The sequence below is a fragment of the Ambystoma mexicanum genome, chromosome 9 (genome assembly GCF_040938575.1).
Source record: "Ambystoma mexicanum isolate Mex_15411 chromosome 9, UKY_AmexF1_1, whole genome shotgun sequence".
Classification (NCBI taxonomy): domain Eukaryota; kingdom Metazoa; phylum Chordata; class Amphibia; order Caudata; family Ambystomatidae; genus Ambystoma; species Ambystoma mexicanum.
In genome coordinates, this window is record NC_090931.1 from 562,352,007 (window position 1) to 562,640,364 (window position 288,358).

Here is a 288,358-nt window from a genome sequence, read left to right on the forward strand (position 1 = left end):
GCATCAAAGTCTGTCATCTCTCCCACTCCTTCGACCGATTCTGATGGTATGAACTCCGCAACGAGTGACTGATGCGGAGTGAGGTCTTCCTCCTCCGGTGCAGGTCCACCGCCAGTCACCAGAGTCAAGTTGTAATTTGAGGCATGCTTAGCCTTAGCGCTGCCTTTGAGGTCATTCCAACGCTTTTTGCACTCTTGCGCCGTGCGCAACTCATGGCCGAATGCACTCACATGTTCCGCAACTTGCTTCCAGTGGGTATCACGGTGGGCAGCTGTAGTCTGACAATTAGCGCCCACTAGCATGTCACGGCTGTGGTCCCGCACATAGTCCACGAGGTAGTCCAGTTCCAGGTTGCAGAAAGGCTTCTTCCTCGACGTGCAGAAGGTCGTGGCTGTGTGTGGGGTCCCAGCCTGTGCTGCAGGTGCAACCTTCCTCCTCTTGGATTGTGGCGCAGACCCTGGCTGGCTGATGCCGCCCTGATCAGTATGGCCAGTGGGAAAGGTGGATTGAGCCAAGGGAGTGGCAGGTGGCGGGACGACCAAAGGGCTGACTTGTGTTAGTGGCAGCTGGGTGCCCTCTAATGGACCCTGCGCAGCAACATCCGCTGTGGCAGGGTCATTGACCGTGACTGTCCTGGTTGGCAGACTCACAACCGGGGTGTTGTTGGCTGCATCTGCCCCTGCACTTGCCAACACCCGGCTGTTCGGGGCAGCAGATGACATTACTGCCCCAGGGACACGTGTCTTGGTCAGGGCAGCCCTGCGTGCCCCTCGGTTTCCCTCTGGGCCTGTTGGAAATCTTCCAAGGGCTCTTCAATTGCCAACACAGCCTGCTCTGGCAGACCCTGAGCTTGGGTGGTGGTGTCCACAGCTGCACCTGCAGCTACCACTACCCTTGGGCCTGTGGCAGTCGATGAAACGGACTGCCGGGTCACACAGGCGCCAGTGCCAGATGCAGAAGCTGCATCTCCCAGAACCACAGTGGGTGGTGGCATGACTGCACCGACACATGGCACAACATCGTGCTCAAGTGTCGCACCCCTGCCTCTTCCCCCTCTGCGGCCACCCTGGACACCCTGGAGTCCCCCTACTCCCTGGTCACCCCGGCCACGTCCCTGACAACGCCCGCCAAGAGGAGTACGCCCAGCTGAGGCGCCCCTCACCTTTGTTGGCCTCCCAACCATGGCACAGATGGAGTAGTGCCAGCACATTTGGAGTAGTGCCAATGGGAGGTGTACACCACAATTGACCTGGGCAATTGGGGTGAAGGGGGTGGGATGCAAGATGTTAACAGCCCCCCTGCACCTGCAAGGCCGTATGTGACCCCGGTGATGTAGTGACGGGTCACGCTACGCTAAGGCACCCCAAAACTGCAGTAAAACCGTGTACGCAACCCTGCAGCCTACGTGCGTGGAATCAACCTCCCGCAGTACGCGGTGGCACCCAGTAACACGAAAAACGCATACGCGTGGGACACGCAGGCTACTATGACCTCGAAAACGGGTGTGATACACAGGGGCACCCGCAGTGGGAAAAATAGCGTGCACGACTCACCGTCTGACTAGCGCGATGCAGAAAAACACGCGTAGCCAATACCCCCGCCAAAAGAAGAGATACATTCTCGATCGCTGTGAAGATGTGATGGTGCGCGAAACAAAACGAAGCAGCTACACACGTCGGTCTCCACGAAAGGCACGTACAGCGAACTGCTGGCCCCGCTCACCTTTAACCCGTGCTGAGGGAAACACCCGCGTGTGTCACGTCACTTACGCGCGTAGGCCCTTTCCTCGGATTACACGCATTCACACGCGGACGTGCAGTTTTTTCACGCGTGCTGAACCACTATGCCCACGTCACGAGGGAAACGCCTTTGGTCCAATGAAAACGCGTATCTGTGCTGACGCGCTTACACGCTAAAGGCCTTTCCTCCAATTACACGCTGACGTGCAATTTTTTCACATGCCAAATCACTCTGTATCAAGCTGGCCACGCAAAAACACACGGAAGACCATGCTCCTGCCCAGAAGGCTGAATTACTGCCCCCATAGCCCCGAGCACGCTCCCACCTGCAATCTGCTGCTGCCTGACTGCCTGCTGCCCACGTGCCCTGCCATTTGCTGCCTGCACGTCAGCAAGGGGTGCAGTTGCTGTGACCACCCCTGCTGGAACTGAAGACTCCCGACTGGGATTCCATCCCTCCACAGCACATCCCCAGGACCCAGTTGCCCACCCACTCCTGCCCCTGGGGTTGCCATATCCAGCAGAACACCATCTGGCAGCACTGGCAACCCCCAGCCAGAGAGGCAGAGGGCCACCAGCTTCAGTGCCAGGGAAGTTGGTGTCCTGGTGGAGCAAGTCCTGGGGCAGTATGATGCCCTCTTTGGAAGTTTGCGCGCCGACAATGAAGGACGGACCAGGATCTGGATGGACATCGTGACTGCCATCAACACGGTGGGGGTGGCAGTCCGCGACTTACATCATGTCAAGAAGCGCTGGGAGGACTTCAGGTCCAGGACCCTCAACAAGGCCCGGCGCCTCGCAAAGGCAGCGGATGCCGAGGGGCGCCGGGGCCAGCTGTCGGACCACCAAATGAGGGTCCTGGAACGCATATGCCCAGCGCTCTACGTCCAGATCCTTGAGAGGCAGACCCGTCTGGAGTCGAGCGGTAAGTTGACATGCAGAGTGATTGGACGCTGTGCGCGTCGTGGTGTGCCAGTAGTGTGCAGGTTGCACATGTGTTTTTGTAGGGCCATGTAGGGATGTGTCCCTGGGCATGTGAACATGGGCATGAGGCTGCCACATGTGTGTCCTCTCGTGTGAGACACATTGATGGTCTATGTGTTGGTAAGCATGCTGGACAAATGCAGGTGTGGGAGCACACATGTTTGAATTTCTGTGTATGTACATTGGCATGGTTGTGGCATGGACGGTGGTTCCTAATGCATGTATCTGCACTGTGTACATGTGCATGTGTGTGTACTTGACAAGTGTGCAACTGTGATGCAACATGGATGCATGTGACACTGATATGTAGAAGGCTGAATGGCAGATCTGACATGTATGGTGATCTCATCACTGCAACAGTTGGAGGAGATGTAGACATGCATGTAAGTGTGGTGGCGTGTGTGCATGTCTACTGCACTCCCTGTGTTTCATGTGATGTCTGGCTCACCTTTGGATGCTCATGCTGTTGTATGTATATGGATGGTGCTGGCTGTTGTGATATGGCTGTGGAATTGCTCATGTGTGTGAGTTGAAATGACATGTGTGTTGGGGATTGTAATGCCATGTCTGAAGTTTGACACTGCCACTCATGTGCAACTGTCATGTGTGTATCAGTCCATTGTACTGTGCCCTGATGCCTGTGTCCTATTTCTCCCTGTCTGCAGCGTCAACTGATGAAGAGGGCGGAGAGGGTGCTGTGGACACAGCGTCAGGGATCGCACCGCCAGCCGGAGACGCATGGCCCGGCTCCCCTCCCAGGTTGTCATCTCGTCAGGGAGTGAGGAGTCTGGTGCCGCATCCCAGGCCGCAGCTGCCGAGGGTAGGTCCAAGAGGTGCTAGTGGTGCAGTGCAGGGGCAGAGACAGGAGGCAGCACAGGCCACCGCGGAGGTGCCTGTGTGTAATCCTGTCCCCGATCCTGTGACGGCATCATCCTGCACCAGCAGGGATGCCTACGTCCAGACCCGTTTTCAGGGAGGGGATCCGCTTACAACTACTGGCCTTCCTCTCCCTGCGGACGTGGCTATCCGGGACGGGTTGTGCCTGTCCTGAGTGGGATGGCGTTGCGTCAAAGGGGCATGCGAGGTGACCTGCAGTGTTTTCGTGAGGACAATGCACGTCATCTCGAATGCCTCGTTGACCGCGTTGACCTACTGGGATGGGTCACCAGGGCCGGATTCCTCCGTTTGCTGAACCTTGTTCCGACCCCCTCCTCACCTGAACCCCCTATGCGCCGGTCGTCCTCCATGCCATCTTCCCACCCATGTATCACCTGGGTATCCTGTGGAGCTGCCTCTGACCCTGCGGCCAGGCTGGTGGAGGACACATCTCTGCCACAGTCGGGAGTCAGACGTCCAGCAGGGGTGGCCACCTCAACAACTGCACCCCAGCCGGAGGAGGATGTACAGGCAGCAAGAGCCAGGACACAGGCAGAGGCACAGCAGCAGCAGCAACAAGGTGGGAGCCATGATGGCTCGGGGCCTTCAACATCGGAGGGGCAGGCATCGGCCAGAGGGCAGGAGGACCCAGGACTGGAAGTGTCTTCCGTGTGGCAGCAGTTAGGCCATGCTATAGATGCGGAGCGGCTGCGGGCGGAAGAGGCGCGGCTCACCATGGTCAGGGTGGAGTTCTCCATGCGTCGGGCGTTGAGGCGGGCAGAGTGCCTATAGGCGACTCGAAGGGAGTTGGAACAGGCCATGAGTGCCTCCCTGCGAGACCTCGGGGACAGGTCAGAGGCCTGCCTCCGGGACATCGACATGGAGTTCGATGATGCCCTGGCCCGGGACACCACAGAGTGAGCCGCAGGACTTGCCCGCCGCCATTGTATATAGTTAGATAGTGTTAGGTTACCTTTCCTTTTCTTTTTTATTTTGGTTGCGCCTGGACAATGCACCACGTTTTTGTATATAGTTTTTTATTAGGTAGTATTTTTGGTAGGTTTCATTTCATCAGTTGGGCTCATGGACCCTGGATTGTTCATTTGTACATAGTTCACCATTGGATTATTCTCATTTTTTTTATTTTCACCATGGAGCAATGGATTTCACTTTCTTTGTTCCCTTGGATTTACTTTGTTGGACTGTGACTTTGGACACCATTTCTTTTGGATTTCTTTGCATTATGATTTCTTGTTTTTTATTCTTTTACGGACATGCATTATTTCTTTAATTATTCCCATTGTTGTGTGTTTTCTTTTAATTACATTCATGTTGAGTTTAATACATTTTTTTCTTCATACTTGGATGTGTGGTATTATCTCATTGGTTTCATGCATGTCATGATATGGGTTTTCACATTCACTTCCACCCATTGTGTGTGTGTGACGGACATGTGTTCATTTACATGCTTGCCTTTGGGGTTGTATCATGTAATTGCCTTTTCTATGTGGGTGGATGCAATACTTGATTGGGTCTTTGGGCTGGGGAGGCTGGCCATAAGGGCCATGATTGAGGATCGGCATGACGTGGCGGCAGGGGGACATGAGTGGGACATGAGAGGGGGCCTGCTGGCAGGTGCCCTGCACTGCTGGGGGGTGGGGGTGCAGGGTGACATGAGTGGGACATTAGTGGGGGCCTGCTGGCAGGTGCCCCGCACTGCTGGGGGGTGGGGGTGCAGGAGGACATGAGTGGGACATGAGTGGGGGGCTGCTGGCAGGTGCCCCGCACTGCTGGGGGGTGGGGGTGCAGGGGGACATGAGTGGGACATGAGTGGGGGCCTGCTGGCAGGTGCCCCGCACTGCTGGGGGGTGGGGTCCAGGGGGACATGAGTTGGTGATCAGTAGTGCAAGCTGACATGTGGCATGGCTGGGGTGCATGCCCATGGTGGATGGGCTGCCTGGGGGACATGACCAGGGGTGCAGTGTAGTCCCCTGTGGTGTGGGCTGCCTGCAATGGCTGTGGAGGGTGTAGAGGGAACACCTGGGACGACCCACACTGCCAATTCATGTGTAGGACTCCCCGCGCACCCCCGAAATACACGTACCCTGCTCATATCGCGTGTGAGACTTCACGCGAATCCCAGTTATACACGTACCCTGCTCGCACAGGGGGAATCGCGTGTGAAACTTCCCGCGAACCCCAGTAATACAGGTACCCCACTCGCACAGGGCCAATCGCGTGTGAAACTTCCCGCGAACCCCAGTAATACACATACCCCACTCGCACCGGCCCTTTCGCGTGTGAAACTTCCTGCGAACCCCAGTAATACACGTACCCCACTCGCACAGGGCCAATCGTGTGTGAAACTTCCTGTGAACCCCAGTAATACACGTACCCAACTCGCACAGGCCCTTTCGCGTGTGAAACTTCCCGCGAACTCCAGTAATACACGTACCCCACTCGCACAGGGCCAATCGCGTGTGAAACTTCCCGCAAACCCCAGTAATACACGTACCCCACTCGCACAGGCCCTTTCGCGTGTGAAACTTCCAGCGAACCCCAGTAATACATGTACCCCACTCGCACAGGGCCAATCGCGTGTGAAACTTCCCGCGAACCCCAGTAATACACGTACCCCACTCGCACAGGGCCAATCGCGTGTGAAACTTCCTGCGAACCCCAGTAATACACGTACCCCACTCGCACAGGGCCAATCGCGTGTGTAACTTCCCGCAAACCCCAGTAATACACGTACCCCACTCGCACAGGCCCTTTCGCGTGTGAAACTTCCTGCGAACCCAGTAATATACGTACCCCACTCGCACAGGGCCAATCGCGTGTGAAACTTCCCGTGAACCCCATTAATACACGTACCCAACTCGCACAGGCCCTTTCGCGTGTGAAACTTCCCGCGAACCCCAGTAATACACGTACCCCACTCGTACAGGGCCAATCGCGTGTGAAACTTCCCGCGAACCCCAGTAATACATGTACCCCACTCGCAGAGGGCCAATCACGTGTGAAACTTCCCGCGAACCCCAGTAATACACGTACCCCACTCGCACAGGCCCTTTCGTGTGTGAAACTTCCCGTGAACCCCAGTAATACACGTACCCCACTCGCACAGGCCCTTTTGCGTGTGAAACTTCCCGCGAACCCCAGTAATACATGTACCCCACTTGCACAGGGCCAATCGCGTGCCGCCGAAATCACGTCCGGGTTCTCAGAATGAGGAATTACCGGGCCATTCCGAGTTCGGAAGGCCCGGTAATTCCTCCCTCCAAGGACCCGGACCCGGTCTTTCCCCATTCCCATTTCAGCCCCCATAGGGTGGAATGGGAATGGGAGAGGGAGCAAACAACGGGCCATTACGAGTTGGCCCGTTGTTTGCTCCCTCTTCCCCTCACGTGACCCGGTACGCACGCCTGGTTTGACCAGGCCTTGCTTCCTGGGGCCCGCAAGGGGACCTCGTAATGAGGCGGTACGGGGTTAATGGCGCCGGCACCTTTTACGGCGCTGTAAACCCCGTACCACCAGGGTCGTAATGAGGCCCCCTTTGTCACTGCACTGAGGGTGCTGGGTAACACATGTGGTAAAGATGGTTTCTAGGGGGGTGAGAAAATCCCATAGACATTAAACACAAAAATAGCCTAGAACACACATAGCAAAAATGTCTAAGAGTGGGAAAAAGAGTCTCACTCTTAGCAGGAAAAAGAAATAAACCCTTCAAATCCAGCAAAGCTGTTGGGGGACTCTATAGTTAAGGGAAATTAGCCATAAAATGAGAATTCTCCCTAACACCGTCCATAGCCCGCAGGCAGCCCATCACCCCAGTCCATAGCCCGCAGGCAGCCCATCACCCCTGGGCATGCCCCACAGGCAGCATCTCACTCCTGGGCATGCCAGGCAGGCAGCCCATCACCCCTGGGCATGCCCCGCAGGCAGCCCACTCCACAGGGGGATATTTCTTTCGACGTGTTTTCACCTGCGCGAGCGGGGTACGTGTATTCCGAGGAGTGTGTGTGGAGTTTTACACGCTATTGGCCTGGCACGAGCGGGGTACGTGTTTTCCGGGGGTGCGTGTGGAGTTTTACACGCTATTGGCCTGGCGCGAGCAGGGTGCGTGTTTTCTGGGGGTGCGCGTGGACTTTTACACGCTATTGGCCTGGCGCTAGCGGGGTACGTGTATACCGAGGGGAGCGTGTGGAGTTTTACACGCTATTGGCCTGGTGCGAGCTGGGTACGTGTATTCTGAGGGGAGCGCAGGGAGTTTTACACACTATTGGCCTGGCGTAAGTGGGGTACGTGTATTCCGAGGGGTGCGCGGGGAGTTTTACACGTGTTTTCGTGGTTGGGGGGCTGTATGCTGGTCCACTGGCCTTTGCGCCATGTACTGGATTTGTGCAATGTTTTTGGCGGACAGGACGGGGTTGGTGGCGTAACTGGCGCTGCTGCAGGGTCGCTGCGCCACTCTGTGCCACGGCTGCTTATGGATGTATATATCCATGAATACGCTGTGCGCGTTAATGGGTTTTGGCACACGCAGCTATCGCAGGCTGCCGCACGCGCACTCTGTGCGCCAGCCGCGTGCGCCACTTGTGTGTCGATTTCTATGAATTACCCCCATTGAGTTGTCTGCCCCTACTGGCCTGAAAGAACAGTTACATGCCAACATGCATACTGACATCATCTGATCAATTGGTCAAACTACTCCCTCAGCTGTAAGATGGTATAAGACCACCGTGGACCCATGTGGTCACACCACTGACAGGCAGTTGGCATCTCAGAGGAGGTTATAAAGGGGAATCTACAGTCAAATCCTCTTGAGAACATTGAAATCTTCTTCAGCTTCCGTTCTAGCACCGTTAGAGATATATGGATGCTAAGAATTTGCTAATGCATGCTTAGATAGTAAAATGAAAATATGTTCTATTTACTCTATATGGTAATTACTGTGTGGAGCTCAACCAGAGTGGGGTTAGACAGCAAGGGTACAGAGGCTTCCATTAAAGAATGAGAGTTTTGATGCACATTTGGCGAGAACTCAAACAGTGAAGACTGTGGCCAGGAAGGAATACATAGGGGAGAATGTTCCTCAGACTATATGCAGTGCAGAGGAAAGGATAGCAAATGATTTTGAATCCACAAATGATCCCAATGCTCTAGGAACATTAATGTGTGTAAGTAGTTGTATTACTTAAAGTTACATGTCTTGAAAGTTTTTCTTATGCCAGTTACATTTTTTAATTTTCTTTAGACATGTTTCTTAGTACTGCTTGCTTTCAAAGTCTCCCTATTGCCATATTGTTTATTGGTATTTTGTTCCTTCCTAACATAACCCCCTACGATCTTGTGTTGCAGCAAAGGCAGAGGAGGCCACCATGATCTCACACCTTATCCAATTCCAGCTCAGCTTTATAACTGGACTGCACCTGAAGTGGTGTTCGGAAAGAAAGGGACGGTCAAGTCAGATGTTTACAGCTTCTGCGTTATCATGCAGGAGATTCTGACAGGTACCTTAAGAGTTTTTGTGTTTGGGTAACTGCAAGCCTTTGCATCAACTTGCCAGCTCGTGTACAAGCACATGGGTAACAAGTATGCAAACCCACCTAATGTTTATCTGCACCATAAATCTGATTATAGTGGCCCAAATGGTCTTTTGGTGCATCTCCATTATAATTGGAAAGTGGACTTTGCCTTATGAGTATTACTTATGAGCGAAAACGTTGTTGCTCTTGCCATCATTCCTTTAGGTTTGTTATTGTTCCAATGTCTTTTGTGGAGTTAGTATTTATACATGTAAAACATAATCTGACATATGGCAATAAAAATTTAATAATTGAGTACATTCATGTTACTCTTTCGTCCCGTCCCCTTTCCTCCATACCGTGTGGGCGTCCCTTCCAAGGGACGGGAGACGGACCCTTTTTCACCAGAAAAAACCTTCTTCCCCTTTAAATTTAGAGGCGCGCGGGGGTGCGGCCCAGGGAGCATGCGCAGCCCTGACTCCACCCTATGGCGTCACACCACGGCAGGAACGGGCTGAATTCACCAGCGCTCCTGGGTTTGGCTTCGGCATTGTAATTCCACATGCAGATACTTCTCCAGCATGGGGTCTGGCATGGATTCACATGCTCATGAATATTCCCCGTCGTCAGGCTGGGAATCCTCGGTAAAGAAAAAACCAGTATCAGTTTCGTTTCTGATCTGTCTTTCGTAGTAATAACCAATCACTGGTCTCTGCGTCATACTGACCACAGCCAATGACTGCCCTCTACCTAAGCACCGCCTCTGGCAGCCATCTTCAGATTTTTACCGCACGTTCATGTGTTGGGATCCTCGTGCTATTGCTCTCGAGCGTTAGTGCTATTTTTCGCGCTTTTTTCACAAAAACTTCGATTCTTTCGGTCAAAAGAGCCTCAAGCTCCACCGATCCTACATCCGATCAACGGGGACCCGTGTCGGATTCGTCTGCGCCCCTCAAGGGTGAAGATTCGTCGAGCTACACTTCGGAGGACTCCAGAAGCTTCTCAGGCCCGGTCTCGGAGATGGCCCAGGAGAAGGGAAGCTCGACGCCCGGAAAGCTGTTCAGGATCTGCCCTGGATGCCAGCTGCAGAACGTCTTCAAGGAGGACGAACACTCTTTCTGCCTTTACTGCCTTCATAAGGACAAGACGCACGTGGAGAAGGACTGTGCGTTTTGCGGCAACATGTCGGAACGGACCATGAAGGACCGCCATCAACGTCTCGCCAACTGGCTGGAGGGTAAGAGCCCGTCTGGCGAGAAGAAGAAGAAATCCGAGCGGTCTTCTAAGACCTTTGAGGGCGCCCCGGCGACGGGGGCCCAACATAAGGCCAAGCACCGCGAGTCCGCTGGCACCGGGAGCGCCGAACGGTCGGGCTCTACGGGCGCCAGGCAGGGCGCACCCTCCGCGGCACCATCAACCACGAGCCAACGCTCTGGGTCGGGTAAGAGGAAGGCCGAGCACCCGGCGAAGCTCCTGGAGAGGCCCCGGTCGAGCTCTAAGGCAGAGGAGGAGCGTGGCAGTGCCCCCTCCCTCAAGGATAAGGCGGTGAGCGCACCTAAGGTGGTGAAGGCCTTGATCCATCCGACCAAGCCCTCTATCGAAACGGTCGCGGCGGCCCTGGCTCAGCCTGTGGAGGCTGCACCAGTGGTGGCGACCTCAGGGCCCAGAATCTCCCTGCCTCCTCGGAGGGAGTCTTCTTTTGTGCCCATCGATAGGACCCCCGTGAAACCCTCCGTGGGGAAGAAGAAGGGGGGGCAGGGCGTCGTCGTAGATTCGGCCTCAACCTCAGAAGAGGAGCTGATCGAGGTCTTAAGCCACGGCCTAGGCGTGGAAGAAGGCCAGCCCGTCGGAATGGACCCCGACGCAGGTGACGACGACGACATCGTCGAGGATACCGACGGGGCCCCTGCTCGCCCGTCGGATTCCCCTCTGCCAGCGCCGCAAGACAACTCGGCGGCCATTTTGTTGGCCATATAGTCCTTATGCTCCGAGATAAGGACGAGGCTACCGTTACCGACGGAGGAACCTCTCCCGTCGGGGGATCCAGAACCGGGACCTTCTGGTGTTCCCCCTACCAAGAAAAGAAGGATCCATCCACCACCTCCTTTTCAACCGTCGCGCCCCGTCCAGCCCTCCTCCCCGTCCACCCGAGGGGATGATACGGGGACTGACACGGCAGCGACGGGTACGGACGACGAGGCATACGACGAGGATATTCCGTCGTCGCCTCCCACCAGGGCTTCTCCGCCCGACGAGATCGGATCTTTCCACTCCATGATCTCCAGGGCTTCCGAGCTTTTCCAACTCTGCCCTGAGGAGAAGAAAAAGGAAGGCTTCCTTTATCAGCGGCGCGAGGCCAAGAGGAAGACGGTCCTCGCAGTGCCTCTGTTGGACGACATTTGGGATGAGGGCCTTTCCCTCCTCAAGAACCCTTCCACGACGCCAGCTAGAAGAGACCGGTACGAGAAAAAGTACCGGGTCCCGGACACGGCCCCCCTATGCCTCCGGGCGCAGCCTACCCCGGATTCCGTCGTCTCCGCGGCAGCCAGGAAGAAAGCGGGGGGGGGGTGCGGCCTCCACATCAACTTCCCCGCCGGACGGCGAGGGAAAGAAATTGGATGCTATGGGACGTAGAGTCATCTCGTCGGCAGCGACGACGATTAAAGCGGCCAACGCCTTGGCTATCGTGGCTCGCTACGACAGGGAGCTGTGGTACAAGATAGCTCCCCTGCTGGATTTTCTGCCGGACGACAAGAGGGCGGAGGCCCTGGAGATCCTGCAGGAAGGTGAGGTGGCCTCGGACCACGCCATCACCGTGGCGACGGACATCGCCGACACTGGGTTCCGCCAGCTGGGCAACGGCGTTTGCCTTCGACGTCGTGGATGGCTCAAAGCTACAGACTTCCGGCAGGACGTCCAGACCAGAGTCCTGGACATGCCCTTCGACGGGAACAACCTGTTTGGGAAGACAGTGGACGATTCCCTTCAGGCCATCAAGGCGGATACTGAGACGGCCAGGGCCCTTGGAGTCCTGCAGCAACGACGAACGCCCTTTCGGAGCGGCGGAGGCAAGGGCGCCTCCAAAGGTTCCGGCGGCGGTTTCGCTTCCTACCGTCAAGCGGCCCGCTCGTCGTCGCAAGAGGCCTACAGAGGACGAGGCAAGTCTAGCGGACCCCGCCGTCGTCGCCAAGGAGGTCAAGGCGGCAAGGCCGCGTCCAAGCAGGATTGAACCGGCCGTGGGGTCGGGCCCCCACCGAAGCACCCCGGTGGGAGGCCGGCTGGCGGGCTTCGTCAGCGTGTGGGAGTCCATCTCCACCGACCGTTGGGTGCTGGACGCCCTGGCCCGGGGCCACGCGCTCGAGTTTCAAAGAAGGTGCCCGCGCGTCCCCCCCGTGGCCAGGAAAGAACTTCACGTCCCTCAACTTCTCCTGGAGGTAAAGGCGATGCTCAGAAAGGGCGCCATCGAACTCGTCCCAAAGAGGCTTCGGGGCTCCGGAGTCTACTCGCGATACTTCCTCGTGAAGAAGAAGACGGGAGGATGGCGCCCCATCCTAGACCTGCGACGTCTGAACAAGTTCATCAAGGCGCAGAAGTTCCGGATGGTCACCCTCCAGCACGTCCTGGGTCAGCTGGAGGAAGGAGACTTCCTATCGTCGTTGGATTTGGAGGATGCCTACTTCCACATTCCCATCCTAAAGGGGCACCGAAAATTCCTCAGATTCGTGGTCCAAGGGCGTCATTACCAGTTCAAAGCCCTTCCCTTCGGACTACGGTCGGCACCCAGGGTATTCACCAAGCGCCTCGCACCGGTGGCGGCGCAGCTGCGCCGCAAGGGGATTCACGTCTACCCCTACCTGGACGACTGGCTCATCCGCGCCAAGACGAGGGAGCTCGCCGTGGTCCACACGGCAAGGACCGTCCAACTCCTCACGGACCTGGGATTCTCCGTGAACTACGCCAAATCCCACCTGGTGCCCGCGCAAGTCGCACTGTTTCTGGGAGCGAGGCTCGACACAGTGTCCCTTCTGGCCTCCCCGTCGGAGGAGAGGACCAGGACCATCTTGGGCAAGGTGCAACGGATGTTGGTGGCCGACGCGGCCAAAGTGAGGTCCATCAAGTCCCTCCTCGGGATGATGTCTTCCTGCATCTACCTCATTCCCATGTGCAGGCTCCGGATGCGCCCGTTGCAAGAATTCCTGGATGCGCGCTGGATCCAGACGACGGGCAGCTTCGAGGAAAGGATCAAGCTCGACGAGAGTTTCCGACGAGCGATACGGTGGTGGGGCACCCGCGCGCATCTGACGGCGGGCATGGACTTCCAGACCCCAGCCCACCAGGAGACTGTGACCACGGATGCCTCCCTGGAAGGGTGGGGAGCGCACACCGAAAATCTGCACGCAAGGGGACTCTGGCTCCCGACGGAGAAGTCCCTGCATATCAACGTCCTGGAGCTCCGTGCAGTGTTTTGGGCCCTCAGGTCCTTCCTTCCGTCCCTCAAGGGCAAGGTGGTGAGGATCTTCACCGACAACACCACCACCATGTTTTACATCAGGAAACAGGGCGGAACCAGGTCCCCAGCGCTGTCCAAGGAGGCGCAGGACCTGTGGCATTGGGCCGTCGCCCAAGGGATTTTTCTGGTGCCGTTTCATCTGGCAGGGATAAAAAACACCATCGCCGACTCACTCAGCAGGGAGCTGCGCTCGTGCCACGAGTGGGAACTACGGCAGGATCTGGTGGATCGCCTCTTCCGACGGTGGGGCACACCCCAGATCGACCTGTTCGCGACGGCGACGAACACCAAGTGCCGGAGGTTCGCCAGCAGGTTTCCCCAGACGAGGAGCATGGGCGATGCTTTCTCGTTCCCCCGGGAGGGCCTGTTCCTCTACGCGTTCCCTCCCTTGCCTCTGCTAATCCGGCTCGTCAACCAGCTCAAGAGGTCACGGTGCAGGATGATCCTCGTCGCACCGTCGTGGCCGAGGCAGATATGGTTCCCGGACCTTCTGGACTTGTCAGCGTCCCCGCCGATCAAGCTGCCGGCGGACGCGGATCTACTCTCCAGGGAAGGAGGCGCCATCCTCCACCACGACCCGAAGTCGCTGAACTTGCAGGCCTGGCTCCTGCAGCGCTAGAGTTTGGAGGATACGACATACCGGCCGATTGCAGAGAGGTTCTTGCAAAGGCCAGGGCGTCCTCGACTCTTAAATGCTACGGACACAAATGGAAGAGGTTCTCTGTCTGGTGCCACGCACAGAAGATTAACCCTCTACGGATTACGGCTCCCCAAGTACTGCCGTACCTGCTGACGCTGGCCAAAGCTGGTCTGGCACACGCGTCCATCAAGATTCATCTTGCTGCGATCTCCCGATACACCAGAACCACGGGGCGGACGTCCTTGTGGTCTCATCGTCTGGTGAAAGAGTTCATGAAGGGACTGTTCAGATCGTTCCCGCCGGTGAAGGCTCCGGCCCCGGCGTGGGAGCTCAACGTGGTGCTGACCAAGCTCATGGGACCTCCGTTCGAGCCTCTGCACTCGGCCCCGTTGAAGTTTCTATCGTGGAAAACAGCTTTTCTTGTGGCCATCACCTCCGCACGACGAGTGGGAGAGATCCAGGCCCTTTCCTGCAAGGCCCCGTACTTGACTTTCCACGACACGAGGGTAGTGCTCAGGACGCACCCCTCTTTCATGCCCAAGGTGCCGTCGGACTTCCATCTCAACGAACCCTTGGTGTTGCCTGTGTTCTTCCCGTCGCCTTCGTCGCCGGCTGAGAGGACTTTGCACTCGCTGGATGTGGCTAGAGCGCTGAAGTTCTACGTAGACCGCACTAAGTGTTTTCGGAAGACGTCACAACTCTTTGTGAACTTTGGACCTGTCAATCAGGGGAAGGCTCTCTCGAAGGCTTCCATTTCCAGATGGCTCTCCGGCTGTATCATGTACTGTCATCGGTTGGCAAACCGACCGCTGCCTGGCCGTCCGAGAGCCCATTCCACCAGAGCGATCGCAGCTACCACGGCGTTCCTATCTGGTGTGCCCCTGCTGGACATATGCAGGGCTGCTACGTGGAGGTCGACGCACACCTTCACGAAATTCTACTGCGTCGACCGGGATTCCAGGGAGGAGTCCAGGGTCGGCCAAGCAGTGCTGCGCAACCTGTTCGCCTGAGGTGAGCCTGGTGAGGAGGTAAGATGCTTAATGTTGAGTTTATGTGATGCTTAATGTTGAGCCTTTGCCACCTCCCGTGGTTGTGCATGTGTGTACTGCTATGTATTCTTTATTCATGAGCATGTGAATCCATGCCAGACCCCATGCTGGAGAAGGAACAAGTTACTTACCTGTAACTGTTGTTCTCCAGCATGGGTCTGGCATGGATTCACATGCGAACCCTCCCGCCTACCCCTCTGCGGCTCTTCACTTGGTCATACTGCCACTTCACGTGCTTCCAAATCTGAAGATGGCTGCCAGAGGCGGTGCTTAGGTAGAGGGCAGTCATTGGCTGTGGTCAGTATGACGCAGAGACCAGTGATTGGTTATTACTACGAAAGACAGATCAGAAACGAAACTGATACTGGTTTTTTCTTTACCGAGGATTCCCAGCCTGATGACGGGGAATATTCATGAGCATGTGAATCCATGCCAGACCCATGCTGGAGAACAACAGTTACAGGTAAGTAACTTGTTCCTTCTTCTCTTTGTCTTCTTTTTTGTCTTTTTATCATTCAGGTACTCGGTCCTCAGGCGTCATGCTCCTCCCCGGCGTATGTCGACCTGTCTAGGGTTTAGCAGGTGCCCATCATGCAACGGGCTCTTCCCTACTTCAGACCCCCACGCCCTCTGCCTACGTTGCCTTGGCCCAGACCACGGTTGGCAATCTTGTTCAGCGTTTGACTCGGTGTCCTCAAAAGTGCTGAAGAAAAGACTAGCCAGCTGGTGGGAGCTCTTCCAGAAGTAGCCTCCAGAGGACTTCAAGAACTTTGTGAAACATCGAAACAGGCCCAAGGTAGGGCCGATATTTTCCATCGCACCCCGCAAGGGTGACTCCTTCCCAGGGAGTCTCCTGCACAGGATGGACCGCTCTACCGGCACGTGCACCGAGGCTTCTGCAGCTACCGGCTCCCGGGCCGAGGGATCCGTGGATCCTCCCGGTGCCAATGTTGAGGGACCAAAAGGTTCTTTTACCGGGTCTTCACCTGAGGGGCTCCGCCCGCACCATGGCCGAGGGGCTGCGCCCTAATACCGGCAAGACGTCCGAGGGGGCGCATAAACGCAGCTCTACCAACCCCCGGGTCGAGGGTGTCACACCTACCAGGCCTAGGCCCGAGGAACAGGGTAGGCCTTGTGATCCACAAGCAAGAGTCTTGGAGGAGGCCGGGCCCAGCGAAATGGCTGCCGCGCCAGAGAGGGGCACCCATCCGACACCATTCCAGGAATTCAGCGAAGGACGAGTGTCAAGGTGGGACTGGCTTCAACCAGGTAAGTGGCCTACAGCCTACCCCTCTTATGCGCAAGGGCAGCTTTCCTTTGTGTCCATATGGACAGGGTATGCAGCAGCTCCAGCAGCCTCCCGCTACCCCGTCAGCACCCCCTGCCACTGCTTCAGTCAGTGAGGAGGTTTTCTTCGAGCGGTTCCTCAGCCTCATGAAGTCACCTCAGATGGGCGTTATCCTCAAAGACGCCATCAGGGAAGTCATTCCCACCATGCTAGCGGCACCACAGAAACCTCAGTTGGCACCCCAGGCCCCGGCGCAGCTGCCTCCTCCGGCTCCACAGCCGACCCCTCAACCTCCGCCACCTCCTTAGCCTCCGGCCGCGGTCCCTGTTCCTCAGCCTCCGGCGCCAACTACTCCTCCTCCTCCACAGGATCCCCCAGATCCGCAGAATACGGATGAGGAGGAGGATCTGGACATGCCATCCTCAGCCAGGGCCTTCCACGAACGTGTTGCTGGTCTGGCGGAGTATCTGGGCCTACCCCAACCCGAAGTCGAGCAGCCGGCAGAGGGGGTTCTGGCTGAAGTTCTCACACAACGCCCCTCTGCCAAATCTGGGATTCCTATGCAGACCGATGTAGTCTCCCGGGCAAGAAGGGCTGGCTCAAACCGCACTCAGACCAGCCGGTCAATCGCCGCCTGGACGCCAAGTACAGGCAGATGGAGTGGGATACACTCTTGCTTTCGGCCCACGCTCAGCCACACTCCTCGGTGATCGCTGCGGCATCACTATACTCCAAGCCTCAGTCGTCCTCAGCCTCCTCCTCTGCGGCGCTGCTAGGCAAGGAGGAGAAGATCTTGGAGGCGTATGGCAAGAAACTATTCCAACGCTTCTTCACATCTGCGTCAGGCCAACGGTGATAGCATGCTAGCAGCTGCCAACCAAAGATTATGGCGGGAAATTGCGGACTTCATTCCAGAACTCCCCACCCAGAGCCAAGGGGGGTGTCCTGACGACTGTATTTCTGAGGTTTACTTTCTCATTACTGTAAACCTAAAGCTATTTTGTCATGTATCATACATTCCAATTCATTCTGTATGTAATAGTACTCAAACAATTGAGAGCACAGACATAAATAGAAAATAAATACAGCTTTTATTTATTTAGCTGTTCGTGCATTTCATGTTCATGCATTTTTTCTTTTTTTGATTATTTTGAAATCACGTTTACTGAAGGTGGTTTGTTTCTTACATCCAAAAAACCTTTAGTAAATGTATTGGCAACAAAGTTTAATTATACAAAGTTAATGACATATTTGTGCTTTGGAATTTGTGTACATCCACCACCTATAGTGACTAGTGATAGAGTAGGTACAGGTTACAACCAAACAGAAGGCAATTAGTAGTGTCACAATTGGTTGTATAGCCAGGCTAGAGGGTGACCTAAAACATGGGCCCTCATTACGAGTTTGGCGGTAACTATGCCGCTATTGGCGGCATGGCTGCCGCCGAAATCGTGTCGGGGTCCGGGTCCTCAGAATGAGGATTTACCGGGCCACTCCGAGTTCGGAAGGCCCGGTAATTCCTCCCTCCAAGGACCCGGACACGGTCCTTCCCCATTCCCATTTCAGCCCCCATAGGGCTGAATGGGAATGGGAGAGGGAGCAAACAACGGGCCATTACGAGATGGCCCGTTGTTTGCTCCCTCTTCCCCTCGCGGGACCCGGTAAGCACGCCTGGTTTTCCCAGGCGTGCTTACCGTGTCCCGCGAGGGGAACTCGTAATGCGGCGGTACGGGGTGAATGGCGCCGGCACTTTTTACGGCGCCGTTCATTCCGTACCGCCAGGGTCGTAATGAGGCCCATGGTCGACGTCTGGATGTGAATCAAGCAAGGCTTTGGGCCTCATTACACGGTAGGCGCTAAGGGATTACCGGCACCGGTAAGGGCACCGGTGCCGGTGATCCCTTAGCGCCCTACTACGATGTCCCTCAGCGGGTCCCGTCCTTAACGCCTGGTCTGACCAGGTGTTAAGGACGGGACCCACTAAGTGACTTCAGAGCTAATAACGGCACTGCAAATTGCGGTACCGTTATTAGCTCCTTCCCCATTGAGCCCTATGGGGGCTTGAATGGGAATGGGGAATAGTATTTGGCATGGGGACTTCCCAGGTCCTCCAGGGCGGAATGACCTGGTAAGTCCCCATACCGCCTACCCGGACCCGGTATGTGGTAAGGGAGTAGCCATGCCGCTAATGGTTACCTCCTATCTTGTAATGAGGCCCCTTGGCTTTTACTCCAGGATTTTTGCCATTCAGAAGAAGAACGAGGCGGGCCTGAGAGTTGTGTTGGACCTCAACCTCTCCTTACCCCTGCAAAAATTCAAGATGGTCACGCCAGCTTTTATAGCGGAGACATTGAACAAGGGAGACTGGATGTGCTCCCTGGATCTGAAGGATGCATACCTACACGTCCCGATTTGGCAGCCCCATCATTCTTTCCTACGGTTCAGGATCATGGGCTACCATTTTCAATACAAGGTCCTTCCTTCTGGCCTCAAATCGGCCCCCAGGGTATTTACCAGCCTCATGAATGTGGTGGCGGCCATCCTCAGAGCGCAGGGCCTCCACATCGACCCATACCTCGGCGACTGGCTCGTCAGGGCTAGATCTCCGGAAGCGGTTCACCACTCTTCTCATGCCCTTATGCACACACTGCACGATCTGGGCTTCTCGCTCAATCTCAAGAAGTTGCAGCAGCAGCCTACGCAGACTCTGACATTCTTGGGCCTTATCTGGGACACGTGCTCCAATAAGGTCTTCCAGTCAGAGGACAAAATCTTGGCCATCAAGAGGGCCACCAATCACTTTCTCAGCAGAGAAGTGACCTCGGCATGGTGTTACCAACATCTCCTAGGTCTACTGGCAGCTGTCCTATTAGCTGTTCCGCACACGAGACTAAGGATGAGGAGGATTCAGCTGCATTTTGCGGCCTCATGGAACCAGGAGCGGGGCTCTCAATCCGAGATGATCAACGTTCCTTCATCTCTCCACGTGGACCTGACTTTGTGGTCCAGAGACTGCAACCTACGAACGGGCAAGCCCTTCCGGCCGCCCCTTCCGCAGGCCACCATCACCACGGATTCCTCGCTCGAGGGTTGGGGAGCCACCCTGGATGATCTGTCAGTCCACGGCACCTGGACCCGACAGGAGCAGGAATACCTCATTAATTGGCTAGAGCTGAATGCCATCTGGCTGGCGCTCGGGGCATTCCTACCACAGGATCATAGTGGCAGCATGTGTCCTGCACAACGTTGCAACCCGGCGGGGCATGCCGGTGGACATGGTGTTGCCCCCACATCTCCAACCACATGCACGGCCGCTGCGCATGGGAGGGATGTGGCGAGGCAGCCCGTACCCAACCTGTGACAAATTACTTCACCTAAAATCCCACCCCTGCGGAGTGCACACAGGCCTAGCACATACCAGCTGACAATTGATGATGATGACAAAATGGACAGTCAACTGTCACAACCATACCACCCTGAGATTGTTTTCCTGCATCCCTAGCTACTTAAACAGACCCAATGCTGTGTCAGTAGAAGGCACACATTCATGCAGCATGAAGGACTACCCCCTTGCAAAATATTACACCCAAATAGTGGCATGTCACCCAACCCCTCCCTAACCCCATCTCAGCTACCCAACACACCATGGCATGGCATGCAAGGTGAAAGCAATCAAATGAATGCACAACACATGACACAAGTGTCACAAAGTGCACCGTTCCAAATGAAAACAGGCCAGAGACAATTCCCTCTCACCAATGAAAAAGAAACAGCACACATGAACAAATACTTACCAGCAAGACAAAACATTAATACAGGACCCAACATTGGCAATGTATGACAGTAAAAAATGAAAGTAGTGCAAGTGTAACAACCTGACAAAGGCAGCACATCGACCACTTCCATCTCCAGTGTTTTGCTGGTAGGAAAATGTGGCAGTGTACTGCATACAACATGAACTGCATCTGCAATGGAGACAGGCTAGTTAAGACATGAAGAAGCTACATGCAAATATTCATAATGGCCTGTATGGAATACAATATACAAATCAACCATGCAGTGGAGAAATCATCACCAATTCCCACTAGGGATGTATACACAGTTTGGACTACAGACTGCCCACACAATTTATGGAAGCCCAATGCCTCTGTGTAAGTTACTGTCACTAGGTCACAACCTTGCAAGCCCATGGAAAGGGGAAGCCGGAGTGGCATATGTGTCACAAACCCAAGTTTCGAAATCAAACACAGGATAAACCTGCATGTGCCCAGTTGGAACACACAGTGGATGTGTACGGGAGCCACACAAAGCAACACACTGTAACATGAATGTACAATCTGAAATGAAATAGTTATCAACAAAAAAGGAAATGTAAATTTAAAAAAATGAAATGAAAAATTCAAATAAAATGAAAAGTAAAAAAAAATCAAATAAAAGAAGAAAATGTAAAATACTAATTTAAATGAAAAAAGAAAAAACAAAAAATCTAATTAAAAAGAAAAATTCTAATGACATGAAAAGAAAATGAAAATGAAATGAATAAACTGAACAAATCAAATGAAAAAATGAAAATTAAAAATCAAAATGTAATTCAAAATGAAAAATCAGAATCAAATATGAAAAAAACATTAAAAAATAAAAAATGTAAAAAAAAATAAAAATCTAAAAGAAAGAAGAAAAATAAATATTAAAATGGCCATGTGTCGACCGGGGGGGCACCCAGGAGGGAGGAGGTATAGGGTGCACCCCAACACTCGCATGCGTGAATGTTGAGGAAAAAAAAAACCTCCATGGGTTCATGGCCTGCACGGCTACCCTAAACTGGGAGAACTGCCGTTGCTGTCATCAACCTATGGTGGTACATTAGAAGATGTGCGTGGTATGGGAGGCAGACCACGCAAAGCCCTGGCATGCTCCTCCATGGCAGCAAGCATGCAGGTCTGAAAGGTTTGGTTCTGCAGGATGATGGTCCGGAGATCCCCATGCAGCACCTCACGGGTAGCACAGACTTCTGCCTGCAAGATCTCACGTGATGCCCGGATCTCCTCACGGGTTGCCTGGAGCTCAGTTGAGATTGTGCGTGTTAGCTGCTCCATCTGCTGTTCTGACCTTGTACTCTGGGATACCTCAGGTGCACCCAGAGTATCTCTGAGGGACCTGTGTTCTAACCTCAGGGCATCCCTGTGGGCCTGTGACTCTGCAGATATGGCTGTGCGCAGAGCCTCCAGTTCAGCCAGTCGGTCCCTGTTGGACGCCAACATGTCCTCCCTGCGTGAGCGGCATGTGGACTCTGTTGCCTGCTGCTAGAGCTCCACCTGCCTTTCAGGGGGATAATGGAAGTGGCCACCCTATCCACGGCCTGAGCCATCATCTCACACAATGCCCCCTGTTGTGCTGCAATAGTATACATGGAGTTCTCCCACACAGTATTGCCTGGTGGCGCACGGCCACCGCGTTGGGGGCAGCACACCTGTTTGGGACAAGGTGATGTGCTCCTTGCTGTGCTGGCACTGCCTGAGGCTGCAAGACTGCATTCCTCCTTTGATCTGCTGGCCCAGGAACAGGAGCAAATATAGTGGAGTGTGACCCTGCATCCGTAACCGCCACAGGTGGACATTCCAACACTAAATGCCCCATTGAGCGGTCTACCCCCGGTGCAGGTGGGTTGGACAGAAGAGCATCCCTGCCAGAAACACTCACCTGCGTCGGGACATTTGTCTCAATGTCCGATTCAGCACCTGAGCCCTAGAGGTCATCGGAGGTTTACCCAGAGACACCCGTGGACAGGATGGTCTGTAGGACTAATGGATTTTCCTGCACCACCACCCCACGCCCTCCGCTGATGCCTGGCTGGTGCTCTGAGTACTCCTGCCCTTGCGCCATCTCCTCCTCCTCAACAGTATCTAGTGCCTCATCACCTGCACAAAAATCAAACAAAACTAATGAAGACAGGCATGAACAGCATAGCCGACACACATATGCATCACAATGTTCACACCGAATACATTAATGAGACATGTCACACATGACACTAACTCTGGCATGCATGCACTGGCAATGAAGGGGAAGAGGGCCCTAAAACCAGACACCGAGAACTCCAAAATTGAAATGCAACACATGTGCTGCATGGTGCATAGCACCTGCATCACACATTAGCCTGTAAGTGGCATGGACTGTTAGGCAGAATCCTGTGCAGTGCCTTTAGGGACCAATACACACAATTAAGACTACAGGTGGTAATACAAGTTCACCTTTGGTACAAGACTGTACTACTATGTTAAAGTGGTAGAAGTAGCAGAGCAGCCAGGCTTATCTCAAGAGTATATGAGCAGTAGAAGAGATTACACAAAGGGACCACAATTACTGTGACTCAAGCAAACACTGACTCAAGGTTTCAGGTAAAAAGAATATAAGTACATTTATTTTTAAACCATTTGTTATCAAACACAACACTTCTATAAATTCAAAAACACACGTAAAATACACTACACACAACCAATTCACTTGGTACAGTATAACTCAAGGTAAGTACCCTATGATTTAACTGACCAGTGTTATGAAACAAAAGACGTTACCGGGAATACATATGCAATCACTTTTTGACAGTAATGACAGTTCGGTCTTACTAAAGATACGGGTATCCACGGCACGAAATGTTACCGGGGCAAAAACACACTTAGCACCTGAGTTAACCAGAGAGAGTTGGGGGCAAAAATCATAGGCAATACTTTTGTCAGGGCAGACAGAATCAGAGAACACTTGCTGACAGAAATACAAGAGTCAATAGGCCGGAGTCAGTGTCAAGTGGAACCGGGTTCCTGTTGTAGAGGATCACACAATCGGACAGTTCAAGATTCAACATTGCTAGGAGTACTTGGATATTGTCAACTGAGGAAACAAACGTTATAAGAAGGAGGGAAGACAAGGGCAAGCCTTGGATGAAGAGAAAAGGGATTCACCCTAGCTCCTCGAAGCAGAACACAATACCTTATTTAAGGAAGAAGCTGGTGCCACGGCAGTTGTTCCTGGTAGTTTCCTGCAGACCCACGGTTCCTGGTGCTTTGGTCGTGGTGATGAGAAGGAGGACGTCTGGATGGGTCTGCACTACGCAAGGATGAAGCCAGCAGCAGCAACTGTTAATAAAATGTGCGCTCCTTAAAAACAGGAGAGGCTCTTCAGATGGCAATCCGGACCACTACAGCAGTGTGCAGCGATTTCGACCAAGAAGAGGATCCTCTGGCTGTGGAAGATGAGATGGTTGATCCCACCAAGCTCAAGGGAAGAAGACTCCGGACTGGATCTTCTCTGGTCGTCGAAGGGTAGATAGCTCAGGACTGCAGCAGGGCTTCACCGGGACGGGGTAGTTTGCAGCAGACGTCTTCTTCTCTGCTTCTCTTTGGTTCCTTGTAGTTCCAGTGGCGACTCTGACTTCCAGCCCAAGAGTCCTGCTTTTTATGCGAAAATCCCACATTCACACAGCCTGGCTGTCAATCACACAGCACGGGGGTTGTCCAGCCCGGACAACCACCTCAGCCAATCATGGCCAAGTGCGACTTGGGTTTCCTACAGTCATAAAGCAAGTTAAAGTAAGTCAAAGGAAAAATATACACACTCCCAAGTTAAATTGTAGACCAAGTGAACCAGAGTGAAAACTGAGCAAAACGGCACAGTGACAACTACACACAAGGGATCCTCTAACAATTCCTCACAAGGGAGGGAGAGCACAAGTTATATAGAAATAGGTTCTTACACAGCCTAGCAACACTTCCCATAAGTTTTTGGACCAGTTTAAGCAAGACAGTGCATCAGTATAGGCAATACTTAAAGGGAAACTGAGCAAAACGGTATTTCACAAGCGTTAAAAATGGGAAGGAAAGGGTAGTTAAAAGAAATAGGTGCACCACACAGTTCTAGCTGAGAATCAATCTAAAGAAGGCAGATCTAAAAAATGTGACCAGAGTCAGTAGGCCTGTGCCAAAGTCAGTTGGTACAGGGCAAGGGCCCAGGAGCAAAATGTTCTTGTAGCTGCAGTCAAGTCTTTCGTTAACAAAGTGGAAAAGGTGTTTGCAGATGTTGAAAAGACAATGTTAAGAGAGAGGGGCGGCCAACCCAACAGATAGGTAAAGGATTTAAAACACCTTTAGTGCTACCGCGAAGAAAGGACGGCTTGGCAGAACAATGTACCCTAAAATGAAGAAGTGGCTCCTGCGGTGGCGTTTGTTCCTGGTAGTTCCTGCAGTTCGGGTGATCCAGCAGAGGAAGAGAGGCTCTCGTCGTGGAGGAAGGTTCGAGTTACTGCACTACCCAAGGATGAAACCAGCCGTGGTGCTGCCCGACGAATAAAAGGTACGCTCCTTTAAATCGCGGTCCGGGTGGACTGGTGCCTGGCTATCCGGCCTCCGAGTACAGGGTACGGGAGATTCGACCAAGGCAGGTCTGGGAAGGCTATTGGCAAACTGGTTTGCCCCACAAGCTCAAGGGAAGAAGGCTCTTGCAGGAGAAGATCTTCTCTCGTTGTGGGGAGAAAAGTGGTGAGATGCTGCAGCAGGGCTTCACCGGTGGTTCAGTCGTTGCAGATATCTTTGGCTTCTCTACTCTTCGGCTTCTTAGTTCCAGTAGCAACGTCTTGCTCTTCCAGTCCTCAGGACCCTGCTTTTATGCAAAAAGATCCCCATTCATACAGCCTAGCTGTCACTCACACAGTGGAGTGGTCATCTTGGCGGGAGACCCTCCAGCCTATCAGGATAGAGTGCGACATGGGTTGCTGAGGCAACCCTGTCCAGGGGTCCTACTCACCTTCCACACAATGGACCCACCCCAGACTCAGTGGTGCCGAAAGGAGGGCTTCTCGGCAGAAGCCCGCCAAAAGGACGAACTAAGGATCCTGGACCTGGGTTAGGAGGAGGAAGACACGAGAAAGAAGTTATATTAAAGTTCTGGCAATAAAAACCTACTGGAGTAAAGTTAATATTAAAATACAACCGGCGGTATGTTAGAGGCTGATAGAAAAAGTGGTAGCCTCGAACAATGGGAAAATCCCATAAAGATATATTAGCGGTCGAATATTTATGGTAGTAACCACTGCCATCAGCCAGAAACTTTTGAGAGCGGGACTGTACGGTACCCTCTCGAAAAATGAACATAGGGGAAAAACTATTAACCCCTTCCAGTACCTCCATAGTAAGATGTGTTGTACTGATTTAGTTCATAGGATTTGACTAGTAAAGTCATTGGGGACTTTACCTGCCCTCGGAGACAGTAGTCAGTCCCAGGGTATGGAGTCTATGTTTGGGGGTCGCTACAACACCCCTGTGTTACTGCACCGAGGGTGCTGTGTAACACATGTGAATAAAGATGGTTCCTATGGGGTTGAGAAAGATCCCATAGGCATTAAACACAAACATAGCCTAGAACACACATAGCAAAAATGCCTAAGAGTGGGAAAAAGAGTCTCACTCTTAGCAGGTAAAAGGAAACAAACCCTTCAAATCCAGCAAAGCTGCTGGGGGACCCTATAGGTAAGGGAAATTAGCCATAGAATTAGAAATCTCCCTAACACTCGACACCCCTCCCCCCAGACTAAGGGGCAGGAGGATCTAATCCACTCCTGGATGAGTCTCTTACCTCTAGTCGGTTATAAACATCCTAGAGTGACCATCAGCATTTTGGTGGTGACATCCTGACCTGTGCTAAATGGTAAAATCAAACCCTTGGAGGCAAATTGGCCATTTTAGCAGTTTTGGGTTTTCCGCTTTCATTTGCATCAACCATCTCAGGGGTTGGTGGTCTGTTTGAATGATGAAAGTAGATCCATACAAGTATGGTATAAGCTTTTTCAAACCCCACACAATGGCAAAACATTCTCTCTCAATAGCTGCCCACCTTGTTTCAGGTTCCTTCAGTTTTCTACTGATGAAGCAAATGGGGTGCTCCCTACCTTTCTCATCTAGTTGACTGAGTTCTGCACCTATACATATATTGGAAGCATCTGTTTGTTCAATGAAGGGTTGGTGGTAGTCAGGAGCTCTGAGATCTGGAGCTTGACAAAGGGCTTTTTTTAGGCTTTCAAAGGCCTGATTGCACTCCTCATTCCATTTGATCTTTTTAGGGAACTTAGGAGAAGAGATTACATTCAGTGGAGAAGCTATGGATCCATAGTTCTCAATGAAATTCCTGTAATACCCAGTGCGGCCTAGGAAGGCTCTCACGTGGGTTTGAGTAGAAGGGGTTGTCCAATTTTGCACAACTTCAATCTTGCTGAGCAAAGGCCTTATTTCACCATCTCCTACCTCATTCCCAAGGTAGACCACTTTACTCTGACCAATTTGGCGTTTACTTGCCTTTATGATCAGATGGGCCTGTTCAAGAGCCTGCAAAACATATCCTAGGTGGTCGACATGTTCTTTCCAAGTAGGGCTGAACACTGCAGTGTCATCCAAGTATGCCATGCAGAAGTCCTCCATCCCATTCAGAACCTGATTAACCATCCTTTGGAATGTAGCAGGTGCATTCTTTAATCCAAAAGGCATAATCTTAAACTGGTATAAGCCAACTGGGGTGGAGAATGCAGTTTTCTCCTTGGCATGGTCAGTCAGGGCTATTTGCCAATAGCCTGACGTTAGATCAAATGTGCTGAGGAACTTGGCTGAACCAAGTCTATCCACCAGCTCATCTGTCCTTGGCAAAGGATGGGCATCAGTCTTAGTGACTGCATTTAGAGCTCTATAGTCCACACAGAATCTCAACTCCTTGAATCCTGCTTTTGGTACTAACACAACTGGGCTAGACCATGGACTAGTAGAGGGCTCTATTACCCCGAGATCAAGCATCTTGTTGACCTCTCCTTTGATGTGGGTTCTTACATTTTCTGACATCCTATAGCCCCTGCTTTTGACAGGTAAACAGTCACCAATGTGTATATCATGCTGGCCCAAGGGGTCAAGCCTGGTGCTAGAGAGAACAGGGAGGCAAATTGATTCAACAAAACTTTGCAGTCCTCCTGTTGCTCAGGTGTCAGATTAGAAGAGAGATTAACTCCTTCTATTTTCTCATCTAAAGGTTTGCCTCTGAGGAGGTCAGGTAGAGGTTCACTCTCCTCCTCTTGAGCTGAAGCTAGAAACAGAGCTCCCAGTTCTGGTCTCGAGACATAAGCTTTTAGATGGTTGATATGAAAGACTCTAGGAGCCTCCTTAGGATTGCCTAAGTCCACCAGATAGTTCACCTATGCAAGTTTTCCCACACCCTTGAAGGGTCCCATCCATTTGTCCTGTAAGGCTCTCTTCCTTGTTGGGACTATAACAAGAACTAGCTGGTTTTGAGCAAACTCAACCATGTTGGCCTTCTGGTCATGCCAATGCTTGACCAGTGCCTGTCCTGCTTTCAAGTTATCACTTGCGTCAGCCATCATGTGTGACATTCTCCTCCGGAGTCCTATCACATAGTCAGTGGGCCTCATTACGACCCTGGCGCTAATGGGTTAACAGCGCCGTAAAAGGCTGCGGTGCCGTTAACCCATTAGTGCCTGATTACGAGGTCCCTTTGCGGGACCCGACCTTAACGGCTGGTCGACACCAGCCGTTAAAGTAGGGGCCCTGCAAAGGGACCTTGGTGCTAAGTACGCTACCGCAATTTGCGGTACCGTACTTAGCGCCTTCCCCATTCCCATTGAGCTCTATGGGGCAAAAATGGGAATGGGGAAGGGCCATGGAGGAAGGGGGAATTCCCGCCCCGCCAACCTTGTAATGGGGTGGTAATTCCCCCTTTCTCCATGGCGGAGTCGGTAAGTTACCGGCATGGACCATGGTGCTGTTAGCACCATGGTTTTCCGCCTGGGTCGTAATGAGGCCCAGTGACACTGACTGGCGTGGGGGAAGGAGCACTCTCCAACCCCTCCTTGATCACGGCCAATGGACCTCTGACCGGATGGCCATAGAGAAGTTCAAAGGGACTGTAACCCACTCCCTCCTGAGGGACTTCTCTATATGCAAATAGAAGGCATGGCAGTAGAAGATCCCACTTTTTCTTAAGAGGGTCCTCTAAAGCTCCTATCATGCTCTTCATGGTTCTGTTAAACCTTTCTACCAACCCATTTGTCTGAGGGTGGTATGCTGTTGAGAACTTGTATGTAACTTCACAGTTTTTCCACATGGCCTTCATATAGTGGAACATAAAATTTGACCCCCTGTCGGATATTACCTCCTTAGGAAAACCAACCCTGGTAAAAATACCAAGGAGGGCCTTAGCCACAGCCGGAGCTGTAACAGTCCTCATAGGAATTGCTTCAGGGAACCTAGTAGCATGGCCTGCTACAACAAGTAGAAACCTGTTGCCTGAAGAAGTTGGAGGATCAAGGGAACCAACAATGTCGATTCCTACCTTCTCAAATGGTACTCCCACCACAGGGAGAGGCACTAGAAGTGCCACCTTCTTGCAGCCACTTTTACCAGAGGTTTGGCAAGTGTGGCAACTCTTGCAATACTTATCTACCTCAGCACCCATTTTAGGCTAATAAAAGTATAGAAAGAACCTTTCCTTGGTCTTCTTGAAGCTCAAGTGACCAGCCAAAGGTATCTCATGGGCTAGTTGCAAAAATTGGAGTCGGTTTGCTTGAGGCGACAATTCTTTTGTAGTCCCCAGGGAGTGACTCTGTTGGTTCACTATAGAAGAGGCCATCTTCCCAGTGTAACCTATACTTCCCAGGCTCTTGCCCTTCAAGCTGAGAAGCTGCCTGGTGGCAAAGACCTTCCAAAGTTGGACATTCTCTTTGTCCCTTACTGAAGTCTGCCCTTTGGTGTCCACCTTCTGCCAGTAAAGTCTGCAGCTCAGTATGGTCCACAGGGTCAAGATCTCCAATGAGTTCCTGGCCTCCTACTAGATCTGAGTCCTCAGGCTCTAGTTCAACCACACAGGGTTGTACCTCACTCTCAGCCTCAGCTGGAGGAGGAATCACAGGTGTGATTTTTGACAACCTAGGAGATTTCCTGGTTGGCAGCAGTGGAGTGCTTTCTGCTGGTTGCTTCTTGGGAATCTTGGGTTTCCCCTTTGCTTCGGGTTGCTTGGAAGTAGCAGTTAGTAACTCCAGTGGAGTAGGAGTGATTTCCTTTTCTATCATCTCCTCAGGAGAGCCCCTCAAGGTCCTCTCCCTTGCAGGTCTGGTAAGCTCCTGTAATCTCTTACTAGGAGGTCGGGGAGATCATTGCCCAACAGCACCCTTCCTGATACTTCAGATTGTACACTCACAGGTATCTTGTCCTGACAGTCATTTCATTGCACTGGATGAGAGCTGGTAATTGGGGAAGCATCTGCACAGGCCCTCCAGCTAACTTGGTGAGGTGTTTGGGTGCCTTAGCAACATCCTCCACCTTGAACAAAGATTTGTCCAACACAGTTAAGCTGGCCCCAGTGTCTCTAATGGCAGGGGTCTCCTGACCATTGACTAGGACACTGGGCCTCATTACAACCCTGGCGGTATGGGATAAACGGCTCTGTAAAAGGTACCAGCGCCGTTTACCCCGTACCGCCTCATTACGAGGTCCCCTCGCGGGACCCAGGAAGCAACGCCTGGTCAAACCAGGCATGCTTACCAGGTCCCTTGATGGGAAGAGGGAGCAAACAACGAGCCAACTCGTAATGGACCTTTGTTTGCTCCCTCTCCCATTCCTATTCAGCCCTATGGGGGCTGAAATGGGAATGGGGAAGGACCGAGTCCGGGTCCTTGGAAGGAGGAATTACCGGGCCTTCCGAACTCGGAATGGTCCGGTAATTTCTCATTCTGAGGACCCGGACGCGATTTGGTCGTAATGAGGCCCACTGTCTTTATAATACTCTTTAGTATTAGGAGGGATAGAATTATTGTACACATCTAAATTCTGTTGTTCCCACAACCCTAGAGATACTAAAGATACACTAGCTGAGACTCCAATGGGATCTTCAGCTAGCAGTTGAAAGTTTCAACTGGCCATATGTACTTCCACCTCTGGAGCGAAGGCTAAGGAGACAGTGTGGACCCCTGAAGTTTTACCCTTACATCTGGGATACCCTTTCAAATGATCAGTAGAGCCACAAACATAACAATTTCCAAATGTCTTTATGAATGGTGGATTGTTCTGACCCCCTTCTGGTCTCGGGCCAGAAGGTGCACTAGCCTGATTAGGTTTCCCTTGTGGCTTACCCTTAGGATTTTGTTTGGGGCCCTCTTTGGAATTGGAATTATTGGAATTCTCTTTGGCTGCTTTCCCTCATCCTTTTTCTGAGTTACCCCTGAATCCTTGTGAGTAGCCCTGTTGGCAACCCACAAGTCAGCAGCCTTAGCTAGCTTCTTAGAATCCAGTTCTTTTGAATCAACCAAGTGCTGTCTGAGCTCAGGAGAGCAGGCATCAAGATAGACTCCATCATAACAAGATTTCTTATTCCTTCATAAGTGATAACTCTTCTACCCCTTAATCCATCCCTCTAAGTTGTTCAAACACTCATTCACCCAAGTAGCCGAAGGGGTACTATCATGCTTTTTAGGGTCCTAAACCTCTTAAGGTACTGGGAAGGAGTCTTCCCAAATCTAGCTATCAAAGCTAGCTTTACACATTCATAATCCATCCTAGCCACCTCCCCCAACTCCATTACCACATCAGATGCAACAGGGAGGAGAATAGAAAATAACCAGGGGATCAACTGATTCCCTGTGCTATTCCTGGAGCCCATGATTGTATTCAAACATAGCAAGCCAATCTAATACATCCAACTTAGGTTCATACATACCCACAATCTCATTAGGCATCTGGGGTCTTTTTGGACTGGAAGATCTAGAGGATTCGGGAGAGAAGCATTTTCCAAAGACAATTTCTTCATCTCAAGCTCATGGTTAGCTCCATTTCTTTGAGCCTTAGTTCTTGATGTCTCAGTTCAGTTTGGGCACTAATTCTTTTGAATTCAAGTTCAAGTCTCATTTTTTCCAGTGAGATAAATTCAGGACTTAATTTGGAAGCTGGTAAGGGTTCAGTAGCCTTTAGTTGAGGCCTTTAAAGAGGTAGAGGGCCAGAGGTGGTGACATTGTTATCCTCCTCATCCTCATCTGTTTCAACAATTACATCTTCAACATTATTTTCCTCAAGATTTGCTACATTTGCTGGAGTAGGGGACACTACAGCACCACTACCCAGACTTTGGGCCTCATTACACGGTAGGTGGTAAACCATGGCGCTATTAGCGCCATGGTTCATGCCGGTAATTTACTGGTACCGCCATGGAGGAAAGGGGAATTACCGTCCTATTCCAAGGTTGGTAAGGCGGTAATTCCTCCTTCCTCCATTGCCCTTCTCCATTCCCATTTTTGCCCCATAGGGCATAATGGGAATGGGGAAGGCGCTAATTACGGTACCGCAAATTGCAGTACCGTAATTAGCACCCCGGTCCCTTTGCAGGTTCGTTTTTTAACGCCTGCTAAAAGCAGGCGTTAATGTACCAACCCGCAAAGGGACCTCGTAGTAAGGCGGTAAGGGTTTACCGGTACCGCCTACCGTGTAATGAGGCCCTTTGTTACTCTAACAATCTATCAATCATTTCTAATTTCTTTCCTTTGACAGAAAGACCTTTCTGTCTACACAGAGCCCTTAAATAATCAGCAGTATTAGTAAAGATGGTCTCCTGGCTGTAACTTTCCATAATTTTGACTTTTGTTTAAAATAAACTTGTTGTGATAGTTAGCCTTGTGGTTATTTGAACCAAAGCACTAGCAGAACTCTAAAATGTAAATCCAATACTTTTATCCTCACCGCTGTACACCAGTGTTAGGCAGAATCCTGTGCAGTTCCCTTAGGGAGCACTACACAAGATTAGGACTACAGGTGAGAGCAATAAATCCCCTTTGGTATCAGTCTGTACCACAAAGATTTAGGGGGTAATTCATAGAATTTAGCGCACAAGTGGCGCACGCGGCTGGCTCACATTGTGCGCGTGCGAATCTCTGCGCCAGCCGCGTGCGCTAAAATCCATTTCTGCGCACAGCGTATTCATGGAATTTAGCTACCAAAACCAGCCGTGGCGCACAGTGGCGCAGCGACCCTGCAGCAGCGCCAGTTACGCCCCCAAGAACCCCCCTCGCGCAGGGAAAAGCCATCAAAATCCCCAATCCAGCGCAAAGGGCTGCGCTAACCCTGTACCAGTACGGCAAGCGGGGAACGTGTATTACTGGGGTTTGCCGGAAGTTTCACACGCAATTGGCCCTGTGCGAGTGGGGTACGTGTATTACTGGGGTTCCCGGGAAGTTTCACACACGAAAGGGCTTGTGCGAGTGGGGTACGTGTATTACTGGGGTTCGCAGGAAGTTTCACACGCGATTGTTCCTGTGCGAGTGGGGTACGTGTATTTCGGGGGTGCATGGGAAGTTTCACACGCGAAAGGGCCTGTGCGATTAGGGTACGTGTATTACTGGGGTTCGCGGGAAGTTTCACACGCGATTGGCCCTGTGCGAGTGGGGTACGTGTATTTCGGGGGTGCGTGGGAAGTTTCCCACGCGAAAGGGCCTGTGCGAGTGGGGTACGTGTATTACTGGGTTCGCGGGAAGTTTCACACGCGATTGGCCCTGTGCGAGTGGGGTACCTGTATTTCGGGGGTTCGCGGGAGGTTTCACACGCGATTGGCCCTGTGCGAGTGGGGTATGTGTATTATTGGGGTTCGCGGGAAGTTTCACACGCGGTTGGCCCTGTGCGAGTGGGGTATGTGTATTTCGGGGTGCATGGGAAGTTTCACACGCAAAAGGGCCTGTGTGAGTGGGGTACGTGTATTACTGCGGTTCGTGGGAAGTTTCACACATGAAAGGGCCTGTGCGAGTGGGGTATGTGTATTACTGGGGTTCGCGGGAAGTTTCACACGCGAAAGGGCCTGTGCGAGTGGGGTACGTGTATTTCGGGGATGCGCGGGAAGTTTCACACGCGATTGGCCCTGTGCGAGTGGGGTACGTGTATTTCGGGGGTGCGCAGGAAGTTTCACACGCGATTGGCCCTGTGCAAGTGGGGTACGTGTATTACTGGGTTTGCGGGAAGTTTCACACGCAATTGGCCCTGTGCGAGTGGGGTACGTGTATTACTGGGGTTCGCGGGAAGTTTCACACGCGATTGGCCCTGTGCGAGTGGGGTACGTGTATACTGGGGTGCGCGGGAAGTCTCACACGCGATATGAGCAGGGTACGTGTATTTCGGGGGTGCGCGGGGAGTCCTACACGTGAATTGGCAGTGTGGGTCCTCCCAGGTGTTCCCTCTACACCCTCCACGACCCCTGCAGCCAGCCCACACCACAGGGGACTATCCTGCAATCCTGGTCATGTCCCGTAGGCAGCCCATCCACCATGGGCATGCCCCCCAGTCAAGCCACATGTCAGCTTGCACTACTGATCACCAACTCATGTCCCCCTGCACCCCCACCCCCCAGCAGTGCGGGGCACCTGCCAGCAGGCCCCCACTCATGTCGCCCTGCACCTCCACCCCCCAGCAGTGCAGGGCACCTGCCAGCAGGCCCCCACTCATGTTGCCCTGCACCCCCTGCCCCCAGCAGTGCAGGGCACCTGCCACCAGGCCCCCACTCATGTCCCCCTGCACCCCCACCCCCCAGCAGTGCGAGGCACCTGCCAGCAGGCCCCCACTCATGTCCCCCTGCACCCCCCAGCAGTGCGGGGCACCTGCCAGCAGGCCCCCACTCATGTCTCACTCATGTCCCCCTGCACCCCCACCCCCCAGAGGCCCCCACTCATGTCCCACTCATGTCCCCCTGCACCCCCACCCCTCAGCAGTGCGGGGCACCTGCCAGCAGGCCCCCACTCATGTCCCACTCATGTCCTCCTGCACCCCCACCCCCCAGCAGTGCGGGGCACCTGCCAACAGGCCCCCACTCATGTCCCCCTGCACCCCCACCCCCCAGCAGTGCAGGGCACCTGCCAGCAGGCCCCCACACATGTCCCACTCATGTCCCCCTGTACCCCCACACCCCAGCAGTGCGGGGCACCTGCCAGCAGGCCCCCACTCATGTCCCACTCATGTCCCCCTGCACTCCCACCCCCCAGCAGTGCGGGGCACCTGCCAGCAGGCCCCCACTCATATCCCATTCATGTCCCCCTGCACCCCAACCCCCCAGGCAGTGCTGGGCACCTGCCAGCAGGCCCCCACTCATGTCCCACTCATGTCGCCCTGCACCCCCACCCCCCAGCAGTGCAGGGCACCTGCCAGCAGGCCCCCACTCATGTCATCCTACACCCCCACCCCCCAGCAGTGCGGGGCACCTGCCAGCAGGCCCCCACTCATGTCCCACTCATGTCCCCCTGCACCTCCCCCAGCAGTGCAGGGCACCTGCCAGCATGCCCCCACTCATGTCCCACTCATGTCGCCCTGCACCCCCACCCCCCAGCTGTGCAGGGCATTTGCCAGCAGGCCCCCACTCATGTCCCCCTGCACTCCCACCCCCCAGCAGTGCGGGGCACCTGCCAGCAGGCCCCCACTCATGTCCCACTCATGTCCCCCTGCCCCCACGTCTTGACAATCCTCAATCATCATCCTATGGCCAGCCTCCCCAGCCCAAAGACCCAACCAAGTATTGCATCCACCCACATAGAAAAGGCAATTACATGATACAACCTCAAAGGCAAGTATGTAAATGAACACATGTCCGTCACACACACACAATGGGTGCAAGTGAATGTGAAAACCCATACCATGACATGCATGAAACCAATGAGATAATACCACACATCGCAGTATGAAGAAAAAAATGTATTAAACACAAAATGAATGTAATTTAAAAAAAACACACAACAATGGGAATAATTAAAGAAATTCTGCATGTCCGTAAAAAAATAAAAAACAAGAAATCATAATCCAAAGAAATCCAAAAGAAATGGTGTCCAAAGTCACAGTCCAACAAAGCAAATCCAAGGGAAAAAAGAAAGTGAAATCCATTGCTCCATGGTGAAAATAAAAAAAATTTGAATAATCCAATGGTGAACTATGTACAAATGAACAATCCAGGGTCCATGAGCCCAACTGATGAAATTAAACCTACCAAAAATACTACCTAATAAAAAACTATATTCAAAAACGTGGTGCATTGTCCAAGCGCAACCAAAATAAAAAAGAAAAGAAAAGGAAACCTAACACTATCTAGCTATATACAATGGCGGCGGGCAAGTCCTGCGGCTCACTCTGTGGTGTCCCGGGCCAGGGCATCATCGAACTCCATGTCGATGTCCCGGAGGCGGGACTCTGCCCTTGCCCCGAGGTCTCGCAGGGAGGCACTCATGGCCTGTTCCAACTCCCTGCGAGTCGCCTCGAGGCACTCTGCCCACCTCAACGCCCGACGCATGGAGAACTCCGCCCTGACCATGGTGAGCCGCGCCTCTTCCGCCCGCAGCCGCTCCGCATCTATAGCATGGCCTAACCGCTGCCACACAAAGACACTTCCAGTCCTGGGTCCTCCTGCCCTCTGGCCGATGCCTGCCCCTCCGATGTTGAAGGCCCCGAGCCATCATGGCTCCCACCTTGTTGCTGCTGCTGCTGTGCCTCTGCCTGTGCCCTGGCTCTTGCTGCCTGCACATCCTTCTCCGGCTGGGGTGCAGTTGTTGAGGTGGCCACCCCTGCTGGACGTCCGACTCCCAACTGTGGCAGGGATGTGTCCTCCACCAGCCTGGCCGCAGGGTCAGAGGCAGCTCCACAGGGCACCCAGGTGATACATGGGTGGGAAGATGGCATGGAGGACGACTGGCTCATAGGGGGTTCAGGTGAGGAGGGGGTTGGAACAAGGTCCAGCAAACGGAGGAATCCGGCCCTGGTGACCCGTCCCAGTAGGTCAACGCGGTCAACGAGGCATTCGGGATGACGTGCAGTGTCCTCACAAAAACACTGCAGGTCACTTCGCATGCCCCGTTGACGCAACGCCATCCCACTCAGGACAGGCTCAACACGGTCCCGGATAGCCACATCCGCAGGGAGAGGAAGGCCAGTTGTTGTAAGCGGATCCCCTCCCTGAAAACGGGTCTGGACGTAGGCATCCCTGCTGGTGCAGGATGATGCAGTCACAGGATCGGGGACAGGATTACACACAGGCACCTCCGCGGTGGCCTGTGCTGCCTCCTGTCCCTGCCCCTGCACTGAATCACTAGCACCAGTGGAATCCCCCCCTCCAGACCCCGTGTCTGTCCCTTGTACGGCCTCCTCCTCCACCAAACCCCCCACCAACCTGGATGACTCCGTGCCATCTTCCTCTGTCGGACCCTGTGGGGTCTCAGCTGCCCCTTCTGCTGCCGAGGATTCCAACTCCGACCTCCGCCTCTTGGACCTACCCTCGGCAGCTGCGGCCTGGGACGCCGCACCGGACTCCTCACTCCCTGACGAGATGACAACCTGGGAGGGGAGCCAGGCCTTGCGTCTCCGGCTGGCGGTACGATCCCTGCCGCTGTGCTCCACAGCACCCTCTCCGCCCTCTTCATCAGTTGACACTCCAGACAGGGAGAGATAGGACACAGGCATCAGGGCACTGTACAATGGACTGATACACACATGACAGTTGCACATGAGTGGCAGTGTCAAACTTCAGACATGGCATCGCAATCCCCAACACACATGTCATTTCAACTCACACACATGAGCAATTCCACAGCCATATCACAACAGCCAGCACCATCCATACACATACAACAGCATGAGCATCCAAAGGTGAGCCAGACATCACATGAAACACAGGGAGTGCAGTAGACATGCACACACGCTACCACACTTACATGCATGTCTACATCTCCTCCAACTGTTGCAGTGATGAGATCGCCATACATGTCAGATCTGTCATTCAGCCTTCTACATATCAGTGTCACATGCATCCATGTTGCATCACAGTTGCACACTTGTCAAGTACACACACATGCACATGTACACAGTGCAGATACATGCATTAGGAACCACCATTCATGCCACAATCATGCCAATGTACATACACAGAAATTCAAACATGTGTGCTCCCACACCTGCATTTGTCAGCATGCTTACCAAAACATACACCATCAATGTGTCTCACACATGAGAGGACACACATGTGGCAGCCTCACGCCCATGTTCATACACATCCCTACATGGCCCTACAAAAACACATGTGCAACCTACACACTACTGGCACACCACGACACGCACAGCGTCCAATCACTCTGCATGTACACTTACCGCTCGACTCCAGACGGGTCTGCCTCTCAAGGATCTGGACGTAGAGCGCTGGGCGTATGCGTTCCAGGACCCTCATTTGGTGGTCCGACAGCTGGCCCCAGTGCCCCTCGGCATCCGCTGCCTTTGCGAGGCGCCAGGCCTTGTTGAGGGTCCTGACCCTGAGTCCTCCCAGCGCTTCTTGACATGATGTAAGTCGCAGACTGCCACCCCCTCCGTGTTAATGGCAGTCACGATGTCCATCCAGATCCTGGTCCGTCCTTCATTGTCGGCGCGCAAACTTCCAAAGAGGGCATCATACTGCCCCAGGACTTGCTCCACCAGGACACCAACTTACCTGGCACTGAAGCTGGTGGCCCTCTGCCTCTCTGGCTGGGGGTTGCCAGTGCTGCCCGATGGTGTTCTGCTAGACATGGCAACCCCAGAGGCAGGAGTGGGTGGGCAACTGGGTCCTGGGGCTGGGCTGTGGAGCGATGGAATCCCAGTCGGGAGTCTTCAGTTCCAGCAGGGGTGGTCACAGCAACTGCACCCCTGGCTAATGTGCAGGCAGCAAATGGCAGGGCACGTGGGCAGCAGGCAGTCAGGCAGCAGCAAATGGCAGGTGGGAGCGTGCTTGGAGCTCTGGGGGGCAGGAAAATGGCCTTCAGGGCAGGAGCGTGGTCTTCCGTGTGTGTACGCGTGGCTAGCTTGATACGGAGTGAATTGGCACGTGAAAAAAGTGCACGTCAGTGTGAAAGCCGAGGAAAGTCCCTTAGCGCGTAAGCGCGTCAGCACACGTACGCGATTTCATTGGACCAAAGGCCCTTAGCGCGTAAGCGTGTCTGTGACGTATCGTGCACGGGATTTGCCCTTTATCGTGTAAAACTTCCCGCGAACCCCAGTAATACACGTACCCCACTCGCACAGGGCCAATCGCGTGTGAAACTACCCGCAAACCCCAGTAATACACATACCCCACTCGCACAGGGCCCTTTCGTGTGTAAAACTACCCGCAAACCCCAGTAATACACATACCCCACTCGCACAGGGCCCTTTCGTGTGTAAAACGTCCCGCAAACCCCAATAATACACGTACCCCACTCGCACAGGGCCCTTTCGTGTGTAAAACTTCACACAAACCCCAGTAATACACGTACCCCACTCGCACAGGGCCATCTCACGTGTGAAACTACCCGCGAACCCCAGTAATACACGTACCCCACTCGCACAGGTCCCTTTTGCGTGTAAAACTTCCCGCAAACCCCAGTAATACACGTACCCCACTCGCACAGGGCCCTTTCGCGTGTAAAACTTCCCGCGAACCCCAGTAATACACGTACCCCACTCGCACAGGGCCAATCGCGTGTGAAACTACCCGCGAACCCCAGTAATACACGTACCCAACTCAGTATATACGTGCTTTTTATTTGTGCACACTTTTGTAATGCGCAGGGGCGCTACCGCCTGCCTTCGTGTGGCGGACGTGTTTAGGCCTGTGCGTGTCTTTGCCTGTGCGCGGGTTTGCCCTATTCGATTCCATGAATACATGTGGTTCGCGTGCATGTGGGCGTTCTGTGTACTTCCCAGCAGTACTTCCCCAGTTACGCCTGCTTTTTCATGCGTTATTCCCCATTCCGCGTGTTACGCCCCCTGTTCCGTCTACTTTTGTTGTGTGCGCTGCGCTATGTGCGCTTAGCGCACGCTGTTTGGAGACCTGTGCGCCAGCGTGCGCCATGCACGGATTTGGCGCACAACCAGTGGGAAAATACCACATCGCCTTCCTTGAATCGCACGCGTGCACGTGCGCTTGCTTTCTCACGCTTGCGCCTCCTTGCGCCTGCTTGTGCTGGGATTTTCGGCGCACGTTTGTTCCATGAATCGGCCCCTTAGTTGGTAGCTGTGGCTGAGCAGTCAGACTTATCTCTAGAGGGAGATTAGCAGTATTCAGGGTTTACACAATAGGCCTTTAGTACTATGGCACAAGGAAACACTGACCAAAGCTTTGTATTAAAAAAAGTAGTTATAAGTTAAATTGTAGACCAAGTGAACCACAGTGAAAACTGACCAAAACGGCACAGTGACAACTACACACAAGGAATCCTATAACAATTCCTCACAAGGAAGGGAAAGCATAAGTTATATAGAAATAGGTTCTAACACACCCTAGAAACACTTCCCATAAGTTTGTGGACCAGTTTAAGCAAGACAGTGCATCAGTATAGGCAATACTTAAATGAAAACTGAGCAAAACGGTATTTCACAAGGGTTAACAATGGGAAGGAAAGGGTAGTTAAAAGAAATAGGTGCACCACACAGTTCTAGCCGAGAATCAATCTAAAGAAGGCAGATCTAACAAATGTGATAGGCCTGTGCCAGAGTCAGTTGGTACAGGGCAAGGGCACAGGAGCAAAATGTTCTTGTAGCTGCAGTCAAGTCTTTGGTTAACGCAGTGGAAAAGGTGGATGCAGACGTTGAAAAGACAATGTTAAGAGAGAGGGGCGGCCAACCCAACAGTTAGGTAAAGGATTTAAAACACCTTTAGTGCTACCGCGAGGAAAAGGATGCCTGGCGGAACAATGTACCTTAAAATGAATGAGTGGCTCCTGCGGTGGCGGTTGTTCCTGGTAGTTTCTGCAGTTCGGGTGATCCAGCAGAGGAAGAGAGGCTCTCGTCGTGGAGGAAGGTTCGAGTTACTGCACTACCCAGGGATAAAACCAGCTGCGGTGCTGCCCGACGAATAAAAGGTACGCTCCTTTAAATCGCTGTCCGGGTGGACTGGTGCCTGGCTATCTGGCCTCCGAGTGCAGGGTACGGGAGATTCGACCAAGGCAGGTCGGGGAAGGCGATTGGCAAACAGTTTGGCCCCACCAGCTCAAGGGAAGAAGTCTCTTGCAGGTGAAGATCTTCTCTCGTCGTGGGGAGAAAAGTGGTGAGACGCTGCAGCAGGGCTTCACCGGTGGTTCAGTCGTTGCAGATGTCTTTGGCTTCTCTCCTCTTCGGCTTCTTAGTTCCAGTGGTGAAGTCTTGCTCTTCCAGTCCTCAGGACCCTGCTTTTATCCAGAAATATCCCCATTCATACAGCCTAGCTGTCACTCACACAGTGGAGTGGTCACCTTGGCGGGAGACCCCCCAGCCTATCAGGATAGAGTGCGACTTGGGTTGCTGAGGCAACCCTGTCCAGGGGCCCTACTCCACCTCCCACACAATGGACCCACCCCAGACTCACTGGCGCCGAAAGGAGGGCTTCTCGGCAGAAGCCCGCCAAAAGGACGAACCAAGGATCCCCGACCTGGGTTAGGAGTTTAGAGGAAGACACGAGAAAGAAGTTATATTAAAGTTCTGGCAATAAAAGCCTACCGGAGTAAAGTTAATATTAAAATACACCGGCGGTATGTTAGAGGCTGTCGGAAAACGTGGTAGCCTCGAACAATGGGAAAATCCCATAGGGAAATATTTGCGGTCGAATGTTTATGGTAGTAACCACTGCCACCAGCCAGAAACTTTTGAGAGCGGAACTGTACGGTTACCCTCTCGGAAATGAACATAGGCGAAAAACTATTAACCCCTTACAGTAACTCCATAGTAAGATGGGTTGTACTGGTGTAGTTCATAGGATTTGACTAGTAAAGTCAATGGGGACTTTACCTGCCCTGGGAGACGGTAGTCAGTCCCAGGGTATGGAGTCTATGTTTGGGGGTCGCTATGACACCCCTGTGTCACTGCACTGAGGGTGCTCTGTAACACATGTGAATAAAGATGGTTCCTATGGGGTTGAGAAAGATCCTATAGGCATTAAACACAAAATAGCCCAGAACACACATAGCAAAAATGCCTAAGAGTGGGAACAAGAGTTTCACTCTTAGCAGGTAAAAGGAAACAAACCCTTCAAATCCAGCAAAGCTGCTGGGGGGACTCTATAGGTAAGGGAAATTAGCCATAGAATGAGAATTCTCCCTAACAGCTACCAGCCAAGTCTAAATGTTAAAAGAGCAAAACAAGACTCTAGGAGGTGCAGATAAAAAGGGCTAAGAAGTAACCCTTTCCAATACTCCATTTAAGATGGGGTGTACTGGATCTGTGGTTAAATGACTATGGGCCTCATTGCGACCCAGGCGGAAAACTTATCGACTCCGCCATGGAGAAAGGGGGAATTACCACCCATTACAAGATTGGATGGGGGGTAATTCCCCCTTCCTCCAATGCCCTTCGCCATTCTCATTTTTGCCCCATAAGGCTCAATGGGAATGGGGAAGGCGCTAAGTACGGTACCACAAATTGCGGTACCGTACTTAGCACCAAGGTCCCTTTGCGGGTCCCTACTTTAACGGCTGGTGTAGACCAGCCGTTAAGGCCGGGTACCGCAAAGGGACCTCGTAATCAGGCGCTAATGGGTTAACGGCGCCGCAGCCTTTTACGGCGCCGTTAACCCATTAGCCCCAGGGTCGTAATGAGGCCCTATGTAAAGTTAATGGCAACTTTACCCTTTTCTGGGGGACAGTAGTCAGCCCCAGAAATGGAGTCGGTGAGAAGTCTAAAGGACAACCCTGTGTCACTGCACTGAAGGTGCTGTGTAACACACAAAAGAAGGGGGCTACTGAAGTGGTGTACTCCAGAGCCCATAATCACAAAAACAGATGGAATTCACATGGCAAAACATGGGTAAGAGTGGGGGAAAAGCTCACACTCTTACCAAGTGAAAAAAAATAAACTCCAGAAATCCAGCAAAGCTGCTGTGGGACTCACTAGGTAAGGGAAATTAGCCATTGAATGAGAATTCTCCCTAACAATCACCCCCCCCAGACTAAGGGACATGAGGATTTAATCCACTTCTGGATGGATCTCATACCTCTAGTCGGTTATAAACATCCTAAGAGACCATCAGCATTTTGGTGGTGACTTCCTGCTCTGTTCTTAATGTTACAATCAAAGGTTTTCCTTTGTAAGCTATATGACCTACACACTCTTTGAGAGACATTTTTCTTTCTGAATCTGTAGGGGATCTGGTTGACCAGTCCCTCAGAAGTTGGTACAACTCCTGAACCTGTGATAGGCTTTTTCAAGGGGTCCTTATAAAGGATTCCCTTAGATCTAGAGGGGCCTCCAGGGTTCCTCACCACCTCTCTTTTGGGAGAAGGTTGGGTCTCGGGCATCTTGGTTGGACGGGCTGGGGATAAGCAAGGTACATGCTTCCCCTTCCTTTTAGATCTAACCTTACCTCTTTTAGGAGTTCCTCTCCTAACATTAGGGTTTGGGTTGGAGTCTTCTGTAGAAGGTCCAACAGGCTGAAGGGTTTTGGCCTTAGAGTTTTCTTTTCTGGTTTTCCACCAGCACTAAGAATTACCAGTTCTCTTAGGCCTAGAGAGGGGTCCAGCTGGTCTATCCACCTCTTCCTCAGAAGCAGGGGGAGTCAGAGACTTTAAAACGAGGGGAAAAATGATGGAGCTTGGTTTGGGCTCTCATTTCCCTAACATACTAGCCTGAAATTTGCCTGGGTTAGAGGTCAACTTACTAACACCAGGGCTTGTAGTGGGGTTCTCTTTAGAGGTTACCATAGGCTCAGAGTGGTCCCTTAAGGTGGCCTCTCTAGCCAATTTGGTTTGGTTCTGTTTCTCCATTCTGGGAGGCCTTGGGGTACTGGATACTACTCCTAGAGTTTTTAGATCATTCCCCAGCAGGACTCTTCTAGGCACCTCACTCTGAATACTGACAGGGATCCTCGCTGTCATTTTATTATACTGAATGAGAGCTAGCTGGTAGAATAGGAACCATTTGGACACGGCCTCCAGCAAGTTTGGTGGTGCCTTTGGGTACCTTAGCAACATCCTCAGGCCTGAAAAATCTTTTATCCACAACTGTTCTGCTGGCCCCAGTGTCTCTCATGGCAGGGGTGTCCTGGCCTTTGACAAGAACACTGTCCACATAATACTCCCTAGGGTTTTCAGGAATGGAGTCATACACATCACTATGTGGTTTCTTACCCAGACCCTTGGACTTTAAGGATACAGTTGCTTGAAGAGCCAAAGGTTCTTCAGCAAACAAGTGAAAGAGGGAGAAGGCTAAGGAGGTAGTGCTGACCCCTGCAGGGGTACCCTTGCATCTGGGATCTCCTCCCATATGGTTAGTTGACCCACAACTAAAGCATTTACCAAATGCTCTCTGGAATGGGGCTTACCCTGGTTATGTTTGGGGACCTCTTCTGGATGGGAGGTATTGGAATTCTCTTTGTCATCCTTCATTGGCTGTTTTCCCTCCTCCTTATTCTGAGTTGCCCCAGAATCCTTGTGAGTAGCCCTGTTGGCAACCCACAAGTCAGCATCCTTAGCTAACTTCCTAGGATCTAACTCCTTTGAATCAGCCACGTGCTGTCTAAGCTCAGGAGAGCAGACATTAAAAATAGACTCCAACATTACAAGATTCCTCAAACCTTCATAAGTGTTCACTTTGTAACCCTTGACCAAACCATCTAAGTTTTTCAAACATTCACACTCCCAGGTAGCCCAAGGGGTACCATCATGCTTTTTGAGGGTTCTAAACCTCTTGAGATACTGGGAAGGGGTCTTCCCAAATCTAGCTAGTAATGCTAGCTTCACACACTCATAGTCCTGTTTATCCTCCTCCCCCAACTCCATTACAGCATCACTTGTAACAGGGGGAAGCCTAGAGAAAAGCCAAGGAATCAGCTGTTTCCCTGAGATACCTTGAACCCATGATTGTACTCAAACATTGCTAACCAATCCAAAACATCAAGTTTAGTCTCATACATACCAATCATTTCCTTTGGCATACAGGGTCTCTTAGGGCTGGAAGACCTAGAAGACTCTGGGAGAGAAGCATTTTCTAAAGACAATGGGCCTCATTACACAGAATGCGGTAAGGGTTTACCGGTACCGGTAAGGGCACCGGTACCGGTAAACCCTTACCGCCTTACTACGAGGTCCCTTTGCGGGACCCGACATCAACGGCTGGTTTTACCAGCCGTTAAGGAATGGGCCCGCAAAGGGACCTTGGTGCAAATTACGGTACCGTGATTTGCGGTACCGTAATTAGCTCCTTCCCCATTCCCATTGAGCCCTATGGGGGCAAAAATGGGAATGGGGAAGTGCCTTGGTGAATGGGGAATTACCACCCCCGCTCACCTTGGAGTAGGGCGGTAATTCCGCCATCCACCAAGGCGGACACGGTAAAATACCGGCGGCAACCATGGCGCTAATAGCGCCATGGTTACCGCATACCGTGTAATAAGGCACAATTTCTTCATTTCTAGTTCATGATTCAGCTCCATTTCTCTGAGCCTTAACTCTTCATGTTTCATGGCATTTTGTGCATCAATATGTTTCACTTCCTATTCAAGTCTCATTTTCACAAGTGCAATAAACACAAGAGTAAGGGCCTCATTACACGGTAGGCGGTGAGCCATGGCGCTATTAGCGCCATGGCTCATGCCGGTAAAATACCGGCACCGCCTTGGCGGTAAGGGGATTTACCGCCCCATCCCAAGGTTGGCGGGGCGGTAAATCCCCCTTCCGCCATTGCCCTTCCCCATTCCCATTTCTGCCCCATAGGGCTCTATGGGAATGGGGAAGGCGCTAATTACGGCACCGCAATTTTGCGGTGCCGTAATTAGCTCCGAGGTCCTTTAGCGGGTTGGTATTTAACGCCTGCAAAAAGCAGGCGTTAAAACTCCAACCCGCTAAAGGACCTCGTAGTAAGGCGGCAGGGATTTACCGGTACCGGTATTTTACCGGTGCCGGTAAATCCCTACCGCCTACCGTGTAATGAGGCCCTAAGTGTAGGACCTGTGGGGGTCCCTGTGGACAGAGGTTGTGCTTTCTGAGCAGGCAAAGGAGTTGTAGGGTTTCCTAATAAGGACTCATCTACTTCTTCTAAATCAATACTCTCAGAATCAGAAACATCAGTATCCACATTTGCTGGAGGGGTAGGCCCTTCTGACCCACTCTCCAGACTTTGTTTTCCCATTAACTTTGCAATCAATTCAGATTTTTTTTCCTTTACCAGAGAGACTCCTCTCCTATACATGGTTCTCAAAACCTCAGCAGTGTAGTTTAAGAGACCCTCTTCAGTGTAGCTTTCCATATTTGACATGATTTCTCTGTTAAATAGAATTAGTGTTGTTTAGCCTTGTGGTTAGTTGAACCCAAGCAATAGCAGCACTCTAAGTGTAATCACTCTACTTCCAAATCCTCACTGCTGTACACCAGTGTTAGGCAGAATCCCGCGCAGTGCCCTTAGGGACTACTACACACAATTAAGACTAAAGGTGTTAATACAAGTTCACCTTTGGTACAAGCCTGTACTACTATGTTAAAGTGGTAGCAGTAGCAGAGTAGCCAGGCTTATCTCAAGAGTATATGAGCAGTAGCAGAGATTACACAAAGGGACCACAATTACTGTGACTCAAGCAAACACTGACTCAAGGTTTCAGGTAAAAAAATATAAGTACATTTATTTTTAAACCATTTGTTATCAAACACAACACTTCTATAAATTCAAAACCACACGTAAAATACACTACACACAACCAATTCACTTGGTACAGTATAACTCAAGGTAAGTACCCTATGTTTTAACGGACCGGTGTTATGAAACTAAAGACATTACCGGGAATACACATGCAATCATATTTTGACAGTAATGACAGTCGGTCTTACTAAAGATACGCGTATCCGCGGCAAGAAATGTTACCGGGGCAAAAACACACTTAGCACCTGAGTTAACCAGAGAGAGTTGGAGGCAAAAATCATAGGCAATACTTTTGTCAGGGCAGACAGAATCAGAGAACACTTGCTGACAGAAATACAAGAGTCAATAGGCTGGAGCCAGTGTCAAGTGGACCCGGGTTCCTGTTGTCAAGGATCACACAGTCGGACAGTTCAAGATTAAACGTTGCCAGGAGTGCTTGGATATTGTCAACAGAGGAAGCAAAATTTATAAGAAGGAGGAAGACAAGGGCAAGCCTTGGATGAAGAGAAAAGGGATTCACCCTAGCTCCTTGAAGCAGAACACAGTACCTTATTCAAGGAAGAAGCTGGTGCCACGGCAGTTGTTCCTGGTAGTTTCCTGCAGACCCACGGTTCCTGGTGCTTCGGTCGTGGTGACAAGAAGGAGGAGGTCTGGAGGGGTCTGCATTACGCAGGGATGAAGCCAGCAGCAGCGACGGTGAATAAAGCGTGCACTCCTTAAAAACAAGAGAGGCTCTCCAGATGGCTATCCGGACCACTACAGCAGTGTGTAGCGATTTCGACCAAGTAGAGGATCCTCTGGCTGTGGAAGATGAGATGGTTGATCCCACCAAGCTCAAGGGAAGAAGTCTCCGGACTGGATCTTCTCTGGTCGTCGAAGGGTAGATAGCTCAGGACTGCAGCAGGGCTTCACCAGGATGGGGATGTTTGCAACAGCTGTCTTCTTCTCCGCTTCGGTTCCTTGTAGTTCCAGTGGCGACTCTGACTTCCAGCCCAAGAGTCCTGCCTTTTATGCGAAAATCTCCCATTCACACAGCCTGGCTGTCAATCGAGCAGCAGGGGGGTTGTGCAGACCGGACAACCACCTCAGCCAATCATGGTAAAGTGCGACTTGGGGTTCCTAGGATACCCTGTGCAGGGGGTGACTACACCCCTTCCTCACATTCAGCCCACTTAGACACCCAGGCGCCTAGAGGAGGGCTTCTTGGCAGAAGCCCACCAAAAGACAGTGAACAAAGAAGGCAAACCTGGTTTGCCGCGCAAAGTAAAACACAAGAAGGACTTTAACAAAAAGAAATGGCGAATAAACCCTACCGGAGCCAAAAGAAAGAGTATTTGGTCAAGCGGGTTTATGTTCGAGGCTAATATAATAGCCTAAAACAGTACCACGTTTATATAGTATAAACGCGGTAGAAAAGTTAGGGTACATACCACTGCCACCAGCCAAGTCTAAGGGGGTAATTCATAGAAATCGGCGCACAAGTGGCGCACGCAGCTGGTGCACAGAGTGCGTGTGCGGCAGTCTGCGCCAGCCGCGTGCGCCAAAACCCGTTTAGGCGCACAGCGTATTCATGGATTAAAACATCCATAAGCAGCCGTGGCGCAGAGTGGCGCAGCGACCCTGCAGCAGCGCCAGTTACGCCCCCAACCCCACCCCGTGCGCCAAAGAAATCGCACAAATCCAGTACATGGCGCAAAGGCCAGTGGACCAGCATACAGCCCCCAACCACAATAATGCGTGTAAAACTCCCCGCGCATGCGTCAGAATACATGTTCCGCGCTCGTGCCAGGCCCATCGCGTGTAAAACTCTCCGCGCACCCCTTGGAATACATGTACCTCGCTCGCGCCAGCGAAAACGTGTGTAAAACTCCCTGCGCACGCCCCAGAATACACATACCCCGCTCGCGCCAGGCCCATCACGTGTAAAACTCCCCGTGCACCCCTCGGAATACACGTACCCCGCTCGCGCCAGGTAAATTGTGTAGAAAAAGCACCCCACTGTGGCGTGGGCTGCCTGTGGGGCATGCCTAGGGTGGATGGCCTGCCTATTGGGCATGGGGAGGCTGAGTGGGCTGCCTGTGGGGCATGCCCAGGGTGGATGGCCTGCCTGTGGGGCATGGGGAGGGTGAGTGGGCTGCCTGTGGGGCATGCCCAGGGTGGATGGGGTGCCTGCGTGTATTTGGGGGGTTCGCAGGAGGTTTTACACGCGATAGGCCTTGGGCGAGCAGGGAATGTAAATTTCGAGGGTGCGCGGGGAACTTCACACACGATAGGCCTTGGGCGAGCTGGGTATGTGTATTTCGGGGTGCGCTGGAAATTTTACATGCAATTTGGCATTGTGGGCCCTCCCGGGTGTGCGGTTTCCCCCCTTCCCATGCCCTGCAGGCAGCCCACACCACAGGGGACTACCCTACAACCCTCCCCATGCCCTGCAGGCAGCCCACACCACAGGGGACTATCCTAAAACCCTCCCCGTGCCCTGCAGGTAGCCCACACCACAGGGGACTACCCTACAACCCTCACCATGCCCTACAGGCAGCCCACACCACAGGGGACTACCCTACACCCCTCACCATGCCCTGCAGGCAGCCCACATGGCACCATGCACTTGTGAACGCATTTGTGAGCCCCGACTCATGTCCCCCTGCACCACCACCCACCCAGCAGTGACGGGCACCTGCCAGCAGGCCCAGACTCATGTCCCCCTGCACCCCTACCCATCCAGCAGTGACGGGCACCTGCCAACAGGCACCGCCTCATGTCCCTCTGCACCCCCACCCACCCAGCAGTGGCGGGCACCTGCCAGCAGGCTCTGGCTCATGTCCCCCTGCACCCCCACCCACCCAGCAGTGACGGGCACCTGCCAGCAGGCCCTGACTCATGTTCCCCTGCACCCCCACCCACCCAGCAGTGACGGGCACCTGCCAGCAGGCCCCAACTCATGTCCCCCCCACCCGATACGTCATCACACTCCGGACCCATGGGCCTTATGGCCACCCAAATCCCACCCCAAGCCACCCCAGTCAAAATACCCTACATTGAATTCCCAAAGTCATGATAGAAAATACATAACCAGCATATCCATGAATACATGTCTCTCAGACCCACACAATGGTGACACATGACTGTGAAAAACAACATTGTGACATGCACAAAACAAATGATAGAAGACCACACAAGTAAAGTATAGAAATAAAGTGTATTCAAGAATCAACTAAATGAATAAAACAAAATCAAATCACACAATAATGAAAAGAAAGAATCAAAATCCGGAACTCCAAAAATGATTAAAAAAAAATAAATGCCGCAATCAATGAAATCCAAAGTAAAATGGCTCCTATTTTCCATAAAAAAAATCAAAGTATTCCACCATGGGTCCAAGAAAATGAAATCCACATCGAAAACTATTTACAAAAGAACATCCAAGGGTCCATAAGCCCAACAATCCAAAGGAAACCTACAAAAAACCCTACCTAATAAATAGCTATATACAAAAAGGTGGGGCATAATCTATGCGCCCCAGATGAAAAAAAATAGAAAGGAAACTTACCCTAATTAACTATATACAATGGCGGCGGGCAAGTCCAACGGCTCACTTGTTGATGTCCCGGGCCAGGGCATCATCGAACTCCTCTTCAACGTCCTTGAGGCGGGCCTCTTCCCTGGCCCCGAGGTCTCACAGGGATAAAGCCGTGTCCACCTCCAACTTCCTGTGAATTTCCTCGAGGCACTCAGCCAGCCTCAATGCCCTGCGCATGGAGTTCCCCACCCTGACCATAGTGAGCCGTGTCTCTTCTGCCTGCCGCCGCTCCGCATCTTATTTGCCGACCCAACCGCTGCCACACGGAAGACACTCCCAATCCAGGGTCCTCCTGCCCTCTGGCCGATGCCTGCCCCTGTGATGTTGATGGCCCCAAGCCATCATCACTCCCACCTTGACCCTGCTGCTGCTGTGCACGTGCCCTGCCTGTCGATGCCTGCATGTCCTCTTCCTGCTGGGGTCCAGTTGTTGTGGTGGCCACCCCTGCTGGACCTCTGAATTCCGACTGTGGCAGGGATGTGTCGTCCACCAGCCTGGCTGCTGGGTCAGGGGCAGCTCCACAAGGTGCCCAGGTGATACGTGGGTAGGAAGATGGCACGGACGACGACTGGCGCATAAGGGGTTCAGTTGAGGAGGGGGTCGGTAGAAGGTCAAGCACACGGAGGAACCCAGCGCTGGTGACCCGTCCTAGTAGGTCGACGCGGTCAACGAGGAATCCAAAATAACGTGCATTGTCCTCACGAGAACCCTGCACGTCATCCCGAATGCCACGTTGACGCAACGCCACCCCAGCAAGGACAGGCTCAACACGGTCCCAGATTGCCACGTCCGCAGGGAGAGGAAGGCCAGTTGTTGTGCGCGCATCCCCTCCCTGAAAACGGGTCTGGACGAAGGCATCCCTGATGGTGCCAGATGATGCAGTCACAGGATCGGGGACAGGATTACACAAAGGCACCTTTGCGGTGGCCTGTGCTGCCTCCTGTCCCTGCCCCAGGACTGCACCACTAGCACCAGCAGAATCCCCCCTCCAGACCCAGTGCGTGGGCCTTCCACGGCCTCCTCCTCAACCAAACCCCCCACCAACCTGGATGACTCTGTGCCATCTTCCTTCATAGGCCCCTGTGGGGTCTCAGCTGCCCCTTCTGCTGCCGAGGAGTCCACCTCTGGCCTCCGCCTCTTGGACCTACCCTCAGCAGCTGCGGCCGCAGACGCAGCGCCAGACCCCTCGCTCCCCGATGAGATGACAACATGGGAGGGGAGCTGGGCCTTGCATCTCCGGCTGGGATGCCTGCCGCTGTGCTCCACAGCACCGTATTCGCCCTCTTCACCAGTTGACGCTGCAGACAGGGAGAGACAGAACACAGGCATCAGGGCACTGTACAATGTTCTGATACACACATGACAGTTGTGCATGAATGGCAGTCTCAAACTTCACACATGGCATCACACTCCCCAACACACATATCATTTGAACCCACACACATGCGCAAAACAACAGGAATGTTGCAGCAGGCAGCACCATCCATACACATACAACAGCATGAGCATCCGAAGGTTAGCCTGACGTCACATGCAACACGGGGAGTGCCGAACACATGCACACATGCCACCAGACATACATGGATCTGTACATCTCCACCACCTGTCGCAGTGAAATCATCGCCATCCATGTCACAACTGCCAATCAACCTCCTACATGTGGGTGTCACATGCATCCATGGTGTATCACAGTGGCACACATGTCAAATACACACACACGCACATGTACATTGTGCACATACATGAAGGTGGAACCAGCATCCATGTGTCACACCACAACCATGCCACAGTACATACACAGATATGTACACATGTGTGCACCAACACATGCATTTGGGCAACATGCATTTGAACACATACACCATTAATGTGCCTCACACATGACTGGACTCACATGCGGCAGGCTCATGTCCCTGTACATACACATCCATACATGGGACTTCCAAGACATATGTGCAACCTGCACACTCCTGCCACACCTCAACATGCACAGCGTCCAATCAGTACGCATGGACACTTACTGCTCGACTCCAGACGGGTCTGCCTCTGAAGGATCTGGAGGTGGAGCGCTGGCTGTATGCGTTCCAGGACCCTCATCTAGATGTTGGTAAGGTGGACCCAGTACCCCTCTGCATGCTTTGCCTTCAAGAGGCACCGGGCCTTGCTGAGGGTCCTGGACCTGAAGTCCTCCCAGCGCTTCCGGACGTGTTGCATGTCACGGGCTGCCAGTCCCTCCACGTTGATGGCAGCCACAATGTCCTTCCAGATCCTCTTCCGTCCTTCATTGTCGGCACGTGCTAGGCAGAATCCTGTGCAGATCCCTTAGGGAGCACTACACAAGATTAGGACTACAGGTGAGAGCAATAAATCCCCTTTGGTATCAGTCTGTACCACAAAGATTTAGTTGGTATCTGTGGCTGAGCAGTCATACCTATCTCGAGAGGGAGATGAGCAGTATTCAGGGTTTACACAATAGGCCTACAGTACTATGGCACAAGGAAACACTGACCAAAGCTTTGTATTAAAAAGTATATATATATTTATTTTATACACTTCTAGTTAAACACATCTATCACAGTTCTTAAAGCAAGTTAAATAAGTCAAAGGAAAAATATACACACTCCCTAGTTAAATTGTAGACCAAGTGAACCAGAGTGAAAACTGAGCAAAACAGCAGAGTGAAAACTACACACGAGGGATACTTCTAACAATTTCTCACAAGGGAGGGAAAGCACAAGTTATATAGGAATAGCTTCTTAAACACCCTAGCAACTCTTCCCATAGGTTTGTGAAACAGATTAAGCAAGACAGTGCATCAGTATAGGCAATACTTAGATGAAAACTGAGCAAAATGGCATTTCACAAGGTTTAGAAAGGGGAAGAAAAGGGTGGTTATAAGAAGTAGGTGCATCAACACAGTTCTAGTTAAGAAACAATCTAAAGAAGGCAGGTCTAACAAATGTAGCCAGAGTCAGTAGTCCTGTGCCAGTGTCAGTGGTACAGGGCAAGGGCCCAGGAGCGAAATGTTCTTGTAGCTGCAGTCAAGTTTTTGGTTAACGATTTTGAAAAGGTGAATGCAAAAGTTGAAAGACAATGTTAAGAGAGAGGGGCGGCCAACCCAACAGGTAGGTAAAGGATTTAAAACACCTTTAGTGCTACCGCGAAGAAAGGGCGGCCTGGCGGAACAATGTACCTTTAAAATGAAGAAGTGGCTCCTGCGGTGGTGGTTGTTCCTGGTAGTTCCTGCAGTTCGGGTGATCCAGCAGAGGAAGAGAGGCTCTCGTCGTGGAGGAAGGTTCGAGTTACTGCACTACCCACGGATGAAACCAGCCGCGGTGCTGCCCGACGAATAAAAGGTACGCTCCTTTAAATCACAGTCCTGGTGGACTGGTGCCTGGCTATCCAGCCTCCGAGTACAGGGTACGGGAGATTCAACCAAGGGAGGTCTGGGAAGGCGATTGGCAAACTGGTTGGCCCCACCAGCTCAAGGGAAGATGGCTGTTGGAGGTGAAGATCTTCTCTAGTCGTGTGGAGAAAAGTGGTGAGACGCTGCAGCAGGGCTTCACCGGTGGTTCAGTTGTTGCAGATGTCTTTGGCTTCTCTCCTCTTCAGCTTCTTAGTTCCATTGGCGACGTCTTGCTCTTCCAGTCCTCAGGACCCTGCTTTTATGTAAAAAGATCCCCATTCATACAGCCTAGCTGTCACTCACACAGTGGAGTGGTCATTTTGGCGGGAGACCCTCCAGCCTATCAGGATACGGTGCGACATGGTTTGCTGAAGCAAACCTGTCCAGGGGTTCTACTCCCCCTCCCACACAATGGACCCAACCCAGACTCAGTGGTGCCGAAAAACGGACAAACAAAGGATCCCCGACCTGGGTTAGGAATTTAGAGAAAGACACGAGAAAGAAGTTATATTAAAGTTCTGGGAAATAAAACCTACCGGAGTAAAGTTAATATTAAAATACACCGGCGGTATGTTAGAGGCTGTCAGAAAAAGTGGTAGACTCGAACAATGGAAAAATACCATCGGAAAATATTTGCGGTTGAATATTTTCGGTAGTAACCACTGCCACCAGCCAAAAGCTTTTGAGAGAGGGACTGTACCCTCTCGAAAATTAACATAAGGGGAAAACTATTAACCCTTTCAAGTCCTTCCATAGTAAGATGGTTCATACTGGTTTAGTTCATACAAATTGACTAGTAAAGTCAATGGGGACTTTCCATGCCCTGGGAGACAGTAGTCAGTCTCAGGGTATGGAGTCTATGTTTGGGGGTCGCTACGACACCCCTGTGTCACTGCACGGAGGGTGCTGTGTAACACATGTAAATAAAGGTGGTTCCTATGGAGGGGTGAGAACACCATAGGCATTAAACACAAAAATAGCCTAGAACACACATAGCATAAATGCCTAAGAGTGGGAAAAAGAGTCTCTCTATTAGCAGGAGAAAAAAAAAACCTTCAAATCCAGCAAAGCTGCTGGGGGACTCTATAGGTAAGGGAATTAGCCATAAGATGAGAATTCTCCCTAACAAAGGCCTTAGCGCGTAAGCGCGTCTGTGAGGTGCCACATGCAGGTGTTCCCCTGGCACGGGTTGAAGATCCCACGTGGGTTTCTATCACTCTGTATGTGCTTTTCATGGGAAGCGGTGCGTGTGTTTTCCAGGCGTTGGGGTTCACATGCGATTACTTCACAGTGGGTGGGTGTTAGCTACGTGTTCTTCTTCTACACGCAAGGCAGACGGTGAGTCGCACATGCTATTTTTCCCACTGCGGGTGTCCATGTTTGTTGCGTACCCCTTTTTTTACGGGCATACTAGCCTGCGTGTTGATTGCATACATATTTTGTGTGCTCCTGGCTGCTACAGCATACTGCGTGTGTTTTTTTACACACACGTGGGCAACAGGGGTCGCTTATCTCTTTTTCTTGCTTTCATGGGATGCCTGTGCGTTGCGTGACACATCATTTCTCCTAGGGGGCCACAGAATGGGACATTCATCGTAGCTATATATACATGTTTTTTTTTGCGCACACTTTTGTAATGTGCAGGGACACTACCGCCTGCCTTCGTGTGGTGGACGTGTTTAGGCCTGTGTCTTTGGCCGTGCGCAGGGTTTCCCCTATTCGATTCCATGAATATGTGTGGTTGGCATGCGTGTGGGCGTTCCGTGTGCTTCCCAGCAGTACATCCCCAGTTACGCCCTTATTTTCACGCGTTGTTCCCCATTCCGCGCGTTACGCCCCGGGCTCCGCCCCCATTTTGGTGTGTGTGCTAACGTTGTGCGCTTTCGCTGTGCGCCTTGCACACGGCATCCTGGATGTTGCAATGACGTGTGCGCCCGTGTGCACCACGCACGGATTTGCCGCACTTCCCGGGGGAAACACACGCAGGGCCTTCCATGAATCCCACGCGTGTGCTTGCGCCAATATTTTCGGCGCACATTTGTTCCATGAATCGGCCCCTAAATGTTAAAAGAGCAAAACAAGACTCTAGGAGGTACAGATAAAAAGGGCTAAGAAGTAACCCTTTCCAATGCTCCATGTAAGATGGGGTGTACTGGATCTGTGGTTAAATGACTATGGGCCTCATTACACGGTATGCGGTAAGGGTTTACCGGTACCAGTAAGGGCACCGGTATCGGTAAACCCTTACCGCCTTACTACGAGGTCCCTTTGCCGGACCCGATCTCAACGGCTGGTTAAGGAACGGGCCCGCAAAGGGACCTTGGTGCTAATTACCGTACCGTAATTACCTCCTTCCCCATTCCCATTGAGCCCTATGGGGGCAAAAATGGGAATGGGGAAGTGCCTTGGTGAATGGGGAATTAGCAGCCCCGCTCACCTTGGAGTAGGCCGGTAATTCCGCCATCCACCAAGGCGGACACGGTAAAATACCGGCGGCAACCATGGCACTAATAGCACCAGGGTTACCGCATACCGTGTAATGAGGCCCTATGTAAAGTTAATGGCAACTTTACCCTTTTCTGGGGGACAGTAGTCAGCCCCAGAAATGGAGTCGGTGGGAAGTCTAAAGGACAACCTTGTGTCACTGCACTGAAGGTGCTGTGTAACATACAAAAGAAGGGGGCTACTGAAGTGGTGTACTCCAGAGCCCATAATCACAAAACAGTTGAAATACACATGGCAAAACATGGGTAAGAGTGGGGGAAAAGCTCACACTCTTACCAAGTGAAAAAAAATAAACTCCAAAAATCCAGCAAAGCTGCTGGGGGACTCACTAGGTAAGGGAAATTAGCCATTGAATGAGAATTCTCCCTAACATGGACAATCCACAAACCTGACACATGCCAGCACACAGATGGCACGCAGCATAGCCATGGCAGAATTGACAAGGACACCCAGATGGTAGTAAATCAGTACTGTCCCCCATCCATGTGAGACGCACATCATGAAATAGAACATGCAAAAGAGTGCGACAAAACACACATGTGTCACGCGCTGCAACTACGCCAGTGTTTACTAATACAGTGAAGTTAGGCACATGGATAGATCAATGGTAGGTCACTTGGACATGACACAAGTCAATTGTCATGTTGAACAATCAACCAGTGCATGTGTAGCTGCACAAATGTCAATCAGCCTGCTTGATGAAATCATTTCCATAAAAATTCAACAAATGCATTGCGGGGTGTAATCTATGTCTGAAGTATGGTGAATTTGTGCTAGAACGGCACAACAATGTGTGTTTATCAAGCAAATGATTCCATCAATCAGGCAGAATGATAGGAAAAACAGTATTAACAATGTTGTGGCATGATGCCAGTTGAAGGGCAAGTGCAGTCATCAGGTGCAAAGTGTTTTCTGCAGTCAATAGGGTTACTGCGAAACTCAAACCCAAGGGCGGGTATGGTTTGGAGGCACCACATGGGTGACCTATAGCAGTCATGACTACACAGCCTGACCTGGCAATCAATCAGAACACATCACCCAAGCAACATACACATGGGGCCTCATTACGAGGCTTGCGCTCCCGTAATGAAGGCTGCCGGTACGGGACCGGCACCGTTCATTACAGGATGCGCAATTACGAGGTTCCCTTTGCGGGACCCGCTAAGGACGCCTGGTAATTCCCGCGAGAGGAACAGGGAGCTAATAACGGGCAGTTATTAACATGCCCGTTTTTAGCTCCCTCCCCATTCCCATTGAGCCCTATGGGGGCACAAATGGGAATGGGGATGGGTTCCTTCAAGGAGGAATTACCGGGTCCTCCAAAGTCGGAATGACCCGGTTGTTCCTCATTGAAGGAACCCGGTACTGGGACCCGGTATGGAGGCAGCCATGCCCTTATTAAGGGCATGACTGCCTCCATACTCGTAATGAGGCCCATGGTTTTCAAAGACACACATGCCCACTCACCAGACGTTTCCTCAAGATCTTGTAGGTCTCCCACGCCTTGGATCTGATCCTCTGCGATGAACCCTCCAGCGATTGCCTCATGTTCTGTTAGTTCATCCTCCTCTGGTGGAGGCCCACTGCCAGTCACCAGAGTAGAGGCATAATTGGAAGCCAGCTTGTTTTTTGCTCAGCGTTTGAGGTCATTCCACCGCTTTGAGCAATCATCAGCTGTGCGCTTTGTTAGGAAAGATTCTCTTTACTGCACCTTTCCTTCCATCTTTATGGAACCACTAAAGTTTTTGCTTTTATTTTTCAATCTGACCTGCACTTTTTGCAGTACAGTGAAGCCTTAAGCTTCACTGTACTGGCCTTTGCTCACATGTTATGGGGAAACTGATATGTCCTTAAGGCTATCAGTACTGGGAAATAGTGTTTCCCTTAGTCTTGTGACTATGTTGCTACTTGTGGTTACATTTGTATCACCCGTGGTAACTTTATATCATTGCACACAGCAGATTACACTGCAGTGCAATGGGGTTCATTTTTGTTTTGCCCTAGACTATCACTCAAAGGATTTTTTGGTTATTCTGAAGTGCTTAAAAGATGGGCTGGTGGCAGCAGTGACTTTTCCCCACTTTTTGGGGTATTTCGTTTTAGCTTATCCGCGTTTACCGTGTTTGGCTACTTACTGTGGCTACTGGCCAAACATGGCCGTGCCACGAGGTTTTTCGCCCATTCTTTTTGCATCTTATTGTTTAGCCTTCTTCCTAGCCTCAGAGGTCAGAAAGATCCTTATAAGGACTTCCAGTGCCCGGGAAAGCAGGAGCTTTTGGCAGGCTACTGGAGGGCTTTGTGTGTTTGCAGGCAGGATGTGGGCTGGGTCAGTCTGACCCTAATACACATCTGGTTTCTGTGTGTCTGAGTGGTATGCATGAGTGTTCCCGCCAGTGGTCCTGATTGGACCACTGTGGGGGGGTGGGGGGGGTGTGGGCTAGTTCTGCCATTGGCTAGTGGAAGTTTCGACTCCAACCTGGCTTTTAGGATAAGAAGAGGGCCCCTGCATGCAATTCCCAGAAATCCTGGAAGAACCTGAAGGAGCCAAGAATCCGTCCAGCTGAGAAGACCCGCAAAGAAACCTGTAACATGTCTGAAGGAGGCCTGGCAACCAACTTCTGCTGCAGTGCTGGTGGAGCCCTGGTGGAGCCCTGTCTGACTCTTGATCTCCAGTAGGCCTGCGAAGGTGCTACGACCCCAGGAGTGGAGGGACCATCCATTCCCGAAGCCTACTCAGTTCCCAGCACAAAAACCGCCTTCGGACGTGCCCAGGAATCGTCTTGTGGCTGACCAGCTTTGTTTTTGGGCTACCGGGTTATCTTCGTTGCCGTTCCAAGTTTCCGCTTGAAACTTGGCACACCCTCAGCTGCCACTGCAACAACACCCTCTGGGAAATATCGGCGTCCTAGTACCAAGTATAGTGTATTTGGCCATAATTAAATAACTATTTTTATACCTCCTGTCTAAGGGTAATTTGTGATTCCCATTTTGTGACCTCATTGTGGACCCTTTACACTCTCACCCCTCTGAAGATCTTAGCCTAGACCGCCTGTCACTGCTACCTTAAACTGGTTTGTCTACAGCTTCCCAGAGTTGTCCCTGTCACAATGTAGGTTGGCATTCTATACATCTGTCCACCAGGCCAGAGTATAGGAAATCAGTCTTAACACTCTTCACAAATCCAAGGGCACTAATCTGGGCCGCGATGCACTGCCAGTGTGCCCTACGTTGAGCAGTCGTAGTCTTGCACCCTGCAGTCACCAGCATCTCGCAGCCATGGGCCGACACGTAGCCCACAAGTGCGTCTAGTTCCACATCATTGAAACTCTGCTTCCTTGATGTGCCGGAAGGGCGAGCAGTGTCTGGGGTCCCAGCCTGTTCTGCAAGAGCACGCTTCTTCCTCTTGAGAGGTGGTGCGGACCCTGAGTGGCTTACGCCGCTCTGGTCGGTAGGGGCTGAAGTGCAGGTGGACTGGGCACTGGAAGCAGGCAATGGCACGATGACCAAAGGTCTCACTGCAGGCATTGGCTGCTGGGTGCTGTTGCCAGGACCAAGCGGCACAACTGCCTCGGTGTGATGGTCTGGGACCAACACTGTCCCCGCTGGGTGACTCAGAGCCGGGGTGGATTGAGCTGCAGCTGCCCCTGCGGCCTGCTCACCCTGGCTACTTGGAGCAGCAGATGACATTGCTGCCCCAGATCCATGTGGCCTGGTGACAGCAACTTTCACCGCCACACGTGCTTTGACTTCATGACACGGAAGTCGGCCTGTGAGTCATCCCGTGCCAGTTCCGTGACCAATCTGGGCCCGGTTAACAGGGCTTGAGCTGGGATGGTGTCAGCTGCATCTCCACGACCCATTGGGGGTGGGGGCATAGGTGTCCCTGATTGGTCCTCCACACACTGGCCTCTTGGGCCACCCTGCTCATCCTGGCCACGTCCCCTACCGCAGACATCTCTTGGAGGTTGGCCACCTTTGCCTCCCTTACCACTTGGTCGCCTCCCAACCATGGCACTGATGTTGTGCGAATGGGAGGTGCAGTAAACAATTGTCCTGGGCAATTGGGGTGAAGGGGGCAGGGTACTAGATGGAATATGTACCCCTGTGCTCTAGCAAGGCTGTCTGTGACCCCTGGGGGAAGATGACGGATCATGCAACACTCAGGCACCTCGAAAACAAAATATAACGTGCATGCAACCTCTCGGTAGCCCACGTGCTTGGAACTAAGGACCCTCAGTACGCTGTGGCACCCAGAAACACAAGAAAAGCGTACGCATGTTAAACGCAGGCTACAATGTCCTCTGAATGGGTACGCAACACACGGGGGCAACCACAGTGGAAAAATAAGTGGGCGACTCACCGTCTGCCAGGAAAAAGAATGTGAAAAAGACATGCGTGGGAGCATTGGCAACACCCCCACCAAAAGAATAATTGAACGCTGTTTCAGTAAAAATGGAGTACGCACTGCAACCGCTGTGAAGTAATCGCGTGCGAACCGACAAGAAGTACAAGAATCACCCGCTCGCTCTCCACAAAAAGCACGTACAAGAAAATGGCGTCCTAAGGGGACCTTTAAACCCTGCCCACAGAAATGCCCATGTGTGCCATGTCACTTACGAGCTTACGTGCTAAGGGTCTTTCCTCCAATTACACGCAGTGACACCCCGATGTGCTGTTTTTGCACGTGTGGATTCACATGCACCCGTACCGAGGGAAACGCCCTGTACGTAACGTTACTTACGCGGTTACGCGCTAAGGGCCTTTCCTCCAATTATACGCTGATGTGCTTTTTTTCACATGCCAAATCACTCCGTATCAAGCTGGCCACGCGATAACACACAGAAGACCATGCTCCTGCCCAGAAGGCCATTTTTCTGCCCCCTGAGCCCCGAGCTGACTCCCACCAGCCATCTGCTGCTGCCTGCCTGCTGGCCAAGTGCCCTGCTATTTGGTGCCTGCATGTCAGCCATCTGCAGGGGTCCAGTTGCTGTCACCACCCCTGCTGGAACAGAAGACTCCCGACTGCAGTTCCATCACTCCACAGCCCAGCACCAGGACCCAGTTGCCCACCCACACCTGCCTCGGGGGTTGCCATGTCGGGGAAAACAACATCGGAGACCACTGGCGACCCCCAGCCAGAGAGGCAGAGGGCTACCAGCTTCACTGCCAGAGAAGTTGGTATCCTGGTGGAGCAAGTCCTGGTGCATTATGATGCCCTCTACGGAAGAAGACGCGCCGACAAGGATGGACTGGAGAGGATCTGGAATGACATTGTGGTTGCCATCAATGTGGAGGGGGTGGCAACCCGCGACCTAAGACACGTCCGTAAGCGCTGGGAGGACTTCAGGTCCAGGGCCCTCAGGAAGGGTCCACCTTACCACCGACGACATGAGGGTCCTGGAACACATTGACCCAGCGCTTCACCGCCAGGTCCTTGAGAGGCAGACCGGTCCGGAGTCGAGCGGTAAGTGTCCATGTGTACTTACTGGACGCAGTGCATGTTGAGGTGTGCCAGCAGTGTGCAGCTTGGACATATGTCTGAAATGGGCCATGGATGGATGTGCATGCGCAGGGACATGACCTTGCTGCATGTGAGTCCAGTCATGTGCGATGCACATCAATGGTGTATGTGTTCCAAAGCATGATGCACAACTGCATGTGGAGACGCACACATGTTAGAATTTCTGTGTATGTACTATGGCATGGTTGGGGTGTGACACATGGATGCTGATTCCACCTTCATGTACATGCACGGCATACAGGTGCTTGTGTGTGTTTGACATGTGTGTGACTGTGATACGCCATGGATGCATATGACAGAGACATGTAGGAACCCGATTGGCAGATGTGACATAGTTGCTGGTGATTGCACTGTGCCAGGTGGTGAAGATGTACAGATGCATGTCTGACTGTTAGCGTGTGTGCATGTGTTAGGCACTCCCCATGCCGCTTGTGACGTCTGGCTGACCTTTGGGTGTTCATGCTGTTGTGTGTGTATGGATGCTGCTGCCTGATGCACCATTCCTGTCAATTTGTGCATGTGTGTGGGTTCAAATGATATGAGTGTTGGGGAGTGTAATGCCATCTGTGAAGTTTGACACTGCCACTCATGTGCAACTGTCATGTGTGTATCCGACCATTGTACAGTGCCCTGATGCCTGTGTTCTGTCTCTCTCTGTCTGCAGCGTCGACTGATGAAGAGGGCGGAGACGGTGCTGTGGAGCACAGCGGCAGGGATCCCACCGCCAGCTGGAGACGCAAGGCCCAGCTCTCCTCCCATGTAGTCATCTCTTCCGGGAGTGAGGATTCTGGTGCCACGTCCCTGACCGCAGCTGCTGAGGGAAGGTCCAAGAGGCGGAGGTTGGAGGTGGACTCCTCGGCAGCAGTAGGGGCATCTGAGCCTCCACACGGGCCTATGGAGGAAGATGGCACAGAGTCATCCAGGTTGGTGGGGGGTTTGGTTGAGGAGGAGGCCGTGGAAGGCCCACGCATGGGGCCTGGAGGGGGGATTCCACTGGTGCTAGTGGTGCAGGACAGGGGCAGGGACAGGAGGCAGCACAGGTTGCCGCGGAGGTGCTTGTGTGTAATCCTGTCCCCGATCCTGTGACTGCATCATTCCGCACCAGCAGGGATGCCTTCGTCCAGACCCGTTTTCAGGGAGGGGATGTGCGAACAATAACTGGTCTTCCTCTCCCTGCGGACATGGCAATCCGTGACCGGATTGAGCCTGTCCTAGCTGGGGTGGCGTTGTTGCGCCAACGTGGTATTCGGGATGACGTGCAGAGTTCTCGTGAGGACAATGCACGGCATTTTGAATACCTCATTGACCGCGTCAGCCTACTAGGACAGATCACCGGCGCTGGGTTCCTCCGTGTGCTGGATCTTCTAGCGACCCCCTCCTCAACTGAACCCCCTATGCGCCACTCGTGCTCCGTGCCATCTTCCTGCCCAAGTATCACCTGGGAACCCTGTGGAGCTGCCCCTGAGTCAGCGGCCAGGCTGGTAGAGGGCAAATCCCTGCCCCAGTCGGGAGTCGGAGGTCCAGCAGGGGTGGCCACCCCAACAACTGGACCCCAGCAAGAGGAGGATGTGCTGGCATCAACAGGCAGGGCATGTGCACGGCAGCAGCAGGCTCAGAGTGAGAGCGATCATGGCTCGGGGCCATCAACATCACAGGGGCAGGCATTGGCCTGAGGACAGGAGGACCCTGGATTGGGAATGTCTCCCGTGTGGCAGTGGTTGGGCCAGCAAATAGATGCGGAGCGGCGGCAGGCGGAGGAGGCACGGCTCACAATGGTCAGGGCGGAAAACTCAATGCGCCGGGTGTTGAGGCGGGCTGAGTGCCTTGAGGCAACTCGGCGGGAGTTGGAGGAGGCCATGGATGCATCCCTGTGAGACCTCGGTGCCAGGGAAGAGGCCCACCTCCAGAACGTTGTAGTGGAGTTCGATGATGCCCTGGCTCGGGACATCAATGAGTAAGCTGTTGGACTAGACCGCCGCCTTTGTAAATAGTTATGTAGTTGTAGGTTTCCTTTCTTTTTTTTTTCCTTTGGGGTGCATGGACTATGCCCCGCATTTTTGTAAATAGTTATTTATTAGGTAGGTTTTTTGTTAGGTTTCCTTTGGGATGTTTGGCTCATGGACCCTTGATTTTAAATTTGTACATAGTTATGAACCGGATTTTACTTGCTTTTTTTGGACTTTGGATTTTGTTTTATGGAGGGACGCTTTGGAGGCATTTTACTTTGGATTTCATTGATTTCTGCATTATTTTTTTTCCTTTATTACAGACATCCAGACTTTTATTTACTATTTATTTTCATGTGTGATTTCCTTTCATTCATTCTGTTTTTTATATGATACTTTTTTTTAACTTCATTTGTGTGGTCTTCTCTCAGTGGTTTCGTGCATGTCACAATGTGGGTTTTCTCATTCATGTGTCGCCATTGTGTGGATGTGACGGACATGTATTCATGGACATACTGGTTATTTGGGATCTATCATGACATGGGGATTTCAATATGGAGTGGATGGAATGCTTGGTTGGGTGTTTGGACTGGGGTGGAATTTGGGTGGCCATAAGGGCCATGGGTCTGGATTGTGATGACGTGTTGGGTGAGGGACATGAGTTGGGGCCTGCTAGCAGGTGCCTGTCATTGGGGGTAGGGTGATGGACATGACTCGGGGCCTGCTGGCAGGTGTCCGTCACTGGGGGTGGGGTGGGGGACATGAGTTGGGCCTGCTGGCATGTGCCCGTCACTGGGGCTGGGGGACTTGAGTCGGGGCCTGCTGGCAGGTGCCCGTCACTGGGGGTGGGGGACATGAGTCAGGGCCTGCTGGCAGGTGCCCGTCACTGGGGGTGGGGTGGGGGACATGAGTCAGGGCTCCCAAGTGCATGGTGCCATTTGGCCTGCCTGCTGGCATGACCAGGGGTGATGGGCTGCCAGTGGTGCATGGCCAGGGGTGTGGGGTGGTTCACTGTGGTGTGGGCTGCCTGTGGGGCATGGGGAGGTGGGGCGCACCCGGGAGGTCCCACTCTGCCAAATTGTTTGTAAAACTCCTTGTGCACCCCCGGAATACACGTACCTCACTCGCGCCAGGCCTATCGTGTATAAAAGTCCATGCGCTCCCCCAGAATACACATACCCCGCTCGCGCCAGGCCTATCGCATGTAAAAGTCCATGCGCACCCTCGGAATACGCGCAGGCAGCCCATCCACCCTCCCCATACCCCGCAGGCAGCCCATCCACCCTGGTTATGCCCCGCAGGCACCCCATTCAACCTCCCCATGCCCCGCAGGCAGCCCATCCACCCTGGCCATGCCCCGCAGGCAGCCCATCCACCCTGGGCATGCCCTGCAGGCAGCCCATTCAACCTCCCCATGCCCCACAGGCAGCCCATCCACCCTGGGCATGCCCTGCAGGCAGCCTATCCACCCTGGGCATGCCCCGCAGGCAGCCCATGACCCCTGGGCATGCCCCACAGGCAGCCCACACCACAGGGGGGACTTTTTCCATGCAATGTATCTGACGCAAGTGTGGTACATGTATTCGGAGGGTGCTTGGGGAGTTTTACATGCGATTTTGCTGCCGCGAGCGGGGTACACGTATTCCGAGGGGTGCGTTGGGAGTTTTACACGCGTTAGGCCTGGCATGAGCGGGGTATGCATATTCGGAGGGGGTGCACAATTATATTTTCACTCGTTTTGCCTGCCGTGAGCGGGGTACGCGTAGTATTTTCACGCGATTACAGTGTAGCAGCCCTGTAAGCTGGTCCAGGGTTAGCGCGGCCCTTTGCGCCACATTGGGGATTTCGATGGCTTTTCCTTGCGCAAGGGGCGTTCTTGGGGGCATAACTGGCGCTGCGGGATGTTCGCTGCGCCAGGGCTCAAAATGGCTTGGAAAATCCATGAATACATAGTGCGCCAAAATGCTGTTTAGCGCACACGGCTGGCGCAGGCTGGCGCACGCTCCCCCTCTGCGCTGCTCGCGTGCACTGCTACTGCGCTGAAATCTATGAATTAACCCCTGAAACTTTTTAGAGAAGCACCTTTCCTTTTTTTCCCAATTACGTTCCATCAATGTGTCTAGATTTTTTAATAGATTTTTTTTTAATGGTTTCTTTCAAATTTCCTTTTTCTCATCTGTGTAATTGGCCCATGCATGCTTTATGATACATGCTATTGCAAAATGTCCAATTTATCACAGATAAAAAAAAATGCCTATATTGCTTTAAAATGAGATTAATTTTGAGGGTGTAACTGGGGAAGTACTGCTGGGAAATACACAGAACACCCACATGCACGTGAACTACACGTATTCATGGAATCAAATAGGGGAAACACGCGCACGGCAAAAGAGACGCACAGGCCTAAACATGTCCGCCACACGAAGGCAGGCGGAAGCGTCCCCGCGCAGTATAAAAGGGCGCACAAACAGCAAACACGTATATACAGCTACGATGAATGTCCCATTCTGTGGCCCCTTAGTAGAAATGACGTGTCACGCAACACTCAGCCATCCCAAAAAAGCAAGAAAAAGAGATACGCCACCCCCGTAGCCCACGTGCATGTAAACAAACACACGCAGTACACTGTGGCAGCTAGGAACACAAGAAATGCGTACGTGATCAACACGCAGGCTACTATGCCCGAAAAAAAGTGGTACGCGACTAACAGGGACACCCGCATAGAAGAAATAGCATGTGCGACTCACCGTCTGCCTTGCGTGTAGAAGAATGCGTAGCTAACACCCACGCCAAAAGAAGTACACAGTGTAGCCGCTGTGAAGTAATCGTGTGTGAACCCCAATGTCTAGAAAACACACGCACCGCTTTCCACAAAAAGCACGTACAGAGCGATGGAAACCCACGTGGGACCTTCAACCCGTGCCGAGGGAAACAACCGCGCGCACGTTGCGTCACCTAGGTGCTTACGCGCCAAGGGCCTTTCCTCGGAATTCAAGCAAACATGCAGTTTTTCACGTACCAAATCACTCAGTATCAAGCTGGCCACGCGACAACACACGGAAGACCACGCTCCTGCCCAGAAGGCCGAATTACTGCCCCCCAGAGCCCTGAGCAGCCTCCCACGAGCCATCTGCTGCTGCCTGCTGCTACCTTGCCCTGCCATTTGATGCCTGCACATCTGCCATCTGCAGGGGTCCAGTTGCTGTGACCACCCCTGCTGGAACAGAAGACTCCCGACTAATGTTCCATCACTCCACAGCCAAGCCCCAGGACCCAGTTGCCCACACACACCTGCCTCGGGGGTTGCCATGTCCGACACAACACCTTCCGGCACCAGTGGCAAGCCCCCAGCAGAGAGGCAGAGGGCTACCAGCTTCAGTGAAAAGGAAGTCGGTATCCTAGTGGAGCAAGTTCTGGGCATTATGATGCCCTCTTCACACCATTGCGCGCCGACAAGGAAGGACGGAAGAGAATCTGGAAGGACATAGTGGGTGCCATCTACGCGGAGGGGGTGGCACCCGTGACATCAAACACGTCCAGAAGCGCTGGGAGGACTACAAGTCCAGGACCCTCAAGAAGGCCCGGCGCCTCTTGGAGGCAGCGGATGCAGTGGGGCACCGGGTCCAGCTTACCACCCAGCAGATGAGGGTCCTGGAGCGCATTCGCCCAGTGCTTCACCACCAGATCCTCAGGATGCAGGCCCGTCTGGAGTCGAGTGGTAAGTGGCCATGCATTCACGTTTAAAACAGTGCATGTTGCAGTGTGCTGGTAGTTAGCTACTTGGCTGCATCTGTGACATGGGTCATGTTTGGATGTGTGTGTGTGCAGGGACATGATGGTGCTGCATGTGAGTCCAGTCAGGTGTGACCCACATGGATGGTGTATGTGTTACAATGCATCATGCGGAGCAGCATGCGGAATGCACACATGTATGCATGCCTGTGTCTGTACTTTGACATATTTGGGGTGTGAGAGATGTGTGCTGCTGTCATGGACATGCATGATGTACATGTCCATGTGTCTGAGTAGTGTCTGCGCCATGGATGCATGACACATGTCTGTGACGATGTGTTGATTCACTCATACAACCTACTCATCCTTTTATCCACTGTGTCTGGGGGTGTACAGGGCCAGATGCATGACCCTCCAGTGATGCGTGTGCATGGGACATGATGCATGTGAGTTTCAGCCCACCATTGGATGTTTCTACGGTGCCGTGGACATGGATGCAAATGTTTGTTGCGTTTGCCATGCCGGTTCTTGCATGTGTGTTGCCTGCACTGACCCAGGTGTTGTTGGGAGACATGATGGAAGTGACGTTTGACAGTGCCACTCATGTGCTATTGCTTTCTGTCTAGGGGACTATTGTACAGTACCCTAATGCTTGTGTTCAATGTCTCCCTTTACACAGCGGCGAGTGAAGAAGAGGGCGGAGACGTCGCTGTGGAGGAAAGCGGCAGGGATGCCTCCATCGGCCGGCGATGCAAGGCCCAGTCACCCTCTGAGAAAATTCCATCATCCAGGAGCGAGGGGACTGGTGCCGCGTCTGCCACTACGGCTGCAGCGGAAGGGGTGGGTGAGCCCCCACAGGGGCCTGCGACGGCGGAAGACGGTGCAGAGCCATCCAGGTTGGTGGTGTGTACAGTGGAGGAGGAGGCCACTACAGAGCCGCACATGGGACCTGGTGGGGGTGGTATCACTGGTGCAAGTGGTGCAGTCCAGGGGCAGGGGCAGGAGCAGCACAGGTCGCCACGGAGGGGACTGTGCATGTCACTGTCCCTGACACTGTGACATCATCACCATGCACCAGCAGGGATGCCCCGTCCCAGGCCCGTCCGCAGGTAGGGGGGAGGTCCACGTCATTGGCACTCCTCTACCTGCAGACGAGGGGACCCGTGAACGGATTGAGTCCGTCATGATTGGTGTCGCGTTGCGCACGCATGACATTCGTGATGACGTGCATGCTTCCTGGGGGAACCACGCACGTCATCACGAAGAGCTGTGTGCCAACGTGGCCCAGTTTTGAGGGACTGTGGTCGGTGGTTTCCTCCATGTTTAGGCCACTCTTGCGGCCCTCTCCTCCTCTGTGCACACAATACGCCAGTCTTCTCCGTGCCGTCTTCCGGCCCAGGTGCCACCAGGGCCCCCTGTGGACCTTCCCCAACCAACGCAGCCAGCCTGGTGGAGATCCCATCCCTGCCGTAGTCGGGAGTTGGATGGTCCAGCAGGGGTGGTCACCCCACCAACTGGACCCCAGCAGATGGAGGATGTGCCGGCATCATCGGGCAGGGCATGTGCATGACGGCGCCGGGGGATTCCATCAGCCCGGATGCCGTTGTGGTGGCAGAGGAAGTTGTGTCAGAGGCAGCAGCAGGATCAGCATGGGAGGTATCATGGCTCGGGGCCATCAACACCCCGGGGGCAGGCATCGGCCGAGGAGCAGGAGGACCCCGGACTGGGAGTGTCTTCCGTGTGGCAGCGGTTGGGCCGGCGAATAGATGCGGAGAGGCGGCGGGTGGAGAGGGCATGGCTCAGGATGGTCAGGGCGGAGAACTCCATGCACCGGGCTTTGAGGCGGGCAGAGGGCTTCGAGGAAACTCACAGGGAGTTGAGGGATTCCATGGCTGCATCTCTGCAAGACCTCAAGGCAAGGGAACAGGCCCGCCTCCGGAACATCGACGTGGAGTTTGATGATGCCCTGGCCCAGAACATCACTAAATGAGCCGTGGGACTTGCCCGCCGCCTTTGTACATAGTTCTTTAGGGTTAGGTTTCCTTTGTTTTATCATTTATTTGGAGTTCATTGACTGTGCTCCACTTTATGTATATAGTTTTTTATTCATAGGACTTTTTTGTAGGTTTCCTTTAGTTTGGGCCTCATGGACCCTTTGGACTTGCATTGTATATAGTTCAAGACTTGTACATACTTTCTTTTTTTACAGTTCCCATGGATCAAAGGTTTTCTTATTTTTTTATTATTTAATTCATATTGACATTAGCGCTGGACCACTTTTCTTTTTTCATGTCGTGGATTTTTGTTTTTCATTGGATTTTTCTTTTTTTTGGTAATAGCTTTCATTATTTATTCATTTGCAAGTTTGATTTTCATTATTTTATTTCATTATGTTTTTTAATACATTTCTTTTAACTTCATGATTGGTGTTGTGTACTATCATTGGTTTTGTGCATGTCTCAATGAACATTGCCTCAGTCATGTGTTGCCAATGTGTGGCTCTGTTGTGCATTTATGCATGGCCATGGTGGTTCTTTTAAGACTCTCATTGCATGGGTAATTTGGGAGTGGGTGCAGTGGATGGTTGCGTGCTTGTACTGGGGGGCAGGGAGTATTTGAGTTGGCATTAGGGCCATGGGTCTGTTTTGTTAGGACATGTTGTTTGGTTGGCCATGAGTCGGGGCCTGCTGGCAGGTGCCCGTCAATGGGGGGTTGGGGGGACGTGAGTCGGGGCCTGCTGGCAGGTGCCCGTCAATGGGGATTTGGGGGGACATGAGTTGGGGCCTGCTGGCAGGTGCTAGTCAATGGTGGTTGGGTCATTGGGGTGGGGGACATGAGTCGGGGCTCCCAAGTGCATGGTGCCATGTGGCCTGCCTGCGGCTCATGTTCATGGGGGATGGGATCCCTGCGGGTCATGGTGAGGGTGGATGGGCTGCCTGCGGGGCATGGCCAGGGGTGTGGGGTGGTCCCCTGCTGTGTGGGCTGCCTGTGGGGCATGGGGAGGGGGGGCACACCCTGGAGGACACACACTGACAAATATTTGTAATGTGAAACTCTACGCGCACCCCCTGAATACACGTACCCCACTCTCGCTAGCAAAATCGCGTGTGAAACTCCACGCGCACCCCCAGAATACATGTACCCTGCTCGCGCTAGCAAAATCGCATGTGAACCTCCCTGGGCACCCCCGGAATACACGTAGCCCGCTCGCGCCAGGCCTATTGCATGTGAAACTCCACGCGCACCCCCGGAATACACGTACCCCGCTCGCATCAGGCCTATCGCGTGTGAAACTCCACGCGCATACCCGGATTACACGTACCGCGCTCGCGCCAGTTCAATCGCATGTGAAAGTCCACGTGCACCCCAGGAATACAGGCAGGCAGCTCATCACCCCAGTCCATGCCCTGCAGGCAGCCCATCACCCCAGTCCATGACCCGCAGGCAGCCCACAACACAGGGGACCACCCCACACCCCTGGCCATGCCCCGCAGGCAGACCATCACCCCATACCATGCCCCGCAGGCAGCCCATCCACCCTCCCCATGCCCCACAGGCAGCCCACACCACAGGGGGGACTTTTTCCACGCATTTTACCTGATGCGAGCGGGGTACATGTATTCAGAGGGGTGCGCGGGGAGTTTTACCCGCAATTGGCCTGGCACGAGTGGGGTATGTGTATTCCAGGGGTGCGCGTGGAGTTTCACACGCCAATAGGTCTGGCGCGAGCAGGGTACGTGTATTCCGGGGATGCGTGTGGAGTTTCACATGCGATAGGCGCGAGCGTGGTACGTGTATTCCGGGGGTGCGCAGGGAGTTTTACACGCTATTTCGCTGGCGCGAGCGGGGTACGTGTATTCCGAGGGGTGCGCAGGGAGTTTTACACACGATTTTGCTGGCATGAGCGGGGTACGTGTATTCCGAGGGGTGCGCAGGGAGTTTTACACACGATTTTGCTGGCGCGAGCGGGGTACGTGTATTCCGAGGGGTGCACAGGGAGTTTAACATACAATTTCGCTGGCGCGAGCGGGGTACGTGTATTCCAAGGGGTGCACAAGGAGTTTTACACCCGATTTCACTGGCGCGAGTAGGGTACGTGTTTTCCGAGGGGTGCGCGTGGAGTTTTACACGCGTTTTCGTGGTTGTGGGGCTGTATGTCCACTGGCCTTTGCGCCATGTTCTGGATTGTGCAATGTTTTTGGTACAAGGGGCGGAGTTGGGGGGCGTAACTGGCGCTGCTGCAGGGTCGCTGCACCACTCTGCGCCACGGCTGCTTATGGATGTATAAATCCATGAATACGCTGTGCGCCGGAATGGGTTTTGGCGCACACAGCTGGCGCAGACTGCCGCACGCAGCTGGCGCAGACTGCCGCACGCGCACTCTGTGCGCCAGCCGCGCGCGCCACTTGTGTGCTAAATTCTATAAATTACCCTCAAAAAGTGTGGGCTGCATCTTCATCCATGCTGCAGTTTAAGCGTAATCTAAGAAATGGAACTGAATGTGCTAGCCGCAGAGGGAGTGGGGAGTGTACACCATCCTCACCATAACATTGAGCACTGGAAAGTTATTGGGCCTCATTACACGGTAGGCGGCAAACCATGGCGCTATTAGCATGTGAACCTCCCTGGGCACCCCCGGAATACACGTAGCCCACTCGCACCAGGCCTATTGCATGTGAAACTCCACGCGCACCCCGGAATACACGTACCCCGCTCGCATCAGGTAAATGCGTGGAAAAAGTCCCCCCTGTGGTGTGGGCTGCCTGTGGGGCATGGGGAGGGTGGATGGGCTGCCTGCGGGGCATGGTATGGGGTGATGGTCTGCCTGCGGGGCATGGCCAGGGGTGTGGGGTGGTCCCCTGTGTTGTGGGCTGCCTGCGGGTCATGGACTGGGGTGATGGGCTGCCTGCAGGGCATGGACTGGGGTGATGGGCTGCCTGTGTGTATTCCGGGGGTGCACGTGGACTTTCACATGCAATTGAACTGGTGCGAGCGCGGTACGTGTAATCCGGGTATGCGCGTGGAGTTTCACACGCGATAGGCCTGATGCGAGCGGGGTACGTGTATTCCGGGGGTGCGCGTGGAGTTTCACATGCAATAGGCCTGGCGCGAGCGGGCTACGTGTATTCCGGGGGTGCCCAGGGAGCTTCACATGCGATTTTGCTAGCGCAAGCAGGGTACATGTGTGAAACTCCACGCGCATACCCGGATTACACGATTTTGCTGGCGCAGGCGGGGTACGTGTATTCCGAAGGGTGCGCATGGAGTTTTACATATAATTTCGCTGGCGCGAGCGGGGTACGTGTATTCCGAGGGGTGCGCAAGGAGTTTTACACCCGATTTCACTGGCGCGAGTAGGGTACGTGTTTTCCGAGGGGTGCGCGTGGCATTTTACACACGTTTTCGTGGTTGTGGGGCTGTATGTCCACTGGCCTTTGCGCCATGTTCTGGATTGTGCGATGTTTTTGGCACAAGGGGCGGAGTTGGGGGGCGTAACTGGCGCTGCTGCAGGGTCGCTGCGCCACTCTGCACCACGGCTGCTTATGGATGTATAAATCCATGAATACGCTGTGCGCCGAAATGGGTTTTGACCATGACCAGGTCTATGGTAGGTATAGGTTTCCACCTCATATCATCCTAGAGCTGGTCAGGGAGTGGGAGGATGACCTCACATCGCCCACCCTGTGCTCCCAAGCATTGAGCTCCTTGGAGAAGGTGCTCAATGTACTGTATTTTTTGGCCACTGGGTCATTTCAGCGGACAGCTGCCATAGTGGAGGGGGGGGTCTCACAGGCTACGCAGTCACGCTGCCTACACCAGGTGTTGGCAATCATCACTGTGCGCTCCTCAGTCCACAGGCACATATACATGCCCACAACACCCGCAGAAAGGCAGGTCGTGGTCCTGGACTTCTACAGGGTCGCACACTTCCCCAAAGTGCTTGGTGCCATAGATTGCACCCATGTGGCCCTACGTCTACCTATGGCCACAGAGCACATCTATCGAAACCGCAAGCACTGGCATTCCATCAATGTGCAGGTGGTATGTGATGCCAAGGGGATCATCACCTCTGTATATGCAAACTTCCCTGGGTCCACCCATGATAGTTTCATATTCAGAATGTCCGCCCTGAGCCGGGCCCTGGAAGCTGAGAAGCATGGTGACACATGGCTCCGAGATGAGTACAAATGCCTGTGCACATGCATACATGTCACACACAGACAAATACAAAAGCCCCACTAATGACAACTATTATCACCTTACCAGGGGACAGTGCCTACCCTCTGAGCACCGACATGATGACGCCCATACGGAACCCCACCACACCACCCAAGGTAAGATACAACGCAGCCCATATTGCAGCTAGGGCCAAAGTGGAGCGTACATTCGGAGTGCTCAAGTCACACTTTCACTCCCTTGACCGCTCTGGTGGCCAGCTACTATATGCACCCCCAGTAGTGTGCAGGATCATTGTGGCAGCATGTGTTCTGCACAACGTTGCAACACGGCATGGCGTACCAGTGGACATGGTGGTGCTCCCAAATCCCCAACCACACGCACGGCCGCTGCGCATGGGAGGGTAGAGGGCATGTGGCGAGGCAGCCCATACCCAGCGTGTGGCCACATTTTTCACCTAATCTCCAACCCTTGCGGAGTGCACACAGGCCTGGCACATACCAGGTCACAATCGATGATGACAAAGGGACAGTCAACTGTCACTACCTTACCACCCTGAGAATGTGTCCACTGAAGTGCCACATTGTGTGCATCCCTAGATACTTAAACACAACCAATCCCATGTGACCAAAGGGAACACATTGAAGGCATTCCCCCTGCCCCCCTGCTAAACAGGGCATGAAAGGACTGGCATGCCATCCAAACCCTCCCAACACTCCTCGACCCTAACTGCCACACCATACCATGGCATGCAACGTGAAAACAGTCAACCATATGCACAACACATGACACAATAGTCATGAAGTGCCATGTGAGAAATGTAAGTAGTCACCAGGCAATTATACCTCACATGGAATCGGAAGAAAGGAGTGACCAAATCCTCACACCCTGAAAATGGTCCCACAAATGCATGCCACCAGTCTTTCAAGCAACAAAAGTCTGTATACCTTTCGCCATGCACAGTGGAAAATAGCAAATGGCCATATCAAATACTGCACACTGCACAGCACAGTGTTAGGGAGAATTCTCATTTTATGGCTGATTTCCCTTACCTATAGAGTCCCCCAGCAGCTTTGCTGGATTTGAAGGGTTTGTTTTTTCTCCTGCTAAGAGTGAGACTCTTTTTCCCACTCTTAAGCATTTTTGCTATGTGTGTTCTAGGCTATTTTTGTGTTTAATGCCTATGGAGTTTCCCTCCCCTCCATAGGAACCATCTTTATTCACATGTGTTACACAGCAACCTCCGTGCAGTGACACAGGGGTGTCGTAGCGACCCCCAAACATAGACCGCATACCCTGGGACTGACTACTGTCTCCCAGGGCATGTAAAGCCCCCATTGACTTTACTAGTCATTTTTTGTGAACTAAACCAGTACAACCCATCTTACTATGGAGGTACTGGGAAGGGTTAATCGTTTTTCCCTTATGTTCATTTTCGAGAGGGTACCGTACAGTCCCTCTCTCAAAAGCTTCTGGCTGGTGGCAGTGGTTACTACCAAAAATATTCAACCGCAAATATTTCCCTATGGTATTTTCCCATTGTTCGAGGGTACCACGTTTTCTGACAGCCTCTAAAATACTGCTGGTGTATTTTAATATTAACTTTACTCCGGTAGGTTTTATTTGCCAGAACTTAAATATAACTTCTTTCTCGTGTCTTTCTCTAAACTCCTAACCCAGGTCGGGGATCCTTTGTTTGTCCGTTTGGCAGGCTTCTGCCGAGAAGCCCTCCTTTCAGCGCCACTGAGTCTGGGGCGGGTCCATTGTGTGGAAGGGGGAGTGGGCCCCCTGGACGAGGTTGCCTCATCAACCCAGTTCGCACTGTGTCCTGATAGGCTGGAGGGTCTCCCGCCAAGATGACCACTCCACTGTGTGAGTGACAGCTAGGCTGTATGAATGGGGGTCTTTTTGCATAAAAGCAGGCTCCTGAGGACTGGAAGAGCAAGACGTCGCCACTGGAACTAAGAAGCCGAAGAGGAGAGAAGCCAAAGACATCTGCAACGACTGAACCACTGGTGAAGCCCTGCTGCAGCGTCTCACCACTTTTCTCCACACGACGAGAGAAAATCTTCACCTGCAAGAGCCTTCTTCCCTTGAGCTGGTGGGCCAACCAGTTTGCCAATTGCCTTCCCGGACCTGCCTTGGTCGAATCTCCCGTACCCTGTACTCGGAGGCCGGATAGCTAGGCACCAGTCCACCCGGACTGCGATTTAAAGGAGCGTACCTTTTATTCGTCGGGGAGCACCGCGGCTGGTTTCATCCGTGGGTAGTGCAGTAACTCGAACCTTCCTCCACAACAAGAGTCTCTCTTCCTCTCCTGGATCACAAGAACTGCAGGAACTACCAGGAACAACCACCACCGCAGGAGCCACTTCTTCATTTTGACGGTACATTGTTCCGCCAGGCCGCCCTTTCTTCGTGGTAGCACTAAAGGTGTTTTAAATCCTTTACCTACCTGTTGGGTTCGCCCCACCCTCTGTTAACATTGTCTTTCAACTTCTGCATCCACCTTTTCAAACTTGTTAACCAAAGACTTGACTGCAGCTACAAGAACATTTCGCTCCTGGGCCCTTGCCCTGTACCACTGACACTGGAACAGGCCTACTGACTCTGGCTACATTTGTTAGACCTGCCTTCTTTAGATTGATTCTCACCTAGAACTGTGTTGATGCACCTACTTCTTATAACTACCCTTTTTTCCCCTTTCTAAACCTTGTGAAATGCCATTTTGCTCAGTTTTCATTTAGGTATTGCATATACTGATGCACTGTCTTGCTTAATCTGGTTCACAAACTTATGGGAAGTGTTGCTAGTGTGTGTAAGAAGCTATTTCTATATAACTTATGCTTTCCCTCCCTTGTGAGAAATTGATAGAGTATCCCTTCTGTGTGGTTTTCACTGTGCCGTTTTGCTCAGTTTCACTCTGCTTCACTTGGTCTATAATTTAACTTGGAAGTGTGTATCTTTTTCCTATGAGTTATTTAACTTGCTTTAAGAACTGTGATAGATGTGTTTAACTAGAAGTGTATAAACATAAATATATATCTACTTTTTAATACAAAGCTTTGGTCAGTGTTTCCTTGTGCCATAGCGCTGTAGGCCTATTGTGTAAACCCTGAATACTGCTCATCTCCCTCTTGAGATAAGTCTGACTGCTCAGCCACAGCTACCAACTAAATCTTTGTGGTACAGACTGATACCAAAGGGGATTTATTGCTCTCACCTGTAGTCCGAATCTTGGGTAGTGCTCCCTAAGGGAACTGCACAGGATTCTGCCTAACACACAGTGAGTGTGCGTTGCATTTGTGAAAACACCTCTGCATCATTTCAAAAAATGGCATACAACCAAATATCACCCCTCCATGCATGTCCACGAATAATGACTCGGAAGTGAACATGGATTTTCGTGACACAGCATGCATGAGAAGGCAATCTGGGTGCAATGTATCTGGGGGCGGTGTTGCCTAATTGTATTCGTCCATATGGACATGTCTAAAATACATGCATGTGAAATGAAGTGAATGCCAGTGTCCCGTACACAGCACATATGAACATAGCACCAAGGACCCCCTGTGTCTCAAACCTCACCCATCCCCTAACACGTCAAAATAAATCACTACATTGCATCAGCCATTGACTAGCAGAACATATCATGTACACACTACACCACATCGGCAATGAGACCCATCACTGAATCATTGAAATCGATGAAATGAACAACACGCAAACTTCATCAAAGTGCATCAATGAGGGTGTGAATAAGGGAGAAGAACAGTACATCCTACATGTCCTTCAAACAGTCCACAGTGTGAGAATGAACTGGAAAATCAAAGTACATATAATAAATGCCAGGACCAATAAGGGAGAGCCTAGTGACGGATTGCAGGATGACATAACTAGCATCAACATTCCCATGTCTGACGGGAATAGTCGCAATGCAGGAGTCACATAAGGAGGGAAGTAACAAGAGGATGGAGCGGTGAGGAGAGTAACAAAACAAATGACAAACTATGGTAGGTCCACAAAGATTCAACATAGTGCTGGGGAGGCAGAGAAGAAAGACAGAATGGAAAGGGGGAAGAGATGACCTGTAATCAGTGGTGGAGGGACTAATGATCAAATAAGCTGTCAAAATAATACTTACAATGGTGAAGGTGGGGCATGGAAGGAAGGAGGCAGAAGGGCAAATGTCTGCAAAGAACAAGCACCTATATATCACCATGGTCAATGGGAATTGGGCTAGTGGTTGAAAATGACAGCCAGAGTACACGGAGGAGGCAAAACGGGGGTGGAGAGAGAGAGGTAGGAGAGAATGGAGGAGGGGGCCAAGCTCAAAATGACCAATGGGGGAGATGGTGAAAGAAAGCACACACAGGGGGCAGAGGGAAACCTGCTGTAAGGAGAGTAGGGGATGTGATGATCAAGGGGGGGAGACAGAGGGACACTGACAGGGGAGACAGGGCGGTCTTCAAGTGACTCAGAAGGCATGTGGACAGGTCTAGACAGGGGCACCTTAATGGGCTTTTGATGGTGGTGGCAGGCTCAAGCATCCTGATTGGCCGGATTGTCACAAGGGACAAATGCAAACAGTGGGAGGGGGGGATCAGGTCCAGGACACAAACCGATAATTAAAATGACAAACAATGTAGTCATAACTCAGATGTTACATCCAAACACCAGCAAGGGCTGGGAAATGGCCAAAGTGGTGCTAGCAAGGAATGGGTGGTTGTTGAAATGCGCGGTGACAGGGGTAACTCAGCGTGCAACCTTCATGTGGCATATCAAAATCACTGTGGGAAAACTGTCCCAATTCCACATTCTCAGCACAAGGACCCCTCCCACCATCAGTGTGTAGTATGCAGACAAAGGGTGCATGGTACCAGCTACAACAGGAAGTGCATCAACATACACATTCAATACATAACAAACATCTCAAGCAACATGATGAAATGCACAGTCAGCTTAATACTCACCAAAGCGAACTGCAGACATGCATTGGAGAACCCATCTGGAATACCCACTAGGGGTGTACACACAAGTAGAACTGCAGGCTGGCCACAGATATGATGGAAGCCCAATGCCCATGTGTGATATGCTGTTACACCGAGCCATCCTTGCGAGCCCATGGAAAAAGGAAGCAGGAGTAGCATATGTGTCAGGACCCCAAGCAAAACACATACACAAGACAAGCCTGAATGGGCCCAGCAGGAACATACAGTGGATGCCTTCCGATGCCACTAAGCAACACACTGTCACATGTATGCACAATAGACAAAATAAAATTGAAAAAAAAATAGAATTCTAAAGAAAATACTAATAAATTCAAATAATGTATTGAAAGAAATAAAATGAAAAGAGTGATGAATTAAACAAAAGCAAAATCAATAAAATAGAAGAAAACCTGAAAAAAAATAACAAAAACAAAACTAAGTGAAATAATAGAAAAATAATAGCAAAATAATGGAAAATTTAAACAAATGAAAAATTAAAATGAAACGATAACATACTTACCAAAAACCATACAAATGTGATGAAAAATCTGAAATATATTCAGATTAAAAACTGCTGGAAAAAAGATGTAAAAAATGTGCAGGAAAAAAATAAATAAAAAATGGCCATATGTGACCCGGGGGTTGGCGGGGGCACCCAGGAGGGGGAGGTACAGGGTGCACCTCTACGCCCACATGTGTAGATGTCGAGCTAAAAAAAAAAAAAACTCACTGTGCTCGACCTATGTGGGAGATAAGTTGTCATCGTCACCCTCTGCATCTGAATCAGAAGGTGGAGGTGGTGCAGTTGACTCACCACACCTAGCCATGCCTTGCCCCTCAACGGCAGCAAGTATGCGGGTCTGGTAAGCCAGGTCCTGGCGGGCAATGAATGTGAGGCCAGCATGCATTACCTCACGTGTCACACGTGCCTCCTCCTGCAGGGACTGACGTGTGAGACGGAGTTCTGCTTGCATGGCCTCACATGACAAACGGAGTGACTCCCGGCTTGCACCGAGTTCAGCCGAGATGGTTCTTTCAAGCTGTTCAAACCTGTCTTCTGTCTGTCTACTCTGATCCATCATGAGGTCAGCTAGAGTAGATCGGAGGGCTTGTTGTTCCACCCTCAGGGCATCATGGTGTGCCTCTGCTTGAGCATTAAGTGCTTCACAAAGCGCTGCCATTTCAGCCCGACGCGCCCTGTCATATGCCATCATGCCCTGCCTGAGTGAGCGGCACGTGGACTGCATAGCCCGCTGATGGAGCACCATTTGCCTAACAGAAGGGAGGATGGAATGGGCCACACTTTCCATACCTTGAGCAATCATCTCAACTGCTCCCCCTGTTGCTGTGCTATGGCAATCATGGAATGCTCCCACTCAGTTGACCCCGGTGCCACATGGCCACCGCGTTGCCGGACACCACACCTGCTGGGCCCAAGGTACATGGTCCTTGCTGGGTCGAAGCCGCCTGCGGCTGCAGGACTGCATCTCTCCGTCGACCTGATGCCCCAGGAACATGGCCAACTGGTGTCGAGTGTGACCGTGCACCCGTAACAACCACAGGTGGACATTCCAACTCTGCCTGGCCCCCTACTGCAGGTGTTGCAGACAGAAGACCATCAGACACAGGATCACCTACCGGCGATGACACGTCATGATGCAGATCCGGCTCAACATGGTGGTCAAGAGGATACATCAGAGCCTGACTCAGAGTCAGCTCTGGACACGATGGCCTGGAGCACCTGTGGGTTCTCGTGGGCTGCCACCCCACGACCACCACTGGTGCCTGGTTGGTCATGTGAACTGACCACCGTGTCTGGGATGACATTTTCATCCTCCGCTGCCAGTGCGTCATCACCTGCAACATAAAAAGAAGAACAAGAACACACATGTCAGTAGCACATACCACACACATACAGTTCACAACATTGACAGACAAATAATGAAACAGCCATGTCACAGGCAAATCAAACCCCAACATGCATCCAGTAGCATTGCAATGCAAAAGCAGTAAAGGATGTGTGCAAAATGTGAATGCAACACATGTATTGCATGTTGCACATCACCTGCATCACACACAACTTCTAGAGGGCATACATCCAAATAACAAATGAAAGATGGTAACAAATAGTCGGCACCTAGCATAAGCATGTGTTACCACACAGATAAAATCAGCTAGAAATGTAACCGAACACACCATGATACATGTAACATGCATGTTCATGTGCAGCACTCAACTACAATCAACTATGCACAGTACATGTGTCATAGGAGGCATCTACGCTAGTGCATTTCCAAACTGTGATGGGAGGGACATGGTTACATACATGTCAGGTCAACATCACACAGGACCATCATGATTGCACACGTACACAAGTGGCTCAGAGCGCAAACAAGTAAAGGGAGGGGAACAAGGGAGAAAAGGAAATCAAAACAACTATCAAACTGCGCACAGTGACATACAGAACACGCTAGTGCATGGAGAAGGGCTAAAGGGTTGAAGACCCAGGAAGGGGGAGAAGGGGAATGTGCCAAACAGAACAGACCAAAGAAGGCAAATGAAGTGCAATGATAGTATGTCCATTCAAATAGTGGTAGTGCAGCCAGCAAGTGGCAAGTGCAAGATGATTTGGACAGGGAAAATCTGATGAGTGCAAAGAGTGCTGGACTGTATGGGGACAAGCATTGGGCCCCTTGATATGGGAGGCCTGTAGGCAGTGCAGCAGGGTGAGCAGGTATCTGATCAGATGGACAGAGTGTGTGCAGGGGCACAATGCCAACAGAGGAAACTCTTCAGCTGGGTAGAAGAGGGGCTAATGCAGGAGCAAGAAGGAAGGTGTTGAGGTGCATACAGAAGCAGATATATCTCCCCTCAAGATTCAACGTGGCCAGTTGGCAGTTCAAAAGTGAGCTCCCAGCTGTACACACAGATCTGCTCCTACCTCATTCATTAAATTTAACAACTGCGCTTGAGGGAGTGTGGGGTAGAGGATGAAAGGACTCAAGGGGGGAGAAATTGGTAGAGGGATTGTCGAAGGTATTTTCTACCCAGTCCCAAAGAAACCTTATGCACAATGCAGAGGGTCTGAAGTAACATCCTTGCATCCACTAGTACCCAGTGAAGAGGTCACATAGCTGGAATGATGGGATCCCAGGGCTTGTGGCCAAGGACAGGTCGTGCAGTCCTGCACCGGATTAGTGGTGGAGGGTGGAGGCCGGTCGATTATTGAATGAGGCTGTCACAGTACCCCAACCTTGAATGAACCAGAGCTTGACAGACTGTGAGCATGTAGGAGAATGTTAGGGAGGGCACAGTACCCTTGAGGTGGTGGAGCAATAAGTTAATCCATTCCAAGATACATCACAAATGTGTGTGTAAAAGGGATGTGTTGAGTCAAAGGTGACTCAGAGGTTCATGGCCTTGCAGGTGGAGGCAGGAGGGGGGCCAAGTGGGGCTGGCCAGAGATTGATTGCAAAGAATGGAAAAGGTGCATCAATGAGGAGGATTTCAGTCTAGCTGGCACTCAGACAGAGACCGTTGGTAGTACACCAAATGCAAATGGCAATGAGGCTATCTGAAATAAGGGAGGGACAAAAGGTGGCCAAGGGTAGCCAGGAAATTAGTTGGGTCATCAGCATAGCACCAGAACTTGTACAAAAAAATGATAATGCAGTAGTTAAGAGCTGCCAGGTGCTCTTTGTGAATTGAGGCCGAAAGTTCAGACCCCTGGTGAACAACAGAGGTGGAGAGGGAGATTGAAGATAGGTAAGAGCCAACTTGTAGCTGGGCGGGTCACACATGCCAAACACACTTGTCATTGAGTTGCACGCATCAATACTCACCAGATGATGCATCATAGTCCATCCTCTCTCCCACTCCACGGATTTGTTTCTCCGGGATGAACTCTGAAGCGATCTCCTCATGCTGAGTGAGTTCATCCTCCTCTGATGGTGGCCCACCACCAGTCACCAGAGACATGGAGTAATTGGAGGCACGCTTTTGCTTAGCACTGCGTTTGATGTCATTCCAGCACTTGTAGCAGTCCTGAGTTGTGCGCACCTGGAATCCCATGGATGTCAAAGAATCCGCAACATGCTGCCAGTGGACCCAACGCTGGTGATGTGTTGTATGGCACTGTGGGCCCACAAGCATATCGCGTTGGTGTTCCGACACGTAGCCCACAAGGAAGTCCAGTTCCTGATTGCGGAAAGGCTTCTTCCTTGACGTGCCGGAGGCCGGAGCTATGTCTGGGGTCCTAGCCTCTTGTGCAGGAGCACGCTTCCTCCTTTTGGACGGTGGTACTGGTCCCGAGGGGGCAATGTGGCCCCGATTAGTGGGACTGGACCAAAGCAGTGGGTGTTGGTATGAGGACAGAAGGTCTTGCTTGGGTCTGAGTCACTGCCGGGGTAGTGTTGGCTGCATCTGCAAATGCAGTTGCCACCACCCGGCTGCTTGGGGCAGCAGATGTGACTGCCCCAGATATGTGTGCCACAGTCACAGCCACAGTGGACGCACATGAGCCCACCTTCCGGACAAGATGAAAATCGTCCTGGGAGCCCTCCTCACACAACGAAACATGCGCTGCCTGACCCAAAGCCCGGGTGGAGTTGTCCACAGCTGCACCTGCAGCTACCACCACCGGTGGGCCTGTGACAGCAGATGTAAATTGCTGTTGGGTGATATGGGCACCATTTTGTGATGCAACAGCTGCATCACCAGGAACCACAGGGGGTGGTGGCATGTCTGCACCAGCACATGGCTGTGCATCCTGTCCCAGAGGGGCACCCCTGCCTCTTCGACCCCTGTAGGCAACCTGGCCACCCTGGACTCCCCGTCCTCCCTGGTCTCCGCGCCCACGTGCCCGACCACATCCAGCCCTTGGAGGACGGCCTGCTTTGCCACCCTTAGCCTTTGGTGGCCTCCCAACCATTGCACCTATGGAAATGGGGTATGGGAGGTTAACTCAACAATTGTCCTGGGCAATAGGCTAGAAGGGGGCAGGGTACTTGATGGTATAGGTACCTAAGTGGCCCTGCAAGGCTGTCTGCGACCCTTGGGGAGAAATGACAGGTCACGCAACGCTTAGGCAACCCCTGAAAAAAAATCATAAATAAAAATGAATTTAAGCTCACGAAATTAGAATTAAAAAAAAATGTGTGCACGCAACCCCGGTAGCCCACGTGCGTGAATATTTCCTCCAGCAGTATGGTGTGGCACCCAGGAACACAAAAAAGACGTACGCGTGGAACACGCGGGCTACAATGACCTCTAAACGGTACACATGCACATGGGGAACCACAGTGGGAAAAAAGCGTATGCGACTCACTGTCTGCCTTGCGTGGAAAATAAAAAGAAAAACACACGCGCTTGTGCGTGTAGGCAACACCCCACCAAAAGAAGAGGTATGGGCTTCAGACGCTGTGAAGTAATCGCGTGTGATTCCAGCAGAGTAAACACACGCGTCGGTCTCCATGAACAGCATGTATATTGTTTTGCTGGCCCGCGCTCACCTTTAACCGGTGCAGAGATCAACACCTGCGCACGTAACGTCACTTACGCGCTTCCGCACTTGGGCCCTTTCCTCGAAATACACACATTCGCACGTGGACGTGGTATTTTTTCACGTGGGGACTCACTATGCACCCGTCACGAGAGAAAAGCCAGCTAAGGGCCTTTCCTCGAATGACATGCTGACGTGCAGTTTTTTCACGTGCCAAATCACTCCGTATCAAGCTGGCCACGCAAAAACACACGGAAGACCATGCTCCTGCCCAGAAGGCCATTTTCCTGCCCCCCAGAGCCCTGAGAACGCTCCCACCTGCCATCGGCTGCTGCCTGCCTGACTGCTGGCCACGTGCCCTGCTGTTTGGTGCCTGCACGTCAGCCATTTGCAGGGGTCCATTTGCTGTGACCACCCCTGCTGGAGCAGAAGACTCCCGACTGGGACTCCATCGCTCCACAGCCCAGCCCCAGGACCCAGTTACCCACCCACACCTGCCTCGGAGGTTGCCATGTCAGACACAACACCATCTGGCACCAGTGGCAACCCCCCAGCAGAGAGGCAGAGGGCTACCAGCTTCAGTGCCAATGAAGTTGGTATCCTGGTGGAGCAAGTCCTGGGGCAGTATGATGCCCTCTTTGGAAGTTCACACGCCGACAATGAAGGACGGAAGAGGATCTGGCTGGACATTGTGGATGCCATCAACGCGGAGAGGGTGGCAGCCCGCAACATTCAACACGTCCGGAAGCGCTGGGAGGACTTCAGGTCCAGGACCCTCAAAAAGGCCCAGCGCCTCTTGAAGGCAGCGGATGCTGAGGGGTGCCGGGTCTGCCTTACCAACAACCAGATGAGGGTCCTGTAATGTATACGTCCAGCGCTCCACCTCCAGGTCCTTGAGAGGCAGACCCTTCCGGAGCCGAGCAGTAAGTGTACATGCGTACTGATTGGAAGCTGTGCATGTTGAGGTGTGCCAGGAGTGTGCAGGTTGGACATATGTCTTTGTAGGCCCATGTATGGATGTGTATGTACAGGGACATGAGCCTGCCACATGTGAGTCCTGTCAGGTTTGAGACACATCAATGGTGTATGTGTTGAAATGCATGCTGGCCGAATGCATGTGTGGGTGCACACATGTTTAAATTTCTGTGTATGTACTGTGGCATGGTTGTGGTGTCAAACATGGATGCTGGTTCCACCTGCATGTATCTGCACTATGCACATGTGCATGTGTGTGTATTTGAACTGTAATACACCATGGATGCATGTGACACTGACATGTAGGAGGCTGATTGGCAGAAGTGACATGGATGACGATGATATCACTGTGATAGGTGGTGGAGATGTACAGATGCATGTATGTCTGGTGGCATGTGTGTATGTGTTCTGCACTCCCCGTGTTGCATGTGACGTCAGGCTAACCTTCGGCTGCTCATGCTGTTGTATGTGTATGGATGGTGCTGCCTGCTGCAACATTCCTGTTGATTTGCGTATGTGCGTGATTTGAAATGATATGTGTGTTAGGGAGTGTGATGCCATGTGTGAAGTTTGACACTGCCACTCATGTGCAACTGTCATGTGTGTATCAGACCATTGTACAGTGCCCTGATGCCTGTGTTCTTTCTCTCCCTGTCTGCAGCGTCAACTGATGAAGAGTGCGGAGATGGTGCTGTGGAGCAAAGCGGCAGGGATCGCACCACCAGCCAGAGACGCAAGGCCCGGCTCCCCTCCCAGGTTGTCATCTTGTCCGGGAGTGAGGAGTCTGGTGCCGCGTCTGTGGCCGCAGCTGCCGAGTGTAGGTCCAAGAGGCGGAGGTCGGAGGTGGACTCCTCGGCAGCAGAAGGGGCTGCTGAGACCCCACAGGGTCCGATGGCGGAAGATGGCACAGAGTCATCCAGCTCGGTGGGGGGTTTGGTTGAGGAGGAGGCCATGGAAGGGCCACACACGGGATCTGGAGGGGGGGATTCCACTGGTGCTAGTGGTGCAGCCTAGGGGCAGGGACAGGAGACAGCACAGGCAGCCGTGGAGGTGCCTGTGTGTAATCCTGTCCCCGATCCTGTGACTGCATCATCCCGCACCAGCAGGGATGCCTTCGTCCAGACCCGTTTTCAGGGAGGGGATGCGCGAACAGCAACTGGCCTTCCTCGCCCTGCGGACGTGGCAATCCGGGACAGTGTTGAGCCTGTCCTGGCTGGGATGGCGTTGCGTCAACGGGGCATCCGAGATGACCTGCAGGGTTTTCGTGAAGACTCTGCACGTTATCTGGGATGCCTCTTTGACCGCGTCGACCTACTAGGACGGGTCACCAGTGCTGGATTCCTCCGTCTGCTGGACCTTGTACCGACCCCCTCAACTGAACCCCCTATGCGCCAGTCGTCCTCCGTGCCATCTTCCGGACAGGTATCACCTGGGTACCCTGTGGAGCTGCCTCTGACCCAGCGGCCAGGCTGGTGGAGGAGACATCCCAGCCACAGTCGGGAGTTGGAGGTCCAGCAGGGGTGGCCACCCCACCAACTGGACCCCAGCAGGAGGAGGATGTGAAGGCATAAAGAGCCAGGGCACATGCACGGCAGCAGCAGGCTCAAGGTGGGAGCGATGATGGCTCAGGGCCATCAACATCTGAGGGGCAGGCATTGGATTGGGAGTGTCTTCCGTGTGGCAGCGGTTGGGCCAGCAAATTGATGCAGAGCAGCGGCGGGCGGAAGAGGCACGGCTCATTATGGTCAGGGTGGAGAACTCCATGCGCAGGGCGCTGAGGCGGGCTGAGTGCCTCGAGGAAATTCGCAGGGAGTTGGAGGTGGACATGGCGTTATCCCTGCGAAACCTTGGGGCCATGGAACAGGCCCGCCTCCAGGACATAGAACGGGAGTTGGATGATGCTCTGGCCCGGGAAATTAACAAGTGAGCCGTAGGACTTGCCCGCCGCCATTGTATATAGTTAGTTATATTATATTAGTGTTAGGTTTCCTTTATATTTTTCTTTCATTTGGGACGCATCGACAATGCCCCACATTTTTGTATATAGTTGTTTATTAGGTAGGGTTTTTTGTAGGTTTCATTTGGGTTGTTGGGCTCATGGACCTTGGATTTGGAATTTGTACATAGTTGAAGACTGGATTGGACTTTATTTTCTTCATTTTTTACCATGGAGCAATGGATTTATTTTTTGATGGCCGAACCCTTTGGATACATTTTCATTTGGATTTATTTTGATGCAGCATTCATGTATTTCATTTCATTTATTTTGGACATGCAGCTTTTTGTTTATCATTTGTATTATTGTGTGAGTTTCTTTCATTTCCTTCTTTTATTTTTAATACATATTGGTTTAATACTTCATTTGTGTTGTATTCTCTCATTGGTTTCATGCATGTCACGATGTGGGTTTTCTCATTCACTTGCACCCATTGTGTGTGTGTGTGTGACGGACATGTATTGATGTGCATACTTGCCATTTGGGATGTATCATGTAACGGTGGATTTCAATGTGGGGGGGATGGTATACTTTGTTGGGTGTTTGGACTGGGGTGTCGTGGGGTGGGATTTGGGTAGCCATAAGGGCCATGTGTGTGGATCGTGATGACGTGTTGGGGGGACATGAGTCGGGGCCTGCTGGCAGGTGCCTGTCAATGCTGGGTGGGCGGGGGTGCAGGGGGACATGAGTCGGGGCCTGCTGGCAGGTGCCGTCAATGCTGGGTGGGCGGGGTGCAGGGGGACATGAGTCGGGGCCTGCTGGCAGGTGCCCGTCAATGCTGGGTGGGTGGGGGTGCAGGGGGACATGAGTCTGGGCTCACAAGTGTGCTCACAAGTGCATGGTGCCATGTGGGCTGACTGCAAGGCATGGTGAGGGTTATAGGGTACCTGTGGTGTGGGCTGCCTGCAGGGCATGGGGAGGGGGTAAACCGCACACCCGGGAGGGCACACAATGCCAAATCGCATGTAAAACTCCCTGCGCACTCCTCCGAATATACGTATCCCTCTTGCACTAGTGTAATCATGTGTAAAACTCCCCGCGTACCCCACAAATACACATACCCCGCTCGCACAGGCCCTATCGTGTGTAAAACTCCCCGCGCACCCCTCCAAATACACTTATCCCTCTCGCGCTAGCGTAATCGCATGTAAAACTCCCTGCATACCTCACAAATACACGTACCCCGCTTGCACACGGCCTATCGCGTGTAAAACTCCCCGCGTACCCCACAAATACACATACCCCGCTCGTACAGGGCCTATCGCGTGTGAAACTCCACACGCACCCCTCTGAATACACGTATCCCTCTCGCGCTAGCGTAATCGCGTGTAAAACTCCCTGCGAACCCCACAAATACACGTACCCCACTCATACAGGGCCTATCGCGTGTGATACTCCCTGCGTACCCCACAAATACACATACCCCTCTCGCACAGGCTCTATTGCGTGTGAAACTCCCTGCGTACCCCACAAATACACATACCCGCTCGCACAGGCCCTATCGCATGTGAAACTCCCTGCGTACCCCACAAATACACGTACCCCGCTCGCACAGTCCCTATCGTGTGTAAAACTCCCTGCGCACCCCTCAGAATACACGTACCCCTCTCGCGCTAGCGTAATCGCATGTAAAACTCCCTGCATACCTCACAAATACACGTACCCCGCTTGCACACGGCCTATCGCGTGTAAAACTCCCCGCGTACCCCACAAATACACGTACCCCGCTCGTACAGGGCCTATCGCGTGTGAAACTCCACACGCACCCCTCTGAATACACGTATCCCTCTCGCGCTAGCGTAATCGCGTGTAAAACTCCCTGCGAACCCCACAAATACACGTACCCCACTCATACAGGGCCTATCGCGTGTGATACTCCCTGCGTACCCCACAAATACACATACCCCTCTCGCACAGGCTCTATTGCGTGTGAAACTCCCTGCGTACCCCACAAATACACATACCCGCTCGCACAGGCCCTATCGCATGTGAAACTCCCTGCGTACCCCACAAATACACGTACCCCGCTCGCACAGTCCCTATCGTGTGTAAAACTCCCTGCGCACCCCTCAGAATACACGTACCCCTCTCGCGCTACCGAAATCGCGTGGGAATTGTCCCCCCTGTGGTGTGGGCTGCCTGTGGTGCATGCACTGCGGCGATGGGCTGCCTGTGGGGCATGCACTGGGGGGATGGGCTGCCTGTGGGGCATGGGGAGGGTGGATGGGTTGCATGCATGTATTCTGAGGCGTGCGCAGGGAGTTTTACATGCGTTTTCGTGGTTGGGGGGTTGTATGCTGCTCCACTGGCCTTTGTGCCATGTACTGGATTTGTGCGATGTTTATGGCGCACGGGGCGGGGTTGGGGGCGTAACTGGTGCTGCTGCAGGGTCGCTGCGCCACTCTGCGCCACGGCTGGTTATGAATGTTAAAATCCATGAATACGCTGTGCGCTGATATGGGTTTTGGCGCACGCGGCTGGCGCAGACTACTGCACGCGCACTCTGTGCGCCAGCCGGGTGCGCCACTTGTGCGCCGAATTCTTTGAATTACACCCTATAAGTTTAGGTTCTTTGACTGACTCAATTGTCTCTTTTATATTGGAAAGAAACATGTAGTAATCAGAAGATTCCTCCACCAGAGGGTGTTCCTGATATGTTGCAAGGGCATTACAGCCAAACGTGACACATGGGGGTTAATTCATGGAATAAATGTGCGCCGAAATTTGTGGCGCAAGCGTGAAAAAGCTAGCGGACGCGTGCGAATTGCACGCGTGCGATTCATGGAGGGCCCTGCGCGTGTTTTTCCCGGGTTGTGCGCCAAATCCGCACTTAACTTACACGTCACTGCGACTTTCCAAACGCATGCGGAACAGGAACGGGGAAAGCGCACAACTTCTCGTGCACACACCTAAAAAGGGGGCAGGCCACGGGGAATGGGGAACAATGCGTGAACATGTAGGCGTAACGTGGGAAGTTTCGCCGGGAAACACACACAACGCCCACACGCTAGTGAACAACACATATTCATGGAATCGAATAGGGAAAACCCACGCACGTCAAAACACACGCACACGCACAAATACGTCTGCCACACGAAAGCAGGCGGAAGCGCCCCAGCGCAGCATAAAAGTGCGCGCAAACAACAAACAAGCATATACAGCTATGATCAGTGTCCCATTCCTCGCAGCAGTGATCGTGGGACACCGCAGGAGGAGGAGAATAGCCAGGCCCCGCATTCTTTTGCCCAGGACCAGCCTTTTTGGGGTGCCTGATGGGTATAGGTTTCTACCTTATATCATCCTAGAGCTTGTCACTGAGTGGGAGGATGAACTCACATCACCCACCCTGTGCTCCCGAGCATTGAGCCCCTTGGAGAAGGGGCTCAATGTACTGTCTTTTTTGGCCACTGGGTCATTTCAGCGGACAACTGCCATAGTGGGGTGCGTCTCACAGCCCACGCAGTCACGTTGCCTACACCAGGTGTTGGCAATCATCACTGCGTGCCCCTCAGTCTACAGGCACATATACATGCCCAGAACACCCACAGAAAGGCAGGCCGTGGTCCAGGACTTCTACAGGGTGGCACACTTCCCCAAAGTGCTCGGTGCCATAGATTGCACCCATGTGGCCCTATGTCCACCTAGGGCCACTGAAAACATCTACAGCTATCCGTAAGCACTGGAATTCCATCAACGTGCAGGCTGTATGCAATGCCAAGGGAATCATCACCTCTGTCTATGCAAACTATCCAGGGTCCACTCATGACAGTTTCATGTACAGAATGTCTGCCCTGAGCCGGGCCCTGGAAGCTGGGAAGCATGGCGACACATGGCTCATAGGTGAGTACAAATGCCTGTGCACATGCATGCATGTCACACACAGACAAATAGACAAGCCCAACTAATGACAACCATTATCATCTTAAAAGGGAACAGTGCCTACACTGAGCACCTACATGATGACGCCAATACGGAACCCCACCACACCACCCCAGGTAAGTTACAACGCAGCCTATATTGCAACCAGGGGCATAGTGGAGCGCACATTCGGAGTGCTCAAGTCACGCTTCCGCTCCCTTGACCGCTCTGACGGACAGCTACTATATGCACCCCCAGTAGTGTGCAGGATAATTGTGGCAGCATGTGTCCTGCACAACGTTACAACACAGCGGGGCGTACCGGTGGACATGGTGGTGCCCCCACATCCCCAACGACACACACGGCCGCTGCGCATGAGAGGGGAAAGGGCATGTGGCGAGGCAACCCATACCCCGCTTGTGGCCACATTTTTCACCTAAACTCCAACCCCTGCGGAGTGCATACAGGCCTGGCACATACCAGTTGACAATCGATGATGAGAAACGGACAGTTAACTGTCACAACCTTACCACCCTGAGAATGTGTCCACGGAAGTGCCACATTGTGTGCATCCCTAGCTACTTAAACACAACCAATCCCATGTGACCAAAAGGAACACATGCAAGGTGCATATCCCCCTCCCAGCAAAACAGGGCATGAAAGTACTGGTATGCCACCCAAACCCTCCCAACCTCCATGACCCCCGTCTGCCACACCATACCATGGTATGCAACAGCAAAACATCAAACCATATACACAAAACATGACACAATAGTCATGAAGTGCCACGGGAGAAATGTAAATAGGCACCAGACAATTACACCTGACATGGAATCTGAAGAAATGACTGACCAAAACCTCACACCCTGAAAACGGTGGCACAAATGCATGCCACCAGTGGGCAAGCAACAAAAGTCAGAATACCTGTTGCCATGCACATTGGACAATAGCAAATTGGCATTACAAACACTGTGTTCTGCGTGTGTGTCCCTTGCAACACACCGCTCACCGGACAGCACAATGAGTGTGCATTGCGTTGGGGAAATCGCTTGAGCATCATGAAAAATAAGTGCAATCAACCAAATAGTACCCTGTCATGCATGTACACGATCAATGAATCGGAAGCGAACATGGATTGTAGGGACACAGCATACCTGAGAAGGCAACCTGTGTGCATTTGTGTGCATGGTGTCGCCGTAGTTGGTGTGGGGGGGGGCGTTGACTAAGTGTTTGTGTCAGTAGGGACATGCATCGAATACATGCATGTCAAATGAAGTGAGCCTCAGTGTCCTGTACACAGCACATGTGAACATTGCTCTCAAGGACCCCCCTGTGTGTTAAACCACACCAATCCGCTGACACCTCAAAATAAAACCCAATATAGGATCAGCCATTGACCAGCAGAACATATCATGTACAGAGTACCCCACATGGACAATGGCAGACAGTGAGCAATCACTGATTCATTGAACATCCTTATAGGGCCTACACACAAAGTGCATCAAAGCGCCTCAAGGAGGGAGGGAACAAGGGAGAATAACAGTACATTCCTACAAGTCCTTCAAACAGTCCAGAATGTGAAAATGAACTAGCAAATCAAAGTACATAGTACAAGTGCTTGGAACAATAAGGGAGAGTCTAGGGAGGGAATGTGGGAAAACAAAACTAGCATCATTGCTATGCCTGACGGCAATAGTTGCAGTTCAGGAGTCACATAAGGAGGGGGGTGTGGGAAGAGGAAGGAAGAGGTGAGGAGAGTAACCAAACAAGTGAAAACTATTGAAGGTCGATGAAGAATCAAGATAGTGCTGGGGAGAGGGAGAAGAAACACAGATGGGAAAGGGGGAACAGAAGACCTGTAATCAGTGGTGGAGGGACTAAAAGTAAGTGCCAAAATAAAACTCAAAAAGGTGAAGGTGGGGGGTGGATGGACGGAGGCAGAGGGGGAGGTGTCTGCAAAGAACAAGCGGCTACGTATCACCATGCCTGACGGCAATTGGGGTAGTGCCGGAAAAAGTCAGACAGAGGACAAGGAGGCGGGGAAAGGGTGGTGGAGAGGGATAGGGAGGAGAGAAGGGAGCAGGGGGCCAAGGTGTAAAGTCAGGAACGGGGAGAGGTGGAAAGAAAGCACACACAGGGGGCAGAGGGAAAGAAGACGGTGCAGAAGGGGAGGGGGTGTGATGGTGAAGGGGGGAGACAGAGGGAGACTGGTGGGGGCAAGTGGACATGGCGGGGGGCAAGGGAGTCAGTGGGAGACTGGCCCAGGTCAGGTGGAGACAGGCGGGGGGCAGGGAAGACAGGGGGAAAATCAAGGGACCCAGAAGCGTGGTGGACAGCGGTAGACAGAACCTCCATTGTGGGCCTTTTGTAGTGGTGGCAGGCTCCAACCTCTTGGTTGGCCGGATTGTCACAAGGGCCAAGTCAACCAACGGGAGGGGGGGAGCAGGTCCAGGCCACAAACATGACAGTCACGTCAAAAGCAATGCAGCCATATTTCCAATGGCACAACGAAACACCAGGCAGGGTTGCAAGATGGCCAAAGCAGGGGAAGCAAGGAAAAGCGGGTAGTTGAAACTCGTAGTGACAAGGATAACTCTGCGTGCAGCGTTCATGTGGCAAATCAAAATCACTGTAGGCCAAGTGTCCCAATGCAACATTGTCAGCACACGGGCCCCTCCCACCATCAGTTTGTTTTACACAGCCAAAGGGTGTATGGTACCGCCTACAGCAGGAAGTGCATGAACATAAACAGTAAATTAATAAAAAAATCTTAAGCAACATGATGAAATGCAGAGTCAACAGAATACTCACCAAAATGAAGTGCAGACATGCATTGGAGAAGCCATCCGGAATACCCTCTAGGGGTGTACACAGTAGTAGAACTGCCAGCTGGCCAAAGATATGACAGAAGCCCAATGCCCCTGTGTGAGATGCTGTCACACTGAACCATCCTTGCGAGCCCATGGAAAGGGGAAGCAGGAGTAGCATATGTGTCAGGACCCCAAGCAAAACACATACACGAGACAAGCCTGAATGGGCCCTGCTGGAACACACAGTGGATGCCTTCAAATCCCACAAACCACCACACTGTCACATGAATGCACAATAGACAAAAAAAAGAAAAGAAATTACTTGCTGGAAAGAAAAGAAAGAAAAAAAATCAAAAATGGCCACATATGACCCGGTTGGTGGGGGGGCACCCAGGAGGGGCGAGGTACAGTGTGCACCTCAACACCCACATGTGTAGATGTTGAGATAAAAAAAAACTCACTGGGCTCAGCGCCTGCACGGCCCGACCTATGTGGAAGATAGGTTGTCGTCGTTACCCTCTGGATGGAAATCAGAAGGTGGACCTGGCACAGTTGCCTCACCACGCCTATCCGTGCCTTGCCCCTCAGCAGCAGCAAGCATGCAGGTCTGGTAAGCCAGGTCCTGCATGGCAATAACACGTAGGTCTGCATGCATTACCTCACGTGTCACACGAGCATCCTCCCGCAAGGACTTGAGTGTAAGACGGAGTTCAGCCTGCATGGCCATACATGACATACTGAGTACCTCCCAGCTTACATGGAGTTCAGCTGAGATGGTTCTTTAAAGCCGCTCCATCCTTTCTCCTGCCCGCCTACTGTCATTCATCATGAGAGCACCCAGAGTAGATCGGAGGGTTTGGTGTTCGACCCTCAGGGCCTCACAGTGTGCCTCTGCCTGAGCAGAAATAGCTTGACGCAGAGCCACCATTTCAGCCGAGCGTGCCCTGTCAGAGGCCGCCATGCCCAGCCTGAGTGAGCGGCACGTGGACTGCGTAGCCTGCTGCGGGAGCTGCACTTGCCTTTCAAGGGGGAGGATGGAACGGGCCACACTTTCCATACCTTGAGCCATCATCTCAACTGCTCCCCCCTGTTGCTGTGCTATGGCAATAATGGCATGCTCCCACTCAGTTGACACCAGTAGCGCACGCCCACTGCGTTGCCGGACACAACACCTGCCCGGCCCAAGGAGCCATGGTCCTTGCTGGGTTGGTGCCGCCCACGGCTGCAGGACTGCATCCCTCTGTCGACCTGATTCCCCAGGAACATGGCCAACTGGTGTTGAGTATGACCGTGCACCCGTAACCACCACAGGCGGACATTCCAACCCCATCTGGCCCCCTACTGCAGGAGTCGCGGACAGAAGATCATCCAACACAGGATCACTTACTGGCAATGACACGTCATGATGCTGATCCGGCTCAACATAGTGGTCAGAGGATACATCAGAGCCTGACTCTGGACACAGTTGCCTGGAGCACCAGTGGATTCTCGTGGGCTGCCACCCCACGACCACCACTGGTGTCTGGATGGTCATGTGAACTGACCACTGTGTCTGGGATGACATCTTCATCCTCTGCCTCCAGTGCTTCATCACCTGCAACATAAACAAAAGAAACAAGAACACGCATGTCAGTAGCACATACCACACACATACAGATCACAACATTGATAGCCAACACATGAAGCAGACATGTCACACGCAACTCAAAGCCCAACATGCATCGAGTGGCATTGCAATGCAAGGGTATCCCGAAAGCAGAAAAAGGATGTGTGCAAAATGTGAAGCCAACACATGTTTTGCATGTTGCCCATCACCTGCATCACACACAACCTCTAGCAGGCACATATCCAAGGCAGAAATGAGAGATGGCAACAAAGAGATGGCACGTAGCATGAGCATGTGGGAACACACAAATAGCCACAGCTGGCAATTACACCAAACACACCATGACACATGTAACATGCATGTTCACGTGCAGCACTCAACAACCATTGACTATGCAGAGTACATGTGTCACAGGAGGCACCTACGCTACTGCGTTTCGATACAGTGAATGGAGGGACATGGGTACATACATGGCAGGTCACTATCACACAGCAGCATTGTGTTGGCATGTTGAAGGGCTGAACTTGGCACAGGAGTGGGTGTGTGGGGTGCAGTGCAAGTGTTCCCCCTCAACTTCCAACCTCCACACGTATGTAGTGATGTCAATCTCCAAACGTGACTGCAGTGTAAGGGAAATTGCAGCCATCATGTGCAAATTGCATGCACCATGTAGCATGGATACCGTGAAAAACTCACCCTCTGGGCAATAGCAGGAAGGCTGTTGGGGAGAATTCTCATTCTATGGCTAATTTCCCTTACCTAGAGAGTCCCCCAGCAGCTTTGCTGGATTTGAAGGGTTTGTTTCTTTTTACCTGCTAAGAGTGAAACTCTTTTTCCCACTCTTAGGCCTTTTTGCTATGTGTGTTCTAGGCTATTTTTGTGTTTAGGTTTCATTTGGTTTTTATTATGATACTTTGCTCCACTTTTTGTATATAGTTGTATTTTAGATAGGGTTTTAGGTAGGTTTCCTTTTGTTTTGGGATAATGGACCCTTCAGACTTTCGTTTACAATTTTTCCAGACATGTACATACTTTCTTTTTTAGATGTTCACATGGATTAATGTATTTTTATGCTTTTCAACCTATGATTTCTTTCTACGGACTTTGGGTATGGACCACTTTTATTTTTTCATGCTTTGGATTTGTTTTTTTCCTTGGATTTGACTTTCTTTTTCTTATTGCACTAATTATTTCTTCATTTTCATGTGTGGTTTTCATTTTGTCATTTTTTTTTTACTTTTTAATACATTTCATAATTCAACATTATTGATGTGGTGTACTATGATTTATTTTGTGGATGTCTCCATGAGCATTGGCTCAGTCATGTGTTGCCACTTTGTGGCACTGTAGGACATGTGTTGATGGGCATACTGGTTCTTTTCAGACTATCATGGAATGGGTAATTTACTAGGGAGTGGGTGCAGTGGATCGTTATGACATGGTGTTTGGGTGGACATGAGTCGGGGCCTGCTGGCAGATGCCTGTCAATTGGGGGTCAGGGGGACATGAGTCGGGCCTGCTGGCAGGTGCCTGTCAATTGGAGGGGTGGGGGGTACATGAGTCGGAGCCTGCTGGCAGGTACCTGCCAATTCGGGGTGGGGCATGAGTCGGGCCCTGCTGGCAGGTGCCCGTCAATGGGGTGGGGGTGGGGGGGACATGAGTCGGGGCCTGCTGGCAGGTGCCCTTTAATGGGGTGGTGGTGGGGGGGACATGAGTCGGGAGTTTCACACGTGATTTCGCTGGCGTGAGCGGGGTACGTGTATTCCGAGTGGTGCGTGGGGAGTTTTACACGCAATTGGGTTGTCGCGTGAGGGCTGAGTGGTGTTTTTAGCGCATATTCATGGTTGGGGGGCTCTATGCTGGTCCACTGGCCTTTGTGCCATGTAGGGAATTTTGCAATGTTTTTGGTGAACAGGGCGGGTTGGGGCCGTAACTGGTGCTGCTGCAGGGTCGCTGCGCCACGCTGTGCCACTGCTGGTTATGGATGTTTAAATCCTTAAATACGCAGTGCGTCAAAATGGGTTTTGGTGCACGCGGCTGGCACAAGCTGACACACGCTCCCTCTCTGCGCCAGCCGTGTGCACTTCTTCTGCGTGGGTATCTATCAATTACCCCCATGATGTCATCTGCAGAGTGACTACTTGGGTTATACCACAGGTCTTTCTGTAAGCATTAGTCCCTTGACTCCACTTACAGGTTTGAGACTATTTTGGCCAGGTTTTGCTCAAGCACAGTTTCTGTTAAATACTTTCATCGTCCCAAAACATTACTTCTCACATTTAGAGATACAGCTGTGTTTTTGACCTGCCTCAAGCGACTGGGATGAACATTAAGTAGGCCACAATACAGGATCTTTGGGTAGTCTAGTCTGGAAGTAAGAACAGCATTACTGCCTCCATCCGATGATGCATGAAGAAAATAAGGGAACACGCAATATATCAACCAGGGTATAAAGGTTTCTGAAGCATGGACATGGCTGGAGTTTTCTTCCATTACAAAACATTAGAGTTCATTGATCCCTAGTTTGGAATGGTCATTGAAAAGAATGACCTTTCTTGTACCTGTATTGAGGTTGATCATCCAGGCTTTTATTGACTGAAGAAAGGAAGAGATCAGAGCAGCTGATGAACTCTAGAAAGTGCATATTAACTAGGTGTCATCAGAATACATCTAATATGCAAACCCAGAAGAGTGACAAAGGGGAGCCACAGGATGAAGAAAGACATGAATAAAGACGAGAGGGAAGTAGAAATAACTGGCATACCTAACATGTGAGATGCCTGGCCACAGGAGTTAATGGTGATAGGCTAATGAAATTTATTTAATCAGTATTCTTGGAGTGGCCACTAAATAGTACTGATTCAACTGTCAGGGATAATTAGTACAAGTTGCTAACTATATATAGCACATAACTCATGCCCCCTTCCTATAGTGTCATGAGATATCCACAATCCGGGTATTGAATGGAGCTCTTCTTGAAAATCAAAAGCAAATGAAATCCTGTGCACACGTGCAGCTCCACCCGCATGCAGGGCATGTCCCTCTTATGGATATCTCTTTCCCACCTCCCCACAAATATCTGAACAACCAAGAAAATGAGGTGGGATGGTGGGTGGGTCAGTATGAGAGTCTGTAATCACTGGTATATCCTGCCCACCTCCTCCAGAATCCTAGGATATTTTAGCACCGAGATCTAACTGTTAGGGAGAATTCTCATTTTATGGCTAATTTCCCTTACCTATAGAGTCCCTCAGCAGCTTTGCTGGATTTGAAGGGTTTATTTCTTTTTACCTGCTAAGAGTGAGACTCTTTTTCCCACTCTTAGGCATTTTTGCTATGTGTATTCTAGGCTATTTTTGTGTTTAATGCCTATGGGATCCTTTCTCTCACCCATAGGAACCATCTTTATGCACATGTGTTACACAGCACCCTCCGTGCAGTGACACAGGGGTGTCGCAGCGACCCCCAAACATAGACTCCATACCCTGGGACTGACTACTGTCTCCCAGGGTATGTAAAGTCCCCATTGACTTTACTAGTCAATTTTTATGAACTTAACCAGTACACCCCATCTTAATATGGAAGTACTGGAAGGGGTTAATAGATTTTCCCCTAGGTTCATTTTCGAGAGGGTACCTTAAAGTCCCCCTCTACAAAGTTTCTGGCTGGTGGCAGTGGTTACTACCTTTTATATTCAACTGCAAATATTTCTCTATGGGATTTTCCCATTGTTCGAGGCTACCACCTTTACTGACAGCCTCTTACATACCGCCGGTCTATTTTTTTATTAACTTTACTCCGGTAGGTTTTATTTGCCAGAACTTTGATAAAACTTCTTTCTCGAGTCTTACTCCATTTTCCTAACCCAGGTCGGGGATCCTTTGTTCGTCCTTTTGGCGGGCTTCTGCCAAGAAGCCCTCCTTTCGGCGCCACTGAGTCTGTGGTGGGTCTGTTGTTTGGGAGGGGGAGTAGAACCCCCGGACAGAGTTGCCACCGCAACTCAGGTCGCACTCTAACCTGATAGTCTGGAGGGTCTCCCACCAAGATGACCACTCCACTGTGTGAGTGACAGCTAGGCTGTATGAATGGGTCTCTTTCTGCATAAAAGCAGGGTCCTGAGGACTGGAAGAGCAAGACGTCGCCACTGGAACTACGGAACCGAAGGGAAGAGAAGCCAGAGACATCTTCAGCATCTACACCACCGGTGAAGCCCTGCCGGATCATCTCATCACTTTTCTTCCACATGACGAGAGGAGATCTTCAGCGGAGGAGCCTCCTTCCCTTGAGCTGGTGGGGTCAACCAGTTTACCTATCACATCCTCGAACCTGCCTTGGTCGACTCGACAGTGCCCCGCACTTGAAGACCGGATAGCCAGGCAGCTATCGACCCGGACCGCGATTAAAAGGAGCGTACCTTTTAAACTTCGTTTGGCAGCACAGCGGCTGGTTTCATCCCTGGGTAGTGCAGCGACTCGAACCTTCCTCCGCGACGAGAGCCTCTCTTCCTCTGTTGGACCCCTCGACCTGCAGGAACTACCAGGAACAACCGCCACCGCAGGAGCCACTGCTCCACGTTTAAGGTACATTGTTCTGCCAGGCCGCCCTTTCTTCGTGGTAGCCCTAAAGGTGTTTTAAATCCTTTAACTACTTGTGGGGTCGGCCGCCCTCTCTCTTAACATTGTCTTTCACCTTGCATCTACCTCTTCAAAAGTTTTCTACTAAAGACTTGACTGCAGCTACAAGAACATTTTTGCTCCTAAACTCTTGGTCCTGTACCACTGACTCTGACTCAGGCCTATCGACTCTGGCTGATTTGTTAGATCTGCTCTCACTAGATTAGTTTTCAATGAGAAATGTGTTGATGCACCTAAATCTTCTAAATCCCTCTTCCTTCCTACTGTTTTAACTTGTGGAGTGCCATTTTGCTCAGTTTTCATTCACTTGTCTTTTGGTTAAAGTGTTACTGTGCATTACTTGTTCACAAAACTTCAGGGCAGAGTTGCTAGGGGGTGTCTGAAGATATTTCGGTTTAACTTGTACTTTCCCTCCCTTACGTTGAATTGATAGAGTGCCATTTGTAGCAGGTTTTCACTGTAACGTTTTGCTCAGTTTTCACTATACCGCAAACTTGTCTACAATTGAATAGGGAGTTGTATATGCTTTTCTTTTGACTAAACTTAACTTACTATATTAACTGTGATCTATCTGTTGACTTAGAAGTGTATAAAATAAATATATATTCTCTTTTTAATACAAAACCTTGGTCAGTGTTTCCTTGCTCCATAGTACTGTACTACCTATTGTGTCAACCCTGAATACTGCTCATCTCCCTCTTGAGATAAGTCTGACTGCTCAGCCACAGCTACCAACTAAATCTTTGTGGTACAGACTGATACCAAAGGGGATTTATTGCTCTCACCTGTAGTCCTAATCTGGGGTACTGCTCCCTAAGGGAACTGCCCTGGATTCTGCCTAACACTAACATGTCAGAACATATCCCTCCAGCTCTGACATATTTTCACTGGCTTCTGTTGACTTTTGCTGCAATGGACCTTTCAAACATTCAGATGCATAAAGGTTGGAATTCTCAATATGTATTTCAATGCCCTCGCAGGACAAAGCTGCAGTGTTGAGCGATGCAGGTGCGCAGGAGACACTGATTGATTAGATGTAGTACGCAATGCTATGTCCACGCTTCCAAGCCTTTAAGAACCGAGGTTCAGACCCTCTGAGGCAAAGCCCTCGCAGGACACGGGCACGGTGTTGAGCAACACAGGTGTTTGGCAGTGATGGGGAAGTGGCGCAGATTGGGAGTGCAGACGACTTCACCCTCCTTTCTGCGTCCGCAAGGTAAGAAGGTGCGGGGAGCATTAGCACTGTTACACTCCGTGCACCCACCTGACCTTGTGCTCCTCTCCCACCGCACTCGCGTTCCTCCTGCAACCGGTCCTCGCACCCCCCCACCCACACGCTTGCTTCTCCACTGTCTACGTGCACTCCCTTGCAACTAGGCTGCGTGCGTTAGCTCGCAACTAGGTCACGTGCACTCCCTGCTTCTCAAGCCACGCGCACTCCCTCACATCTGGCCAAGCCACAACTTAAGCCGCATGCGCTCCCTCACAACTTAGGCTGCATACGCTCCCTAGTTACTTAGGCCGCGTATGTCCCTCGTAACTTAGACCGCGTACACTCCCTCGTAACTTAGGCCGCGGGCACTCCTTCCTAACTTAGGCCGTGGGCGCTCCCTCGTAACTTAGGCCGTGTGCGATTCCTCGCATTTTAGGTCATGTGCACTGACTCACATCGGAGGCCCTTGCACCATGTCCATGCTTCCCCTCCCAGTGCTCCCTACCTCCTTCTCGTATCTTCGCCCCTGTGCTCTCTGACCTAATTTTTTGTCAACCCTTGCGTGGTGCTTCCCTGGCCATTCCAGTATTTAGTGTCACAACTATACCTTTGCATTGTCTGCATTCCTCCCTTTCTAGGTTCTTCAGTTGTGTACTTTTGCATTGTTCGCATTCCTCCCATTCTAGCTTCTTCAGTTGTGTACTGTGCTTGGTGGGTGGGGTTTCTGCACTGTACTTTGACACTGCCGTTGTTCTACTCTATTGTATTGACATTGTGTTGTTCTCTACGGACGAACGGCACCCCGTTATCAACTTTTGTGCAAATTATTATTGTTCGAATGTATATTGCTGAGATTTTAGTCAGTAATCTGCAGACAGACCTGTGACCACTGGCCCCCTTCTGAATAATTCCCTTCACTCACTCGGGGTTCCAGGTGATCCAGCTGTGCGCGAGCGGCGTGGACCGTCTAGACGGTTCCTTTCAAAGGTATGACAAGCACTTTAATTGTGATGCACTTTACTCTAACATAAACAAGCCAATATTTAGTATGGGCTCATGCAGAGTCAATATGCATTTTTTTATCTATTGTTGAAATAATAATAAAATTATTCCAGTCTTATTTTTAAAAACAATGTTTTCTCTGGGTTGATCTGTTGTGCCTGTTCTGGGTTTTCTTTCATTATAGTCTGTTTTATCCTCATGTATTAAGTTGTATTGTTCCGCTTGACATGACTACTGTTTGAATACTGCCTGTAACCGCCCCCTGTCAGTTTTGAAGGAGTTACCCATCGTTTGCTCTACTGTTCTCTACGGTTTGGCCATTACCTTGCATTGCCTGTACTCTTTACTTCTTGGTTCCTTGTGTGTCTTGTGCTTTGCTGATGGTCATCGCCTGTACTTTTACTCTTAGGTTCCTTTTTGTGTAGTTTGCTTTGTTGATGGTTCTGTATTACCCTGTGTTTCTTGTTCTGTGCTCCCCTCCCTTTGTACCCCCTTGTTCCTCCCCTCCCTTGTCTTCCCCAGCGCTACCCCCCTCCCTCCACCCTTGCCCCTGCTTGGGCTCTCCCTCGCTTCCCAACCCCCTCTTTTTTGCCTTGCACCTCTATGGTACTCTCTGTCTCACTTTTGTTCTCTAACTGCTATTCTATTGAGTATCCTATCCCTCTCACTAAGTCTGGCAGAAAGAAGCTCAAGAGGGACATCCTGGTCTCCAACCGAGGCCTACCTACACCAGTGCTTCCTCCAGACAGACCCTCACCGACATCCTCTTTGTTGTTCCCTCTCCAGGCCTATGGACCCCCCATCTGTTCTCTCTCCTTTTTCTTCTTCTCCCATTAATAGTGGCACCTGTGGGAGGCCCTTCTTCCATTGCTCTAAGACCATAATTAATGCAGACTTAAATGGCACTGTCTTGGTCCAGGGCCCTTAGGCCAATCTCCTCTTTTTTTATAGACGCTACCCGCTCTTTATCAACTTCCTTTCTTCTCCTGCTATCCCTACTTACCTGCTCTGGCTCCTCTGCCACCGCCTTCCTCCGACACTTTGCTGGCACCCTCTGTTGCTTCATTGGCCACCCTGTTGCCTCCTTCTGCCGCCACCTCTCTGGCACTTTCTTCTTCATCTGTGACTACCCTGCCTTCTCTTGAGTTTTCCTCTACCCATCCTCGGGAACCTCCAAAACCTCTGCAGGGCATACCTCTGGCCTGTACCCCTCCACGGAAAGCCCCTTAAAGGTGGCAACCTGTTCCACATCGCTACTCTCGACTCTTGCTCCACTGTCAAACATTCCTCTGACTTCTGCCGTCGCCTGGAAGAGTTTGATTTGGATGTACTCGGTCTCACGGCCACCTCTGTCACAAGTTTTGACACTCTCCTTCCTGGTGGCTACAAGATCCTCTCCGAACCCAGAACCAGCCGTCCCAGCAGGGGTGCAGCCTTGATTTTCCCGATGTGCATCCCTGTTTCTGTCATTCCAATGCAGGACAACTCCTCCTTTGAATGCCTGGTCTGCAGGCTATCTGTCTCTCCTGGCCTCTCTCTCACTGTGGCCACTATCTACAGGCCGCTAACCAGGTTCCCTCTTTCTCTCTGAGTGGGCTGACCTCTCCACCTCCCTCCTTGCATCTACCTCTCAACATCTACTCGGATACCTGAACATCCACCTGGATGCTACTGGTCCCTCTTCGGGCACTTTCAAAACCTCTGTGTCTCTCTCTTTCTCTCTTTCTCACTATTCTTCCCTCTGGCCCGACTCACCGTGGATGTTCTGATCTCTTCCGACTAACCCCATCTCTAACCCTCTCACCACTCCTCACTCTTGGAGTGATCACTTTCTCCTTTCCTCCCACCTCTTTCTCTCTACCCTTCAGGTCAAGCTGACCCCAGCACTACAACCTACCTTCTCGGTCATACGACCCATGAAGCCTGTGTCAGTTGAGGCTTTCGCTGCTATTTTCTCTCCTCCTCCTACACCTATGACTGACTCACACTCGGACCCAGCCCTCTCTAAATTTCATCTCTCTATCTCTAACACTCCTGTCATGAGGATCCGTTTGAAGCCCACATTCAAGTGCAACGCTTGGTACGATTCTGACCTCGCCACCCTTAAACGCAGGTGTAGGGTGGCTGAGAGGAAGTGGAGGGCATCATGCGCACCCTCTGACAAACTGGCCTCCCGCCTGCTCCAAAGGCAGTACAGGCTCTCTATCCACTCTTAGAAGAGATCCTTCATCCAAGCCTGCGTTTCTGTGGCATATAACAACTCAGCCAAACTTTTCTAAATCTGCAAGGTGCTGGCCAATCCTGCTGCAGTCTTTACCTCTCCTGTTTCCTCCTGGGACCTCTGCACGGCCCCTGGCTTCTCATTTCACCACTAAAACTCAGGACATACTGTCCACTCTCTCTTCCTCTAACTCCTCTTCCTCCTCCTCTACCGTCTTCAGATGTTTCTCCTCCTCCTTTCTTCTCCTTTCCCCTGTTCACCCTTGACAATGTTTCTAGACAAGTCCAATCTATGAAAATCTTGTCAAAGCAGGTTTTCCCCAGCTCATCCAGAACCATCAAGGACCATATCGATACCCTTGCTCCAGCCTTGGCCGATTTCTGCAACCACTCCTTTACCACTGGAACATCTCCCACCCTCTAGCCCTCCCATGTGCACCCCCTTCTTAAGAAACCCTCTCCTGATCCTTCCTCTCTGGCTATCGCCCAATCTCCATCACTCCTTTCCTGGGCAAATTCCTGGAAAAACTGGCCATCTACCAGCTTAATCTGCATACCGGATCTGTTGGTTGTCTCCACGACCACCATTCTGGCTTCAGAGATGCAGAAGCACGGAAACTGCTCTCCTGAACACCTGTGAAGGCCTGCTCTCTAAGTTTCCTTCTGTCCTCATTCTCCTCAATCTATCCGCTGCTTTTGACACAGTCAACCATGCCATCCTGCTCAATCGCCTCTGTGACAACCTGGGTATCACTGGTCAGGCTCTGGTCTGGAGGACCTTCTTTCTCACTGACTGACCCTCCCAGGTCCAACTTGGGTCTTTCTTCTCTTCTATCTCTCTCTCTACTTGTGATGTCCCCAGGGGTTCTAACCTTTTTCCCAGGCTCTTCAACCACTACCTGGCATCTCTTGGCCACTGCATCGCTATATTCTGCTCTAACTTTCAGTGTTATGCAGATGACAACCAGCTCTCCTTCAGGCTCCCCTCAGCCACCTCTGCTCCTCATACCAGACTGTCTGACCGCAATTCAGGAATCGTGTGTCGCCAAAGATCTCTCCTTCAATGCCAGTAAGACTGAGTTACTTCTCATCAGGACACCTGCTCCCTCCCTTTCTCTCTCTCTCCGGCCACCCACCCTGGGCCCTCTTCCTTCTCCTTCCTGTGAGGCTAAGAGCCTTGGTGTCATCTTCAACTCCACCCTCTCCTTCTCTCCTCACATCTCTGATGTCTCTAAGAAGTCATACTTTCAGCTGCACCTCCTCAGAGGTATTCTGCCTTTTCTCACTTTCCCCCATAAACTCACTGTCTCCTGAGCCCTGGTCTTCTCTAGGCTGGACTATTGCAACAGCTTCTTTCTAAATCTGCCTGTCTCTACTCTTTGACCTTTACAACTTATCCAGAACAGGACTGTGAGACTTGTCCTTGGCCTCAAGCCCAGGGATTTTATCCCTCCAGCTCTGAAATCTATTCACTGGCTCCCTGTGGCTGCAAGGATCAAGTTGAAGACCCTTTGCATCATCCGAAAGGCTTTCTGGGGCCTGGGACCACACTACCTCCAACTTTCTCTTCCTAAACATATTTCTTCTCGAGCTCTCTGCTCTTCCACCTCCAACTCTCTGAGCCTCAGTGGCTTCTCCAAGCAGAGAGTGGGGGGCAGATGGCTTTCATTGGCTGGGGCCTCCCTCTGGAACAGCCTCCCTGCCTCTCTCAAACTTGAGCAGAACCACCTCCGGTTCCAGAAGCAACTCAAGACCTTCCTTTTCGCTTCTGCTTTCTCTCTTCCTCTCCCCTGCTAATGCCCCTGACTGCTCTGCGCACTGTTCACATAGCCACCCGCTGAACTCGGGCCTAGACTCCTACATGTACAGTTGCCTTTGCACTGCCTCTGGGCCCCCCAGCACTTAAGGGTCTGTATTTGTAACCCTACAGTCCCTTCTCACTGCACTTGTGAGCCACCCTCTGGCAGCACTTATTGAGTTACCTGCACTTCTCCCTCCCCCCGCCTTCCACTTCTCCACTCCCTCTTCCCCGCATTTTCCCAATTTGAATGACACAAGGCCTAGTAAGATTGTTGTTTTGTTCTCCTTCTGTTTCCCCCTCCTTGTCTTGTCGCGCCTAGAAACACTTGTATACAGGCGCGTTATAAATGACTTATATCATATAAAATCAATAAACTGGAGGTAAAATGTAATAGCCTGTTCACCTCTATTTGGCCCATCTGCCCCTTACCAATGAGATTACAAGGCCAAGCCTCTCCCATGTGGGCCATCAGATTTTCTAACACTTGTTATAGCCAGGGAGATCTCTTCTTTCTCTGACAGAAGTTTAGTTAAAAGATGTTATTCAGCCTGCCGTGTGGCCTTTGAAGTCCAGTTTCTGGCGTTATCATTTTCAAGTCTGGATCTCAGTTAGATATAATCCAGTGAATATTTATCATGTCAGACTCTGAGATAGGAGCAAGCTCCAGTAAGAATGAAATCCTCTCTTCAAAGACTAGAGTTAATGCCATTGATAAACATTTTCCTGAAACATCCCCATGATGGGTGCATCAAATGCCTACACCTGGACCACTTTCCACACCCACAAGAAAATGCTTAGTGACAGGCACAGGAGGCTCCTTATTTTCCTTAGTGAAGGGATCGTCACTTCATCTGGACTTGAGTCCTCTAGGATACCCCCTGCAACCCTATGATGATCTGAGCACCAGTCCACAGATTCCAGGAGGAAGAGAGCACACTCTGCAGAAAGAGCCAGGGTGTGCAGAAGCAAGGACAAGCATTCTGTCCCATCTCAGTTACAAGGCACAACCACCCTTGGAAAAGGAAGAATTAAAATTAGTCCAAAAAAGCATATCTTGCTGGCTGTGACAGCTTTTCACTGGCTTCTAGTGGTACATTTTCAGGCCCTTTGTCAAGAGCCCTCTCTCCCTCGATGTCACTTTCTAATGGATTGTGTCCTCCCACAGATTCCTCATCTTTGATATACCAATATCCTGCTTGCAGCTTCCGAAACCTTTCAACAGCACAGTGCGCCATGCGTGTCGTTGAGTCAACGTCCCTCAGTGGCTTCCATCCCTACACTCGGACATGATGTCAACGTGGTCTAAATAGCATGCTCCGCCTCTGTTGCCTCAGTTCCATTTTTCCTCATGCCCAGCACGCTTCGAATGGTTTGATCGCCTCAGTGATTTTTTTCAATTGTGTATTTCCATCTTCGAGTATGTCAACTCCAAAGACGGGTTTTAAGAGGTGTGCGGACTGTGATTCAAAAATGACGATCAGAGATCCGCACAGAAGTTGCCTCGGGTGTCTTGGTGTGGAGCATAAAGTTGACGATTGTGGGTTGTTTCAATCCTTGACCAGCAAAGCCTTGAAGAAGAGGAAGGCAAAACTCACCTTAGGCCGGTACGCTTCTAAATCTCCCACATCTACTCCTTCAAAAAGAAGGTTGTCCGAAAATAGTAGTCTTAGCGGTGTATCTCCTCAGAAATCTAAAAAGCCCTCAAAACCTCTAAGCACTTGAATTCCAGGAGCAAGACTCGACCCTCTTCGTCATCATCTTCTCAACGGAAAATGAAGAAAAGGTGTCATTGCTCGTCATCGGAATCCTCTCCCGACAGGAAGAAGGCACGATTTCCTCATAAATCTGCCTCTAAAGCAAAGTGGGAAGAGTTCTGTCTTCAAATGATGGAGGTGTTTTCAAAGGCGGCCCCTTCCGGTCCCTCAAAAAAGCCAGAGAAGGCTTCTGACCCTATCATTCCTCATAAGGCAGACAGGGAGTCATCAAAGGCTACCTCTCGCGCGCCTTTGAGCCCAGGACGTAAGCCGGAAGAACTTCCTCGAGAGGGGTAAACACTGTCTTTGTCTTGAAGAAAATCGAAGTCTCTTGTTCCCTTTTCCTCGGCATCAAAGGTCTCGATGCCGGGACCTTCGACATCGAAGCCATCGACTTCTGTCTCTCACCCATCAAAAGCTTTTAAGCCTTTGAAATAAAAAAAAGCCTTTTCAAGTTCCTGGTGTCTATTTTTGAGGAGGGGGAAGAGGATGATACTGATTCTCCTTTTGGGTATTCGTTTGGCACACCTAATGACATTCTCTTTGTCGTTCCTTCACCAGATCTATGGACTCTTCATATGATTTCTTTGCTCTGTCCTCTCTCCTCCTCTCCCATTAATGGTGGCACCCACTGGGAAGCCCTTATGGCCCCCTTCTACTCCTCTAAGGTTATCGTTAATGTCTAGAAAAATGACACCGTCATGGTCCAAGGCCCTCTTGACAATCTCCTCCTCTTTGATAGGCGCTTTCCTCGCCTCATCAATTTCCTTTCATCTCCTGCTGTCCCCTCCACCCCCCCTTTGACTACCTTGCCCTCTCTTCCCTCCTCTTCTGCCCCACCTCGGACTCCTTCTTCTTCACCTCTGCAGGGCGTACCTCTGATTTGTACCCCTCTCCGGAAGGCCTTTAAGGCTGGTAACCTTCTTCATCTTGCCACTTTCAACTCTCGCTCTGCTGTCAAACACTCCTCTGACATCTGCCACCACCTGGAAGAACTTGACCTCGATGTCCTCAGTCTTACCGAGACATGGCTCACGGCCACCTCTGTCACAAGCTTTGACGATCTCCTCCCTGATGGCTACAAGATCTTCTCTGCAGCCAGATCCACCCGGTCTGGAGGGGCTGTAGACCTGATCTTTCCTGAGTGGATTCCTGCCTCTATCACCCCCATGCAGACATGCTCATCTTTCGAATGCCTTGTCTGCAGGCTTTCTCTCTCTCTTAGCCACTCTCTTACCATGGCTACTATTTACCGGCCTCCTGGTCAGATCGTCTCATTTCTCTCTGAGTGAGAGGACCTCTCCTCCTCCCTCCTGGCCTCAACCACTCAACTGCTCCTTCTTGGTGACCTCAATATCCATCTAGACTCTCCTTGCTCCTCCTATGTACTCTTCCGTGACCTTTTGATTCCCTCTCCCTTTCTATCCTCCCCTCTGGCCAGTCTCACTCTGCAGGGCACACACTTGATGTCTTGATCTCCTCTGACCTCCCCCTCTCCATCCCTCAGACCACCTCTCTCTCCTGGAGTGATCACTCCCTCCTCTCCTCCCATCTCTTCCTCTCTACCCCCCAGGCCAAGCCAATCCCAACACTGCCACCTACCTTCTCGGACATCCAGTCTATGAAGCGTGTGTCAGTTGAGGCTTTTGCCGCCACCTTCTCTCCCCCCTCCACCTCTGGCTGACTCACATCCTGACACAACCCTGTCTATGCTCTACTCTTCCATTTCCGATACTCTTGATGCTCTTGCCCCTGTCATGAGTATCCATTTGAAGCCCAGAGCCAAGTGCAATTCTTGGTATGACTCTGACCTAGCTACACTTAAACTTAAGTGTAGGGTGGCTGAGAGGAAATGGAGGGTTTCTTGTTCATCCTCTGACAAACTGGCCTGTCGTCTGCAATACTGACTCTCTGTCCACACTAAGAAGAGAGCCCACATGCAAGCTGTGTCTCTGCAGCATCTAACAACTCGGCCGAACTTTTTAAAATCTGCAAGGAGCTGGCCAACCCTGCTGAAGTCTCTACCTCTCCTGTCGCCTCCCAGGCCCTTTGCATGGCCCTTGCCTCTCACTTCATCTAAAAAATCCAGGATACTCTGTCCACGATCTCGTCCCTTGCCCCTCCTCTCCCCTCTCCTTCTGTGATCTCTGGCCCTCCTACAGCCACCCCCCACTCTCTTTTTCATCCTTTCCTCTTTTCTCCCCTGACGAGATCTCTAGACAAGTCTGATCTATGAACATCTTGTCAAAACAGGTTCCTCCCTGTTCTTCCAAAACTATCAAGGACCACATTGACACCCTCGCTACTGTCCTGGCTGATTTCTGCAACCTCTCCTTCACTTCAGGAACCTTCCCCTCCCATCTGAAGCACTCTCGTGTGCACCCTCTTCTCAAGAAACCCACAGATGACCCTTCCTGCCTGGCTAACTATCGCCCAATCACCATCACTTTTATTCTGGGCAAACTCCTGGAAAAGCTGGCCATCTCGCAGCTTAACCTTCACTCTGATTCTGTCGGTTGTCCCCACGACCATCAGTCTGGCTTTAGAGCTGCCAGAAGCATGGAAACTGCACTCCTGAACATCTGTGAAGATCTGCTCTCCAACCTTGACTCTAACATCCCCTCTGTCCTCATTCTACTCGATCTCTCTTCTGCCTTCAACACGGTCAACCATACCATCCTGCGTCCTCATTCTACTCGATCTCTCTTCTGCCTTCAACACGGTCAACCATACCATCCTGCTCAACCATCTCCGTGACAACCTGGGTATCACCGATCAGCCTCTAGCCTGGCTAACCTCTTTCCTCTCTGATTGCCCCTCCCAGGTCCAACTTAGGACCTTCCTTTCATCTATCTCCCTTTCTACCTGCGGTGTTCCCCAGGGGTCTAACCTCTCACCCTGGCTTTTCAACCAATACCTGGCAACTCTCGCCCACTGCATTGCCATTTTCTGCTCCAGTTTTCAGTGCTACGCTGATGACACTCAACAAATTTTCAGGCTTCCCTCTGCCACCTCTTCTCCTTCTCTCATCTTCAGGATTGGTATGCCGCCAACGATCTCCGCCTGAATGCCAGCAAGACGGAGATCCTCCTCATCAGCACACCTTCACCCTCCTTTCCTGTCACTCTCTGGCCGGCCTCCCTTGGCCCTCCTCCTACCCCCTCCTGTGAGTCTAAGAACCTTGGGGTCATTTTTGACTCCACACGTTCCTTCTCTGCCCACTGCATCTTCTCAGAGGTATTCTGCCTTTCCTCTCCTTCCCCCAGAATCTCCCTGTCTCTAGATCCCTGGTTCTCTCTAGGTTGGATTATTGCAACAGCCTCTTTCTAAATCTACCTGCCTCTACTGTCCGCCCTTTGCAACTTATCCAAAACAGGACTGCGAGACTTGTCCTTGGCCTCAAGCCCTGAGATTGTATCTCTCCAACCCTGAAATCCCTGCACTGGCTGCAAGGATTACATTCAAGACCCTTTGCATTGTCCATGAGGTTTTGTACAAAACAAAACGTATCTAAACGGTTGCATGTACAAAGGTTCTACAAATGATAGCACCAAAAGTTCGAACACCAAAAGTTCGAACTTTTGGTGCTAGCATTGCAGGTAAGTTTAAAAAAAAGGAAAAAACGCAGGGGCTGCGGGGGTATCCCCCGCAACACCCCGCTCACTATACTGTGTGGTATATTTAGCGGGGTGTTGCAGGGGACACACCCGCAGCACACCCGCGAAAAAAAAAGAAAAAAAAAAGGGGCTGCAGGGGTGTCCCCCGCAACACCCCGCTCACTATACTTATCAGTATAGTGAGCGGGGGTTGCGGGGGAAACCCTTGCAGCCCCCCATAAAAGAAAAAAAAAGAAAAGGACCCTGCAGTGCCAGTTCCCGATCACGGAAGTGAAAGGGATCTGGCGCCGCAGGGACCCAGCGTGAAGAGAAGGTAAGTTGGGCTTGTTTATGTTGGGGGTGTGGGTGGGGGTGTGTGAAGGGTGTGGGTGGGTGGGGTGTGTGTCATGGGTGTGTTGTGGGTGTGGGTGGGGGTGTGGGTATGTACGTATGTTCGCATGAGAAGATGCAAACTTTTGGTAGCTCGCACCTTTCTCATGTGAATATTCCGGCCGTGGTAAATTCAACCGCGGTCGGATCATGTGGATTCGTCCACGAGGCTTTCTGGGGCCTGGGTCCAGAATACCTTCAGCTATACCTCTGTAAATACCTTCCCTCCCGAGCTCTTAGCTGCTCCACCTCTAACTCCCTCAGGGTCAGTCGTTTTTCAAAGAAACGCGCAGGGGGTAGATCTCTGTCTTTGGCTGGGGCCTCCCTCTGGAACAGCCTCCCTGCCACTCTGAAACTTGAGGAGAACCATCTAAGGTTCCGGAAGCACCTCAAGACCTTCCTCTTTGCTTCTGCCTTCGCTACTCCTCTCCCCTGCTGATCTGTTCTGTCTTGGTATCATGCACCTGGTTACCCTATGACTTTCGGGCCCAGGTACCTGCTCACCCTGCCACCCACCCGCACTCCTGGCAATCCCTTGCACTGGGGTCTGTATCTGTAACCCTACAACCCCCCCACATTTTTCTACACTTATCAGAGACACCCTGTCTGCTGCCTTAAACCTAGCACTTGCCACTTGCTGGCTGCACTACCACTGTTTGTTGCTTTTAATATTTAATTTAATTTATTTGTCTTCCTTGCTTAGCACTTTCCATTTCTCCCCCCCTCCCCTGCACTTTCCCCTTTCCCTCTTTCCCTCTCCCATGCACTTGCACATTCTCAATGTCACTGGGCTTAGTAAGATCGTTGTTTTGTTCTCCCTTGTTCCCCTCCCTTGCCTCGTCGCGCTCTGAAACACTTGTGTACGAGCGCAATACAAATAAAACATCAATATCAATAATGTTCCTGAAGAACTTATATTTCAGGACTCCAGGTTGGAATATTTGTCTGCGTGCTTAAAAGAGGTTAATGAGCTTGACACTTCCCCAAAAGTGGATTTTTGCGGCCTCAGACCCTACTGCTCCTCCTAGTTGGGCTTATAGGTCTGTAATGAATACGGTTACAGAGTACTTGGGGTGGGGTCGTCCTGCCAAGGACATAGTGCAGGATGATCCTACAAACATTCTACACAAGGGACCCCCCAAGGATCCTGTTTTGCCTTTTCACTCAGCCTTGAAAAACAAAATTCTTAACAACTGGCAGAATCAGATACCAAATCTGCTGTATGCAAGGATCTGGTTAGAAAATGTAAAACGTCCTCACTTGATCTGGAAATCCTCTCTAGGCACCCTACCCCTAATAGCTTGATAGTGCAAGCAGCTACCTCTACATCAAAGACAGCTGCCTACCCTACAATCCCACCTGACAGGGATGACAAGAACATTGACGCTTTAGGGAAGAGGATGTTCTCCACCAGAAGTATGGCGCTAAAGGCCATAAATGCCTCTTGTGCTTTAGCTAAATATACCTACACCTACATCTTGTGGGATGTGGTTGCACAGGCGACTGAGAATATCCCTGAAGGGGAGATGGGAGAAGGTTTTCTCAACATCTTCCAGGGTAGCAAGGATGCAGTGTGCAATCTTTCCAATCAGGTTTGGCTGCGTCTGACTGTGTGGGTCATTCTATGGCTGCTAGCACAGTGGCAAGAAGATTTGTGTGGCTGCATAAGTCAGAATTTGCTTTAGATGTGTAGTCTAGATTATTAGACATGCCTTTCGATGGTTCGCACCTCTTTGGTACTAAGGCTGATGAAAGTCTTGAAAAGCTTCAAGCTTCCAAGGCGGCTGCTAAATCTCTAGGTCTGGCTATTCTTCGGCCTCAGCAGACTCAGTCAACCTCTCAAAGTTGGAGAGGTCGCTGCTTTAGTTTTTATTCCTCATTCTGGAGGACCAGAGGACAAATTGCTCAAAGAGGCCAGAGAAGATTCCCACGCGAAGCACGAGGACGTGAGGGTAGAGTTGCGCAAACAATTACTGCCTCTCTAGCTTCTGCTGCGGCCACAACTCCAAAATCACCTTGAGTCCTTAACTCACAAGACTCCAGTGGGAGGCCAACTAACCCAGCATTTCAAAGAATGGCAAAACATTACTTCAAGTGGTTGGGATCTGCAGACAGTAGCCCAAGGGTACTGTCTCCCATTCTTAATGAGACACCAGATTGCACTCCGAGCAATCACTCTCTTTGGAAGCCAGACCCTCTACTTCTGCAGGAGACCCTATCCCTGCTTGAGAAAGGTGCAGTGGAAAGGGTACCTGTAGTGGACAATAACAAGGTTGGTACTCCACTTATTTTCTGGGTCCCAAGAAAGACAGAGGACTGCGACCCATTTTGGACAGGTTCCTCAGGAAGGACAGACTCAAGATGGTGACTCTTTCGCAGATCCTACAGGCCCTTCGGCTCCAGGATTGGATGGTGTTAATCGATCTTCAGGATACTTACTTTCATGTGCCTATACATCCCAAAGCACAGGAAGTACCCGAGGTTCGCCATTGGCAGTTCTCACTTTCAGTTTTGTGTTCTGCTTTTCGGGCTCACCTCTACCCTGAGGGTCTTCACCAAGTTGATGGTGGTGGCAGCGAATCTACATGTTTCTCTTCCTAGACAACTGGCTGATCAGAGCTCGTTCACCCGAGCAGGCTCTGGAACATCTGAACAGCACCTACCACTCTCTCCGCAGTCTGGGTTCCCTCTCAACTTCAAGAAATCTTAGATGATGCCTTCCCAAAAGCTTCAATCCATTTGAGCATTCCTGGAATCTTCCTCAGGAAAGGCTTTGCCACCCAAGTTGAGGGCTCGTTATATTTAGCAGATGGTGGAAACTTTTCAAAATGGCCAACATCTACCAGCCTTCAATTTTCTAAGGTTTCTGGGCCTCATGGCATGCTGCATTTTTCTGGTGCCAGAAGCCCACCTAAGGGTGAGGTCCCTACAGTGGGCCCTCTGATTCAATGATCACAGTTCTTTGGCAGGATGATGGACATTCTTTAGGTTCCGAGTAAGGTGGGGCAGGATCTCCTCCTGTGGGCCTGCAACGAGAATGAGATGATAGGGGAATATTTTTGGCAACCCTGGCTGGAGATAACAATAGTTACGGATTACACTCTACCAGGATGGGGAGCCCCCATGAACAATCTCACAATCAGCGGACATTGGTCTCCATCGGAATCCATACTACACATAAACCTTTTAGAGATGAGGGCAATCAGACTGGCGCTGATGGCCTTTTTGCCATCCACACAGGGAAAGAATGTCCTGATAATGACAGATAACACAGTGGCCATGAATTATCTCAAAAAGAGAGGGGAGGTGTAGGGTCACTAACAGTGTGCAGGGAGGCAATGCAGCTCATCTTTGGGCGCTTTAAAATGGGATCTCTCTATCGGCTGTTCACCTAGAAGAGAACACAAAGGTGGATGCTCTGAGCAGAAAGAGCACAGTCTCCCACAAGTGGGTGTTAGCTCAGGATGTCCTTCTAGACATCTTTGTCCTTTGGGGAACCCCTCAAGTGGATCTGCTCACGTCCAGTATCAACAGGAAATGCAACCATCAACGGAATTTTATCAGATAGGAGCTCTCAGGGATGTGTTTATAGTGTACTGGAAATTTCCACTGATATACGCGTTCCCTCCAGTCCCCTTCATTCCTCATGTTATCAGGAGTTTGAGGACGTTCAGGAAATCCATGATCCTGATTGCTCCGGATTGGGCCAGGCGGATGTGGTATCCTTCTGCCCTCCAGTTCTTCTTCCTCAGAGAGCAGACCTGCTTTCACAAGAGCGAGGCCGTCTTCTGCACCCAGAAATCAAAACCCTGAATCTTGACGCCTGGTTTTGGAGAGGTTAAGATACAAAGGGCCTCATCACGAGTTGGGTACTACCGCCGGATCACGGGTTGGGCGCTAAACGTTACTTCCCATTAATGGACCCAATGGGGAAGTTCTGGTGCAATACCACCAAATTGGCATTTTTCCTGCGTGTTTACCCCCAGCTCTGAGCTGGGGGTAAACACGTCAGAGTCGAGATTGGGTGGAGTAAAAAATCTGGCGGTAACAAAGTTACCGCCGCATTTAAGGGCTACCGCCCGACTCGTGATGAGGCCCAAAGACTGGGATCTCCCAGAAGATGTTCTGGAGGTGTTGCTTCCGGCTAGGAGGCCAGCAGCAAAAGCATTATACAGCTGCCATTGGAACAAGCTTTGCAGCTGATGTAGAGCTAAAGATATTGATCCTTTTGCTTGTGACACTCCTACTGTACTGTGTTTTCTGTTGCACCTAGCCCATCAGGGACTGCAGGTATCTACTGCCAAATAAAATCTGGCATCATTGTCTATCTTCAAACGTATGCCAGAAAAGGGGGCTTATTTTAAGGTGGCCATTGTCATACAATTTCTGAAAGGTCTAACGAACATCTTCGCACCGGTCCGACAGCTCAGGTTATTGACTTTAAAAAACATTTTTCTGGTGGCTATCATTTCTGCTCTCAGAATGGGTTAGCTTCCGGTGTTATCGTGCAAACTCCCTTTCACACTACTTTTATCTACAGGGAAAGTTGTTTTTTAGGGTTCGCTCCTCCTTCCTTCCTAAAGTGGTGTCAGAATTTCATCTGACACAGAAAATAATGTTACCAAATTTGTATCCGCCTCCTCGTCCTTAAGGAAGAAGAGGGGTTACATCGGCTAGATCCTAATAGAGCTTTAAGCTTCTATATAAGCAAATGAGCTATTATCAGACAAGGCGCCCAATTATTTGTTTGTTACACCGAACATAGATTGGGTCAAGCTGTGACCAAACAAACCTATCATGGTGGATCATATTTCAGAAAGTTATTCTTTGGTTGGGAAGATTGTCCCTGGCAATTGAAGGGCGCATTCTACCAAAGGTCTGGCAACTACTTCAGCCATACAAAGAGGAGTACCAGTGCAGGATATCTGTAATGTCATAAACTGGTCTTCGTTACACACCTTCTCAAAACATTACTGCCTTGATTCCTTGTTGGGTCTGGATGGCAGCTTTGGGAAAGCTGTTTCACACAGTATTAATCATTAACAAAATCCACTGGTCCCACTTCCATTTTCAAACTGCTATTGGAGTCTATCAAAGATGAGGAATCCGTGGTAGGCCACAATACATTAGAAAATGAAATTACGGACCCCACGTAATGTTTTTCTACTGGATGTTCCTCACACAGATTCCTCATCGCCCTCCCAGCCTACCCCCTGACTCTAGTTGAATTTTGCTAAAATTAAACATTCCTCTCTTTCAACGCCCATGGGGTTTTTGAATCCTCAATCCGGCTGTGCAAGACGAGGTGAAAAACTTGAACGCCGCAATGGGCGCAGTGCGTGCTATTTATACCAACATCGAAGGCATGTCTGAGTGCAGAGATGGAAGCTGCAGAGGCACTTTGACTCGACAACATGCACAGCGCACTTTGCTGTTGCAAAGCTTCTGAAGCTGCAAGCAGGATATCAGTACATCAAAAATGAAGAATCCGTAGGTGGAACATCCAGTAGAAAGAACATTACCAGGGCTAAGTAATGTGTTCTTCTCTCACTATCAACCTATAAGGACAGCCACCAGAGCCCTTAAGGCAAAGTTCTTGTTTAACACAAAGTTCCAGAGAATGCATGATGATGGTAGCTTCTTGTTGTAATGGTATAAGGTTTGAGAGCCTCTAGATTTGTGCAATGAAAGATCGTGGGCCTCATTACAAGCCTGGCGGTCCTGAAAAAGGGTGCCGGTAGCAACGTGCCACCACCCCAGTTCCAGACCGCCAGACTACAAGAATGCCTGCAGGGGCCGGCGCTCTCGGCAGGTCTGACCTGCCGGGAGTACCGGCCCCTACAGGCATGGTTTTCACAGAAGCAGTAGCACTGTTAGCAACCTTTGGGTCTCCACGGGAATGGGGACTTACACTTTCTGCCGCCTGACATCCCTGCGTGACGCCACCTGGAATATCCCGGTGGCACTGAGATATCAGGCGGCGGAACGATGTTATGAGGTCGGCAGCAACCCACCAGTAGAACCGGCGGGTTACCGCCAACCTCGTAATGAGGCCCCATGTCTTTTTTTGCTAGTGCTTGAAGACTAAGCTACCGTTTCACTAGTGCCCCATTGTGTGTGGATCTGTGCTCACAAACCGCAAATTAAATAATACAAATAAAATAAATGAGTATGCTAAAATGCATGACATCTATTTTTAGTAGCATGATAAAAAGAATCATTTAATTTAAATAATTGCAATTACTTTCTTAAATATTATACATATGTTTCATAGTATTTTGTGCTGGGCATTTCTATCCTGAGTGGACAGAGGCATCCTATTAGAGTACACTTCATTTTGTAAGCAATGCTGCCTCTTGTCCTCCAGCTTTGTGCACTTATTGGCCCTGAACTCTTCCTTAATGTACACATTTCAGCAGCTCTTTGGCTTGGTGAACTTAAAAGCTTGACGTTTTATTAAATTGTGTGGATGGCTTGTATATATTACATCTGCTTCCCATTCCCCGTTTTGAATGCTTGGTGATGTTGTTTTTAAAGGTTTAATGAATTGCTTTAATAAAAGAAATTCTGAAACAATTTTGCCAACGTGCACATCCTAGAATTCACCAGTCGCAGCCAGTTCATGTCATCTTTTAACACTAACTGAAACTAATATCTGTCTAATGTCTCTGCAGATACTGTTCCGTGGGCTGATGTGGAAGGGGCATTAATTAGGGAAGCTCTGTCTTCAGGACATTATTTGGTGGCAGATGTCGGTCTTCCCAAACCCTACTATGAGATTGTTATGATTGGGATAGCGGGCAAGCCCAAAGATCGAACTATGAACCTGCAGGACATTCGTTACATCCTCAAAAATGACTTGAAGGTGAGAGAGCTTTTCAAATAGTCTTGTATTCAAATTGCACAAGCTGTCACTACATTTTCTTTCATTCTTCTTGCTTTGGATCTAAAGTATTTTTGTACATTTTTCTGTTCTGTCCAATCTCCTCTCCTAGAGTCAATAAACAGGAATGTTATTTGCACATGTTCAAGAAAAGGAGCATGTCACATGTTCCACCCTCCTATGCGTTTGTTGGCCTCTCTTTCTCTAGTACCTAGGGCTCCAGCAGCCGTGGTCTACTTGCACTCTTTGCAACTCACTGTACTTTGAACTCTTAACTGAGACTCATTTTCTGAGTTCCCCACCACTGGATCTCATTTATCTGAATCACATAGATTACAATTGTATATATCAATATTTCTCTGATTGCCAGCCATTGATGCAGTGGTGTCATGTAATTTTGCAGTGACATTTCCACCAACTGAACACAGCAAAACAGTTTTAGCAGCTGTGGAATGGTGTACAATTCCCTGCATTGGTGCAGTTTATGTTGATCCGGTCATCAGAACTTGCTTGGATGAGGAAATGCAGGTGAAGGTTCAAATAAAGGTTACCTTTGTTTTTACAGTCATTTTTTTATTCATTTTCATTTTGTCCCCAATATTCTTTTTGTACCGGAAGAGCTCTGTGGATAAATGCCCCACATCTAAATCATTTATTAGAACCTGCCATGAAATGCTGCCAAAGCCTAAATCTGTTTTAGCATTTCCAATGCTACTTGGCAAGCTTAATTCCATTGGAATTATTTCTGAGGTTCCTATACAGGACACATTTACAAGAACATGAGCGTGCTCCAAGATTCCTTCAGGGTTTTATTTTACCAGGTCTTTGTCATGATCCATGGAGAGTGAGCTACTACAGATGCCAATCCTTCTAACTCCTGACGAGCTCCCTGTCTGAGACCACAAATATGCACCCCTTGTACAGGGGAACAAAACCATGGAAGGTAGAGGCCATAGTTCTCCCCAGAATCCCAGTAAGGAGATGTAAGTTCTCCCCAGTAAGCGCCTTCCTGGCCCACTACTGGAGTTCCATGAGAACCTTCTACATTGCCTAACAGAAAACCTAAAACTCACCTCCAAAAGCATCCGTCTAGGTGACCTTAATCTGGGGTACAACGACAAAAAGGACAAGCCAGCTAAATCTCTCTCACTAGCCTTAAAAGAATTCGGCTTTGACCAAAAAATAACCTCACCCACACACAACAAAGGCCGTATCCTGGATTAGATAGCCGACCACAACTGTCACATCGCCATTAATTCCATCACCCCGACTCCTAGGTCAGATCACCACATCATTCACTTCTTCATCCCCGTCGCATCTAACACCAAAAAGCCCAACCCTATCCCCCCAGCACTGGCAAGATGCGCTAAAAATCTTACTAAAGATAAGATTATACCCCACCTATACATCCTTTCCACAGATCTCAAGTCCTCCGACCCATCAGAGCTAGCAGATATCTACAAAAGCACCATAAGCACTGCCATTGACGCCAAACAATTAAACACTCAAATACATGGTTCTCCACTGAACTCAAAGATCTCTGCTCACAGAAAAGAAAAGCACTGAACTCCTGGCAGAAATCCCCTTCCCCAGCCACCCTACATGCAAAAATTAAGGATCACCACAAGAATCTATGACAGCACCTCAAATCTACCATCACCACGAACCACCTGCCTACCCTCAGCACTGGGCCCCCCTCCACCAAAGCCCCTACCACCCCATTCAAATTCAGGGAGGTCACAGAACACGAAGTTATTGAGATAATGAACACGATTAAACCATCCAATTGCAAAGGAGATCCATGCCCTGCCAGTCTGATTAAAGACTGCACTGAAACACTCGCCCCCTTCCGCAAATCTTTCATTAATGCATCCTTCAACGCCAATACAGTTCCAGACAGCCTAAAAGAAGCCTTGGTGCGCCCACTTCTAAAAAAACCTACTCCCGACCCAGAAGTGGCTACCAACTATAGGCCCATCACCACCGTCCCTTTCCTGCTCAAGATCCTGGAAAAAGTTGCCTACACGCAAATCCAGGAATATCTTGAAACCAACCATATTTTAGGCAAAAGACAGTCAGGTTTCTGACCAGGTCACGGGACAGAGTCAGCCCTACTCGATTTAAAAATACAGCTTGCAGACATTATGGATAAGGGCAAACCGGCACTCCTTCTCCTACTGGATCTATCTGCCGCCTCATTTCTAAATGGTAGACTCATGAAAGTCTTCTCAGACACTGCCTCGGCAACCCCTACCATCATCCACTGCGGCGTCCCCCAAGGCTCCTGTACCGCCCCCACTCTCTACAATATATTTACCCTCCCTCTCTTCAACGACCTCGATTGTCCTAGGCACCTCCGCCCACAACATAAAAAAACTCCAAATCACGCAAAACAACGCGCTCCGGGCAGCGCTGACCATTCCCAAAAGGGAACACATCTCTCAAGCAAGGAAAGATGCTCACTGGCTACCGGTAAAGGAACGCATGGGGCCTCATTACGAGTCAGGCGTTAAGGGTTGCCCCTATGGGGCAAAAATGGGAATGGGGAAGGGCCATGGCGGCATGGGGAATTACCACTCCGCCAACCTCGGAATGGGGTGGTAATTCCCCATTCCGCCATGGCGGAGTCGGAAAGTTACCATCCGCCAGGGTCGTAATGAGGCCCATACTATTTAAAGCCATCACACATAGATGCCTCTCACTGGACGCCCCACCCTATCTCGCAGAAAGCATCACACCTAAAGCCTCCATCAGACCCACCAGAGCCCACCGCACCAACATGATCCATGTTCCCACGTTCCAAAGGTCCAGGGCGGGAGGATCCAGCTTCCAACACCTTGCACCTAAAAACTGGAACTCCTTACCTACTTCACTAAGGAATGAAAAATCATACCCCACCTTCCGCAAAAACCTAAAAACCCTTTTATTCCGCTAAAGTCTATCCACATGCACAGTTATGCCTGCACTGTAACCACAGCATAGCATAATCCCTAAGTTCAATGTCTCACGGTCAATGTAATGTTCCCAAACACAGCTGTGCTTGCATTGTAACCACAGCAAAGCATAACCCTCTAACTTCAATGTCCTACTGCCAATAACTGTTTTACTCTGTTACTCTATACCTATGTTATGTTTAAGATCAAGCCTGCTGTAACAGTGCCACGATGCCCCAGGGCAGTTCTGTGCACTTTATAAATGCAAATAAATCAAAATAAATAAATTAATGATCAGTACCTGACTTACAGAGTAATAACCTGGACATTTGGGCCTCATTACAAAGTAGGTGGCCGTGGAATGAACAGTGCCGGTAAGGGACCGGCACCGTTCATTCCGGGCCGCCACATTACGAGGTCTGCAGCGGGTTCCGCTCTGGACGCCTGGCCAGACCAGACGTGCAGAGCGGGACCCCCTAGCAGACCAGGATACTAACAATGGCCCGTCATTAACGGGCCCGTTGTTAGCATCCTCCCCATTCCAATTGAGCCCTATGAGGGCTCAAATGGGAATGGGGATGTACCGGGTCTGGGTCCCGAGAATGGGAATTACCGGGCCGGCTAAAGTCAACATGGCCCGGTAATTACCTATTTCTGGGACCCGGACCCGTTACCCGGTTTGTGGGTAGCCATACCGCTAAAAACGGCATGGCTACCTCCAAACTCCTAATGCGGCCCATTGTGTATATGAAGATCAAACGTTGTACACAGAAGAGACCCAACCGGTGGCTTGACTCTGCTGACACCTGCTTCTACCGCTCCTATTCCTAATAATGTGGACCAGAAGGTGATTTATTAGAAGTCACCATATAGTCAGGTAAAATAATACCAGGGAAAAACCTCCAGAGCCGTGGTAGAAAAGCTCCAGAAAATGAGATGACATACAGGTCGTAAAGGAAATTAAGAGAGAAACTACATGCTGGACAAGCATGACATGCAGTCAGAGCTGTTAGAAGTGACACTGGCATGGGAAGCGCAGAAATGCCCATGCCCATGCACAGAACAAGAACTGCACCAATCAGTAGGCTCGCGGCGGGAGGACAGGACAAGAGTGCAAGGTGGGCAGACAGAAAACACAGGATAATCACAGCCAAAAATCCTGGAGCTGGGCATCTCCAGCAACAACGAGGGAAACCAAGACGTTGCCAAGCATTAAAGTACTGGTCCGTCCTCTAATTCCAGAGTCATAAGGCCTCATTACAAGGTTACAGGTAGCCTTTGCCGGTAAAATGGTTATAGGCAAACTCATAGTAGAATTAAACCTTGAACCGCTGAGTAATAGCCTATGTGGCCCATGCACACTGTAACCCATGTACCTTGGACAGACTAAAAAAGGGAGGTTATGAGGACCATTCACCAATTTGTCAGATGCACCACAGAGGGCATTGTATTATATTTAAGTCAGATTATCCACTACTTATCCACTTACAGAAGGTACTGCTGTTCTGAGTGCGCCCCACCTTTTCATTTAAAGCTTTTCAGTGGTGTTGTCTGTCTAAAGGAGGACACTCTTCTATCAATGGAAGGTAATAATGGGCATCATTCTGAGTCGGCCGGTTCGGTAAAAAAGTACCGGTATTCATGCATACTAGCATTTTACCAGGCCGTCCAACTACAGGTTTGTCGGTGGGGCACCTGGGTCACCTCTAGCTAAAAGCTGGAGGTAACGGGTCACCTCTAGCAAAAGCCAGGTGGCCTACTGGCAAAAAATGGCCTCATTACTGGTACCAGTAATGCCTTTGCCGGTAATGGCAGCAAATCCCCTCATGGAGTCCTATAGCGCAAGTGCAGGGAGCCATGGGACGCGTACAGGATGGTTCTTGCTGTCACACAATATGCACTCAGGGCTTCCTTTTGAAAAATAGTCTCTTGATGGACACGGAACGTTCGAGTCTCCTGTGATCAGTCCAACCCATGATTCTGGAGGAAAGGGGATTAACAACTTGTATTACAAGAGATCATTCAGTGACTAGTTTATACTTATTTTGTTTTACATTATGAAAGATATACTAATGATTTTTTTTACCTAAACAAAACGTGATGATGGTGACACTGTTGTTGATGTGAACTTCGTTAAAATTAAGGTTTTGGTTTCGCAAAGCGAAATCCTCATCACATTATCACTAACTGGGCTCTAGTCTTAGATGCCAAAGATTCAATTTGGGGGGGCATGTTAATCACATATAAAATCCCTGCAAAATGTTCTCTCAAGGTAGGTCTGACGAGCATTGGTGTGGCTGTGTAAGAAGCCCTGCACTGCTTATGAGTTTTACCTTATTTGCCAACGATGAAACTCTGACATATTTAACAATTGTATGCATTATCAGTGAGACTGCATTGATGAAGTGAGGAAAGAAGTTGTTAATTTCAGGGCAAGGGCATTGAGAACAGTGAGAGAAACTATTACCCACCTGGATCTAGAAAAGTATCCAGAGCAAGTCCGGGAATCTTAGGGCTCTTTCTGATGAGTCTGGTTGAACCACTAGGAGGTGCGTGTCTGACAGAGCATCTGCTTTTGCACCCTTCTGCCAATGATTCTGATCCATCTGCATACACAACAGAGAATGATTAAGGAGTCACCGCATATGTGTGATGAAGGCATGGGAACTTGGGATCCAACTGGGTTTCTGTGCCTTTCACCACAAGGATGCGGTTTGGCAAATATAGTGGCCGTAATTGCTCCTTTGAGTCCCACGGATAATGGCCACTTTTTCCTGCTACAGATAAAATTGGTGTTATCACTTTATCATGCCTGTATACAGGGATCCAATTCTGATCCCTTTATGCTTGCATAAGTATTTCCCAAATGCTGCAATGACCATGCATGAGAACTCAAGAACATTGTTTCCACACCACTTGGAAAACTCTTACATTTGTGCTCGTCAGTATGGCGCAGATGCAGTGAAAAGCACAGAGTAACTTTGGATCCAGCCTTGTGCACCCACCACGTCTGTGTAGGATTCTGAGATGAAAACCTTAATAGATCTGAAAGGTTTACCACAAAAGTCTGACCAAACTCTCACTTTGTAACAAATCTGAGTAGTCAGGCGTAGACTAAGGAGGTCAAGGGTTTAGTGTGAAGTACAATGAACAAACACAAGAGATTGGCAAGCATTAGATTGTTCAAAAAATAAGTATTTTTTGAGCAACAAAGATATAGTAAGTCAAAGCACTTGAAGATACGGAAAGCAATATATACATGTACAGAATCGTAGTTATGTGCCCAGAAATGTGACACAAACCACAATTTTGAATTGACACAGCTTCAATTGCAAACTATGTCACTATGTCCTACCTACAAAGGAGCAAGAAAATGTTAAAGTACATTTTCATAGGCCGCACAATGGTTTAAGGCATTAAGAGTTTGGGCCTCATTAGAAGTGCGGCGGGAGTGTGGTACAAAATGTCGGTAAATCGGAAGTAACTCTATTACCAATCGATTACCGCACCGACATACTATAGCAGAACTACTACCAAAAATCGTCAAAATCCGTAGAATTACCACTGGCGGAATTACCGCCAGCGGTAATTCTGGCAAAATCCTCATGGAGTCCTATCGAATGCATAAAAGGGCACTAACACCGGCATATCATCACGTGTGATCTGGCAGTAATTTTGCTGAACTAAGTGACAGTAACTTAAATTCGTTGAGAGTCCAGCCCTATCCTGTTAACACGTTTTCTACATTCTGTAAGGTAAGTAACCATGTTTTTTCTGCTTAAGGGGGGTTTGCAAATGTAGTCAACATTGGAATCAATGGCGCTCAATGTGATAGATAGTTATTGAGTCAGTGCAATTATTTTCTTTGATAGCAGAGCTGAAAGGATAGCTCGGGGGCAACGCGTTTGTGTTGGTTGCAAGACAACGCAGAGTAGCACAGTTCAAATCCTGGTCCATCCTGGTCCTGCGCTTCAGAACATTACAAATGTGTAATTAATTAATTAGGTTTCCCATTTAGGGAAGCTCCCAATCCTAGTTGTCTTGGGGACCGCAAAATAAGATTCCTATGCTCAGTTCCCACCACCAACAGCAAGGCAATGACAGCTGGAACATAGGACTTTGTGCAAGTTTAAATGAATGTGGACCAAAGCGGCAGGAAATCAGGTAAGTAGCCAAGGCCCTGTAACCCCCATCAAGACGAATAGCAACCATGGGTAAGCCAGGGCTGCTAGGGACAACTGCTCTCACTGTAGGGTCTGGCTTTTTAGGTGTAGGGGTCAGCGGTGCAGAGTGTTCATACAATGGCAACTTTGACAGCTGAAAGTGGTAGTTTGGTGATCTCACTCAGCAACCTAGCAGAATTAATTACAATTAAGGCAGGACTTGGCTGTGGTTAAAGAAGGACCTCTGTGCCAACTGCCATGACATTGGCGGACCCCCCAGGATACTTCAGACACCATAATCAGTTAGAGTCACCCTGCACATGTTCTGCAGGCATGTGGACAAATGGCCACAAGAGCCAGGCTCCAGAAACGCTTCTCTTCTTAGTGCAGAGTAGCAGCTGAGCCTACCAGTTTAATGGAAGGGTGCACCGTGTAAGGCCCCCCTCTCACTTCTCCTCGGAGTGGAAGGCTTGGCGAGTCAGCAGCAGTCCTGCAGCATCCCTCATTGGCCGCTTGGGCTTCTGATTGTTGGCTCCAGTGGTTGACTGAAAAATGGCTCCAGATCCTATCCAGATATTCAAAATATTGAGTTGTGGGGAACCCGTCTCCCCTATTAGGGAACTGCAACATTCAAACTCTGGGCAGCTCTCCAGTCATGAACAGCATCTCAGGTGTAGCTATGTCCTCACACAAGTTAGGATGTGTATTTGGGCCATCTGCAGCACCGTACCCAACCAAAACCAGTTGCTTGTACACAAAGAGTCTACTTCCCGGGCTCTGTCCAGAGCCTACATAGAAGTTACCCATATAAGGCCACATTCTACTCATGACCTAGAGGAATGTGCCCACAAGGACAGTGAAGCTGAAAAAAGACAGGGCTTTAAACAACATTGTCGGCAGCCATGGTGAGCACTGCAGTGCACAAATGGCTACCATGTGGTAAACCATCTGGTAAACCATAAAACGTGCAAAGATCACAATGAAGGTACCACTGGCACCATTCTGCCTGGGCTTCACGAAGCATGGGGAAAAACACCCATAATCCGAAAAGAATGGAAATCAAGCTCTCCTTGCACTGCTCTCTTTAAAGGGGATCGTAGAGCTGCAGTGCACTAATGTGGGTGCAAAGTGCCCCTGCACTCATAGCCTTAAGAACTTACCAGTGTCCCCAAAATGATGACGTGTATTAAGACAGTAGTTAGTTAGGTTTAAAAAGACCTCACACCCACAAATCTAGTGAGGGTTACCAAATAGCAGATATGCTGGGGGGTGGTCAGTCAAAATCTCGAATACAAAAGGTCGAAAGACAAAAATCTCGAAAAAATAAGGTTGAAAAAAAAAGTCGAATTCCTTTTTTTTAATTATATATTTATTTTGGGGTCCGGGGATAAAAAAAAAAGGGTAAAACAAAAAAAAAAGGGGGGTTGGGGGGGAACCCCCCCATTTCGAATAAAAAACATATTAAAAAAAAATTCGACTTTTTTTCGAGATTTTTTTGTTCGAGATTTTGTCATTCGACCTTTTCAAATTCGACCTTTTCACTATAAACCCCCATGCAGGTAGACGCTCCAAAAAGAGTTTGATCAGAAATAACTACATTGGTCATGTTTATGTACAAACATGCAGGTGATTCCTTAAAATGTCCATCAATCCTGGTTTTGTTAGTGCCCTCCTTCCATTCCTACTCCTTTTTTTTCCTGAGCTAACATAGACATAACACTGACTACTATGGTTAAACGTAGGACTGCCTTCCACACTCTGCGATGTCGCAATGGACACTGGGCCTCATTACGACCCTGGTAGTACGGAGTGAAGGGCGCCGTAAAAGGTGCCGGCGCCGCTCACTCCGTACCTCCACATTACGAGTTCCCCTCACGGGACACGGTAAGCACGCCTGGGAAAACCAGGCGTGCTTACCGGGTCCCACGAGGGGAAGAGGGAGCAAACAACGGGCCATCTCGTAATGGCCCGTTGTTTGCTCCCTCTCCCATTCCCATTCAGCCCTATAAGGGCTGAAATGGGAATGGGGAAGGACCGTGTCCGGGTCCTTGGAGGGAGGAATTACCGGGCCTTCCGAACTCGGAATGGCCCGGTAAATCCTCATTCCGAGGACCCGGACCCCGACGCGATTTCGGCGGCAGCCATGCCGCCAATAGCGGCATGGTTACCGCCGAACTCGTAATGAGGGCCACTTACCTTTACTGACACTTTGCTCTTGTGAACATTGTAGACCGAAATCCAAGCCCTATGTGCTAGAAAATACAATGGGCCTCATTACACGGTAGGCGGTAAACCATGGTGCTATTAGCACCATGGTTGCCGCCGGTACCATACCGGCACCACCATGGAGGAAAGGGGAATTACCACCCCATTCTAAGGTTGGCGGAGCGATAATTCCCCCTTTCTCCATGGCCCTTCCCCATTTTTGCCCCATAGGGCATAATGGGAATGGGGGAGGAGCTAATTACGGTACCGCAAATTGCGGTACCGTAATTAGCACCAAGGTCCCTTTGCGGGTCCCAACTTTAACGGCTGGTCTACACCAGCCCTTAAGGTCGGGTCCCGCAAAGGGACCTCGTAGTAAGGCGGTAAGGGTTAACGGTCACCGGTACCCTTACCGGTGACAGTTAACCCTTACCGCCTTCCGTGTAATTAGGCCCAATGTTGTGCTATCCTTTTCCCATGCATGACAGTACTCTGGTCTCCTTGTGGCCACAGTTCCCGCCTCCTGTGGAGTTTTCATGCCTGTGGTTTTATGGTTCCATGGACGTATATTTTTTTATTTTTGAATGTATGCATTTTTTATTCAATAATGCAATGTGCTTTTTCAAAGTACTGTAGAAAATTGTTTAAATAATATGGCTTGATTTACAGGACATGATGGAATCCCGAAGAACTGGTCTGACTGAAACTTTTAATGTACACCGACACAATATAAATCCAGATATAAATGTTTGCATAGCGCCCAGATCGGAGAACAAGAGGGAACTGCAGGATCCACCAATGGAAAAGACACGTGAAATTGGTACAGTACCTTTTTCTTGTTCATTGAAAGTCTTTACTTCTGGAAATCTGACTTCAAAGTGCTATTAACATTTGCTTATCAATCGTAACAAGAACAAATGTGAGGATGGTGCATTATGTTAACCATTTGTGGGCTAGCCGGTACTGATTTCCTTCTCGCTACCTCTAAAAACCCCACGTCTCTATACTGGGTTTCTGAACTGTCAGTGAATGGAGTGCCCTTAAACTTAGTCACATAGTCCAAATCCCTATGATTCACCTTTGACATCCCGTATCCAAATGTAACAAACTCTCCCAAAACCAACTCAGACAATTGATATTTTATTTCTATCACGCTCGTACAGAAGTGTTGGAAACAATGATCCCTCTTGCTGACTTCTGAATGTAGCTCAAGCTTTAGTTTTTTCACTTAGACTTCACCAATTCTCTCGAGGGCGGGGGAGCCACCCTGGAAAGTCACAGCATCCATGGAGTCTGGACCCGTCAGGAGCAGGAGTCTCATAACAACTGGCTGGAACTGAAGGCCATCTGGCTAGCGCTCAGAGCTTTCCTTTCGGTCATTGGGGGCAAGGTGGTCCTCATCCAGACGGACAACTCTTCCAGCATGTACTATGTCAACAAGCAGGGGGGTACCAGGTCCCCTCAACTGTGCAGACTAGCCGTCAGCATGTGGGAGTGGGCCCTGGAGAACAAACAACATCTACCTCACGGCCGTCCACCTTCTGGGGAAGTCCAACTTGGAGGCGGACAGGCTCAGCCGACTGGGAGCGGACAATTATGAGTGGCAATTAAATGACCTGGTGTTGCAGATCTTCAGCAGTTGCTGCCTCCCTTGGATGGATCTTTTTGCTGCCTGGGACAACAAGAAGTGCCAACAGTTCGCTTCCTGGCAGGGGCAGGGCCCTGGCTCCGTGGGCGACGCATTTCAGATTCAGTGGAATGGCATGACAGCATATGACTTCCCTCCACACCACTGGTCCACAAGGTGATCTGCAAAATAAACAAATCCTGTCACCTCAGCATCATTCTGTTATCTCCATGGTTGCTGGCGAGACCATGGTTTTTGGAGCTGGTCAGCCTGTCTGATAGGCCACCCCTCCACATGCCGACGAGCCAAGTAACTTCTTCTGGCGCAACAGGGGGGCAGGGTCATCCACCCCGCGCCACAGAAATTATCCCTCGCAGCGTGGTTACTAAGCAGATAATGCTAAGGCATCTCAGACTAACCTAGAGATCATTCAGGGTGCAAGGAGCAAGGCTGCCAGGAGCCAGTACAAGAGTAAGTGGACTAGGTTCTGTCACTGGGCAGACTCTAAGGAGATCGACCCCTTACGTACAGGTTGGACGATGTGCTCTCCTTCTCGGAGCACCTTACACACTCAGGCGTGCAGGTGGACACATGGCGCACGTATTTGGCAGCCATAGGAGCATACAGATACTCAGAGGATGAAGTCATTTCCTCTTCCAACCCGATAGTCAAGAGGCATTTGATGGGCCTTGCCAGACTTTACCCGCCCATCAAAAGAACACACCCTGTGTGGGACCTCAATGTAGTGTTGGGCGCCTTGGCGCACTAGCCGTTCTAGCCAATGGTGTCCGCGGACATCAGGCTGGTCACCATTAAGACACCACTGCTAGTCAGACTCACTTCGCCTCACAGAGTCAGCGAGATCCAGGCTCTGGTGGCGTCAGAGCCCTATACTACTTTCCACAAGGACAAGGTAGTCTTTCGGACACACCCAGCGTTCCTACCAAAGGTACCCTCTGCTTTCCATCTAAACAAGGAAATAGTCCTCCCTACGTTCTTTGCCGAACCTAAGGAGAAGGCTCAGAGGGTTCTGCACTTGTTGGATGTCAGACGCGCTATGAAATTCTACTTGGACAGGACCAAAGGCTTCCGAAAGTTGGACGCACTGTTTGTCACCTTTGGCGAGTCAAGGTCCGACTATCAGGCATCCAAGGCCTCGATAGCACGGTGGATGGTTTTGCCCATCAAGGAGGGCTATGGGGGGCAGCACATGCCACTTCCAGCTAACATGCACGTCCATGCTTTCAGAGCCAAGGCCACGGCCATTGCATTGCAACTGCAGGTCCTGCGGCAGGTCATAAGCAGGGCGGCCACCCGTTCGGCTTTCTGCAAGAATTACTGTTTAGATGCTGGCTCTAGATCAGACGTGGCTTTCGAACACGCGGTTCTAAGAAAACTATTTGCTTATGGAGGGTCTCCTCTCCACCCTTGGTCTACACTCAGCTGTAATCGTCCATGCAGTATGGATGAAAGGGGACGGGAGGTAAGAGTAATTATAAGTTACTCACTGTATCGTTAATCCCCTTTCCTCCATACGTCCCACCATCCTCCCCCTAATAATACTGGTGTCATTAGGCAATGTTAAATATTTTCGACGCGTCAATGGGGACTGAGGTGTGGCGCCGGTGGGCGGAGTCATGTTAGCACATGCTCCCAGGGCCGCACCCCTGCGCGCCTCTAAATTTAAAGGTGAAGAAGGTTTTTTCTGGTGAAAAAGGTTCTGTCTCCCATCCCTAGGAAGGGACACCCATGCAGTATGGAGGAAAGGGGACTTATTAGTAAGTACCCGTATTCAATAAGCCCACACAAGCGTCATAGCCAGTCTCTCCCCAAATCACCTGCTGACTTTATAAATTCAAGGCATTCAAATAACAAGCTGTAGTAAGGTGAAAAATGCTAACTAAAATATATTCATAGTTGCCTAACTCATCATCAAATGGTGATCTATCAATCTCTTTCTCTCGCCCGCTCTATCTTTCTCTCTCTGTAATCTCCTTCTCTGCTGTATCTCTTTGTGTTCGTGTCTCTTCTCTTTTTTACTTTCTTTGGGTGAGAGTCGCAGTTGCTAAAGCCAAATGAGTTGTTGTTAACAGCAGCGCGACTTAAGAAAAATCACGGATATCTTGATAGGATGGCTTCTGTGCTTTTTTATGATTAAAAATACAATGAGAGCCGAAGTGACAGAGGCTTCCCAATAAGCTTGGTATTTGGAGACACAGATTGTCATTGCATGTGTCCTGCAAGGATGCTGTCATCACACTGGGGGTGCTTTGTCTGAATGAGGAGAAGTTAGTGAACACGGATAGGCTCTGCAGTGGGTGCTGGGGATCTTGCAGATCTTGTAAGTTGCCGGATGACCAGGCTCCAAGGCCTACAACTGCATTTGTTGTTTTCTACTTTTTTGTTATTTCTTAGTGAGCTAAGCTGCAGATGTAGCTGATCTGCTCCAGGACAGGTCATAAACAGCTCTGCAGGACCGGTCAGGATGCACTCAGTTGAGCACTATTCCCAGCCTCATTCCAACATCTTTACCTTTACCAGAGTTTTACACTTACTCTTACACAACTCGACGCCTGGAATGAAAACCCTTCTTCAGAGAAACCCCTAGAGAAATGATAGATCTTATTCGATGTAGGTAGAGCCTCTCCCTCCCAGGGTGGCACCATCATAGGAGCACATCACGCTTTTTCGCTGAGCTCCTGGTTATTCACACTGCCCCCCATGGTGGCCACTAGATATCTTTCAGCTCCTCACAGGGAACTGGTCCGTGAATGCACTTAACTACCATTGGATAAACAGACCTTTGTGACCAAAGCCTTTGGGCTTGCTGTGACTGTTTTGCTCCCTCTACTTTCTCCCACTTCCCTGATGCTCTGCTCTGGATCATTCTATATTCAGCACTGTACTGAATGCCTAAATACATAGCTAAATGAGAAAATACCTTGCAAGGCCTAATGCCCACTCTAAAAACCCTAAAACAAAAACATAATGAAAGTGCAAATAAATGTGCATCAGTGCCAATTACATTGAAAAATGCGTGTGACAAAATGACTGTTGGATTCAGATCCTTGATAGGGTGGAGGTTGCCACCCAATATTGAAGGTGAAACAAGTGAACCATTGACATGTTCGAACATTCTTATTTGAATAACCTTTGCCTCATTTTGATGTAGCTGTCTGAAATTTGGACTTGAGAAAGTCTGTCCTCTCCCCCACCACTCCCAAAATAGAATTGGGCGAAGGCCATAGCCAGGGCCTTTCAGTCTAATTGGTACACAGTGGCAGAACCCATGGCCAAAGGCCCTGACCAGTAGGCCATGGTTATATAATACTTAGGGGCATACTAGCAGTGGCCGAAGGACCAGTGGCCATGGTGCTTTACCAGTGGTCCACTTGGCCACAGTCTTTTATCTTAATTGGTGCAAACAGGCCACTGGCCATTGGACAGTGGACATTGGTTATTTACTACCAGAGCTGTTGTAAGAAATAGAATAACAGAACCCCTGAGAATCAGGGAAACAACTTTAGTCAAGAGACAATTAGGTGAAACAATTGATCTAAAAAAAAAGATTTAACGTGGCAGGTCTAGGAAGTAACAATAACCTTAACTCAAGAGTCTCCCTGTTAATCAGCCCATGAGCACCTAGATGTCACAGATGACATCAGCAATGGCATCACAAATGGCAACATGAATGACACCAATGGGGACTCCATCCATCATGAATACTTGTCATAAAGAGAAGTCTCTCAAGACTTACCTGAACCACTTTGACCACAACCCTTTTTACACTTTTGTAGACCCTATTGTGAGGACACAATGTAGTTATCGTCAATAAGTCTCTTTTTTCATATCCTCAGTGATTTGGTTACTTGTTGCTATGTGATTGGTGGCCATGTTGTTAAATCATGTTCGCATTGTATTCCCTGAAGTACCCACATGGTTTAATACTGGAGTTGTGGGATTCCTCAGAGGTGCATATGCGACCTAAAAATGCTGAGCACTCTGCAAGTTTCCTTCATTGCCTGTCAGTGAGACTCTGTTGCCTAACAGCAGCTGCAGGGCTATCTTAACCTAATAGTGCTCAGTCCATGTAGTCCAGTGATAGGCTCATGCGGCAGAACACCTCTGCTGATCATTGTTGCAAGCATCACAAGACAGACAGACTTAAAAAGTTGTATAAGACCATTAACATAGTAGTTGGCAGAAGCTCAGGTATATGCCTCTGGTGCCTCTCTTGAGAGTGTGCATTTGAACATGTACTGAAATCCTCAAACTCAGATAAAGTTCAAAAGAGAAGAAGCAACAAGGGGTTAATTCCATGAGTCACAGTGGACTCTGCTAGGGCAGTTTTCGTCTCTAGGTACTGCAATCCCCTGGAAAGTAATTGGTTGATCAGATCTTGAACACTTTGTTAATGACTTCTATGGGGACCAAGGTTATCAGAGTCTCAGTCACTTTCCTTCTTGGTGGATAACTGGTTGGAATATTTGGCCCACTTTTTAAAACCCCACATAATACATCACTGAGCAACATGGAATTGGTGCAGCATGGGCCTTCGCTGCAGGATGAGTCTCCTTTACAGGTGATTTCAGACAGGAACATGCAAATATCACAGCATTCTACTTTAACCTTACCTCAGTGACAGGATGTCATGTTCTGCCCAATAAAGTTGGGGAGATGGGCACAGAAACATGCACACCATGCGAGACCACTCTTTTTACAACACTCAATCAAAGCACCATAGTTAATCAGTTTGACTGACAACACACTTTTTGTTCCAGGGAATACACTCTTGCCTTTAGTGACCCTGTTGCAGATGCCTGAGTTGGATGCATAATTTGGGGGTTTAGGCAATTTTCAGTTCACCTCTTCCTTCTATAAGCTCCCTTCTTTTTTCTTGCTTCTTACTGTGACATATGTTCCCATGCGAACTGTTCCACCTCCTGCTTCAGCTTTGTTGATCAGAATCAGCTGCACAACACCTTTGATAGTTTCATGACTTTTGCTGTTATGAAAGATAATTGATTGGAGATCGAAGCTCAGGCTCTATTCTGGCACCACTCCCATTGTGCACTATGCACGGACACACACATTCCCACATGCTTACACACACTTAGGAGCCCCCAGAAGAACTCTCATGCATACTTGGGCACTTCTGGAATGGTCTGCGAAAGGATTGTTAAACTCTTGGATAATTTATGATAGGTTAATGTTTTGGTGGTTTTCCATCCAGAGCTGCTGGATGTTTGGCTCAGTTTAATGTCAGAGATTGCAGAAGCATAGTTCCTGATATTTGTGAAGGCCCAGTGTCACCGTGAGGCAGCTACAGATGATTCCTCAAGCAATACAACTAGCTGGGAGACACTGGAGATGGAGCGCTGAAGTTAGGGTTTAAGACACATTGGCCCTGTCTGAAGGAGCTGCATCTAGTATGGTGAAATGTTGCAGGAGAATTCCAGCAAAGCTACTCAAACTTAATGGGCACGTATTGGAGAACAGGCACTTTCATTTCATGTCATTTGGCATCTTTAGTAGCTGCAGGTCAAGGACTATTAACCTGCTGGTGGGTGCCAGTTTTGATACTCCTTCCTTCCATGGATCCCTCATCTATATATATCTCCCAGCACCAGCTGCTTTTCAGAAAGTTTTCTGCCGCCAGCAGGCACAGCATAGCTCTGTGTTGGCTCTGCCCGACACCTCTTCACCACCTGCACAAGACATGTTAATGATAAAGGTTTTTATACCGTGTACAGGTGCCATTTGCGTGGCCTGTCAGTGCTCTGGCGGTTCTATGAAAAAATAATTGAGGAAGGAGAGGGTAAGGTTAGTGGGAGGAGCGGGAAAAGAGCAAGCAGGCTTTGATGTACTGTTGGCAGCTTCAGTTCAGATGCGCCGTTCACTGAGTCTGGGTCCGAGATTCGGAGGCAGCCACCATGTGGTGTTGTGCAGGGATGTGTGTGCTATGTCTTTTGGTTGTGGTGTTGTGAAGTATATGCAGTTTGCTTTGCAGAGGAGATTTGTTTGTCTTTAGTGCAGTATGTGAGAGGTGCATGAGGAGGGTCGAGTGTTAGTATTAGTTCACCCAAAAGTGAGAAATGGCTAAGCAACACAGTTTGCGAGAAACTGAAGAAATGTCTAGAGAGCAAAACTGTGTTGCTTACAAAAGTATCAAAATGTTTTTATTTACCATGATACAAAGAATTCAAAAAAGTCAATTAATGACATATTACTTTGATAAACATCAATTAATCACATAACACGACAGCATAGGTGAACAAAATACTTGGCAAAAATTAATCCATCTCAACAGACATTCATAGTGCAGCATCCAAACCATACATCATACATAGTGACATTCAACCAACCAACAATGGCTAAAATTGACTGAATTGATTAACATTGCTTGCCAGTTGGGAGTGGGACAAACATTCATCACATCCCTTTTAATTATTTTAATGTTTAAAATGTATTTAACAAACAGCAATAGAACTCATTAAAAACAATCTATCACAAGGGTGGATCTGAGAAGAAGAATGTTATGTAGATCACATCCCTAAAGAGTAAGCTCAACCGGTTTCGACGTAGAGTGTGTAATGGACAACGTCTTCATCAGGAGATACAAGGCGAGAGGCTGCAAGAGAAGAGCATTACTGCATAAATATGCGGCAGTGTCCCATCTCATAAACTAAACTCAACAATAGATTGTATATAGCCACCATGTGCCACCTGTTACAGACCAATAAACCTTAACATTTGTGCTGGGGAAGTATACCTAAATAAGAATGACCACAGTGGCAGAGTTTTATTTGAAAAGCCGGAGGCGAGGAAACCGGCCCCGAGAGTGTAAAAAATAATAACAGAAATTGGGAGCACCATATAGGCCAGAAGGTCAAGATAGCACAGTCAAAGACCACCAAAAAAGCCCTCAAACAGCAGAAAATGCCATGACTAAATGAATGACAAAAGAAGAAGCATGCTTAAATATGATGGGTTAAACAAACCTTGTACGAGTAGCCATTAGCATGCAGGATGGAAAAGAAGGGTCGTATGCTGGAGTCATACCGCCAATGGAACTGTGACTAGTCAAGAGTGGGAAAATAATTGGAGCACACATAAGTCCAGAAGGATAACTACATTAACCAACAGAACCACATGAAAGCGGCCAATTGTTACCTGTAATTAACATGGCGCTGCTCTTGGTGGCCCCCTCCAATAATAAATATGATGCGGTGGCCTCCTGGATGGTAATGCAGCGAAGAAAGTCGTGTCAGCGGAAGTGCGCCTGATGTACTGTCAAGCAAAGAATGATGTTAGCCTAGACCACATTCGTCGAAGTAGGGCTAAGGACATCCCAATGAAGCCATGCACAATTAAAAAGTAAGAGCTGCAGGAACACTCCTGCCACCAGAGGCAATGGGCCCTGTTACAAACTAATTAAAGCGTGATGTCAAGTAGCTGTGTGCCGGCCTGATGGGGCGCGGTGCCACATAAGGGCTAGGGCTAACAATCACACTGCTAAAATGCAGTGCGCCTGAAGCTGAAACTGGTTAGAAAGTTGAAATTAGCTGGCTGCTGGCACAAATCAAGCAGGAAAGAAAACGGGCTTAGGTACATGAACAAGGAGGGCCTATGATACTGCTGGTTGGGTGGAACAGAAATCTTCGTACAGCTCAGCTGCAGCTGAAACTATGTATACATGCGAACGCAAAACTACGTCCGAGGGCAAAGAATGTGCAAAACTAAAACAGCAGTTTAAAATGCACACGTACTTACTTGGGACTTGCATCAGGAGTGGCGTGGGCGGCTGGAGTTAATGAAAACAGCCCAGCCACAGAACGCAGTGTTCATGCTGCATAGTCCATAAGCCGGCAGCCCACTAAATACGTCTCTGCTATGGACGTGAATCACGTGGGTGGAGGCACATCACGTGGCCCCAATGAGCACGTAATAACGTGTTACGTGTGCGTGAGAGTCTCAAGGCAGGCCCATGTTGGAAAAAACAAACAAAGTGCCGTATCATGAGTAGACAAACGGGATTAGCATGCAGGTCCAACCTCCCCAGAAAAAGAGAGGCCATGTGCTCAATGCCGCCATGGTGCAGCAAAAATCGAGGGTGACCTGATTGCAAAGTCAAGTAGTACAAAAGTAATTGGCAAAAAACCGCCATGTCCCACTGTAAACCAAAGGTAAGTACTCGCATTGCAAATGGAGTATGCAAGGATAATTGAAAGTGACCTCATGAACATAGAGACCGAAATGTAAATACAATTCGTCCAAGTGCAGGGCTCAAGGATGCATGGGGGAGACATAATGCCTAGTATGACCCAACAATAGAATTAAATGTAGGACTCCTGGACTGGCATAAACTGCAGCAGATGGGCTAAATTAACTCTAGGCATATAATAATGGAAACTATATGACTAATAGAGGTGGCATGGAACTAAGGTAGAGACTTTGTGCAACGTAAGACACCTATACAAGGAAACTGTCTATCTGCTACTGAACTCCCATGTTTCCATGGAGTTCAGACCTTTGTGGAGGGTACCTAAGTTAAAAATCCACATTTGTTCTTTGTAGGCCAGTTTGTTGGTAGTTTGCACATGTCCACTTGCTCCGATTTTTTCGATGCAAAACCATCTTAATGAGTCTACATCATGCCCCATCTCAAAAAAGTGAGAGACCAAAGGGGCAGTGAGACAACGCATCCTGATCTTGGAGCGATGTTCATTGATGCACACATGTATCTCCCTGGAAGTCTTACCTATATAAAACAAGTTACACGGGCACTGAATGGCATACACAACATTCTTGCTTTTGCAAGTGGTAAACGTAGGCAAATCCCATCTTCTGCCTTCATTCTCAAAGTGTGTAATCTTTTTGGAAAATCTGCAGGCCATACAAGTGGTACAAGGGTAATGACCTACCACAGGTTGAAGGTTAACATCCCTGACCACATTGCGTTGTAATGGTAACCTGTTGGCTCTTGTGAGCTTCTGTGCCAGACTCTTACCCTTTTTGAAAGCAAAAAGAGGTTTGTGCAAGTTAATTTCAGCGGAATTCAGAATTCTCCAATTCTTAAGAATAATCCCCTTGATGGACTCACTGAATTTGCAGAATGTAGAGACACAAACAATTTGTTCTCTTTCTTTGTTTTTGGGACGCGCACTGAGTAGAGCATCCCGGTTGGTGTACCACACTCTTTTTCTGGAGTGTTTGATTAACTTTTTGGGGTACCCCCGAAGTAACAATCTGGCTTGTAGTACATCTGCATGTTTGTTAAAATGGGAAATGTTAGTACAATTACGCCGTAACCGTAAAAACATACCATACGACAAATTCCGTAGTAAGCTTTTTAGGTGTTGACTCTTGAATTGCAAAGTTGTATTGCGTTCTGTAGATTTTCTATATAATTCTGTTTGTAGAAACCCTTCATCAACAAAGATGGATAAATCAAGAAAGGCAATCCTAGAGGTGGAAAATTCAAAAGTGAATTTGAGGTTGGGATCAACCTGATTAAGCCAAACCATAAATCTGTTCAATGTAGCATAGTCACCCTCCCAAAGCATTAGGATGTCGTCTATGTAGCGACGGTACAACTTAATATGTTTGACAAAGGGGTTGGTGACATTGAGCACATGATTTTCTTCAAACAAGAACATAAAAATGATGGCCAGATTTGGGGCAAAAGTGCAGCCCATCGCCGTGCCCTTAGTTTGCAAGAAGTAAGCATCCTTAAACTTGAAAAAACTGTTGGACAGCACCAATTCAACACAATTAATAAGGAATTCAGTAGGGACAGCATGAGGGAGAGGCCGTCTGTCTAGCATAATGCGTAGACTAGAAACAGCTTTATCTTGAGGGATGGTAGTATAAAGCGCCTCAATATCCAAAGAGACCAGAATTTGTGTAGGAGGAATCGAAAGGACGTGCTTCAACCAGATTAATGACATCCCTGAAGTCCAAAAGAAACGTGGGAGTGGCCATAGCAAGTGGTTTGATAAAAGTGTCTATATATTTAGACAAAGGTTCTAAAATAGAACAACAACCAGAAACAATGGGACGACCTGGAGGTTTCAGAATGTCCTTGTGTACTTTCAGAATAATGTAAAAGAGCGGAATTCTCTCTTCAGAAAAATTGATGAACTCATGTTCCTTGGAAGACAAGAATCCTTCACGAAGACCACTTTCGCTCAACGTGAGAATCTTCTTTTTTATGGATGAGGAAGGGTCGCCAGTGATTTTTTGATAGTGACCTGGTATGCTAAGAAGTCTGAGGACTTCTTGATCGTACAGTTCTGCATCCCAGACCACTATCCCCCCGCCTTTATCGGCGGCTTTAATCACTATAGTGGGATCTTGAGCTAGAGAGTCAATTGCATGAAATTCTGCAAGTTCTAAATTAGGTCTTAAATTGCTTCTGGGATGTGTCAAACATTTGTCTAACTCCTTCAGCACAATGGTTTCAAAAATTAAAACTTCAGGTGGAAGATCAGCTGAATTGGGTGTGAAAGATGAGGGTTTGGCCAAGCCCGAGATGTTATTTTCACAGGTATTCTCTTTGTCAGCGAAAAACACTTTCAGTCTAATTTTCCTCAGGAACTGTTGGATTTCACTAGTGAGATGCATCGCACTGGGCGTTTGTGTAGGAACAAACGAGAGGCCTTGTTTTAATATGGCTAATTCTGGTTCAGAGAGGGTGCGAGATGATAGATTAAAGATGGGTAATAACTCATTCACCACCTGTAGGACCGATTGCGGGTTTGAAAATCCCGGTGCCCTGCGGGGGGGCATTCTGCAATTGCATATGAGGCTGTCTGTATGGGCCTCTGCTCTGCTGAAAATTCCTGCGGCCTCTGGTGCCGCCCCTTCCTCGAAAAGGGTGAGTCCCTGAATTCGAATTGGTGGGATCTTCATTACCTGAACTATTTGAGGAGGTATCAGAGAAAGTGACACCCCGCCTCCTACCAGCCCCTCCGGGCTGGTTGCCCTGTTGTTTCCAAAAAGTTTGAGGATTAAAATCTTCCGCCAAATAAGGGTAGACAATCTCTTTTTTGAACATAGAATTGTCCTTTTTGAGTTTATTTTTCTTTTTTTCAAAAGTTGTATTTTTAAACTCCAAGAATGATTTTTCTATTTGTTCAAGTTTTTGTTTGGCTTCACTAATGAGAGTATTGGCCAAAAATGCCTTTTCTTGTTCAAGTACAGTTTCCATAATTTTTTGACTAAGGGCATCATTACGAATCAGGCGTTAAGGGGTTAACGGTGCCGTAAACGGCGCCGACCCTTAACGCATGATTCCGAGGTCCCTTTGCGCCATGGTGAGTTTAACGCCTGCTTTTTGCAGGCGTTAAAATCCATGGCGCTAAGGGACCATGGTGCTAATTACGCCACCGTAATTTACGGTGGCGTAATTAGCGCCTTCCCCACTGCCATTATGCCCTATGGGGCAAAAATGGGAATGGGGAAGGGTAAAATGGGAAATGGGGATTTACCGCCCCACTCACTTTGGAATGGGGCGGTAAATCCGCCATCCACCATGGTGTAAACGTAGTTTACACCATGGTGGTAAGGGTACGACCCAGGCGGTAACTTACCGCCTGGGTCGTAATAAGGCCCTAACTCTTTGAGCAGTGGTGATAGTGAAGACTAATAAGTCGCGACTGCACTTAGTCGCCACTTGACTAAAAGCCACTTTATATTCCATATCATCCAAAAATAAACAAGGGATGATCTTAACCTGTAAACCTTGCGGAATGATGCTGGACTTAAGGTATTCCTTCAGCACATGACCATGCATCTCAGTACGGAATTGTTCTTTTTGAGTCTGAGAACTGCATCACCTGAAGTATTATTGTCCTGAACTGGCAGTTGTAGATTTTCAAAAAACGACCGGCCTTCAATCAATTCTGCTATTTGTGCTTCAGTGAAAGAAATGGTGTCTGACTCTGCCACTAAGCAAACACTAAGCAACACAGTTCGCCAAGATGTGAGAAATGGCTAAGCAACACAGTTCGCCAAGATGTGAGAAACGGCTAAGCAACACAGTTCGCCAAGATGTGAAAAACGGCTAAGCAACACAGTTTGCCTGGATGTGAGAAATGGCTAAGCAACGCAATTCGCCTAGATGTGAGAAATGGCTAAGCAATACAATTGGCCAAGATGTGAGAAATGGCTAAGCAACACAATTGGCCAGGATGTGAGAAATGACTAAGCAACACATTTCGCCTTGATGTGGGGAGCTAACACATTGGATCGATGTGCGGAGTGTGGTTGTCTTATGAATGTGGGTGTATGCATTGGATTGCAGGCTTATGGGTGGTGAGGTAAGAGAGTAATATAAGAGTAATAAGAGAAGTGGGTCAGTTTTGAGGGGTGCATTGATTGCTCTCCCTACTGTCCGCACCACACTTGCTTTGTCAATTGGCGCTAGTTGACGGCTGCATGCCTCCCCCGCTGACACTGGCAGACACGATCTGGAGCTGCTTCTGTAGGAACTGCCCTTTTCCTAGGGGACCCTAGCTGAGGGGGCTGCAATGGGTGTGGGTCTGACCTGCAGGCTGGATTTCAGAGAGGCACCAGGCTCAATCAGGGTTACGGGGTGGGAGGCGGGAGTAGAGAAAGAGCTCAGGGAAGGGGTGGCTCGTGGTGGGCGCAAAACAACACCCCTGAGCAGCAGGATGCAAAGACAAATCAGGTTGAATCAAGCTATAGTCGGCAAAACAAGCTCCAAAACACGAGGTTCATCAAAGGCTGATGCACACAATATGTGCACAAATACAACTCTGAACACGCCTCTGAGCGGCAACATGTTAAAAAAAGGCCAGTCAAGTGAAAAATAGCTATTATTGCGAAAATGACCCCCTAAAAACGATGGTAATGAGAGGCTGATGCACACGATATGAGCACAAATACAACTCTGAGCGGCAAAATGTTAAAGCAAGGCCTCTCAAGTGAAAACCAGCTATTATTGCCAAAATGACCTCCTAAACGTGATGTTAATGAGATGCTGATGCACATGATATGAGCACAGATGAAAATCACAACACGCCTCTGAGAGGCAAAATGTAAAAGCACGGCAAGTCAAGTTAAATCAAGCAATTCATGGCTAAATAACCTCCAAAACACACTGCAGAGCGGCAAGATGTAAGTGAAAGGCTAAGACTGTAGAATATCGGCACACAGAGCACAGAGCTGGGAGTAGGACACTCACCTGAACCCAAAAGCTGCATGATGTCGGGCCAATATATGTAACCTCCGTTAATTTTTTCCACACACTCTGCCCGCTAGTAGGAACACTGCTCTTAGCTTTATTCATTGCTAAATTTGTTGCTACGTCTCAAATTAATTGCTATGCTGAATCCGACTAGGTCTTTGGGGTTCAAACTCTGTGCGGATTGCAGGTTTCATATGTCTGTTACTGACTCCTACGTCCCATTCCCTTTCCCCCATACTGTATGGGGATCCCTTTCTAGGGATGAGAACCTTTTTCACCAGAACAAACTGTCTTTTCCCTTTAAATGTAGTAGCGTGGGGGTGCAGCCCCGGGTGCATGCGCTCCCTGGAATCCGCCCACCAGCGCCACACCTCAGTCCTCTTTTCCGCTGTGACGGGAGCTGACCTACCTCACGAATGTGGTGGTTGAGGCCGTTTTGTGGTTTGTAATTCCACGCGTGTCAAGTCTTCCCCACGGACAGCTGTCCCTACAATTTTATTTTTATTTCACTTTTTAGATTGTGTTGTACACCGTCCTCCGGTGCCTCACCCCTCCCTGGCGCATGTCGGGCCGCGACGGGATTCAGCAGTGCCCGGTCTGTGACGGTTCTTTCCCTATGTCAGACCCGCATGCGCTCTGCCTCCTGTGCTTAGGTGAAGACCACGGCTGGGAAGGTTGCACACTGTGCCATGCTCTTACTTCCCGGTCTCTGAAGAACCGGCTGGCTAGGTTGAGAGAGCTCTTCAACGGATCTCCTCCGGACCACATAAAAGTGTACGTAAGGAGACTAAGAAGGTAAGTATATTGTTCTCAAATGCACCCCGCAAAGGCAACTCATTCCCTGGGTAGCAACCTAACAGGAGTGGCTTAGTAGCCTCTGTTACCGGCAAGGGCAGCAGGGCTCAGATAGCTACAGGTCTAGCATCTGAGGGGTCCATGGACTCTCCCAGTCTCTTACCTAAGGGGCCACGTGGCTCTTACCGGGCCAGATCTCGAGGGGCTTTGCTCTGATACCAGGCTTAGGCCTGAGGAGGATCTAAACGCAGTGATAAAAGCACTATCGTTACCATGTCCGTGGGCGAACAGCCTACCAGGTCTACACCTGAGGTGTAGGGCAGACCCAAGCCTACACAATCAGGCAAACAGGCGGAGGTCAAAGACAGTTCACCCACAGATCCACGAGCCATACGTGAGGTGGTACACGCTAAAATGGTGGCATAGCCAATCAAAATGGCGGCACGTTCAGAGGCGCGCGTTTCCAGAGAACCCCAAAGGCCGGACTTCACTCCCAGGGTAAAGTGGTCTCCCATGTCCACATAGCAGATCACATGGTGCACTTCCTACCCAACCCCATTGGAGGAAGTGTGCAACACAGAAGCGGTCTACTCCCATACCAGACACAGCGAAGGGAGAACTCGGCCATGCACACCCATCCAGACGGCCGTGCTGGTATAGGAGCGTGGCTCACCAGAGTGTGACGAACGTTTTTTTGAAAAGTTCCTCATGCTCATGAAATCTCCACAATTGGGTAATATTCTCAAGGGAATCATTCAGGACATGATCCCACCTATGCTCCCTCAGCAGCCGGTTCCAGCTCCACCAGTCCAGCCACTGTTTCCGATGCTGTCACCAACCCCGAGTACAGTGGTGGCATTGTCTCAACCCACGGAGGCCCCGGCGCAACCTACCGACATAGTCCAAACCCCCCCCCCCTCCAGCTGCCCTCCCAAATACACCACCAGCAAATTCTGGGGACCTGCAAGACACAGCGGATGACACAGGTGATGAGGAGGAACAAGACACCTCCTCCTCTGGAAAGGCTTTCCATGACAGGTTAGCCGGAGTGGCGGAGTACCTGGGAATTCCTCAACCGCAAAAGGAGCAGCTGAGGAGGGGGTCCTAGCAGAGGTACTGACCATCCGCTCGTCCACCAGGTTGGGTATACTGCTGCAAAAAGATGTGGAGGCCCTGGCGAAGAAGGGCTGGACAAAATCCCATTCCACGCAGCCAAACAACAAGCAACTTGACGCAAAAATACAAGCAGGCAGAAGACGACTCTCTCCTCCTGTCGGTGCACCCATAGCCGCACTCATCAGTCATTGTGGCAGGGTCAATGTACGCCAAACCTCAGACTTCCACTTCATCTTCCACTTCAGCCCTTTTAGGCAAGGAGGAGAAGGTCCTATAGGCCTATGGAAAAGGTATATTCCAATGCCACTCTCCACTTGCTGGAAACCAATGAAGATGCCATGCTAGAAGCTGTACATCATAAATGGTGAAGAGAGATAGCCGAATTCCTCCTGGACCTTCTGATTCACACACAGGCTTGGTTCAAGCTTGCAGAAGTCAAAATAGTGGTGCAAGACACAATGGAGTCATCCGTGGGTCATATCGATACAGCACGCAGGGCCATCTGTGTGGCTACGGACAGGAGGTGGACTTTGCGGCTCAAGGCCACTAGGTTTAATCCGGACGTGCAGGACCGTATTTTCGACCTCCGATTTGAAGGAGGGGACCTTTTCCACTCTTCCACCAATGAAGAGTTGGACAAGAAAAAGACGAGCTCTCAAACAGCCAAATCACTGGCTATACTGGAAAGGCCAGCTTCTAAGAGCTTTGCACAGGGACAGGCGCGATCTGACAGAGGATGTACCTTTGGTGGTTGCAGAAGCTTCCAGGACTGCCGCACTAGAAAGCCCAACAGATCCCCCAGCCAACATCGGCACAAACAGCAGCACACATTTCACAAGGGCTTCTTCCAGTCCCCCTTCTAGGCACCAGCTTCAGAGGGAAAGCAGCAGTGATGGGGTCATCAAGAGCCACAGCTCTCCAATGGGGGGGCAGGCTTGCCCTTCACTTTCAGTCCTGGCGGACTCAAGACTATACCACAAGCCCCCCCATTTCCCCTCCGCCTCCCACATATTGGGACGCCATCTCTCTCTGGTAGCAAGCAAGGCCATAGAGGAAGTCCCCCCTCGCAGAGTGGCCTGGGGTTTTACTCTCATATCTTTGCAATACAGGAGAACCAGGCAGGCGTGCGGGTTGTCCTAGATCTGTACTTCTTAAACCTTTACCTACCCTTTCAAAAATTCAAGATGATTACGCCAGCATTGATAGTGGATTCCATGTGTGGGGGAGACTGGACATGTTCCCTGGATCTGAAGGATGCATATCAACACGTCCCGATTTGGCAGCTCCATCGGTCCTTCCTATGGTTTCGTGTCATGGGCTTGCACTTCCAATACAGAGTCCTCCCATTTGGCCTCAACTCACTCCCATGGGTGTTTACAAGACTCATGAATGCGATGGCGGCACTACTCTGGTCAGAGGGCCACCATGTATATCCATACCGCAACGACTGTCTGGTTCACGTGGAATCGCCAGCGGAAGTCGAGAATACAACAGCCAGACTAATGCATACACTCTATGAACTAGGGCTCTCTATCAACCTCAAGAAGTTGCAGCTCCAGCCTACACAGTCCTTGACATTCCTGGGCCTTATCTGGGATACGAAAGCAGAGATGATATTATCCACTGCGAACAAGGTTGCGGTGATCATAGCAGATACGGGGCATTTCATCAGCAGGGCGCTGTCATGACCACGGGCCCCAGAACACAAAAACCAAACCATCTAGTGATGGGGGCAATGGGTCACTTGACTCACTTATGTCCCTTTGGGACTCATAAACACAGGGGCCCTGGCTGGACTCAGTCCTGGCACCTTTGGCGCCAGGCTCATATAGAGATGTGAGCAGGAACACTTTATTTCAGTGCAGGAGTGCTTTTATTTTACTTCAGTGCACAGTTTATTTCAGTGCAGGAGTGCTTTTATTTTACTTCAGTGCTAGAGTGCTTATATTTTACAAGAACTTTCCAGGTGCTGAAAGCCTTTATTCCGGAGAACATCCCCATGTGCTGACTCTTCGGGCGTGGCTCCCTAGGCCTGGTCTTCAGGTGCTGACTCATTGGGTGTGGCAGGGCGTGGCAGCAGGCAGGCCAGAGCTACTGGGCATAACCAGGAACAAGACTATATAAACCCACCGATCCCTCAAGCAAATGCTTTGCGTTACTTTGCATCTCTGTGCAACGTGACGCTCACCGGCGCCTGGACCAGCTACTTACCTCGTGATCCTGCAACAACAGCATCCTTACCTGGACCCTGTCTCGCATCTCACAGCAGCGCTCCATCTTCTTGGCAGATCCCGAATCGACGCTGCAGCACCTGCGCTCTCTGTCCCACGAAGCCGAAGTCCTGAAACGAGAAAAGAAGACAAGACAAGGTTAGAACTCCCCAAAACACCCAACCCAGGGTTGCAACGCATTTAAAACCCAATGCGCACCCTAAGGCACCATTAAAGGCTACTTACCAGCTGTTGGACCATCTCAGCCCCGCTCCTCCGTAGCGCCGGCTCTGCTTCTTCTACCGCAGCTACCGCCAGCACTGCTACACCACCTGCAAGGGGAGAGAGAGCAGAGAAAAGAGACATTGGCCCTCATTAGGACCCTGGCGGAGAGGGTTTTACGCCGGCGTAGTGCATGGCGTACCTCTCCGCCAGACTACGAGTTCCCGTAGCGCCATGGATGATTTTTACGCCTGCTTTTTGCAGGCGGAAAAATCCATGGCGCTACGGGACTTGTTGTTAATTACGCCACCGTAATTTACGGTGGCGTAATTAACGCCTTCCCCATCCCCATTATGCCCTATGGGGCAAGAATGGGAATGGGGAAGGGTAAAATGGGGATTGGGGACTTACCGCCCCGCCAAGGTCGGCATGGGGCGGTAAGTCCGCCAACCACCTTGGCGGAGTTGGCAGCTTAGCGCCATGGACCATGGTGCAAATTGCACCATGGTCCTCCGCCAAGGTCGTAATGAGGGCCATTACCTATAAAGGGCCGAGAACAAACTTTACAAATGCAATTACAACAGTGCGAAGACAAGCGGGCAAGTGGAAACAAGGGAAACACTTACCTACAAGAGAAGTGGACCAGTCGCAGCTGGCCTGGACTTCCATGACAAGGGACCAGTGAAGGAACTCAGTTCCCTTCAACAAGCGCCCCTGCCAGAAGCAGCAGGACGGAGAGCTCATCATCATCATTCAGCAGGTGAGCCTCAAGAGTAGTGCAACCCCAGGGAAGCCACATCCAGGGAGAAGAGGTCTGGAGAAGGGGTCAGGGACCACAGGCTACATACTCATATGGCCCTCCCTTATATTCACGCAGGAACCGCACTGCTCATCACCGCAGTTCCCCACACAGACGCAGAGGGAGGAACAGACAAGAGGATTTTCATCCCTGGGAGGGCTGCGACCGCGCCCCAATGCCTCCGCAGAGACCAGGTGGGAGTAACAGAACACAAAGCCTCCTACGAATTTCTGCCTGGGCGTTATGGAAACTTCAGAAACGGACTGGTTGGCCAAGTTACTGGGAGAGTTATGGGCTGAAGTTCATGCCTCAAGACAGGAAATCAATGCCTTAAGGAGGGACCTCATTGTGAATCGAGAACGCACAGACGATTTAGCAAAGCAGATGCTCCAAGCACAGGCTGGTCAAGTCCCATTACCATTACCGGGGCTGGCCCACCCTATTCCACCATCACAGTCAACGCCAATGCCCGTAGAGGTGGTTCTTCCAGGGGCGGTTTCCTTAGCTCAGCCCGAACGCTTCACTGGTGATCCAAATAAGTACTTAGTATTCATGAATCAATGCCGCCTTCATTTCCTGTGCAGACCTGGGGCCTTCCCCAACAATCAATCTACGGTGGCATCTGTACTTTCATATTTGGGAGGAAGTGCGACAGACTGGTCTATACCCTTGGTAATTCAAGATGACCCCTTGCTTCGGGTCTTTGGGGGTTTTCAGCGTGAAATGGAGAAAGTATTTGCACGGCATGCCCAAGGTCAGGCTCTGGACCACAAATTATTGTCACTCCGGCAGGGTAACCAAGATTTGTTAACCTACATCGCCTCCTTCAACCGTCTTATAGTGCAAACAAATTGGCCAGAGGGAAAAAGAACCACGCTCTTTCACCGTGGATTACGAGGGGAGTTTAAGGACATTCTAGCCCAAGTAGTAAATCCCCCAGAGGGGTGCGCTGAATATATTGACCTAACAGTTCAACTCGATCATAGATTGCAGAATCGGAAAATGGATAGAGCCAGAGCTGAAGGGCGGTCGGTCTATGTGCGACCCCGTGAGAATCAGGCAAAGCCGCATGAACGGTCGGAACCAATGCAGATCGGGGGCTTGCAGAGTCCTCTCACCAAGGCGGAAAGAGAAAAAAGAAGACAGCAACAGCTCTGCTTGTATTGTGGCAAAGCAGGACACTTTCTCTGAGAATGTCTGGTGAAACCACCCACGAGAACAGTCGGAGCAACTGACAAGAGTGAAGAAGTAGAACTGGACTCGGGAAACTCCAACGCCCAGCAAGCGTAGGGGTCCACTTGTCGAGCAGTGAAAAGGAACTAATACAGACCTCGCACCTTTTTGCATACAGAGGAAGCACTGCACAGAGAGCAGAAAATATTTCCAGGATTGGTTCCTAATTTACTGAGACCAGTGTGTACTAAAGTAGAAGGAGGTGCTAGCTGGATATCATTCAACTTGATGAAGATGGTCAGAGCAATAAGGCATGGTCCTTAAATCTGGGACAGTAGACACATATGGGGCCTCATTACACGGTATGCGGTAACCATGGCGCTATTAGCGCCATGGTTGCCGCCGGTATTTTACCGTGTATGCCTTGGTTGATGGCGGAATTATCGCCCTACTCCAAGGTGAGCGAGGGCGGTAATTCCCCATTCACCAAGGCACTTCCCCATTCCCATTTTTGCCCCCATAGGGCTCAATGGGAATGGGGAAGGAGCTAATTACGGTACCACAAATTGCAGTACTGTAATTAGCACCAAGGTTCCTTTGTGGGCCCATTCCTTAACGGCTGCTAAAACCAGCCGTTGAGGTTGGGTCCGGCAAAGGGACCTCGTAGTAAGGCGGTAAGGGTTAACGGTACCGGTGCCCTTACCGGTACCGGTAAACCCTTACCGCATTCCGTGTAATGAGGCCCATGGTCTTTTGTGCTAAGGAAATTGTGCACACAAAAAAGAAGGCCCTGTGGAGGATCTGTCTCTGAAACATCCCGAGTGAGTCTTCACCTATGGCTTCCGAAGTAATCTGATCCACCCTACTAGATCTAAAGGGACATTATTGTTGTTCCTGTTGTTTGTCCTGAAGATGGTTGTTGTACATAGTGGACTGACTAAAGTCTAGAAAATACAACCTGAAACACGTGTCAACCTACTGCCTGATTAGGGACAGGCAGTTATCTATATGTTAAGACTGTATCAAGAGGATCGAAATTGAATAGTGATGTACTAGATTATTATAGTGTGACCGAAATTTGAGGTTATAGAGTATTTATGTGAATGCTGGTATGGTAAAGTGAAATGAATGGAATGTAGGGTTAAATGTTTCTGTGGATCTTAAACAAGTGTAAATTGTGTTTTACGTTTTTAAACAATTTTACACCGTTTGGTGTTACTTTATAAAAAAAATATTTAAAAACTTTGAAGTGAAAGTATTGAATCATTTGTTATTATTCATAAAAAGACAAATTAATATGTTGTCATCCTCCATCTAAGGGTTCCATTTTGTGTTGTGTTGAATATTTAGCCCATAGGACCCTAGATTTTTGGGCAATCCCCTTTATTATTGAAACTCACACTTAGTCATCCCGGTGCTCTTGGTAGACCACAAGCGACCATCGAAAATGCATGCTTTAGAAGCATATATTGACAGTGGAACTCTGGGGAATTACACTGACCAAGATTTGGCTATCCGGATAGCTCTTCCTCTACGACAGAAGCAGAGATCGGAAAATGTTACAGCGGTTGATGGATCTCAGTTATCATCTGGTCCAGTGACGCATTATACCGAAAAGGTTACGCTTCTGTGTCAGGGAGGTCACCAAGAGGGCATCACCTTCGATCGCATTGGCGCTCCTCAGTTCCAAATGATATTAGGAATGCCTTGGCTGGGAACCCATAATCCCAAGTTCAACTGGCGTAAAAGAGTTCTGACTTTAACCCAAGACTGTGCTAACACCTGTTTCAACAAAAAATGCTTAGTGAAAGATCACACCAAACCAAGTTCAAAGAAAGGAATCGTATTAGGTCTCACCGGTTCTTTACGCTCTGAATACCTGGATTACCTAGATGTATTTCAAAAGGAGCAAGCGAATACCTTACCCCCGCACAGAAGGTACGACTGCCAAATTGATCTAATACCAGGAGCCCAGATTCCTTATGCCCTAACGGAGCAAGAAAACCAACATTTAAAAACATACTTGGATCAGTATTTAGCCAATGGCTTCGTTCGCCCGTCAAAATCCCCTGCTTCCTCTGCCTTATTTTTCGTGCCTAAGAAAGAGGGAGACCTGAGAACCTGCATTGACTACAGAGCCCTCAATCAGATCACGGTAAAAAAACGGTACCCGTTGCCACTCATTCCTGAACTTCTGGATCAAGTAAAAAATGCACAAATTTATACCAAATTGGATTTCCGAGGGGCCTACCATCTGGTAAGAGTCAAAAAGGGGGATGAGTGGAAGACAGCCTTTCGCACAAAATATGGCCATTATGAATATCAGGTTATGCCCGTTGGGCTATGTAATGCCCCGCAGCGTTCCAATATTTTATGAACGATGTGCTCCGTGAACTATTGGACGTGTGCGCACTTGTCTATATCGACGCCATCCTCATTTACTAAACCACCAAGGAGGATCATGTCATACATGTCCAGGCTGTTTTAGAAAGACTTCGACAACATCGGCTGTACGCCAAGTTGGAGAAATGCTTCTTTCACGTGACGGAGGTTGAATTCCTCGGGTTTATACTCAAACTGCGAGGGGTACACATGGACACGCACAAAGTAGATACCATCCTCCAATGGCCCTCACCAACTTCCACAAAAGGTGTACAAAGTGTGGTTGGGGTCGCCAATTTTTATCGTCGGTTCATCCCAGGATTCTCGCCGATTGTTCACCTCATCACATCCCTGCTGCAAAAGAACAAACGATTTCAGTGGACCACAGAAGAAGAAGCCTTCCAGACCCTAAAACGAGCATTCACATCAGCACCCATTTTACGGCATGCTGCCCAAGAATTGCCATACATCGTCGAAACCAATGCTTCCAAAGTAGCAATGGGAGTGGTTTTGTCTCCGCGAGATCTCGAAACAGGACAATTTCATCTCTTGGCTTTCTGATCTTGTAAGTTCTCCGCTCCCGAATTGAACTATGTAATCACAGATAAAGAACTGTTAGCAATAAAAGCGTCACTCAAGGCATGGAGGCATTACCTTCTTGGAGCCAGGCACACAGTCACCATCATTACGGACCATTGTAACCTACAATATCTGAAAACCGCAAAAGCACAATCATCACGTCAACTCTGTTGTTGTTAGGCAGAATCCTGTGCAGTGCCCTTAGGGACCACTACACACAATTAAGACTACAAGCGGCAATACAAGTTCACCTCTGGTACAAGCCTGTACTACACTGTTAAAGTGGTAGCAGTAGCGGAGCAGCCAGACTTATCTCAAGAGTAAATGAGCAGTAGCAGAGATTACACAAAGGACCACAATTACTGTGACTCAAGCAAGCACTGACTCAAGGTTTCAGGTAAAAAATATAAGTACATTTATTTTAAACCATCTGTTATAAAACACTTTACTTCTATATATTTGAAACCACACGTAAAATACACTACACACAACCATTTTCACTTGTGCCAGCAAATTCAAGGTAAGTACATTAGGATTTGACAGACAGGTGTTGCGATATTAACGCGTACCCACGGATAGAAATGCTCACGAAGTTAAAACACACTTTGTACTTAAGAATTTCAAACAAGGGAAAAGTGAATAAAAATCAAAGGCAATACTTTTTCAAGGCAATGAGACTCAATATTTATTCAAAGATACAGATTAAAGTCCATAGGCCTCCGCCAGTGTCAATGGAGCAGATGCTCAGTTGGATCACACGATGGACAGTTCGAGATTCGAGATGCCAAGAGTTTGTAAAGATTGTCAAATGGAAGGAAAAGTTATAAGAAGGAGGGAAGAAAGAACAAATCTTCGTGGAGGAAAAGGGTTCAGTAATGGGGACAAGAAGGAGGACCTCTGGAGCGATCTGCACTACCCAGGGATGAGGCCAGCAGCAGCGAAAAAGGCAATGATGAATAAAAGGTGCACTCCTTTAAATCAGGAGAGGGCTCTTCTGATGGCTATCCGGACGACTACAGCACAGCAGTGATTTTGACCCAGGAGAGGATTCTCTGACTGAAGAAAAGACGAGCTGGTTGATCCCACCAGGCTCAAGGGAAGAAGACTACGGACTGTATCTTCTCTTGTCGTTGAAGGGTAGATAGCTCAGGACTGCAGCAGGGCTTCACCGGACTCAGGGTTGCAGCAGCCATCTTCTTCTCTGCTTCTCTTCAGTTCCTTGCAGTTCCAGTGGCAACTCTGACTTCTAGCCCAAGAGTCCTGCCTTTTATGCCAAAATCCCCCATTCATACAGCCTGGCTGTCAATCACTCAGCAGGGGGGTTGTCCAGCCCGGACAACCACCTTAGCCAATCAATACAAAGTGCCACTCAGGTCTCCAAGGATACCCTGTGCAGGGGGTGACTACACCCCTCCCTCACATTCAGCCCACCTAGACACCCAGACGCCAAAGGAGGGCTTCTGGTCAGAAGCCCGCCAGAGGTCAGCGAACAAAGGAGGCAAACCTGGTTTGCCGCGCAAAGAAAGACCCAAGAAGGATGTTAACAAAAAGAAATAGCGATTAAACCCAACCGGAGCCGAAATAAAAAGTATTTGTGCTAGCGGGTTTGTTAGGTAGAATGCTGTGCAGTTCCCTTAGGGAGCACTACAGAAGATTAGGACTACAGTGAGAGCAACAAATCCCCTTTGGTATCAGTCTGTACCACAAAGATATAGGGGTCGATTCATGGAGCAAACGTGCGCCGAAAATCCCAGCGCAAGCAGGCGCAAGGTGGCGCAAGCGTGAGAAACCCAGCGCACGCGCACATGTGCGATTCAAGGAAGACGCTGCGCGTATTTCCCGCTGTCCGTGCGCCAAATCCTGCATGGCGCACGCGGGCACACACGGCGTGCGCTACGCGCACAGCAAAAGCGCACATAGCGCGGCACACACATCCAAAGTGTGCGGAACAGTGGGCGTAACACGCAGAATGGGGAATAACGTGTGAAAAAGAAGGCGCAACTGGGGAAGTACTGCAGGGAACTACACGGAACGCCCACACGCACGCGAAAAACCCGTATTCATGGATTCGAATACGGGAAACCCGCGCACGGCAAAAGACGCACACAGGCGTCAACGCGTCCGCCACATGAAGGCAGGCGGAAGCGTCCCCGCGCACAGTATAAAAGTGTGCGCAAACAACAAACACGTATATACAGCTACGATGAATGCCTCATTTGTCGCAGCACTGATCGTGGGACACCACAGGAGGAGGAGAATAGCCATGGCACGCATTTTCGCACCACGGACAAGCCTTTTTGGGATGCCTGACGACCAGGTCTACGGCAGGTATAGGTTTCCACCCCATATCATCCTAGACCTGGTCAGGGAGTGGGAAGATGACCTTACATCCCCCACCCTTTGCTCCCAAGCATTGAGCCCCTTGGAGAAGGTGCTCAATGTCCTGCATTTTTTGGCCACTGGGTCATTTCAGCGGACTACTGCCATAGTGGGGGGGGTCTCACAGGCCACGCAGTCACGCTGCCTACACCAGGTACTGGCAATCATGACAGCGCGCCCCTCAGTCCGCAGGCACATATACATGCCCAGAACACCCGCAGAAAGGCAAGCCGTTGTCCTGGATTTTTTCAGGGTGGCACACTTCCCCAAAGTGCTCGGTGCCATAGATTGCACCCATGTGGCCCTACGTCCACCTAGGGCCACTGAGCACATCTACCAAAACCGCAAGCACTGGCATTCCATCAATGTACAGGTGGTATGCGATGCAAAGGGAATCATCACCTCTGTCTATGCAAACTACCCTGGCTCCACCCATGACAGTTTCATGTACAGAATGTCCGCCCTGAGCCGAGCCCTGGAAGCTGGGCAGCATGGCGACACATGGCTCCTAGGTGAGTACAAATGCCCTTGCACATGCATGCATGTCACACGCACACACACAAATACACAAACCCCAATAATCACAACGATTTACACCTCCCCAGGGGACAGTGCCTACCCTCTGAGCAACCACATGATGACGCCAATCCGGAACCCCACCACACCACCCCAGGTAAGATACAACGCCGACCATATTGCAACCAGGGCCATAGTGGAGCGCACATTTGGAGTGCTCAAGTCACGTTTCCGCTCCCTTGACCGCTCTGGCGGGCAGCTACTCTATGCACCCCCAGTAGTGTGCAGGATCATTGTGGCAGCATGTGTCCTGCACAATGTTGCAACACGGCAGGGTGTATCGGTGGACATGGTGGTGCCCCCACATCCCCAACCACAGGCACAGGTGCTGCCCATGGAAGGGGCAGGGCACGTGGCGAGGAAGCCCGGACCCAGCTTGTGGACACATTTTTCACCTAAACTCCCACCCCTGCGGAGTGCACACAGGCCTGGCACATACCAGGTGACAATCGATGATGACAAAGAGACAGTCAACTGTCACAACCCTACCACCCTGAGATAGTTGCCATGGAAGTGCCACATTGTCTGCATCCCTAGCTACTTAAACACAAGCTATCCTGTGTGACCAAAAGGCACACATATGACATGACATGATATGGCATTTGTAACGCGCCTATACACAAGTATTTCAAGGTGCGATGGGGCAGGGAGGGGGAACAAGGGAAGGCAGACAACGATACTACTAGGCCAGGTGTCATTTAGATTGTGCAAGTGCAGGGGTAGGGGGAAGGGAAAAGTGCAAGGGGAAGGGGAGGGGGGAGTGCAGTACAGGGTAAGTAGACTGAAAAACAAATAAATAGGCCAGCTGGTGGCAACTGCAAAGGTAAGTGCAGACAAGTGCTGGAAAGGGGTGCTGTAGGGATAGAGAGACAGTCCCGCAGTGCAGGGGTTGCCAGGGAGGCAGTGCAAGTGGAGAGTGGCTGGGCCAGGGACCGAGGTCGGTGAGAGTGGCCCAGTTGCAGATCCAGGGCAGTTCCAGTGAAGAATGTTGCAAGGGAGAGGCAGAGAGAAAGCAGAAGGAAAGAGGAAGGTCTTGATGTTCTTCCGGAACCGGAGATGGTTCTCCTCAAGTTCCAGTGAGGCAGGAAGGCTGTTCCAGAGGGAGGCCCCTGCCGCGGAGAGAGATCTACCCCCAGCCAGTTGCTTTGAGAAGCGGATGACCCTGACATGCAAGGTGTGAATCACACACACCTGCAAAACAGGCCATGGCCATCACTGTTATGTCACTCAAACCCTCCCAAACCACAACATGACATGGCAAGCAATACCCATACACCAACACAGTACCAATAAGGTACACATTGCCATGTCAAAAATGTACAGTGGCATCAGACGAAATGACTGACCAACAACCTCCCACCCAAAATAAGTCATTTCCAAATGCATTACAAGAGTTGTAGACGTAACATAAAAATGAATGCCTGTCTACATGCACATTGTGCATTGCAAAATCAACACTGCAGCTTCTGTGTGCTGTGTCCAACTCCTGCAACACACTGCTCAGCGCACAGCAAACAGCCATTGTGTGTGATGCACACCCTGAGCATCACATCTAAGCGACAGACCACATCAAAAAGTAAATTAGGCATGTACAGGATCCATAATTGGTCACAGAACATGTGCTGCAGGGACACAATGGGCAGCAGAAGGCAAACAGTGTACACGTGGATATGCAAGGGTGGTTGTACATGTAGTGCATCATAGTGCAAGTGTGTGGGTCAGTAAGGACATGCACTCAACATATGCATGTGCAATCAAGTGACCATCAGTGTCCTGTACACATCACATGTGAACATTCACCATGTGTACACCCCAGCATGTCAAACCACAACTATCCCCTCACACCTGAAAGGTAAACACAACACATGAACAGGCATTGATCAGTAGAACACAACATGTACATAGGATACCACCATTACAATGTCAGGGTTCCCATCACACTGCAGGGCAAGGCAACTATCAACAACAACCCCCCCCCCCTCCCTCACAAATGACCATGACCCACTGAACAACTGCACCTGGGTCATGGAGCCTCAACCCTCAATTTCACCTGGCCACAGGATCACCCTTCCCCTTCGTCACCATCTCCCACCTTGAGTGTAAAAAGGTGCCTGCACCCTCAGAGTCCACCCTCATTTGCAAAATTACAAAATCCAAGCCAGAAAAACGAACCAGAACGCCCTCCAGTAGATGACTTGACGTAGCAGTACCTCACAAAGGCCAAGTACTACCACAATGATGTAACAACCAAGGTAGCACAGTAAAACAATGTCACAACAGGATGTGAACTATGTGTGGTAAATAACATAGAATGATGCACCATGAACGGATGTGTACTGTCACAGGTCCCGTGTACAGGCACGGGAGTGTCACGAAACAACCGCCCCCACCCGGGTGCCTGCAAGGTCAAACTCACACAGGCCTCTGAGACCCTGGTGGGGAAGGAGGGTCAGGGATATGCAGTCGGGACAGGTGTTGGCACACTGGATAACTGGAATGAGTGGCAGGAGAGGGGAGGAGGAATGACACATGAAAGTAGGGAATGCACGAAAATGTACTACCTGCATGAACACATACACATTCCGAACAAACTTGGACATCATTGTCATGGCCGTCTGTAGTCCAGGAGTGGCACGAACCAACCACCCCCTCTAGGGTTTTGGCGCCTGCAAGTTTGGGGCTTACACAGGCATCCGCAACCCCAGCGGGGAAAGAGGGATAGGGAACGTTGCTTGGATAGGTATGGGAAGCAGGAACACCGGGTAGAGGGTACAGGGTTTAAAATTGGATAGGACTCCGGGTGATTAGGGGAAAAATAAATACCAAATTGAATTACACATTCATCCAAGCATTAGTATACCCCCCAGCAAGCCTATGAAGAGCAGTTTGAAAGAAAAATAACAAGACACTTAGCTCTGGTTTTGAGTGCTGGCCTCCTGCCTGTGCACTCTCAGGTCCGGTTACAGGAGCACTGCAATGCTGCAAAGAGAGCCACAGTCAATAATCTGTATGTGCCCATTACACAAAAACACACCACCAAACATGTCCCATAGCAACAAACTACTCTACAAACAGACAATCTGGTGTAGATGCTTCGTACCCATATATAACATTACCCCTGAGATGGGTCATACACAGTCAATGCAGTAAGTCAGCCGCCGGTGGGTGCGTGGCAAATGGAACACCAATGTGTCACAATTCACACAACATGCAATGTTCCCTGGGTAAGCAGACAGACCCATATAGCAAGGCATGACTTCAGAACAAGTCGTGTTCCACCATGACCGAAACAAAGTTGGCAGTGCATGTATCAAAATGTACATGGAAATGAAATGCACTGCACCCGAGTATGTCCCTTGCTGTATGTCCCTGTGAGCTGCCCCTTTCCATGTCTCGGAAGGCTACATGGTTGATACAAGTGCCTCAATGGACCTTGGTGTACCGGAGGGTATGTGCCACTGCCCCTGCAGTTGTCCCAGACAACCTTGCAGTCAACAGCCATCAGTCCACCAACAAATCTGAGCTGCATTGTGTGCTTCAACACCAATATTCGTCCAAGCTCACCCTCAGTGCTGTGACTAAGCCTGCATGTGCAACTCGCCTGGTGAAAGCTTTGCTATGTTGTGGCCCCCCTGTGCTGCTCACCTTGCCTGCAGTTCCTTGGAACAAGTCAGCAGTTCTAGGATGTAGGTCTGCAATCCCTGTGCCTCTGCTTGTGCACACATGTGCATGTGGGCACCAACAAACGTGTCCAGAATTCAGACGTCCAATGGGCCATGTCTGCTGGCAAAGGTGCTCTGGAGGCTAATCCCCCTGCAGAAAGGGCATGAAACACATGATTAATGCTTTAAAGTCATCTGTGTGTGTCTCTTCAGGTATCTCATTACTGGACCATGTCAGAGACTTACATCAGAAATCACACCATCAGTCCGTCTTTCACATCTACACACTATCTACGGCATGAATTGCAACAAGCATGTGTACAGTAAAGATAAGAAACATACTACACAATGCATAGCAATGAATGTACACATTAATCATGAAACACCCCATCTAGCAAAAGCTGAACAGTGGACAATAACACCGTAATCATCCCCACTAGGGGTGTCAACACAAGTCACACAGCACCAGACATGCCACAGATATGACAGCCCAAAGCCCTTGTGTAATAGGTTGTCACACCGAACCATCCTTGTGAGCCCATGGATAAGGGAGGCAGGACTGGCATATGTGAGTCAAGGAGCCCAAGCAGCAAACACATACACAAGACAAGCCTGAAGGGCCCAGCTGGAACAGACAGTGGATGCCTTCAAAAGCCACAAAGCACCGCACCGTCACATGAAAGCACAATAGACAAGCAATTTTAAACTATATTAACTAATTACACTAACTATGAAACAGAAACTTAACTAACTAAACTAAAAGAAAAATCAAAAATGGCCACATACAACCCGGGGGGGAGGCACCCAGGAGGGGGGAGGTACAGGGTGCTGCTCAACACCCACATGCGATGATGCTCAGCCAAAAAAAAAACTCCATGGGCTCAACGCCTGCACAGCCCGACCTATGTGGGAGATAGATGGTCGTCCGAGTCTGGCTCATCCTGGAAAGGGGGACGTGGCACAGTAGCCTGGCCACGCCTAGCCGCAGCTTGCCCCTCGTCGGCAGCAAGTCTGCCGGACGGGTGAGCCTGGTTCTGTGTGGCGATGTGACGTAGGTCTGCATGCAGAACCTCACGTGATACACGTGCTTCCTCTTGCAAGGTAGCACGTGTAAAACGGAGTTCTTCCTGCAAGGCCTGACTGGACAACCGCTGCACCTCCCGGCAAGCCTGTAGCTCAGCCGAGATGGTACGCTCAAGCTGTGCAAACCTCTCCTCTGCCCGCTGCCTCTGGGACATCATAAGGACACCCAGAGTGGATTTGAGGGAAGCATACTCCTCCCTCAGGGCATCCATGTGCGCCTCTGTGTGAGCAGCAATTGCTTGACGCAGAGACGACATTTCAGCCTGGCGTGCCCTGTCTGAGGCCGCCATGCCCAGCCTGAGCGAGCGGGTCGTGGACCGTGCCGCCTGCTGCTGGAGAAGCACTTGCCTAGCAGGGGGGAGCACAGATCGGGCCACACGCTCCATGCTCTCAGCGATGTTCTCCATTGCTGCCCCCTGCCGTTCTGAATTGGCAGTCATGTCTTGCTCCCACTCAGTATACTGCGGTTGCGCGCGGCGACCGCGTTGCCGGCTTGACCCCTGCAGGACCCAAGGACCGGGGGTCCTCGCTGTGTTGGCACCGCCCGCGGCTGCACGACTACATGCCCCCGTCGACGTGATGTCCCAGGCACATCAGTGACTGGTGTGGAGGGTGACCCTGCGTCCCGATCCACCACGGGCGGAGGAACCAAGACTGTCTGATCCCTCAGTGCAGGTGTCGGTGTGTCCACATCAGAATCACTCACCCCTGACACATGGACTTGATGCTCATCCAACTCAACATGGACGTCAGAGTCGTCATCAAGGCTGGACTCATAGGCAGCCAGAGACAAGATGGACTGTAGCACTTCGGGGTTTTCGTGGCCTACCACCCCACGACCCCCACTTGTGCCGGGTTGATGTAGTGGTAACAACCCTGTGTCTGGCATGACAACACCATCCTCCGCCTCCATTGCGTCATCACCTGAAAAATAGAGAGAAAAAAGGTCACTACACATGTCAGAAGCACACAACACACACACACACCGACAACAAACGCATCAGGCACACATGTGACACACAACATATAACCTGGCATGCATGCTGGGTCAACTTTGAATTGCTTCTGTGATCAGACCTGTTCAAAGGTGGCAGTTTCCATGGAAGTGGGTCTATGCAGTGCAGAAAATGTGTACGCCACGTACTACCTACATGTACAAGGACTCCATGGTGTGTGCCAGGAAATGTGAAGGCAGTGCAAGGTCAAATTCAGGCATCACGTGCATTGTGCATTCAATGTGTACTATATCTAGAAGCCAAGCACCCCTCCAACCCAGTACAAAAGCAGGGATGCCTAGCATGGTATCAAAAGGCTGACCATACACCTGTGTATTGACAGGCAGTGTTGACTGGCATCAACAGCTTAATGTGATTCAAGTGACAACACTGCAAATGATGATGGGACAGTAAGCAGGACACATGATGAAAACTCTGGAGGCCGCCCACGTGTGAAGAAGACACAACAACAGTTGGACAGAGTCATTGGCCATTGAACAGGCTGAGGCCTGTGAGCCACACAGATTGTCAGACCCTAAACATGTGTGCAACGCAGTACTGAGCCACAGTTGACATGGGAAGGCTGATGAGATGCCATGCAATGTATGTCACCCAGGACTTGTATTACAGTGATCATCCAGTCAAGGACACATAGGGGCATGCGTGCAATGCACATGGAGCATGAATGGGCACTCATGTCCCTGCGGGACATCTGACCTATGCACAGTACAAGTGAGATACCCTGCATCAAGTACTAAGGCTGTACAACACGGCATATGTCTGGCAGATTCTACGCTGGAAGTTAGCATCTACACAGGACGCATGAACAGGAAAGTACACATTGGCAAGATTGAAGCAGACCAGTGCAAAGGTGGAACTGGGGTGCAGAGTGGCGGAGGAGGGGCAAGGGAGCATGCCTACATGGAGTCCCCGCATGCAGGCAGAGGAGACATGCATCACGGAAGCATTGCATTACTTACACATCAGAACCATGTACACGTCACATGTAGTGGCAATCATGCACAACACATCCCACAAGTGAAACACAAACGTCCTCAACAAACACGCATCAACACTCACTGGACTGGGCATCAAAGTCCAGCATCTCTCCCACTCCTTCGACCAATTCAGGTGGTATGAACTCCGCAACGAGTGCCTCATGGTGCAGGCCCACCCCCAGTCACCAGAGTCAAGTTGTAATTAGAAGCACGCTTAGCCTTAGTGCTGCGTTTGATGTAATTCCAACGCTTTTTGCACGAATGAACTGACATGTTCCGCAACATGCTTCCAGTGGGTGTCACGTTGGGCAGCCGTAGTCTGACTATTGGCACCCACTAGCATGTCACGGCTGTGGCCCCGCACGTAGCCCACGAGGAAGTCCAGTTCCTGCTTCCAGAAAGACTTCTTCCTCGACATGCAGGAGGTCGTGGCTGTGTGTGGGGTTCCAGCCTGTGCTGCAGGTGCAACCTTCCTCCTCTTGGACTGTGGCGCAGACCCTGGCTGGCTAATGCCGCCCTGACCAGTATGGCCAGTGGGTTCGGTGGATTGAGCCAAGGGAGTGGCAGGTGGAGGGACGACCAAAGGCCTGACTTGTGTCAGTGGCAGCTGGGTGCCCTCTAATGGACCCTGCGCAGCAACATCAGCTGTTGCAGGGTCATTGACCGCAACGGTCCTGGTTGGCAGACTCACAACCGGGGTGTTGTTGGGTGCATGTGCCCCTGCACTTGCCAACACCCGGCTGTTCGGGGCAGCAGATGACATAACTGCCCCAGTGACATGTGTCTTGGTCTGAGCAGCCCGGCCTGCCCCTATGGTTTCCCTCCTGGCCTGTTGGAAATCTACCAAGGGCTCCTAGAGTGCCAACGTAGCCTGCGCTGGCAGACCCTAAGCCTGGGTGGTGGTGTCCACAGCTGCACCTGCAGCTACCACTACCCTTGGGCCCGTGGCAGTCGATGGAACGGACTGCCGGGTCACACGGGCGCCAGTGCCAGATGCAGAAGCTGCATCCCCCGGAACCACAGGGGGTGGTGGCATGACTGCACCGACACATGGCACAACATTGTGCTCATGTGGCGCACCCCTGCCTCTTCCCCCTCTGTGGCCGCCCTGGAGTCCCCCTACTCCCTGGTCGCCACGGCCACGTCCCCGACCACGCCCGCCACGAGGAGTACGCCCAGCTGAGGCGCCCCTCACCTTTGGTGTCCTCCCAACCATGGCACAGATGTAGTAGTGCCGGCACAGATGGAGTAGTGCCAATGGGAGGTGTACACCACAACTGACCTGGGCAATATGGGTGAAGGGGATGGAAAGCAAGATGTTAACAGCCCCCCTGCACCTGCAAGGCTGTATGTGACCCCGGTAATGTAGTGACGGGTCAGGCAACGCTCAGGCACCCCAAAACTGCAGTAAAACCGTGCACGCAACCCTGCAGCCTACGTGCGTGGATTCAACCTTCCGCAGTACGCTGTGGCACCCAGTAACACGAATAACGTGTACGCGTGGGACACGCAGGCTACCATGACATCGAAAATGGGTGCGATACACAGGGGCACCCGCAGTGGGAAAAATAGTGGGTGGGACTCACCGTCTGACTAGCGTGATGCAGAAAAACACGCGTAGCCAATACCCCCGCCAAAAGAAGAGATACGTCCTTGATAGCTGTGAAGTTGTGATGGCGCGCGAAACAACAGGAAGCAGCAACACACGTCGGTCTCCACAAAAGGCACGTACAGCGAACTGCTGGCCCCGCTCACCTTTAACCGTGCTGAGGGAAACGCCCGCGCGCGTAACGTCACTTACGCGCATGGGCCCTTTCCTCGGATTACACGCGGACGTGCAGTTTTTCACGCGCGCTGAAACGCCCATGCACGCCTGCGCGCCTCACGTCACAGAGGCGCTTGCGCTTGAAGGGCCTTCTGTCCAATTAAATTGCGTATGCATGCAGACGCGCTTACGTGCTAAAGGCCTTTCCTCGAATTACACGGTGACGTGCAGAATTTTCACGTGCCAAATCACTCCGTATCAAGCTGGCCACGCGTAAGCACACGGAAGACCACGCTCCTGCCCAGAAGGCCGAATTACTGCCCTCCAGAGCCCCGAGCACGCTCCCACCTGCCATCTGCTGCTGCCTGACTGCCTGCTGCCCACGTGCCCCGCCATTTGCTGCCTGCACATTAGCCAGGGGTGCTGTTGCTGTGACCACCCCTGCTGGAACCGAAGACTCCCGACTGGGATTCCATTGCTCCACAGCCCAGCCCCAGGACCCAGTTGCCCACCCACTCCTGCCTCTGGGGTTGTCATGTCGGGCACTGCAACATCTGGCACCACTGACAACCCCCGGCCAGAGAGGCAGAGGGGCACCAGCTTCAGTGCCAGGGAAGTTGGTGTCCTGGTGGAGCAAGTCCTGGGGCAGTATGATGCCCTCTTCGGAAGTTCCCACGCCGACAAGGAAGGACGGACTCGGATCTGGACGGACATCGTGACTGCCATCAACGCGGAGGGGGTGGCAGTCCGCGACTTCCAACATGTCAAGAAGCGCTGGGAGGACTTCAGGTCCAGGACCCTCAACAAGGCCCGGCGCCTCTTGAAGGCAGCGGATGCTAAGGGGCGCCGGGGCCACTTGTCGGAAGATCAGATGAGGGTCCTGGAACGCATATCCCACGCTCTACGTCCAGGTCCTTGAGAGGCAGACCCGTCTGGAGTCGAGCGGTAAGTGTACATGCATCCTGATTGTAAGCTGTGCGTGTGGTGATGTTTCAGTAGTGTGCAGGTTGCACATCTGTTTGTATGGGGCCGAGTATGGGTGGGGGTGTACAGGTCCGTGAGGCTAACACATGCGAGGGCTGTCATGTGTGAGACATGGATGGTGCTTGTGTGTGTAGGCTTGCATGCCAAATGCAGTTGTGTTGGCACACATGTTTGGATGAATGTGTATGAAAGTAGGCATGTTCGTGATGTCACGCATGTATGTTGTTTTCAGCTGCATGTATCACCACTGTGTACATTTGCATGTGTGTGTATTTGACAAGGGTGCAACAGTGATGCAACATGGATGCATGTGACAGCGGGATGTGGAAGCCTGATTGGCAGATGTGACATGGATGCCCATCTGAACACTGCGACAGTTGGCAGAGGTGTACACATGCATGCAAGTGTGGTGGTGTGTGTACATGTGTAGTGCACTCCCTGTGTTGCATGTGATGTCTGGCTCACCTTTGCCTGCTCATGCTGTTGTATGTGTATGTATGGTGCTGGCAGTTGCGATATGGCTGTGGTATGGCTCATGTGTGCAAGTTGAAATGACATGTGTGTTGGGGATTGTGATGGCATGTCTGAGGTTTGCCAATGCCACTCATGTACAACTGTCATGTGTGTATGTGTCCATTGTACAGTGCCCTGATGCCTGTGTTTTATTTCTCTCTGTCTGCAGCGTCAATGTAACGCTCACCTGATTCCCGCAGAGGCGCCGGTCTTGACTGGGCGAATACCGTATCTTCAAAGGTGATGTGTAACACACGGTTGGCTCTTTGGGCTGGACCTCTGTGCACTGTATGTCTGACTCGAAGAGTAAGATGTCTGCAGATAGAAAATATGGGATTAATGAACTGGGTTATTGGGTGTCTCTCTCTTCTTCCCTTTCTCTTCTCCTGTAGAACCCCAAAGGTTAACGCTCTCACCTTAGGTAAGTGAACGCCGTGCTCTCCATCTGCCTCAGGGCAGGGTGCCGTAACCAGTTTCTTCACTGGATAAGGGTGCAGGCCTCTTGACTTCAGAGGACTGCTGTCCGTCGTTTACTGCACGAACGGTAAGTTCCGAGCATTTCAAATGTCTTTAAAAGTCTTTTGTAATGATGTCTCTTGTTTTGCAGGGTTCTGGCGATGGCGGATGACGGGCCGAAGTGAGTTGAGGATGGAACCCGTGTGAGGACTAGAAGCGCCTGGAAGCACGTAAGTAAGCGCTTGTTGCCTGCTTCACGATGCGCACTAACTGTCCTTTTATCTTGCAGGTACAAGTTCGGAGCTGCTGAAGGGTGCCGGAATACCCACTGGGTTCGGCGTGGGAAGGAGTAATGGCACGTGAGTATTAAAGTTACCCAATGTCTTTAAACGCAACTTCTTTTGTCTTTCAGATGCGGGATGCAGCGCCGAAGGCCTCCGGAGCGTGCGAAGAGTTGGTAAGCTTTTGTCTTTCAGATGCCGGAATGCAGTGCGAAGACCTCTGGAGCACGCGAAGAGTAGGTAAGCCTTTGTCTTTCAGATGCCGGAATGCAGCGCGAGGCGTTGGTGACAGCCAATGGACCAGGTAAGAGATGCGCTGGGCCTCATTACGACCCAGGCGGTAAGTTACCGCCTGGGCCGTGACTTTACCACCATGGCGTAAACTATGTTTACGCCATGGTGGTTGGCTTATTTACCGCCCCATTCCAACCTTGGCGGGGCGGTAAATCCCCATTTTCCCATTTACCCTTCCCCATTCCCATTTTGCCCCATAGGGCATAATGGGAGTGGGGAAGGCGTTAATTACGCCACCGTAAATTACGGTGGCGTAATTAACTCCATGGTCCCTTAGCGCCATGGATTTTAACACCTGCTAAAAGCAGGTGTTAAAACCTCCATGGCGCTAAGGGACCTCGTACTTAGGCGGTAAGGGTCGGCGCTGTTTACGCCGCCGTAAAACCCTTACCGCCTGAGTTGTAATGAGACCCGCTGTCACTGAAGACCGTAGTGCTAACCTGTTCTTTCTTGTCTTTATAGGTGTTGCTGAAGACTGGATTCAGGATGGTAAGCCTTTTTCCCTTAGGCCCAGGATCAGATGCAGAAGACACGATGAGCGTTCTGCTGCAGAGGATGCAGAATAACGCAAAGCAAGATTCATCCATCGGTTGTGGTTTAAATAGCCTCCTGTAGTGCTTAGGTGTCTCCTTCCACAGCCTCGCCTAGAAGAAAAAGAGTTCCTGCTTTCCAGAAGAGTTCCAGTGTTCTGAACCTAGGGAGTGGCTCCTGCCCCACCCAACAGGAAAAGTAGTCCCAAACAGAAGAGGATCAGAGGCTCAACTGGCAGGTAAGTAAGCAGCATGGTCTGCTGCAGGTAAGTCCACCCAAGCATTATGAGCCCGGCGCTTCCAGCGCTGGGACTGGGCATATTTATGAGCCTGGTGCCACTGGCGCCAGGACAGGGTCCAAAAGGTCCCAATTGGGACTGATTGGCACTCGGAACCTGGGTTATGGGTCTGCTTCCAAGGGAGTTGGGTAAGTCCTGACCTTTTGGAAGCAGAGATCATGACAGCACCCCCCCTCAAGGCCCCTCCCAAACCGGGCTTCTCCGGGGGTTTGGGCTTGTCAGGAAATGTTCGGTGAAATCTTTTGATTAGACGAGGAGCGTGGACATATTCTGCAGGTTCCCAGGATCTTTCTTGGGGGCCGTAGCCTTTCCAGTCAATTAGGTAAAATAGTTTAGATTTGGAAATCTTGGAGTCCAGAATGCTTTTGACTTCAAACTCGAGTTCTCCATCGACTAGGATAGGTTTTGGAGTTTTAGTTAGTCGGGTTTGAGGTTGCACGGGTTTTAATAGAGAGACGTGGAAGACCGGATGTATCTTCATGTGAGGGGGCAAGTCCAACTTGACCGCTACTGGGTTTACTATGGTAGTGATGGAATAGGGACCAAAGTACCTTGGGTTGAATGTGCGTGGTCCTTTTAGAGGTAGATATTTGGAGGATAACCAGACTTGATCTCCTACTTGATATTGGGGGGCTTCCTTCCGATGTTGATCTGCTCCTTTCTTGTATTGTTCCTTAGCCCTTTGAAGGTGAGAAACGGCTTCCTTAAAGGCTTGGGTGATTGTAGAATGCAGGTAGTCTACTGCTGGTGTTCCAAGATCTTGGAGTGGATCCAACTCCCAAGTTCGAGGGTGACTGCCGTATAAAAGAAAAAACGGGGTTTTCCCAGTTCCCGAGTGGACAGAGTTATTGTAGGCATATTCGGGTATCCAAAGGATATCTTTCCAAGTTTTTTCAGTTTGTTGCAGCATGCAGCGTAAATACTGTTCCAGAGTTTGATTGGTCCTCTCGGTTTGTCCGTCGGTTTGAGGGTGGTGACTGGTCGATAGTCTCACATCAATTTGAGCCGACCGACAGCAACTTCGCCAAAAATGAGAAATAAATTGACTACCTCGATCCGAAATTAGAACTGAAGGAAAACCGTGCAGTCGGACAATGTTTTCGAGAAATTCTCGGGCCAGAGTTGCTGCTGTTGGCAAGCCTTTGAGTGGAATGAAATGCGCCATCTTGGAGAATAAGTCCACGATTACTAGGATCGTATTGTATCCGGAGCATGGAGGTAGATCGGTGATGAAGTCCATAGAAAGCGTATGCCAAGGGCGAGGTGGGATGTCAATAGGGCGTAAGAGGCCGGCTGGTTTTTCCTTTTGACTCTTGTTTTGGGCGCATACTCCACAGGACATTATAAAGTCTCTGATATCTTTTTTCCAAGACGGCCACCAGAAGTAGCGCTTGATCTTTTCTGAGGTTTTGGCCATACCGGGATGTCCTTCCATTAAAGAATCGTGATAACAAGAGATAACCTTTTTCTGTAAATCTGTGCTGGGCAGGTATAATCGTTCTTGGAAATACAATAAGTTGTCCTTCACTGCAAAGTCCTTTCCCTGCAGATGCCAATTCTGTATGTCTGCTGGAGTTACAAGTTGCCTGGCTTTATCCTTAACTTCCTCTATGGATTGTGTGGCGATTACACCCAGAATTCTTTGTTCGGGAATGATAGGTACAGGTTTAGGGTTGATCAAGTGTTCTTCCACTCCCATCCGAGAAAGGGCATCAGCTTTACCGTTTTTTGTACCAGGTCGATGGGTAATTATGAAGTCAAACTCGGCAAAGAATAGTGCCCAACGGAGTTGTCTAGAGGTTTGGGCTTTTGCGGTTTTCAAATATTGCAGGTTTCGGTGATCCGTAATCACAGTAACGGTGTGTCGGGCCCCCAGAAGATAATGCCGCCAAGCCTTAAAGGCAGACTTGATAGCCAGAAGTTCCTTATCAGTAATCGTGTAATTGATTTCAGGAGGCGAGAATTTGCGGGACCAAAATGCCACGGGATGCAACTGATTGGTTACTGGGTCCTTTTGTGATAGAACTGCCCCCATGGCAAGGCTCGAAGCATCAGTTTCAACGATGTAGGGGAGTTCGGGACGAGGGTGTTTTAAAATTGGTGCAGAGATAAATTTAGTCTTCAAATTCTGGAAAGCTTGTTCCGCCTCGGTAGACCATTCAAAACGTTTGTTTTTCTTTAACAAGGCGGTGATGGGCTGGACTATTCGGGAGAATTCGGGGATAAACCTGCGGTAAAAGTTAGCGAAGCCTAACATGCTTTGAACACCTTTCACGGAGGATGGTGATGGCCATTTGAGAATTGCATCGACCTTCTTTGAATCCATACGCACTCCGCTAGGTGATAATATGAATCCCAAGAATTCAACTTCAGTTACGTTGAAAACACATTTTTCCAACTTAGCGAAAAGTTTGTGTTGACGCAATCTCTCGAGGACCATTTTCACGTGTTTCCGATGTTCAGATTCCGATGAAGAATAAACGAGAATGTCGTCAATGTAAACAACAACACACACATCTATGAGCTCTCTGAGGACATTGTTCATAAAATATTGAAAGGCGGCCGGGGCATTGCAAAGTCCGAAGGGCATGACCTGATATTCAAATAGCCCATACTTGGTGCGGAAGGCCGTCTTCCATTCATCGCCCTCTTTTACTCGTACCAAGTGGTAGGCTCCTCTAAGATCCAGCTTTGTATATATGCATGCTTTTCTGACTTGGTCCAGGAGTTCAGGGATCAAAGGTAACGGATATCTATTCTTAACGGTGATCTGGTTCAGGGCGCGATAATCTATACAAGTTCTAAGGTCTCCTTCTTTTTTTGGAACGAAGAACAAAGCTGAAGAAGCAGGGGACTTGGAAGGACGAATAAACCCATTCGCTAGGTATTGATCCAGGTATTGTCGGAGGTGAAGGTTCTCAGGCTCGGTGAGGGCATAAATTCTACTACAAGGAGGAGTAGATCCAGGTATCAGGTCTATCTGGCAGTCATAAGACCTATGAGGAGGTAGAGAGTTAGCCTGATCCTTCCGGAAAACATCTTGGAATTCTAGGTATTCGGGAGGTAACTGGGGAGTCTCCGAAGAAATTGCTGCCAGTGCAACACCAGGTGGAGGGTGACAAGTAGAGACACATTCTGGAAACTGAACCGTTCTTGCTCGCCAATCGATCTGAGGATTGTGTTTCTCTAACCAAGATATTCCTAGAATAATCTGGAACTGAGGGGCCTTGATCACATCGAACACAATCTTCTCATGGTGTCCATCTTGACTTACTAGCGTCACTTCTTGAGTGGTATGCGTTACTGGTCCGGAGGCTATCTCCGTACCATCCACCGTAGTAATGACGTCCTTTACAGCCTTGGGACAAAGAGTTAGATTCATCCTCAAAACCATTTCATGATCCACATAATTGCCGATGGCACTGCTGTCGACGTGAGCTTCAATCGCATGTAATCGGTCCGGATGATCAGGGCTAATGAGGACCATAGGTATCAGGAAATGCGAGGTCACGGAACTGGTTTTAACGCTCGGCAAGAGGACCTCTATTCTTGTCGGGCGAGGTTGTTTCCCTGCTCAGAGTTTGTGACCTTGGTAACTGCAGCTCCTACTGCCTTCTTGGCTGGTTTCACCGGACAGTCTCGAGGAAAGTGCCCTGAGTTTCCGCAATAGAGGCATAATTGCAACTGTTTTCTCCTTTCCCGCTCCTTTTGTGTTAGTGGTCCTTTCAGGCCCCCTATTTGCATGGGTTCCCCGGAGTCTACTCCTTTGGAAGGAGTTGGTGGTTTGGAAAATACTCGAGCATCAAACTTGGAACGATCGGCCTTCCTGTTCTGCAGTCTGTGATCTATTTGAACGACTAAGTCTATATAGTCCGAACAGTCTTTCGGGGGATTCACTACTTGGGCTAACACATCTTTGAGCTCTCCACGTAGACCTCTATAAAACAGCGTAATCCTTTTGTTCTCAGGCCATTGAGTTTCCACTATCAGTCTGTTGAAAGACGCAATATAAGCCAAAAGGTCTTGATTACCCTGTCGCAACGAAAGAAGCTCATTGTCCAAGGCCTGCCCCTGTGAATGTCTTGCGAACAGTTTTTCCATACTGAGCTGAAAAGCTTGAAAATCATGGAGAACCGGATCATCTTGATTAACTAGAGGGATCGACCAGTCTGCCGCATTGCCACTAAGGTACGAAAGCACGAAAGCTACTTTAGCTTGATCAGTTGGAAAGGCTGCTGGCCGGCATAAGAAATGCAACCGGCACTGATTAATAAATACTGCAAACCTCTTTGGGTCACCAGAAAATCGTTCGGGCGGAGCCAGAGGTACATTCCCAGGTAGGTTGATCTGCACTGGATTCATAGAGGATGTTGAAGGAAGATTTGCCCCTGATGCGGGTAACGGGGTCTGTCCGGCTTGTGACTGTAGCAATTGTCTAGCGAGATCGTCTGTTCGCTCCTTGGAAATAATCAGTTCCCTTCTTAGAGCGTTCGTTTCCTGACGGGCTGCATGCACTTCTGCTCTTAGTTCCCCAAGTAACTGGGCTAACTGGTCGGTATCCGAGGTTTCCATAGCGCCTGGGCGGGAGTTTTGCGGTAGGCTTTGCGTTCTGTAACGCTCACCTGATTCCCGCAGAGGCGCCGGTCTTGACTGGGCGAATACCGTATCTTCAAAGGTGATGTGTAACACACGGTTGGCTCTTTGGGCTGGACCTCTGTGCACTGTATGTCTGACTCGAAGAGTAAGATGTCTGCAGATAGAAAATATGGGATTAATGAACTGGGTTATTGGGTGTCTCTCTCTTCTCCCCTTTCTCTTCTCCTGTAGAACCCCAAAGGTTAACGCTCTCACCTTAGGTAAGTGAACGCCGTGCTCTCCATCTGCCTCGGGGCAGGGTGCCGTAACCAGTTTCTTCACTGGATAAGGGTGCAGGCCTCTTGACTTCAGAGGACTGCTGTCCGTCGTTTACTGCACGAACGGTAAGTTCCGAGCATTTCAAATGTCTTTAAAAGTCTTTTGTAATGATGTCTCTTGTTTTGCAGGGTTCCGGCGATGGCGGATGACGGGCCGAAGTGAGTTGAGGATGGAACCCGTGTGAGGACTAGAAGCGCCTGGAAGCACGTAAGTAAGCGCTTGTTGCCTGCTTCACGATGCGCACTAACTGTCCTTTTATCTTGCAGGTACAAGTTCGGAGCTGCTGAAGGGTGCCGGAATACCCACTGGGTTCGGCGTGGGAAGGAGTAATGGCACGTGCGTATTAAAGTTACCCAATGTCTTTAAACGCACCTTCTTTTGTCTTTCAGATGCGGGATGCAGCGCCGAAGGCCTCCGGAGCGTGCGAAGAGTTGGTAAGCTTTTGTCTTTCAGATGCCGGAATGCAGTGCGAAGACCTCCGGAGCACGCGAAGAGTAGGTAAGCCTTTGTCTCTCAGATGCCGGAATGCAGCGCGAGGCGTTGGTGACAGCCAATGGACCAGGTAAGAGATGCGCTGTCACTGTAGACCGTAGTGCTAACCTGTTCTTTCTTGTCTTTATAGGTGTTGCTGAAGACTGGATTCAGGATGGTAAGCCTTTTTCCCTTAGGCCCAGGATCAGATGCAGAAGACACGATGAGCGTTCTGCTGCAGAGGATGCAGAATAACGCAAAGCAAGATTCATCCATCGGGTGTGCTTTAAATAGCCTCCTGTAGTGCTTAGGTGTCTCCTTCCACAGCCTCGCCTAGAAGAAAAAGAGTTCCTGCTTTCCAGAAGAGTTCCAGTGTTCTGAACCTAGGGAGTGGCTCCTGCCCCACCCAACAGGAAAAGTAGTCCCAAACAGAAGAGGATCAGAGGCTCAACTGGTAGGTAAGTAAGCAGCATGGTCTGCTGCAGGTAAGTCCACCCAAGCATTATGAGCCCGGCGCTTCCAGCGCTGGGACTGGGCATATTTATGAGCCTGGTGCCACTGGCACCAGGACAGGGTCCAAAAGGTCCCAATTGGGACTGATTGGCACTCGGAACCTGGGTTATGGGTCTGCTTCCAAGGGAGTTGGGTAAGTCCTGACCTTTTGGAAGCAGAGATCATGACAGTCAACTGATGAAGAGGGCGGAGAAGGTGCTGTGGAGCACAGCGGCGGGGATCGCACCGCCAGCCGGAGACGCAAGGCCCGGCTCCCCTCCCAGGTTGTGATCTCGTCGGGGAGTGAGGAGTCCGTTGCCGTGTCCCAGGCCGCAGCTGCTGGGGGGAGGTCCAAGAGGCGGAGGTTGGAGTTGGACTCCTCGGCAGCAGAAGGGGCAGCTGGGACCCCACAGGGACCAACGGGGGAAGATGGCATGGAGTCATCCATGTTGGTGGGGGGTTTGGTGGAGGAGGAGGCCGTGCAAGCAACAGAGATGGGGTCTGGAGGTGGGGATTCCACTGGTGCTAGTGGTGCAGTGCAGGACCAGGGACAGGAGACAGCACAGGCCGCCGCGGAGGTGCCTGTGTGCAATCCTGTCCTTGATCCTGTCACTGCATCATCTTGCACCAGCAGGGATGCCTACGTCCAGACCCGTTTTCAGGCAGGGGATGAGCTCACGACAACTGGCCTTCCTCTGCCTGCGGACGTGGCTATCCGGGTCTGGGTTGAGCCTGTCCTGACTGGTGTGGCGTTGCGTCAACGGGCCATGCGAGGTCACCTGCAGTCTTTTCATGAGGAGACAGCACGTCATCTCGAATGGCTCGTTGACCGCGTCGGCCTACTGGGACAAGTCACCCAGGCCGGATTCCTCCATTTGATGGGGCTTGCTACGACCCCCTCCTCAACTGAACCCCCTATGCGCCAGTCGTCCTCCGTGCCATCTTCCCACCCATCAGTCACCTGGGTGCCCTGTGGAGCTGCCTCTGACGGTGCGGCCAGGCTGGTGGAGGAGGCATCCCTGCCACAGTCGGGAGTCGGACGTCCAGCAGGGGTGGCCACATCAACGACTGCACCCCAGCCAGCGGAGGATGTGCCGGCAGCAGGAGGCAGTGCACGGGCAGAGGCGCAGCAGCAACGTGGTGGGAGCCATGATGGCTCGGGGCCTTCGACATCGGAGGGGCAGGCATCGGCCGGAGGGCAGGAGGACCCAGGACGGGAAATGTCTTCCGTGTGGCAGCAGTTGGGCCACGCCATAGATGCAGAGCGGCAGAAGGCGGAAGAGGCACGGCTCACGATGGTCAGGGCGGAGAACTCCATGCGAAGGGCCCTGAGGCGGGCCGAGTGCCTCGAGGCAATCTGCAGGGGGTTGGAGGTGGACACATCGACGGTCCTGCGGACCTTCGGGCCATGGAGGAGGACCGCCTCCGGGACATTGAGCAGGAGTTCGATGATGCCCTGGCCCGGGACATCCAAAAGTGAGCCGTCGGACTAGCCCGCTGCCCTTGTAAATAGTTCTGTAGTTAGTGTTAGATTTCCTTTGGTTTTGCATTTTTTTTGGACCTTTTGGACAATGGGCCACATTTTTGTATATAGTTTTTTTTTATTAGGTAGTGTTATTAGATAGGTTTCATTTCTTCTTTTGGGATCATGGACCCTGGATTGTTTATCTGTATATAGTTGACTGTTGGATTTTCATTTTTTTTTTACGATTTACCCATGGAGCAATGGTTTTCAATTTTAATTTTCCATTGGATTTACTTTTGTGGACTGTGACTTTGGACACCTTTCCTTTGGATTATGATTTGTGGTTTTGCATTATTTCACAGACATGCTGGTTTTTATTTTTTTAAATTCCCATTTTTGTTTGTTTATTTTTGATTCAATTTATGTTTCTTTTAATACATATTTTTTGTTCAAACTTCAATGTGTAGTATCATCTCATTGGTTTCATGCATATCATGATATGGGTTTTGAGATTCAATGACACCCATTGGGTGTATGTGAGGGACATGTGTTCATTTCCAAACTTGCAATTGGGGTTCTATCATGTTATTGCCATTTCTAAGTGGGTGGATGCAATACTCGGGTGGGTGTTTGGCATTTGGAGGCTGACCATAAGGGCCAGGGATCTAGATTGTGATGACATGTTGGCTGGGGGACATGTGTGGGGGCCTGGTGGAGGATGCCCAACAGTGCTGGGGGGTGGGGGTGCAGGGGGACATGAGTTGGACATGAGTTGGGGCCTGCTGGCAGGTGCCCCACAGTGCTGGGGGGTGGGGGTGCAGGGGGACATGAGTTGGGAGCCTGGTGGAGGGTGCCCCACAGTGCTGGGGGGTGGGAGTGCAGGGGGACATGAGTTGGGGGCCTGGTGGAGGGTGCCCCACAGTGCTGGGGGGTGGGGGTGCAGGGGGACATGTGTGGGGGCCTGGTGGAGGGTGCCCCACAGTGCTGGGGGGTGGGGGTTCAGGGGGACATCAGTTGGGGTCCTGGTGGAGGGTGCCCTGCACTGCTGGGGGGTGGGGGTGCAGGGGGACATGAGTTGGGGGCCTGGTGGAGGGTGCCCCACAGTGCTGGGGGTGGGGGTGCAGGGGGACATGAGTTGGACATGAGTGGGGGCCTGCTGGCAGGTGCCCCACAGTGCTGGTGGGTGGGGGTCCAGGGGGACATGAGTTGGACATGTGTGTGGGCCTGCTGGCAGGTGCCCCACAGTGCTGGGGGGTGGGGGTGCAGGGGGACATGAGTTGGGGGCCTGGTGGAGGGTGCCCCACAGTGCTGGGGGGTGGGGGTGCAGGGGGACATGAGTTGGACATGAGTGGGGGCCTGCTGGCAGGTGCCCCACAGTGGTGGGGGTGGGGGTGCAGGGGGACATGAGTTGGGGGCCTGGTGGAGGGTGCCCCACAGTGCTGGGGGGTGGGGGTGCAGGGGGACATGAGTTGGGGGCCTGGTGGAGGGTGCCCCACAGTGCTGGGGGGTGGGGGTGCAGGGGTACATGAGTTGGACATGAGTGGGGGCCTGCTGGCAGGTGCCCCACAGTGCTGGGGGGTGCGGGTGCAGGAGGACATGTGTGGGGGCCTGGTGGAGGGTGGCCCACAGTGCTGGGGTGTGTGGGTGCAGGGGGACATGAGTTGGGGTCCTGGTGGAGGGTGCCCTGCACTGCTGGGGGGTGGGGGTGCAGTGGGACATGAGTTGGGGGCCTGGTGGAGGGTGCCCCACAGTGCTGGGGGTGGGGGTGCAGGGGGACATGAGTTGGACATGAGTGGGGGCCTGCTGGCAGGTGCCCCACAGTGCTGGGGGGTGGGGGTGCAGGGGGACATGAGTTGGGGGCCTGGTGGAGGGTGCCCCACAGTGCTGGGGGGTGGGGGTGCAGGGGGACATGAGTTGGACATGAGTGGGGGCCTGCTGGCAGGTGCCCCACAGTGCTGGAGGGTGGGGGTGCAGGGGGACATGAGTTGGGGGCCTGGTGGAGGGTGCCCTGCACTGCTGGGGGGTGGGGGTGCAAGGGGACATGAGTTGGGGTCCTGGTGGAGGGTGCCCCACAGTGCTGGGGTGTGGGGGTGCAGGGGGACATGAGTTGGGGGCCTTGTGGAGGATGCCCCACAGTGCTGGGGGGTGGGGGTGCAGGGGGACATGAGTGTGGGCCTGCTGGCAGGTGCCCCACAGTGCTGGGGGGTGGCGGTGCAGGGGACATGAGTTGGACATGAGTGGGGGCCTGCTGGCAGGTGCCCCACAGTGCTGGGGGGTGGGGGTGCAGGGGGACATGAGTTGGGGGCCTGGTGGAGGGTGCCCCACAGTGCTGGGGGGTGGGAGTGCAGGGGGACATGAGTTGGACATGAGTGGGGGCCTGCTGGCAGGTGCCCCACAGTGCTGGGGGGTGCGGGTGCAGGGGGACTTGTGTGGGGGCCTGGTGGAGGGTGCCCCACAGTGCTGGGGGGTGGGGGTGCAGGGGGACATGAGTTGGGGTCCTGGTGGAGGGTGCCCTGCACTGCTGGGGGGTGGGGGTGCAGGGCGACATGAGTTGGGGGCCTGTGGAGGGTGCCCCACAGTGCTGGGGGGTGGGGGTGCAGGGGGACATGAGTTGGGGGCCTGGTGGAGGGTGCCCCACAGTGCTGGGGGGTGTGGGTGCAGGGGGACATGTGTGGGGGCCTGGTGGAGGGTGCCCCACAGTGCTGCGGGGTGGGGGTGCAGGGGGACATGAGTTGGGGGCCTGGTGGAGGGTGCCCCACAGTGCTGGGGGGTGGAGGTGCTGGGGGACATGAGTGGGGGTGCAGGGTAGTCCCCCGTGGTGTGGGCTGCCTGCAGGGGCCGTGGAGGTTGTGGAGCGAACACCTGGGAGGACCCACACGGCCAATTCACGTGTAGTACTCCACGGAACCCCTGAAATACACGTACCCAGGACATTCGCGTGTGAAACTTCCCGCGCACCCCTGAAATACACGTACCCAGCTGAAATCGCGTGTGAAACTTCCCGCGCACCCCTGAAATACACGTACCCTGCTGAATTTGCGTGTGAAACTTCCCGCGCACCCCAGTAATACACGTACCACGCTCGCACAGGGCCAATCGCGTGTGAAACTTCCCGCGCACCCCAGTAATACACGTACCCTGCTGAATTCACGTGTGTAACTTTCCGCGCACCCCGAAATACACGTACCCAGGACATTCGCGTGTGGAACTTCCAGCGCACCCCTGATATACATGTACCCTGATGGAATCGCGTGTAAAACTTTCCACGCACCCCTCAAATACACATACCCTGCTGAATTCACGTGTGTAACTTCCCGCGCACCCCGAAATACACGTACCCAGGACATTCGCGTGTGGAACTTCCAGCGCACCCCTGATATACACTTACCCAGCTGAAATTGCGTGTGAAACTTCCCGCGCACCCCTAAAATACACGTACCCTGCTGAATTCACGTGTGTAACTTCCCGCGCACCCCGAAATACACGTACCCAGGACATTCGCGTGTGGAACTTCCAGCGCACCCCTGATATACACGTACCCAGCTGAAATCGCGTGTGAAACTTCCCGCGCACCCCTGAAATACACGTACCCTGCTGAATTCATGTGTGAAACTTCCTGCGCACCCCTGATGTACACGTACCCTGATGGAATCGCATGTGGACCTTCCCGCGCACCCCTGAAATACACGTACCCAGCTGAAATAACGTGAGGAACTTCCCGCGCACCCCAGTGATACATGTACCCCTCTTGCCGTGCTGGTACAGTGTTAGCGCAGCCCTTTGCGCTGGATTGGGGATTTTGATGGCTTTTCCCTGCGCAAGGGGCGTTCTTGGGGGCGTAACTGGCGCTGCTGCAGGGTCGCTGCGCCACTGTGCGCCACGGCTGGTTTTGGTGGCTGGAATCCATGAATACGCTGTGCGCGGAAATGTATTTTGGCGCACGCGGCTGGCGCAGTGATTCGCACGCGCACACTGTGCGCCAGCCTCGTGCGCCACTTGTGCGCTGAATTCTATGAATTACCCCCTTAGTTGGTAGCTGTGGCTGAGCAGTCAGACTTATCTCACGAGGGAGATGAGCAGTATTCAGGGTTTACACAATAGGCCTTCAGTACTATGGAACAAGTAAACACTGACCAAAGCTTTGTAGTAAAAGAATATATATATATATATATTTATTTTACACACTTCTAGTAAAACACATCTATCACAGTTCTTAAAGCAAGTTCAATTCGGTCAAAGAAAGTATACACAACTCCCTAGTTAAATTGTAGACAAGTCTGAGCAAGAGTGAAAACTGAGCAAAACGGCACAGTGTAAACCAAACACAAATGGCACTCTAGCAATTTCTCACAAGGGAGAGGGAGCACAAGTTATACAGAAATATCTTCTTACACACCTTAGCAACACTTTCCATAAGTTTGTGAACCAGTTTAAGCAAGGCAGTGCATCAGTATAGCAAATACTTAAATGAAAACTGAGGAAAATGGCATTTCACAGGGTTTAAAAGTGGGAAGGAAAGGGTGGTTATAAGAAGTAAGTGCACCAACACATTTCTAGTTGAGAAGCAATCTAGAGAAGGCAGTTCTAACAAATTTAGCCAGAGTCAGTAGGCCTGTGCCAGAGTCAGTGGTACAGGGCATGGGCCCCGGAGCAAAATGTTCTTGTCGCTGCAGTCAAATCTTTGATTAACGATTCGAAAAGGTGGATGCAGAAGGTGAAAGACAATGTTAAAAGAGAGGGGTGGCCAACCTAACAGGTAGGTAAAGGATTTAAAACACCTTTAGCACTACCACACAGAAAGGACGGCCTGGCAGAACAATGTACCGTATAAATGAAGACGTGGCTCCTGCGGTGGCGGTTGTTCCTGGTAGTTCCTGCAGTTCGGGAGATCCAGCAGAGGAAGAGAGGCTCTCGTTGTGGAGGAAGGCTCGAGTTACTGCACTACCCAGGGAAGAAACCAGCCGCGGTGCTTCCCGACGAATAAAAGGTACGCTCCTTTAAATCGCGGTCCGGGTTAATGGGTGTCTGGCTATTTGGTCTCTGAGTGCAGGGAACTGGTGAATTGACCAAGGCAGGTCCTGGAAGGCGATTAGCAAACTGGTTGGCCCCACCAGCTCAAGGGAAGGAGGCTCTTGCAGATGAAGATCTTCTCTCGTCGTGTGGAGAAAAGTGGTGAGACGCTGCAGCAGGGCTTCACCGGTGGTTCAGTTGGTGCAGATGTCTTTGGCTTCTCTCCTCTTCGGCTTCTTAGTTCCAGTGGTGACGTCTTCCTCTTCCAGTCATCAGGACCCTGCTTTTATGCAAAAAGATCCCCATTCATACAGCCTAGCTCTCACTCACACAGTGGAGTGGTCATCCTGGCGGGAGACCCATCAGCCTATCAGAGCAGAGTGCGACATGGGTTGCTGAGGCAACCCTGTCCAGGGGTCCTACTCCCCTTCCCACACAATGGATCCACCCCAGAATCAGTGGCGTCGAAAGGAGGGCTTCTTGGCAGAAGCCCGCCAAAAGGAAGAACAAAGGATCCCCGACCTGGGTTAGGATCTTAGAGAAAGACACGAGAAAGAATTTATGTAAATATTCTGGAAAATAAAACCTACCAAAGTAAAGTTAATATAAAAATAAACCGGCGGCATGTTAGAGGCTGTCAGTAAATGTGGTAGCCTCGAACAATTGGAAAATCCCATAGGGAAATATTTGCGGTCGAATATTTTTGGTAGTAACCACTGCCACCAGCCAGAAACTTTTGAGAGAGGGACTGTACGGTACCCTCTCGAAAATGAACCTAAGGGAAAAACTATTAACCCTTGCCAGTACCTCCATAGTAAGATGGGTTGTACTGGTTTTGTTCATAAAGAGTGACTAGTAAAGTCAATGGGTACTTTACATGCCCTGAGAGACAGTAGTCAGTCCCAGGGTATGGAGTCTATGTTTGGGGGTCGCTACGACAACCCTGTGTCACTGCACTGTGCTGTGTAACACATGTGGATAAAGATGGTTCCTATGTGGGTAAAATAAACCCCATAGACATTAAACACAAAAAATAGCCTAGAACACACATAGCAAATATGCCTAAGAGTGGGAAAAAGAGTCTCACTCTTAGCAGGAGAAAAAAAAACAAACCCTTCAAATCCAGCAAAGCTGCTGGGGGACTCTATAGGTAAGGGAAATTGGCCATAGAATGAGAATTCTCCCTAACACTCGCCCTCCCAGACTAAGGGACAGGAGGATCTAATCCACTCCTGATGAGTCTCTTACCTCTAGTCGGTTATAAACATCCTAGAGAGACCATCAGCATTTTAGTGTTGGCATCCTGACCTGTGCTCAATGGTAAAATCAAACCCTTGGAGGCAGATTGACCATCTTAGCAGTTTGGGGTTTTCCCCTTTCATTTGCATCAACCATCTCAAGGGCTGGTGGTCTGTTTGAATAATGAAAGTAGATCCATAGAAGTATGGTCTAAACTTCTTCAAAGACCACACAATGGCAAACCATTCTCTCTCAATAGTCGCCCACTTTGTTTCAGGTTCCCTCAGTTTCCTACTGATGAAGCAAATGGGGTGCTCCCTACTTTTCTCATCCAGTTGACCGAGGACTGCACCTATACCTATATTGGAAGCATCTGTTTGTACAATGAAGGGTTGGTGGTAGTCAGGAGCTCTGAGAACTGGAGCTTGACAAAGGGCTTTCTTCAGGCTCACAAAGGCCTGATTGCACTCCTCATTCCATTTGATCTTTTTAGGGAACTTAGGAGAAGAGATTACATTCAGAGGAGAAGCTATAGATCCATAGTCTCAATGAAATCTTGTAATACCCAGTGAGGCCTAAGAAGGCTCTCACTTGGGTTTGAGTAGAAGGGGTTGTACAATTTTGCACACCTTCAATCTTGCTGAGCAAAGGCCTTATTTCACCTCCTCCTTCCTCATGCCGAAGGTAGACCACTTTACTCTGACCAATTTGACATTTGCTTGCCTTTATGGTCAGATGGGCCTGTTCAAGAGCCTGCAAAACATATCCCAGGTGGTCAACATTTTCTTTCCAAGTAGGGCTGAACACTGCAATGTCATCCAAGTATGCCATGCAGAAGTCCTCCATCCCATTCAGAACCCGATTAACCATCCTTTGGAATGTAGCAGGTGCATTGTTTAATCCAAAAGGCATAACCTTAAATTGGTATAGGCCAACTGGGATGGAGAATGCAGTTTTCTCCTTGGCATGGTCAGTCAGGGCTATTTGCCAATGGCCTGACGTGAGATCAAATGTGCTGAGGAACTTGGCTGAACCAAGTCTATCCACCAGCTCATCTGTCCTTGGCAAAGGATGGCCATCAGTCTTAGTGACTGCATTTAGGGCTCTATAGTCCACACAGAATCTCAACTCCTTGGATCCTGATTTTGGTACTAACACAACTGGGCTAGACCATGGACTAGTAGAGAGCTATATTACCCCGAGATCAAGCATCTTGTTGACCTCTCCTTTGATGTGGGTTCTTATATTTTCTGACATCCTGTAACCCCTGCTTTTGACAGGTAAACAGTCACCAGTATTGATATCATGCTGGCCCCAAGGGGTCAAGCCTGGTGCTAGAGAAAACAGAGGAGCAAATTGATTTAACACAACTTTGCACTCCTCCTGTTGTTCAGGTGCCAGATTAGAAGAGAGATTAACTCCTTCTACTTTCTCATCTAAAGGTTTGCCTCTGAGGAGGTCAGGTAGAGGTTCACTCTCCTCCTCCTCTTGAGCTGAAGCTAAAAGCAAAGCTCCCAGTCCTGGTCTCGAGACATAATCCTTTAGACGGTTGGTGTGAAAGACTCTAGGAGCCTCCTTAGGATTGCCTAAGTCCACCAGATAGTTCACCTATCCAAGTTGTCCCACAACCTTGAAGGGTCCCATCCATTTGTCCTGCAAGGCCCTCTGCCTTGTTGGCACCATAAGAAGAACTAGCTGGTCTTGAGCAAACTCAACCATGTTGGCCTTCTGGTCATGCCAATGCTTAACCAGAGCCTGACCTGCTTTGAAGTTGTCACTTGCCTCAGCCATCATGGGTGACATTCTCCTCCGGAGTCCTATCACATAGTCAGTGACTCTGACTGGTGTGGGGGAAGGAGCACTCTCCAACCCCTCCTTGATCAGGGACAATGGACCTCTGACCGGATGGCCATAGAGAAGCTTGAAGGGACTGTAATCCACTCCCTCCTGAGGTACTTCTCTATATGCAAAGAGAAGGCATGGCAGTAGAAGATCCCACTTTTTCTTAAGGGGGTCCTCTAAAGCTCCTATCATGCTCTTCATGGTTCTGTTAAACCTTTCTACCAACCCATTGGTCTGAGGGTGGTATGCGGTTGAGAACTTGTAGGTAACTCCACAGTTTTTCCACATGGCCTTCATGTAGTGGGACATAAAACGTGCCCCCCCTGTCGGATATTACCTCCTTAGGAAACCCAACCCTGGTAAAAATACCAAGGAGGGCCTTAGCTACAGCCTGAGCTGTAACAGTTCTCAAAGGAATTGCTTCAGGGTACCTAGTAGCATGGTCTACTACAACAAGTATAAACATGTTGCCTGAAGAAGTTGGAGGGTCAAGAGGACCGACAATATCGATTCCCACCCTCTCAAATGGTACTCCCACCACAGGGAGAGGCACTAAGGGTGCCACGTTCTTGGAGACCCTCTTACCAGAAAACTGGCAGGTGTGGCAACTCTTGCAATACTTATCTACCTCAGCCCCCATTTTAGGCCAATAAAAGTAGAGAGAGAGCCTTTCTTTGGTCTTCTTGAAACTCAAGTGACCAGCCAAAGGTATCTCGTCGGCTAGTTGCAAGAATTGGAGTCTGTTCTCTTGGGGCACTTCAAGTCTTTTGTAGTCTCCAGGGATTGAATCTGTCGGTTCACTATAGAAGAGGCCATCTTCCCAGTGTAACCTATACTTCCCAGGCTCTTGCCCTTCAAGCTGAGAAGCTGCCTGGTGGCGAAGTTGGACATTCTCTTTGTCCCCTACTTAAGTCTGCCCTGTTGGGGCCACCTTCTGCCAGTAAAGACTGCAGCTCAGGGTGGTCCACAGGGTCAATATCTCCAATGAGTTCCTGACCTTCTATTAGATCTGAGTCCTCAGGCTCTAGTTCAACCACACAGGGTTGTACCTCATTCTCAGCCTCAGCTGGAGGAGGAATCACAGGTGTGATTTTGGACAACATAGGAGATTTCCTGGTTGGAAGCACTGGATTGCTTTCTGCAGGTTTCTTCTTAGAAGTCTTGGGTTTCCCCTTTGCTTCTGGTGTTTTTGAAATAGCAGTTAGTAACTTCAGTGGAGTAGGAGTGATCTCTTTGTCCATCAACTCCTCAGGAGAGCCCCTCAAGGTCCTCTCTCTTGCAGGTCTGGTGAGCTCCTGCAATCTTTTGCTGGGAGGTCTGGGAGTACTTGACACTACTCCCAGCTCCTTAAGGTCATTGACTAAAAGAACCCTTCCAGGCACTTCAGATTGCACACTAACAGGTATCCTCACAGTCATTTCATTGCACTGGATGAGAGCTGGTAATTGGTGAAGCATCTGCACAGGCCCTCCAGATAACTTGGTGAGGCGTTTGGATGCCCTAGCAACATCCTCCACCTTGAAAAAAGATTCATCCACCACAGTTATGCTGTCCCCAGTGTCTCTAGTGGCAGGGGTCTCCTGACCATTTCCTAAGACACTGTCTTTATAATACTCTTTAGTATTAGGAGGTATAGAATAATACACATCGAAATGCTGTTGTTCCCACAACTCTAGGGGTACTAAAGATACACTAGCTGAGACTCTGATGGGGTCTTCAGCTAGTAGTTGAAAGTTTCCACTGGCCATATGTACTTCCTCCTTTGGAGCGAAGGCTAAGGAGACAGTGTGGACCCCTGAAGGTTTACCCTTCTATCTGGGATCCCCTTTCACATGATCAGTAGAGCCACAAACATAACATTTCCCAAATGTCTTTATGAATGGTGGCTTGTTCTGACCTCCTTCTGGTCTGGGACCAGAAGGTACACTAGCCTGATTAGGTTTCCCTTGTGGCTTACCCTTAGAATTTTGTTTGGAGCCCTCTTTGGAATTGGAATTATTTGAATTCTCTTTGTTGTCTTTCTTAGGCTGCTTTCCCTCATCCTTTTTCTGAGTGACCCCTGAATCGTTGTAAGTAGCCCTGTTGGCAACCCACAAGTCAGCAGCCGTAGCTAGTTTCTTAGAGTCTAGTTCTTTTGAATCAGCCAAGTGCTGTCTGAGCTCAGGAGAGCAGGCATCATAGATAGACTCCACCATTACAAGATTTCACATTCCTTCATAAGTGTTACCTGTGTAACCCTTAGTCCATCCCTCTAGGTTCTTCAAACATCCATTCACCCAAGTAGCCAAAGGGGTACTATAATGCTTTTTGAGGGTCCTAAACCTCTTAAGGTACTGGGAAGGAGTCTTCCCGAATCTAGCTATTAAAGCTAGCTTCACACATTCATAATCCATCGTATCCACCTCCCCCAACTCCATTACCACTTCAGATGCAACAGCGGGGAGCCTAGAGAATAACCAGGGGATCAAGTGATTCCCTGTGATATCCTGGAGCCCATGATATGATTGTATTCAAACACAGCTAACCAATCTAATACATCCAACTTAGGTTCATACATACCCACAATCTCTTTAGGTATCCGGGGTCTTTTTGGACTGGAAGATCTAGAGGATTCGGGGAGAGAAGCATTTTCCAAAGCCAATTTCTTCATCTCTAGCTCATGATTGAGCTCCAGTTCTTTGAGCCTTAGTTCTTGATGTCTCTGTTCAGGTTGGGCACTAATTCTTTTGAATTCTAGCTCAAGTCTCATTTTTTCTAGGGTGATAAATTCAGGACTTAATGTGGACCTGACAAAGGTCCAGTAGCCACAGGTTGAGGCCTTTGAGCAGGCAGAGGGCCATAGGGGGTGACATTGTTATCCTCCTCTTCCTCATCTGCTTCAACAATAACATCATCAACATTATTATCCTCAATGTTTGCTACATTTGCTGGACGAGTAGGCACTACAGCACTATCCAGACTTTGTTTTTCTAACAGTCTATAAATCATTTCTGATTTCTTGCCTTTGACAGGAAGACCTTTCTGTCTACACAGATCCCTTAGATAATCAGCATTAATAGTAAGGAGGGTCTCCTGACTGTAACTTTCCATACTTTGACTTTGTTTAAAATAACTTTCTGTGATTGTTAGCCTTGTGGTTAGTTGAACCAAGGTACTAGCAGCAGTCTAAAATGTAAATCCAATACTTTTATCCTCACCGCTGTACACCAGCGTTAGGCAGAATCCTGTGCAGTTCCCTTGGGGAGCACTACAGAAGATTAAGACTACAGGTATGAGCAATAAATCCCCTTTGGTATCAGTCTGTACCACAAAGATATAGTTGGTAGCTGTGGCTAAGCAGTCAGACATATCTCAAGAGGGAGATGAGCAGTATTCAGTGTTTACACCATAGAACTGCAATACAATGGTACAAGGAAACACTGACCAAAGCTTGTATTAAAAAGAATATATATATTTATTTTACACACCTCTAGTTCAACACATAAATCACAGTTATTAAAGCAAGTTAAAATCAGTCAAGAAAAGTATACACGACTCCCTGGTTAAATTGTAGACAAGTTTGAGCAAGAGAGAAAACTGAGCAAAACGGCACAGTGAAAACCAAACACAAATGGCACTCTATCAATTTCTCACAAGGGAGGGAAAGGACAAGTTATACAGGAATATACTCTTAGACACCCTAGCAACACTTCCCAATAAGATTGTGAACAAGTTTAGGCAAGGCAGTACTTTAGCATGTATAATACTGAGGTGAAAACAAGCAAAATGGCACTTCACAAGTTTTAAAAGTGGGAAGGAAAAGGTGGTTATAAAAGTTAGGTGCACCAACACATTTCTAGGTGAGAAGCAATCTAGAGAGGGCAGTTATAACAGATTCAGCCAGAGTCAATAGGCCTGTGCCAGAGTCAGACTTTGTTAAACGATTCGAAAAGGTGGTTGCAGAAGGTGAAAGACAATGTTAGAGGATAGGGGGCCGCCAACCCAGCAGGTAGGTAAAGGATTTAAAACACCTTTAGCGCTACCAAATGAAAAGGGAGGCCTGGCGGAACAAAGTACCTTAAAATGTAAAAGAGGCTCCTGCGGTGGCGGTTGTTCCTGTCAGTTCCTGCAGTTCAGGGGATCCAGCAGAGGAAGAGTGACTCTCGTTGTGGAGGAAGTTTCGAGTTAGTGCTCTGCCCAAGGATGAAACCAGCCGCGGTGCTGCCTAACGAAATAAAAGGTACGCTCCTTTAAATCACGGTCTGGGTGGATGGGTGCCTGGCTATCCGGTCTCCGAGTGCAGGGCACTGGCGATTTGACCAAGGCAGGTCCTGGAAGGTGATTAGCAAACTGGTTGGCCCCACCATCTTAAGGGAAGGAGGCTCTTGCAGATGAAGATCTTCTCTCGTCGTGTGGAGAAAAGTGGTGAGACGCTGCAGCAGGGCTTCACCAGTTGTACAGTTGGTGCAGATGTCTTTGGCTTCTCTCTTCTTCGGCTTCTTAGTTTCAGTGGTGACGTCTTCCTCTTCCAGTCATCAGGACCCTGCTTTTATGCAAAAAGATCCCCATTCATACAGCCTAGCTGTCACTCACACAGTGGAGTGGTCATCCTGGCAGGAGACGCTCTAGCCTATCAGGGCAGAGTGCGACACGGGTTGCTGAGGCAACCCTGTCCACGGGTCCTACTCCCCTTCCCACACAATGGATCCACCCCAGAATCAGTGGCGCCGAAAGGAGGGCTTCTTGGCAGAAGCCCACCAAAAGGACGAATAAAGGATCCCTGACATGGGTTAGGATCTTAGAGAAAGACACGAGAAAGAATTTATGTAAAAGTTCTGGCAAATAAAACCTACCGGAGTAAAGTTAATATAAAAATAAACCGGCGGTATGTTAGAGGCTGTCAGTAAACGTGGTAGCCTCCAACAATGGGAAAATCGCGGTTGAATATTTTTGGTAGTAACCACTGCCACCAGCCAGAAACTTTTGAGAGAGGGACTGTACTGTTCCCTCTCGAAAATGAACCTAAGGGAAAAACTATTAACCCTTGCCAGTACCTCCATAGTAAGATGTGTTGTACTGGTTTTGTTCATAAAGTGTGACTAGTAAAGTCAATGGGGACTTTACATGCCCTGGGAGACAGTAGTCAGTCCCAGGGTATGAAATCTATATTTGGGGGTCGCTACGACACCCCTGTGTCACTGCACAGAGGGTGCTGTGTAACACATGTGGATAAAGATGGTTCCTATGGGGGTGAGATAAACCCCATAGACATTAAACACAAAAAATAGCCTAGAACACACATAGCAAATATGCCTAAGAGTGGGAAAAAAAGTCTCACTCTTAGCAGGAGAAAAAAACAAACCCTTCAAATCCAGCAAAGCTGCTGGGGGACTCTATAGGTAAGGGAAATTAGCCATAGAATGAGAATTCTCCCTAACATGGGACACATTAAAAATCCATTGCACCTTGACAAGTGCACTTTGGCATATTAAAAGCACCAGGGCTAACATTGCCCTAGTGCTAAAAATATACATTTTTGATGCATTTTTGCATCAGGGCAAAGTTTGCCCTAGTGCTGATACCATTCTGTATTAGCACTAGGGCAAATTTTGCCCTGATGCAAAAATGTAGTGAAAATGCATAATTTTTGCATTATGGACATTTTTGCCCTTGTGATTATAATATGCCAAACTGCACTTGTCGAGGTGCAATGGTTTTTTAGTGTGTCCCAGGGCCTCATTACACGGACGGCGGTAAGGGTTAACGGTCACCGTTAATGGCAACGGTGACCGTTAACCCTTACCGCCGTACTACGAGGTCCCTTAGCGGGTTGGAGTTTTAACGCCTGCTTTTTGCAGGCGTTAAATACCAACCCGCTAAGGGACCTCGGAGCTAATTACGGCACCGCAAAATTGCGGTGCCGTAATTAGCGCCTTCCCCAGTCCCATAGAGCCCTATGGGGCAGAAATGGGAATGGGGAAGGGCAATGGCGGAAAGGGGATTTACCGCCCCTCCAACCTTGGAATGGGGCGGTAAATCCCCTTTCCGCCAAGGCGGTGCCGGTATTTTACCGGCATGGTCCAGGGTGCTAATAGCACCCTGGACCACCGCCTTCCGTGTAATGAGGCCCCCAGTGTTTTTAAAAATAGGGCAAACTTTGCCCTAGTGCTAATTCCATGCAAGCTTTGCACTTGCACTGGTGCAATGTTTCTGTAATCTGGCCCCATATGGGTGCCACATCAGTTCATCTTTTCGTGGATTTTGGCTTATCTGCAAAGGCCTCCACCAACAGGGCGTTGCACTCTAGATCATCACATGTATATGTTTTGTCTGACTGCTACACTAGGCATCTCCAAGGGTGGATGACCATCTATTCTACACCATGTGTTGAGATAGTCACTAGAAAACATTCTGACATGAGAAGCAGATTCAAGGGTGTTTATTTGTTAGACTAACAAGAGTGGGGCCGCCAAAGGTTTAGGGGAAAAGGGTGTTTTGGAAAATTGGTGTTAGGTCTGTCCCTCTCTTGCTCATTTGACTACTTTGTGTTAACCCAACCAAGCCCAGGCGTCCGTAACTCCTGGTTAGTGCTATGGCTCGGTATCCCCTATTGTCTTTCTCTTAGGGCTAAGGCTGAAATGGTTTCCCTGAGACCATTGCTCACTGACTCCCTAGTTGCTTTCTAACTATCCCTACTCTAGCCCTGCTTAGTGTTCTATAGGGATTTGGAGATTGTGCCTTAAACTCACTGGGCTTCATTCTGAGGTGGGCGCAAAGGGATACCGGGCACTGGTAATGACACCGGTGCCGGTAATCCCTTTGCGCCCTATTCCGAGGTCCCTTAGCGGGTCTCTCCCTTAACGCCTGGTTTTACCAAGCATTATGGACGGGACCCGTTAAGGGATACCGGGGTCAATAATGGTACCGCAATTTGCGGTACCATTATTGATGCCTTCCCATTGAGCCCTATGGGGGCTCAAATGGGAATGGGGAATGGCTTTTGCAATGGGGACTTACCGGTCCCGCCAAGGTCGGACTGGACCGGTAAGTTCCCATTGAACGAGGGCGGACATGGTCCAGTTATTGGTGCTAATAGCGCCATGACTAGCACCAACCTCGTAATGAGGCCCACTGTGTTAGAATCATCCATGGAAATCACGTCCAGTCTGTCCTCACCCTTTTATTCTACTTTCCTCCTTGACTCCTGTGGAGAATCCGATGGAATTCCCCCCACAAACCTGGTCTGGGACCCTTCTCATGTAGCGCGGTGAAGACAGGCGCTCTCTGATCCCGACCCTGGCGCTGGTGTACTGCTGAAGGATCAAATGGGGGGGGGGAATCAGACCAGGAAGACAGGAAGACTGGGAGGAACCCCTTTTTAACATTCCCCGTAACCCCACTCTTCTGATGGCTTTTTGCCAACTTTAAGCAGTAAGAAAATCGAATGTCGCTAAAAACTACATTCTCCAGAATCCCCCAGGGACTGTGACGAAGAAGAGGGCTGAAGAGGCATGTAGAGCTAAAGGACAGGCAACAGGTCTAACAGCCTGTGGCAGTGTCAGGTAATTAACTCTAAGGGATGCACCTGAAGCCAGTTAACCCATCTGAGGGGCATAAAAGGCTACTGCAGGAAGGAGCAGTAGAGAGAAGCTGGAGTAAGAGCTGGAAGGTCGTCAGCAGTAGCAGAAGAACAAGAAGCAGAACACGAGACTGGCAGTTCACTAGGAAGGGACGCTCGAGCGAAGGAGGAGAAGATTTCACCTGCAGCCTCTGAGTTGGTCCCTTGCTCACCAACCCTGTTTGGCTGTGGCAGCATTGGAAGATACTAGGAGAAACTAGCAGTCTTTCCAGGTGCGCCTAATTGCTGAGAATGCAGAGCTGAAGTTGTGCATCCACCCAAGAGCCATGTGCAGAAGCAAACCAAGAGAAGTTGGAGAAAAGAAGACTCTCCATTATCGAGGCCGGATCTGAGATACCCATGCTGCAGAGGGGCGTGGGTCCCAAGTGTGCCTGAAGTAGCAGAAGCCAGAATGTCGGGAAGGAGAAGCCGCCCACAAACGCTGTGACTTTGAAGCCGGTGAGTGAAGCTCCGTACTTCCAAAACACAAGAATTACCTTGCCGGTAACCATAGCTAGCAGAATTCATACTCGTGTAGATGTTGGAGCGAGTCAAGTTGCTCGCAGTCGTGGGAAGTCTTCTATAACAAAGAAAATTTGTATCACGCATTTTCAACACAAGTTAAAGTGCTTGCATAAGAAGAACATCTTTCTTTTCCCATTGTTGCCTTTAAAACCATTACCAGGATGTCGAGTGTCTCCTATTAGGCAGAAGAACATTATCGGTAAATGGTCAAGTAGTAGTAATTGACTTTCCCAAAGTGTTACAAGAACTTTTCACATTACAGAAAGGTTGCCTATGAGATACGGGGCCTCATTACAACTCTGACGGTAGCCGTGCCGGTAAAAACAGCAGGCTGCCGCCGGAGTTGTTTGTTTTTTCCGGCGCATGGCAATGGGGAATCACCAGGGCATTACAGCCCCAGCGGTCCATGAAGCCAGGTGTCGGAAAAAGTTACTCCCCATTCCCATTGGTAATGGGGAAGACGGTAGCACCGGCATCCTCCATAATGGTGTCGGTGCTACCGTCAAAGTCTGCGAACGGGTGCCTCTCCACCGGCCAGGTCAAACCTGACGGGCGGGAAGGCATCCGGTCCGCAATCTTGTACTCTGCCGGTCTGGTAACAACGGTGCCGGTAAGCCTACCAGCACCGTTGTTACCGGACTGGCAGGGTTGTAATGAGGCCCACTGTGTTTCTCGATCCTTGTTCAAGCAGAGCGCTGCCTGAATAAAAGTAAATGCAAGTTAGAAGTTTAAGTTTATCATCAAAGAGAAATCGTGTATACCTAATTTCGTTTCTGAAGTGAAAACTGACTCCTGTTACATTCAGAACAAATACTTAATACTTGAAGAAGTTCAAACAGAACAAGCAATACCTAAGCCAGTAGCCGGTTCCTGTATACAGTGAAACCAGCCCAATCAAGATCTGAACATCAATATTTTGAAGTTGTTGAAACTGATACAAACCCAGAGTCCTATGATACAAAGGTGACACGGTTATCCAAGGCTAGAAGAATGGCAATACCGCTTTGTGGTTACTACTGGAAAGCATAAGCTGTATATAAAGCTGGGGAAGATTGCTGGGTGCTTGTTAAAAAGAACTATTCAACCATCTGTGAAGCTGACTGTTGTAGCTGACAGGAAGAAGCAGTCTAGAAGCCGAGACCGATTGTTGTGGTAGCTGCAAGACTGAAAGGAAAAGAAAAGAGGCTGCTCTTTCTTATAACATGAAAGAAGAGTGATTTGCCAAGCTGTAGAGGTTGAAGAGTCTTTTTTTTAAAGTTGCCTAACATATTTTCCAACTATCCATTTGCAACAGAAGCAGTAGAGCTGTAGTTTTTTCATTTTGTCAGCACATTTTTCTTTGAATGAAGTTGAAGCAGTAGTAGACTGTGAGGCAGAGGAGTCTGCTTTCACGGTATCCGTTCGTAGAAGGGGGTTGCCATGGAGAGAGCAACGTCCTTAGAAGAAGCATCCTGACAACTTTTATTCAAGACACTGCAGAGGTTACAAAAGAAGAGTTGTTGGTAAAGCAAAAGTGGTACTTTTGCTTTACAACTTTTTCCTTTCTTTCCTGGATGGAGGTTATCCAGGATTACCATTGGTGATGTTTTCTTTGGGCCTCATTCCGACTTGGGCGGTGAGGGTTAATAGACACCGGCATCATAATGATGCCGGTGCCGGAAAACCCTTAGCGCCCAATTCCGAGGTCCCTTAGCAGGAACCGCAAAGGACGTGTGGTATGACAACACGTTCTCTGCGATTCCCGTTAAGGGACCTTGGAGCTAATAACGGTACTGAAATTTGCCCCCTATGGGGGCTCAAATGGGAATGGTCTACAGAATGGGGATTTACCGGGTCCTCCAGGGTCGGAATGACCCGGTAAATCCCCATTCTGCCAGACCGGACCCGGTTTGGGAGGCAGCCATGGTGCTAATAGCACCATGGCTACCGCCCAACTCTGAATGACCCCCTTTGTGGAACTTGGAAGGAGATCCTTTCAACAAACCAAGAAGGAACTGTTACCAGTGGATTTTTGTTTGAGTGAACTTGTGTTTCTTTGGAACTTTTCCAGAACTGATTAAGGGCCTCATTACACGGATGGCGGAGAACCATGGCGCTATTAGCGCCATGGTTCATGCCGGTAAAATACCGGCACCGCCTTGGCGGAAAGGGGAATTACCACCCCATTCCAAGGTTGGCGGGCCGGTAATTCCCCCTTCCACCATTGCCCTTCCCCATTCCCATTTTTGCCCCATAGGGCATAATGGGAATGGGGAAGGCGCTAATTGCGGTACCGTAATTAGCTCCCTGGGTCCCTTTGCGGGTTGGTTTTTAACGCCTGCAAAAAGCAGGCGTTAAATCCCCCAACCCGCAAAGGGACCTCGTAGTAAGGCGGTAAGGATTTACCGGTACCAGTATTTTACCGGTACCGGTAAATCCTTACCGCCATCCGTGTAATGAGGCCCTAAGACTTCATTTTCCTTGGAAGAGATTGACTTTGGATGAAAATCTATCCAGGCCAGATAGAAGTCATCCAAGACACTGGTTGTTTGATGATCTTTTATTTATGTTGTTTATGCTTTGTTTTGATTGTTCTGTTTTTTAGTGTGATGGCCAGTTGTGTGTATGCAAGGAGATTCTCCTTTAGATTCTCGACTAGGTAGGGAATCCCCTGGTAGAGTAGGCTTAGTATGGTTTTATTCGCATTTTTTGTTTGAAATAAAATGTCAAATACTGAGAAAACTACAAGCAGTTATCCACCTTGCATTACTGAACCCTCACATTCCCCACCAATCTTCTGTCTCTCCTTTGTCCCTCTCCGCTCCCTGCGTCCAATCTGAAATGTTAGTTCCCCCCACGACTGTCACTCCTCTTACCCATATTATCTCCTTCTACTTCTCCACTGACCACTACAACTATCTCTCCACTCTTACTACTCCTTATTTACTACCGCGCGTCTGCTTACTATAACTGCTTTCTTCCTACCACTACTACCACTCTCTCTCCTCTCACTACCACTGTCTCTCACTAGTATTACCTCTCACTACCACAACCTCCCTCTTTTCACTACCACTGCTACTCACTACTACTACCTCCTACTACCACTACCTCTCACTCCCACTCACCTTACAGGCACAAACACTCACTCCAAAGTACCCTTTCTACTATTGCAGCCTCCACACACCACCACTACATCCTCCTGCTGGTCTCTTGATCCTGCTACTTCCACCTCTGACCTCATCTTTCTAACCAACACACACGTATTCCTGTTCCTCCTTAAATCTCCCTGTCCCTCGAATGATTGGTTGCATCTATCTAGCCAATGCCCTCTGACTATTGTTTCACCAAAATATTTGGCAGTGGTGAGGTGCTTTCCAAATGTTTAATTTTACCATTTTTACCAATCAATCTATGCCTGAGCATGGATTGCCTGCCTGGACAACTAATTGTTCAGTGCCACATCCCAGTAGAACGCCTTAAGTTCTGTGCATGACAGGATGACGGGGCCTCCTTCAATAGTGTTCTGGAATTGTAAGCAATATTTCTGGCTGTGATGTGTATTTCAATTCTGACCAAATAGTTTTGGGACACATAGACAAATAGGCCTCATTACAGGTATGGCAGTCCGGAAATAAGGATGTCAGCAGCAACATACCAGCACCCTTTTCCGACCGCCATACTACAACGATGCTGGTAGGGCCCACGGATCCCCCGGCAGGCCTGACCTGCCGGGAGTTCAGGTCCCTACCGGCATGGTTGTCACGGAAGCGCCAGCACTGTTAGCAACGGTGCAGGTGCTTTCAGGCCCCCATTTCCCTGGATTCCTTTTGAACTCCATGGAAATGGGGAGTAACCGTTACCGCCGCCAGTAGCACCGGCGGGTTACCGCCAACCTCGTAATGAGGCCCATTGTGTTGGTTTACATAAACCTGTAGGTGCAGACTTGTTCCACTCTTCTATATGTACTTGTTGTGGAACTGAAACATTCAGCCATCTTCAAATGCATTTTAGTGTCAACCTCTCATTTGTTAGGAATTCAAAAATGTCTAGCAGACAGTTTGAGTATGCCAAGCCACTAACCACACAAATGGGTACATGGGTACTTCACATTAAGGATTGGCCCTTCTGTTCAGTTTGTTGTGCCCTCAAGTGGGTACCCACTCCTCTCCAAATTGAATTTGAAAAGTCTTTGATTCACATCCTGAAATTACAAGAATATGGTTTCCTTTAAAGATGACAATGGGCCTCATTACGAGCATTGCGGTAGCCATGCCTGTATGGCAGGCACGGCTGCCGCCATGCTCGCTACCGGCACCGCCAACCGCGATTGGGCAATAACCGGCCCATTATGAGTTGAATGGGCCGGTAATTGACCATTCGCGGGTGGCGGTATTGCCAGGCTCCCGATCCCCATTGCTGGTGCAATTACGAGTTATGCTCGCGGGTGCCGCACAGCCCGCCAGGCTAAGACCTGCTGGGCTGTCAGGCACCCACAAGCATAACCCAGAATTTGGCGGTACGGTATGAACGGTGCCGGTGACTTAACCGTTCATACCGTCACCACCAACATCATCATGAGGCCCAATGACTTCAATGAATGAGAGTTTTGTTGATAATTCATTGGTATTTCAACAATAGGTGTTTCTAGATGATATGATATGATAGGTTACTTACTTGGCAAATGTACAATAGAAACATTATTTTAGTGTTGCATAATAGAGAAAGCTGAGTTGCACTTTATACTTAAGTGCACTTTCTATGCACAATATTTTTCTAATGTTGGATATGTTTGAACATTTTATATTGTCTTTGTTCATAATATATATGTTGGTGGATTTTGATTTTTTATAATGAAACAATAAAATATGTTAGATTCGCAGAATGATCTGTGACCCTTGCTGAAGCCCTTCTAAAATTAATAATTAAAGTTACTGCTTTGTGAGACACTATTTCATGTAGAATGTATTCCTTTAAAGATGCCCATAATATTCCACATGTTACAGAAAACGCCCAACCAGCATGATTCTGACCGCTCTCAATTGGTTAATGTGCCAAAGCTTCTGAAACCTCCCACAGATGTGAATAACATTCCTTCTGTCTCACCATTGAAGGCTTCGCTCCTTCCCTCAATCAATTGTGCAATTTGTCAGGATCGGTGGCGTGCCTTCTCTACGTACTCCTTGGTCCTTTTTGGCATGTAGAAATGGATAACCATTCCGCGATGTCACTGCACCACCTCTGGATCAGACCCAAAAGTATACGCTGTAACTCAGGGCCAAGGCCTTTATCAAGACCATCAGTAGGAGGATGCACCAGGTTAGGATATGATATGATAAGTCATTTATAACATGCCTGTACACAAGTGTTTCTAGGTGCGACAAGACAAGGAGGGGGGACAGAAGGAGGACAAAAAAATGATCTTACTAGGCCTTGTTTCATTCAGATTGCGCGAGTGTAGGAGGGTTTTAGGGGGGGGGGTACAGGTAACTCAATAAGTGTTGCCGAAGGGTGGCTCATAAGTGCAGAGAGACAGGGGACTGCATGGTTGCAGATACAGACCCTTAAATTCTAGGGGAGCCCGGAGGCAGTGCGAGGGAAACTGGACATGCAGGAGCCTGGGCCCAGGTTTCAGTGGGTGGCCAGGGGACCAGTGTGCAGAGCAGTCAGGGACATCAGCAAGGGAGAGGAGGAGAGAACGTGGAAGCGAAAACAAAGGTATTGGAGGTCATTACAACCCCGGCGTTAAGGATTAACGACGGCGTTAACCCTTAACGCCGGATTCCCACTTTAACGCCTGCTTTTGGCAGGCGTTAAAGTCCATGGCGCTAACCCGCCATGGTGCTAATTATGCCGCCGTAATTTACGGCGGCGTAATTAGCGCCTTCCCCACTCCCATTATGCCCTATGGGGCAAAAATGGGAATGGGGAAGGGAAAATGGGAAACGGGGATTTACCGCCCCACTCACCTTGGAATGGGGCGGTAAATCCGCCATCCACCATGGTGTAAACGTAGTTTACACCATGGTGGTAAAGTTGGTGCACTTAGCACCAAGGTTGTAATGACCTCCATTGAGTTACTTCCGGTACCGGAGGTGGTTCCTTTAAAGTTTGAGAGAGGCAGGGAGGCTGTGACAGAGGGAAGCCCCAGCAGAAGAAAGAGATCTACACCCCAATCTCTGTTTGGAGAAGTGTCTGACCCTCAGAGAGTTGGAGGTGGATGAGCGAAGGGCTCGAGAGGGAAGATGTTTAGGAAGAGAAAGTTGGAGGTAGTGCGTTCCAGGGCCCCAGAAAGCCTTGTGGATGATGCAAAGGGTCTTTAACTTGGTCCTTGCAGCCACAGGGAGCCAGTGGAGAGATGTCAGAGCTAGAGAGATACGATCCCTTTGCTTGAGACAAAGGACAAATCTTGCAGTCCTGTTCTGGATAAATTGCAAAGGTGGAAGAGTAGAGACAGCCTAGAGAGGACCAGGGCCCTGGAAACAGTGAGCTTCTGAGGAAAAGTGAGAAAAGGCAGAATACCTTGAGGAGGTGCAGCTGATAGTGACTTCTTAAAGACATCAGAGATATGAGGAGAGAAGGAGAGGGTGGAGTAGAAGATAACACCAACATTCTTAGCCTCACAGGCAGGAAGAGGGCCCAGGGTGAGCACCAGAGAGAGAGGAAAGGAGGGAGCAGGTGTCCTGATGAGGAAGATCTCAGTATAACTGGCATTAAGGCAGATATCATTGGCGCCACACCACTCCTGAATTGCGCCCAGACAGTCTGGTATGAGAAAAGGAGCAGAGGTGGCCGAGGAGAGTCTGAAGGAGAGCTTGGTGTCATCCGCACAACACTGAAAGGTAGAGCAGAATGTGGCAATGCAGTGGGTAGGACCGCATTGCCACATGCCAGGTAGTGGTTGAAAAGCCAGGGAGAAAGGTTAGCCCCCTGGGGAACACCACAAGTAGAAAGAGAGACAGATGGCAGGAAAGACCCAAGTTAGGGTAGGTCAGTGAGAAAGGAGGTCAACCAGGCCAGAGCCTGACCAGAGATAGCCAAGTTGCTGCAGAAGCGATTGAGCAGGATGGCGTGGTTGACCGCGTCGAATACAGAGGATAGATGGAGGAGAATGAGGGCAGAAGGAAGGTTAGAGTAAAGCAAGTCTTCACGGGTGTTCAGGAGAGCAGCTTTCGTGCTTCTAGCAGCTCTGAAGCCTGACTGGTGGTCGTGGAGACAGCCAACAGATTCAGTATGCAGATTAAGCTAGGAGATGGCCAGTTTTTCTAGGAGTTTGCCCAGTAAAGGAGTGATGGAGATTGGCCGATAGTTTGCCGGAGAGTAAGGATCGGCAGATGGCTTCTTTAGAAGGAGGTGCACAAAGGAGTGCTTAAGGGGGGAAGGGAAGGTTCCAGGGGCAAAAGAGTGATTGCAGAAATCGGCCAAGGCTGGCGCAAGGATCTCAATATGGTCCTTGATGGTTCTGGATGAGCCGGGGAGAACCTGCTTTGACGAGACTTTCATAGATCAGACATGACTAGAAACATCGTCAGGGGGGAACAGGGGAAAGGAGGGGGAGAAACAGCCAGAGACGGGTCAGGAGTGGTAGAGGAGGAGGAAGAGGAGGTAGAGGAAGAGAGAGTGGAGAGGATGTCTGGAGTTTTAGTGGTGAAATGAGAAGTCATAGCCATGCAGAGGGTCTGGGAGGGAACAGGAGAGGTAAAGACTGCAACAGGATTGGTCAGCTCCTTGCAGATTTTGAAAAGTTCAGCTGAGTTGTTAAAAGCCGCAGAGACTCAGGCTTACATATAAGTTTGTCAGAGGGTGCGCTTGATGCCCTCCACTTCCTCTCAGCTGTCCTACACTTGCATTTAAGGGTGGCAAGCTCGGAATCATACCAAGAGTTGCACTTGGATGTAGGCTTCAAACAGATCCTCATGACAGGGGCAAGGACGTCAAGAGTGTTAGAGATAGAGAGATGAAGTTTAGAAAGAGCTGAGTCAGAGTGTGAGTCAGCCAGGGATGTAGGAGGAGGAGAGAAACTAGCGGCGAAAGCCTCAACTGACACACGCTTCATGGGCCGGATGACCGAGAATGTGGGTGGCAGTGCTGGAGTCGGCTTGACCTGAGGGGTAGAGAGAGAAAGGTGGGAGGAAAGAAGAAAGTGGTCACTCCAAGAGTGAGGAATGGTGAGAGGGTTGGAGAGGGGAAGGTCTGAAGAGATCAGAACATCCAGGTTGTGCCATGAAGAGTGAGTCGGGCTTGAGGGAAGAATAGAGAGAGAGAGAGATTTGCAGAGGTTGCGAAAGAGCCCCAATGAGGGGCTAGTAGCATCCAAAGGATGTTCAGGTCTCCGAGGAGGAGAAGTTGAGCGGTAAAGGCAAGGAGGGAGGAGGAGAGGTCAGCCCACTCAGAGAGGAAGAGGGCGACCTGGCCAGGTGGCGTGTAGATAGTGGCCACAGTGAGAGAGAGGCCAGGAGAGATAGAGAGCCTGCAGACCAGCCATTCAAAGGAGGAGTAGCCTATGTTGGAATGACAGAAGCAGGGATCCACTCTGGGAAAATCAGGGCTACACCCCCACCGGAACAGTTGGTTCTGGGTTCGGAGAGGAAGTTGAAAATATGTCTACAGTAATCTTTTTGGTCTCATTACGATCTCGGTGGTAGCCATGCCACTATTGGCGGCATGGCTGCCGCCGAAATCGCGTCCGGTTCCGGGTTCCCAGAATGAGGAATTACCGGGCCATTCCGAGTTCGGAGGGCCCGGTAATTCCTCCTTCTAGGAACCCGGGCCCGGACCTTCCCCATTCACATTTCAACCCCCATAGGGCTGAATGGGAATGGGAGAGGGAGCAAACAACGGGCCGATTACGAGCAGCCCTTTGTTTGCTCCCTCTTCCCCCTGCGGGACCTGCTCTGCACGTCTGGTGAAACCAGACGTGCAGACCAGGTCCCGTGAGGGGATGTCGTAATCAGGCGGTACGAGGTTGACGGCGCCGGCACCTTTACCGGCGCCGTTAACCCCGTACCGCCTGGGTTATAATGAGGCCCTTTGTCTAAGATCACAGGACTGATTGAGCGGAGACCATCTAACATAGTATAACAGCCATAGATGTAAATAAACAGGAACACTTCCTTCCTGTCCAGAAACCTGCGACCAAAAGACTCAAAAGGTATCACCTCTGACACATGGCAAAAGCTAAAATATGTTTAAAGTCGGAGGGGTCATTCCAAGTTTGGAGGCAGCCATGGTGCTATAAGCATGGTGCTATAAGCACCATGGCTGACTCCAAACTCGGGTCCGGGTCTGGTCAGTCGGAATGGGGACTTACCGGGACATTCCGACCTATGCGGACCCGGTAAATCCCCATTTCGAAACCATTCCCCATTCCCATTTGAGCTCCCATAGGGCTCAATGGGAATGGGGAAGGAGCTAATAACGGGCCCGAAAATAGCAGGCCCGTTATTAGCTCCATGGTCCCTTAACGGATTCCGCTAAGGACGGCTAGTCAGACCAGCCGGTCCTGGTGGGACCCGCTAAGGGACCTCGGAATGTGGCGGTAGGGGGTTAACGGCACTGGCATCCTTACCTGTGCCGTTAACCCCCTACCGCCATACTCGGAATGTCCCCCAGGGCCTCATTACGAGGTAAGAGGTAGCCATGGTGCTATTAGCACCATGGCTACCCCCTTACCGCATACCGGGTCCGGGTTCTCGGAATGGGTACTTACTGGGTCATTCCAACCTTGGAGGACCCGGTTGTAACGCTCACTTGGTGTCCACGGGGGCTCCACCCAGTCTGAACTGTTTCACCATTGGACCTCTTCCTTTGGACCCTCTTGTGGCTGAAGACCAGGTCTGAAACACAGTGGTTAGATTTTAGCTTGGTATTCTCTTCTGACCCGGGGCCCACGTCCCATATGGACCCAAGGACCCCCTGACGCCCTTCTCACCTTGCTTCTTGATAAGGTGCGCTCTCCGTCCTGCCACTCGTGCAGGGGTGCGTTGGGGTTGGGCTCGTGGCTGCCTAGTTACTTCCCTGGAGCGACCTGCTGCGACTCCCTTCTTCAGGTAAGTCTGTCTTGATGGTGTGTTCTTTGTTTTGTAATTGTCTCTATTTAACTCTTTCCTTTGTTCATAGGTGTGGGTGCTGTCCTTGTGATGTCACACAGCTTGTTCACGAGATGGTAAGAAAGCGCGGAGCGCGGTGCTATATGCTTTTCTTGTGCTAACCTGTTTATATTGTCTTTCTTGCAGGCTGTGGTGCTGATCCGGAATACGTGTGCCGAGAAGATGGAGAGTGATGAGTAGTGGTGAGCGAACCACTTACTGGCACTCTGAGTTGGAACCAGCCCTTCCGTTCTCTTGCAGGTGTTGGAGGCCGTTCTATGCAGGTAAGCAAGTGTTTATTGAATGTGAAGAATAAACGCTTGCTAATGTTGTTTTCTCAGTTTCTTTTCCCAGGTAGCGGTTTTCTTGATGGAGCGAGATCCGCCGAGATGTTGACTGTTCAGGATCCTGGAGCGGAGTACGAGAGCTGATTCCAGAAGGTAAGCGAATACTAATGGTGTCTTATCTTTGTTTCTTGCAGGAGATCAGGTCCAGCGTGCGGATGAAGATTCTAGCTGACCGCGGTGAATGTCACGCTGCAGCAAGCAGAGCAACGCAAAGCGTGTTCTGCAATCCGGGCGTGGCTTATATAGCCTGCAGGTATCCCAGGTGTCCCTGAGCCTGCCACACCCAAAATGCTAGACCGCATGACTCAGTTATGGAACTGAGCCATGTGGGAGCATCCATGTTGTTGAAAAATGCCCTTATGGGCCCAGATTATTGGCTTTTCGCATGAGCCTGGCGCCAAAGGCACCAGGACTGACTCCAAGTGAGTCTGGGGGCAAATGTCAAGGCCCTTGAGGCCCCTGATGGAGGTACTGGGTGCAGCCCACATGGTCTGACACCCCTGTCCAAGGGCAGGAGTCGTGACAGCACTCCTCCCCAAGGCCCCTCTCAAGGTAGTTCTTGCCTCTGGTCCGGGCTTGGTAGGGTAATCCCGATGAAAGCACCGAATCAGGTGTGGCGCGTGGATATAATCATAAGGCTCCCAGGTCCTGTCCTGTGGGCCATACCCCTTCCAATCCACTAAATAGTATAGTTTCCTTCTGACATATTTTGAGTCCAGGATGTTTTTGACTTCAAACTCTGGTTTCTCATTTACCATTACTGGTTATTCGTGTCCCTGGTTGGACTGGTATTAAGAGGGACACATGAAACACCGGATGAATATGCATGTTAGCCGGCAAGGCCAGTTTTACTGCAGCTGGATTTATGATAGCCTTGATGGTGAAAGGTCCCAAATACCACGGACGAAAAGTCTGAGTGCCCTTAATAGGCACATGTTTTGAAGCTAACCAAACTTCATCCCCCACCTGGTGGTTTGGGGCTTTCTTACGATGTTGATCTGCATATTTCTTCTGGCGATCCTTGGCTTGACGTAGGTGTTTGACGGCACTTGTGAAAGCCTGAGAAATGATGGTGTGCAAGGTTTCAATGGCCAGCATCTCCAGTGTCGTTGGAACGTCCAGTTCGGAAGTGCGTGGGTGTCTACCATAGATTGTGAAGAATGGGGTCTGTCCCGTACTGCTATGCAGGGAATTCTTATATGCATACTCAGCTACCCATAACAAGTCTTTCCAGTTTCCTTCAACTTGGTGTAACATGCAGCGTAGGTACTGTTCGAGCGTTTGGTTCATTCTCTCTGTTTGACCATCTGTTTGGGGGTGATGGCTAGTGGATAGTCTGATGTCTATTTGAGCCAATGAGCAGCATTTTTTCCAGAAGTTGGACACAAATTGGGTACCTCGGTCTGAGATCAGCACAGACGGAAACCCGTGAAGGCGTATGATGTGTGTTCAAGGCAAACCTTCGCCAGGCTGGATGCGTTTGGGAGACCTTTAAATGGCAGAAAGTGGGCCGTCTTTGAAAATAAGTCTACTACCACGAGAATGGTATTGTATCCCTGACTGGGTGCTAAATCGGTGATAAAATCAAGAGACAAAGTATGCCAGTGTGCAGGTGGAATTTCTAACGGTTTGAGGAGCCCAGCTGGTTTCTGCTTAGATGATTTGTTTTGTGCACAGACCCCACACGAAGAGATGAATTGTTAAGCGTCTTCAATTCAGCACTCCAACTAAGTCAATGCCTGGTCTGGGATGCCTAAGGAAAGCCCTTATTTATATATTTTTATGACAAGTTATAATCTGGATGATAAACCCTCATATAACGCCCCTCTCTTTGAATCCCCCTGATCTCACTGAGCCAAGAAGTAGGTTTGTTTTGCAAATTAAAAGATTTATTGAAAAATTAAACAAGATATATATCACACTTTTATAAATAAATTAATATTTGATAGCACACTTATGAATATGGCAGTGATCAACAATGGATAATATTACACTAGCACACTTATTTAATTACTTAGGAGTTAGTATAGAAGGGATAAGGTAGCTGAGAATGCTTTATGGTTTCAAGGGAATGCAATGATGGAAAAAAATGCAGCACAGGGATAAACTGATATGGTTTCAACAAGAGATAATATAATCACTTTTCCCCTTGTGGCAATTCACCCCCCCCCCCCATGTAATGTAAAGAGATGGAAGGAGAGCACACCGTTTTCAGGAATACAATCAAAATGCAATTCAATGTTCAATTCCCCCCAGCAAGCCTAGAACAACCGGTATGCTTTTAAACACAGGCAAAAATACTTTTCATGGGATTTGCAATGGAGTGAACATATGCTAAAAATTATTTTAATTGCCTATAGGAGATTCATGGTAGGTGATAGTTACTTATGATTGGTTCAGGTCAACACTACAATTATTCAGGAATGGTTATCAGGTTGAAAACGAATCTCAGCAATGGAAGCAAAAGCAGCTATTTTTTTTACAAGTGGTGAAATTCAGCTAGTTGCAATTCGCGGCACTTTTTCCGAGTGCGTCGAGCGCGAATATAAGGAGTAGAAAGTCTCATTGGAAAGCTTAGATTCTTAGCTTTAAAATGAAAGTTAAATCTCATTCCTAGCACATACGGATCAAAAGATACAGACGTTTTTGTGGAGGTAGTTTCTCGAAATGAAAGTAAACTTCAGAATGACAAAATGAGACATTTACATGTTTAAAATCAGAGAATGGACACACGATTTCTATGATGCAGTTCTGGACAGGTTAAAATGGTTTGAATCAGATTATTTTATAATAAGAGATTGGTTCTGGCACAGTTTTCCGGATACTCACTCCTAGTCTTGGAAGGAATGGGCCTCCGTCACCAATCTGGTCAACAGGTTTGGACTGGACTCCGGGCGGTTGGTTCTGAAGTCACAGCTATCTGGGTCAGCTCTGCTCTGCTGGTCTGGATCTCTGGTTCTGACAAACGTTCTTGGTACTGCACAGTGGTCTGGTCTGGTCTGTGGTTCTGGATACAGCACTGCTTTCTGGGTTCTGGCATAGGGTTCTAGCCAGAATCAAACAGCACAGCCCGGCTGTTGAAGAGTTTGGTTGGTTGCTGGATTCTGAGGCCTCTGGAAAGGATTCAGCTTGTGGACTAGGCCTCTCTGCTACAAGTTCTGGAGTCTAAGTTCTGGATCTGGAGTCGTCCGTCAAAATGCTTTGCAAGAAATCAGTTTGAAGTGAGAAGTGAATGTCCCTACCTGGATTTCAGTGGGTCCTTTTATGTCTTTAGAAAGTGGGTGGGGAGGCTGACGTTCTATGCCCCACCCTCTGAGGATCCTGATAGGCTAGAGAATTCTCTGGGCTCTCACTGGGGAACTAAGTTGTGAGTCATCCAGTGTCATTTTTATGGCATACAGAAAGAACACTCCCCTTTGGTTTCACTTAGAAAATCAATTTTACCCAAAACACATATTTCCCAGATACACAATTTGTTGAAATTACATATACACATAGTTTGATCAAGGTACAGTTCGTTTCGAGGTCCATGTTTCTACGAGCTTGGGTTCAAAAATAACAAAATTTTGCGTTTTTTAGTGACTTTCGCCATATTGGTTTTTCCCTCAAAATGTACACAGACCTGTGCCCTCTCCCTGAGCATATTAATATAAGTTATCATGTCTTTAGCATAAATACAGTATCTACAGCATTCATACATTGCGGGGTTCGGTCCCAGAACATTGAGTTTAGACTCAAATTGTAGGTACATTTTTCATATTAAGGATCTCCAAATTGTACATTTCTGTCAGCTTCATACAATATTTTATAAGCAATTTAACAAAACATACATTTGGTGCAATATGAAATCCACAACCCAGTCTGGCCCGCCCCTAGCTGGCTGAGTCAGATGTCACATGCTTTCCTGCCAGAGCAAATGTTGACAATTACACCTAAAATCAGCATATTCTATTCAGCTGAAGGCATCCTTTGTCTGGTTTTTCCTGCTAGCAGAGCCCCAGTTCAGGGGGCCACTCCCAGTTCCTTTTCACACCAACTTGTCAATCTCTTGGCTTGGGGCAGAAGGAAGCTTCTTTTGTTCAGGGGGGAGGTGTGGAATCTGTCTGATCCCAGTGTGGGAACACTTTTTAACTCTGCCACCAATGTTACAATTTGTCTTTTCTTACAATATAACCCACATTTTTAATACATCCATTAAACAATTGCTTCGTTCAAGTCATTTCAGAATCTAGTTTTGCATTGTCTCTACCCCTTAGCAAGTCTTTCTTCGGCATAGTTTGAGTTCAATTGTTGACTTTTCAAAAATAGTATGGTTTTAAAACGCCGGCTTCTGGCAGTGGTGAGCAACGGTACTGCACCCACTTTTGACAGCTGCCCTTACATCTATAGCTTTAAAATGAGATTTAGCTTGATAGCATATGATTCTTGCTGATACTGTATTTGTATGGATTCTTGCAGTAAATGATGTGGAACACCCAACAAGAAGTTGGATCCTTTTGGTGGTTTTGTGCCCATGATCTTAGCAATTTTTGACATTAATAAAAACCGATTTTGAACAGAACCATCTTTCTTTGCATTGGTTTTTGCTCTGTGTGTAGCCCATCACACTCGCACTGGTGGGTGGCAGGTCAGGTGACCATTTTGGTGTGTGCAAAACTGCACAGTTTTCCTGGATTCTGGCGCAAGTTTGGGCTTTTCAGCCATCTTTGATTTTCTAAGCCCACAGCACCAAAGGTTGCAGCAAAATAATTAAAACGTGGGTCAAGACACCTGACAGAATTGAATAACATCCTTATGACACGTTGGCCACCAGTAACTTCGCTTTACTTTGGCTAAAGTTTTCGCAATTCCAGGGTGGCCCTCCAGTAAAGAGTCATGATACCCTGAGATTACTTGGACCTGAAGCTCTTTTGTGGGAACAAACAAACGGCTTCCAAAGTATGGTAGCTGGTCCTTGATTGTGTAGGGTTCTCCTCGCAAATCACATTCCTGTAACAACTTGGGAGTCATCTTGCATTGGATCTCATGCCGCAATTCATCCTGAGTCATCATGGTTGTAATGCCTAGGACCTTGTCACTCGGAATGATATCTACGGGATTGTGGGACGTATATACCAGTTCATCCGTGCCCATGCGGGAAAGGGCGTCAGCTTTTCCATTCTTGACTCCTGGTCGAAAAGTGATTACATAATCATATTCTGCGAAGAAAAAGGCCCAGCATAACTGTCGTGAAGATTGGGCCCTGGCAGTCTCTAGGTATTGCAGATTCCGGTGGTCTGTTATCACAGTGATAGTGTGCCCGGCACCGAGAAGATAGTGCTGCCAGGCCTTAAAGGCTGATTTGATAGCTAGAAGCTCCTTATCCGTGATAGCGTAATTGAGTTCTGGTGGTGAGAACTTACGGGACCAGAAGGCTACCGGGTACAGTTGGCCGGTTTGTGGGTCCCTTTGCGAAAGAACTGCACCCATTGCCATAATGGAAGCGTCTTTTTCCACCACGTATGGTAGATCCGGTCGAGGGTGTCCTAAAATCAGGGCGGAGGTAAATCTCACCTTGAGTTCCTGGAAGGCCTTTTCTGCCGTCCACTGGAACTTCTTGTTGCACTTTCTCAATAAAGATGTGATTGGATTCACTATTTGAGAAAATCCTGGAATGAATCGACGGTAAAAATTTGCAAAGCCCAACAAGCTCTGGATTCCTTTGAACGAGGTTGGATCTGGCCAGTTTAGGATGGCATCGACCTTATGTGCATCCATTTGGATTCCTTTTGGAGTGAGAATGAAGCCGAGGAACTCCACCTCGGTGACATGAAACTAACATTTCTCGAGTTTGGCATAGAGATGATGCTGGCGGAGTTTCGCAAGGACGGAGCGGACATGCTTCACGTAGTCTTGTTTAGAGGCCGAGTATACCAGAATATCGTCTATATAGACCAGGGCACAGACGTCAATCAGCTCTCTCAGGACATCGTTCATGAAATACTAGAATGCAGCGGGGGGCATTACAAAGGCCAAATGGCATTGCCTGGTACTCGTACAGGCAATATTTGGTGCGAAACGCAGTCTACCATTCATCTCCTTTTTTAACTCAGACGAGATGGTATGCTCCTCTAAGATCTAATTTTGTTTAGATTTAGGCATCTTTGACTTGGTCCAGCAATTCCGGAATAAATGGCAGGGGGTAATGATTCTTTATGGTGATTTGGTTGAGTGCACGAAAGTCGATGCAAGTCCTCAAATCTCCTAACTTCTTCGGTACGAAGAATAAGGGGATGCTGCTGATGACTTTGAGGGGCGAATAAAACCATTAGCCAGGTATTGCTCAAGGTAGGTTTTCAAATGTTGATTTTCAGGTTCCGTGAGTGCATAGATTCAGCTACAAGGGATTTGAGCTCCTGGTACCAGATCGATTTGGCAATCATAAGGCCTGTGTGGCGGTAGAGTGTTAGCTTGTTCTTTTTGAAACACATCCTGAAAGTCCTGATAATCACTCGGTAGAGTACCAACCACCCCCAGAGTCATTGCTGCGGTTCCATGAACGGAGGGACTGGTAGTCGTTGCCTTACTTTCCTTGGGATAGCATGTGCAGAGGCAGTCTTTCGAGAACACCAGCTCTCGAGTACGACAATCTATAAGTGGTTTGTGTGCAACCAACCACGGCATCCCGAGGATCATCCTGACTAACAGAAGGTACTGACCAGTCTGCAGCACTGCCACTCAAATAAGACAGCATGAAGGCAACTTGCGACTGATCATTAGGGAAGGCTCCAGGTCTGCAAAGAAAATGGAGTCGACACTGGTTCATGAAGGTGGCGTATTTTCTAGGGTCCCCCATAAAATGTTCCGGTGGGGCTAATGGAACTGCTACTGGGAGAGTGATTTGTACCGGATTGGTCGGTGGTGTAGACATTGATGAAACGTTCCCAGGCAAAGGAGCTTGTCCGGCCTGTGATTGGAGAAGCTGTCTACTCAGCTCGTCAATCCGTCAGTCACTATCAACTCCCTCCACAATGCATTGCTCTACTGTCTGGCTGTATGCACTTCCGCACGTAAATGCCCCAACAGCTGTGCTAGCTGGTCGGTCTCAGAGGTTTCCATGACGCCCAGGTGGATTTTATATTGTGAGGCTTTGCGTTCTGTAACGCTCACCTGGTATCCACGGGGCGCCACCCAGTCCGAACTGTTTCACCCTTGGACCTCTTCCTTTGGACCCTTGTGTGGCTGAAGACCAGGTCTGAAACACAGTAGTTAGATTTTAGCTTGGTATTCTCTTCTGACCCGGGGTCCACCTCCCATATGGACCTAAGGACCCCCTGGCGCACTTCTCACCTTGCTTCTTGTTAAGGTGCGCTCTCCGTCCTGCCACTCGGTGCAGGGGCGCGTTGGGGTTGCGCTCGTCGCTGCCTAGTTACTTCACTGGAGCGACTCTACAGAGTCCAGACCTGCTGCGACTCCATTCTTCAGGTAAGTCTGTCTTGATGGTGTGTTCTTTGTTTTGTAAATGTCTCTATTTAACCCTTTCCTTTGTTCATAGGTGTGGGTGCTGTCCTCGTGATGTTGCGCAGCTTGTGCACAAGATGGTAAGAAAGCGTGGAGCGCAGCGCTATATGCTTTTCTTGTGCTAACCTGTTTATATTGTCTTTCTTGCAGACTGCAGTGCTGATCCGGAATATGTGTGCCGAGAAGATGGAGAGCGATGAGTAGTAGTCACGTAAACTATTCAGTTGAATCAAAAACATCTCAGAGACAGGGTCCAGCTTCTTCCAGTGTCTAACTTGAGTAAAAACCCACCATAAAAGCATAAGAAAGGGGGATTCCCAATAGCAGAATGCAAAAAATTCATATATGCAAACTGCTGTGGGCAACAAACTTTCAATTTGACTGTGTAGCATTGAGAATCTCATTACAAGTATGGCGGAGCAGGAAAAAGTTGGAAGTAACATAATTACCACCAATTGTATGCGCTCTGGCAAACTACGAGTGTGGCCCTGGAGTGGAGGATTTACCTCCAGCATTGTGCAGGAGGTAAATCCTCCAACACTCCTCCGCAAAACCTCAGTGGAATTACTGCTACAGTAATTCCGCAAAAAAGCCCCACCTATGGACTCATAAAAAATGGGGACTTACACCGCCACTTGGAATCCGGCGGTAATTCCACCAGACCAAGTGGCGGTAATGGTAATTCAGTTGGGCAGTATTCCAGCAGATTTACGGCCGTAATACCACCCAACTTGTAATGAGCATCAGATTTACCTTCTCAGTCGGCCCATTATTCTCTGTTGATAGGTTAAAGAAAGGGCCTGTTCAATCCCAAAATCTTTTCAGACCGACCCCCAAAATTTCCAATTACTGCAAACCATGGTCAGAAATTATTTTATACGGTAACCTATGTTTGTGAAAGAATTCCATCGGAAAAATCTGTGCCATTCTAATGCACTTGGCAAACTCAATGGAGTAACATTTTATACCTTAAAAAAAGTGTGTAGAATGGTGATTATTGTAAACAATCCTCTCACATAGGCAACACCTTAATACATTCATTGGAAATGCTATGCCTAGGTTGAAGAGTAAGTTCTCAGTAAACCAGCTTGTAATTCATAAAATGGTTTGTTCGGAAAATAAGCAGAAGAAATTGACACATGCCACTAAAAAGAAGGTCAGACCGAGCCTAAGGTGGCTTTATCTCCTTGATGGCCAGCAGCTACCTTATCACAATACATTGCCAACACCTCATTTTAAGTTAGCTAGTCATGAAAAAATCACAAGTCCAAAATATAAGAAACCATTCTTCAGTAGCCATGTTACAGATGACGGCAAAACAATACCTCCAACTCTAGTGTCACCCTTTGGGATCTCAAAAGGAAATGGGTCTCCTAATAATTGGTGCCGCCAGTTTTAACTTCAAAATAACTACCTCTCAATAATTTAATAATTACTTTTACAAGGAGTGATTGTGAAAAAAATGGGTACTCCAAATCAGTGTGGGAATCTGGAACAAAGCTACGTTCCACAACATTTTTACAAGTATCAGGATTTCTCAAAAAAAGTCACAGATGTGAGAGCGTTCTTCAAATCCCCAAAGTGATCCTCAGCTCAACCATTTCAATGACATCTCAGAAGCAACAGGCAAGTTGTTCTCAATAAAATTCCTTTAAAAATGGCAAATCGCAAAAAAAGCATTGACTTAAATCCGACATGGGCTGCTTGACGACAGTTGCTGCTTTATCCATTGCCAATCTTGGGATGGATTCCAGAAAACCTGCACTGCTGCAAGTGCAATCTTGCACTTTATTAGCACTAGGGCAAAAACCTACTTTCAACATTTTTAGAGCTGGGCAAAGATTGACCTATTGCTTATACAAAATGGCATTAGCACTTGGGCAAACTATGCCCTGGTGCAAAAATGCATTGAAAGCATGTGTTTTATTGCCATATTGCTAACACTATCAGTGCAAAGTTTCTGTAATCTGGCCTCTGTTGATTGTCGGTATGAACCCCAGTATACCGAAAACACTGCTTTTCAAATGCACAGTTCTTCAACTTGAGAGAGAACTGATAAACCCATTATGCCCCCAAAACGTGAATCGCATGAGATGTTTGGTGGGGCAAGAAACAGAAATAGTATAAATCATTACGAAAGTATTCAATAGTTCTGAAAATATAGAGTTTGTGAGGCATTGAAAGTGAAATGGGCCCTTACATAGCTTAAAAGTCCTTGCAGTGTTCATAATGCACAAACGGAGAACAAAAAGCAACCTTCCACTCACTACATGCCTTTATACACAGCAGGTGAGTCTTTGTACAAATTACTGCAACCTTTAAAAATTCTAAAATACCAATCAACAGCAAAGGATATTTGTTCTTCATTGTTCTGGTCTGCATCGTGCGAGTCTACATATGACCACCATTCACGAGTACTTTGGGGCACACAAAAGGAGACACACTAGTTAGAGAGTTGATGAGACCAAACAACCCATTTTCAAGTTTTGATTCAGGGACTACTTCTTACAGCTAAATGATACTGAATTCTGCTTAAACTTAATTGCACAGCCATAGTTTCTGTGTAGGGGAAGAACCATGCTGACAGGTTAGTTAACGCCATTTGCAAATCCACCTACTTTGACTAAGAAACCACTGATAATTTAGCGGTCAATCCAATGCCGCCTTTCTTCCATATTTCGAAAAAGGCTCCACGAATTTGCCCCTTTGCCTTCCCCTTTTTTCTCTTTAAGTTGTAAGTCGGTTTATATCACTGACTCACCCCCGGAAGGAGGCTATGCAAAATACCCAGGCAAACTCATCCTAATGCTATCCATTAGTCCTCTGCAAAACAAAACATAATTTGTCCTCCCCAGCCATGTATTCTGTAACTGCACCAGACTGTAAATCCCAGAGTGTCTTTTCAGCGGCTAACTCCTGTTATGTTATGTTACTTGGCATTTATATAGCGCCCTATATATCATTGGTATGACCTCAAAGCAGTGGTAGGTTGAACGCCCTCGGGAACCGCAGTTCTAGTCAGTAGAGAAAGAGAGTGCCATATGGTGCGTGGGTGCACCGGATATGTGTGCAGCTGGTTGGTTGTTGCATGATAGCTGCTTCTTAGCTGTAGGTGTGGTGCTGAGGAATCAGTTGGATGTGTTCAGTCTGGAGGGTGGACACCCAGACTGAGTTCTGGCTGCGTTAGGCCTGAGGAGAACACCTAAGATAGCCAGTATGTGCTCAGCTAGCTGTGTTTTCTTAGGGTGATGAGGTGTTTGTGGAGTCATGTTAGTATGAGAACAGCTAGGCCGAATTTTGTCATAGTATAGCTGTGTTCTAGTTGAATGATGGTGTATAGGGGAGAGTGAGCGTAGTAGTGTGATATGGTGGTTATCAGTAAAGCGCTTGCAACCAGGCTCGAGAGCAGGACAGAGGGGCGTACATAGCGGCATACGTATATAAAGCGACAAGATGGATAGGGGTAAACATGTGATACAGATAACATGGGGATACAGGTATTTAGCATATATACATTTTTGAATCTTTTAGTCACATTCAACGATGTTGAGAACACTTTCTAAGATCAGACTTTAACACAGTGCCGCTATTAGGCACACTTTCTAAGTTCAACTTTAACACAGTGATGCTATCAGGCAGACTTCTTGTTGGGAACACTTTCTAAATTCAAACTATAGCACAGCGATGCTGTTAGGCACACTTTCTAAGTTCAACTTTAACACAGTGACGCTATTAAGCACACCTTCTAAGTTCAGACTTTAACACAGTGCCTCTATTAGGCACACTTTCAAGTTCAACTTTAACACAGTGATGCTATTAGGGACAGTTTCTAAGTTCAGATTTTAACACAGTGCCGCTATTGGGCACACTTTCTAAGTTCAACTTTAACACAGTGACGCAGTTAGGCACACTCAATATTGTTGGGGGAACAGTCTAGCTGCAAGGTTCAGTACAGTGATGCTATTAGGGTATGGGTAACCGTTTGACTTTAATATGTGGCTGTACGATGTAACACAGTAAAACATTTTAGATTTTTAAGTAAGAGTGGTAGGGCTTTCTGACGTGAAGTAATTGCTTCAGTCCCTGGTTGTGATGGCATGCAGGCAAATGCCCTTTCTATGTGACTCCCTCTGGGAACAATTTGGGTGAATCCTAATCGAGGTCCTACAATACAACCTTTACAAGAAGAGGTGCCCAACAAACACTAAGTTCCAACTGGTCCTTTCCTTTCACGTTCTTCTACTCCCTGCCCTGATGTTCCATGCTTTCTCTCCTTCCTTCTACTCTCCTCCACTTCTTCCTACTCCTCATTGTCTACCTCTCTTGTAGTCGTCCCGTTTGTACCTTCAATATTCTCACTCTGCCCCAACTCTCCTCTGCCCACTACCACTAAACTCCCCTCTCCGTACCAATACACTTTTCCCCTTTCCACACAAGTACTACTCCCCTCTCCCTGCACAAGTACTACACTCCCCTCCCCCACACCTACCACTCTCCCATCTCCACACTACTACCTCCCTCTCTCCACACTACTACTATTCCCTCTCCAAACTACTACTCCACACTCCACCCACACCTGCACCCTCAGTCACGCTCTTGTTACTCCCTCATTCCCTTTCTTAGACACTCTCATCCACCCCTACTCTCTAGTAGCCTCAATCACCCACCTTACCTGCACACTCTCACCCAAGTACCACTTTCTCCTACCAACCAATACTTTACCTTGCACACTCCTTCAGTAATCTTTCATGCTCTCCCCCACAGTTGTTTTTCTGCTTGATCTTTTGGTCCTCCTTTGCCTCCCTTGACCTTACCCTAACAACCCACACCTTCCAGTTTCCTGTGCCCCTTTTTATCCTGCTCTTTCCCCCTCCATTGTCCTTAGCACGTTCCCAGGGCCAACCACTGGCTTTCTTTTCCCCAAGGGAGGTGTTACAGGTAATCAAACATGTATAGAGGTTTTTAGCCATACCCACTCCTTGAATGCGGGTCCACCGGCTCTAGGCAGTGTTGACCCTCCACAATCACAATCAGTGTCCCAATTTGTATTAGGGTTTTGGTATGCTGGTTTAACATGGGGTCCGCTCCATGCCCCTGCTGCAGGTAAGGAAACTGGCAATCACAGCACTTGACGCAACTCACACAGAGACAGTTTGCAGTGTGGAATGCTCCTCCCTCTCACTGAAGACGAAGTTTATACTGCCACACCTGTCTGTGTCATTTAGAATGCATTGACTGCAGGTCTGCTTTGCGGGATGCTCTGCAGCGTGGCAGTCTCTCTGTCTTTGGGGCTGCTAATTTTCTCCTCCACCGCCAAGTTTTGTGGGAATCAAAGTCCTATAGGAAAAAGTGTAAGAGACTGGCCAGCTTTGTGTAGAATAGGTGTGGGGTAGGAAAGGGTGGTATACATTTCATGTAAAGAGGCACAAGTAAACGGGACAGGGACTGTGACCCTTCCAACTCCCACACCCTGCCTCTGGGGCAGAAATGGCTCTGGTGAAAACTCGGGTAGTCCTCCCACCCGAGGCTGAGAGGGGTCCTCATCTCCCTTGACAGGGTTAGGCCCTGGCCCTGTCATAACATGTTAATTTCGTGTGCATGTAATGTGCATGCAAAGTATTGCACATCTCTCGACTACTCCAGGGTTAGGTATCAAGATTTATAAGACATGCGCTCACTCCACCTCTTAGTGCACCCCCCCCCCCCCATTTTAGTTGGCAGAGTCCCACACCAAGTTCGGTCCACACCAGAAACTACATTTTCACAGACCTATTAAACCACACAGCACCCCACACCCACGACATGAAACTTCTATCTGTAACGTTACAGTACCGATCATCCCTGCAAACAAATGTAATTTGAATGCAATAATACATTAATGGTATAATTTAATGTACTTCTGCAATCCAGTGTACTGCTTATCATGTATGTTCAGATTACAGTCTGCAGAACACAGACAAGCTGGTGCTCTTTGCAGCCATGGCAATGGCAGTTGGGCAGCATACCTAATAGGCATAACAAGACATACAACAAAAGCAAGGTGATGATAAGGTTAACTACTTATATGGGCCTCATTACGACTCAGGCGGTAAGGGTTTTACGGCGGCGTTAACAGCGCCGACCCTTACCGCCTGAGTACGAGGTCCCTTAGCGCCATGGCGGACTTAACACCTGCTTTTAGCAGGTGTTAAAATCCATGGCGCTAAGGGACCATGGAGTTAATTACGCCACCGTAATTTACGGTGGCGTAATTAACGCCTTCCCCACTCCCATTATGCCCTATGGGGCAAAAATGGGAATGGGGAAGGGTAAATGGGGATTGGGGACTTACCGCCCCGGCAACCTCGGAATGGAGCGGTAAGTCCGCCAACCCCATGGCGTAAACGTAGTTTACGCCATGGTGGTAAAGTCACGGCCCAGGCGGTAACTTACCGCCTGGGTCGTAATGAGGCCCATAGTCATTATTCATGATATGATGAAACGTTCTACAAAAAAAGTACCTATTTTTGTGAATACGCGAGCATGTGGTATGTTATATTATATAGCTTTTACACTGTGCAATTCAGCACCGTGGTGGTCTTAAGATGCTGAAACCTTGTCCGAGATATTGGCACATCGTGCCCCTACCAGAGTAACAAGACTGTAGTCTGTGGGAGAAGAAATATGAAAAAGTGCAAAAGTGAAGCAGTGAAGAAGCGAGAAAAGGAAAGGACGAACAGAAAAACACGAATTGGGAAGCCACACTAGGGTTGAGATGGAAGAAATGTGGCTGTGCAAGACAGGCTGCATGTGAAACAGTAGCCAATGGATCAAACGGAATGCAGATCTAGAAAGAGGGAACGTGAGTCATCTCGTAGTAATGAACCTTTTCCAGCAATTGCAGTTCATAGAACATTTAAGGAAGTACAAGAGTAAGCGGAAGCCTTGTTGTGCGATGTCCCGCAGGTAGCTCAGGAAGCCCTTAAAAAGTTCAGGCTATTATTGTCAGGTAAGGTTTTTTGCACAGCCTCTGCTTTCCCCATGGATTTGATTTTGGGCTGATAATTCAACTATCAGAAGGGATATAACCAAGGAATTTGATTTGTAAAAAGGTGAATGTGGGTCACCACAGTGGTAGATAGGGAATAGGGAAAAGGAAGTGAAAACCACTGTGATGAATTAGGAGTATTTGTCCCTCCTCCCCAAAGGGGAGCCACCTCCTGTGAGTCTAGGGTGGTGAGTCCACAATGCAAGACCCTCCCTGGGGGTCTGGGCAAGTGTGACTCCCCCTTAGGGGACAGGGACTCCCATTCTCAAGGGGAACTCCCTTTGGAAGACATGTTTTCTGCCTATATGGTACTTCCTTATATCAAACACAATGCGTATCACTCCTATTGTGATGCAGACAATGCAGGCTCAAGCAAAAGAGACATACGCCTTTAAGAACAAAGAACTATGAATGTAGGATAAGGAAGCCCGAAAGGAGGAAAGACAACAGTACACAGGGAAAGCCCTCTTGAGCCAGAGCGCCTTAGAGCGGTGGAGCCAAACTAGGTCGCGGAACCCCGGCACTCATTGTAGCGGAGAAGAACCATCAGAGAGCCCGGTGGGCTGGCGTGGTGAACAGCAGGAAATTTGTTGTCCAAATGGACGAGCAAGCAGCCTCCGAAGTGGTGGCATGACCACAAACATCCCGTGGTGGGATGGGCACCCGTACAATGACTCCAAGGCCAGCATGGCTGAGAGCAGCACTAGCTCTCGGTGATTGCAATACAGTGAAGGCGAAAGCCAAGAAGCATGCCGGACCAGGGGTGAGCATGAAAAACAGACTGGAGAGAGGTGAGTGAGAAACCAAAACAGACGGATGGTCGAGAGAGCTATCCAAGGTACCTGAGCGAGTGTCGAGCCCCGCAAGCATAATCCTGAGGAAAACAGATAACGGGTATGCTGGATTGGCGGCAGGCTGTTGGGAAGACACGTCCTACAGAGTTCGGATGATAAAAGTCATAAGTATGATAAAGGAAGAGAAACCCAAGTCATTTAGAGTCAGAGAAAATATTCAAGTTTAATGATAAGTGTGAAGTATTAACTCAGAGGAGAAAGACATTTAGGGTTAGAAGCACCCCAGAGAGAACTCAAGGAAAGCCACTTGAAGACAAGTGGATAAGCCACTTAATAAAGAGTAATAAGGCATAGGGCCTCATTCTGAGGTGGGCGGTAAGGGTTAACGGTCACCGGTAAGGAGACCGGTGCCGGTAAACCCTTACCGCCCAATTCCGAGGTCCATTAGTGAGTCCCAGCATGGCTGGTCTGACCAGCCGTTCTTTACGGGAACGGTAAGGGACCTTGGAGCTAATAACGGGCCCGCAATTTGCGGGCCCGTTATTAGCGCCTTCCCCATTCCCATTGTGCCCTATGGGGGCTCAAATGGGAATGGGGAATGGTAAACTGAATGGGGACTTACTGGGTCCGCACAGGTCAGAATATCCCGGTAAGTCCCCATTCTGCCAGACCAGACCCGGGTTTGGCGGCAGCCATGGCGCTAGTAGCGACATGGCTACCTCAAAACTCGTAATTACCCCCATAGTGTGTAATAAAAGTGTTGAGTGAAATAAAACAAGACAGATAGGATATATTAAGGAGTTCCTAACAGTGGAGAAACCTCAAAGTGTATCAAAAGCTCGAACCATATACAATGAGTGGAAGAAGGTGGAGAGCATATTGTGGAAAATGTTACAGACAAGAGTCATGTGAATTGGAGCCTAATAATAAAGTGACTATTGGAAAGATTTACAGGAACTCGTAGATCAGAACCCAGAACATGAGATCACCCTAAAGAAACCCATTGAGAAAGAGAGACATTTGTGTTTGCAAGAACATTGTTATAAGAAGAAGTCCTGAGAATAATGCACAAAACAAAGAGGCAAAGGGGAGGCCACATGACGAGAAACATTCATCTGGCGCAATTTAGCTATCGGTTATTAGTGGTAGCGATAGGTTTGGACAGAGAACATTCACGTTTTTGACTTCCTGACGACAGACAAGAACCTTAAGTTTAGCTGATGAGGCAGGGAACTACCCCATAGCGATAGAGGGAGTTAGGTCTGTTTTTCTTTATCATTTAAATAAAATAAGTGAACATGTCCTCTTTGTGTCCATATCATTCTTTGAACCCATCACACCACGTTACAAGAGCCATCCATCCTTGCACGCCATCTCCCTGAGCGAAGTAAATAAGGAAAAAAGGAAATAATTTCATGTAGTGGGAAATGATAGTCTGCTGACTGAGCACATTCACGTCATGATCCAAATAAATTAAATCATTGGATTGAGGTTTGTGAGTTAAGTTCAAACAATATACGATTATTTTTGAATTTGTGCTAACTTTGCTAAATGGAAGTCGGGCCAATCCACTCCTGAAGGAGGACACACGTTGGCCTAAAACGCATTATCACATCGAGATCCCTCAGTGTTTCCCTGATTGATTGAATGATCCATCAGACTGGGACATCATTGTTTTGAAAATATCATTATCTTTGAAATAATCATGTTGTAATTCACATCTCTGAATTCTGTTGATTTATAGCAACATGAGCATTTGTTCTAATGCAGCGGGCCCCACATCTCCTGAGGTGGGAACACTGGCACAGTCTTTGTGTAATGCTTACACAAAAAACGATGGTCTGCAGCACGCCATATGTTTTGCCCTAAAACAACTTTGAGCAGCCCCAGCCAGTATATTCAATGGTGAGACATGATGTGAGTAGTAGGGGAAACATCGGGAAAGTCGCAAGTTGCCTACTCTTGAGCAAGGGAAAGGGAAGGCCTTGTCCCCACTGCACAATTCAAGTGTTTCGCCCCCAAGTTTGCTAAATGACTAGTGTCCCATGAATATTCATTCATTTAGCAAACCCCTTCCTTCATTCATGTCTTAATCACGTAAAATACTCCTGCAAATTAAATGGTGTACGCAGGTTTAGTTAAATAAAATGGTTGCAAGCCAATAATATACACCTGAAGCACCCAAGTAATGGAAATGAAAGCAAATGTAGTGGCGCAAGTTAATCTATCAAGTATCAGCCGCCATAAGCACATCAAACCGATAAGCCTGTCACAATATGCACAAGGGCACTATATATGAGACTACTAACATTATAGCAGTGCCTCCCATTTCTCTCACATCTTGAAGTTACTGTGCCACCCACTCTAGGCCCCATCCCCCACCGTAGCCCCTTGCTCTCTACCGCCAGCCATCCTACCCCCTCTTTCTCTACTCAATCCTTCCCCCTCTCTCTTTATCCCCACTATACACCCTGCCCCCTCTCTCACTAGCCCCACCCACACTACAATGTTTATTCCCCCACCCACCTGCGCTACCCAACCCTAGTCCCTGTATACCTCGACCCAGTGCAGGAAATGGTCCGGAACAAGGCGGAGCAACTTTCTGGCAAAAAATGTCACAGGAATTGATGGCGCACAACCTTTCACCCCTTGACAAAACAAGAAGTGGCATCACATAGCATTGTTCCTCAGCACACTAAGAACAATATGGTTACAATATCACTGTGATATGATGTACATTTCATACAAGAGTGGATCACCATATGTAGTGGTAATATTGGTGTCTATAGGGCCATTTTACCAAACTACAGTGAATGTAAGCAGACATCCAAGGCCAAAGATGCCAATGGAAGGAAAAAAAAATACATGTGGCTGAAATTAAAGAAGGTGTGTCAACAAATCCAACCCTTAGATGAGAAACTGAACCAGAACCAAGCAAATCTACAGTCATCCCCTGTCGGGATATGCAGCAAAACAAAAAGAGATTGTAGCAGGTTATCTATATTTGCAGGTGTTGGTTTTTTTCTGAAGCATTTTCATTGGTTAGACTGAATGTGATTGCCAAAAATCTACAGAAAATGCAGGCACAAAATAAAAAAAAAAATATTTAGGAAAGTGTCCCCCAAGGTCACATTTGCACATTCAAATTGCGTATGAGGTATCTGACCTTCATGGGGTCTGTGCCAAAAGCATCAGTACTAAACTACTCCTTGGCCTTGACTGGGTGGCCAGGGGTGAGATCCATAACTGAATGGAAAAGCATCAGGCAGGAAAAAACCCTGCCTGCAGAGGCTCTTAGGGTTGTGATCCCAGCACCGATCCAGAAGAGTCCATGCGAAAGATCATACCAAATCAACCCTGGAGGTAAAGAAGCCAGGGTAGATGTGACACAACCTACTTCATGTCGGGCACTCTTCTGCACTGCCAGATTACAACATGGCAGGCAGGAGGTGCAGAGCAGAATGACAGATTGAGATATTTTCTGTCTCTCTACTGATAAGCAAGGCAACATTATAAAAGAACAGCAGACATCTTATAAAGGTCCACAAACCTGCAATGTAAGGGGTTTATTCAGAGCTGCCATCATATACACCACCCACCACAAACACCTATGTTGCGCATCCTGCCTATGGGCACCTGACAACCAGATCTGATGTTTGTGCTAGCGAACCCTCCATCAGTCAGCACCCCATCCCCCCCTGACCCCCCCCCCCCAAGCAGTATATAACTCTGATAGCCCTGGTGCTTGATGCCATTATATTTTTCAAAATAAAGTAAAACATGTATCTAGTGGCCAAACCTAACTTACAGGAGCCGTTATCATCAAATCCCCCAATGATTGACGTAGTCGAAGTGGCAAAACTTCCACACGAGAGAATTCTACAAATTGAACAGATTCTATTTAAATCCCAGTTGTTTTCGGCTGAATTACTCCAAAATTATACCAATGTTCCAGCCTCCGCGTCTGCGGAGCCCCCCCCTGATAGCCCTTCAGCGATTACGAATCTACTTGAGGAGTCCACCTCCTTAGAATCAATTGATATGTCTAAAAATTGGTACCATCCGTCGCGCAGAATGAAAAAATCATATCAGAGAGCATTGAAACGGAGAAATAGATCTAAGAGGAACAGTGCCTCCATCTCGAAGGTTAGCAATGCAGTTGCCTCCTTGCGATGCTCAGCCAAAAACTGTGACAAAGCAGATGCGTTGTTGAACTCCACTCAAATTGGAAATGATGAATTTCAACTTAATGTCAGTCAATTGAACGAAGAGAGTTTAATGGCACTTCAATTGAAATCGTCTAAAAACGCACAAAAAAGAGCAAAGAAAGGCATGGGTTCCTCCGTGCTTAAACCTATTGAGGTGAATGCACTAGAAGATCACATTAGTGTCGGAGCAACGGCTGGGTGCGTAGGCACTATATCTTCGAGTGTATTAACACAGACAAATTTGAATATTTTTTTTCCTCTTGTGGACAATAAAAAAACATTGTGCTGTGGTGCTAGCAGTACTTCCAACATGGGTGTACTTGACTCGAAGGGCCCTGCTCCAACGGTTGCTCAGGCATTGATTCATCAACCTCTGTCTGCACAACCTCTGCTAGAACCCCAAGCATCCATACACACATCACCTCAGGTGCCTCTTTTAGGTAATAGGTCTCAAGAGTCCACGTGTCCAAGAATGGACACAGCAGAGCAAGCGGCCGACGCTGTGCACAACTTCCCCCAGGTAGCGGCTGTTCAAACACCTATTACATCTTGCAATGTTGAATCTAAATCCTCTTCCCCTCTTATCATTATCAATCGCAATTTACGATCATTTAATGAAATCCCTGATGAAATGCAAACTCTAATAGGATGGTCCAGTAACCAGCAAATCAACGGGGCGGTTCCTATTAACCGCTCATTTTTGATGAACACTCTCTATAAAATTCCTTCCTTGCGCAATTTAATTTCGCAAGATATAGAGTGGATAAAGCTACATCTGATTAACAATAATCGCATGTTGTGTAAAGTAATATCGCCTATTATAGCGAAATTGATTTGGGAATACAAAACGGACTTGCTTTTTCTTGGATTCGAATTACCAGCATTCCCATCCTTTGAAAAGGCAGTGCAATTTCTGGAGTTTACTCCTCCTCTAATCCCAAAAAATTGTACTGCTGCGAATAATGCTGGTTCTGCTCCATCTGAGAACGATAAAATTTTAGTGCAACTGGCCTCTCTCACTACTGCTTTGAATGGTATCTTGGGGATCCGGCCTGCGGCAAAAGTTCCATCACAATTAACAAGTATGAACTCCTCTGATATGATGACTTCATAATGCAACAAGTTCATTATTCAGTCCTGGAACTGTTGCGGATTTAATAATCTTTTAACATGGTTCGCAAACAGGAGTAGGAAAGACCTGCCATTGATTTTCTTTTTGCAAGAAACCATGTGCTCTAACGAACTCTTTCTGGATGGTTTTACCGTCGTTCACAATGTTGCGTCTCAGCCTTGGTCTGGTCGTCCCGTGGGGGGGATTTCCATTTTACTCAACACTGACTTTTTCTTTGCAATTAATTCTAAAGTGTCCAATCAATTGTTTTTAATGATTGATATCGATATTAACATTTTTGGGCCGAAAAGAGTGGTCCTAATATCCATTTACTGGAATCCCTCTACCCTTGGTATTGAAGAAGCCATTTCCATCCTAAATGAAACACTAATGGAAACCTTTTGTAATTATCCCTCCGCGGAAGTTTTGATCTGTGGTGATTTTAATGCATACCTGTACGCCTCTTCAAATGTCCCCCCGTCAAATGAATCTTCATACCACTTTAAAACTGCTCACGCAAATGGTGTAAGATGGATACATTTCCTCTCTAGCTGGGACCTTGTGGTGATACAGCCACAGCATCCTCAGGCCTGCTTCACTTGGCGTCGAGGAAATTCACGCTCTTCTATTGATTACATAGTTGCCTCCCAATATCTTTCTGGTATTATTTCACTCACTAATTGCCACTTTCCACCTTATGGCGATCACGCCATACTCTCAAGCACTATGATTGTTGAAACTAAATTGTTCGATAAGATGCAGGCCCTTGCCTTAGTTCAGAGTGATCGACAGTTTTTGTCAATTCGCTGGAATATTTCGACTTGCAGACAATTGACATTTTTAGTCAATCGGGATTGGTGGCCTGATTCCGCTTTTTAAGATAACCCCTCTCAGGTTGTTCTCGAGTGGAATCTGCAGATGATTCAAGGACATCTAGCTGCCATAGCAGAAGCGGCGCAGTTACAGCAGAACACTAACTCCTCGGCTTCTTATTTGGCAAACATACTTGCCAAATTAAAAGCGGTGAGAAATAGTGAGTTAAGAATCCTTAAGCGAAATTTCCGCTCTAGCGATTATATTGACTACCTGGCAGCTAAAAAATTACTTGTACGAAAACATAAAAATAGCATAAAAGCTGCCCGAACCTCGTTTCACTTAATAGGCAACCAAAACATGGTACGCCTGATCTGTAAGCATAGTACTCGAGATATATGGAAATTACTTAGGGCAGCGAATAAAAACTCCATGCCCCACCTAGAATCAGCCATAGACGGCAATTCTTGGTTCAAATTTTTTGAACAGAAATATCTTTTACCTGAGAGATTTACACCAACTGATATAGTTAGTCATTCACATCCCGGCGCTGTGCCCATGGTCTGTTGAGGACATACTTTGTGCTATTACTAAGCTAAAAACCTCGAAATGTGCTGGACCAGATGGGCTGCCTCCCTGCGTAATTAAGGATGACCCGTTATTTTGGGCCACTGTATTGTTGAGGATTTTTCAATCAATCTTCACCCTAAAATCTCTTCCGCCCTCGTGGGTTAGCTCCATCATTATTCCTTTGCACAAAAAGGTCCGTTAAACAACCCTCTTAATTTCAGGCCTATTGCCCTTATGGACTTGGCGTCTAAAATCTTCGCACTCCTCTTACCGAAGGATGTCGAAACCCACATAACGGAAAATCGTATCTTAAACAAAGTACAAACTGGTTTCCGAAAAAACATGGGGACACAATAAAATGCCACTATACTGGCGCATTTAAATGCGAAAGCGCACGGTCCTCATTAGGGACCGATTTTCATTGCTTCCTTAGACTTATCTGCCGCATTTGACTGCGTAATTCGCAGCAGACTATGGGATAAAATGACTGAACTCAAATTTCCGCTCTCCTTAGTAGCACTCATTGCGCTGCTACATCATAACACGTCCTTCAGAGTACGCATATCAAGCAATGGTCACCTGACCGAGCCCATTCCAACGGCGATTGGTGTCAAGCAAGGTTGTAATCTTGTGGCAGTCCTATTTAACCTATACTTATCAGATCTCGAAGGGTTATGGGACTCTGCAAAATCTTCCATCATCCATCTTGGTGGGCTCCAACTCTCGTGGTTAGCGTACGCTGACGATGTGCTTTTGTTTGATAGCACCCAATCGGGTCTTCAGAACAAACTGGAAACCTTTCAGCAATTTTGTAGAGCAAACAACTTGATGATAAATTCCGCAAAATCGAATATCCTTGTGCTGGCTTCAAGGAGAAAGGTGCGCAAATTTTGCTGGCAATTAGACTCCAGTCATATTCAAATTGTCACACAGTTTACTTATTTGGGTTACAATTTCGCAAATAACATTTCTGCTATCTTTCGGCAAAAAACATTTGTTGAAAAAGTTCTTCCACTGCAAAACCAAATGAAAATAATTTTTCGCAAATATTGTAAGTTCTCTTTAGTTCCGCTCTTTGAATTCTATTCTAAAAAGGTAGAGGCAATTCTCCTATATGGATTAGATCTATGTTTATTAGATCTCTCCACCTTCTTAAACAAATTGCAAGCTAAATTATGGAAAACTACTCTCGGTCTACCTTCCTATCTTCCGAATGCAATCTTACGCCACGAACTAGGATTAAATTCCCTGGCATCACGTCATAATTGGCGTATACTGAAAAATTATGCAAAAATTTGTTTTCCTCTTGAAAACTAGATATACGAGGATTTCTTTGTCATGCTGAGAGAATCCCATCCGGCTTCGATTGCAATCTTCCAGAAGCATATACTTACAATTTTAGCCGGAATTAATATTTCTTCCAGACCAGAGATTTGCAATTCATACTAAAAACAGCTCATAAACGTTTGTTTTGGAATGACTGGGCTGCTTCCTGCTCTCAGATATCTTCTTATGGATCATTCACGGAATATGCGATATTTAGACACAAGCAATCGCCACGTTTACAATACCTCATCCTTTGCCCTAGTGTTGAAACCAGGACATCATACATGCGATTCCGCTTAGATTTACTTTACACGAAAGCGAGAACAAAACATTGGAATTGTAACTCCAAGACTCTTCTGGATACCACCTGCAGATTTTGTAATAAGGACGAAGTAATTGAAACTTTAAAACATCTCTTTCTTATATGTCCTTTTTTTGAAACTGAAAGGCTAAAAAATATTAACGCGTTTACTTCTACTCACTCAGTTTTTGGAAGGGAATTAATATGGTCACGTTGTATGTGGGGCTCTTGTTATTCTATAATTTTAGCGACTGTACACCTAGTGAAAATTATCGAGGCAGCCTTATCCATCGATGAAGCCACCTAGAATTCAAAGGTTTATGCGTATGATTGGCTCTGTTATAAGAGGTTTTTCCTTGAACCTATTTACTTTTGTGAATTATGAAATGTTTTTATGTAAAATGATAATCATATTTTTATTGAATAATCAATTTTGGATGTTCTTTTCTGTATGCTATGCTTAATGTAGATATTTGTAATTATCTGGTTTCTCTTTTCACAAGATGTATAGTGTATGTAGGTAAAGATGTTTTTCTTTTGTGAATGAAATTGAAGTGAACTATTTTATAATTTTGTAAGGATGCGTAAGCATCAAAACAAAATTTAAGTAATAAAATTAAAAATAAAAAAAAACATGTATCTAGTACTTGGGACTATTTTTTTCACTGTCTTTCTGGCCTGGCAGAGCCTCTAGATCCTATTTTGTCGTGACCAGGTATATAGCGATTCAAAAGTGAAATGCATTTGTAAGCCAGACATTGTTGTTAAGCTTCATTGGCCCTAAGGCTTGTTCTGGTGCATTAATTGTTTTAACCCATGGAATGAAAAGATATTAAACTTGGATCAGGGAAGACGTTATTCTCCTCAGAAGATTAGGTTACTGAAAACATCAGTTTTCCTCTGATGATCCATGCACATTTTTTAAAAAAAGCTATGGTTGATATTAGAACTCATCTCTCTCTTGTAGAAATATACCTTTAGGTTTCCATATGCACAAGCAATGTCCCTGTTTAGCTTTTTCAAAAGCCTTCTGCAGATTCCCCCAAAACCTTTCATAATCTGTACATTTGGAGAACTCAGATGTATTAATTTGATCGCACAAAAGAAATTTGTCCGGATTGTTTCACACTTATGGTGAATCGTCTCCATATATGCAGAATGAAAAGGTTTTTATTGTAAGCTGGGCGGGCTCCTGTATCCTAGACTCTTATTCAGTCAGGAGCCTTTGCACTCTGAAATACATGTATGCACCTGCCATTATGGCCAAGGGGGTGTCAGTGGCTTTACATGATTAATGATGGCTGAATAAAATCTGCAAAACAGCCACTTGGGCATCTGACCGAACATGTTACACAGACTGTATGCTACAGCTCACATGCTTAGTTTCATTAGGCCATGCTGAGAAAGGGTGAGTCACATAGTGGCACTTGGACATCTCGCTCCATAGGCATCTGTTCCCCAGACAGCCATAGCCCCAAGTCTATAGGACCTCATTATATGTTTGCTGGTGGGGAAATAACAAGCTGGTATTAACACATACCGGCACGTTACTGCACCAACCAACTACAAGTTTGCCGGTGGGGCACCTGATTTGGTAAGTCAGGTGCCTTACAGGCAATACTGGTGCCGGTGATACCAGCAAATCCCCCCATGGAGTCCAATGGGAGTCAATGGAATGAGAATTTACAACTGTTGTAAGCACTCCTAATCCGGACCGAGGGCCTGTAATGGTAATACGGATGATACAGGTAATACAGATAGTACAGGTAATACAGATTTACCGCCATGATACCAGCAAACTTGTAAGGAGGCCTATGCCTTTACCTTTGCTATAAAGGTACGGGAAATTAACTTGAATTGGGCGAATGGTGCAAGAATTTTCGAGGGTTGAACCTTGTCCCAAGCATGGTTTCAGAAGCTCCTAGACTTCATATGTTTGAAACAAAGGGGATTGCTCATGCTATGCAAATCTGCTCTGCTTCCATCTTCTAACTGAGTTCCATTCCAATAGTATGGAAGAGTAAGATGAGGAGCACAACATTTATGGTGAGTAACTATCTTTTTTTCAGAAATAAATAATTTGCACAGGGTACATTGTGTTACTAGTGCGATGCAATTATTTTCTTTCTGCTTTTCCATAGGTTTTGAATACTTTGTTTCTGGCTATGAAAGCTTTGAAGCAAAGGCAGAAATCGGAACTCACGAGGAGGCCAATGGCAATAATATGGCAACACAAACCCTGGACAAAACGTTTTTCCTGTCGCATGGAAAAAAGGACCAAAACACCAGCAATGTTAGTGTTTCTTCTTTGTACCTTTCAGAAATGGACAATTCTATAATTTCCGGTTCACAACATGATGCACTGGAAGAGTTGGATCGCGTGCTGGAAGAGGAAGTTGCCAAATCAGAAACTTCAGATAATCAAGCTGAAATAACCAACCTACACTTGAGGGAGATATTGGTAAACGCTGAACCCAATGACATTGCTGAGAGCAGCTCTACTAAAACTGTTACAGAAGCAGTGCATAATACTGACAATGAGAGCAGCCCAAGTGAGGCAGAGGGCTCAGCTGAGTTTGAGCCAACAAGGAGTGAGGTAACAGAAAGATTGATTGTAGTCTCCACCCTGCAACATCATATCAGTTCATGCGTCCTCAATAACAAGATTTCCAAGACTTTAGTGAATCAAGCGGAGACTTCGCTCTCCAATACAGAAAAGAAATTACAGAGTTCCCTGGGAAACAAGGAAAGACATGAATCATTTACTACCACAAATTGGTCCTTTCGTATGCCACCCAAAGAAGGAAATCGTGATGAGGTGGACACTGTCAGAAACATTTTCAAGAGTAAATCTTATTCAGAAGGAAGTAAAGGCTTTTCTCCTGCAGTCGGTCCCCCAGGCCGCTACATACCCCCAGAGAGTCATCTTCATGGGGCCTCAAGCACTGTCGCAAAGGACACAAGAAAAGTTCAAAGCGATTATGTCATGAGCTCTGGTAAAGGGAGCACGAGACAGGGGAAGCTGAGCTGGACTGTCTATAAAGTAGCCGAAGAAGAAAAATTGGGTGATCAAGCAGATATAAATGAGCAGGTATTGTATGCTGACATGTAAAAAGAGTAAACCGAAATGTAAGCATGGAATCTAAAAAGATTTTAGGCATAAAAATTAAGACACCAGTCGAACATTGATGTTACTTGTTCCACGGTTGACTAAACAAGTACCTACCGATGGAAATTCTGAATAGGCAGCTTATTACATTGAAAGCATTGACTGGTGAATGTCATTCAAGGGTTTTTTCAGAGTATCAATGGTCTACAGAAGTTAGTGTTGTGAGGAACCAGGAATGAGACGCAGACACAGAGGACTCATGATTGTTGGTATAGACTTCTATTAAATAATAAAGGGGTTGGAAAATGCCTCACTGTCCCTAATCTAGGAGGTATTTCCTGACCTCAACCAAAACTAAGGGTATGCCCTGTGTCAAGATGTCCAAAACAAAAATGTCCTGCGTCCGAAACCCTATCCTAGCCCTCATATTCTAAAAGTAACTCTAAGGTGTTAAGGGTTTTGTCTTTGGCTTGGAAAGTTCGCAAATGCTCAAGTTCAACAAAAAGGTATACAGCCAACAAAAGTTCCAAATGGATAATGTTCACGGTTCCAGGGAATGACTCCCTTCCCCAGGTTGTCTCCACCAAGACAAAAGTTCAAAAGAAGTTCTTTATAGCCCAAGAGGATAACCGCCTCCTCTTGGTGTTGCAATCCACTCCAGGGGAAAGGACTCCCTTCCCCACATCTTTTCCACATTCAGTGCAATTCAAAATCCTAAGGGCATGAATCTTCCTTGGGATTCTCTTTTCAAAATAGCACACATGCAATTCAAAATCCTAAGGGCATGAATTGTTCTTGGGATTCTCTTTTCAAGATATCACAACTTGGGTACCGGCCCCAGTCTTGCAAAACACCTGGTATACTCTCCTGCCAGGTTCTCTCATATAGTTCCTTTACACAATTTGGGTGTGGGTCCCAGACTTGCAAAACACCTGGTATTCTCTCCTGTCAGGTTCTCTCACTATGTCCATCCGCTTTCAAGATCTGAGGGCATATGCTCTTTCCCCAAGTTCCTCTTATTACTGGCGTATTTGTATCTCCCCAAATATTGGGGCTATGAAAATCAGTTTGTGATGTAAGCCGTAGGGAATTTGCCTCCCGCTGCAATTAGGCAATGCCTTCTCCAGCCCCCTCCCGGGGCCCAAACTTCCAGGGTGCGCTCACCAGCTTTACGATGGCTTCTACAACCTTTTCTGCTTCTGCTCTCTCCAATTCGGGGGGCACACCTCAGTGGCTAGTGGTAGTCTGCGCGCCGCTCCGGCTTACCTTGCCGGCACAAAGCTCCTCCTTTGCTTCACGTCCGCTTCGGCATCTCTCCTGCCTCAGGGAATGCATCACCGGTCCAGACACCTCCTTCCCCTTTCTTTTTGCTGCTTCTCTGCCTCGCTTGCTGCCTCCTGGATTCCCAGCCCGAGCTGGGAAGTCTTCTCCACGGTCCTTACGTGTCTTGTTGCTCACCTGACCACCTGACTACTCGGCTTCCCCGGCAGTCACTTGCCGGCCAGATCTCCCCGTTGCTCTTGGCTGTTCCATCTTTGAACTCCCGCTTCAAGGAAGGGAGTCGCTCTGAACCAATCAGCTTCCTCCAAGCACTAGACTGCTCCTTCTGGTTCAGCCTAGTAGCCTTCATTTGGGCAGGCCTCTTTCTTGTCTGAGTCTTTGTCATTATGTTTGCTACAGAAAATGGAAGGATACTGTCATCAGGCTTTGCAGGTTGTTGAAGTGGATTATCACAGTATGCCATCAATGCATAAGGAATGGAGGGGATATCCCTAAAAGGGAAAAGGGGGATACTATGTATAATTTATTGATGCCTGTTTCTCCCTCTTAGGGTTGCCTCCCCTCATGTGATCCTCCCTCTCATAGTCACCCCCAGGGTCAGGGTCATGTAGCGGCTGTTGTCCCCTCGCCACATGAGGAGAGGCACCTCTGCAAAAGTAGTGTTGACATCAACAGAATCATCACAGAGTCTTGTTGTAAAGGTTATTTATTGTTACAGCAGTGCAAGTAGGGTACAGTGTGATAGGTGCACATTAGTTGAGTGAGTACGTTTATTGTTTCACTATAAGCAAGGGAGGGGGTAAAACAGTGAACAGTCTAGCAAACCATTTATATTATAATGAGCGAATACCAAACTGTTGTTTAAAGGACCACAAAATGAATTTATCAGATGTGTTTTTCTACCTGTGCATACACACAAAAAATAAGGACGGACATTTGTTTCACATTAGCTTTTTGAGGGGAGTTAGTGGTGTATATTTTTCTGCATGTCTTGTTTGCTTACTGTGTGTGCAGCATTCTAATCACACATGGTTATGACATCATTTGTGAGAAATATCTACTTTGATTTTCTTCCTTCAGCATTACTATCACCACTTCAGTCCAACTTTAAATCCCACCTCGGTTATAGAAAATGGTTTGCAGTAGGTTACCCACACTGAGCATTCTCCGTTCAGTACTCATGCTCTCTTTTGCTGGTAAGATCCCCCTTGAGCCATCATCAGTTGATTTGGCAAAATTAGTGGATCTGCCCTTAACCACTTGGCAGTGGTTGCCAGTAATATAGAATCTCTCCTTGGTTGCAATGCTTGATTTGCCAGAATCTTCGGTACCAGTCACAAAACAACTTATCTGGTTCTGGGCTGATCTCTAGCCACACCTGGGGGAATCCCTAAACTAGCCCCCATTGATTAAATATATGTTATAATTAGATTTCCTGTTGCCAGAAAACATTTACCCCACTGAATGTACCTGGATATAACCTAGGTTTGGTACTGGGATTCACATGCAGTTCAAATGCCCTGGGGCTCACCAGACTTTTATGCCAACATGTTCAACTTCCGAAAATATAAATTTTGTGAACTCCAAACTGTTTTTTTATCACTTGAAAGTATACGCAACCAGATTACATCAGTGTACTCCATGTGTATTAAATCACACCCAGGCACAAGAGGTAGGTGACCCGGGTCCTCAAACTTTGGAAGGACGCTCACATGGCTGCTTGATGCAAAGCAGTCTGTACCCATTTTCTGTAAAACATAAATAACACATCTGCATGTTTTATAGTGTGATTCTGAAGTTCTAAACCTGCTGCCTAGCTGCTGTTGATACATTTATTCTATTTAGGTTAATTCATCCTGTAATGCTTCCTTTATTCACTGTAGTGTAGGTCATATAGTTTGTGCGTTAACTATTGTATAACTCCTGAAATGTTTTCAATTTTTTGTGGTCATGTGCAATAATCAAAGTTGAAATGGATATTGATACATTTGAGCAAAACTTTAGTTCAGAAGATGGCTCAGTGTGTTAAACACTTGTTACAGAGACCGGTGTTCATATTCCAGATCAAAGTACCACATTCCGGAAAGGTAGACTCAGCCTTTCCTATGTCTGAGGTTAATAATCTTGCAAGTATATATACACATTGGTAATACTAACCCCAACGGTGCTACAAAAGAAGGTACCTGCAGCAGATCACGCTAGCTAGAACAATGAACATAGCATCAGTATGGTGCAATTCTAGAGCTCCGTGTCCCCAGACGTGGATTGTAAAAACTGTGTGACAACCACCAAAGAAGACCATAGTGTATTAGCCGTGAGAAGTGATAAGGTATCCAATTGGAGATTGTAGAACCGAAGCGTTGAGGCTTATAGTCCAGTTTTGCCACTAGATGGTACAGTGATCCTGTCAAAACCATCCTATCTCGCTGTACAGTACTGTGCGTTTTTTTCTAATGTTTGCTTTTAATGTTTGCCTTCTCACATTCTGGTGGAATGTTTTGTTTGGCCATTTGGCCATTGCATGTTTTTTATTTTTATGTAGGCCATTTGGGTAGAAGGGACCCTAGACAGAAAAGAACCAAGCACATGTCACAAAGCTTCTGAGAAGCTTATTTTTAGGCTGCTTATTTGGCACAATATAAAATGTTCTAATAATACACAGGTCTGTGTGTTGTGTGTATTTAAAGATTTGCGGGGTAATTCATGGAATGATTGTGCGACGAAATGTGTGGCGCAAGCGTGAAAAAGCCAGCCACGTGTGCGATTCGCACGCAAGCGATTCATGGAAGGCTCTGCGTGTGGCTTTTCTGGGAGCTGCACCAAATCCGCACTTACCTTGCACGTCACTGCGACTTTCCAAACGCTGTGCGCGACATGCACAGCGAAAGCGCACAACTTGTAGCGTACACACCTAAAAAGGGGGCGGAACACGCAGAATGTGGAACAACGCATGAAAATGTGGGCGTAACTGGGGAAGTACCACTGGGAAATATACGCAACACCCACACTCTCGCGAACAGCACGTATTCATGGAATCAAATTGGGAAAACCCACGCACGCCAAAAGACACCACACGTGTAAATATGTCTGCCACCCGAAAGCAGGCAAAAGCGCCCCCACGCAGTGTAAAAGTGCGCGCAAACAACAAACAAGCATCGACAGCTACGACGAATGTCCCATTTCTCGCAGCAGTGATCGTGGGACACCGCAGAAGGAGAATAGCCAGGCCCCGCATTTTGTTGCCCAGGACCAGCCTTTTTGGGATGCCTGATGATCAGGTATTTGGCAGGTTTAGGTTTCCACCTCATATCACCCTAGACCTGGTCACTGAGTGGGAGGATGACCTCACATCACCCACCTTGTGCTCCCAAGCACTGAGCCCCTTGGAAAAGGCGCTCAATGTCCTGCATTTTTTGACAACTGGGTCATTTCAGCGGACAACAGCCATAGTCGGGGGCGTCTCACAGCCCACACAGTCACGCTGCCTACACCAGGTGTTGGCAATCATGAACACCCGCAGAAAGGCAGGCCGTGGTCCAGGACTTCTACAGGGTGGCACACTTCCCCAAAGTGTTTGGTGCCATAGATTGCACCCATGTGGCCCTACGTCCACCTAGGGCCACTGAGAACATCTACCACAACCGCAAGCACTGGCATTCCATCAACGTGCAGGTTGTATGCAATGCCAAGGGAATCTTCACCTCTGTCTATGCAAACTATCCTGGGTCCACCCACGACAGTTTCATATACAGAATGTCTGCCCTGAGCCGGCACCTGGAAGCTGGGAAGCATGGCAACACATGGCTAATTGGTGAGTACAAATGCCTGTGCACATGCATGCATGTCACACACAGACAAATACACTGAGCCAACTAATGACAACCATTATCACCTCCCCAGGGGACAGTGCCTACCCTCTGAGCACCTACATGATGACAGCAATAAGGGACCCCACCACACCACCCCAGATAAGATAAAACACACCCCATATTGCAACCAGGGCCATAGTGGAGGGCATATTTGGAGTGCTCACATCACGCTTCCGCTCCCTTGACAGCTCTGACGGGCAGTTTCTATATGCACCCCCAGTAGTGTGCAGGATCATTGTGGCAGCATGTGTCCTGCACAACATTGCAACACGGTGGTTCGTACCGGTGAACATGGTGGTGCCCCCACATCCCCAACCAAACGCACAGGCGCTGCGCTTGGGAGGGGAAAGGGCACGTTGCGAGGCAGCCCATACCCAGCTTGTGACCACATTCTTCACCTAAACTCCCACCCCTGTGGAGTGCACACAGGCCTGGCACATACCAGGTGACAATCACTGATGACAAAGGGACAGTCAACTGTCACAACCTTACCACCCTGAGAATGTTTCCACGGAAGTGCTACATTGTGTGCATCCCTAGCTACTTAAACATAACCAATCCTGTGTGACTAAAAGGAACACATGCAAGGTGCATATCCCACCACCCCCCTGCAAAACAGGGCATGAAAATACTGGTATGTCACCTAAACGTTCCCAACCCTCATGACCCCGGTCTGCCACACCATGCCATGGCATGCAACGGCAAAACAGCAAACCAAATGCACAACACATGACACAATCGTCATGAAGTGCCACGTGAGAAATGTTAACAGGCACGAGACAATTACACCTGACATGGAATCTGATGAAATGACTGACCAAAACCTCACAAATGCATTCCACCCGCGGTGCAAGCAACAGTAGTCAAAATGCCTCTTGCCATGCACATCGGGCAATAGAAATTTGCCAACAGAACCACTGAGTGCTGCAACACACCACTCACCAGACAGCACAGTGAGTGTGCTTTGTGTTGGTGAAACCCCTTCAGCATCATGAAAAATAAGTACAATCAACCAAAAGTACCCTGTGATGCATGTACACAATCAAGGAATTGAAAGTGATCATGCACTGCAGGGACGCAGCATGCCTGAGAAGGCAATCTGGGTGCATGTATGTGCATGTTGTTGTCGTTGTTGGTGTTCGGTGCGTTGTCTAAGTGTCTGTGTCAGCAGGGACATGCACTGAATACATGCATGTGAAATGAAGTGAGCCTCAGTGTTCTGTACACAGCACATGTGAACATTGCCCTTGTGGACCCCCCAGTGTGTTAAGCCACACCAATCCTCTGACACCTCAAAAGCAAACCCAACCCAGGCTCATCCATTGACCGCCAGAACACATCATGAACAGAGTACCCCACATCGACAATGTCAGACAGTGACCAATCACTGTAGCCCAAGTGTCCCAATGTGACATTGTCGCAACACGGACCCCTCCCATCATCAGTGTGTGTTGCACAGCCAAAGGATGCACAGCACCGCCTACAGCAGGAAGTGCATCAACAACATAGACAGGCAAATCATAAAAACATCACAAGCAACATGATGAAATGCACAGTCAACAAAATACTCACCAAAATGAAGTGCAGACATGCATTGGAGAAACCATCCGGAATCCCCACTAGGGGTGTATACACAAGTATGACTGCAGACTGGCCACAGATATGACAGAAGCCCAATGCCCCTGTGTAAGATGCTGTCACAACGAGCAATCCTTGCGAGCCCATAGAAAGAGGAAGCAGGAGTGGGATATGTGTCCGGACCCCAAGCCACAAACACATACACGAAACAAGCCTGTATGGGCCCATCTGGAACACACAGTGGATGCTTTCAAATGCTACAAACCACCACAGTGTCACATGAATGCACAATAGACAAACAATAATAGAAAATAAAAATAAAAATGGCAGTTTGTAAATAGTTTAAACTATTGGGGTGGGGGTTGCACCGAGGATGGGGGTGGTACAGGGTGCACCTCAACACCCACATGTGTTGATGTTGAGATTTAAAAAAAAATCCTCCATGGGCTCAACGCCTGCACGGCCCGACCTGTGTGAGAGATAAGTCATTGTCGTTGTCACCCTCTGGATGTAAATCAGAAGGTGGACGTGGCACAGTTGTGTGACCACAACTATCTGCAGCAAGCCCCTCCACGGCAGCAAGCTTGCGGGTCTGGTAAGCCCTGTCCTGCATGGCTATGGCACGTAGGTCTGCATGCAGCACATCACGTGATACACGTGCTTCCTCCTGCAAGGTCTCACGTGTATGACAGAGTTCTGCCTGCATGGCCTCAGATGACATACAGAGCACCTCTCGGCTTGCACGGAGTTCAGCCGAGATGGTGTTTTCAAGCTGCTCCATCCTCTCTTCTGACCGCATCCTCTGGGTCATCATGTGCACACCCAGAGTAGATCTGAGGGATTGGTGTTCTTCCCTCAGGTCCTCTCTGTGTGCCTCTGCCTGAGCAGCAAGCGCTTCGTGCAGAGCCACCATTTCAGCCCCGCGTGCCCTGTCGGAGGCCGCCATACCCAGCCTGAGTGAGCGGCACGTGGACCGCGTTGCCTGCTGCTGGATCTCCACCTGCCTCTCAGGGGTGAGGATGGAACGGGCCACACTTTCCATGCCTTGAGCAAACATCTTAACTGCTCCCCCCTGTTGCTGTGCTATAGCATACATGGCCTGCTCCCACTCAGTGGTCCCCGGTGGCGCACGGCCACCGCGTTGCCGGACACTACATCTGCTGGGCCCAAGGAGCTGTGGTCCTTGCTGGGTTGGCACCGCCCGCAGCTGCAGGACTGCATCCCTCCATCGACCTGATGCCCCAGGAACATGAGCAACTGGTGTGGAGTGTGACGGTGTACCCGTAATCACCACAGGCGGACATTCCAACACTGCCTGGCTCCTTGAGGGCACTTCCCTCACTGCAGGTGTCGCGGACAGAAGATCATCCACTGTAGGATCACTCACCGGCGACGACACGTCATGATGCACATCCAGTTCAACATTGTGGTCAAAGAGTTCAATAGAGCTTGACTCATAGCCAGCCCTGGACACAATGGCCTGGAGCAACAATGGGTTTTTGTGGTCTACCACCCCACGACCACCACTGGTGCTAGGTTGGTGACGTAAACCCACCACAGTGTCTGGAATCACATCCTCATCCTCTGCCTCCAGTGCCTCATCACCTGTAACGTAAACAAAAGAAACAAGAGCACACATATGTCAGCAGCACATACCACACACATAGACAACACAACATCGACAGCAAACACATGAAGCACACATTTCACACACAACTCAAACTCCAACATGCATCCAGTGGCATTGCAATGCAAGGATATCCCGAAAGCAGAAATGGATGTGTGTAAAATGTGAAGCCTACACATGTACTGCATGTTGCATATCACCTGCATCACACACAACCTCTGGCAGGCACAGATCCAAGGCAGAAATGAGAGATGGCAACAAAGAAATGGCAAGTAGCATAAGCATGGTGGAACACCCAAATAGCCACAGCTGCAAGTGAAACCAAACACACCATGACACATGTAATGTGCATGTTGACATGCAGCACTGAACAGCCATCACCAATACAGAGTACATGTGTCACATGATGCACCTATGCTAGTGCGTTTCAATACAGTGAAGGGATGAACATGGGAACATACATGCCAGGTCACTTTGACATAGCAGCATTGCGTAGGCATGTTGAAGGCCGGAACATGGTTCAGAAGTGGTTAGGTGCAGTGCAGCGCATGTGTACCACCTCAACTTCCAACATTAACACGTACGTAGGGATGTCAATCTCTTAACATGACTACAGTGTAAGGGCAAGTGCAGCCATCATGTGCAAAGTGCCTGCACTGGGTTGAATGGTTATAGTGAACCCCCCCACCCTTTGGGGAATTGCAGGTAGGCAGTGCATGGCAATCAAAGGTTGACCAGAGAACAGTGCATTGGCAAACAGTGTTGGCATGCGTCAATTGCATCTCGTCAGTCAAATGACACTACAGCAGATGATAAGTGGACATTAAGCAGGACACATAAGGAAGCATCAGTAGTACACCCATGCATGCAGAATCCACGACACCAGTTGAACATAGGCAGGGGGCCTATAACAGGGTGAGGCCTTTGCACGACACAGACGAGGAGCCCCTAAACTTGTGCTTGATGAGGGACTGTTAGGCAGAATCCTGTGCAGTTGCCTTAGGGAGCACTACACAAGATTAGGACTACAGGTGAGAGCAATAAATCCCCTTTGGTATCAGTCCACACCACAAAGATTTAGTTGGTAGCTGTGGATGAGCAGTCAGACTTATCTCAAGAGGGAGATGAGCAGTATTCAGGGTTTACACAATAGGCCTTCAGTACTGTGGTACAAGGAAACACTGACCAAAGCTTTGTAGTAAAAAGTAGTTATATATTTATTTTACACACGTCTAGATAAAACGCATGTATCACAGTTATCAAGCAAGTTAAATTAAGTCAAAGGAAAAATATACACACTCCCAAGTTAAATTGTAGACCAAGTGAACCAGAGTGAAAACTGAGCAAAACGGCACAGTGACAACTACACACAAGGGATCCTCTAACAATTCCTCACAAGCAAGGGAAAGCAGAAGTTATATAGAGATAGGTTCTTACACACCCTAGCAGCACTTCCCATAAGTTCGTGGACAAGTTTAAGCAAGACAGTGCATCAATATAGGCAATACTTAAATGAAAACTGAGCAAAATGACATTTCACAAGGTTTAAAAATGGGAAGGAAAGGGCAGTTAAAAGAAATAGGTGCACCCCACAGTTCTAGCTGAGAATCAATCTAAAGAAGGCAGATCTAACAAATGTGACCAGAGTCAGTAGGCATGTGCCAAAGTCAGTTGGTACAGTGCAAGGGCCCAGGAGCAAAATGTTCTTGTAGCTGCAGTCAAGTCTTTGGTTAACGAAGTGGAAAAGGTGGATGCAGACGTTGAAAAGACAATGTTAAGAGAGAGGGGCGGCCAACCCAACAGGTAGGTAAAGGACTTAAAACACCTATACTGCTACCGCGAAGAAAGGGCGGCCTGGCGGAACAATGTACCTTAAAATGAAGAAGTGGGCCCTGCGGTGGTGGTTGTTCCTGATAGTTCCTGCAGTTCGGGTGATCCAGCAGAGGAAGAGAGGCTCTCGTCGTGGAGGAAGGTTCGAGTTACTGCACTACCCATGGGTGAAGCCAGCCACGGTGCTGCACGACGAATAAAAGGTACGCTCCTTTAAATCACGGTCTGGGTGGACTGGTGCCTGGCTATCCGGCCTCTGAGTACAGGGTACGGGAGATTCGACCAAGGCAGGTCCGGGAAGGCGATTGGCAAACTGGTTGGCCCCACCAGCTCAAGGGAAGAAGACTCTTGCAGGTGAAGATCTTCTCTCGTCGTGTGGAGAAAAGTGGTGAGACGCTGCAGCAGGGCTTCACCGGTGGTTCAGTCTTTGCAGATGTCTTTGGCTTCTCTCCTCTTTGGCTTCTTAGTTCCAGTGGCGACGTCTTGCTCTTCCAGTCCTCAGGACCCTGCTTTTATGCAAAAAGATCCCCACTCCCCCACTCATACTCATAGAGGGTGACATGGGTTACTGAGGCAACCCTGACAGGGGTCCTACTCCCCCTCCCACACAATGGACCCTCCCAAGACTCAGTTGCGCCGAAAGGAGGGCTTCTCGGCAGAAGCCCGCCAAAAGGATGAACAAAGGATCCCGACCTTGGTTAGGAGTTTAGAGGAAGACACAAGAAAGAAGTTATATTAAAGTTCTGGCAATAAAAACCTACCGGCGTAAAGTTCATATTAAAATACACCAGCGGTATGTTAGAGGCTGTCAGAAAAAGTGGTAGCCTTGAACAATGGGAAAATCCCATAGGGAAATATTTGCGGTCGAATATTTATGGTAGTAACCTCACGAAAATGAACATAGGGGAAAAACTATTAACCCCTTCCAGTACCTCCATAGTAAGATGGGTTGCACTGGTTTAGTTCATAGGATTTGACTAGTAAAGTCAATGGGGACTTTACATGCCCTGGGAGACAGTAGTCAATCCCACGGTATGGAGTCTATGTTTGGGGGTCGCTACGACACCCCTGTGTCACTGCACTGAGGGTGCTGTGTAACACATGTGAATAAAGATGGTTCCTATGGGGTTGAGAAAGATCCCATAGGCATTAAACACAAAAATAGTCTAGAAAAAACACATAGCAAAAATGCCTAAGAGTGGGACAAAGAGTCTGACTATTAACAGGTAAAAGGAAACAAACCCTTCAAATCCAGCAAAGCTGCTGGGGGACCCTATAGGTAAGGGAAATTAGCCATAGAATGAGAATTCTCCCTAACAGGGACTGACCCAGAGTGAGCATCGAATGGATTACCAAATATCATGACACTTAAATAATCCTGGAGATGTACCACGATAATCAGCCTGTCAAGGACCCATGGGGGCATACATGGAATGCAGATGGAGCATGAATGGGCACTCATGTCCACGGGGCGCCACTGCCATCTGCACAGTCTGAGTGGGACACACTGCACCAAGGATAAAGGATGTACACCACAGTACGTGTTTTGCAGGTTTGCAGAGGGAAGTGTGCATGTACACAGGAACGGGAAACAGGCAATTGCAGTAGTCCAACATGTGACTCACCAGTGCCATGTTGTAATTGTGCTGCAGGGGGTTTGAGAGTCAAGGAAGCTAGCCCGTGAGGAGGACCACCTTGCAGGCTGTGCAAACATACACGGCAGTCATGTTATCAGATAGGCCGAGTGCTGAGTGCAACAACACTACAGGCTACATGCAGACATGTGAGTGAGCAGGAACATGATATGATATGATAATTTATTCATATCACGCTTGTACACAGGTGTTTCAGAGCGCGACCAGGCAAAGGGAGGGGAACAGGGAAGAAAACAAAAACAACGATCTTACTAGGCACAGTGACAATGAGAACGTGCAAGTGCCTGGGGAGGGAAAAGGGGGGAAGTGCATAGGAGGGGGGATAAATTGGAGAGTGCAGAGCATAAGAGAGGACAAGATAAATAATAAGTAAATTAATAAATAAAAATGGTGGTCCAAAATAGTGGTAGTGCAGCCTGTGAGTGGTCAAGTGCAAGGTTAGTCAGAAAGGGAGTATCTGATAAGTGCAGAAGAAGAATGGGACTTGGCTGCATGGGTACAGATACAGGCCCCAGTGAGAGGGGTGGCCAGGAGGCAGTGCAGGAGGGTGGCAGGGTGAACATGTATCTGGGCTCAAAGGGCATAATGTGCCAGGTGCAGCATTGCTGAGAGAGAAAGCAGATCAGCAGGGCAGAAGAGGGGCAAAGGCAGGGGCGAAGAGGAAGGTCTTGAGGAGCTTCCGGAACCGTAGCTGGTTCTCCTCACGTTTCAAGGTGGCAGGTAGGCAGTTCCTGAGGGAGGCCCCTGCAGAAGATAAGGATCTACCACCAGCTTGTTTCTTTAAAAAACGGCTGACCCTGAGAGAGTTAGAGGAGGAGGAGCGAAGGGCTCTAGAGGGGAAGTATTTACGGAGGGATAGTTGAAGGTAATCAGGACCCAGGCCCCAGAAAGCTTTGTGGACAATGAAAAGGGTTTTAAATTTAATCCTTGCGACTACAGGGAGACAATGAAGGGATTTCAGAGCTGGAGAGATACAATCCCAGGGCTTGAGGCCCAGGACAAGTGTCGCAGTCCTGTTCTGGATTAGTTGTAAAGGGCGGAGAGTGGAGGAAGGTAGATTTAGAAAGAGGCTGTTACAGTAGTCCAACCTCGAGAGAATCAGAGCTTGGGAGACAAGGAGCTTCTGTGGGAAGGAGATGAAAGGAAGAGTGCCTTTAAGGAGCTGCAGTAAGAAGTTTTACCTTTTGGAGACATCAGAGATATGTGCGGAGAAGGAAAGTGTGGAGTCAAAGATAACCCGATGTTCTTAGCTTCGTGGGTAGGGCCAGGAGGAGGGCCAAGGAAGGCCGGCCAGAGAGTGAGGGGAAAGGATGGAGGGGGTGTACCAATGAGGAGGATCTCAGTCTTGTTGGCGTTTAAACAAAGATCATTTGCGGCACACCAATTTTGAATGACGATTAGGCAGTCAGAGATGAGGAAGGAGAGGCGGTGGCTGAGGAAAGCCTCAAAATGAGTTGGGTGTCATCAGCATAGCACTGGAAATTTGAGCAGAAAATAGAAATGCAGTAAGCCAGAGTTGCAAGGTATTAATTGAAAAGCCATGGTGAGAAGTTAGACCCCTGAGGAACACCGCAGTTAGAGAGGGAGATAGAGGATAGGAAGGATCCAAGTTGTACCTGGGAGGGTCGATCAGAATGAAAAGAGGTCAGGCAGGCCAGAGCCTGATCGGTGATACCCAGGTTGTCACGGAGACGATTTAGCAGGGTGGAATGGTTGACCATGTCAAAAGCAAAGGAGAGAACTAGTAATATGAGAACAGAGGGAGTGTTATAGGAAAGGTTGGAGAGCAGAACATGGACCGGAGGGCAGCCAAGTGACTTGCATGTGAGTAGGGTGCATGTGTGGTGATGAGGACAGTCCCTGTGTGCATCACATATCCTGCATGCATCACAACAGGCACACATCAGTGAAGCATTGCATGACTCACACATGACAACCATGTATACATAGCATGTAGTGGCAGTCAAGCACAACACATCACACAAGCCAAACACATGTGCTGGACAAACACGCATCAACACTCACCGGACGATGCATCATAATCCATCATCCCTCCCACTCCATGGATTAGTTCTGCCTCGATAAACTATGCAGTGATCTCCTCGTGATGAGTGAGTGCATCCTCCTCTGGTGCTGGCCCACTACCAGTCACCTGAGTCATGGCATAATTGGAGGCATGCTTTTTTTTTGCACAGCATCGGAGGTCATTCCAACGCTTGTAGCAGTCTTGAGCTGTGCGCACCTGAAATCCCATGGCATTCACACCATCCGCAATATGCTGCCAGTGTACCCAATGCTGGGCAGACGTAGTATGGCACTGTGGGCCCACCAGTATATCGCGTTTGTGTGCAGACACGTAGCCCACAAGGAAGTCCAGTTCCTGCTTGTTGAAAGGCTTCTTCCTCGACGTGCCGGAGGCCGGAGCCGTGTCTGGGGTCCCAGCCTCTTGCGCAGGAGCACGCCTCATCCTCTTGGGCACTTGTACGGACCCTGAGTGGCCAATTGCGCCCTGATCAGTGGGGACAGTGGCGCTGGTGGACTGGACCAAGGGAGTTGTTGGGGGAACCAGGACGGAAGGTCTGACTTGAGTCAGTGGCTGCTGGGTGCTGTTGCTAGGACCCAGCGCCACATCTGCTGAAGTGCCAAGATCTGTGACCGACATAGTCCTGGCTGGCAGACTCACAGCAGGGGTGGTGTTGGCTGAATCTGCCCATGCAGTTACCACCACTTGGCTGATTGGGGCAGCGGATGTCATCACTGCCCCAGATATGTGTGCCTCGGTCACAGCAACCCTGGACATACGTGGCCTGTGCTTCCTGACCACCTGGAATTCTGCCTGGGAGTCCTCAGGTTCAACACATCATGTGCTGGCCGACCCCGAGGCTTGGTGGTGTCACCACAGCTGCACCTGCAGCTACCACTACCGGTGGACCCGTGACAGCAGATGTAACTGACTATCGGGTCATATGGTGCCTCGGTCGGATGCAACAGCTGCATCTCCTGCAGCCACAGGGGGTGGTGGCTGGACATCCTGCCCCAGTGGTGAACCCCTGCATCTTCCCCCTCTGCGACCACCCAGGACTCCCTGTACCCCCTTGTCACCGCGGCCACGTCCCCGACCACGCACAACACTGGGAGGACGCCCAACTTTGCCGCCCTTTACCTTTGGTGGCCTCCCAACCATGGCACAGATGGTATATTGCCAATGGGAGTTGCACTCAACAATTGTCCTGGGCAATTGGTGGGAAGGGGGCAGGGTACGTGATGTTAGACGCACCCCTGTGCTCCTGCAAGGCTGTCTCTGACCCCTGGTGTTAAATGACGGGTCATGCAACGCTCAGGCAGCCCAAAAAATGATAATAAATGTGCACGCAACCCCTGATAGCCCACGTGCGTGGAATAAACCTCCCGCAGTACGCTGTGGCACCCAGGGACACAAAAAACGCATATGAGTGGAACACGCAGGCTACGATGACCTCAAAAACGGGTACGTGATGCACAGGGGGAACCACAGTGGGAAAAATACCATGCACGACTCACCGTCTGCCTTGCGTGGAAAAGAAAAACACACGTGTTTGTGCACGTAGGCAACCCCCCCCGCCAAAAGAAAAAGTACGAACTCAATCCGCTGTGAAGTAATCACGTGTGAAACCACAAGAGGAGTAAACACATGCGTCAGTCTCCACGAAAAGCACATACAGCGAACTGCTGACCCGCACTCACCTTTAACCCATGCCAAGTGTAATGCCTGCGCGTGTAACGTCACTCGTGCACCTGCGCGCTAAGGGCCTTTCCTCGGATTTCACGCAATGTCATGCTGATGTGCTGGTTTTGCATGTGCGGATTCACTCTGCATCAAGCTGGCCACACGACAACACACGGAAGACCACGCTCCTGCCCAGAAGGCCATTTACCTTCCCCCCAGACCCCGGGGAGCCTCCTATGAGCCATCTGCTGCTGCCTGCCTGCCTGCTGCCAACGTGCCCTGCTATTTGGTGCCTGCACATCAGCCATCGCCAGGGGTCCAGTTGCTGTGACCACCCCTGCTGGAACAGAAGACTCCCGACTGGTGTTCCATCACTCCACAGCCCAGCGCCAGGACCCAGTTGCCCACCCACACCTGCCTCGGCGGTTGCCATGTCAGGCCAAACTCCATCTGGGACCAGTGGCGACCCCCCGGCAGAGAGGAAGAGGGCTGCTAGCTTCACTGCAAAATAAATTGGCATCCTGGTGGATCAGGTCCTGGGGCATTATGATGCCCTCTTCGGATGAGCATGCGCCAACAAGGATGGACAGGAGAGGATCTGGTTGGACATTGTGGCTGCCACCAACAAGGAGTGGGTGGCACCCCGCAACTTCAAACACATCCATAAGCGCTGGGAGGACTTCAAATCCATATCCCTCAAGAAGGCCTGGGGCCTCTTGTACACAGCGGACGCAGTGGGGCGCTGACCACCGACCAGAGTCCTGGAGCACATTTGCCCAGCGCTTCACTTCCAAGTCCTCGAGAGGCAGACCCGTCTGAAGTCGAGCGGTAAGTGTCCATGCATTCTCATTCGACACTGTGCATGTTGAGGTGTGGCAGGAGAGTGCAGCGTGGACATATGTCTGACATGGTCCGTGTATGGATGCGTATATGCAGGGACATGACCGTGCTCCATCTGAGTCCAGTCATGTGTGCTGCACATCAATGGTGTATGTGTTCCGATGCATGATGTACAACTGCATGTGAAGATGCACACATGTTTGCATGCCTGTGTATGTACTCAGCCATGTTTGTGGTGTGACACATGGATGCTCATCCCACCTTCATGTAAGTCCACGTTGTACGTGTGTGTGTTTGTTTGGTATTTGTGTGACTGTGAGACGCCATGGATGCATGTGACACGGACATCTAGGTACCCGATTGGCAGATGTGACATAGTTGACGATGATTGCACTGTGACAGGAGGTAGAGATGGCCAGATGCATGTCTGTCTGGTGGCATGTGTGCATGTGAATGGCATGCTCTGTGATGCTTGTGACGCCATGCCACCCTTAGGATGTTCATGCAATTCCATGTGAATGGATGCAGATGCCTGTTGCACGTTCCCTGCTTGTTTGTGCATGTGTTTGGGTTCAATTGACCTGAGTGATGGGGAGTTTGATGCCGTCTGTGATGTTTGACACTGCCACTCATGTGCAATAGTTATGTGTCTAGCAGACCATTGTACGGTGTCCTGATGCCTGTGTTCTGTCTCTCCCTGTCCGCAACGTCGACTGATGAAGAGGGCGGATACGGTGCTGTGGAGCCCAGCGGCAGGGATGCCACCACCAGAGCCGGAGACGCAAGGCCCTGACCCCCTCCCAGGTAATAATATCTTCCAGGAGTGAGGGCACTGGTGCTGCGTCCATGTCCGCATCTGCCGAGGGGCAGTCCAAGAGGCCAAGATTGGATGTGGACTCCTCGGCAGAAGAAGGGGCAAGTGAGCACCCACAGGGGCATACTACGGAAGACGGCACAGTCATCCAGGTTGGTGGGGGGTGTGGTTAAGGAGGAGGCCGTATCAGACCATTGCATGGGGCCTGGAGGGGTGGTTCCACTGGTGCAAGTGGTGCAGTCCAGGTGCAGGAGGCAGCACAGGTCGCTGTGGAGTTGCCTGTGTGTAATCCTGTCCCTGGTCCTGTGACTGCACCATCCTGCACCAGCAGAGATGCCTCTGTCCAGGCCTGTTCGCAGGTAGGGGATGTGTCTATGTCAACTGAGCTTCCTCTACCTGCGGACGTGGCAATACGTGACAGGGTTGAGCCTGTCCTAGTCTGTTTTGAGCTGCGCACACAGGGGATTTGGGATGATGTGCATTGTTCCAGGCAGGACAACGCACATTATTTCGAACACCTGTGTGGCCGAGTCGACTTGCTAGGACAGGTCATTGGCACAGGGTTACTCAGTGTGCTGGGTGCTCTTGCAACCCCCTCATCTGCACACCCTATGCGCCAGTCGTCCTCCATGCCGTCTTCCTGCCCATGTGTCACCTGGGCACCCTGTAGACGTGCCCCATCCACAGCGGCCAGGCTGGTGGAGATCACATCCCTGCCACAGTCAGGAGTTGGAGGACCAGCAGAGGTCCCCAGCAGGGCACGTGCAAGGCAGCACCGGGGGATTCCATCGTCCAGGTGGCTGTTGTGGTGGCAGAGGCATATGGCATTGGTGCAGCAGCAGGCTCGACGTGGGAGGCGTCAGCACTCGGGGCCAACAACATCCCAGGTGCACGCATCGGCCGACGGGCAGGAGGCCCCGGGACTGAGTATGTCTTCTGTGTGGCAGCGGTTGGGCCAGCATATAGATGCAGAGCAGCGGCGGGCGGAGAGGGCACAGCTCACAATGGTCAGGGCGTAGAACTCCTTGCGCCGGGCATGGAGGCAAGCAGCGTTCCTTGAGGAGACTGACAGGGAGTTGGTGGTGACCATGGCGACGTCCCTGCGAGGCCTTGAGGATAGAGCCCAGGGCCGCCTTCGGGACATCAACATGGAGTCTGATGATGCCCTGGCCAGAGACATTAACAACAGAAGTGAGCCGTAGGACTAGCACGCTGCCGTTGTAAATAGTTCTTTCGGTATAAGTTTTCTTTTTTTCATTTATTGTGGAGTTATTGGACATTGCTTCACTTTTTGTAAATAGTTGGATTTTTGATGGACCTTGTTCCTGGATTGTTCATTTTTTTGGGGATCATGGACCCTTGTGGACATTACCTGTACATAGTTGGATGTTTAGTGGATTTCATTTTTATTTTTGCCATGAGGTAATGTTTTTTTTATTTCCTTTTTCCGTGTGGATATGGAAGTGGTGAAGGACAAGGTGAAGGACAATGGACCATATTTTTCTTTTTCATGTTTTTCATGGATTTCCCTTCACTTTCTGATTTTGATTTAATTTACATTTTCATTATTTGTTTATTCATAGTCATGATTCTTATTTCATTTTGTCATATTTTCTTTAATACATTTTATTCATGTCCAGTGTTGGTGTGGTCTGCTATTATTTGCTTGATGCATGTGTCAGTTGTCATTGCCTCAGTCATGTGTCACTGCTGTGTGCCTATGTTGCACATGTCTAGGGGTGCATGAACGTGTGCTTCTGTGATTGACGTGGGATGGGGCATGTGGTGGGGAGTGGCAACAATGGATGGTCGTGGATTTGCATTGTGGGTGGTTGATATGGGGTTACATTTGGGTATGCATGCGATGCTGGGGTCTGCGTTGCCATCACTGGGGTGGGGAGACATGAGTCGGGGCCTGCTGGCAGGTTGCCATCACTGGTGGGGTGTACATGAGTCGGGCCTGCTGGAAGGTGCCTGTCACTGGTGGGGGGGACATGAGTCGGGGCCTGCTGGCAGGTGCCCGTGACTGGTGGGGTGACATGAGTTGGGGCTCACAGGTGCATGGTGCCATGTGGTCTGTGTGCGGGGCATGGTCAGTGGTGTTGAGCTGCCTGCGGGGCATGGTCAGGGGTGTTGGGGTGTCACCTGTGGTGTGGGATGCCTGTGTGGCATGGTCAGGGGTGTTGGGGTGTCCCCTGTGGTCTGGGCTGCCTGCGGGGCAAGGTCAGGGGTAATGGGCTGTCTGTGGGGCATGGTAAGGGGTGATGGGGGCTCCGTTGTGGTGTGGGCTGCCTGCTGGCATGCTCACGGGTTATGGGAGGCTCCGTTGTGGTGTGGGCTGCCTGCTGGCATGCTCACGGGTGATGGGGGGCTCTGTTGTGGTGTGGGCTGCCTGCTGGCATGCTCACGGGTGATTGGGGGGTCTGTTGTTTCGTGGGCTGCTTGTGAGATGCGTTTGCGGGTGATCCGAGCATGTGCTGACTTTTTCACACGATTTGGCTGGCGCGAGAGGGGTACGCGTATTGTGAGAGGTGCGCAAGGAGCTTTCCACGCAATTCGGCTGGCGTGAGCAGAGTACGCGTATTCTGAGAGGTGCGCGAGGAGTTTTACATATGATTTGGCTGGCGCGAGCGGGGTACGTGTATTCCAAGGGGTGCGCAAGGAGTTTTACGCGCGATTCGGCTGGCACCAGCAGGGTACGTGTATTCTGAGGGGTATGCAGGGAGTTTTACACGCGATTCGGCTGGCGTGAACGGGGTACGCGTATTCTGAGAGGTGTGCGAGGAGTTTTACATGCGATTTGGCTGGCGCAAGCGGGGTACGCGTATTCCGAGGGGTGTGCAAGGAGTTTTACGTGCGATTCAGCTGGCGCGAGCGGGGTATGCGTATTCCGAGGGGTGCGTGAGGAGTTTTATGTGCGATTTGGCTGGCACAAGTGGGTTATGCATATTCCGAGGGGTGTGCGAGGAGTTTTACACACGATTTGGCTGGCATGAGCGGGGTACGCGTGTTCCGAGGGGTGCGTGAGGAGTTTTACACGTAATTCGGCTGGCGCAAGCGTGGGGTGCGTATTCCGAGGGGTGCGTGAGGAGTTTTACGTGTGATTCGGCTGGCGCGAGCAAGGTACGCGTATTCCGAGGGATGCGTGAGGAGTTTTACGCGTGATTTGGCTGGCGCGAGCAGGGTACGTGTATTCCGAGGGGTGCGTGAGGAGTTTTACACGCAATTTGGCTGGCGCGAGCGGGGTATGCGTGTTCCGAGGGGTGCGCAAGGAGTTTTACATGTGATTCGGCTGGCGCGAGTGGGGTATGCAAGCGTTTTTAGCGCAATCTCGTTGTTGGGGGGCTTTATGCTGGTCCACTGGTCTTTGCGCAATATTGGTGTTTGTACAGGTGTTTTTGGCTCAAGGGGCAGTGTTAGGGGCTTAACTGCCGCTGCTGGATGGTCGCTGCGCCACGGCTGGATATGGATGGAGAAATCCACGAATACGCTGTGCGTGGAAATGGGATTTAGCGCACGCGGCTGGCGCATGCTCCCTCTCTGCGCCAGCCGCTTCTGCTACTTCTGCGTGGAAATCTATTAATTACCCCCCTTAAAATACAATACAATAAACTAATGCGGTTGCAATTTGTTAGGCACACATCATTTACTATTCTGGTACTTTTATACCTCATTTGAAGAAAGAGGGAATTAAGCTAAACTCGTTCTTTTTAAGCATAACTTGCTTTTATAAAGTTTGCTTTAAAATATTGTTATGGTGGGTTATCTTTTTTGTTATACTTTAATGAACATTTGGTTAAATAAAACCTTATGCACACAATAAACCCGTTTATATCACAACACATAAAATGACATATTATATAATATCACATTTTATAAAATCATATAATATCACATTTCTATAAGATATAGGGGCTGATTCATGGAATTTGTGCGCCGAAAAACGGGGATTTGTGTGCCGTTCTGCCCGCAAATCCCCATTTGTTTAACAGGGATTTGCGGGCAGAATGGCGCACAAATCCCTGTGTTTCGGCGCACAAATTCCATGAATCAGCACCATAATGTATTTAAGTAAAAATTCCTGTTAATATTTTATAAAATCATGTAATATAACATTTCTATAAAACATAGTGTATTCGAGTAAACATTCCTATTCATTTTGGTATTTAAAATGCAAGTTTCAATTGATATAAATTAGTTTATTCTAAAATAATTTAGACTGGCTATCCGGCTGGTTAAGACAACTGACGCTAAACATCGACTCAAGTAAGTACATTTAAAAATGTTTTCCATAGACAGTGTGCTACTGCGCTACTGCCGTAATCACAATGGATTCTGCGCAATAAAGTGTATTTCAAAATGGATCCATTTCAATGCATTCAATCCGATGGATAAAATTCCCATATGCCTTAACATAGTCAACCTTCAACCTTGAGTAGCATAGTAAAACGGACCTATCAGTTTCTTAATCCTACTTCCCGTCCCCTTTCCTCCATACTGTATGGGCGTCCCTCGCTAGGGACAGAAAATGGAGCCTTTTTCACCAGAAAAAATTGTCTTCCCCTTTAAATTTAGATGTGTGCTGGGGCTCGACCCTGGAAGCATGCGCCCCCCTGACTCTGCCCACCGGTGCCACTCCCCAGTCCTCTTTTTTCTGCATCAAAGGGAAGGGGCCGCTTCAACAGCGCTCCTGGGTTAGGCCTTGTTAGGCAGAATCCTGTGCAGTTCCCTTAGGGAGCACTACAGAAGATTAAGACTGCAGGTATGAGCAATAAGTCCCCTTTGGTATCAGTCTGTACCACAAAGATTTAGTTGGTAGCTGTGGCTAAGCAGTCAGACTTATCTCAAGAGGGAGATGAGCAGTATTCAGTATTTACACAATAGGACTATAATACTATGGTACAAGGAAACACTGACCAAAGCTATGTATTAAAAAGAATATATATATTTATTTTACACACTTCTAAGTTAACACATTAATCACAGTTATTAAAGCAAGTTAAAATCAGTCAAGAAAAGTATACACAACTCCCTAGTTTAAATTGTAGACAGGTTTGAGCAAGAGTGAAAACTGAGAAAAAGGGCACAGTGAAAACCAAACACAAATGGCACTCTAGCAATTTCTCACAAGGGAGAGAAAGCCCAAGTTATGCAGGAATATATTCTTAGACACCTTAGCAACACTTCCAATAAGTTTGTGAACAAGTTTAGGCAAGGCACTACTTTAGCATGTATAATACTTAAATGAAAACCGACAAAAAATGGCACTTCACAAGTTTTAAAAGTGGAAAGAAGAAGGTGGTTATAAGAAGTGGGTGCACCAACACAGTTCTAGTCGAGAAGCAATCTAGAGAAGGCAGTTCTAACAAATTCAACCAGAGTCAATAGGCCTGTGCCAGTCAGTGGTACAGGGCAAAGAGACCAGGAGCAAAATATTCTGGTAGCTGCAGTCAAGTCTTTGTTAAACGATTCAAAAAGGTGGATGCAAAAGGTGAAAGACAATGTTAGAGGATAGGGGTGACGAACCCAACAGGTAGGTAAAGGATTTAAAACACCTTTAGCACTACCACACGGAAAGGGAGGCCTGGCGGAACAAAGTACCTTGAAATGTAGAAGAGGCTCCTGCCGTGGCGGTTGTTCCTGGCAGTTCCTGCAGTTCAGGGGATCCAGCAGAGGAAGAGAGGCTCTCGTCGTGGAGGAAGGTTCGATTTACTGCACTGCCCAGGGATGAAACCAGCCGCGGTGCTGCCCAACGAATAAAAGGTATGCTCCTTTAAATTGCGGTCCGGGTGGACGGGTGCCTGGTTATCCGGTCTCGGAGTACTGGCTACTGGCGATTCGACCAAGGCAGGTCCAGGAAAGCGATTGGCAAACTGGTTGGCCCCACCAGCTCAAGGGAAGAAGGCTCTTGCAGATGAAGATCTTCTCTCGTTGTGTGGAGAAAAATGGTGAGACGCTGCAGCAGGGCTTCACCGTTCGTTCAGTTGTTGCACATGTCTTTAGCTTCTCTCCCCTTCGGCTTCTTAGTTCCAGTGGCGACGTCTTGCTTTTCCAGTCCCCAGGACTCTGCTTTTATGCAAAAAGATCCCCATTCATACAGCCTAGCTGTCACTCACACAGTGCAGTGGTTATCCTGGCGGGAGACGCTCCAGCCTATCAGGGCAGAGTGCGACATGGGTTGCTGAGGCAGCCCTGTCAGGGGTCCTACTGCCCCTCCTACACAATGGATCCACCTCAGACTTAGTGGTGCCGAAAGGAGGGCTTCTTGGCAGAAGCCCGCCAAAAGGACGAACAAAAGATCCCTGACCTGGGTTAGGAGTTGAGAGAAAGACACGAGAAAGAATTTATATAAAAATTCTGGCAAATAAAACCTACCGGAGTAAAGTTAATATAAAAATTAACCGGTGGTATGTTAGAGGCTGTCAGTAAATGTGGTAGCCTCGAACAATGGTAAAATCCCATAGCGAAATATTCGCAGTCGAATATATTTGGTAGTAACCACTGCCAGCAGCCAGAAACCTTTGAGGGAGGTACTGTACGGTACCCTCTCGAAAATGAACATAAGGGAAAAACTATTAACCCTTGCCAGTACCTCCATAGTAAGATGGGTTGTACTGGTTTTGTTCATAAAGATTGACTAGTAAAGTCAATGGGAACTTTACATGCCCTGGGCGACAGTAGTGAGTCCCAGGGTATGGAGTCTATGTTTGGGGGTCGCTACGACACCCCTGTGTCACTGCACGGAGGGTGCTGTGTAACATATGTGGATAAAGATGGTTCCTATGGGGGTGAGATAAACCCCATAGACATTAAACACAAGAAATAGCCTAAAACAAACATAGCAAATATGCCTAAGAGTGGGAAAAAGAGTCACACTCTTAGCAGGAGAGGAAAACAAACCCTTCAAATCCAGCAAAGCTGCTGGGGGACTCTCCCTAACACACCCCCCCCCAGGACTAAGGGACAGGAGGATCTAAGCCACTCCTGGATGAGTCTCTTACCTCTAGTCGGTTATAAACATCCTAGAGAGACCATCAGCATTTTGGTGGTGACATCCTGACCTGTGCTCAATGGTAAAATCAAACCCTTGGAGGCAGATTGACCATCTTAGCAGTTTGGGGTTTTCCCCTTTCATTTGCATCAACCATCTCAAGGGCTGGTGGTCTGTTTGAATAATGAAAGTAGATCCATACAAGTATGGTCTAAACTTCTTCAAAGACCACACAATGGCAAAACATTCTCTCTCAATAGTTGCCTACTTTGTTGCAGGTTCCTTCAGTTTCCTACTGATGAAGCAAATGGGGTGCTCCCTACCTTTCTCATCCAGTTGACTGAGGACTGCACCAATACCTATATTGGAAGCATCTGTCTGCACAATGAAGGGTTGGTGGTAGTCAGGGGCTCTGAGAACTGGAGCTTGACAAAAGGCTTTCTTCGGGCTTTCAAAGTCCTGATTGCACGCTTCATTCCATACGACCTTTTTAGAGAATTTTGGAGAGGAGATTACATTCAGAGGAGAAGCTATAGATCCATAGTTCTCAATGAAATTCCTGTAATACCCAGTGAGGCCTAGGAAGGCTCTCACTTGGGTTTGAGTAGGGGTTTTCCAATTTTGCACAGCTTCAATCTTGCTGAGCAAAGGCCTTATTTCACCTCCTCCTACCTCATGCCCAAGGTAGAACAGTTTACTCTGACCAATTTGACATTTGCTTGCCTTTATGGTCAGATGGGCCTGTTCAAGCGCCTGCAAAATATATCCTAAGTGGTCAACATGTTCTTTCCAAGTAGGGCTGAACACTGCAATGTCATCTAAGTATGCCATGCAGAAGTCCTCCATCCCATTCAGAACCTGATTAACCATCCTTTGGAATGTAGAAGGTGCATTCTTTAGTCCAAATGGCATACCCTTAAACTGGTATAGGCCAACTGGGGTGGAGAATGCAGTTTTCTCCTTTGTATGGTCAGTCAAGGCTATTTGCCAATAGCCTGACGTGAGATCAAATGTGCTGAGTAAGTTGGCTGAACCAAGTCTATCCACCAGCTCATCTGTCCTTGGCAAAGGATGGGCATCAGCCGTGGTGACTGCATTTAGGGCTCTATAGTCCACACAGAATCTCAACTCCTTTGATCCTGCCTTTGGTACTAACACAACTGGCCTAGACCATGGACTAGTAGAGAGCGCTATTACTCCAAGATCAAGCATCTTGTTGACCTCTCCTTTGATGTGGGTTCTTACATTCTCTGATATCCTGTAACCCCTGTTTTTGACAGGTAAACAGTCACCAGTATTGATGCTATGCTGGCCCCAAGGGGTGAAGCCTGGTGCTAGAGAAAACAGAGGGGCAAATTGATTTAACAAATCTTTGCACTCCTCCTGTTGCTCAATTGTCAGATTAGAAGAGAGATTAACTCCTTCTACTTTCTCATCTAAAAGTTTGCCTCTGAGGAGGTCAGGTAGAGGTTTACTGTCCTCCTCCTCTTGAGCTGAAGCTAGGAGCAAAGCTCCCAGTTCTGGTCTCGAGACATAAGCTTTTAGACGGTTGATGTGAAAGACTCTAGGAGCCTCCTTAGGATTGCCTAAATCCCCCAGATAGTTCACCTCTCCAAGTTTTCCCACAATCTTGAAGGGTCCCATTCATTTGTCCTGCAAGGCCCTCTGCCTTGTTGGTACCATAACAAGAACGAGCTGGTCTTGAGTGAACTCAACCATGTTGGCCTTCTGGTCATGCCAATGCTTCACCAGAGCCTGACCTGCTTTCAAGTTATCACTTGCTTCAACCATCATGTGTGACATTCTCCTCCGGAGTCCTATCACATAGTCAGTAACTCTGACTGGCGTGGGGGAATGAGCACTCTCCAACCCCTTCTTGATCAGGGCCAATGAACTTCTGACCGGATGGCCATAGAGAAGTTCAAAGGGACTGTAACCCACTCCCTCCTGAGGGACTTCTCTATATGCAAAGAGAAGGCATGGCAGTAGGAGATCCCACTTTTTCTTAAGGGGGTCCTCTAAAGCTCCTATCATGCTCTTCATGGTTCTGTTAAACCTTTCTACCAACCCATTTGTGTGAGGGTGGTATGCTTTTGAGAACTTGTAGGTAACTCCACAGTTTTTCCACATAGCCTTCATGTAGTGGGGTATAAAATTAGACCCCCTGTCGGATATTACCTCCTTAGGAAACCCAACCCTGGTAAAAATACCAAGGAGGGCCTTAGCCACAGCCTGAGCTTTAACAGTCCTCATAGGAATTGCTTCAGGGTATCTAGTAGCATGGTCTACTACAACAAGTATAAACCTGTTGCCTGAAGATGTTGGAGGGTCAAGAGGACCAACAATGGCGATCCCTACCCTTTCAAATGGTACTCCCACCACAGGGAGAGGCACTAAAGGTGCTACGTTCTTGGAGCCACTTTTACCAGAAGTTTGGCAAGTGTGACAACTCTTGCAATACATATCTACCTCAGCCCCCATTTTAGGCCATTAAAAGTAGAGAGAGAGCCTTTCCTTGGTCTTCTTGAAACTCAAGTGACCAGCCAAAGGTATCGCATGGGATAGTTGCAAGAATTGCAGTCTGTTTTCTTGGGGCACTACAAGTCTCTTGTAGTCTCGAGGGATTGACTCTGTTGGTTCACTATAGAAGAGGCCATCTTCCCAGTGTAACCTATACTTCCCAGGCTCTTGCCCTTCAAGCTGAGAAGCTGTCTGGTGGCGAAGACCTTCCAGAGTTGGACATTCTCTTTGTCCCCTACTGAAGTCTGCCCTGTTGGGCCACCTTCTGCCAGTAAAGGCTGCAGCTCAGGATGGTCCACAGGGTCAAGATCTCCAATGAGTTCCTGGCCTTCTACTAGATCTGAGTCCTCAGGCTCTAGTTCAACCAAACAGGGTTGTACCTCACTCTCAGTCTCAGCTGGAGGAGGAATCACAGGTGTGATTTTTGACAACCTAGGAGATTTCCTGGTTAGAAGCACTGGAGTGCTTTCTGCTGGTTTCTTCTTTGAAGCCTTGGATTTCCCCTTTGCTTCTGGTTGCTTTGAAATAGCAGTTATTAACTCCAATGAAATAGGATTGATTTCTTTTTCTATCATCTCCTTAGGAGAGCCCCTCAAGGTCCTCTCCCTTGCAGGTCTGGTGTGCTCCTGCAATCTTTTGCTGGGAGGTCTGGGAGTACTTGACACCACTCCCAGTTCTTTAAGGTCATTCCCTAAAAGAATCCTTCCAGGCACTTCAGATTGCACACTAACAGGTATCCTCACAGTCATTTCATTGCACTGGATGAGAGCTGGTAATTGGAGAAGCATCTGCACAGGCCCTCCAGCTAACTTGGTGAGGCATTTGGGTGCCCTAGCAACATCCTCCACCTTGAAAAAAGATCCATCCACCAGTTATGGTGCCCCAGTGTCTCTAATGGCAGGGGTCTCCTGACCATTTACTAGGACACTGGGCCTCATTACGACCCAGGCGCAAATGGGTTAACGACGCCGTAAAAGGCTGCGGCACCGTTAACCTATTAGCCCCTAATTACGAGGTCCCTTTGCGGGACCCGACCTTAACGACTGGCGTAGACCAGCCGTTAAAGTAGGGACCCGCAAAGGGACCTTGGTGCTAATTACGGTGCCGCAATTTGCAGCACCGTACTTAGCGCCTTCCCCATTCCCATTGAGCCCTATGGGGCATAAATGGGAATAGGGAAGGGCCATGGAGGAAGGAGGAATTACCGCCCCGCCAACCTTGTAATGGGGTGGTAATTCCCCCTTTCTCCATGGCGGAGTCAGTAACTTACCGGCATGGACCATGGTGCTAATAGCACCATGGTCTTCCACCAGGGTCGTAATGAGGCCCATGGGCCTCATTCCGACCCAGGCGGTAAGGGGTTTACGGCAGCGTAAACAGCGCCGACCCTTACCGCCTGATTCCGAGGTCCCTTAGCGCCATGGAGGATTTAACACCTGCTTTTAGCAGGTGTTAAAATCCATGGCGCTAAGGGACCTTGTTGTTAATTACGCCACCGTAATTTACGGTGGCGTAATTAACGCCTTCCCCACTCCCATTATGCCCTATGGGGCAAAAATGGGAATGGGGAAGGGTAAATGGGGATTGGGGACTTACCGCCCCGCCAACCTCGGAATGGGGCGGTAAGTCCGCCAACCACCATGGCGTAAACGTAGTTTATGCCATGGTGGTAAAGGTACGACCCAGGCGGTAACTTACCACCTGGGTCGGAATGAGGCCCAGTGTGAACCCCTGAAGGTTTACCCTTACATCTGGGATCCCCTTTCACATGATCAGTAGAGCCACAAACATCACACACATAACATTTTCCAAATGTCTTTATGAATGATGGCTTGTTCTGAACTCCTTCTGGTCTGGGATCAGAAGGTACACTAGCCTGATTAGGTTCCCCTGGGGCTTACCCTTAGAATTTTGCTTGGGGGCCTCTTTGGAATTGGAATTATTTGAATTATCTGTGTTTTCTTTCTTAGGCTGTTTTCCCCCTGAATCTTTGTGAGTAGCCCTGTTGGCAACCCACAAGTCAGCAGCCTTAGCCAGTTTCTTAGAATCTAGTTCTTTTGAATCAGCCAAGTGCTGTCTGAGCTCAGGAGAGCAGGCACCATAGATAGACTCCAACATTACAAGATTTCTCATTTCTTGATAAGTGTTAACTCTGTAACCCTTAATCCATCCCTCTAAGTTCTTTAAACACTCATTCACCCAAGTAGGGCAAGGGGTACTATCATGCTTCTTAGGGGTCCTAAACCTCTTAAGGTACTAGGAAGGAGTCTCTTCCGAAATCTAGCTATTAAAGCTAGCTTTACACATTCATAATCCATCCTATCCACCTCCCCCAACTCCATTACCACATCAGATGCAACATGGGGGAGCCTAGAGAATACCCAGGGGATGAACTGATTGCCTGTGATATCCTGGAGCCCATGATTGTATTCAAACATAGCTTACCAATCCAATACATCCAACTTAGGTTCATACATACCCACAATCTCTTTAGGCATCTGGGGTCTTTTTGGACTGGAAGATCTAGAAGATTCGGGGAGAGAAGCATTTTCCAAACACAATGGGCCTCATTACAACTCACCCGGTATGGAAACAACGGTGGCAGTAAACCCGCCGCCACCGTTGTTTCCATACCGGGTTATCACGACTCCTGCAGGCAGAGGCGTCAATCCCGCCATGTCTGACCTGGCGGGTTTAACACCGCCCGCCTGCAGGCGGACGAGGAAACACCATCACAAGATGGCGCCGGTGTTTCCATGATCACCATTCCCATTGAGTCCTATAGGACTCAATGGGAATGGGGATTTACACCATTTACACCAATGGGAATGGGGATTTACACTATTCCGCCTCCGGAATTCCCAGGTCACCAGGGTTGTAATGCCCTGGTAATTCCGGGAATCATGGAGGCGGAATGGTAATACGAGTCTGGCGGTAACCAGGCAGTTTTACTGCCTCGGTTACCGCCGGACTCCTAATGAGGCCCTTTTTTTCTTCATCCCAAGCTCATGATTGAGCTCCAATTCTTTGAGCCTTAGTTCTTGATGTCTCTGTTCAGTTTGGGCACTAATTCTTTTGAATTCTAGCTCAAGACTCATTTTTTCTAGAGTGATGAATTCAGGACTTAATGTGGGACCTGACAATGGTCCAGTAGCCACAGGTTGAAACCTTTGAGCAGGCAGAGGGCCAGAGGGGGTGACATTGTTATCCTCCTCTTCCTCATCTGCTTCAACAATAACATCATCAACATTATCATCCTCAATGTTTGCTACATTTGCTGGAGTAGTAGGTTTGTATTAAAAATAATATATATATTTATTGTACACACTTCTAAGTTAACACATTAATCACAGTTATGAAAGCAAGTTAAAATCAGTCAAGAAAAGTATACACAACTCCCAAGTTTAAATTGTAGATACGTTTGAGCAAGAGTGAAAACTGAGCAAAACGGCACAGTGAAAACCAAACACAAATGGCACTCTAGCAATTTCTCACAAGGGAGGAAAAGCACAAGTTATGCAGCAATATATTCTTAGACACCTTAGCAACACTTCCCATAAGTTTGTGAACAAGTTTAGGCAAGGCAGTACTTTAGCATGTATAATACTTAAATGAAAACCAAGCAAAATGGCACTTCACAAGTTGTAAAAGTGGGAAGAAGAAGGTGGTTATAAGAAGTGGGTGCACCAACACAGTTCTAGTTGAGAAGCAGTCTAGAGAAGGCCGTTCTAACAAATTCAACCAGAGTCAATAGGCTTGTGCCAGAGTCAGTGGTACAGGGAAAAGAGCCTAGGAGCAAAATGGTCTTGTAGCTGGAGTCAAGACTTTGTTAAACGATTCGAAAAGGTGGATGCAAAAGGTGAAAGACAATGTTAGAGGATAGGAGCGGCCAACCCAACAGGTCGATAAAGGATTTAAAACACCTTTGGCACTACCACGCGGAAAGGGAGGCCTGGCAGAACAAAGTACCTTGAAATGTAGAAGAGGCTCCTGCGGTGACGGTTGTTCCTGGCAGTTCCTGCAGTTCGGGAGATCCAGCAGAGGAAGAGAGGCTCTCGTTGTGGAGGAAGGTTCGAGTTACTGCACTGCCCAGGGATGAAACCAGCTGCGGTGCTGCCCAACGAATAAAAGGTACACTCCTTTAAATAGCGGTCCCGGTGGACGGGTGCCTGGCTATCTGGTCTCCGAGTACTGGGTACTGGCGATTCGACCAAGGCAGGTCCAGGAAGGCGATTGGCAAACTGGGTGGCCCCACCAGCTCAAGGGAAGAAGGCTCTTGCAGATGAAGATCTTCTCTCATTGTGTGGAGAAAAGTGGTGAGACGCTACAGCAGGGCTTCACCGGTGGTTCGGTTGTTGCAGATGTCTTTGGCTTCTCTCCTCTTCGGCTTCTTAGTTCCAGTGGCGATGTCTTGCTATTCCAGTCCTCAGGACCTGCTTTTATGCAAAAAGATCCCCATTCATACAGTCTAGCTGTCACTCACACAGTGGAGTGGTCATCTTGGCGGGAGACCCTCCAGCCTATCAGGGCAGAGTGCGACATGGGTTGCTGAGGCAAACCTGTCCAGGGGTCCTACACCCCCTCCCACACAATGGGATCCACCCCAGACTCAGTGGCTCCGAAAGGAGGGCTTTTGCAGAAGCCCGCCAAAAGGACGAACAAAGGATCCCCAACCTGGGTTAGGAGTTTAGAGAAAGACACGAGAAAGAATTTATATAAAAGTTCTGGCAAATAAAACCTACCGGAGTAAAGTTAATATAAAAACAAACAAGCGGTATGTTAGAGGCTGTCAGTAAATGTGGTAGCCTCGAACAATGGGAAAATCCCATAGGAACATTTTCGCGGTCGAATATTTTTGGTAGTAACCACTGCCACCAGCCAGAAACATTTGAGAGAGGGACTGTACGGTACCCTCTCGAAAATGAACATAAGGGAAAAATCATTAACCCTTGCCAGAAGCTCCATAGTAAGATTGGTTGTACCGGTTTTGTTCATAAAGATTGACCGGTAAAGTCAATGGGGACTTTACATGCCCTGGGAGACAGTAGTCAGTCCCAGGGTATGGAGTCTATGTTTGGGGGTCGCTACGACACCCCTGTGTCACTGCACGGAGGCTGCTGTGTAACACATGTGGATAAATATGGTTCCTAGTGGGGGTGAGATAAACCCCATAGAGATTAACCAAAAAAAATAGCCTAGAACACACATAGCAAATATGCCTAAGAGTGGGAAAAAGAGTCACACTCTTAGCAGGAGAAGAAAACAAACCCTTCAAATCCAGCAAGGCTGCTGGGGGACTCTATAGGTAAGGGAAATTAGCCATAGAATGAGAATTCTCTCTAACAGGCCTCTGGCCTTGTAATTCCACGCACTCTTCCCGAAGCTTTCTGTTTTTTTTCTCTGTCTTCTCTCCTAGCAATTTTCAGAGAAGACTCTGTCCTCTGGTGCCATGCTCCTCCCCGTCGCATTTTGATGACGGCGGGTTCCAGCATGTGTCCGGCCTGCAAGGGTTCCTTCCCCATGTCGAATCCCCATGCGTTCTGCCTCCGGTGCCTTGGCCCCGACCACGGCTGGGACGGCTGTTCTGCGTGCGACGCGTTGACCCTGCAAGCTCTCAAGAATCGTTTTGCCAGGTGGAGGGAGTTGTTTGAGGGATCACCTACCCAGGCCATCAAGAATTACGTGTAGAGGAAGACCAAGCCCAAGGTAGGTGCCCTATTCTCCTCTGCACCCTGCAAGGGTGACTCCTTCCCAAGGAAGCGCCCGAGTTGGAGGGAGTTCCAGGTCTTAGAACCAGCATAAAAGAGACTGAGGCTCTCAGAGCTACCTGCCAACAGGCTGAGGGGTCGCAAGATCCTCCCGGTTCCACCACTGAGGGGCCACAAGGCTCTGCTACTGAGGACATCCCTGAGGAGCTTTGCTCTACTAGCGGGCTCGTGCCCGAGGGGGTGCCTATATGCAGCACTACCGGCGTCATGGCTGAGAGCATTCTGCCTCCCAAGTCTCTACCTAAGGTGCAGGGAAGGTCCGAGGCTTCTCTTCAAAGGTGCAGGCAGAGACTGGACCCGGCTCTTCAGGCACCACGCAGCAGGCACGTTTCGCGGGCATGACAAGATGGCCACCAGGCCAGACAAGATGGCGGTTCGCCCAGTGCTTCCTCCTTCTGCAGAGCAGGCATGGGAACGCACTTCTAGGTGGGATTGGACCACTCCGGATACCTGGTCTACGTCATACCCCACCACACCTTCACAAGGGCGGTACGCAGCTCCCAGCGTGGGGCGGCAAGGACCACCAAGACCTCAGCACCCTCTGGGCCCAGCTCCTACGCCTATAGGGCCCTCCACCTGCATGTAAGGATAGGTTTTTTGAAAAGTTCCTTACCCTCGTGAAATCAGCGCAGATGGGCACCATGCTCAGGGTGGGAATCAAAGACATGCTCTCTACTGCACCACCCCAGGCTCCAGCCATGTTCCAGACCCCAGCCCCAGTTCAGCCCTTTGTCCCCACGCTCACACCAGTCGCGGTAGCTCCGCATCCGGCCCAGCCTCCGCAGCAGTCCCCGGCACTGCATTCAGCATGCCACAGCTGCCCACACCCAGCACGCCTCTGACAGCTCCCGACCTGCAGGACACAGCAGGCGACATGGACGAGGACCAGGATAATCCCTCATCAGCTAAGGCCTTCCACAACAGGCTGGCAGGTGTAGCAGAATACCTCGGTATTCCGCAGCCACATGTTGGGCAACCTGAAGCAGGGGTTCTGGCTGAGGTGCTGACCATCCGCCCATCCACAAGAACTGGCCTCCCTCTGCAAAAGGACGTAGAGGCCCTGGCCAAGAAGGGATGGGTTAAGCTGCTCTCAGCGCAGACTACCAATAAACACCCCGATGCTAAGTATAGGCAGGCAGATGGGGACTTCCTCATTCTGGCGGTGCACCCTCAACCGCATTCATCGGTTATAGCTGTGGCCTCCCTTTACTCCAAGCCACAGTCTTCATCTTCAGCACCCACCTCAGCACTCCTAGGAAAGGAGAAAAAGCTGTTGGAATCCTACGGCAAAAAGATTTATTCTAATGCCATTTGTGGGATAGGACTTGTTCCAATCAACCACAGACGCTGAACTTGGCAAAAAGTAAAATAGCTCTCAGACAGCTAAGTCCTTGTCAATCCTGACAAAGTCGGAGCCCAAGGCCTATAGCCAGAGTCACCAACGCTCTGACAAAGCCCGTACATTCGGTGGCTTTAGGGGCTTTCAGGTGCGGCACGCTAGACAGCCCGACTGGTCTCCTAGCCAGCACAGGCACAAGTAACACAAATCCTCCCACAAGGGGCTTTTCCAGTTCCCCTCCCAGGCACCAGCCTCAGAGGGAAAGAAGTTGTGACAGTGTCATCCAGATCCACAAGTCTCCGGTTGGAGGCAGGCTTTCCCTTCAAATCCATTCCTGAAAGGCAAGGTTCACGGACCCATGGATCCTCTCTGTAGTTTCCACAGGCTTCCGTCTGCCAATCCCTCCATTTCCTCTTTCCTCCACTACACTTCCACAGATTGGGACGGCAACTCTTCTGGTGAAAATCCACTCACTCGTTGCGAGTCAGGCAGTGGAGGAGGTTCCAGCTTCGCAGAGAGGCATGGGCTTCTATTCCCAGATATTCACCATTCAGAAAAAGAACCAGGCTGGTCTGAGAGTTGTTCCAGACCTTTCTTCCTTGAATCTTTCCCTACCCCTTCAAATGTTCAACATGGTTACTCCAGCACTCATTGTCTCATTGTGGAGACACTGCGTGAGAGAGACTGGATGTGCTCCCTGGATATGAAGGATGCTGACCTACATTTCCCGGTTTGGGTGCCCCATCGTTCCTTCCTGAGGTTCAGGATCATGGGCTTTCATTTTCAATACAAGTTCCTCCCGTTTGGCCTCAATTCGGCCCTGAGGGTCTTTACAAGGTTAATGAACTCGGTAGCAGCTCTGCTCAGGGCAGAGGGCTATCACCTTTCTCCAAACCTCGATGACTGGCTACTCCGAGCGGAGTCACCCGAGGCTGTACAGCATACAGCTTCAGCACTGATGCGCTTGCTATTCGATCTGGGGTTCTCTAGCAACCTCAAGAAGTCACAGTTACTCCTCACTCAGTCCTTAACATTCCTGGGGCTAATTTTGGGATAAGAGGGCGGAGAGGATCTTCCCCACGGCAGACAAGATCACGGTAATCAGGAAGGCCACCAGGCATTTTCTCAGCAGACCAGTGACCTCAGCATGGTGGTACCAGCACTTGCTTGGCATTGTGGCTGCTTGTCTCCTGGCTCTGTCACACACAAGACTCAAAATGAGAAGGCTGCAGCTGCATTTCTCAGCCTCTTGGAAATCAGGAGACGGGCTCCCAGGCAGCTCTAATCAGCATACCACAGCAACTTCACCCAGACCTGGAGTGGTGGAGGGTAAAGATCGCCAAGACCTCAGCAACGTCTGCGCCCGGCTACTACGCCTCCACCACTCCAGGTCTGGAGGATAGGTTCTTCGAAAAGTTCCTTACCCTCATAAAATCAGTGCAGAATGGCACCATCCTCAGGGGGATCATCAAACACATGCTCTCTCCTGCACCATCCCAGGCTCCGACCGTGCTCCAGACCCCGGCCCTAGTTCATCCCTTTGTCCTTAAGCTCACACCAGTCGCAGTGGCTCTGCCTCCGGCCCAGCCTCCGCAGCAGCCCCCAGCACTGCAGTCACGCCTGGTGGAAGACTGTTAAGATAGCCTTCTCCAGAGCTCACTGTTACCACAGACTTGTCCCTAGAGGGATAGGGGACTACACTGGGCAACTACAGTATCCACGGAGTATGGTCATGACAGGAACAGCTGGAGCACATCAACTGGTTTGAGATGATGGCCATCTGGTTGGCCCTAAAAGCTTTCCTCCCCATGGTCAACAGCAAGTTGGTCTGCATCCAGACAGACAGCTCCACTTGCATGAATTACATCAACAAGCCGGGAGAAACCAGGTACCCTCCGCTCTGGCGGCTGTCCATCGACATTTGGGTGTGGGCCCTGTTTAACTACATTCACTTATCAGCAATCCACCTGCCGGGAGAGCCCAACTTGGAGGCAGACAGGCTCAGCAGGCAACTACGAGTAGCAGTTGAACGAAGAGTTCCTGAGGGGGGATCTGCCACATGTGGTGTTACCCTCAGGTAGACTTATTCACCACCTTGAACAACAGGAGGTGCTCTCAGTTTGCTTCCTGGCTGGGGCAAGGCAGGGGATCTCTGCGGGACATGTTGCAGACCCCGTGGCACGGCATTAAGGTGTACGCGTTTCCTCCCACTACACTGATTCACATGGTCATCTGCAAAGTCTGGGAGTCACGGACCCTTCGATTCATCCTGATAGCGCCAAGGTGGCTGGAAAGACCTTGGTTCCCGGAGCTCCTCGGGCTGTCGGACCAACCTCCAGTAGGCCTCTCGCTGGGCCAACCCCCTTACTTGCCCAGCAGGGGGGCACATTCCTTCACGCCGCTCTGCAGAAGTTAGCTCTGGCAGCTTGGTTCCTGAACAGGTCACCCTGAAGCATTTACACTTGTCACAGGACAACCTGACTATCATACAGGGGGCAAGAAGGAACTCCACCAGAAGTCAGTACACAAGCAAGTGGACCAGGTTCTGCCACTGGGCCAAGACAAACAAGACTGAACCTCTGACATGCTCACTAGACCATGTGTTATCCTTCTCTGCGCATCTGGCTCACTCAGGTGTGCAGGTAGACACCTACCGTACGTATCTGACGGCCATAGAGGCCTACAAGAATACCGGAGAGGACATCTTCTCCTCTTTCAATCCAGAGGTTAAAAGACACTTAGTGGGTCTGACCAGATTATATCCTCCTGTCAAACGCCCACATCCGGTCTGGGACCTTAACGTGGTGCTGGGCACCCTGGCACATAAACCCTTTGAACCCATGGCGTCAGCAAACATCAGGCTGGTTTCTAATAAGACTGCGCTTCTGGTTCACTTTTGCTAGCATGCCGGATCAGCCAGATGCAAGCTCTGGTGGCTTCAGAGCCCTATACCACGTTTCACCGGGATACGGTGGTACTCAGGACGCATCCTGCCTTGTTCCCTAAGGTTGTTTCTTCCTTTCACATTAACGAGAAGATAGTATTCCCAACATTCTTTGCAGACCCAAAGGATGAGGCTCAGAAGGTATTGCACTGTCTGGATGTCAGGCATGCTCTAAGATTCTATTTGGACACGACAAAGAGCTTCCGTTAATTGGAAGTCTTGTTCATAACGTTTGGCAGATCAAAACCAGGCTGTCAGGCTCCAAGGCTTCCATAGCAAGGTGGATGATGATGGCCATAAAGGAGGCATATGAGGGGCAACAAAGGCCTTTGCCAGCAAACATGCATGCCCACGCCATCAGAGCCAAGGCCACGGTGGTAGCTTTCCAGAAATGCCCCCGTGGCAGAGGATCAGCAAGGCGGCTACTTGGGCTTCCCCATCGGCCTTTTGCCAACACTACTGCTTGGATGCCAGGGCCAGATCAGACATATTATTTGCCCAGACAGTTTTGAAGAACTTGTTTTGTTAGAGGGGCAACTCTCCACCCAGGCATGCATCCAGTTGTAATCGCCCATACAGTATGGAGGAAAGGGGACGGAACGTAGGAGTAATTATAAGTTACTCACTGTAGAGACTAACATACTCCTAGTCCCCTTTCCTCCATACGTCCCACCATCCTCCCCAGTAACAATCAGTGTCATTATGCAATCATAATATTGCTGACGCGTCAAAGGGGACTGAGCTGTGGCGCCGGTGGGCGGAGTCTGGGGAGCGCATGCTCCCATGGCCTTGCCCCTGCTTGCATCTAAATTTAAAGGGGAAGACCATTTTTCTGATGAAATAGGTTCAATTTCCCGTCACTAGCGAGGGACGCCCATACAGTATGGAGGAAAGGGGACTATGGACTAGGAGTATGTTAGTCACTACAGTGAATAATTTATAATATCTCAAGGTGGCACAGTCTACATTTTCTGTCTACCAATTGGATATTCCTCCAAGCACCCCAATATTCGACACTGGGCAACAAATTAAATCAGAGATATATAATACATCTTGTTAAGACCGGCTGGACACTGATAGGTACTTGGTTAATTAAGTAGAAAGCTTTGTGTAGCAAAAGTATTGTATCTTTTCTTTTGTGATAACTTATCAAGATTGCTACTTCTGTCCCAGTTCTCGCGTTGAGTTTCAGGACCTGGGGCCTCATTACAACCCAGGCGTTAAGTTCCCTACTTTACCACCAAGGTGTAAACTCCGTTTACACCATGGTGGATGGCGAATTTACCGCCCCATTCCAAGGTGAGTGGGGCGGTAAATCCCCATTCCCCATTTACCCTTCCCCATTCCCATTTTTGCCCCATAGGGCATAATGGGAGTGGGGAAGGCGCTAATTACGGCACCGTAAATTACAGTGCCGTAATTAGCACCAAGGCGGGTTAGCCCCTTGCATTTTAAAATGATAATCAGGCGTTAAGGGTTAACGGCGCCGACGGCGCCGCTAAACCCTTAACGCCTGGGTTGTAATGAGGCCCCTGGTCTCTGATCGGATTGTCCCAAACGAAATCCCTTGTTATTCCCAGAGAAGTTAATAACAGAAGAGCCGTAAATTCTAGTTCAAGCATAAACAAATTAATCAATTTACAAGCAGCACTATTCGCTATAATGCTCGTAAGTTTGTTAGTATTAGTTACCGGATGCTTCAGGTTGAAATATAATATGGTGCGTTGTACCATCCAAGTGATCACAAGTTAACAGAGACCGAATTCCACTCTCAATGCTTCCACCAGTACTGCACTAGGTAGATTCATGATAGAACGTAAGACTTTTGCTTCACATTTTTCAAGCCATTTGATCTGCTTCCAAGAGAGTGCCTGCAGTCCATAAAGAACTGCAGGCACAATGCTCATTCCGTAAATGGTCAATAGGCCCTCTATGTTATTACCTCCACTACAACTCATATATCTGTTAATAACTATCATTTTTTTCCAATTCTTGGCAGTAACATTAGCCTTGTAAAAAAGGTTGGTTGGATTAGATTGAATCGGAAAGCCCAAGTACATGTAGCTATCCACAACCGCAAGGTTGTCCTTACCCAACATCCATTTAAATGTGGGTTTACTAGGCAGTTTACCAGCTAAGAACATGATTTTTGTTTTTTTTGTATTAATAGTCATGTGATTAACTTGAGCATATTCGCCTAAAGCGTCCAATATACACTGCAGACCTAAGGCGGTCAGATCAAATATAATGATATTGTCTGCATAACCAAGCCACAAAATTGGTACCCCGTTGAGCCTCGGAGAAAAGTTTCTTACTTATGTTAGATGCTCCGCCATATCAGTGGTATAAAGATTACACTATAGGGGTGCAAATACGCACCCCTGTTTCAATCCTTGATTCGTGGGGTGTATCTGGTAAGTTCACCCTCTCGAGTTAAATGAACAGCAACTGTGGTTTTTGTGTGGAGCAATTTCAAAAAGTAAAGTAGTAGTGGATTAATTTCCCAGGCAGCCAGTTTGTCCCATAATCGCTGACGTGATACCATGTCAAAAGCCTTGCTGTAGTCAACAAAGCAGCTGTAGATGTTAGCATTCAAAAGATGTTAGTATTCAAACCCTTTCTTGCTTCAGACATTAAATACTGTATTGTACATATGTTATCAAGTGTTCCATGTGCCTTGCTAAAGCCTGTCTGATACGGCTTCAGTAATTCTCTTTTCTGCACCCATGCATTTAATGTTTACAGTAGGATGGTTGAGAATACTTTTTGGCTTGTATCAAGCATGGCCAGAAGTCTATAATTAGAGGAATCATGCCTGTTGCCACTTTTATGGATTGGTATCAATATCGATTTTGTCCATCTATCTGGCACCCTGACACTTTTTTCTACCTGCATAAACAATTCGAATGATACCTTAGCCAAAAAGTCTGGGTTTGCTTTCATAATAGCGTTTGCTAGTCCGTCCGACCTTGGGCGCAAGAGAATTTTAACTTTTTTAATATAGTTATTAATGTCTCAATATCAAAGTCTTCACCAAAGAGTTTAGAAGTAAATGTATACTCTTCCCTTATGATTTTAAGTTCCCCGTCCTTAGAATATAGACATGAGACGTAGTCAGCCAAACAGTTCTCAGATACTCCCTGTAATTCTATAGGCCCACTACCTGCTAAGTGGTCCCTGTACTTGGCCCAAGATTTGCGGTTGTTGTTACTTCTTAAAATTTTGTAAAGGAAAAGCCAATTTCCATCATTAAGGGAATGATTTGTCACCCAGTTTTTATACCGTGTAAATAGCCAAGTGAGCTGTGCTTCTTTCTCATTAGCGGTAAGGTTCGCTTGTCTTCGAAGCACAGATCTAGCTTTTCGAAACGTGATCTTTGTTTGTAAAATATGAGGGTCAAATATTGCCCTATTTGGCTTAGTGTTTATTAATTACTTTATGAGCTAAGGAGCAAGCGAGGTCCATCACCCGCGACGTCATCATCTCAATGTCCCAACTTTGTGTTTCTTGCCAAGTGTGAAGAAAGTGATTGTTTTTGCGTATGTAATCATTAAATACACTGGTGGTCCTTTCAGTCCATATTATACGATTACCAGTGGTGTTACCGCTAACATTCATCTCTAGACAGGACTTCTCAAATGCATGGTCTAACCTAGTAGTCCATGTGAGCGTAGCAGGATCGCTTTCAGTATTGTGGGCAATATGTACTTATTCCCTACTTCTCTACATTCCAAAGTTGACAAAAACATAGTCCAATGTTGACTTGGTATGACCATTAGTCCAGGTGTAATTGGAGGTTAATTCTATGGAAGCAAATGAGATCATAAGCCTCCAAGAGCCACTGCCACCCCCGATCACGTATACCGCAAGCCTGCAGTGGACCAGTTTCGTACAGCTCGATAATTGGGTTGTGGTGCATGGAAATATGTAAATCTTGAACATTAAAGACCCTGCAATCAGTAATTTGGCAGTAGGATATCTACTGTACCACTCTAAGAGTATAGTCCCTACCAAGTACTGGATTTATGTTTAATAACAGTCCATTAGGTAGATCATAAAAATTTATGATTGGAATGCGTTCCTTGGTTTGATGGAGAACCAAGGTTGCAGAGAGGACTTGCAGAAGTGAGTATTCGACATTTAACAAATCTAATGAGAATATACTGCGAGCAGCAATGGCTAAACGACCAGATGTTCGTCCTCTAAGTGCACTTTGTGTGTGTTTACAAAGAATATTTTAGCCATCTACGTTAAAATCCAGGGTAAGTTTTAAGTAACTTACCTGTTACTATTGTTCTCCAGCATGGGTGTGGCGTGGATTTACATGCTCATGCATATTGCCCTTCGTCAGGCTGGGAATACTCAGTTAAAGAAAAAACAGTTTCACTTTCACTTTAAAACTATTTCTCCTCTAAACCAATCACTGTCCTCTGGGTCATACTGCCCCCATCCAATGACAGTCCTCCCGCTAAGCCCCGCCTCTGGCAGCCATCTTCAGATTTGGTAAGCACTTAAAGTGGCAGTATCCCCAAGAAGAGCCGCAGAGGAGCCAGAGGGGGGGTTCGCATGTGAATCCATGCCAGACCCATCCTGGAGAACAATAGTTAAAGGTAAGTAACTTAAACCTTCTCCAGCATGGGGTCTGGTATGGATCCACATGCTCATGAATAATCAATGCACAGCAGTACAACATTACGCAACTGCGGGAGTTGGCAAGGCTCAACAGAAGTAATTAACTCTTACCTGTGGAACAGACTCTGGACTCCTCCCTGGAATCCCTATCAACGCAGTAGAACTTCATGAAGGTGTGTGTGGACCTCCACCTAGCAGCCTTGCAGATGTCCAGCAGGGGCACACCAGACAGGAACACCTTCGTTGTGGCGATCGCTCTGGTTGAGTGGGCTCTCCGACAGCCAGGCAGCAGTCGGTTCGCCAACCAATGGCAGTGCATGATGGAGCCGGAGAGCCATCTTGAAATAGAAGCCTTGGACAAGGCCTTACCATGGTTCGTAAAACCAAAGTTCACAAACAATTGTAAAGTCTTCCAAAAACTCTTTGTGCGTGTCAGGTAGAACGTGAGGGGACGAGCAACGCTCAGCGAGTGCAAGACCTTCTCCGCCGTCGACAAAGGTTCTGGGAATTAAACAGGCAACATCAAAGGCTTGTTGAGGTGGAATTCCGATAGAACCTTCAGCATGAAAAAGGGGTGCTTACACAGTACCACCCTTGATTCATGGAAAGTAAGGTACGGTTGCTTGCAAGATAGGGCCTGGATCTCACCTACATGCCTGGCAGAGGTGATGGCCGCTAGGAAAGTTGTCTTCCATGAGAGAAACTTGAGCAGGGCCTGATGCATAGGCTTGAAGGGGGCCCCCATAAGCCTTGTCAGAACCACGTTGAGTTCCCACGCCAGGGCAGGAGCCTTCACCGGTGAGGAGGATCGGAAAAGTAATTTGAGAAACTCCTTGATGAGTCAGCGATCCTGGGCCGTGATGAAGGATTGTGCCTTCCTCTCTGGAGAGATGATCCGGAACCGCCGGCAACTTGACTGGATGCACAGCTGACAGGCTAAGAAGGTCCGGATACCAAATGTGCCTCGGCCACGCCGGGGCGATGAGTATCATCTTGCATTGGTACTGTCTGAGTGTTTTGATGACTCGTAGCAAGAGAGGGAACGCGTACAGTAACAGTCCTTCCCACGGGAAGGACAATGTGTCCCCCAAGCTCCTCGGCTTTTGGAAAGTGCTGGAAAACTTCTGGCATTTGGAGTTTGCCGTTGTCGCAAACAGACCGATCTGGGGTCTGCCCCATTCCACAACTCCCTGGTGGCCGTTGGGAAGTGGATGGGCCTTAACTGGCTAAAGTTGAATGGGGATAAAACAGAGGTGTTGGTGGTGGGTTCCCCTCCTGACCCATTCCTCTGGATGTCAACCGTTTGGCCTTCCTCTCTGGGCTCTCTCCCTGTTCCGGCTGTGAAGGTTATGAATCTGGGAGTCATTATGACAGCCACTCTATCCATGGAATCCGAGACCTCTTCCGTCTGTCAGACTGGGTTCTTCCATCTGAAAATCCTTCGGCAAGTCCTTCACCTCATACCACCTCCTTTACAGCCATTGGTGCTGTCGGCAATGGTATCCAGTCGATTGGATTATTGTAACTCCCTTTATCTTGCGCAGTCTAAGGGACTGATCATCCGACTGCAACGTCTCCAGAATTATGCAGTGCGGATAGCGACGGGGACACTGTCCTCCGTCGCCTCCACTGGCTGCCTGTGGCTACCTGTGGCCCAATGTATTGAGTTCAAATCACTTTGCATTGTGCATTGAGCGCTTCATGGGCAGGGAGCGAAGTATCTGCGCTATAAATCGCTATCTCCCCTCCTGCTCTTTGAGATCTGAGTCGGCTGGTTTGCTTTCTGTACCAACATTTTGCTGCTCCTGACTGGGAGGACAAGCTTTTTCTGTTGCAGCAGCAGAGTTATGGAACAAACTACCAGCTGAACTGAAAAAGATCTATAACCATCTGGCCTTTAGGAAAGCATTAAAAACTCATCTTTTTTAATTAGATTGGATAAAGCTTTCTGGGTTCGTTAACTGTGATTAGGGTTCTCTGGGCGACCGTGCGCTTTACAAGTAGACTTAACATAACAAACAGGTGGTCCACCTGATCCTGACAAAACTCCCACTCGTGGCAGGAACTGAGTTCCCTGGTGAGGGAGTCTGCATTGGTGTTCCTGCGAGGTGAAGGGGGACGAGGAATATCTCCTGTCCCACGGCCCAGTGCCACAAGTCCTTGGTCTCCTTGGAGAGCGCCGGGGATCGAGTGCCTCCCTGCTTCCTGATGTAGAACATGGTGGTGGTGTTGTCCATGAAGATCCTCACTACTTTGCCTCTCTGAGATGGTAGGAACGACTTGAGGGGCCCTGCACACCACCAGTATCTCCAGGATGTTGAGATGCAGATCCTTCTCCTCCGGCAGCCACAGGCCTCTGGCGTCCAGATGTTAGGTGTGCGCTCCCCAACATTCCAGGGGGCTATCCGTGGTGACTGCCGCCTAGTATGGGGGGGTTTGAAATCTTGTGCGATATGGCAGCCAACCCCCCACCACTCTTATCACCCATCAGAACTCCTCATTGAGAGGGATCTTGTCTGTGAAACTTCCAGACACCTGTATCCAACGTGCATCCAGGAATTCTTGTAGGGGTCGCATCTACAACCTGCAGAGGCAGACAAGATAGATTCAGGATGACATCATGCGCAGCAACAACTTGATGGGCGCCGCACCGTGTCCATCTTTGCCGACGACAGTCATTGCACCTTTCCTTGAATGACTGCTAGCCTCTCCTCCGAGGTCGATGATCACTGTGCACCAACAGGCTTTGCCCGCTCTGCCTGCTACAGCTTCATTTTCGAAGTCATTGGCTCCGATCCGCAGTGTGGACTAAGCGGCTCTCTGTGACTTTCTGGACGATACTCCAAAGAAAGAGACACTGTCGCCCTTCATGGTGGCGGTGGAGGCCTTAGTGGTGGAAGTGTGAGAGAAAACTGCCTCTGTTGTCCCAATGGACAGGATCTGGTGAAGAAGCACCGTCCTGCACCTTCGGACCCAGCTTTCCTCTCTGCCCACACATCACCTGAAAGCCTGTGGTACAGGCCGCAACGGTGAGCCTGAAGATCCCTACTTTTCTGTACCTTCCACCGGACAGGGAAAGCAAAAGGCTGGACGTGTTGGGCAAAAGGTGTTTGCGTCAGGCAGTCTGTCTCTGCGAATGATGAATGTCTCTTGTGCTATGGTGAAGATCTCCTTTGGCCTCTGGTCGGCTGTAGCGGTGCGGCAGAGCACGTCCCAGAGGGTGATATGAGGGATGGGTTTCTGTCCCTGGTTTCAGACGACAATGAGGTGGCGGCTCGGCAGATGCTGCAATCTGGCCTAAACACGGTGGACTGCGTAGGCAGGTCTATGGCCACTAGCACAGTGGTCAGACACTATTCGTGGTTAAGGATGTCTGGGTTTGCGGCTGAAGTCCAGTCAAGGCTGCTAGATATGCCCTTTAATGAACAGAACTTACGTGGAGCTAAGGCTGGCAACGTCCTCCTGAAAGTCGAGTTATCTAAGACGAATGTCAAGTCCTTGGGACTAGCCATCCAGTAGCCTGCCACGCAATCCTCGTCACGGGCAGGTGTTGTTGCCCCTTTCCCACGTTTGTCCAGAGGGGCCGTGCACAACCTGCCTAATGAAGGGGCCAGGGCAGACGCTTCCCGAGGGGCAGAGGGAGGGGTTGACAGCATGAAGGTATCACAGCAGCCACTGTCCTCTCAGCTCTCCACGGCACCAAACCTCAGTGAGGGACTCCAGCACCCATCACTGGTGGGGTGGGGGGAATATCCTTGTTCCGCAAAGAGTGGTCAGAGACCATGGGCCTCATTACACGGATGGCGGAGAACCATGGCGCTATTAGCGCCATGGTTCATGCTGGTAAAATACCGGCACCGCCTTGGCGGAAAGGGGAATTACTGCCCCATTCCAAGGTTGGCGCGGCGGTAATTCCCCCTTCCACCATTGCCCTTCCCCATTCCCATTTTTGCCCCATAGGGCATAATGGGAATGGGGAAGGCGCTAATTACGGTACCACAAATTGCTGTACCGTAATTAGCTCCCTGGGTCCCTTTGCGGGTTGGTTTTTAACGCCTGCAAAAAGCAGGCGTTAAATTCCCCAACCCGCAAAGGGACCTCGTAGTAAGGCGGTAAGGATTTACCGGTACCGGTAAAATACCGGTACCAGTAAACCCTTACCGCCATCCGTGTAATGAGGCCCCATGTCCGATGCATGGACTCTACAGGTCATTAATCAAGCATATTGCCTTCCTTTTCTCCAATTCCCACCAGACCACGGTCCACTGGCCACCATTGTCTCCCCGGACCCCATCCTTCTGGAGGAGGTCTGTCAGCTTCTGGCGAAGAATGCTATCAAACTAGTTCCATGTTCAGAACGAGGAGAGTGTGGTACTCTACCTATTTTCAGATACCAAAGAAGTACAGAGGCTTTTGCCTCATTTTGGATCTACGGTTACTGAACTTTTTTCTTTGCAAGGATAAATTCGAGATGGTTACTCAAGCCCTCGATCTGCAGGACTGGTTGGTTTCTCGGGATCTTCAGAACACCTACTCCCATGTGCCGATTCATTTCAAGCACAAGAAGTACCTGAGATTTGTCATGGGCCCACACAATGACCAATGCCGGGTCTGCCGTTCGGTCCTTTGGCAGCACCCAGGGTTTTCACCAAAATGCTGGCAGTGATAGCAGCTTGATTCAGGAGGGAAGGCATCCATGTGTTTCCCTACATGGACGAATGGTGCCTCCGAGCTCGCTCACCGGAGCTAGCATCTGAAAATCTACTCTGTACATGCACTCTCTTGCACAGTTTGGACTTTTCCCTGAACTTCAAAAATTCTCAGGCTCTGCCGTCCCAGTCTCTCCGATTCATTGGTGAGGTCTTGGTCACTCGCATGTGCAGGGCTTTCCTGCCCAAGGATCGGTGGTGAACATTTTCCGGATGGTCAATGTCTTTTAATCTCAGACACAAGTCCGGGCCTCAGCCTTCCTGTGCCTTCTGGGCCTCATGGCCCCATGCATCCTAGTGGAGGCGGAAGCAAGGCTGCGCATGAGATCGCTTCAGTGGCTTCTCCTTTGCCAATAGTCGCAGTTTCAGGGTCACATGTTAAACCTTCTGCAGGTCTCAAGTGGGGTGGCTCTGGATCTAGCGTGGTGGGTGGAGTGAGAAACCTGTTGAAAGGCACATTGTTTTGCCAACCTTGGCCCCAGGTGACAGTGGTCACGGACGTATCTCTTGACAGGTTGGGGTGCTCACTTGCCAGATCATATAGTGAGCATACTGGTCTCTCGCAGAGTCTTGGGAACACATGAATTTGTTGGAGCTTAGATCGATCAGGCAGGCCCTGGTTCCTTACCTCCTCTGTGTAAAAAGCAAGACTGTGCGGATCCTGCCGGACAACACAGTGACCATGCACTACCTCAACAAAGAGGTAGAGTGGCATCCTTGCCTCTGTGCTTCTGGGCTCTGAAAAACAGCATCTCCCTGACAGCAGCTCATCTGGCCAGACAGGTGAACATCACAGCAGACGCATTGGGCAGAGAGACCTCAGCCTCCCACGAGTGGGAGCCCTGTCAGGAAGTTCTGGAGGAGACCTTCTCTCTTTGGGGTACTCCTCAAGTGGACCTCTGTGCTTCCATTGTCAACACAAACTGAAAATTGTCCTGCTCCGATGGAATTTCCTCATCAGGGAGCTTTGGGTGATGCATTGACTGTCAAGTGGATTTTCAACCTCGTTTATACATTCCTGCTGATCCCTGTCATCCCGCTGGTCCTGAGGAGACTATAAAATGTCAAATAAAAAAGAACGTAAGGCATAATTGTTCAAATTTCGACAGTATCAAAATAGCCATATGTTCACATTACAGCGAACAAGGGAAGGGTAGCAGGGGTTGCGGGTGTGTCCCCCACTTTGTGATAAATAAAGACATTGAAGAAATAAATGAAAAAAAGGACCCTGCAGCGCCGGTTCACGTCCACTTAAGTGGAAGGAACTGGCGTTGCATGGAGACAGGGGAGTCGGCGGCACACAACAAAGGGTGCCGTCCTAAGTAGGGTGGAGGGGGCGAATTAGTGAGGGAGACGGACCAACGTGAAAATGTCAAAAGGGAAATGTGGGAGGCCACCAGGGGGCGCACAGGCAATGGCAGCCTGATCTGCGAGCTCCTCCTAAGGCCGGGTCGGTACGGGGTCTGAGCCCCCCCCCCCGAGACCCCCCCACGGAGCGCAAGCGGTTCGACCGGAGTGGTGACCCCCCAGTGCCCCTGCGGGGCGAAACAACGGGGTCCGGGGACCGCCGGACGACGGAGATCCGCGAGCGCGGCGGCTGTGGCGGGATCGTCGCAGGAGGCCGCGAGCACAGCCAGAGGAGGAGCGAGCGGACCCATTGGCGCTGGCCTTCGCCTCCCCCTTCAGGAGGCGCGAGCCGGGACGCCTCGGGGTGAGGGGACTCCCGCCACAACAGGAGCACCGAGGGAAGCCGCGGCCTGACAGGTACGGGACACGGAGGGGGGGCGGATCCGTGAAACCCCCCCCCCCGCACCCCTCCACCGCCAGCAGGACCCTGCGCAGGCCGTGGGCAGAACACCTGAGGCCGCCGCCTAGAGATTGCACAACGCGCCCCTCCCCCCACCCCAGCGGGCTCCTGAAGGGCTCGGCGGGACCCGCTTTCATCCCCCCCGGGTGTGTGGCCCCCGCTGTGGGCAGGCGGGGCGTGTGCCCGCCCGGGGGCAACTCACAGGGAGCAACCAGACCTCCCAGGAGGGGGGGGGAGGGAGAGGACCCCAACGAAACGACACCAGCATACCGCCCTGCAGAGGCAAAAGCACCCCCCACCCATTCCAGAGGGGGAATACCGAGAGACAAAAATAAAAACGAGGTGCACGGGAGGTACTGCGGTGGCCGCCTGAGGCTGGTGGGGCGAGTGCCCGCCTGGAGGGCATCAATCAAGGCCCAGAAAGACTGCTTGGAAGGGGTGGGGACGGCATACCTCGCCAGGAGAGACCCCCAACGAAAAGACAGCAGCATTCCACCCAGCGGAGGCAATACCACCCCCCCCCGCCCTAGAGGAGTATCAACCTTCTGGAAATATAATCGAGGTGCCCCGGAGGCGCTGCGGTGACGGCCCGGGAAGTGAGGCCCCCGCCTGACGCTGGTGGGGCGAGTGCCTGCCCGGGGACAACCGCCAAGACTGAATAAAGGAGCGCAGCAGGACCGTGGGGCCCCACCGCCGGAGGGAAACCAACGGTCCAACGAGGTGAGCCCACTGGGAAGTGAGGTAACCTTTCAGACGGAGTGCCCGGGGGGCCAACCTAATGGACTGGCAGCAGAACCTGCAAAAATATCGGTATCGAGACCCGGTCCCCCCCGCTATAGAACCACCCCACGGAGAGGGAATGGCCCACCTGGAACCCCCTGCACCCTCCACGGCCGCAATGGAGCGGGGATTTGCCTCTATACTGCAAGAGATCCGGGATATGCGGGCGGACATTGCCCAAAAGTTTGAAAAAATGGACCACCGGGTCGAAAAAGTTGAGGACAGACTCCTTCAGGTCGAATCCAACCAATCTTCTGCGGCCACCCTTGAAGTAGAAGTAAACATGAGGCTAGCTGCCCTGGAAAAAAGGGAGGAGGAGAGGTCAAGACAGATGGACGATTTCGAGAACAGGGAGCGGAGAAACAACCTCAGGATCTTTGGGGTCCCGGAGTCGGAGGGGGAAACGGAGAGGGAGCTGACCCGTGTGGTTCGTAACATAATTGCTCTCCTCTTCGAAGAAGAGATGACTACTGAACTCATATTCGATCGGGTACATAGAGCAGGAGGCCGAGCAGGGGGCCCCCGGTCGATTCTGGTGCAGTTCCATTACTACCTCGAGAAGACACAGGTGTTGGAGGCCTCCAGAAAGCCCCAGGAGATCACATACAACAACTCCCAGGTCTCCATCTTCCAGGACCTCTCAGCATACACCCTGGCCAAACGGAGGATGTGCCGCCCCCTCACGCAGTTGCTGAAGGAAAAAGGAGTGCGATATAGATGGGGCTTCCCCTTCTCCCTAACATTCGAGTACCTGGGCCAGAGAACGACATTGATCTTTGAGGAAGATATCAAGGGGGCTATCCAGGACTATGTCGCGGATCCGGCGCCCCGTCGGGAGCCACGGGGGCCGGCCAGGGCCGGAGCTGGAGACCCAGGCCCGCCGAGAGAAAGACGGAAAAAGTCAGGAGCGAGGAAATTCAGGAGAATGAATACGCCCTCCCCAAGGAAAGAAGGGCAGCAGAACGCCTCTGAGGGGCAGTGGCTGGGCAGTCCCAGTGTGAACGTGGCCTCTGGAGATCCCGGAGGACATGGGTGTACTTGAGGGCGAGAAGTCCGGCGAAAGATAGGAGAAGAGGAGGAAACTAGAATCCCCATGCAAAGCAAGTTGGGTGAGCAAAATCGGGGAGGGGATCAAGGGGGGGGGCTCACAATAATGTGCTTGTCAACGATGGCCTGGCCGAGAGGGGCAGGCTGGTGGTCCGGCCAAAGCGCCAGTGATGGCTGAACTATCTGGCTGGACGCCGGGGCAGGGGGTGGGGGGATGGAAACAAGTTGGGGGATGTTTGTTTGGGAAGGGGTTTGGGGGTCAGTTGGGGAAACACGTCAAAAGTGTCCATAAGTCAATTCATGGGGAGTTAGTGATGAGAATTGTTGCGAGGCAGCCATCCGTTAGAATGGAATTCATAGACAATGGCTGATGGCCTGCCGGCCCTGGGGGTGGGCACCCTGAATGTTCGGGGCTTGAATACCCCATCAAAGAGATCCCTAATCTGCAGGGAGTTTAGGAGGGCTAAACTGGACCTTCTGTTTGTACAGGAAACGCACTGGGCAAGGGGAAAGGAGCCCCGGTTGCGGGGGGGGGGGGGGAATCGAGGAGGTCTTTGACGCTTCCCATAGGACCAAAAAGAGAGGGGTGGCCATCTTGGTGGCTAGAGATGCAGGGTTCGAGAAGGCGGATATCCTAAAAGACCCGGAGGGAAGATACCTGCTGGTCCGGGGCACCCTACGGGGCTCTCCCCTCACTCTGGCTGTAGTATATGGCCCCAACGAAGGACAGGCCTTATTTTGGGAAAAGGTGAGAGACAGGATCAGACTATTCGTGCAAGGCCCGCTAGTGGTAGGGGGGGACTTCAACATGGTCCTCGACCCGACTATGGATAGGAAAAGGGTAGACCCCCTTACTCCCAGAGCTGCAGAAGAAGCTATGGCACAATCTTTTCAGAGGGTAAACGTGGAACTGGGCCTAACTGATACAATTCCTCTCCCCAGAGGGGGAATCCCTTCCTTCACCTACTACTCAGCTATACACAACTCTTTCTCCCGAATAGACTACGTCCTGGTAGAGGAATCACTCAGCCCATATGTGTCAGGCTACAGAATAGACCCCGTACCCTGGTCAGACCATGATTTGGTTAAAGTCACAATAGCGATGGGGTGGTGCAGGGAACACAGAGGGCGCTGGAAGTGCAACAACGCTCTGTTAAAGGATGAGATCCTCTCTCAGGAGGTCTTAAACTCCATAACAGAGTTCTTCGACCTAAATGACAACGGGGAGGTCGCCACTCACACGCTGTGGGATGCCTTCAAGGCTACCCTGAGGGGGGTCCTTATAAAACTTGGGGCCCAAAAGAAAAGGGAGAGGGGGATACAGGAGAAGGCTCTGAGAGATAGGATATCCCGCCTCCAACCGGCGAGCTCTCCGGGGCGCCCATTAGCGGGAGGACAGGTGGCCGCCCTCGAAGACTGCAGGCTACAGCTTAAAGACCTGCTCCTACATAAGACAGAAAGGTGCCTCCAACTAACTAAACAAAAATACTATGAGAAGGGGGACAGGGCGGACCAGATCCTAGCCTGGAAGTTGAGGGAGGTCCAGAGGAATAGAAGGGTGAGGGAGGTGAGGGACACCCAGGGGCTTCTTGGCGACGACTCCCCCCATATCGGTGAGGCTTTCCGCCAATACTACACAGCTCTCTACTCCTCAGAATTTGATGGAGATGATGCCCAGATAGAAACCTTCCTTGACTCAATACAGATTCCATCCCTTTCAAGAGAAATGGCAGAAGGGATAGAGGGCCCGGTCACAGAGGATGAGGTGGACAAGGTGATCTCTGGGATGAGGGTGGGAACCTCCCCCGTGGAAGATGGCTTCACAGTCTTCTTTTACAAAAAGTTCCGGTCCTCCTTGGTCCCATACTTAGTGAGGGTCTTTAATGAAGTGCTGGACGGGGGCATACTCCCCGAGTCTATGATGGGAGCCGTGATAGCAGTCTTGCCCAAGGAGGGGAAGGACCCCTCAGATTGCTCCTCCTATCGGCCCATATCATTGTTAAATGTAGATGTGAAGATCCTGGCCAAGGTGGTGGGGAAAAGGCTGGAAGGCATAATGCCGAAGCTAATTCACGGGGACCAGGTGGGCTTCATAAGCGGGAGGCAGGGCTCGGATAACATCCGCAAGACCCTAGACTTGCTCCACTTTGCCCAATCATCGGAACTGGACGCTTGCGTCCTCTCACTGGACTCGGAGAAGGCCTTCGACCGGGTCGAGTGGCGCTATATGGAGCTTCTCCTTCAAAGAATGGGCTTTGGGACCCACTTCATGAGCTGGGTAACTGCACTCTATAGAGCCCCCACAGCGAGGGTTCAGGTAAACGGGACACTGTCTGGCTCATTCCCCCTCTCCCGAGGAACAAGGCAGGGTTGTCCACTCTCCCCCCTGATCTATGTCCTCACCATGGAGGCCCTGGCAATTGCGGTCAGAGCGCACCCGAACATTAAGGGAATAAGAAGGGGAGAGATAGAGTTTAAGCTTTCCCTGTTCGCGGATGACATTTTGGCCTACCTAGTGGATCCGGGTTCTTCCCTCCCCCCCTCCTGGCCCTGGTGTCAGCATTTGGTCGATTCTCGGGCCTAAAAATAAATACTGCAAAATCAGTCCTGCTCCCAATGCGAAGAATAGACCCGGTGCTCGACCGCCAGAATAGGTTCCAGGGGATCAAGGTGGAGAAGGTCGCTATACGGTACTTGGGGGTTCTCCTCCCCAGAGATATGTCGAATCTGGGCCCCGCCAACTACGGTCCCATGATTGCAGAGATCACCGCGGATTTGAGGAGATGGGGTAAAATGATTCTCTCGTGGTATGGCCGAATGACGGCTGTCAAAATGAATGTCCTGCCACGACTCCTGTACCTATTCACAGCTCTCCCGACCAGGGTCCCGGCACAGAACTTCAAAGACCTACAATCGGGGGTCCGCGACTTCGTGTGGCAAGGCAAAACCCCGAGAATTGGGAGGGCCGTCCTGACCCTACCAAGGGAGGAGGGGGGATTTGGGCTGCCAGACTTTCATCTCTACTTCTGTGCTGCCCAACTGCGTGTCTTCCTGGAGCACATGAAGGAGGGGCTCAGAACGTACTGGTCCTACCTGGAGGACATGGACGCCCATCCCCACAAAGTCCGCGACCTCCTGTGGACGCCCCGCAGGGAAATACCAGGGCGTCTACGGGCTCACCCGACCCTGGGAGTTCTATGGGACATTTGGAAGGAAGGCCCTCAGACCGCTCACCTCACCACATGGCCGTCTCCAATGTCATCCCTCTGGGGACACCACATCAACCTGGGAGGAAGAGGGTTCAGACACTCCCAGATCTGGTCAGATAGGGGGATGGAATGGGTGGGGCAAATGTTCAGGGACGGTGAATTCTTACCTTATGAGGAGCTCAGGGAGGCACTGGGTCGTGACTCAATATCTATCTTCGAATACCTTCGCCTGAAGGGCATCCTCTGTGACCCATCTTGGGGCACCAATCTGCGAAGACAGTTAACCCCCTTTGAGAAGCTCCTCGATTTGGCGGCCTCCAGGAAAGGGGCGGTTTCAAGTCTGTACAGGGTCCTAAACTCGTACAACCTTCAGGGCAGGAGGAGTTTTCGCTTGTTCTGGGAAGGTCTGGCAGGTGCCGAAATCTCTGAGGATGATTGGGCCAGGATATTTAAAATTGCATTTCACGGAAATCTTTTCACCGCTGACATGGAACATAATTTTAAGATACTGCAGGGATGGCACAGAGACCCCGCAAAACTATCCAAGATGTTCCCGGGAGTGTCACCAAGGTGCCCGAGAGGGTGTGGGGAGACAGGGACCAGAGGCCACATGTGGTGGCACTGTGCGAAGGTCCAAACATATTGGGAGCAAGTGAGGGATTGGATGGAGGAAGTGACTGAGGTCCGTATACCACTTAATCCCCTGACGATGCTGTTGGGCCTCCCCCCAGAGGGCACAGAAGTGCATCGATACCCTAGGATGTGGGAAACTATGTTAAGGGCTGGAAGAGTGGCATTGGCCCAAAAATGGAAAAGCCCGGAGGCTCCCTCGAAGGAGGACTGGCTGAAAAAGGTCAAAAATATGTTTTTGATGGACAAATTGACGGCCATGGTAAATAACAAAACTAGCTCATTCCTCACGGACTGGTCGGGTGTCCAGCAATCCTGGGGATGGGATGTGCACTGAACCCTTCGAGAGACCCCCCACCCTGGAGACGAGGAGATGGACTCCCTTTTGAAGGTCAACCAAACTTGGGGCCCCAGGACCTGGGGAATGGCAGGAGCCAGCCAACGGATGTAGTGGTTATGCATCGCAACAACTCGGCGACAAGGGAGACGGCGGCATCCCCGTGAGTCTCCCTAGATGAACACATTGAACTGGACACGGGGAAGGGGGGGGGATCCAGGGGTGGGGCGGGAGGGTGGGGGGGAGGGAGGGTGATTCACTGTTCTTTTTCACTGTTTTGCCTGTTTGTAAAATTTAAAATGCCAATAAAAACGGAAGTTTAAAAAAAAAAGGGAAATGTGGGTAAATGAACTCTGTTTTTTCCTCCCGTTGACATTTCCCTTTCAACATTTTCACGTATATCCGTCCATTAGGCCTACCTGGCGCCTTCCGAGGAGAGTCTACTTGCTCTCCCAGACAGAGGGGCATGTCTTTCATCCGAACCTCAGCAGCCTGAACCTTCATGCTTGGCTACTGAGAGGATAAGGTACAAGGAGTTAGACTTGATGGACAACGCCCTTGATGTGCTCCTTTCAGTTCAGAGGCCTGCTACGAAATCCATGTATTTCTGCAGGTGGCGTACATCAGGACCTGAATCCTTTAACTAGTCCTCTGTCCCCTGTGTTGAATGTTCTGCTTTCCTTGCCTGCAGATTGGCACTGTGACGGGTTACCTCACATCTATTCAAGCAGTCCCCAGAACAGGGCTTGTTTTTCGCAATCCCCACTCTTATGCAGTTTTTGCAGGGTTTGTGTAACCAGTTTCCTCCCCGCCAGTTTGTGGTTCCAACGTGGGATTTGAATTTAGTTTCAACATTTCTTATGGGTGCCCGTTTGAGCCCCTTCATTCCTGTTCTATTAGATTGCTCACCCTTAAGGTGATTTTCCTGGTTGCCATCACTTCTGCGAGACTGGTGAGTGAGCTCCAGGATTTGTCTGTTTTACCTCCCTATTTGTTTTTTTCCAAAGAGAAGGTGACTTTGAGAGTGAGACCCTCCTTTCTGCCGAAGACGGTGTCGGATTTCCATTTCTCTCAGAAAACCCATCTTCCTGTGTTCTTCCCTCTGCCTCACACTTCCAAGGCAGATTAACGATTTCATCGACTGGACCTGGTACGGGCCCTTAAGTTCTAGCTCTCTCATACTAGAGAGTCTAGGAAGGATGACTAGCTTTTTGTTGGTTGCGCTGGTGCTTGTGCTGGCAGGGGTGTGAGCAAACCGATCCTGTCCAGGTGGATCATTTTTTGCATATCAGAATACTATGATCTGGCAGGGAAGGATGTGCCTGAGGGTCTTAGGGCTTATTCTACCAGAGGAGTGGCTGCCACCTCTAGCCTGCAGAGGGGGTCCCTGTCCTGGACATTTGCCAGGCTGCAACATGGGCCTCTCTGCAAACGTTCACTAAGCATTACTGCTTGGAATACATTACGGGACAGGATGGCCGTGTTGGTAGGGCAGTCCTTCAGAGTTTATGGTTTTGGTGGTGTTCTTGCTTTCCTCCCTCCTCCAGTTTACACACTGCTTTGGGAGTCTATCATAGATGACAAATCCATGACAGGAAGGAAATTACAAGAACAAATTGCTTACATCTCAGTAATGTTCTTTCTGATGGATGTTCTTTCCACGGATTCCTCATCACCCTCCCTACCTGTCCCTCTTGCGGAAAGTTAGTACACCATCGGTTCTACAGTCCTTCAACGTCAGAGTGCTAGGGAAAAAGGGTGGAACTCCTCTCCACTACTTATACTGGTGGCAACATCATTTCCTGCATGCAGTGCGTAGAGGCGTTGGCGGACCTGACGCACCCCTGCAACCCCTTGGAGCAGAACGGTTTCCAGAGAACAGCTGCGCTGGGATATGGGTATTATAGATGAGGAATCTGTGGCAATACAATCCATCAGAAGTAACATTAAATAGAGGTGAGTAATTTGTACTTTGGTATTGGTATGATCAATTCTGTGTCTGTGGTTCATGCCATTTATTGCCTTTTCGAATTACATTTTTTCTTTTTAAAAAAAAGGTTTACATATTTAATTTTGATCAGTACATTCTGTTTTGCTTTTAAATATAAACTGTTTACTTCGTTCCTGCTTCAATTGTAATAATTGTTCTTTTATCATTTTGGTATTTTTGATCTGACAAAATATATCATCTATTTAATTTACTTTGCAAATCCATTTTCTTTCTTTTCAAAATGCTTAATTTTTCTAAACAGCTTTAAACCTAGTATTAATTGTTTTTGTAATAAACATCTACTAATGTAATTATCTGAAACACTTTCTAAACCTCTGTCTTTCATAATCATGTTTAAATAATGCTTGTACATTTTCATCTTGCAATAGCAGTGTATTAAGTTTCCATAGTCTTTACAATAAAGTATGTTTTAGCCACAATAACTTTAGAGGAGACGAAACAATGATCTGTACAAACTATACACATTCAATCATATTGCTGAATTCTAAATCAGGAGAAATAAAAACATAACCAATTCTAGACTTTCAATATCCATCTACTGAACACCATGAGCACCCAAGAATACTTGGATTCAAACTTCTAAAACAGTCTTTTACTTATCATCTCCAATTATTGCTCTCATCACAACCAATGACTTATCCAGTGGGGTTATTCCTCTTTGTTTTTTTTGTTTCCAAATACATAGAACACAAATCTCTACAGGTAAGTAGAGGCAAGTATTGATGACTGCAACTTTGAAAACAACAAATACCTATCATGCCTACCAGAGGACGCATATATATATTGATTAAAGGTAACTCCATTCCAAAAAGGAAGATTTCATTTTGTAACTGCTGTCTTCTGGTAAAACAGGGTTCTTATTTTTCAGCAATATAGCAAATTTGCTGTTCTTATTCATATTCAAACCAGACCTAAATGAAATTCCATTTGACCATTCTTCAAATATCAGAAATTCTTAGAGTATGGAATGCCACATTCCTCTTAACAAAGTACATCAGCGGATATAGTTTTCATATGTTGTAGTACTATATCTCTTCAAACTAGAATCTGCATACACCTTACATTTAAAGACACAATTTGCAGTGTCATTTAAATTAACCCCCAAGTTAAAGGTCAGTTATACATTAGTCTCTGCACGGATAACTCTCATCTGTACTATAGCCTCAAAACCAGCTACATCTGTGTGTGATAAAATGGGCATGTTTCAGCTTCTAGATGTTCTAGAACCACATACTTGTTTATTTTATTTTTATTTTATACAGTTTATTACAAACGTTTAAAATATATATATTTATTTTGTTTGTACAACAATCTTTCCAATTTTCTCAAGTCTGTCCACTGTTAAAAAAATCTTGAAAGAATGATGAACCAAGTTAAAACACAAATCTTTTACAATTGAAAATAGCCAAATACTTCACAAGTTTCTAATCACTATTAAGGCGACATTCTCAATATTTCCTTCTCTACATATCCTTGGCAACTCATATTTCATCAGTTAGTAGCCTATCCTCCAGTTGCTCTAAATAAAATGTTAGCGCAAAAGTACATTTTTGATCACTCCCTTCGACCATCACGTTCCACCAATCCTCTCAGTTTAAATGTGATCTTTTAGCAAACTCGCTACCCAAGTATTTGGTTCTGAGGTCTCTCAGCTTTCCACAGTATAACACTAGATGTTTCATTGTTTCCTTTTTCTCAGCACAGAATCTGCATTGAGAATCAACCTCTGTTCCTCTGCTTCTCAAGTTAAAGACCTCTTTCGTTTGAAATAAATTTAAACGTAACTTGATGAAGATTTTCCTCTTGCTGTAACATGGGAATATTTCCAAGTACTTGGGAAGTGTATTTCTCGCTCTAACTTCAGGTGCAGTTTGGGTCATGCATCTATGCATGGCTTTCTGCTCTGATGTTTCACACCAATCTTTGTCCCACAACTTTTTTTTCACAGCGTTCAGCTTACCCTTCAAGACCCCTTTGTTCAAATCTAGCTGCTGAAGGATCAGTTCACATATTTTTTCCATTTATCAAAAACACACTCACTTGCTTTGTTTGAAGGTGTACTCAGAATTTTATGCTGTGGAAGCTCATCTGCCCCAATCACATTTCTGTATAGAGAGCATGTTCTACATGACGCTAGCGTTAATTGAGGTTAAACCTAACTCGTATCTAATACAAGCCATCGGAGTACCTCGGGGCAGTTGTAGAATTTTGCTCCAGAATATATTTCCACACGCAGACCATGTTGAGTAGGGGCACCCCAACATTGTTTCACAGCCAAATATCAAATTAGGTATGATCTTCGCTTTGTAAAATTCCACAACTGGTCTCAGTGAGAATTTACCAAACTTTTTATTTATTATGGTTCCTTGCGCAGCTAAAAGTTTGCATTTTCTTTAGATTCTTTGCACCATTGGTTCATCTGTTATATGAGAATTAATAAGTACACCCAGATATTGTGTCTGGTTTGTGTGTTTTATTATCTCTTGTCCAATTTTCCATATAAATTGTTTCCTGGTTTTTCTTTTAGATCCCATTAGATTCTGTAACACTAGGATCTCTGTTTTTGCTGCATTCATTACCAATCCATTTTTTTCCGAGCAGAGAGCGTACGCTGCAGGTCAATTGGCGTAACATCCAGCAATACAATGTCATCGGCATACAACATATAGCTCAACGGCTTTCCATTAATCTTCGGTGGAAAGGCTCTTACGTCATCGATTTCTCTCCCAACATCATTGATAAACAGGTTAAACAAAATTGCTCCCTAGGGGCAACCCTCCTTAACACCTCTCGATGTTCTTATTGGCGCAGAGAGGGATCCCTTCTGATCTAATTGGATTTTAATCTCAGTATTAGAATAAAGTTATTGAATTGCCCTCAATAAACTTTTTGGACATTTCCTAAGAGCCAACTTGTTCCATAATAGCTCACGGTCCGCACTGTCGAAGGCATGTGCCAAGTCGACAAAGGCCAGGTATATTTTTGCTTTTTTCCTGACGGCCTCCATTTTTAACAGGTTAATTAGTAGGAGATTGAGACCACATCCGACCCCTCTTACAAAACCTGTTTGGCGGACGTCTATGTTTTCAGTATTCTGGATCCAGTTTGTTAGATGATTTAACATTTGAGTACCAAAAATCTTCCCCACTACGTCCAAGAGAGCTATCGGCCTATAGCTTTTTGGGTCCGATCTTACTCTCTTTTTAAATATTGGCACTATTATAGCACTCTTCCACTACATCGGGATCCTACATTCTTTTAAGATATTTTTGTACAAGTTTACAAAGAAGTCTGTCCACTCTTCAGGATGTTCTTTGAGTATTTGGTTTGTCAACCCATCCGGGCCGGGAGCCCTTGACATACTGATTCTCTTGATGGTCTCCAGTATCTCTGGTGATCTCTATTTCCCAGCCATCTTTAGCCTCCTGACAGTCAAATGTGTTTTGGCTTTGTTTCTCAAAAAGTGCGGAGTAATATTCAATCCATTGAGCCTCAGTTACCATGTTACATTGGATTGCTTGTTGTGGTACATCAAAGTTGTTAATGATTGACCAAAGTGCTCTTGGCTTTTTTATCTCTCTGCAACATGATGTGTTTAAGGGAGCGTAACCAATTTCTGTAACCCAATTTCGCTTTTTTTAATTAATTTTACCAGATTTACTTTCTCATTTCTCTTTTTTTAGCGTTGACATCAGGATCACTCACATGTTGTCTTTTAAAGCTTGGTTTATTACACCAAAGTTGATATTGGTCGAACTGTTGTAATACTGCAGGATATTCGATCGCATCAATTTCTTTCCTTTTTTCGTGATCAAATAGAATCTTTGTTAACTGTGTGATTTATTTATTTATGTATTAATTCCTAAACGATTTCACCCCGGCATTACATTTACACTGTGTTGCCATGTGTCCTCGCAGAGCTTTTTAGGTCCAAATAGTTTCACTAGATTATGATCACTTTGGGGCATAGATATTACACTAAGCTTATAGGTTTTCTCAGCCAGTTGCTCCAAAACATAAAAAAGTCCAATATTGACTTGGACTCATCTCTTTCCTATGTTGGTTTTTGGGGCATGTCTCCATTGATGTTCCCATTCATTAGCGACATTTCTCTGGTGGCCATCTCATCTTTGTCACATCTCAAGTCACAGATTGAATCAAGGAATACCCACTCATTCATGGCTTTATGTTGCCAGTCAACATTGATAATGTGTATTTTCAAATGTTCATGTAAAAGTCATCGCACACCCCCGGAATACACGTACCCCGCCCGCACTCGCAAAAATGTGTGTAAAAGTCCACGTGCACCCCCGGAATACACGTACCCCACCCACGCTAGTGAAAACGCATGTAAAAGTCCACGTGCACCCCCGGAATATGCACAGGTAGCCCATCCACCCTCCCCATGCCCCACAGGCAGCCCATCCACCCTACCCATGCCCAACAAGCATCCCACACCACAGGGGGGACTTTTTCTACGAATTTTACCTAATGCTTGCGGGATACATGTATTCTTTTACATGCGTTTCCGCTAGCGCAGGCGGGGTACGTGTATTCCGGGGGTGTGCATGGACTTTTACATGCGTTTTCACTAGCGCGGGTGGGATATGTGTATTCCAGGGGTGCGCGTGGACTTTTACATGCATTTTCGCTAGCACGGGCAGGGTACGTGTATTCTGGCGATGCGTGTGGACTTTTACATGCGTTTTCGCTGGCGCGAGCGGGGTACGTGTATTCCGAGGAGTGCATGGGGAGTTTTACACGCGATTTCGTTGGTGCCAGTGGGGTACGTGTATTCCCAGGGGTGCGCGGGGAGTTTTACACATGTTTTCGTGGGTGGGGGGCTGTATGCTGGTCCACTAGCCTTTGCCCCATGTACTGGATTTGTGCGATGTTTTTGGCGCACAGAGCGGGGTTGGGGCGTAACTGGCGCTGCTGCAGGGTCGCTACGCCACTCTGCGCCACGGCTTCTTATGGATGTATAAATCCATGAATACGCTGTGCGCCTAAATGGGTTTTGGCGCACGCAGCTGGTGCAGACTGCCGCACACGCACTGTGCGCCAGCCGCGTGCATCACTTGTGCGCCGAATTCTATGAATTACTCCCATAATGTCTAGGGTT

General features: G+C 49.6%; 1 protein-coding gene across 1 annotated transcript; it reads left to right on the forward strand.

Annotated features, from left to right (window-relative positions):
- Window positions 1-111,027: 111,027 nt before the first annotated feature.
- TEX14 (testis expressed 14, intercellular bridge forming factor) lies at window positions 111,028-227,315 on the forward strand. The gene is made up of 4 exons (XM_069613932.1): window positions 111,028-111,085; window positions 118,147-118,337; window positions 128,326-128,476; window positions 226,345-227,315. Exons 1-4 carry the CDS (start codon window positions 111,028-111,030, stop codon window positions 227,313-227,315), a joined length of 1,371 nt encoding a protein of 456 aa, XP_069470033.1.
- Window positions 227,316-288,358: the final 61,043 nt, after the last annotated feature.

Excerpts from the sequence above, each read along its gene's own strand:
- TEX14 (XM_069613932.1), top strand. The coding sequence starts at position 111,028 with ATGATAGCACCAAAAGTTCGAACACCAAAAGTTCGAACTTTTGGTGCT. Across the intron at positions 111,086-118,146 it reads TTTTGGTGCTAGCATTGCAG|ATACTGTTCCGTGGGCTGAT; the intron begins GTAAGTTTAAAA and ends ATGTCTCTGCAG. Across the intron at positions 128,477-226,344 it reads GGAAAAGACACGTGAAATTG|GTTTTGAATACTTTGTTTCT; the intron begins GTACAGTACCTT and ends GCTTTTCCATAG.